Source organism: Phoxinus phoxinus (assembly GCF_949152265.1).
Source record: "Phoxinus phoxinus genome assembly, chromosome: 3".
NCBI classification, from domain to species: Eukaryota; Metazoa; Chordata; class Actinopteri; order Cypriniformes; family Leuciscidae; genus Phoxinus; species Phoxinus phoxinus.
The window spans coordinates 32098771-32387128 of record NC_136878.1 but is presented as its reverse complement, the minus strand read 5'-3'; the positions used below and the strand labels follow the sequence as shown (position 1 = coordinate 32387128).

Here is a 288358-nt window from a genome sequence, read left to right as displayed (position 1 = left end):
GAAACAGTCATGACTAGCCAAGTTGATTTATTCAACAATGCATAGTACTATGGTAGTTAAGCAGCGAGTTACGTCATTGTACGGGAAACGCACACCTGGAGGGCCACTGTCCTGCAGAGTTTAGCTCCAACACACCTGGACAAGATACAGTAATCAATGTCTTCATGATTACTAGAAATCTACAGGCAGGAGAGTTTTTGTCAGGGTTGGAGCTGAACTCTGCGGGACAGTGGCCCTCTAGGACAGAAGTTGCCTATCCCTGTCATAGAGTGTATGTGACAGTCCGATAACACTAACGTCTTTAACCATGTACACTTCTGGTTTCTCTAAGCAGCAGCTTCACTCTCGTTACGTTCTTCAGCTTCTTCTGGAAACGTGGAAGTTACTCAGAGGGTTGCCGAATATCAACCGAGTCTCTACATGCCATAGCAAAGAAATAACTGTTTGTGGTAAGAATGCCCGACGCATCCTTTTAACTTTTTTTATTTTTACACCTCTTCAAAAATTAAGTTACAAACTTTATTACAGGTGATTTACATGGACAATTGGAGGACTTGCTACTAATATTTTACAAGGTAGGTTTCAAATCTGTCCACACCTAACTACGAGATTGTCTTTAAGTACAGTGTATCTATTCCTATGAATTTGTGGTCTATTTATTTTCCCAGAATGGAATGCCTTCGATGGAGAAACCCTACGTTTTCAATGGAGACTATGTGGACCGAGGCAAAGACTCCATAGAGATTCTGCTCATATTGTTTGCTTTCCTGCTTGTGTATCCTGGAGATGTTTATCTTAATCGAGGAAACCACGAAGACCACATCATCAATTTGAGGTAATGGAAATGTGCTGAACACATGCATACAGGAACACAATATATATGTAATAATTATACATACTATATTTTGTTAAAACTTTGCTCACCACAAGGATTTTGCAGTACCTCAACTCCTCCCCTACCAATTCATATATGTGTTTTTTTCAGACTCCCTTGACAGAAAACGTTATCAAAACAATTCTGAATCATTAAATTGGTTCATAGTTATATGAGCATATTAATCAGTGTCTAGATCAGTGGTTGTCAACCACTAGAGGGCCTCAGCAAACTCATTTATTTTTTATTACTACAGAGGCACATATTGGAGTCAAAACGTTTGAGAACCACTGGTCTAGATGAGGTGGTGTACACAATTTTGTGAGAATCAGACACAAGATGGCGCTATAATGTGATCATTTTACACGTTACATTTACAATATAGCACATAACCATAAGCGCAAGAATTCTGTTCTTAATCTTTCAGTGTCCACAGATTGCTGTCTATTTTTCTGCAAGAAAAAATCTTCTGCCACTTTGAATTTTACTTTATTTAATTTTTTGGGTGATAACATTTAATTTTCTGTTCAAAGGTATGGCTTCACCAAAGAAGTGCTGGGAAAATACAAGGTAGGTCATTAATTACATCTCATGTCTGTGCTCTACAATTTCCTCAATTCCTCAAGTTCCTAAGTTCATCAACAGTGTTTTCAAGTGTTTTCCAAAAGTTTCTTGTCCACACTGAAGCGTCGGAAAGTGCTTAATTTACCGTACTGCACATGGGTGATTCTATAACTGCAGGTACATTTGGTGACCAAAGTCATTATTTTTTCTTTTTTAAATGGTTATATTTTTCATTATTTGTCACTCATTGTCATGGATCACAAGATGTTACAGGCCTTAACTATATCATATTTTCTGTAAGAAAAGGGTCTTTATATTGCTGAAAATCATGATTTCTTGTTGTCCAAATTAGTCAGTGTATTTTTTCCATCATGTAGGATTGTATAATCAAAATATTAAATTTTTCTCTTCTTTAATATTTCATTTAGCCCTAGATAGTAATTTTCTTAATTCTGCAACATTAAATTGTTTAAAAATAACTTTTATCTTATAAAAATGTGTGTCCATGAATCTTGCGTCAATTCTGTTAACGTACTATACTTTGCCTTTAAATTATGGTGGAATTATCTCCAACTGTAAGATACAGAAAATTATGTAATTTCCCCTCACTGATAAGATCTGAAGCACTGAAACGTATGTGTGCTCTCTCCGAGAAAATATTTTAATCAAATATTTTAATTATTTTGTAAAACGTCAAAATTGTTATCAGAAGGTCAAAAGGAAAACAGAATTTATCACTGATCTCAAAGTGGGTTGTTTAAAAGTCTTTTAATCATGACTTCATTAGTGCCATGTGCATTTATTTTTGCATTAGCATTTATGCTAGCAAGTGGGGATTTGGGCTAAAAAGTTTACAATTGTCAATTCTGTTACCGTCAAACACTGTTACCAAGTAAGAGCAATGCTGACATAAGTGTAACAGAATTTGACCTACAAGACTATAAAGAAATGCATTTTTTTCATGGAAGTAACTTGTGTTAGGCAAGCACTGAATTATTATAATTGATATGTTTTCAAAAAGATACTGGAAAGAATGTCTGTTAGTGAACAGTTTTTTCCCTTAACTTTAAAAAAAAAATGCAACATATATCTCCAATTATAGAGTCACTCACATTTGTAAAACCTCATAAAAGCTCACTGAGATTATGCAGACAGAACAAGACATCATAAAGTTATCATGCAAATTTTCTAGCAGGATCATTTTATCTAGCAAAACATCTCTCCACTCACTAATGCGTTCAGGTCACACTCACTCACAATTAAATGTTTGGTCTAAAACGCAACTGCTCTCATGTTTTGCCGCAGGACAGCAAACGCGAGTGAATTTTCTGTCATCTTTGCAGGACTGTGATATAAAGCGTGTGCAAAGTCACATATTTTAGCAACTGTGTGAAAGTGAATTGCACATAACAGGCACACTAGCGGTATCTATCTATCTAACAAATCTATCGGTTCAATATGTGTCCCATGACTAAACAAAACTGCTTTTTATCCACTTTGGAGAGCGGTTTCAAAAAGCTTTGTTTTCGTTGATAAAAACGCTGTCTCATGTGGACGGAAGGCCAAAACAGAGAGAAAAAGATGTGTTTTCGAGTGAATTAAAACGTATTAGAGTGGACAAGGCCTAAGAGTTTGTTTACCATACAGCCTCAGCTGTTTATCTCCATTATGAAACGGCAAGGGATATCCCGACACTTCCTTTCCAAGAATGCCACCTCTTAACTTAGCAGCCTGCTTAGACTTACAGTTTAAAAGGGGAATCTGGTCAGTTCTCCAGCAGTTATTTTCTCTGTGAATGTTGGCCAGACCTTGGTAAAAGGATTACAACGTAAAGTCTTAAACATTCTTGCACTCTGTCACTGGTATGGATTAACTAGCCGCTAAATCAACAAAATGTTGACTCTATACATGCCACCTTAGGAAATTGAATATACGGTAATGGGTTATTTTTTTACATTGGAAAGATACTACGTCTACATTTATACAAGTATTTTAAAGTACTGGTGGCAGTTAACTATTTGTTTAATGAACAAACGTTTGACTGCATATATGACAGCTTAGTAGGGAATTAAATATACGGAATGAGTCATTTTTTAATATTGGAAATGTACTTGTTTATACTAGTATTTTAAAGGACTGGTGGGTGTTAACTAGTAGGTAACAAACATTTAACTGCATATGACACCTTAAAGGGTTAGTTCACCCAAAAATAAAAATTCTGTCAATAATTACTCGCTCTCATGCTGTTCCAACCCCGTATGACTTTCGTTCATCTTCAGAACACAAATTAAGATATTTTTGATGAAATCTGAGAGCTGTCTCACTCCTTTATTGTAATTTAAACTTGCCGCCCCAGAAAGTCAGTAAAGACAATGTTTAAAGTAGTTCAAGTGACTACAGTGGCTCAACCTTAAGTTTATCAAGCGACGAGAATACTTTTTGTGCGCAAAAAACGAACAAAAATAACGTCTTTATTCAACTATTAATTTTCTTCTGTGTGGGCCTCTGAGTGAGTTCACGTAGTGTAAAAGCGCAGCGCTTCTGGGTTGTACGTCAGAACGTAGGCTCACTATTGGCCAGCATCACACACATGACCAGCGTCGGCCAAGTTTCAATTACAATAGAAGCCTATGGAGGAGTGAGACAGCTCTCAGATTTAATCAAAAATATCTTAATTTGTGTTCCGAAGATGAACGAAAGTCATACGGGGTTGGAACAACATGAGAGCGAGTAATTACTGACAGAATTTTCATTTTTGGGTGAACTAACCCTTTAATACTAGAACTACCAAGGCAGTCATTTTGACTGTTTTCAAATTTTCGCAATGTAATAACATTGTTGAAATAAAACTCATGTAACTATAGGACCCTGACTTTTCCTAAATTCATCTATATTTGATTCTATCATTGCTATTTTATTAAAATTACAAGACTGTTATTTTAAGAAACTGACTGCAAGAAAAACAAAACAAAGGACACTCGTGACAAATGTCATTAGGTTGTGTGTGGGAGTTGCACATGGAAGGTAGAGATTACCTGTGTTGACTGTAAGTAACTGATCCACAAGCGTCAGTGAAATTAATGCACGCTGTTTACCCCCAAAACAACCCAAGTTAGCCCGCTTAGTGGAGAATACTTTCAATATGATTTAACAGCATGATATTTTCATTGTCATTTTACAGTATGATATTTTTGCTCTCTAAAACAAATATATATTGGTTACTAAAATTTAGTAATCAGTTTGTTTTCTCGCAGTTTATTATATTTTCATATTATTTTTCCGTGACGGTCAGAATGACTGTTTTGGCCAGTTTGGCGCATATGCGTTTCATATGTGGCCATAAAGGTTTTACCTATGCATGCATATTGGCGATGTTTTTGTAAGTTATTGTATTCTAATATCCAAGGATGAATACGGTACATTTGTTTTAATTTTACAAAGAAAATAATAGAAAATTGATCAATATTCGACTTTGTATCTGTAATTACAATAGCTGTTTTGTGGTTGTCGATTAACTACTACATTTTCACATACATAAGAATTAAAATCTAGTGTTCTGATGTTTATTATTACCTATCCTAACATTACAGATCCATTCATTCTTAGATTTGATATAGCTCATTGAAATTATATGCAAATAATGTATGAGCGGTCAGAATGACTGCTATGGCCATTATAGTAGTTATAGAATTAGTTACGGTAGTTCTAGTGTTAAGGTGTATTGAATATACGTAATGAGTAATTTTTTTAACATTGGAAATATATTATATTTATACTAGTATTTTAAAGAACATCACAGGTTAAGCAGATGGGCAATAGAATGATCTTTGTCAAGTGTTGTTGTTTTTTTGGCAGATTTAGGGTCTTCAATGGCAAACATCTTTGGCAAAATATCCATTGATGTTGCTAACTGAAGTTTACTGAGGTTATGTTCAGTATTTTTATGGTTTTAGTTAACGACAATAACTCTGCTGAGAGATAACTCTTTAACATCTTCAGTAATGTGTTATGCTCTGTTCCTGCTCTGAGCTTCACGTTATGGTGAAATTAATCTGAGGAGCTTCTCTTATCTCTTCGATTCCTTTAAGTTGCATGGAAAGCGTATCCTCAAGTTGCTCCAGAAGATCTTCAGCTGGTTGCCCTTAGTGACAGTAATCGACCACCGGGTGCTGATAGTCCATGGAGGAATCTCAGATACCACTGAACTCGCTCTGATAGCTCGAGTGGACAGACACAGAGTGAGTCAAACGAACGGTCACATGTTGTTAAATCCTGAACATCTCCTCTTTTAACTGATGAATATGACTGTTGTCTTTCTATAGTATGTGTCTGCTATGAAGCCCCCGAAGAAGAAGACTCCATCCCGCAGTAGTTTATATGCAGATTCAGAGCGTTACGATGAGATGATCATCTGTAGGAACAGAACGGGCTCGATGACCTTTCCCAAACAGTTTTCTGCTCGGGACAGTTTCCAGAGACGCTCCCTTCAAGACTTCTCAAGGACTGTGGCTCGGACGGTTGAGGAGGAGTTCGAGGTCCGCCGTAGGCAAGCGCAGTTTAGCATGTCCAGCTTCAGCCAGTCTCACCGCATTCTGGGCTCTGTCCCGTCCTGTGAGTCTGAACCAGACTCAACTGAGGTCATCGACACCAGCGATGATGATTGGAAACAGGTGGGCTTCATTGACGGTATCTGCTTTGGTACATGTTTGGGGTTTGTTTAGTACTAAATACTAAAGTACTAGTAATAAATTTAGTCCTAAAACAGTTAGGTAACACTTTATTTTAAGGTGACACGTTATTACATATAGTATGCATATAGTATACTACTATAGTAATAACAGTAAATTATGCATATTTATACGTAACTAACCCTAACTCTATAGCAAGCACATTAATAGTAGTTAATTAATATTACTCAGTACTTATTTGAGGAAGTACAATATAACTACCGGTACGTCACCTTAAAGTGTAACCCAGTTATATTCTCAACCATTTTAAGGCCACCCATTGCCCATACAAATATGCAAAAGCCCCATGACTTTTCTTGTTGTTTGTGATTTACTGGATAAGGATTAATGATTCAAATATATATTTTTACTCAATTTCTAAAATATTTTAGAGCTTGGTATAACTAGAATAAATTTATGTTCATAAAATGTATCCCAAGGAGTCATATTAATATAAATGACTTAAAATCACACTTTCATAGGAGGTGAAATAAAATAAGAAATACCGGTATGTTGTTTTTAGTTGGTCTCAATTTAAAATAAAGACAAAACTAGCATCAAAATAAGACCAATCTAAAATCCAACTATGTACGGTATGTAATTTTGAGGCCCCCTAGTGGGCTCTGGTTCACTGGTTGAGATCCACTGTACTAATTTGATACATGTGTAGTTTTGAACCATTAATTTCAACCTAAGTGTATAAAAAACACAAATTGCATTTGGAGTATTGTACTTATAGTACAATGGAAGTCTTTTGGATAAGACGTGGCACAAAAATAAACATTACAGGGACACTATGTAACTTTTGGCCCTCTAAAGGTTAAAAAGCAAATCTGCATGCATTTTGTGGAAGAACATTGTTTTGGTTGTGCCCCGGCTGTGGTTATACTGCTGCTTCTAAAACATTCACTACTAGGCTTAAGAGATATAACCAGTTTAGATGGAAAGGATCTCAAGCTGACTAACTGAAGACGTTAATGTAGATAAACATTGATAGACATGGAACTTCCAGCACAGCGCAACAACAACCATAATAAAATGATCCTTCACAATAGATAATGCTTTACATTGAACTCTGTTAGAGAGCTACACATGGCAATTTATCTGTTCAATAAAATACCAGAGTGACAAATGTATGCAATTTCCTGCGAAAACCATCCCGACAGGTCTTAGACAACAACGATGTGCTTAAAACTGAGAAGTTTTTCCACGTTCAAAACTATCCCTATTCACACGTATCCGTGAAAACGACTAAAAACACTGTATTCTGCTGCCAGGCCATTAGATGACGATAAAACACTATAGACTGAACATGTAATACGTCATCGTCTTAAGAGATTCACGTTTTTGTTGTTTACACGGAGATCGTTTTCAAAAACGTGCACTTTGAAACTGTTTTCAGGCACCCAAAACAGACTCCCAAAAACACCCATAAAAAGTTGTACGTTTTTTAGTTGAAAACGTTGTTGTGTAAAGTACAAACAGTGTTTGTCTCAAATACAAACAATTATAATAGGCTTACCAAAGTGAATCAGGGTAAGACAAAAACACACAAGGATTGATGATGTATTGACTTATGATTTAAATTTAGTTCATTTTGGAGAAAAAAGGTGACCTTTAAAATTCACAAAAAGTATAATAAAGCATAAAAGATTTCAAAAGTATTTCTATGCTAATACGAGACTAGAGTGATACATTTGTTTATAATCTGGAACATTACTCTTAAAAACAGGTAAGTATTCCAACAGTTAAATAGTTTTACAATCTCTCCTTGCAATTACATTTATACTTTGGTGTCATCAGATTTTGGACCTGCTGTGGAGTGACCCCATGTCCCAGGACGGTTGCGTTCCCAACGAGGTCCGTGGCGGAGGTTGTTACTGGGGTCCTGATGTCACAGAGGACTTTCTGAACCGACACAATCTCCAGCTCATCATCCGCTCACACGAGTGCAAGCAGGATGGTTACGAGTTTTGCCACAATCGTAAGGTCAGCAATGCAGTGATCTGAGGACTTATACAGTCGCTTGAGAAGGAACTAATAACGACTTTGTTATTTCGGCTAAAGCTTTTATTAAAACATCTGTAAGGCAGGGACTGAATTTAGATTAACATGCTCCTTTAAAAGGTGATAAATTGTCCTATTTACATTCATGTACTTATGATGGCTCATGTTAATTTAGAGTGCTTTTTAGGACACTGTGTCCTGTGAGTAATATAGTAATTCTCTAGATGAGCTCGGAGGGAAATTATTCTTCAGACGTTTTGCCCTTTCACAGAAATGCAAGTTCTCAGTTACTGTATATTTCATTAGCATTATCTCAAATGCCTCTCTTGAAAGTCTCAATTTCCCCCCGTTTCATTTCATTGCTGTGAAACAAATGAGATAAAACAAGATCCAATTTGTAATTTTTTGAGAATATAATATTTTAAAATAAAAAACTTGTCCAGATTGACATGCATCAATCTTTAGGTGCAAATTTTTCATCTTAAATGTCTAAATATTTTTGGGGCAAGTGTATGTTTGTAGAAATGTTCTTGACAGTTTTTAAAGTTGATTTGATTTATGTATGATTTGATTTTCAGGTCCTGACCCTTTTTTCAGCCTCTAACTACTATGAGATTGGCAGTAACAGGGGAGCCTTTGTCAGACTGGGTCCAGATCTCGTGCCTTACTTTGTTCAGTATCAGGCCACCAGTATGATCCGAGGACTGAGCTTTCCACAAAGGTAATCGACACGCATACCATCAGCCATTTGACTAAGACAGTGGTTCTTGACCTTCTTAACTCCAAGGCCTCTCATTGTCCACAACAATATACAAAGGCCCAATGACCAGTTTTTCATGATTTATTGGATAAGCATTTAGGATAAAGATTTTTTTAAACATATTTAACTCTCAACTTCTACCCGCTTTAATAATTTAGAGCTTGGCATAACTAGAAATGTTTTAATTTGTTATAAAAATGCCCATGGAGTTATAAGATTTGGTTAATTTACATGACTTTTCCAGGTCTATAAATCACAATTTCAAAATTAGGTTAGCTGTTGGTGCCGATAGCCTTGTGGGCAGCGCGCCAACATATAGCGCCGTTGCACTTCGGGCGTCCCGAGTTTTGAGTTCCGGCTCGTGGACCTTTCCCAATCCCGTCCCCTTCTCTCTCTCCCACCTCGCTTCATGTCCACTCTATACTATCCTATCATAATAAAGTATAGTATAGTATAGTATAATAACCTAAATAAATATTTTTTATACCTTATGTACATATCCTGATCCTTCAAAGAAAAAAAATACATTGAATTAAAATAAGAAATTATTTGTAGTTGTTGAATGCTTTTTTTTTCTTTTCTTATTTTGAGTCATTTTAAGTAATCTTTTATCCTGAGGCCCCTAGTGGCCCTGGTGAACCACTGAACTAGAAGAATGATTTTCATTCACAATTTCAAATATATTATTTGGTATGACAGTTTATAGTCTTAAAGGGTTCATTGTCAAGTTTCCAGCTCATTTCTCGATGTTCTTTCAGTGTAAAACGCACAGAGCACACTGCTCTCAAAGTCCTACGAGAGCAACTGTTTGTGCACAAGTCAGATCTTCTCAGTGCCTTTCAAGAGCTTGATAAGGAGAACACAGGTACAGACAACTATCTGGTATAAAATGCATATTTTAATACAGTACTGCAGTATTTTGCTACCTAGTGGTGTGATGATATCACTTCCACTAATAGTTAAGGAATATAATGGAATTCAGACTGTTTAATATTTGAAAACAATGCGTTTCTGGTTACGTAATGGCTAGTTTTACAGTTGTTCAAATGTCATAGCAATGTCAATGCCATCACAGGACTGATCTGTTTGTCCGACTGGGCCAGTGCAATCGAGCGAGTTCTTCACCTGGATCTGCCCTGGAGAGTTCTTCATCCTCAGCTTGTGTCCAGCACCACCGATGGGATGCTGGACTACCACGGCTGGTTCCGGGATCTCGCCCTAAAAAATCACAGCTCTGAGGTAAAGCAGATCCCCTGATTTGAACATTTCCAGAAATGTATCTCTCTGTCTGCTGTGTTAGTATTGCGAAATTCTGTAGATGCTTTTGCAGAAAGCTCTCTCTTCTGTTCTCACTATACAGTACATTGAGCAGAGTATGCTGGAGACACTGTATAAACATCGCTCCACCCTGGAGACCATTTTCAGAATAGTGGACACAGATAATTCAGGTATGAAAAAATATTTGCAGGTATAATGATAAAATACTCATTAAATGTAAAAAAATGTTTTACCTCGTAATGCTTAATCAAAAATGGATAACTGGATCTTCCTGTGAAAACAACATGGTTTGCTATTTCTGTGATGTCATGTGAGTGACAGGTTGTCCCGCCCTCACGCCAGTAAACACGTCATCAGAGAAGAGAAATTGTTGCATGGGGGATATTTTGATTAAAGATTATGAGCCCACATGAATAATAATAAAAAAATGGGTAACACTTTATTTTGATAGTCCACTTTAGACATTCTACTAAGTAACTTTGCAACTACAGTGCTTAGCATAAGTGAACACACCCATGCTAAAGTTGACTAAAAAGAGGAATACAAAATCAATTTCCAATTTTGAAATTGATCTTAATGCCTTAATTAAAAAAATGATGAAAACTCCAACCTTTAAGGACACCAATTTTCTTTGTGAATGAATAATGTATCGTAAATAAATAAATGTTCTTCCTTAAAATACAGGATGCATAAGTCAGGACACCCCTATGTTAAATTCCCATAGAGGCAGGCAGATTTTTATTTTTATGGATCCAGGATATTATGCATCCTGATAAAGTTCTCTTGCCCTTTGGAATTAAACTAGCCCCACATGATCACACACCCTTCACCATACCTAGAGATTGGCATTGGGTACTTTCCATAAGATCATCTCTCAATGCAAATCAAACCAGCTACTGTATTAGGCTACCTGAAATAAAACCATGCCAATCTCTAGATATGGTGAAGGGTGTGTGATGATGTGGGGCTATTTTAATTGCAACATATACATAAGCAACTACAAGTACATGTCAACTTATTCTATTAACCCAAACCCTAACAACTAACCCTAACCTAACAGTCTACTAACAGTCTACTCTAGTGCAAGTTAGTTGACATGTAGATGGAAAGTTACCTAGTTAGTAGAATGTTTCAAGTGGACCATCCAAATGAAGTGTTACCAAATAAGGATGTGTACGGATAAATCATTTATAATAAACACTGCATTATTCTAAACGAATTGTCCATTTTGATTTCATGGCAGCTTTAACATTTCCCTGTTGATAACGATTCCTACAGAGAATAGACTAAACGTAGTTGGATGGCTTTTCCATAACACCTTCCTATGGCCTATGTGTCTGTTCTTCTCAGGTCTCATCTCCTTTGAGGATTTCCGTCAGACGTTGAAACTGCTCAGTGCCTATCTGAAAATGGAGATCTCTGATGAGGTCATCAATGAGCTGGTTATCAGCACGGACACAAATAACGACGGTAGCATTGACATCGATGAATTCATGGAGGCGTTTCGGCTGGTGGACAAAGGCAGGCTTGAGAGAGGTAAAAGTCTATTCAAGTTCAAGCAGGAATACCAGCACCTTCCTCAGGAGGAAGAAACCTCACAAACTGCAGACTCTAAAGGCCCGCAGATTTCACAAGGTCCACCTTCACAAACTGCAGGTTCACTTGGTACACACGCTGAAGATTGTTCATCTTCACAGACTGGAGACCTCTGTGACATTTCTGTTGTTGTTCCACCACAATAACGGTTGGCTGTTTAAAAAAAATGAACTGTTGTAAACTGTAGTCTTCCTCTTGGTATTTCACCTTCCGGATGAACTTTTATGTGCTTTTTTAGACTTTGAATCTTCCTCTCTAAACCAAATATACGTCTGTGTTAGCTTCAGGTTCAGGTTTACAATGCACCTGGAAGTTCTGTGATCAATCATGAATGTTCTCCATGTTTCCTCAATGTATTAAATTGTATTGCAAGCTGCTGATCTCTCAAGGATTCCTACATTCATCCTTATCTAACTGAAAACTTGATCTGTCAAGATCATGTGGCTTTTCGAGTTTGCCTTCATTGCCTCTGACGAATTTGTTTGCATATTCTGTATGAAAATGAGCCATCAGTATCTTGAATAATACACCATGACATAACTGTTTTGTAACATAGACTACATGTTGTTCATAATGGATTTGATGTCTGCATAAATGTGCTAAGCATGCAAGTGAAAGGCTAGATAGAGTTTTAAAAGTCTTTGCCTGCAGCTTATGTGTTTCAAGAGCTATTTTTTAATAAGAGGCATGTTGACGTTAAGCTCTGTGCTATTGCTGCAAATAAAAGATATTGTCCTAGAAAACATAGCCAAAAAGATGACTGATGTTTTCCTCTCTACCTACACGCTGACTGAGGGAAATGGTTTAGAGGGAGTATACAGTATGTGTGGCTACTTGGAAGTAGTAGTGCTGTAGGGAAGAATATTTTTATTGGCTAAAAAACAGAAACGAGTTAGCATTTTAGAACTTCAGATTCCATCGCCATGAAATCAATGTTTTTTTTTTTAAAGAGTTTATGATTAAATGCCTGAAATAAAGTTGTGGTTAACAGAAGCTTAAGATATTTTCACATTTTATTCTACAACATACATCAGTAATAACCCTTCGTGATTTAAATTTTTTTTTTACTTGTCTTGGGAAAAGGTGGTTGCTAACAAGTGCTAATGCTGCGTTCCATTTACTTTGAGGAGCTGGGAATGACGGCACACCCACATCCAGGTAAACATTTGTTGTGGGAATACACAAATAAAAAAGGCGGTAATGCCAAAATTTCATATCCACAAAATGGGTTGGATAGTACTGTGTGGACCACTGAGTTTACTGAGACACGGACAAACAGAAGTGCTAATAAACAATATTTTACTGTTTAACTATGGTTGATGCGTTGAGAGCAGCCATTTTGGATTCTGAAGTCGGGTTGTTGCGCTGTACAGTGTGAGCGATTCTAAAGCAAATGGAGTCATAGATCTGCTCTAAATCGCTATTATGGTACTTTAATGTCACAGCGCCGCTTCAAGTCAAACACTCCTCTTGTCTTTAGCTTTTAACTTCAGGCGATTGTATTGTATTCAAAATAAAATTCTATTAATTTGTGAAGATTATTATTTTCAACAAAACTTAAGAATCATAAACTTTTGTGGGTCACAGCTTATTTTCTGCAATGACCCAAAAGCCAAGTAAAAAATCCTATTTTATTGAGGGAATGTGAAGTGATATACTGCTTTGGCCTTCAAAAATACGTCATTACTGCAGAACTCCGTACTATTGACATTTGACCTGGATGTCTGAAGTATTTAGCAACTCTTTTCTCTCTGCTGATGATTCTTGATAACCGTGAGTCACCACTAGGGGGCGTCACTGCAATATATCTGTGTAACGCCCTATGGTAACGACTGCAGTCACACTCGACATATCGCTGTCTGCTGGTTCACCCTCGATTCTTTTGTTAACATAGATAGGGACTGTGTGGGTGAAAGGCCTGCATAAGTACAGATATCAAAGAGCACTAGTCTTCACATGTCTGCTGTGAGTCACTGCACATCATGAAAAGATGATTTTTTTAAGGCTTTGTCAGATCGCCCACTCCATTCCTCCCGTTCACATCAGAGGTTACCGCTATACACTAGTGGTTTCAAAACATTCCTATAGTTGTAGCCAAATGCGTTTGTCATGTTAACGGCCAATAATTTTTTACAACTTGTTGTTCAAGTGACTGACGCAAGTTGTTGTTTCATTTAAAGGGAGGGTAGGCAATATCAGACCGGCTAGCAATAGCAAGCTAGCTTTGAAAGCATAACCCACCCTCCCTTCAGAGTGTCTCTAAAGCCACGCCTCCTCCAAAACACATGAACTCACACAGCTGAGTTTGCAAAGCATCACTAGACGAAAGACAGCGTGAAATTACCTCATGTCTCAAAGCACATAACGGTACAATATAGCTGCAAGCAGCAATACGGGGCAGCAACAGCAGAGTAGAGCCAGAAGAGCAAAAAAACTAAGCAATTTTTTAGATCTCATGACCAAGTGCCACTGTTCCCAAATTTGTCATGGACCCTCAGATCATGATTCTGATGAAGCGTACCAGGTTTCACCTCGATTGATAAAAATTTTGCAAAGATAAAGCCTCTGAATCAATTTTGGGTCAGCATCGTTAAGATCATGACATCATAACTTTTGAACAAAGATTCTGTGGCTCGGTCCAAAGGTCATCAAAGATCGTCCAAAGAGCCTTTTTTTTAAAAGAATTTAGCAAATTTTGAAGGAGTACCGAAAAAATGGACCACTGTACTTTTAAAAATGGCAACTACTTTAATAGGTGGAGTCTTAATGCAAGATGTTGAATGTGATCAGCATGATGAGCGGAATCAGGCGTTCTAAGTTTCCTTTTTCTAGATCAAAGGGTTCAAAAGTTCTAATTGTTTCAAATGTGAATATTTAAACTAGTGATGGCGCTTTAGAATTGGTCCTAGAGACCCCAAAGTTGGTCAGATTACTATTCATTACCATCACTACACGTGTACCAATTTTCATCATTTTCCTATGTTCTGTAGGGCTGCCATAGGTTCCCATTGGGGAGGAATAATAATAAAGATGAAGAAAAATACTAACAGATACAATAGGGGCTACACAAAAACGAATCAAATTCACAAATAAATAGATTAAGATCCGTATATAAATATGTTTCATAAAAAAATTATAAAATTCAAATGGGGTTCAGAAAAAGTAAAATTATATCTTTAATCAAATGTTTTAAATGTTCAAATGTTTTAAACTTTTATAACAAATTATATCTTGAACTATGGACAAAGACGGTGTTATGCAACCAGATTGCTCTAGTAGACTTACATTTGTGTTCCAAAAAATAAAAAAGTTGTTGTAACAACTTTAAATGATGACAGAATTTCTTCCCTTTAACACAGGGAAGGTTCTCTAACAGGGATTTGGAGACCCCAAGAGTGGAGTAGATACACTACACTATAATTTATGTATCAATATTTTTTCCTCCAAGACATTTATGATGTTACAAAAGATTTCTATTTTGAATGCTGTTCTTTTCTTATGAATCATGGTTTAGCATAGCTACGCATATAATGCACAACGGTTTTCAACATTGATAATAGTAAAAAAAATGAATATATATATATATTAAAGTGTAGTGTGGATAAAAACATTTTCTTAGAGTCCCCCTGTGGTGAAAATCAAGCTTTAAATGTTGTTTATATGTCTATGTGGTGTTTTTAATATGCTTTAAGGCAAACCATGTGCATATTCATAACTCAGCAGAACCATCGCCGAGTATTTTCTCATTAAAACTGCAGTGACCCACAGACAGTCTGAAAAACCCATAGACGATAAAACGTACTCGGTTACTTACGTAACCTCGGTTCTCTCTAGAAGAGGGAACGAGTACTGCGTACTGAAAGTACGCACCGGGTAAAGTCTCTTTGCTCGAGATATTGAAGCCAAAATTTATCCTTAAATTTCCATATCTTGTAAACGCAGTGCAGCAGCAGTCAGACCTAGAGCGGGCAATCTAGCGCGCTCATTGGCTGCTCCGCGGCAACTGCTGCAGCCTACCACTGAGCCCCTGGCGTGACGTCACGCCCAATGAGGACGCTTCGCGCCCTCACGCGGCCAAGCCCGCCAAAATGGGAGTGGCTTAGCGTATATAAGGGGCAGTTCAGGCTGCTAACACTCGATTTTGATCGCTGAAGCGAAATGAGCTCGAAGCGCGACACGGCAGGGAACGCAGTACTCGTTCCCTCTTCTAGAGAGAACCGAGGTTACGTAAGTAACCGAGTACGTTCTCTTACGAGAGGTTCTCTCGTACTGCGTACTGAAAGTACGCACCGGGAACCCCTTGTAAACGCCGTGTGCGCTTAAGCAGTCACTATATGAATCCCAGGGGGGAACGCCCCGGGGGACATGGATAAGTGAAATTAGGTGGCCAACAGAGTGGGCTCGCACCTGTACATAAGCACTATATGAGGGGATATACATACAGAGCGGCACTGCCGGTCTTATATTTGAACACATCTACCCTTGTAGCGCAGTTCACAAGTGAGTCGCTAGGACTTTTTTTTTTTTTTTTTTTCAGACTGAAAGGAGTCTAGCCTGCAAGGCGGGGACTTCTAGGTTGTAGAACCTAACAAATGTAGACGGGGAGGCCCAGCCTGCCGCCGTACAAATGTCATGAATAGAAATCCCGCTGGACCAAGCCCACGACGAGGCCATGCCTCTGGTGGAATGAGCCCTAACGCCCAAGGGGCATTGCAGGTCTTTTGACGCGTAAGCCGCAGCAATAGCGTCCACTATCCATCTGGATAGGCTGTGTTTCGAGGCGGCGAGACCTTTGGTGCGCCCACCGAACGAAACAAAAAGCTGCTCCGAGCGCCTGAAGGCGGCGGAGCGCGTGACGTAAATTCTCAGTGCTCTGACAGGACAAAGGAGGTTCGTATCGACCTCGTTGTCTGATGCCGGCAAAGCTGAGAGCGAAATGATCTGTGCTCTGAACGGGGTACCGATCGCTTTGGGGACATAACCATGTCTCGGTTTAAGGATGACTTTAGAGTCATTAGGTCCAAACTCGAGGCACGTAGCACTCACAGAGAGCGCGTGCAAGTCACCCACACGTTTAACTGATGCAAGAGCGATCAGAAACACGGTTTTGAGCGCGAGGTACTTCAAATCCACAGAGTGAAGCGGTTCGAAGGGATGTGCTTTCAGGGCCTCTAGGACCAGGGAAAGATCCCAGAAAGGAACCGAGGGGGGCCGTGGGGGATTCATCCTCCTGGCTCCTCTAAGGAAGCGGATGATGAGCTCATTCCTTCCTATCGCCTGGCCGAGCGTCGACTCGGCGAACGCTGCGATGGCCGCGACATATACTTTGAGCGTGGAGGGGGACCTGCCCCTTTCCAACATCTCTTGAAGGAAGCAAAGCACCCACGAGACTCCGCACGTTTGAGGCTGTAAGCCCTTGTCCGTGCACCATTTAGTAAACACCGACCATTTAGACGCATAAAGCCGCCTGGTAGAGGGGGCTCTAGATTGCGTGATCGTGTTCACGACCCCTTCTGGCAAAACAACGGGTACCCATTGATTATCCATGCATGCAGAGACCATAGCTCTGGATGAGGATGCCAAATCGATCCGCCGGCTTGGGAAAGGAGGTCTTTCCTCACCGGGATCGGCCATGGGGCTGAGTCTGACAGCCGCACCAACTCCGAGAACCATGTCTGGTTCTCCCATCGGGGGGCTATGAGGAGCACCGAGTGACGCATTTCCCTGATTCTCTTGATTACTTGTGGTAACAATGAGACCGGAGGGAACGCGTATAACGGGCATCTGGGCCATGTCTGGGCCAGAGCGTCCTCGTTCTTTGAAAAGAACCTTAGGCAATGGGCGTTGTCTGTCGACGCGAATAGGTCGACTTCCGCCTTGCCGAAGCGGTGCCACAATAACTGGACTGACTGAGGGTGCAGGGACCATTCCCCGAGGGGAACGTTGTTCCTGGACAGTCTGTCCGGTCCGTCGTTCAGGCGTCCTGGCACATGCGTGGCTCTGAGCGAGCGCACGTGGTGCTGAGCCCAGACGAGGAGGCGTTCGCCAGATCGCAGAGTGCCCTGGATCTGACACCGCCCTGGCGGTTCACGTACGATACCACAGACATGTTGTCCGTTCGAACCAGTACGTGGTGGCCCCGCAGAAAAGGGAGGAAGTGTTTCACAGTGTACTCGACCGCTATCATCTCCAGACAGTTTATATGGAGGAGCTTCTCCGTGTCTGACCATAGGCCAAAGACCGGTCTGCCCTCGAATATCCCGCCCCAACCGAGGTTGGAAGCGTCCGTCGAGATAACTTTTCGGTACGAGACAGTTCCCATCATAACTCCCCGCTGATACCAGTCGGTCACAAGCCAGGGCTGCAGAGCTGAAACACAGCTCTGAGTCACTCTGATTCGGTAACCGCCGGAAGCCCACGCTCGGTGGTGTACACGAGCGTTGAGCCATCGTTGCAGGGGGCGCATACGCAATAGACCTAGCCGGAGCACTGCTGCGGCTGAGGCCATAAAGCCCAGCAATCTCTGAAACGTTTTCAGGGGAAACACTTTGTCTTTCTGGAAAGATGCGGCCAAACGCTGAACACGGTGCGCGCGCTGTGTTGACAAGCGAGCCGTCATTGCCACTGAGTCGAGCTGTATTCCCAGAAAGGAAGCTGACTGACGGGGCAGCAGTGAGCTCTTGGTCCAATTGACCGTGAGACCCAGGTTTTCCAGATGACTGAGTAGCACAGCTCTGTGAGACACAAGTTCCGCCTCTGATTGTGCTAAAAACAGCCAATCGTCCAGATAGTTCAATATTCGCATCCCCTGACGCCTCAGGGGAGCGAGCGCCGCGTCCATGCACTTCGTAAATGTACGGGGTGCTAAAGACAGGCCGAACGGCAGGACGGTGTACTGATATACCTGACCGTCGAAGGCGAATCTCAAGAATGGCCTGTGACGGGGTATGATCTGAATCTGAAAGTACGCGTCTTTCAGATCGAGAGAAATGAACCAGTCCCTCGGGCGAATTTGCGCGAGGATTTGTCTGGTCGTGATCATTTTGAACGGTCTTTTCATAAGAGCTTTGTTCAAATGTCTCAGATCTAATATAGGTCTGAGCGCTCCGTCCTTCTTGGGCACGAGAAAATAACGGCTGTAAAAGCCTGACTCGCTCATAGAAGGACGTACTGGCTCTATCGCCCCCTTGCATAACAGTTTTGCTATTTCTGCGCGAAGTAGGTGTGCTACTTCTGGGTTCACGCTCGTCACTGTACGGGCTCGGAAGCGCGGGGGACGGCGAGCGAACTGCAGTGTATAGCCCTGTCTTACAACATTCAGCACCCATTCTGACACGCCCGGGATCGCTTCCCATGCTTTCGCACGCATAGCTAGGGGCAGAATGGTCTCCGTGTTCTGAGCGCCGCACTGCGCGGGCTCAAGAAACTGAAACGGAGGTATCAGCGCGGCGCGCGCGCCCTCGTTGGGTGAGTAATGCTGCTCGCTGACGGCAGCATCCTGCTGTTTCACATTCAGTAGCTCGGTCGCTAGGGACGGAGAACAATTTGTGGCGCGAACAGCGGTGCGCGTGAGCGGTGTTGGGGGTACAGTGTTTGTTAGTAAGCGTGAGCGCTCACAGGGCTCACATTCACAACACAGCCGGTTATACAATGGTATCCGCGTTCCGATCGCCGCACTGCGCGGGGTCGAGAGACTGTAGCGGAGGTATCAGCGAGGCGCGCGCGCGCGCTCTCGATGTCTGAATAAGGTGGCTCGCTGACAGCGGCAGCCGGCTGCATTACACCTAATGACTCGATCGCTTTGGACGGAGAACATTATGTGGCGAGAACAGCGGGGCGCGTGAGCGGCGCCGGGGTTACAGTGTTTATCAGTAAGTGTGAGTGCTCGTGAGCGCTCACATGGCTTACGCTGACAACACAGCCGGTTATACAATGGTATCCGCATTCCGATCGCCGCACTGCGCGGGGGTCGAGAAACTGTAGCGGAGGTATCAGCGAGGCGCGCGCGCTCTCGATGTCTGTATAGGGCGGCCGGCTGTTTCACATTCAATGACTCGGCCGCTTTGGACGGAGAACATTTTGTGGCGCGAACAGCAAAGCGCGTGAGCGGCGTTAGCTTACAGTGTGTATCAGTAAGTGTGAGTGCTCGTAAGCAGTCACAGGGCTTACGTTCACAACACGGCCGGTAAACAAAGGTCTCCGCGTTCCGATCGCCGCACTGCGTGGGGTCGAGAAACTGTAGCGGAGGTATCAGCGAGGCGCGCGCGCTCTCGATGTCTGTATAGGGCGGCCGGCTGCATTACACACCCAATGATTCGATCGCTTTGTACGGAAATCATTCTGTGGCGAGAACAGCGGGGCGCGTGAGCGGCGCCGGGGCTGCAGCATTATCAGTGAGTGTGAGTGCTCGTGAACGGTCACAGGGCTTACGTTCACAACACGACTGTTAAAGCTTTCGTCCCCTGGAATAACTGTGTAACAGAGCGGGCAGTGAGTAGGTGTGGGCACTGTAACGTGGGCACATATCCTACGTCTAACACTCGAGCGGCGCGTGCCCGCTTATGTGAGTGGGCTCTGTGACAGTGAGGGACACCGGGGGGGATCGTGCTTATGTGTAGGGTGAACACAGTGGCGTGGGCACATCTTCTACACTTGAAAACACCGTCGGCGTGAGCCGGAAAAACAGACATTACACTCTTTATGAGATTTATCTGGGTCGCCGTGGAAACGGCGTCTGTGTGCAGGCGAGCGGGTTAAGCAACTGGCTCGTTGGCTGCGGTATACACTACTGCAGTAGCCTTAGCTAAGGGGACTGGCAGAGCGGGTAACGTTAGGTTTGATGGCGGTCCGGCCGCGGCGGGACTCGCGCATCTTCTCCTCCGTGCGGCTGGTAGGAGGACTTCGCGGCTCAGGTTTCAACGCGATCTTGGGCCGGGGTCCCCGGGGGGGAGGCGGCTTGTGGCGGCTGTCAGAGCGCGATCTGTCGTCGCTGCGAAGAAGGTCCGTTGCAGGCCTTAGCGGGAGGGCAGACCTTGAGCGCCATCTTGCGGATGGCGGGCAGAAGTGCGCTGCGACCGCTTCTTCACTGGGGGAATTTGTATCCCAAAAGCAGCCATCATCGATGGTTCTCCGTCCACCTCATCCCTTGAGGCGACAGCAGTGAGGGCCGAGGCCGGCAGCTGCGTGTCGGGGGGGGGGGGGGGGGGGGGGTCTCTGGGGGCGGCACTTCTGTTGCGCGGCCCGCCGAAGACAGCCGGAGTGACATCTTCAGCGTCGAACGCGGCAAGTCGAGCCCGCAGGGTCGACATTGGCAGTTCCTCGCAGTGAACGCAGCCTCTCGAAGACAGAGCGGAGGGCTGCGTGGTCCTGTCTCAGGCGGAGAGCGCAGAAGATGGCGGTCTCCGTCGCTGAGCGGGAAAAACGAGGCATTTTGAAACAAACACCTCGTGCTCTTTTAGACACGTGCGTTGCAGCGGCGAACGCACGGAGAGGAAAATACATTATATCATAGACATAAAAAGGATATGACGCCGGATAGCGTAGCTGGCACGGACGGCTGAAGGTGGCGAAGACGGCCGGCTTCCTCAGGCGCTGTCCTAAGCTGGCTGGTCGCTGGATTCGACGGCGGCGGCTTCTCTCGGAGGTCAGCGTAGCGTAGAGCGTCGCTGAAGAGATTAAAATCGAGTGTTAGCAGCCTGAACTGCCCCTTATATACGCTAAGCCACTCCCATTTTGGCGGGCTTGGCCGCGTGAGGGCGCGAAGCGTCCTCATTGGGCGTGACGTCACGCCAGGGGCTCAGTGGTAGGCTGCAGCAGTTGCCGCGGAGCAGCCAATGAGCGCGCTAGATTGCCCGCTCTAGGTCTGACTGCTGCTGCACTGCGTTTACAAGATATGGAAATTTAAGGATAAATTTTGGCTTCAATATCTCGAGCAAAGAGACTTTACCCGGTGCGTACTTTCAGTACGCAGTACGAGAGAACCTCTCGTAAGAGAACCAGGTTTGAAATCTTTGGTGTTTCTGACGTCAACGAGTGGATCTCTGCGCAGGTGTGAATGGGTGGAGGCGGGGCTAATTTGCATATTCACTACGTATACTAAATGAGGCAAGGGTTTAGAGAGTTACATTCAAGCTTGAATATTTGAATAAGCATGAATGTTTTCTTCTCAAGGAAAAAACGGTTAAACACTTAAGGGATAAAATTATTGACTGCATTGGGAGTTTAAAAATGTCATGACATATCTAATTATTTAAATAGACATTGATCTGCTGAACAACAGATTAATAGCAATTAATTTCAAACAATTTAACTAACAAATTATACTAATATGAAACTTTTTGTGAAAAATCCAACATTTGTATTGGGGAAGTTCCTTGGTTTATAATTGCTGAAATCTGTTCTTTCACACAATGTCAGAAAGGAAAGCAGAAATGTGACAAAACAATTTGCAAGAATTTCAACATTTTTTAATTTTTTGCAAATAACACTAAAAATGTTTACAAAAGCATTGTAGAAAGATTTTGTGCAGTGTAAATTATCAAAACTAAAAATTAATATTACTTGAAATGATTTTGCACCTAACATGACATAAGGATTGTCATTCTCAGCAGCAAAAAAAAAAAAAAAAATGCAATGCATCTCAGGAGGACGTGATGATGAAGTGTTCAGTGTTTTTAAGACCACCCTCAACGATTTTGTGGGGAATTTACCAGCCCTGAAATGAAGGCAGAGGGAGGGAAAAACAACAGCTGATACACTGCTTACACGTGTTGCTACTTAGTGAAATAAACAAAGATGGTATGGCACTAAAGCTCATCCCTGAAAGAGGGCGTCATTCATCTAAGAAAAAAAAAAGGTTAGATTGCAAATGGAAACTTCCCTTGTACCCAACATGGCAATCTTCCTTAGTGGAACTCAAAGACACTCAGCCTTCCCTTTAGTTATTCCAGTTGGACAAACAGTTGACAGCTTGATAGAGTTGTATAACAGGAGATCATTACACACAATAGGCTCACACCCCACATATACAACACAAGCCTTCCTCCATCAAAGTTAACAGTTTTTTTTTTTTTTTTACAACCACATACACCATTCAGTCTTGAATTTAGGACAATATTCACTTGGTAGCTACTACTCCAGAAATGTAGAGGAAACAAATTTTTTTAAGAAGAAAACAGAAGTGTGCTTGATGACCCCATTGGTAATATTACAAAATAATTAAAAATATATAGAAATGAACAAGACCAAAGAAAAGACCTTACAAATTCAGATAATATACATACCATTGAACATAGGAATACATAAATATTTATTTGTCTGATTACAAAACCTTTTACTTCATTATAAAATTTGCTTTTTACATGTTGTATTGCTGTGTCAATACATTAATACTGAGAGTTTCTTTGCACGCTGTGGCAACACTTTACATCTTAAGTTCTTTGCTGTATTAAACATAGTATGCTCTGGAAAATATTTTGTTACTTTTTTCTTTTCTTATTTGCCTTTGTAGACAATGAGGTTCGAATGCTCTTGCAAATGGGAAGTTGATCGAGGTACAGCTATCTGTGTGGAAAGCAAACAAACCAGTTATCTAATCTTTGGTCAAGCATATAGGGGCAAAAGTCACCGAGAGGAATCTGGAAACTGTAGAGAAATGGCTCAGGTACATCGATCTTTCATACTCAAGTCACATTTTACGTCCCGACACTGTTCCAGCGGGGTCCTTGTTCAGCCTAGTGTGTTAAGAGAGACTGTCAAAGACCATTTTAAAGTAAATTGATATACTATTTGCACTGACAACAAAACATGTTACTCTCCGAGAGCCACTGTAATGGACTTTTAGTTAATTACACTTAAGCTTGAATGACTTTCCCTCCGTTTTCGGTTCAGTTTCAGCTGCATAAGACACTGCAAATACAGTGTTTCCAGTTCAAACCTTTAAATCTTTAAGATAAACTAAATCCATGGCACAAGCAAATACGCAACAATGTGCACTGCAATCCACGCAAACCGTGGTCGTGTTAGGTAACAGATGGATTACGTCAAGTAAAAGTAACGAACACCAATCATTCCAGCAATTGTCTCCAAAACGGGAATGATTTACAGACACGCAAGTCTTTAAAACAACCGAGTGTTACTACACACAAGGGTTATGGCAACTTCAGACACATAACTTGTAAGAAATAGCGAAGGCTACGATAATCAAGGACAGAAACGAAAATTAAACTCAACAGACACGAGCAGTGATTCAAGTGCTAGTCTCTTTCACCCACAGAGGGTTGTATAAACCGTGCACACACAAAAAAATAAATGTGCAAACCTCACCGATAACCCCTCATAACCTGCTAACCTTTAACCCCATCTGCTCAGATTAGACAGCGAGTTCAGCGTACTGTCGTTGTGCTCAGGCTATAACAGAACAGACACGTTTCGCCATGAAACAGGAGGGGTGTAGTTCCAAGTCCGACACTGATTCACAGAAGCTTGTCTGACGTTTCGCCCAGTTCCACCGTATACCTGCCATTACCACACAGCAGAATCACATTGTGTTCGTAAGTATTTGTAAGGCAGAAAATATTCAAGTCTCACTTGTGTGTGTTCTACTTCTGTTGTTCGTTTTCTTACAAAATGCTAAAAGCTAGTTTGACTTCTGTAACACGATGCCTTAAAGGAGAATGTCTGACCTCTTTTTAACAGCCGTCATCACTGACATTTTTCTGACTCTGATACTGTGAAATAGAGAGGACCGCTCAAATCACTAGTTTCCACTTGTCGTCACACTGCGTCGTGCAAAACGGTGGACGGTGATCCACCGGAGCAGTTTACTACAGTGTGACAAAAACATGCAAGCATTGACATGCCTGCAGACACACATATATAATTACACACACATACTGGTATGTACAATCGCATACACACCCACACATACATAAGTTCTGGATAAGAGCCAGATTTTGTTAGCATATTAGACCTTTTAGCTCTCTAATACTCTTAGAAGAGGTAAATCAAAAGTTTGCATTTATCTGCTCATTATCAAAGGGTTTGACATATGAAGAGCTGTGTTAGTTGCAGGTCTGCCTGTGTCGACCTGAATACAGTAGTGTGGGAAAAGATCTGAAACACTTTAAGAGCACAGGCCGTCCTAGACATGAGTGTTCTGGATGGGTGAAACCCCTCACGCTCTCTCATGCCTTCAGGAACTATGGCCTCTGTCAGCATGCAATGCATATGTGTTTTTAAAAAGGCAAAAAGAGTGTGTTTCAGGCCTCTCAGGACTAGGCAACAGGAGCCTCTGGAAGCCCAGAGACGGTTGTTCAAAATTGAATTGGATCTTTTGAATTTTGTTTGAAGATATGGCAGTTTGAGAAGGCAATGCTCAAAAGAAATAAAGAAAGTCACGAGTCAAAATAAGTGACCCTCTCGGCATAAGGTGGTGAGCGTGCGGGGACTGGCCCACGGAGACGAATCGCACAGTGAAAACATAAAAAAGGGTGAGGATGCACTACTGGTAGACGTCACGTCCTTCATCAACACTTTTGTGCCTCCACTGGTGACATGGCAATATAAGATCCGTTCCTCAAAGGCTGATTGTTGCGGTTCTCTGGCGAATCCTCAGCTTTGTTGCTCACTTGGGTGTAAGCCGTTTCGTCTTTCGTCGTCTGTACAGAACATACAAGAACATTAGAGTGTACATTGTTAAAACCACGTATAGATGACAGATGGTGTCAAACGTGAAATCATGTACCACTAACACATGGAGCTAAACATCTTATCTAATGGTGTGAAAGTACATTACGATCACCATGCAGGAAAAGCAATTAAAATGATTTGCAGAAACAAACAAGGTATTTCTATGAAAATGCTCAAAATGACCAAATACAATAATTATATACCGGTAACAGGCAAATTTGAACAAAATGAAAGCAAATTGTGTGTGTAAAGGGGAAAAAAAATTAAGACTTACAGCAAAAGAATGAAAAGCTTCAGTAAAATCAATACGTTTTACTTCATTCTGAATTGGAACAAAAAACAAAACAAAGGGAGGAAAAAAATGTTACTGGAAATCAAAACATAACAGCATTGTACATTTCAAGTCATGAAATAAATGCTATAAAAGACCTTCTGAGGATTAGTATATAAATGTGCAAAAAAAATCTGAATCTCCCACTGAACCATTCATTCATAAATAAATGTATTTTAGGTCATAACAATAGATGACCAACCCAATTGAGCTGACTGTAAACTGCAAAAAAAAACAATTATATAATAAAAGAACACGTTTCATAAAGTAATACGTGCACTAGAGCACATGCATTCCCTCATGCGGGTGCATGCATGGGTTTTAAAGCTAGGGTTAGTACGTTCAAGGCGAGTGACACATGTAATTGACTTTCAAGCCAAGGGTGTACAAGGTTGATGGGATTTTAAAGGCTTTTAGTCTTTTCCATACTGCCATTTCTGGAGAATATTAACTGTTACTCTATTAATCTTGTTCTACGAAAAGGTATTGTCGACATACAAATGACATTTTTAGTATTACGTAACTAGCCAATATATAAGACGGAAGGTCAAAAATCTTATCGCTGATTTTTACCTTTCTCTGGCGGCTCCTGCATATGAGGAAGACCAGGACCATAAATAAAATGACCCCCATCCCCACAATGATGACTGGGAAGTTGGACACCACCGTTACAATCAACAGAAGCGTCCTCATCTGGGCTGCGGAATCATCGTCGATAGTTGCAGTCTGAAAATTCCAGAGCACAAAATTTAATTCATCGGGAAAAACAAACTAACTTTGTGAACAGGCAAATCGATAATCTAAAGTAGGGCTGCGCCCGAAGACTAAATCCGAATTCAGAAAGGCACGGAAATTGAATAATACATTCTATGGAGCCCCTAAAGGGACATGGTTTGGCTTGCTGTGGTAGTCTGTTACATTACAACACATCATGATTTCACTTATCACATGAAGATAGTTAGGATAGATGACTGACTCAGATCCTGAGAGTCTTTGACAAATATCTTCGTAAAATGTGTGGTCAGTACAGTGAAAGTGAAAGGCGAGCGTGCATTCAAAATGCTTCCTGATGCCTGCAAATTAAATACAATATAATTACCCAACTTTAGAATTGCGAGAGAATGCAGAAGCATTGAAATATATTTTCTCCCTCCAATCTCATATTTTTTTTCCATCACCATGTCCCTTTTAGGGGCTCCGTAGAATGCGTCATTTCCTTTCCGAACATAGTATTCCCTAATCTGAAGAAAGTGAACTCACCTCATTGACATACATAATGGGGAAAATTGTCTCATTCAGGAATTTTGTTTTGCTGAAAAAAAAAAAAAAGGAAGCCTCATTAACCATTTTGTCACTCCAAATCACATTTTAATGGTTTTTGTGAAATGTTTTACTCACACGAAGCCACTGACTCTCTTCAGTATGACATTGAGCTGAGCTCTCTTACAGGCACGAATGGGGACCCCTGTGGTCTGCAGAAAAAAACCAAAGGGACAATTTATTATCAAGAAATCACCCAACATTCACCACATCAGTTCCACCGGAACAGTGTGTGGAGTGAGATGAGTCGATCACACATCAACTTAATGAGTACATTTTCCATCACGACACGTCACAGTAACTCTCACTGGGATTCTAGGGAAAGTTAAGCAGGTGCGGTTTCACATTCACTGTGGTTACGTGAATCACATAGTTTTTTCCTGTCATGCAAGGACGGGTCTATACTACTTTCAGATTACAAACCACAAGAGCGCTAACTGATCAGTGCTGTATGCTGTAAAAGTGAAAAATCGCAAAGCGTCAACACTGCGTACCGGGTTGATGTCGAGGTACGTTTCGTGTTCCTCTTCATTTGGGTTCATTCCTTCAATGGCATTGATGTACCTCTCATCGGCTTGGTAGAAATGAGGGAATGATACAACAATGGGTGCACCTGTACAGTGAAGGGGAAATAGGAACGTGAGGCATTAGTTGCTGTTCCCTTATTCAGATTAGTTGACAATCAGGTATATATAGCACCCATCTAGAAAAGCTCTATATGCATAATGATAATAATCACTTCTTTATCAGCCATTGCATTTTATAATGACAGGTCATAAAGATAATAGATGATTAAAGTCATATCAAGCCTCCTGTTTTTTTTTATGCTGGTCCAAGTAGGCCAGTAGTTTAGATTTTTACCAAAACAAAACATTGAAATGTGTCAAAATGTATTTTTATTTTTCATTTACAACAAATATGTTATTATTGTAGTTAAACTTTACAGCTATAACAGAACAATATGAAAGAAATTCATATACTTCAAAGTTGTAACATACAATGCAAAATATTACTGATTTCTTTATAATTTAAAATCCCATTCTAGATGTAAAATTTCTACCAACAAATAGTTGTATGGAAGTCAAAATAAAATCAATGAATGCAAAGAATCAGGTGACAGTTCAGACTGCAAACGCACAGTTTTTAGATGTTACTTCTCTTGTTATGACATTTTCCATTATCTTAAGTAATAACCCCGAGGCATTTTCTGGGACTTAAAAAAAAAAAAAAAAAAAGTATGCACACTAAACAGAAAATGAAACTTCCTCTTTTGGAGGAACATACTCAATGACAGGACGGCAAGTACCTGAACACCCACCAAGAACACAAAATCATACATTCTGATAGGTGCCTAGTTTATCGTTAGCTAAGAATAATATGTACCTAATTCCATCTCTCAATCCTTAATAACACCCTCCCTAAATATAACCATTATAGAACTGTCACGAACCCTTCTAGGAATGATGACTAATCAAAGCATGTGCAAATTTCCACAGCTGTTTCATATCAGGAGCACTCAAAAACGAGAGTTTACCATCGTTCAATAATAATATTAGCCTACTAGTTTATGGCGGAAGCAATAGAGGCCAAGATAGAGTAATCTGTCGGAGGACAACTACAGCGAATCAAGTGCTTGAGTCATAAAACTGTACTAAAAGTTATTCATTAAGCGCTGAACCTTGATTTCCCTTTCATAGTCCAAGAGTGGGCAAACAAAAGCAGACCGATTTAACTTGAACTTCAGTTACGAAGCCACAGATCAGTAATGGGAAACCCAGAAATTCAATACTATTTACACACGCTTGGTTTGCTTTAGTTAAATGCCAGTCTGGACCAGTTATTTAGGGCACCAAAATCTTTAGTGCGCTTAGATTGCTGTACTTTGTTAATCAAATTACCGTATTTAAAACGTTACTCCATTTTCCCCATGTAATGATTCTTCTGAAAACATCCCACGTCTTTCTCACTGTAATTTCCTCCTCTGTAAAAATGCACTGTTGGCCCTGAAGCCAAGTTGTGGTGTGTCCCAGAACAGGCTTACCTTGCCGACAGACGCTGACTTTGAGGACTCCCTTTCCAAGACAGTCTCCATCAGGCACGCAGAAGCCAGCGTTATTGGGGTTCTCATCTGGGGGAGCCAGTACATCCGAAGGAGGGGCGAAGCGGAAAGCAGGGATACCCTTCACCTCTGTGTCTCTCACGTAACCCAAATGAATGGATCTGTAAGGGACAAAGAGCATAAGTAACCATGTACAAGTAACCAAGCACCTTGTTTGTGTTAAAACGCGTTGCTTACCGGCACAGATCGGCAGCAAAGATGTACAGGAGTTCTTTCCTGGAGAGGAAGGTGTGGAAGACACTGCCATCGGTACCATTGATCATGTTGCTCTGGTTAGACGACCACCAGTTCATCTGACTGCGAGTGGGAAAATGAATAGATGGTGATTGTTTTTGCCACGGCTCCAATGATAAAGTAAGGTTTATTATGCGTTTTTCTACATGCAGAATATTCTTCATCTGCAAAGTCGATTGGAATTTTATTTTCTGGGATATAGGTCCATTTAAATGAGGTTATGGGGTAGAGTTGCACAGGAGGTCTTTTCTTGTACTTTATCCTTTGATATTGACTTATCTAGCATGCTGTGTGTTTAGTCCAATTTCTCAAGGCAGGAGAGCAGATGAGTGTGCAAGAATTCTCTCTATGTCAGTAAGGCAACGCAGATTACGCAAGGGCTGACGTGTACCTGATGCCGTTCCACGTGTCAATCTTGCCGTAGTCCATGTAGTTCTTCTCTCCGGTGTGGAAGACGAATTCACCCTCATGGGTTCCATTTTTCTGTAGTCAGTAAAAAAAGAAATCTATTGAATATAACGCTAGAACAATAAAAATAACTGTCACATAAGGGTAAAGATGACTAGAAAGTCATAGGAAGTAGGTTGTTTAGATGCCATGATGTGAATACAGAGTGAAAGATTGAATGTTTTATTAATGCACACCATTCTAACTCGTTTCAAGGCACTCGCGTGATACCTACGATTGCACAAACCGCAGATATTTAATATCAGTCCTAATACATATATAATCCTTAAAGAAATCCTAAAACCCATTACAGTAAACCAGGCCACTGTGTCAAACACGGTAGACCGGTCAACATCTGCAGGATCATGATAATAACGTCATTTGCTTATCCTGTTCGGATCGTATATATGTGCTTAAGAGGTTGCGTGTGCTACTTTGTATTGGTTGCATAAATATATGACCCATTTTATCTCTCTTTTCAGACTGACTAAAGCATTAAATATGACGAAACTGCAGATTCTTACATTGTACATAAGGCCGAAATGCTCATCCACTTCTGGTCTCATGGCGTGGAGTTTGGACAGCAGTGGGTCTTTGAAACCCCACAGGACCTCATGGACTGTGCGATCCATAAACACGCCGATGCCCATGGATCCCATCCACATAGACACAGCAGTCCTCAGAAAGAAGGAGTAGGAGTTCAACTCGTTCATCACGGCCTGAAACAAGAGGGAAAGAATTCAGAGCAAATTCTTTGCATTTGGATAAGATAATCCGTTAAGCAAATGACAAAAAAAAAAAAAAATGCTACGAGCAGACACATTTTAAATGCAAAATGATTAGCTGCCAGTGCAAAAACAAGAAAACAAAACCCTTCTTACAATGAATGGAATGTTAACGGTTGTCACACGGTCAACCTCAGGATCTCCCACTGACATGTTGCGAAGAAACACAAAGCTCTTGGGATTTGTGGCAAAGACTTTCGTTCCATTCTCAAGGAAAGTGACATTTTCCCTTGGTCGATATTCCCTGATAAAAGAATAGCATAATGTTAATATCAAAATTGCAAGTGTCAGGTCTAGATTTTTAAATCTAATACACACAACACTACCATTCAAAAGTTTTTGAAAGACGTATATTATGTTATTAAGACTGCATTTAAAAAAAATAAAAAATACAATAAAACAGTAATAGTGAAATATTATTCAACCGAAAAATATATTTTGCAATGTCAATATTCAGTGTCACATGATCCTTCAGAAAACATTCTATTATGCGGATTTGGAGCTCAAGAAACATTTCTTATTATCAATGTTGAAAACAGTTAATATTTTTTTCCTTTGTCACTTTTGATTCATTTAATGCCTTATTGCCGTATAAAATTGACAACAAACACAACAAAAATTCTTACAAGTGCATCATACTTATTTGAAATTTATGGCCGTTTAAAAGTGGTTAGGGTAAATGTTTCCTGTTTCCAATCTTCTAAAAGAATGAGTCATTTCTTGACTATGGTGCCAAACTTGTTGTCACTGACAACAGACCGTACAGTTTAGTAAACAAAAACCTCAATGATGGCAATGAACATGAACATCTCAATTTGAGACTTTTGTAAAATCACCTGTAGGTATATGGCCCTATTTGAGTGACTTTGGGCTTTTCCTTTCCAGCCAAGAACTCATCTGGATTGGTAACATTGAAGAAGAAATACTGCATGTAAACAGGCGGCGGTGGATTTATCCAGCCCTCCAATACTCTGCTGTTTTTACCCAGTGTGATCTCCTGTGAATCAAACAAAGTTAAAGGTCAAGAGAGAGCACCAAAAGACCATTTCTGTAGCTCTTCTGTCTGTTTAAAGAGAACTCAATGTTGAAGCTGAGTTTCAATATAATTTAGGGAAGAAGAGAAAACAAAAAAGCTGAGCGCCTTGTGAGTTTCTGGTGAAATGTCAGTGACCTGTTATGACACAAATACAGCAGACGTGAGGTAAAGCGAGTGCTGGGATGACGGAAAAAGAGGAAAGAGCTCAGCAGACAGTTGGGCTGATTCAGAGTTCGAGAAGAGGAAGGAAAATATCAACATCAGCGCTCAAATAATGACACAAACATGTTTCTCAGGTTTTTAAATTTTCCATCAGAAGTAAGGATCAGCAGAAACACTTCTCGAGTGTCTTGAGCCAAACTCGGAAGGAGGAACAAATGTTTATTTTACAATGACAAACTTTCACATCACAGAACAATGTCATTCGTGACTACACGTGACAGTAGTAATGGGAAGGAAGAAAAAAAACGCTAAAGCTCCAAAGGCTGACTCGTGATAAACTCATAACAACCTGGAGGTTTTACTCAAGAATGCTGCCTTGAAATGCAGATAACGCTATCTAGAATAAAAAAACATGACTTCAGCAGAGTAGCAGAGCACCCGCTCCACAACAACAAACATCACGGCCCCCTTCCCTGGACCTTCAGCTTCTGAAAGGGCATTTCAGAAAAATCCAGATTTGCTGGAATCACTGGTCAGAAGGGCCTTAAGTTGAAAACTGTAGTTTGTATGTTTCAAAATCAATCATTCCAACATCTGATCTTTGTCAAATCACCAATTCCATTTACACTATAATATTATGACCCAGAGAATAACATAAAGGTGTCTTTGTTCAAATCTATTAAGAGGACACTTGGCTTTTAAAATGAGGAATTTTTCGCATGTAAGCTCTGAATGGGATCTCTGTCATTAGGAGCTTTACCATGAGTAAAGTAACTGGTATTGAGCACTAAAGAAAATTTGCAGCTATTCAACTTGTTCAACCATGCGTAGTGAAATCAGACTAAAGCTTTTCTTTAAAGTAAGATTATGTTACATCACTCATTGACTCTCTTTTCCAATCTTTCAGGGTTTCTCAGGAGGTTTGTCTTGGCGTTTTCTTTAAACCACACTGCCAGCAGTTCTTAATTACACCTGGTAAAAAAAAGGATGATTTTGTTTTTCAAAGAAGCAGTTATTAGAAGCAAAGCATTTTAGCTTAAAGACGCCAATTACAGTTGTATCGACTAAAAGCACCAGACCACACCTTAACAAGCACGCATATACACTAAATGTTTGGGTACGGTAAGATGCTTTAATGTCTCTTATGCTCACTACTAATATTTGATCAAAAACAGAACAATAACAATCTTGTGAATTATTATTACAATTTAAAATCTTTCTTTTTTTTTTTTTTTTACTGTGATGGCAAAGCTGAATTTTCAGCATCATTACTCCAGTCTTCTCTGATAGTAAAAAAAAAATTTTGTTTTAAATTACAAATGTTATTACTGTCACTTTTGATCAATTTAATGTATCCTTGCTAGATAAAAATGTCTTAAAACAAAAAATTCCTACTGACTTTTATAATTGATATAATTGACTTTTATAATTGATATAATTGACTTTTAAAATGATATTCATCTACATGGTTACATCCTGTATAACTCATTAGCCTGCTTACAACTGTTCAATGGGATATGATATGAATACTAATTATTTAAAAAAGAAATACAGATAAACCTCAGGAATTTGATTTTGTGTTCTGCTGTGCTCATCAACCTTGAGAAGAAGTTTTTGAAGGTCCCAATGGACATTAAACCATGTCAGAAGAACATTTTCAAAGCCTTGCTCGAGCAAATACAGCCAAGGTAAGAAAAACAATAAATGTTTGCATTTTGATAGGAAGGTCATTTTTTGCGCATGTGGTTGACATTACAAAAGGCCAGTGAAGCAGATACCAGAGCGTATGATGGTACCAGCAGCTGGAAATTGGAAATGGATATTTTCATAGATAACATGTTTTACCAAAGTCCTTACACTGCTAGGAGGTTTTAAACGAATGAAATGTTGTAGACTTTAACTTCCTGCAAGGAATGAATACATTCACAAGCATCTCAATTTCAGCTAAAAGGGAAGTTTTAACGTTTTAACCGTCAAACACTTTGAAGAAAAACTGCCTCAGAGCTACATACCTGCGTCACTTATACAAACTCCTAGAACATGCCACCCACTCCACACCCTATACTCAACAAAAACACACATCACCTAAGGGCTTGAAAAAGTTGCATTGTCTAGAGAACTTAAGCCTACCGGCTCAATGTCACATGTTTCAGTGACATAGAAGACATAGCCTACCGAATGTGAAAAGTAACAGTATATTATGAAGGTCAATTGTAAGGCTTTAAATCAACTGTCAATAAATGATAAACCACCGCATATCATCTCCAGCAAAGTTAGCTTCACTCACACAGACCACCACAAACACCCACCCATGAATTTTAAGTCACGGGAATCACATTGAACAGTGAATACTACACTTGGTTAAAAATACTGAGGGTAGAGGCCACAATTCCAAGTATTTTTCCAAGGAGAACATGCTGAGACCCTCCCCCACATCCACACACACACATATAGCACACACCTCCCCCTGCCATTTATATATACATGCTATGTGAATGAACAACCTTTCCCGTAACATTAAAAGGAGAGTGATTCATTCCCGGTGGTGTTGCAATGAAAAGCATTTAATAAACAGACAGACAGAAAGAACCGCTGAGGTGGATTAGAGAGAGATGGGGTGGAAAGAAGTATTTTCCGCAATATGATAAGCTTCGTGGTCACAGACCAGCCCACTTTAATCAGGGTTACTAACAAACCCACATTTACATCACGGTAATTTAATACCATATGTTATGACCACCTAAGACGTAAAAGAAATACGGCTGAAATACATTTAACGTTAGTGTACATAACAACATGAGATTGTGTAGCCTCGGTCTCACCGAGTAAGAATGGGAACTTTGGTAACGTTATAGCAATCCCAAGGACCATCATATGATTGAATAGGTTGATGTGACAATATTTAGGCTTGCCTGTGGTATGATTTCGCACTGCTTAACGTTACGTTACATCCGTGTGATGCTCAACACAGAAGAAGCCTCGTGTAGGACAACAGCAGCACTGGATCACTTTAAAAGCCGGTTTCATAACACAAGAGCTTTTTGTAAAAATTAACTAAACAAGTTTAACTAAACACTTTTCTCCATAAAAGACTTACCTTTTTTAACCGCTCCTGAATCATTGTTTGGAAGACTTGAGCCACCAGAAGGGCGATTCCCAAAATGACCAAATGAGCGCACACGATCCCGGTGGCGTAAATGGCACACGATCTTCTAGTCATTATTGATGGTTTCAAACGGGCTGATCTGTAGGGGGGGGAAATAACACTATTCTTTCTTTCTCCTTTTCTCTTGCTCCGAACTTCTACCCGAGAACCTCCCGGTATGTCTCCGTTCTTCTCAAAGCCAGAATCGTTTCCCTCCTTTTATCATTGAGATATTCAGCAAACACGATCCCCGTGATGTGCGATTAGCGGATGTGTTTCTCGGATGCTGAGATATGAGACGATATATCAGCTCTGGCTCTAAAGCAGCCAGAGGTCTTCTCCACCTCCCTCACCAGATTCAAATGAGCCAGTCATGCATGAGAAACACACTTTTTGGAGAGAGGGGCGTGTTAATCCTCCCTCAGAGCTGAGGTCACGATTTAAAGGGGTTTTCGAGACAGATATATGTGTGTAAATGTCAGAACATCGAATAAATATATAGCCTACTACTTTTACTGCCCTGACGCAATTTATAGGCTAAGAAAGAGATAAATAAGTGTTATGATTGGCCAATTTTGAGTTCGAACAACTCTGGCTACACATTTAATGTATTCATATATTACACGAAGTTTCACATTTGGATATAGCTAACGTTATGTGCCGTTAAACTATACAGACTTGTCTAAAAACAATACAATAGCGCTTACGAACCCACTGGAACAGACGTTACAGCTCAGCGGGGCGTTTTTGTGTTTTTAAAAGACTGGAGCCGTGAGACCGTTAGGTCTTAATTTGTGTTCCGCTATCTACTGTCGTGTCTCCTTAAATAACTAGTGAATGAACATGAATAATGGGCGGCTCACAAGGTAAGCGATGATTGTCGCATCCCTTTTGTCCGAGGAGCTCGCGATTCTATTGGGTGACGTCTGCCCGGACCACCGTCTTAAGACCACCCCCGAACGAACGTGATTGGTCGACGGCTCAGAAGTGTGATGCCGAGTTTGATCGACTGATTTCGGGGCGGGGCTTATTTAAAGGGAGAACTCAGCACTGTAGCACGGTGGAAACTGGAAATCTCATGTTGGTCTCATCCGGAACATACGCTTGATTAAATTGGTAGTGGGTTTTTTCCACTACCACAGAAATGATACCCTGTGAGATTGTGAAGCAGTTTAGCGTCATTGTAATTAATTATAGGCTATATCATTTCTGTTTTATTTTATTTTTTAGACAAATCTGTTCATATTTTATAGGCTACCTACCCCAACTATAACCTCAAAGGCTAGCTTGGCCTTGATTTGACATTTACATTATTCTTTTTTTATGTTACTTTTCAAAAGTAAAATATAACTATTTGGATATTTCTTAAAATAGTTAAGGCTTACTGCACTTGATGAGTAAGCATGAAATATGTGCAGTTTCCAAATGTGATGATTTTAAAAGGCTACATGCAGCATTGGAATAGTTTAGAAAACAAGTTGTAACCCGGGAAACTGCATTACCAAAATTCTTACCTACTTTTTTAACCCATAAAAGTGCAGGAACATACCAGAGTGTTACTTTATTACTGTTCTTTATGAAATCATAAAACTTGAGGTCATTGGCCTTCTCACGCCAAACAGCCATGCTGCTGATAAAGACGGTCAGTTGATGTCAGATTTGTTATTGTCACGTGACAAATTTGTATAGACCCCTTTTTCAATATTTTTCTCAGAAATCGGGCCCACTCACTTACTGTCCTTCCCATAGCCTCAAATGCCTGCATCCCCCACAGGGAAAGCTTTTAAACAAAGCTTTATTTTACAAATGTGACCAAATGCCCCTGTAGGGCACATTTAAGCTTTTGAGTGCTTATTATCATGTTAACAAAATTCTTCAGTTTTCTTCTGTTCTTAGTTAACTGGTCAAGTGAACTTCTCAGAAAGAAGAATTCATGGTAGGGCCTATTATCAGATAAAGCCACATCACACTGCCCATAAGGGACTGTGATGTAGTAAAATCATAAAGCTTTATGACTTCACCTTGTGCATACACTTGAACTGTTGTGAACTTGCTGATAAAGGACAAAGTTAATTGCAGTTAAATTGAATGAAATGACAGTTATGCAAAACCTGATTTGCCTACTTGAAAGCGGGTTACTGTGACTTTTATCAAAGCTCTCTTGGGGGGTTAAATGCTCAGGCCTAAAAGCATCTGTGCAAATAAGAGAAGTGAAAACAAACCATTAAGCACTAGGAGGTAAAGGAGAAACAGTGCTCTACTTGACAAAGCTTTATCAAAAGCATAGTTTTTCAGAAATCTTTTATGAATGGACCATGTCAAAACAACTGTAATCAATGTACATTAATTCAGTTTCTTATTATCCATAATGACAATTCAAATTCATAAAATGTATTTATTTGACTATTCTAGGGGGGGAATCATGCTGTGAAAAAGTTGCTGCCTGACATTTTTAAGTACAATCCACTTGGATACGAGTTGTCATGAGTTAAAGCAATGTATAAAAAAATATATTGTCTAACTTATTGATCATGTAATCGTTTACAGTGTGGAAATAGCCAGACTTGGTCACAAGAATTAAATATTTAAAAACAAAAAATAGTTTAACCCTTTGCTGCTCTATGGTCATTTTTGACCAACAAATATTATGTTTTGGTCTTCGAAGAATTTTCACATCTGTCTGAAATACTCCTGTGTGTGTGTGTCAATGATAACGCAAACTGCATTCAGTTGCATCCTGTTGAGTTCAGGGAAAGGAAGGGTTTGAGAAGGTTATGCAAACATTTCCTAATTAACCATCTTAAACATGTCTTATTTATTTGTTTAATGTTGTTTCACTCTACATGTTCAAAAATGACCGCACATAAAAGTTTGAAAAGAATTAATAACAAATACATCACAAAAGCACAACATGCCTCGCGAGCTGAATGGAAGTTTCCTTTTTCATTCGAAAGAATGAAAAGTCTTTTGTTAGTCAGTATTCCTTGCATGTTGACTAGACAAAACCTTTACCTAAAACCTCTTTTATGAAAGATATCCTGCTGAGCAGTAGCAAGCAAAGCCTTTTCATATATATCTTAACTGTTTAACTGGAATGGATAAGTCAATATGTGCAAATTAGCAGTATGATGTTGTAAAACCTGAACAGTGACACAGCGCAATTGTTTCTTTACTTCATAAATCTGATTTGAAGAGAGGATAGTGAATTATATATCTGTCCACCTTGCCACTTTTTAACCTCTGCCATATATTGCACTATTTCTTTTATATTTGCTGCAATGTAGTAACTACACATGATTTTAAAACTGCTCTTTTGCTAAACCCATTTGCAGGAGAAGCTCAAAGCGTTTTCCCCACCGACCTGAAATGAGCAAATATGTGAATAATATAACTATTCAGAAAATACAAAGGTCTTTTATGCGAAGGTCTGAATATGTTATGGATTATGGCAAAACATAATTTTCCGTATATCCCCTTTGATGAAGACACAGAACTTGTGATTGTTGGTGTGTTGATATGACCTCTGGCACAACAGTGAAGCAGCGTTTCAGACTGTCACGTTCTCTGGCTGCCCCTCCCTTCACAAAGATGCATTTATTCAGTAGTGCTGCAATTCTGCTTATGGAGAAGGGCAGGACAAGTTTGAACAACAGGGAGAGAACAGCAGTTAAATTTAATTTGTCATAAACCGGATTTTAAAGCAGGATGCGGGTATAACCTAAAGCTATTGCTTCACTTTAAAGTCACTTCACTTCACCTTTTCAGTCAAATTTGTTTATTCACTTAATTTCATTTCACTTCACTTCTTTTTTTTTCTTTTTTTTTGGTGGGGGGCAGTTATTGACACAAATCTCATGATTCTAATTTTTCTCAAGGAAACAAAATCTTTCTGAATTATAGTGTTACAAACTATACAGGGAACCCTGCAGCTGGTACATTATTATTAAAGGTTCACTGGAATAAAAAAAAGCTTGCTGCCTTAAATTTTTAAGTAGGCCCTATTGCCAACAATCAACTTGGCTGTGCAAGTCATTTCAACTTAAATTACATTAAACTGACTTAAAAAATTAGTTAAATCTCGTATTACTTACATATTACTTACATTACATATTAACCTATTTTGATGAGTTATAATAATGTAAAAACATATGTTGTCATGACTGTTTACAGTGTTATTAATAACTGATTTTGACTTTCTTGACTTTCATAATTATCTTTTAAATTTACAAACATCGTGTGTGTAATTCAGGGCACAGTTCAGACAGAATAAAAAGATAAGTTATCTCTCGCCATTGACTACCATACATATTTTTTCCGAAATAAGGTCCCAATAAGGTCCCATGAGCCGGAAGCGGAGAGGACGTAAACAATAACAAACGCGTAGGAATTCTACTGCGCATGTCTGGCCCTGAAGCATTTCCGGTGGCGCCATTTTAGAACCACAGATCTGTGAAAACAAGCTCGTACTTTTTAAGTCTAGCGAAAAGGCAACAGTTAAAGTATTTCCAAAAACTGAAAATAAACAATGATTGAAATCATCGGACCCTTTAAATAAGACTTTGATGCGTAAACTTTTTACCTCAATTGGCGTAAATAAAGCACCTCCTGCTGTTGTTTCGAATGTGCGCGCTAACTAACCGGAAGCGTCTGAGGGCCAAACACGTCACTTCCTTACATCTACAAATAGCCATTGAAATGGTCTATAGGCCTATGTAATATAGTGCTTTTTTTCTGCAAAATGCTCTTCTCTAGAATCATTATTTCTCACTAACTATAGCAGTTTGCTTAATGGAACGGAGAGGTAAATGTACGTAATATTATGTGACATATTGTTTACAAACTGTTTTATCTGCGGTTCTTTCAACATACCATCTGATGTCCATTTATGTTTATTTTGTACTGCATGTGAGAAGTAAAGAGGGAGAGATGATTCATGGAGATTATCGCCCACCAGTGGTAAACCATTGAAATTTTGTAATGTTTCGAAACAGTTATGACGTAGCGAAGCCTCGTTTACTGAAATCCCATGACTTTGGCAGTTTGTTGCATGCTCCGAACTACTGATTTGAAATAAAAGATTTGTAAAGGTTTCGAAGCTTCACGAAGCAGTGTTTCGAAATCACCCATCACCAGCTAAATCTTAAACCTCCAGGGAATCACCCGTTTTTTTAAACGGCAAACAGAGAATGCGACAGCGCTCGCAATAAAACAAGAATCAACATCGGCTTGGCTTAGCGAGAACTGAGGGATTTGAAATGTAAAAGCAATAATGGGATGCCGTTTTTATTACTCAACAGATTAAGGTATTTTATTGAACAGATAAATAGCAATGTGTAGATCTCTAACAGAGTTCATTAAAGCATTATCCATTTTGAAGGATCATATTCAATCACGAAGCACAACCAAAACAATGTTCATCTGCAAAATGCTAATCCTAAACATACACATGAAGAAAAACGGACAACACAATTTCATGGCATTTCTTTGGTGGCTATAGTTGAAATGTATTTGTATGATCTTCTTACACCCCAGTGAGGTCAAAAGTTTAGGGGTAGAGTTGGGAGGACCTTCTTGTGCTTATTTTTTATTTCGCTACATTTTTTTATGTTTTCATACGTTTCACAACTTACAAATTCATTCAAAACAGCCACTGTGTAATATAGACATGTTTTCCATGCAGTGAAATCAGGTTGAAACATTTTTTAAAATATCCTCTTCAGACTACAGAAAGCCATTCAGATTTGGAATCACATGAAGGTGAGTAAATAATGACAGAATTTAGATTTTTTTTTTCAACTATCCCTTTAACCTGCACAGTAATCCCTGCGTAATAATGTGACGGATTTATCTTACAGTCTGGCTTGTTTATAAAAAGGATGCACTTTGTATAATCCTATATTAATTATGCATGAAGGGTGGAAAATTGCATGTAAATGAGAAAGTGGGCATATGACAGCTGGACAGAACATATGTGTCGGGAAAACAAATATAAAAGCTGTGGTTCAACTTGACTTAAATCATTTGGTTTGTAAATAATAAGGAAACATCATGCAAATGTGTAATTCAATCTACCATAAAAACACTATTATCCTGTACTGTTCATACAGTATATGTGACCCTGGATCACAAAACCAGTCACATGTCGCACGGGTATATTTGTGGCAATAGTAAACAATACACTGTATGGGTCAAAATTATAGATTTTTCTTTGCAAAAATCATTAGGATATTAAGTAAAGATTATGTTCCATGAAAATATTTAGTAAATTTCCTACCGTAAATGTATAAAATAAATATTTTTGTGAGTGAATGAAGCAAAATCGCAAACATAAATGGAAACCTTTAAAGTTTAAAGGTTGAAATAGTTCAAATAGTTGTATCTCGGCCAAATATTGTCCTATACTAACAAACCATACATCAATGGAAAGCTTATGTCAATGTATCATAATATGTCACATATTATCTTTCTCATTGTGTTCAGTGTTTAAACGTTCAATTGTTTTACTGCAAACAAATACACCACATAAAACACCATTTGAAGTCTCATCAATCACTTAGCAGGCATGAGTCTGCATTGGGAGTCAGTGTGGAAATGCAGCTTAGGATGGTACAATGTGTTTGTTTCAACTCCCAAAAAGCCTCTTGGCACCGTCCAGGATGGGCAGTTGCAGATCACGGTTAAGGAATGACTGTGGGAGTATATAGTGAGAAGAGCCAGACCTTTTCAGGAGATGTGATTGATGTTGCCATTAAGTACAATGGGAAGAAAAGAATGGAGAATTTATATTTGTGAGATTCTACAGCTCACAGAGGACACAAACACCCCTTTCAAGAACACCGTTTAATTGCGGGTCATTTAAGCTTGTCACAAAAAAATGAGAAATATGAGGGAAAGAAAAACAGAGAAACTATTTCACTAAGTGTTGTGATTAATTATTCCATACACACATATATAAAATGGGCTTTAAAATATAGGCATATTAGATTTTTTTCTTCTTCCCCTATATAGTGTTGTATTGTTCTTTATTTGAGGAATATCTCTCATGGCTAAGAGAGAGAAGATACACAACTACAACAAACCATTGTTTAAATATAAGGAGTGACCAGATTTGGAAGAGAGAGTGAATGTACTTTCCAAAGATCAGCACTGAAAAAAGTGCAGGTAGAAAAAAGTGGCGTGAAAGAATTTTTCAGTCAAAATTGCTATTTATGAATTGCACAAACAACTAAGAGAGTAGAACAAACAGCATTTTCTTAAAAATGCAATCCAATAATTGTTTTATTTACTTCCAACTTTTTTTTTTTTTGCATTGAGTGTTTTTACATTGCTAGTTTTGAAAAAGAAGAAAAGACAGAAAAGAATGACACTGTAAAAATGGCATGATCAATAAGTCATATGTTTTTACATTACTTTTTCAACTTTATTGTTTTACGAGTTATACGAGATTCAACTATTTATTTTTAAGTCAGTGTAATGTAATTTAAGTTGAAATGACTTACAGACAAGTTGATTTATAAAAAATGAAGGCAGAATTTTAATGTTTTTAACAGTGTACTGATTTTATGAAGAAAGTTCTGAATCCTCCCAAGAGGTTGCATGTTTTGGGAAGCTGAACGTCATTACAGTAATTCCGCTACCTTGAATGTCTGGAAAATGTACAAGTACATTTCTTGGAGGACCTTTTGTTTTTTTGCTATAAACAAAAAAGTTTTGTTTGTTCCAAACTTTAATGTTTCCTTTCTTTGTCATTGCCGACTGTCCGCCTAAGCTCCCCTGATGATTTGTGTTATCCTGTCCTTCAAGGGTATTTGCTAGTTATTAGATTGAGTGTTTTTAATTTCAGCCAAAGTGTGGTCAAATCTAAACTAATAATAATAATAATATTTCTAGAGCACCAAATCAGCATATTAAAATGATTTCTGAAGGATCATGTGACACTGAAGACTGGAGTAATGATGCTGAAAATACAGCTTTACCCTCACAGGAATAAACTATACAATAGGCTATATTAAAATATAAAAACTGTTATTGTAAATTGTAATAATATTGCAGTTTTTACTGTATTTTTGGTCAAATAAATGCCACCTCGTTGAGCACAAGGCTTTTTGTACGTGAAAATCTCTACATATTCTATTGCCGTTTGGCATTTATTCTCTATTTGCTGTCCATTTCAGACAGACCATCAAAGGGAGCATTCCCTACTTTTGTCTCAAGACTTACATAAGGCATTTGTCCTTTGTGGGAAACTGGACCTCCCCAGATTCTAGCACATCACATGCTCTGATAAATACTTCTCATAGGGTTTGGCTCTGAGGAAATTCCATTGCCCCCGTGTAGGGCGGCCCACTTCCACCTGTCTCTCAGCAGCAGCACTGAACCCTGGGGAAAACTCTGCAAACAATTAGCTTTCTTCTGTGTTTTCTGTTTGGATCATTTCTCCTGAGTCTGTGCTAATGAAGGAAACTTCCCACTCAGGAGAAAATTCTCACATACAGTCAAATTCCTGCTCTTGCTGCTCCAGCATCTCTCTTTTTTAAAGGCATTTTACACAATTTTACTTATTCAACGAAAAACTTTTGGGGTCAAGGCTGCATTTATTTGCTCAGTAATAAAAAATAAAAAACAGTAATATTTTGGAAATATTACTGCAATTTAAAATATCTGTTTTCTATTCGAATATATTTTAAAATGTAACTTATTCCTGTGACTGCAAAGCTAATATTCAGCATCTTTACTCCAGTCTTCAGTGTCACATGATCCTTCAGAAATCATTCTAATATATGAGGATTTGATTTGTTTTGGCAGCAATGCCATAGAGGAACCACTTTAGGTTCCCAAATATATATTTTTGAGGAAAAGTTCTTATTTATAATATTTACTTTTCCCACTATAAAGAAACTTTTATGCAATGGAAAGGATTCATCATGGATTGTGGTGTACATCATTATTTTGCTGTTTATTTCACATGAGATCATTTTAAGGAGTCAACAGTTGAAGGTGAACATGATAAAATGAATCAACCATGAAGTCAAAGGGATTTGACAAGGAGTCAACTCCTTGCTGGCTGTGTAGGAGTCACCGGGCTACACCCTCAAAACACACGGATTCCTGGAAGCTGTCACGCCACCAAGTTAATTCTGAACAGTCTGTGAAGTTTGTTCTACTGTAAATGTGTGCAGAACAAATACGCTGCGTTTAAATTCACTTTGTTTACTCTTACAAATGTTTGAAAGAGCTCTCTGCAGGAAGCAAGACGATGCACGGAATGCACGGAATGAGGCCTTACTCATTCATTTCGGTTAGTCTTAATGAACCTATTACTTCCTTATGTTACTGGAAGCTTGTTTTTCATATTGCTCATATTGTCATTTAAAGGTTACAGGAAAGTTCAGCCAAAAATGAACATTATGTCATTTACTCACTGACGTTCCAAACCTGACTTACTTTGTTCTGGTGAATACAAAAGAAGATCCAAAACAACAAAATCAAAAAGACACAACATATCTTCTTTCGTATTCCACGAAAGTCAACGTAATTTGTGAAATATTTTTACATTTAGCAGGAAATGAGAAGCTCTACACTCTTAAAAATTATTCGAACAGGTCTTTTTTTTACAGCAGTGAATGATTTTGGGTTCCCCAAAGAAACCTCTCTGTGAACAGTTCTTACAAGAACTTTTTTTTTTAATAATCAAAACACTGGCGTAGGTTTGATTTTGAAATGGGTGGGGACATCAATATAATATATTTTAAGTTTTGATCGAAATTATTGCTAGGGATATATCAGTGTCACTGGATATTGGTAGGGACACGTCCCTAGCGTCCCTAATAAATTCTACGCCCCTGAATCTAAAGAACCCTTTTCCACTATAAGGAACCTTTTATGCAATGGAAAGGTTCCATGGTGAGAAGTTTCACATGTGAGAAGATCATGTGACACAGGCACAAAGAACACAGTAGGACTAAAGACAAATGAAAATTCTGCTTAAGGGATCTGGGCTTGAGCCAGCTTTGAATCAGGTTATTAATTCATATAATGATTCTCCACTCCCTGATCACTAACTCATTCCCATGTTTCAAAGTATCAGCTGTCCCACTACCAGAATTTCATGAGAATTTCTAACAGCAGTGCAGTATACTGTACTTTCCCCTCGGATTCAATGTTAAAAAATAATATAAAAAAACTTCCAAAGCTGATTAGTTGAGAAAGTTTTAATTAGGCTACTCTAAAAGGGCGTTCTCCAGTGAATGTTTAAATAACCAAATCAGAGGATATTATTGTATTGTTTGGAATAGCCCAAAAGTATTTTTCCAGCTGTTCCATAAACAACATTGAACTTCCTGAAGAACAGGACATCTTCTGTGCCTCACCAGTCATTAACCGTCTCTTCTGATTAATTTGAACTCAGACCATTATCATGTGGCCAGTTTGAACACAGTTACTGTGAATTATTATTAACTATAATTTTGTCCGGCTCGACTGAACTGATGGATCATTGGTTTAATTATATCTGGGATGTTGGAACAACACAACAGAAAGTTCTGTTCCACATCCTGTTAAGAGTAAATCATTCATGCAGGATGCAAGTCAAGCAAATGCAAAGGCAAAACAATTTCCAATGTCTTCTCTTCCTGTTCTTTGCACGGGGCTTTGTTTTTAGGGACATGTTATAAAAGACTGATAATATTTATGATGACGAATAAATCAGAACATTTATAGGCTATAAACTCCTCAATGCTCTCATAGGATGAGCATTCAAAACTACATCAAAAAACACAGTAAAAACAAGAAATTCAGTGAGAATTAGATTGAAAATATAGCGACGGACGGGAGTGTTTTTTAGGCACAGACTCAGCAATTAAAATGTTTGTTATATTAATAAGCATTTGGTCAAATAGATATACATGTTCTATACATACTAGTATAGCCTACATATTGCAGCTGCAATATTATCACAAAGCTCCCTCTTGTGGTTTAAACACGCCCCTCATCATCAGTAAGAGAAGAACTACAAGTACCAGCGCGCCAGTCTGCTGTGCTGCCATAGCAACCAAACCAACTCACTCGAGTGTATAGGCTAATTTGTAGCCTACATGGTGATAATTTAAAAACGTTGTGTTTGTATAAGACACATCTGGTAAAAAACGAATCGTTTTAAATATAATATAGAAGCACCGAGACGAGCGAAATGTCTTTCAAAACTGGACAAGTGGAAAACATTAAGTTTCCCTGGTAAGTTAAGTTGCACACTTTGCGACAGAATGCAATCATTATATTGTTTCCTTTAATTGCTAAATTTGACCTCTTGGAAAAACTGGCAATGTATTAAGACATATTCCAGCAAGTGTTCTTCTTTTTTCCTTTTTAGACTACTCAGCACTTTTCTACAATATCAATATCGTGGATAGTGACAATCTGTATTGTGTATAACGGTAACTTAGTTCACCCAAAATGAAAATTACTGAGACAATAATTAAAGTTTACAAAGTTTTAGTGTCAGTACTACATTATATTCAACATTATAAATAGTAGTTTAATGTATAATAATGCAATGGGGGAACATTTGTGGCCTACATTATTTATATGTAATCAATGCCTGTTTTTAGCTTCAGAATCATGAATATTTTCATTCTGGCGTCACCATTGTCCTGTGCATTGGGTTACCAGCACCAAGTCCAAGCCTATTCATTTCCACCCCCCATTTTGTACCAAGTTTACCATTTTAATCAACTGTAATTTTTTTGTTAACCTTTTACTATATGGAGTATCGCAATTATATCGTATCGTGACTTCAGTATCAAATTGTGACATGAGAATATTCATTATTCATTCTTTCCAACCTGCTAGGTTCAGTCGTTTCTTGCCATTTTTCCATCAAGTTGTAATTAGTACCCAAACTTGATGAGAAAGTATTCTGTACCCTTTAATAAATACATCCTCAAATTTCAACATTCAACAGAGCTCATTTGGTAGCTACTGCATAACAAGAACCACAACTCTTGTTTTTGTCTTAAGGTTTAAGGAACGGCTAAAGACTAAATATCTCAGGGATCTTAGGCAAAAGCAACAGTTATCTGGGGCATTAGATAGTCGCAAATGGCGTTTTTTGTCCCCGGGCCTGGATGATTTTCGAGATGGTTACCCGACAGTCAATAAAGAGCTCTTCACCCAGTGTAAGAGTGGACCCTCCCCTGCTGTCTTTGGGATGCCGAACCACCACGCTTGTTCAACGAAGTTCCCGCAGAAGAGACTGAGTAAAACTCAAGCGTGTTACTCAAAGGAGAATCCCCAGAATCAAGCTCAGCGTGAGTTCATTGATGCTGTCGAGCACAAACTCAAACAACACCCACTGGCCCTGTATCCACATCTGGAGAGCGGTCTGACATCAGAGGTAATACCACTTTTAAAATGTTGTCGACATGACCGGACAACATGTAAATAGGCTACACTTCAAATCATGTTAAAGTTGCTGTTAGCTATTTTTTAATGCAACATTACCCTTGTATCAGTGGGGATTCTAGTAAGCTGTTTTGTTAGCAAATGGGAACACAAAAAAATTATATCTGTTATGGTCTCCCATTCACCAGACCCAACGATGACGACGAATCATGGAAATGCGAAAGGGGTCCACTGGAAGCTGTGGGAATGTTTGGGAAACCTGTTTGAAAACAGTTTTGTGATTCCATTTGGTGCTGCTTGTGGCGCTGAAATCTCTAACAGCAGCTTTAAATGTGAAAGATGATGAAGCAAAAAAATAATACATTGAGGAATATTAATTGCAATGTATAATATACAATGCCTCCAAACACCAACTTGTTCAACAGTTATTTGATCAGGTGTTGTCAGTCCTGGATCCTGATATGTGCGTGAAGGAAGAATTGTCCATAACATCTCCAACAAAGAAAATGGAACATCTAGAAGAAAACAGAGCACAATGTGAATTCTCAACTCCGGAGACAACAAAACCATCCATCAACATCAAGTGATTTTAATTGCCTCTTTTGTGCACGTTTCTGCTTTTGGTTCTGATCCCATTCCATTAGAATGGAACCGGTCACAATGTTAGGTTAAAAAACAGTATTCCTATTTTAATGGAATTCCTATTTTAATCCCTTCTTAAATTTCCAAAGGCCTCAAAAGGAGAAATGTAAAGATGCCAGACCAAGAAATCCCTATAAATGGCAGAGACTCAAAGGAACTCTGGGTGTCGAAGACGATCAGATGGCGAGTGTTAAACACTCGCACTCCGTATCACAAGATGACAAGCAGATGATTACCAAGCTCTTCTGTGAATGGATTACTTCACTGGTAAGTAATATTTCATCATGTACACATTACGCAATAGATAAAGCCTAAATGTTATTTCTTCTTTGAATGTTTTCTCAGGGTGGCGAGACCAGTGATCTGACAGAGTCAACCATCTTGGACCTGTTTAAGAGTGACTATGAGAAGAAACCCTCCATGACCTTACCTATTAACAAGACGGATCCTAATCGAACTCTAGCAAAACTCCAGAGCTCTGTAGAGGAACATCATAAAGGCCAGAGTGTTAAGGAGTCGACTCAGGTTGGAGACATTGTTTTTGTTCTTAATACATCATTTTTGTGATTGGATTAACAAGTCTCTTCTACGTTTGTACAACAGGCCTATAAACCCAGACCCCAGCCTGCCAATGATCCTCAAGCCCTGGCAGAGATCACAGGGAGTCTGGACTTTGAGGAACAGCTGAGTGAGCAGGTGACTTTTATAGCATCTACTAGGTATAAAAAGAGCAAATAATGTGACAGCTGATGACGAGGCAAACCAGCCTGATCTCTATTTAGTTGCTGGAGTTCCATTCATCCTTTCCTGTCATCCAGGATAAGGAGCTGAAGCAGATTCACGGCATTCAGGCATTCAGAGAGTTCATTATCAAAAAGGGAGTGAGAATGCCAAGGGTAATACAACTGAATAAATATTTTAAGAGTTTAAATTCGAATACTTCATATACTTTGACATATTAATTATTTAATAATCAAGTATTTTGTTCATGTCCTTGTGTAGTTTCTCAGTGCTGTATTCTCTGAGGATGAACAGAAGAACAGGATCAGAGGCTCCACATCATCATCTACAGGGAGAGCTGTGCATTAAACACTTTAAATAATATTCCCTTATGTTGTTTTATTGAACATTACTTCACACATTCATGCATCAGCTGCTAAATGCAGTTTTCCCAACTACAATTTTTTTTTTAAGATTAAAGGACCATTTTACCCCCAAGCCAGATTTCTGTAACTGTAAATTCATGATACATTTTTTTTCTTTCATATTTTCTCTCTCTTCCTCTAGTTTTCTTTATTCATTCATAAAACTTTCACTGAAAAACAAATACTGTGTTCTCAGCTTCCCAGTGGGACTTACAAGGGCTTTTTAAGAAATTTGGGTAAACATAAGTCTGCTCTTATGCAGTCTGCCATGCTAAACAGCTGCTAAGGTAGAATTGGTAAGTAATATTTTGAAGGCTGGTCCAGCAAAGGGTCACTTGTTATTAGGTGTGTTCGACCTCATGCGGCGCTGCACAGACCAAAGCAGTGCATGGCGGTTAGAAACGGCTAAGACCGCGAGAGCAGTCGTCTGGCTCAGTCGGCTTAGTTTCTCAAGAGTAGCTGTATGAGCTCTGATGACAACACAGCTATTTCACAATAGTCTAGATTCACTGATAACAACAATTACATGCGCTTTGTGTTTATTCAGACACCTTTAGTTCCACTAACACAAATCTTGTTTTTATAACAGTAAAAATGTAATATTAATGTAATTTTGTCATTAATTACTCACCCTCATGTCGTTCCAAACGATAAGACTTTCGTTCATCTTCGAACACAAATGAAGTTTTTTTTGATGAAATCTGAGACCTACTTTGACGCTTCAAAAAGTTCATAAAGTGATAGTAAAACTAATCCATATGGTTTGATTCCAAGTTTTCAGAAGAGACACGATCACTTTATATAATGAATATATTCAATTTAGGCTTTTATTCACATTCACACTAATCACATTCATTAACTCACATCAGTTGTGGTAAACGGAAGCTCAAGCATGTTCGTTTGAAGTGCAAGAACCAATCATGTTCATTCTCGCGGTCAAGAAGGTTCGGTTGAGCTTGAGCTTCCGTTTATGTTCGCTAATCAATGTTTATACTGTATGTGAATAAAAAAGTTCGTCATATAAAGCGATCGAGTCTCTTCAGAAAACTTGGACTAAACCACTCAATTCATATGGATTCGTTTTACGATCACTTTATTAACTTTTTAAAGCGTTAAAGTGTCAATTGCATTAGTGTCAATGGAGAGACAGAAAGCTCTCAGATTTCCTCAAAAAGATCTTCATTTGTGTTCCAAAGATGAACTAAAGTCTTACGGGTTTGGAATGACATGAGGGTGAATGACAGAATTTTCATTTTTGGGAGAATTATCCCTTTAAGCAGCCCATAACCTACCAAGTGTTTCCGTTTGCTACATTTAAAATTCAAACATCCGTTTATCTGACAAATATTACATCTAATCCACTTTATTTGCGATAAAGCAAACAGTGTAAGCATCACTTACAAGCTTAAAGTATCTGACTTGATAGTTGAGTTTTCAACTTCAAGCAGCAAATCTCACTGATCAGTAAGGCCAGCCACAGTCAAAGTCAAGCACACCTCTTGAGACTAAAAAACAAAAATATTGTCATTCTGACCATCACCCTTCAGTTGAAGATCCTTCAGTAAGTTCTACGGTCTGTCCAGATCTTTTTCCGCTATCCCTGTCCTTTGAGCTCATCTTGATTGTTGGCAGCTGATAAAAGACCAATAAACGTACAGCTTTATAACCAAATAATCACTCACTGTGATTTACAACACACAGTAAAATAATAATTAAATCATTGGCATTGTTAAATAAATCCTGCGTCGGGTAACGCTTATCTGTTTAATTTTCATAAAACGGCTCTAATTGTGTTTGACGTGTAGCTTACATATCTGATTAGCGTTGGAAGGGGGCCAATAGCGTTTCTGTCAGCGGGAAGATCAGAAGTGAGGAGAAGGTGCACAGGAGACCTGCATCCTGCCGCACGAGCAGAGCGGGAATAGCACATCTGGCCCGCTCTAGAGCGTACTGCATTATCTGTCAAACAACAGACATTTGATTATATTTATGTATTTCTCCTAAATAGCAAAGATCAATAAACAGAGCAATTCCAAGAGGGTCCTCACACCATCGGTGCTCGGGCCCTAATAATCAGTTTTTTTCCATCATTGATCAAAGTAGTGGCACAAAGACTCACTGTCAGCTGATAAAGGGCTGTTGCAATCCTGCTTATAATGTTCAGCAGTTCTGAGGTCACTGCAAAGCACACATGCAACACAAGCAGCACATGCATTAAACGTGTCTCAGAGAGAGTGGAGAACGAGCATAAATCACTGCAGAGAAGCACTTAAATGTTAGGCAACATCTTTACTGAGGAAAAAGCACTTTATTGGGCATCAAGCATCTGTGCATGTGTGGTTAGAAGGAATGAAACTACTTGTAGTCAACATGTGTGTGTGCTTTCCTGATACCTGTAACTGGTTATTCTCCCAAATGGCCCTGTGGAACATCCAGCATCTTTAGTTTCTGTTGGTCTGCAAATGAAAATGATAAATAAGACTTGATTGATTCACAAAACTCTACTTGTATGCAATTTCCTCAACTCCTCCATTCCCTGATGCTGTGGTCTTCCCTTAGGCGTTTTCCTCTAGAATGGCCTTTTTATGAATGACTCACTGTCTAGATGTGTGGTCTTCTTCGGGTATCCTCCTGAAGCTCGGACTAGTGTGTGGTCCTTGCTCTTCAACAATCCCGCCACGCAGCTCTCTTACAGCTCTCTTCAGCTCCACAATGGGGTCACACACTCTCACCTGGAAAGATTCCAAAGGAAAATCCGTTCCAGCACATCCTGTCAGTTCAGATATTTGAGTGTGTGTGTAGTTAGCCAGGCTTTTTCATACCTCCATTAGGCCATTAACGTTCTGCTGAGCGAGGGGAAGATGGGTACGACTGTTGACTGGAGATCTGGGGACGTTACGCCAGTTCTGGCTTTGCAATTCCTGATCAAAACATACACATGGAAATAGCATAACAGCAAAAGAATAGTAACGTTCGACCAGAGGATGAAATCAAATAATTACTACTACTACTACAGTAAATGTCTATGCTTTACCTTTAAATCTAAAGCATGATGCAGTTTCAGCCTCATAAGCTCCTGTTCCTGCTTCTGAATAAAGTCTTGACATTCAGCCAAACTGTCAGACATCTGTAAAATATACATTCTTTCAGTTGTTTACATTGTCAGTCATCTGCTCTATTATCTGACAAAAGTCTGTTTTACAAGAAGACTGTCAGACACCTTGAATAAAGCTGCTTCCAGTCTCTCTGCTTTGCCTTTGAGTTCTCGCTCTTGTGAGCACAGAGTCTCCACTTCTGACTCCAGTCTTCTCCTGCTCTCCCTCTCTGACACTAGCTCTTGAGTCTGTCTCTTAACCAGCAATGCCTGACGATGCTTCTCCTATGACACACAAACACACATTTATATGTACATGTGCACAAAAGGAAAACATACATTAACAGAAAAAAGCTGCTCTTTGGAATATGCAAAAATACTTTGGAAATGAGATTAACAAGGTTAATATTTGTTCTTGCATTCAAGAAAAGTGCTGCAATAGTCATCTACTAAATCCCAAAAGGATTTTTTGCAAGGTTTATGGCTGGAAATCATAGTCTTACACTGTAGTTATACAATTTTAACTTAGTTCACAATACAGTGCAATCTGCGATTCCAAGTAGCGTAACTAGTAGTAACTATCTCCCATTGAGGAGTGAAACAATTTCCTAAATGCAAAAAAGAACATTCTAATATTTCCAACTAAAGTTTTAGCCATATAATCCTGCAATTCAACATACAATTGAAGTCATCATTTTACAAACACCTTGCAGAATCTGCAAATCTAATTTAAAAAAAGGAATAAAAACAAGTTACATCCCGTTCAAAAAGCTTATACAGTGGGGAGAACAAGTATTTGATACACTGCCGATTTTGCAGGTTTTCCCACTTACAAAGCATGCAGATGTCTGTAATTTTTATCATGGGTACTCTTCAGCTGTGAGTGACGGAATCTAAAATCCAAAAAATCCAGAAAATCACATTGTATGATTTTTAAGTAATTAATTAGCATTTTATTGCATGACATAAGTATTGCAATACTTAAACATTTTCTGATACATCAGAAAAGCAGAACTTAATATTTGGTACAGAAACCTTTGTTTGCAATTATAGAGATCATAAGTTTCCTGTAGTTCTTGACCAGGTTTGCACACACTGCAGCAGGTGTTTTGGCCCACTCCTCCATACAGACCTTCTCCAGATCCTTCAGGTTTCGGGGCTGACGCTCAGCAATACGACTTTCAGCTCCCTCCAAAGATTTTCTATTGGGTTCAGGTCTGGAGACTGGCTAGGCCACTCCAGGACCTTGAGATGCTTCTTATGGAGCCACTCCTTAGTTGCCCTGGCTGTGTGTTTCGGGTCGTTGTCATGCTGGAAGACCAAGCCACGACCCATCTTCAATGCTCTTACTGAGGGAAGGAGGTTGTTGGCCAAGATATCACGATACATGGCCCCATCCATCCTCCTCTCAATACGGTGCAGTCGTCCTGTCCCCTTTGCAGAAAAGCATCCCCAAAGAATGATGTTTCCACCTCCATGCTTCACGGTTGGGATGGCGTTCTTGGGGTTACTCATCCTTCTTCTTCCTCCAAACACGCCGAGTGGATTTTAGACTAAAAAGCTCTATTTTTGTCTCATCAGACCACATGACCTTCTCCCATTCCTCCTCTGGATCATCCAGATGGTCATTGGCAAACTTCAGACGGGCCTGGACATGCGCTGGCTTGAGCAGGGGGACCTTGCGTGCGCTGCAGAATTTTAATCCATGACGGCGTAGTGTGTTACTAATGGTTTTCTTTGAGACTGTGGTCCCAGCTCTCTTCAGGTCATTGACCAGGTCCTGCCGTGTAGTTCTGGGCTGAACCCTCACCTTCCTCATGACCATTGATGCCCCACAAGGTGAGATCTTGCATGGTGCCCCAGACCGAGGGAGATTGACCGTCATCTTGAACTTCTTCCATTTTCTAATAATTGCGCCAACAGTTGTTGCCTTCTCACCAAGCTGCTTGCCTATTGTCCTGTATCCCATCCCAGCCTTGTGCAGGTCTACAATTCTATCTCTGATGTCCTTACACATACTCTCTGGTCTTGGCCATTGTGGAGAGGTTGGAGTCCGTTTGATTGAGTGTGTGGACAGGTGTCTTTTATACAGGTAACGAGTTCAAACAGGTGCAGTAAATACAGGTAATGAGTGGAGAACAGGAGAGCTTGTTAAAGAAAAACGGAGGCCCTGTCCCAAATGGCACACTTCATATGCACTTTCGGCCTTGTGGACTTACAATGGCTGCTGCGTGCGCGTGTCCGTTAAGTCCGTAGGGTGTCCCATTTGTCATTTAAGCTCTTAGAAGGGTGCTCACGAGCGACCCCTCTGCGGCCGAACTGCGCCCTCGATGCGCACATTTGCCGAGCCCACACTGATGCAAATTAATTAAATTAAATGAATTAAAATGCAAATTAATTATTTAAAAATCATGCAATGTGATTTTCTGGATTTTTGTTTTAGATTCCGTCTCTCACAGTTGAAGAGTATGTTATGGAAATTTTACATTTAGATGTGTTCTTTTACTTTTATATGGGTACAACTTTTATTAACGTTGAAGATGTATTGTTTACTCATAAGAGTTTAAAGGAATATAATCATATAAGCAAAAAGCACATTATTAAAGATATAAAACCAAGTTTTTAGAAATGTTAAAAGTTAGGACAAACTTTCAGGAACGAAATGTTCTCTGAGTCATGTGAAGGCTGACAATATGTGTGTGCGCAGTTTCGATCAGCTGTTAAGATCTGCAGCTAAAAGCAGGAAACTTTTTGCTGACATGACAAGTTGTTCTGTCTGATAGAAATAATTTTGGACATGAGCTCATGAGCACATGAGACCATGAGCTAAGAAGTCTGGGTTTAAGGTAACAAAAGGGGTTTTTACACAGGATGTGTTAGGGTATATAACATTGGCAAAACGGACTAGCCTTTGCCTTCTCATGTCAGATGCTCTCTGCGTGAGAATGCCATGGGCCTTCTCATATCAGACGCTGTCTGTATGTTGAACGCCTATTTCTTGCAAGAAATAAAATACTTTGTTTAATCATTTGAGAAACGACTTTGTCTCCATCCAGGTTTTTGAATATTGGTAATTTCCACAACAAGTACTACCTATGATAAAAATTACAGACCTCTACATGCATTGTAAGTAGGAAAACCTGCAGAATCGGCAGTATATCAAAAAAAATTCAAAGATGCAGAAGATGTTGGAAAACCAAAGAATGCGCAGGACCTTGAGGATTTGTGCGTTTACAGTTTAACTCAGGATAAATAAGGGACTCAACTATCACAAAACAGTCGTGAATCATCCAGGTATTAAGAATTAAACTTATAAAACTTATTAAATATTTACGCTCCTAATGAGGACAATCCGTTATTTTTTGGTGAAATTAATACATATTTAAACTCACTACAATCTAATCAGATTATAATAACCGGAGATTTTAATACAGTCTTAGATACAAATAAGGATCGCAGTGGTCTACATACATTTAATAATCATCCCCATGCACTTAGGGAAATTCAAGAAATGGCTGCATCATTAGATCTTGTTGATATCTGGCGCTTGCTAAATAAAGACACTATGAGGTATACATGGCGTAGAGGAAAACAGGCCAGTAGAATTGATTATTTTCTAATTTCTTTCTCATTGGTTCCTAAAGTATTAAACTGTGGTATTGGTGACTGTTTGAGATCTGATCATAGTCTGGTCACATTGCTGATTGATAATCGGCAATGTTCCAGAGGACGGGGTTACTGGAAATTCAATGTATCGTTTCTAAATGATGATTCATTCGTTGATATTACCAGGAGATTTATCAAGGAATTCTTTGAAGATAATGAAAATTCCTCTAGTCCACACAATGTTTGGGAAGCCTTTAAATGCTCTTTTAGAGGACATGCGATCAAGATGGGATCAATTAAGAAAAAAAGAAAGCTAAAACAGGAACAAGAACTTATTGATGAAATAAATGAGCTGCAACAATTATTAGATAGAAGTTATGTTACTGAAATAGAAATATTAATCAAAAGAAAACAAGATAAATTGGAGAGTCTTTATCATGAACGGGTAAACGGAGTTATGGTTAGGTCACACGCTGTTTGGATGGAGAAGGGAGAGAAGTGTACAGCACACTTTTTACGGTTAAATCAAAGAAATTCTGTTAAAAAGAATATCATGAGTCTATATAGAAATGATGTTTTAGTCACAAATCCACAAGAAATATTGCAGGAAGAATTTGATTATTTTAAAACTTTATATTCTAACGATGCAATATTGGAGTCCCTAAACGGTGTGACTGAGCAATATTTCCCTTTGAACAATGTCTCTGTGCTTTCTACTTCGCAGCAATTAAGCTGTGAAGGCGAAATAACAGAGCAGGAGTTATTGGAGGCAATTCATTCATTTTCAGCTGGTAAATCTCCTGGTATCGATGGAATTCCGATCGAGATGTATAAGATTTTTTTTGCGGAAATTAAAAAACCCCTATTAGAATCCTTTAACTTTTCATTTCAACAAGGTATTTTATCTAATTCACAAAGAGAGGGAGTTATTTCAATACTCTTAAAACAAAATCCTAATGGGAAATATAAAGATCCCAAATGTCTAAAAAATTGGCGTCCATTGACCCTGCTTTGTTGGGATACTCGTATTCTATCTAAATGTATTGCTTTAAGAATAAAAAATATAATTGGAGATGTTATAAATAACAATCAAGCAGGTTTTATTAAGGGGAGATTTATTGGAGATAACTTGAGACAAATACTGGACACTATACATTTTTATGAGAACCATCAGGAACCAGGATTATTGTTTATTGCTGATTTCGAAAAGGCGTTTGATAAAGTTCAATGGGAATTCATAAAACAATGTCTTAGTTTTTTTAATTTTGGGAAAAACTTAATACAGTGGTTTGAAACTCTTTATAATCATCCGGTTAGTCGAGTTATCAATAACGGTCATATATCAGACACATTTTTATTAACGCAAGGAGTCCGTCAAGGATGTCCTTTGTCACCGTACCTCTTTATTTTATGTATTGAAATTCTAGCTATTAAAATTAGGAACAATCCAGATATATCAGGTCTATTTCCAAATGGTCAAGAGATTAAGCTAACAATGTATGCGGATGATGCAATCTTTTTTATAAAACCAACACAATCCATTTTGGAAGGACTAATAAAGGAATTAAATACTTTTTCAAAAATATCTGGTTTGAAACCTAATTTTGCAAAATGTAACATTTTGAGAATTGGGACATTAAAAGACACAAATTTTATTTTAAAAAGTTCCGTTCCTGTTAAATGGATTAATGGAGAAGTCAATATATTAGGGATTCATCTACCTGACAACTTTAAAGAAATTGTTAAATTTAATTATGAGAGAAGGATGGAAAAGGCAGACAGAATTTTACAACCTTGGAGGGGGAACTCTCTGACAATTCAAGGGAAAGTAACTCTGATTAATACTTTAGTAATTCCACAATTTGCTCACTTACTAATGCTTCTTCCTTCACCTAGTATGAAGTTCTTCAAACATTTTGAACAAAAAATGTTTAAATTTATATGGAACAATAAGCCAGATAAAATCAAAAGGCAGTATCTATATAATTCTTATGATAACGGTGGACTGAATTTGAAAAATCTTCAAATGATGGACTGCTCCTTGAAAGCCTCCTGTGTTGCAAAAATCTATCACAACAAACAATGGAACACAAGCCAGAGATTATCTTCTGCCTTTTCCTTTTTCTCAAATAATATATTTCCTTTTTACCAATTAAAAGCAATACATATTGATAAAATATTTCAAAAAAAGTTTAAAAGAGTTATCACCATTCTTCAAGGATGCATTGAAAGCTTGGTTGAACTTCCAGTACCACCCTCCAGATACAATTCAAGACATTCAGACACAGTTGTTATGGATGAATTCAAACATTACGGTTGGAGACAAGCCATTGTTGTGGGAGGAATGTGTCAAAAATGGGTTAATTTTTGTCAATGACCTTTTAGATTTATCTGGAGAATTTATTTCTTATGAAAACTTGAGAAATGTGTTTAGCATTTCTCTCGACCAGTTACAATTCAACCAGCTGATTTCTGCAATTCCTAAAACTTGGAAAATGAAACTGCAAAATGAAAAGAAAAATAAATTAAAGGTTTGTCTTCCACCAATAAGATGCCTCAAATGGTTGTCTGGTGTAAAGATAAATAAAATAATATATATTTGGAATTTAAATATTACAGGCACTGCACTTTTTCCACACAGAACCTGCCTGTTTTGGGAAGATGAATTTAATGATCCAATTTTGTGGAAAGATTATTTTAGAACAATTTATAAAACTACAATCGATTCATATTCCAGAATATTTCAACTTAAAATCTTTTATAGAATTGTTGCAACAAAAAAAATCTCTGTACAAATGGCAAATAGAAAAGGATCCCTGTTGCAGGTTCTGTGGGGATGAGGAGGAGGACCTGATGCATTTGTTTTATTTTTGCCCACATGTGGCTAAGTTTCGGGTCAGTATACAATTATGGTTAAGGTCTATGGATATTGTTTTTCAAATCACACCTCAGAATGTTTTGTTGTATGTCTTTGAGGGTAAATGCATACACTTTTTGAACATGATTATTTTGATGGGTAAAATTTTTATTTTTAAAGCTAAAACTTTATCAAATTTATGTATAAAACATTTTAGGAATAGATTATTTCATCAGTATACGCTGGAAACAATTATAGCAGGAAATAACAACAGAAAAACTGAGCATGAAAATAAATGGAATGTCTGCTTACTTGAGTTAGAGATATAAATATTATGTGTACTTTCTTAAAGATGCGCCATGTGTCAAGGCATACATGTTTTGCTAATTCTGTGGTATTTTGTTTATTGATTCTTGATTCTTTTTTAAAATTGTTTCTTAGGTTATTCGATTTGCCTTGTGCTTCCTGCTATTTTGATTTTTTTTGTGTGATAACACTATGAATGTGTGGATGATTGTGGTATGAATGCATGGAGAGGTGGGTGGGGGGTTTGAAGCTTGTCTTGTCATTTTACTCTGTAATAAAAAAAAAAAAAATAAAAAAAAAAATAAAAAAAAAGAATTAAACTTATAAACTGGTTTATTATTTGTGTCACTTCAGTGTCTTCGGGACTATATGTACGGGACTACATCTGTTATACAGCTTATGTAGGTCAGTACTACATACAAAAATTTTAAGAAATTGTATGATCCCTCTTAGTATTATGTTTACTTAATTATTAACATTTAACTGATTCCGCAAAGTGTATGTAAACTTCTACAGACCAAACCTGTAGAACAAATACCAAAAAAAGCGATCTGCCTGGAAACTGTCTCTCTGAGATGATTCCATTGCATTTCAAACAAGCATACCAGAGCAAGTTACACCTACATTCAGGCCATATTTCCCACTGTCTTTCGGATAATCCTCTCCTATAAATATTTCATGCATATTAGTGGTGGGAAAGGGGTATCCCTGACAGTGCTTTGTGAAAACAGAAAAGTGCTCGACAGTCAATAAAAATGATTTCCCCTGGTCTCAAGCTTAAGGAGACGGTTTTAGTTTTACTTTGAAACAAGATAAATAATAAAGTACCGTTTTTAGAATGGAGACACCATGAGGTTGAAAGGCCCACTTAATTTACAGTGTTTTGACATACACTTTCCCTCCAAGTGTTGTTAATTATTTGGAAAATACATAAATAGACACTTTTTTTTGGTCTGAAAATGATCATATCATGAATTGTGATAACATTATTACCTATATACTTAGATCATAGGTCTTAAACCCTGCTCCTGGAGGCCCACTGTCCCGCAAAGTTTCTCACCAACCTTAATAAAACACACCTGAAGTAGATAAAGCTCTTGAAAATCACAAGCTGAAGCAGGTTGTTTATACACTTTGCAGAGCAGTGGGACTTCAGGAGCAGGGCTGAAAACCTTAGAAATACTTAGTTAAGAACAGTTTGGGCCTTCTATTTTAACATTACATATAAACACTAATTAGTAACAGTGAGTTACTGTGAGAAACAGAAAGTTATCGTTTGTGATGCATTCACCATCTTGAGCTTCTCGATGGTCTCTCCCAGTAGCTGAATTCGGCTTTGCAGAGAATCAATCTGCTCTCTTTTAGCAGTGATCTGTTTCTGCATCCCAAGAGCAACCCTGAGACCTGAAATACACATAAAACACATTCCAATCAGTTCAACCGCAGTAAATACCAAGAATAAAACTCTGAAAAACAATTCACCGTCCTGTCTGAAAGAGGAATATTATGTATGATGCATTATTGAGGTATCGCCCTATTTGAGAATTGTTTCTCAGGTTGTTATGTCAGCTGCATCACGTTCACAAGAGAATAACTTGGACTATATTGTTAATGTATTGTCTGCATTTCAAAAGACACTTTGTCCAGTGAACCAATGAACAGAAACTTACGTCATATGAGACCATTTTCCCATTCTGTCTCTCTCACAATTGAATGGGAGAAAATGAAACAATGGAGGGTTACAGAGGTCAGACCTAAGAAATCATAGCTACATTATGTAACAGCCCCCACAACCACTGCACACAGCGAGAACAAAAATGTCCTTTAACAATGTCTCAATGCACGGACGCCAAACAGCTGAAAACATTGTATAAATGTTAAAATGCATACTTTGTGCGGATTAAGTGATGGAAAAGTACATAGTGGAATAACAGCAGGAGTGCATGGAGCAGATCTATAATCTCAGTATGCCGTCTTCCTGCCATTATCCAAAATGCAAAACAACAAAACCATGGCCACACACTGGCTCTCTGTAAAGAATGTAAATGAATCCAGTAATGCAGGGTGAGGTCTTCCGCCTTTTATTTTATATACACTTGACCTTGGTCTGGTTTTTCCTGAGGTAACACTGTGAAAACATCCTCACTTTAAATATCAGCAGTGCTATGAATTGGTGCGGATGCCTATATTTGTATTTGAGTGCATTAGGATTTTCTTTGATCTCTGAAAAACTCAGGGGCCAGTCCTGCGAGGTTACTGAGGGCGAGTTGTGGATCATTGTTCCTTTTAAATGTTCTTTTTTTGTTTCCTACCTGTAGCCTTAAAAATTATTTATTAAAACAAACAACAAGAATTTTGTGTGTGTATGTACCATGACCATCAGCTCCCTCCAGGGTTCTCAACCAACTGTTGGCCTGCGTCAGTTCTGCCCGCACGCTCTTCAGCTGAGTCCTGAGGTTAAGGCTCTGTTGTTCCAGCTCACAGGTCTTACTGCCAAATAGCTCTTTAAAAGCTTCCTTCCCCTCTGATTAATAGGGAACAATGTCAAAGATATCAAGGTGATACAAACAACTGTGATATCATAATGAAGACAAAAATATAATTAAAATAAATAAATGCTTCAAATGAAATGTTAAAGGACATGGCCATAATCTTTTATTTATATTTCTAAGAAAATATTCACTACCATTCATAAGTTTCTTTCTTTTTTCTTAGACCAATCTGTAAAAAACACATTTAAAAGATTATCCATCAACAGAGAACAGCCTTAATGTTTTTGAAAAGTTTCTTAAAGGTGGGGTATGTGATTTGCAAAACGGCTGGCAGATTTTGAAAATACACAACTCAAATGGTCCTACCCTCTTTCGTTTGACTCCACCCATTCAAAGAACATGGACATGGATGGGGGGAGGGGGGGGATGGTACGACCGATTGATTGACGCACTTACTGTCCAATGATTCTAGGTGGTCTTGGAAATGATTGGCTGGAGTTTTTCGAGTCCTGCCCGTTCCACAGATGATTAAATTGCTTAATTTTTATTTCAGTGCTTCCAACTCAGTGGCTGTAAGTGGGTTAGGAATAGGATTTTAAGTGATTTTGAAAAAATGGCCAAAAAAGAGAATTACATACCCCACCTTTAAGATCACCCGGCTACATTTATTTCACTATTAAATACAATAAAACAGTAATTCTGTGAAATATTATTAAAATTTTAAATGAATATTTTCTAATTTAATATTTTAAAATGTAATTTATCCCTTTGATACCAAGGCTACATTTTCAGCATCTTTACTCCAGTCTTCAGTGCAACAGAAATCATTCTAATATGCTGATTTGATGCTTAGGAAACATTTCTTAGTGTTATTATAAATGTTTAAGACAGTTTTGTTGCCTAATATTTTGTGGAAAAAGTTACATATTTTTTTTCAGGATATTTTTTCTTTGATGAAAAGAAAGTTCCAAAGAACAGCATTATCCCTGCTGAATAAAAGTTTTATTATTATTATTTTTAAATCATACTTACCCAAACCTTTAAACAGTAGTATATTTTTTAACAAAACATTAATATCTAAAAAAAACTGTTGACTGGTAAATTATGTATTCCAAACAAACAGAAACAGAAACCAAGAAATGACATCCTACAGAGGTCAATGCGTCTTAAAATATCAGATCATTTGAGCTTTTTTTTAAATAAGGCAAGGTTCTGGTTTTAAAATGTACTCCCCAAAAACCTTTATGAACATTGTAATATTTTATGATACTTGTTAAAGAAATTATAAAAATAAATAAATAAATAAAAACTCTGAAAATATATTTAGAAACTTGGAAATAGTAATTGAGATGTGTACACATGTATCCAATGTGTAATTATGTTCTTAATTTATATTTGATTGTTACACAACATGACAATTATAGAGTTATTAACTTTAGACTTTTCGTAAAATCATTTTACTTTTCTTTTTCGTGAATAATATGAATCCTACTATATGTCATTGACCCAGATGTCACTTGGTTTGAATTTTTGCCATCTTCTGCCAAACCAATGTATGCAATAACAATACAATACAAGCAAGAATTAAGCATTCAAATAGTTTTTAGGGACACTGTACATTGAACAGTGTTTATAATCATGGTGCCTTCACGTGCTATGGTAATTATGGTAAATACCAAAAGCCGACGTGGAAAATGCACATGAACACCCCCTCATGTGGTATTTTCCACTGGGCAACTCGTAGAATATTTTGATGCACGAGTTGCCGAGATGAGATAACCTTTGACCTTTTCAACATGGCGGAGAGCGACGCAAGCGTTGTGAATGGTAATTACGACAACAAAAGCACTTGAACACAACACACTGGTAAATACCAGTTCACAAGTGGAAAATATCATAAAAGCACTTGAACACAACACACTGGTAAATACCAGTTCACAAGTGGAAAATATCATCTTTTCCACAGCACGTGAAGGCAACATCAGTCTGCAGTTTGTGACAGCATTCAGATGAATCAGTGTGTGTACCTTTCAGCTGGGTAAGCTGCATACGCTGCACTTCCAGCTCAGCGGTCATCTGCTGTTTCTCGAAAGTAAGCTGATCAACACTGCAGGTCTTTTCTGAGAGCGCAGCCTGCTGACAGGCCTTCTCTCCCGCCATTGTGCTGAGTCTGAGCTCTGCCTGTCTCAATGCAGCCTGTTAAAACCAACCGCTATATGAATGACAAGCAAGGGCGAATTATGAGAACAAGTGCAATATAAAATAATTGTCTAAGCTAAGGCATCCTAAATTGTGTATGAGTTGAATTCTACTACTCAAAAGATTCTACCCCAAGATTCTTTCCCCACCTTCAGTTGTTGGTTCTCTCCTCTGAGCTGCTCGATCTGGTCAGTTAAATATGGTTGCATGTCCACAGTGCAGCTGTGCTCTGAGATAAACTGCATGGCATTTTCCAGTTCTGCACTCATCATCCGGTCATCTGCCTCTGTCCTCGTGACCTTCGGCAGACCCTGAACCTCTTCCAGCGGGACACGGACCTGCTGCGGATACCACTGCTTCAACAACACCGGCAGATGCCTTCTCTCCGACTGAATCACATATAACAACACTGAGACATAAGCACTGGAAAAGCCTCAACTGCCTGCATTCTCGGAAGAACATATGGTTCTCAACCGGTGGGTCGCAGCAGGCCTGAGTTGAAAGGCTTTTAGACATCAGGAAAAATACTATTTAAGTTTTAAAAGGGAGGAGAAACACTTCCCACATCTTTTTTCAAAGGCTGTGTGTCTTATCAGACTCTATGGTATTTCTGTGCAAATTCATGCTTATGTAATTTCGTGGTAAAATTAACAAGTTTGTTTTATTTTAAGGAGCTTTTTGTCAACTTTGGTACTGTGTTTGGTTGGCACAGAGTTCTGTAAACAATATGCGTACTGTATATGATGTCTACTTGTGTCAGCAGTCATTTGTCAAGGTTGTTGCGTAAATTTAGACAAAGAAGATGTAGAGTAAACGGAGCCGTGAGCCCTCTTTGCATCATTTTGAACTCAATGCGTGTGGTACATCCTGTAATATAAGATGCAATTGCAGTTATTCCTTTTGGAAACTGAGGCTGGTACAGGCTGTGCTGACCTGCAGTGGATCTGCCCCTCTCTTGGCTTGCTAGAGCTGCTTTATAATCAATTCTGTCTCACTGCGCAGACCTGGCAGCTCCACCAGACTCATGCTGTTCTGTCTCTGCCAACAGCTCAAAAGTGTCATAAACACAGTTTGAAAATGCAATTCTTTCAAATGAGTTAGTTTAAATTATCTTAAATCTCAAGCAAGTACTTTTTCTGTTGAAAGAGAGAGAGAGAATGCAATTGTTTTCTAAAAAAAAATGTGTTCAATGTTTTTTAAAGAAGTCTCTCATGCTTTTTCAGAGAGAGAGAGAGAGAGAGAGAGAGAGAGCGAGAGAAAGAGAGAGAGAGAGAGAGAGAGAGAGAGCGAGAGAGAGAGAGAGAGAGAGAGAGAGAGAGAGAGAGATATTGCATTCTAAAAATATATTTTTCAAATGTTTTTTAAAGAAGTCTCTCATGCTCACTAAGGCTGCATTTATTTTATCATAACTACAATAATGTTCTGAAATTTGTAACAGCTGCTTTGGATTTTTTTAAAGATTTTTTTTAAAGATTTTAAATTGTAATTTATTCCTGTGAGCATTTATTCATTACTCCAGTCTTCAGTGTCACATGATCCTTCAGAAATCTTTCTAATATAATGATTTGCAGCTCAAGTAACATTTCTTATTATTATCAATGTTGTAAACGGTTAATTTTTGTGTGGAAACCATGGTACTTTTTTTTCATAAATAGAATGTTCAAAGAACTGAATTTATTTGAAATGGAAACTTTTTGTAATATAATAATTGTCTTTACTGTCACTTTTGATCAATTAAATGCATACTTGCTGATAGTTTAATTCAAAGAAGAAGAAAAAACTCACTTACCCCAAACATTTAAACAGTAATGTACACTTTTCAACAGGCATTTTTCAATGAAAACTTTTGCTTTGGTGTGACTACATACCTCTGATCAAGACCAGTGAATTGCACCTTTAGCTGTTGTTGAGACATTTCTTAAAGCTCAAAGTGTGTCATTTTTGGCCCTATAGCGTTGCAAAAATAAACACTGGCTGCTTCAGAAATCACATACTTCCCTATATAATGGGTGAAACACAGTATGTGATAAAAGTAGCATGTCCGAATTCACAGGATGACCTACTTCTGCCCGAGATTCTAAAGTGTGCTTACTTTACTATCCCATGAGGCCACGGGAGAGGATTTGTGAACAGCAGTGACATGATGCAACTGGTAGGTCACATGATAAGGGCAACATAGGGAATGTAGTACAGCCAGATAATATTCATATTGCACACATTCATACTATATAGAACATACCTTTTTAGCGGTCGGAAGTAATCACTTATTCAAAATAAGTACCTACTCAAGAGAGTATGCGGTTTCAGAAGCAGCTAATGCTTCCAAACAAGTTTCCTGAACACTCCCCAGCTGCCATTGGTCGGGCAAACAGATAGCCCCGCCCAAATCTCACGCCATTGGTTAAACCAATGTTGTGGCATTTGGGCTAGTCAGGATGCACAAACAAACAGTTAACTTATTTGATAGTGCCACAAATACCGTACACAGCATTTACAAACTTCAGGTCAGTGTGTATCTGACAGTTGTTATTAAAAACCTTAAAAAACTGCAAACAAAAAACAAACATCTTGAGCTGCCTACACTACTGTTTATTGCTAAAAGTTGGCCGAGTTGTGCATGTAATTGGGCTGAGAGGTCTCTTCCTCTCACGGCCTACACGGCCTGGGACTGAGCCAACTGCTCCTCCACTGAACTGACCAGCAGCCAACTAAATTACGTTGCAACAAACCCTTCTCTCATTGTAGACTACAGCCAAATCCAGCATATGAAGGCTATCAAGCATACCAGATGCACCAGTCAGACAGTGCTAATGTGAAAACATCCCACATCCCGGTGTTCTGCAGTTTTGGTGTAAACACAAAAAGGGCTTGGAACACTCGTCTCATTACCTTAGTTTCATACATCTGTTGTTTCTCTGACTCCAGCTCACTTTTCTTGCTCTGGTGTAAACAGGCTTGACTTGCAGCTTATTCTAACTTTTATAGCACAGGACAAAACTATTTTAATCAAAAAGTGACAGAAGGAAAAGCAGCTGGAAGGATGTGTGTATGATCATGAGATTGAAAACTTGCTGTAATAACTCCACCAGAAGCTGCACTCTGTAAGCACTAAAGTTTCTCAGTCAATATCGCCACCCTCTGGTCAGGACTGGTAATGCGTTGCTCTTGTCTGAAACAGAATAACACTGTATTAATGGATCACCAGCATTACCTTAAATGAGCCTTAAACTCTATTGAACCTAGAGAGTCAAACGCACAGGGCCTTAACAAAGAATTAAAAATAATGTATTTTTAACCATAACAATACATTAATGAATACGGAGTAAAACATAAATACACTTAAGAAAATTCATACTTTTTGTTACGATTCTAGTTAACACTCTAACTCAGTTACACACCTGAAGTAATGATGCCTGCACAGCCTTCACGTGCTATCGGAATGATCGTAAATATACCAGTTTCCTATTTTAAAAAATTGGACATGAACGCCCTCTCAAGTGACAATTCGAATGCGATAAGCTCGTAATCACGACTTCAGAAGTGGGACTGTAACGTCATTACAATTTATGTAGTTTTGTTGTGTTTTATCACAACCATGTTAAACAAGTTTTATGACCACATGTTTGTTATAAAGTAGAATAAACGCCTGTTAGCTAAATATAAAAACAAAACAAAAAACGTGGGGTTAATTTTAAACTCTGCGCTTTAATTTTAGCTGACCGTCAGTCAGTCAGTAATAAGAAAACAGTAACGTTACATACTAACGTTAACTTACTCACATAACGACCATATTAACCTGGCAAACTCACTCAGTATGGAAGAAGTTTGTTCTGGAGAAATGACACGCCGAAACGCTTCCGGTGGTGGACAGGTGCTTATGTTTATCAGCTTTATTTTTGATAGCTAGATAACATCCTGTATAACTGCGATATTCTCTTTCTCTACAAATAAATTGGGAGTAAAACAAGTTTCAAATTTAAGGTAAATGTATTTTCTTTTTACTTTGTTTGCACGTGCAACGAGATTTAACGAAAGCTACCTAACTTGCTAGCTAGTTTTCAAACAGGCGCAATGAAGCCATCGTCGTCACCATAGCAACTGCAGAGCTCGTAACAAGTTAACCAATTAGCTCGTAAAACGTCACTCCGTATTCAACACATGACTGCAACCCTCTGTCTATGACTGCAACATGTCGCTGGTCATACAAGAAACACTTCAGTGCGCCTTTACAATGTGCATCAGAAAACGTCATGCATTTCACGATAATCAACGCGATATAAAAATGTCAGAAAGAAACCTAAGCTGCCTTGCCATGGACGGTATAACAAGTAGTATAATAATAGCCTAATAAACATCACATGTAGGATATTTTAAAAATCAAATGCAATATGTTGTTAACATTAACAACAACAAAAAAGTAATCCACTTAGGTATAATTTACGATAAAAATAGCCTATTATATTTAAGGCAAATATGTATAATGTTATGTTAAAAATATATAGGCTAACAAATAGTACATAGTTTAATATCTCAAATGAATTGGTTTTAATAGTTGATTTTAAATGTGCAATAGAAATGTGATCTGACTGACTTGTGTATGGATACTGATAGAAATATAAATATTTTTATTTCTCTATAAAACAACAACAACAACTTACAAATAAGAAGGGATTCTAAATATTTGCCCATGTGTTTGACACAATTTTTATCTACAACTAAAGATTTCTAATTTTGCAGTTTGGTTTATAGGTTATATATTGTATTTGCATTGCTAATTATGTGTGTGTGTTTTTTTTTTTATAAAATGGTGTTCAATTGTTTATTTTGTAATAAAGATGATTTCACTTTCATGAAATTATAGAGAGCAAAAAAATAAAAAATAAAAATGGTACTTTTTCTATTACAGACAATATGATGCTTCATGTTCACCACAAAAGATGACATTATAATTTCACCCTCTTGATACGGTCTTTCTTCTCGCTCGCCGAACAGTGTTTGTGAGTGTGTGTACATGTTTTTCTATCCTGGTGGTGGGGACTGAATGCACACAGAATCATGGGGACTTTTTTTTAGAAAATGTAAAAATGCAGAAAGTTTTCTGTGATGGGTAGTAAATATACAGTTTGTACAGTATAAAAACCATTACGTCTATTGAGAGTCCCCACAAAGATAGCGAACTATGTGTGTGTGTCTCTCTCTCGGTGTGTGTGTGTGATCGTCTCTTCCCACGCACCCTCCCCCGCCTCTCCGCTCAAAAAAATGTGAAACCAAATCCGAGCAGCAGGTCACAGAGCCTAGTTATTTTAAAACCAATACTCAGCTACCTCGACAGGACCATGGAAGTAACGCGGAACGGGCAGTTTAGAGAAACAATCGTCGCCTTGAGAGATACAGAGTAAAATGAGGGAGCGCCACTACGCTGGTTTAATGTGTATTGTTGTTTGGCTGCTCGTGCGTCTCCAATGTCTCTGCCCGTAGTTCTGCCTGGATCTTGTTGTCGTTTATCAGGGGCTGCTCTGGCCCATCAGTTCGCTAACGCCTCTTACAGAAGTCGCAGCCGCTGTGTGTCCGCTCTCCCGGCCCGTATGTCTGGATCGCAGACGCGGATCACCCCGGCGCTGCTGCCCGCTCGCCCTCTGCTCTCCCTCGGCTTGCTGCAGCTGGTTCTCGGCTGCTCCATGGTGGCGCTCTCTTTCGGGGCTCTGTCCCTTAGCAACTCGCCCCCTATTAGAAACTCCTGTCCGTTTTGGGCCGGCTCTTCTGTGAGTATTAGATTACTGGCCATAATCAGAGGGTCTTGTTTTTATTTTACACCACATAGTCTAAGCATGCTACAGTACAGAAATTAAAATGTTTGCCTGATTATGTCACTGTGTTTTTCTACAGCTTTTAATTGATTCATTACAAACGAACAGGTATAACTAAGGAAGTTTTATTGCGGTCTAATGTGTTTCCAATGTAGTCTGATACAGAAACTTGGTGCTACACTTTTAGTTCAGCCTATGCTATATGAACACATCAGACACTGTCAATAATTCACTATGATGAAAGATCTGATCTATTAATGTTGTAAATTAGTTATTAGTTAGACTTAACGAATTGGCCACTAATGTGCAGTTGTTGCCTCAAGGAATCTGTCCATTACTTTTATTGGTGTAACCTTATGGCTTATTCAGTTACATGAAATAATAATTTACATCCAATCAAATTAAACGTTACACTTTATTTTAAGGTGTCATTGTTACGGTGTAGGGTTTGGTTCAGGGTTAGTTGCATGTAGTTATGCATAATTTACTCTTATTAGCTACTATGTAAGTACATGTAACATATGTAAAAAGAACACTGTAAAATAAAGTGTTACCAAATTAAATTATTTTTAAATATATTATAAATAATAAATACTAATAATTTAACTGGAATTTCTTCTTAAGTTTTCAGATCTTTAGAAGCCAGTGCCAAGGTTTCCCCTCAAAAGTGCAAATTACAATATTATTTCCCACAAATGGTTTACATTTGTGGTCATTGGCAGGAGCAGAGTGAACTCGTCAGTGAAGTCATGGTTGAGTGTGAATCTCTTTTACTGCTTAACACTCTATAGTGAGATACTGTTTTTAAGTAAAGCTTCCATATTATGCATACCACACACTTAAAAAAAAACAACTTATTTTTGGCATGTAAACACCAGTTAAATAACAAGATCTAATGTTTGCTTATTTTTACGTTTGAATTTGAAATTCATTATTGATGAAGAAAATCAAGAAAATGTGACTCTTAAAAACTCAAGTAAAAAAATCTGAAATAATTGTGTAATTTACTAACGATGTAAATAAAGATATTATAACAATGCTGAAATCACTGTCAAGTTGATTGTCTTATTAAATAATATATTCATTATTAAATAATGTTTTTATAAGTTACCTGACAAAACATTATACACTTAACAATGGAGTAAACTACTTTTTGATTATGAATGAAAAGAAATGAGCTAGACACAGGAACCGCTCAGCTGAAATGGCAGTCCCACATCATTCAGTGTAATCGACAGGAAGTGGCAGGGTTAGAGGAAACGCAAGGGACAATAGTATTTGAGTGAGGCTGCCGGCTAACCCCACACTGAGTGAGATGAGTCATTGAAATGGGTTTTAAAAGTGCTGAAGGCCCTTTTGAGAGTGTACAGCATGTGATAATGGGTTCATTATCAGTTAACCTGTCTGTGAGTGTTTGCCTCTTCACTGATAGTACTGTTTGTTTTCTGCAGGTCATCCTCTCTGGGATTATAGGACTAACCACATGGAAACGGCCAATGCTACTATTGGTATGTGTGTTTTGCCAATCTAAGACTGACGGTATTTAAGGCGGCAGTTTTTGTGTTCCCTTTTGAATAGGCAGATACATTTATTTTAACTTGTGGTTATAGTGATGTTTACTACACAGAATTAATTCTGTATTGATCTGAATATGTTTTCAGGGTTAATCCTCTGTATGCCCATGTCCTTATGTTAAAGGGAGTTGTTAGGCCCTTAAATGACTCCTTAAAGTGGATCTTTGCACTCCCGACATTCAGTTAATTAAGTCTCAAGCCGACCATCAGCATCTTCCTGTTGCCATTCATACACACTACTGTTAAAAAGTTTAGGGTCAGTAAGATTTTTGGATGCATTAAATGCTGTTCTTTTGAACGTTCTATATGATATAATAAGACATGTTTGGTGGAGCAGCAATTCAGCATATTAGAATGATATCTGAAGGATCATGTGACACTAAAGACTGGAGTAATGATGCTGAAAAGCATCTTTGCCATCACAGGAATAAATTATATTTTAAAATACAATATATTAATATAGTAAACAGTTATTTTAAATTATAATAATATTTCACAAATTGTTTTCTTGTATTTATCGATCAATTAAATGCAGCGATGGTGAGCATGAGACTTCTTTCAAAAACATTTAAAAAAATCTCACTGATCCCAAACTTGTGAAAGCTGGTGCAAGTATCATTTTCTAAATCCAGATTTGGGCAGTAATATTATATTTGTCAAATAAAATGACTGACTGGTGTTAATCTTTTTCTGTCTCTCACACAGGTAAATCTGTTTGTATTGCTGTCAGTGGTCTGTATCCTGCTAAACCTGGCTGGGTTCATCCTCTGCTGTCAGGGGGCCCAGCTGGTCTCCAGTACCATTAACTGCCAGCTGGTGAGGAATCTGTGCACTTGGAAATGTGCTGTGCTTGAGATAATAACATTACAATGTCAAATGACTCATGTATTGATGATTGTATTCAAGGACCTAGATGCAAAATATAAACATAATCACAAATTGAAGTGGGGTAACACTTAAGATACATTATTAGGGCAACACAAACTACATAAACTAATAAATAACAATCGTTGTAGTGTTACAGCAAAGAGGAATTAGTGTACTAAGCCTGCAACATTTGTGTTACAGACATGAAAGATAACTCAAATTGTGCAGAAAATCAGTATTCTGACTGATATAAGAGAGACTTGTGGCTAGGCTTCTTTTTTTTTACTTAGACCAATTACATATTTGTAAACAACTACATAGCAACCACATAGAACACCCTGGCAACCTCATTGCAAACACCCAGAACACATTATGGGAAAAAAGCACATCTGTACAGTCCTGATTCAGACCATACATCTGTCATCTGTACCATGCGTATAGGACTGAAGTTTGTCCAAGTCAAAGAGAGCCCTGAAATTGAGAGTCAAAGCAGGTTCCAGCTTTCCTTGGATTTGAATTAGGTTTTGGGCTGCTGTCATTTCCACGATAGGAAAGCTGTTCTTTTATCATTTCCACTTGTCATGAAAATGTCCCTGCCATATTAGTGAGCTCATATCTTTGAGCTGTTATCGCATGCATTGCCAGACCGCTCAAAAGACTGTCAAATGCAGACAAGCGCCTGAAAACTTCACCCTCAGTCTCCTACTTTGAATCCAAGCAGTTCTTTGAGTATGACTATATTATGTCATCAGACATCAATGAGAAACTAACATAATAAATGTGTTTCTGTGTTTCAGAGTGAGCAGGGCGATCTCTGTTACTGTTGTGCAGAAACACCGAGCACTCAGTGCAAAGAGGACAAGTTGATTAAGATCTACGCAGGTCATGCATGTGGCACAATGAGAATCCTGCTCAAGGTGTGTGTTCATCTTTGTAAATGATTTTTAAGTATTAAAATATGATTACACTACTACTTGGTTAATAGACAGACAGACAGACAGATGAATAGATAGAGAGACAGACAGACAGACAGACAGACAGATGAATAGACAGACAGACAGACAGATGAATAGACAAACAGACAGATGAATAGACAGACAGATGAATAGACAGACAGACAGACAGACAGACAGACAGATGAATAGACAGACAGACAGACAGACAGACCGACAGACAGATGAATAGACAGACAGACAGACAGACAGATGAATAGACAGACAGACAGACAGACAGACAGATGAATAGACAGACAGACAGACAGATGAATAGACAGACAGACAGACAGACAGATGAATAGACAGACAGACAGATGAATAGACAGACAGACAGACAGACAGACAGACAGACAGACAGACAGACAGATGAATAGACAGACAGACAGATGAATAGACAGATGAATAGACAGACAGACAGACAGACAGACAGACAGACAGACAGACAGACAGACAGATGAATAGACAGACAGATGAATAGACAGACAGACAGACAGACAGACAGACAGATGAATAGACAGACAGACAGACAGATGAATAGACAGACAGACAGACAGATGAATAGACAGACAGACAGACAGACAAACAGATGAATAGACAGACAGACAGATGAATAGACAGACAGACAGACAGACAGACAGACAGATGAATAGACAGACAGACAGATGAATAGACAGACAGACAGACAGACAGACAGACAGACAGACAGACAGACAGACAGATAGATGAATAGACAGACAGACAGACAGACAGATGAATAGACAGACAGACAGACAGATGAATAGACAGACAGACAGACAGACAGACAGATGAATAGACAGACAGACAGACAGATGAATAGACAGACAGATGAATAGACAGACAGACAGACAGACAGACAGACAGACAGACAGATGAATAGACAGACAGACAGACAGACAGATGAATAGACAGACAGACAGACAGACAGACAGATGAATAGACAGACAGACAGACAGATGAATAGACAGACAGACAGACAGACAGATGAATAGACAGACAGACAGATGAATAGACAGACAGACAGACAGACAGACAGACAGACAGACAGATGAATAGACAGACAGACAGATGAATAGACAGATGAATAGACAGACAGACAGACAGACAGACAGACAGACAGACAGACAGACAGATGAATAGACAGACAGATGAATAGACAGACAGACAGACAGACAGACAGATGAATAGACAGACAGACAGACAGATGAATAGACAGACAGACAGACAGACAAACAGATGAATAGACAGACAGACAGATGAATAGACAGACAGACAGACAGACAGACAGATGAATAGACAGACAGACAGATGAATAGACAGACAGACAGACAGACAGACAGACAGACAGACAGACAGACAGATGAATAGACAGACAGACAGACAGACAGATGAATAGACAGACAGACAGACAGATGAATAGACAGACAGACAGACAGACAGACAGATGAATAGACAGACAGACAGACAGATGAATAGACAGACAGACAGACAGACAGACAGACAGACAGATGAATAGACAGACAGACAGACAGACAGATGAATAGACAGACAGACAGACAGATGAATAGACAGACAGATGAATAGACAGACAGTCAGACAGACAGATGAATAGACAGACAGACAGATGAATAGACAGACAGATGAATAGACAGACAGTCAGACAGACAGATGAATAGACAGACAGACAGACAGATGAATAGACAGACAGACAGACAGACAGACAGATGAATAGACAGACAGACAGACAGATGAATAGACAGACAGATGAATAGACAGACAGTCAGACAGACAGACAGACAGACAGACAGACAGACAGATGAATAGACAGACAGACAGACAGATGAATAGACAGACAGACAGACAGACAGACAGACAGACAGATGAATAGACAGACAGACAGACAGACATATATATGAATAGACAGACAGACAGATGAATAGATAGATGATCTTGACCATGCCTACATGCCTAAATGCATTGAGTTGCTGCCATGTAATTGGCTGATTAGATTAGATATGTGTTAACAAGAAGTAGAACGGGTGTACCTAAAAAGTGTCCGGTGTGTGTAGATAGAAGACAGATATAAGAGACGTCAAACAGGCATATAGGAAATCATTTATTTGGGAAATGGGAAATATGTAGTTTGGTATAATTAGGTCAGGTTAGGAAAAAAATTTGCCACGACAGACCGATGAAAATGAAGTTTTCCAGAGAGCCGTGCACAGTAGATTCGGATGTCACAGAGTTTTCTCTCTTCCAGAAAGTGCTCTTTGCATTGTGTGCGCTGAATGCTTTGGCCACAGCTGTGTGTCTGGTTGCTGCTGCGCTCAGATATCTCCAGATCTTCTCAACCAGACAGCCCTGCATGGTGAGATAAATCATATTACAGAAAATATATTTAAAAAAAGAAGAAGAAGTATATTACAATAATTTAATTCTTGGTCAGTGTGTGTGGCATAGATTATTAAGACTGTTTAGACATGTTGTGTCAGATATTTCTAAGCCCTGGTCATGTGATTATGATGGTCTTTGGCAGGAAGAGGCCAGGCCTGTCCCAGAGGAAGGGGATGAGCAGACTCATCTTCCTGACCCAGACGAATTTGTAGCCCCCGCACCTCCTCCTTCATACTTCTCCACCTTCTACTCTTACACTCCTCGTCTGGCTCGGAGGTAAAATATGATTTCATTGAATTATTATTACTGAATCAACCTGACTGTATTTGGTTTATTTTTTAATGACACAGAAATGAATCTGTACTTTTTGTTTGATGAATTATACTACTTTTATTTAAAATGAAACGAAATAAAACGTAAACGTTTGGAATAATCATAATTAAATATAAAACACATAATATATCATTCAAGTGTTTGGTAAGATTTATAATCTCCTTGAAAGAAGTCTCTTATCCTCAATGAATCAATCTTAGGTGACAAATGCACTACTATTCAAAAGTTAGTTAAAAAAAAATTTGAATAAAGTTTTTTACGTTCTGCATTTTGAAAAAAAGTACTTGATAGTTGATAGTTTTTACTTGATTGTAAAAACTGTAATTTTGTGAAATATTATTACAATTTCAAATAACTGTTTTCTGTTTTAATTTATATCATTTTAAAAAGTAATTTATTCCTGTGATGTCAAAGCTGAATTTTCATCATCATTGCTAGTTTTCAGTGTCGCACGATCCTTCAGAAATCATTCTATGCTCAAGAAACATTTTTATTATTATCAATGTTGAAAACAGTTGTGCTGCTTGCTTATAATATTTTGTGGAAAGCCCTTTTTCAGGATTCTTTCATGAATAGAAAGTTCAAAAGAACAGCATTTATTTAAAATATTATAAAAATATAAAGTTTTGTAACATTATTATAAATATTTTTACTGTCTCTTGAGCAATTTAATGTGTCCTTGCTGAATATTAATTGCATTCAATAAACTTTTAAACGGTAATGTGTGTATATGTAAACTAATCGGGTGAAATATATATTAAGGTAACATCTGCATAATTTTCACATCTTTCAAGCATCCCATTATCCAGCTGAACAGCTAGTGTCACACACACACACACACACACACACACACACACACACACACTCGCACTTTGATCTTGAATTCTTAACCAAAAATACAGCAGGATTTATCAGATTTGTGAGTGGGTGGCTCAGTGTTTGGCAGGCAACCAAAATATTTTGGCAACCTAAAACAGGATTAAAGTTTGTGTGTGGGAAAGCATGATATACTCCTGTTTCATTGGATGTCCTGATCAAACACTAATGAGTGCATATCTTCAATGTTTACTGTCGTTTAATTTTCTCATGGCTTGTTTACAGTGTAAATGTGTGTGTTTTGACAGGATGTTTGGTGACGGTATGATTCCTCTTCCTCATATATACGGTGCCAGAATAAAAGGAGTGGAGGTGTTCTGTCCTCTAGACCCTCCTCCACCTTATGAAGCTGTTGCACCGCAGCCAGCAGCTCAGGTACTGATTCATATAGTGATCATATGCCATCTGCTATCGCATAATCATCTCTGTGATGAAAGTCAAAAGGCAGTTTGCATTTACAGCATTTATTCATGATCGCATTTCAACTCAGTTTGTGAAGTAGACCTTACGACCTCATTGCAGAAAACATGGCACCGTGTCCTGGTCCGGCAGGCTTACATTGGCAACAGCTCAATCAAATACAGTCCTTGTCCCCGCTCACTGACCTTCTGTATTTATATCAGGCCCAGAATACTGAGGTGCAAATGACCGATCTGACCGAGGTCCTCACAGAGAGTGCAGAGACGGAGACGCCCAGTGATGGTATGAACTTGTTGTATTTTTGCATATAGACCTGTTGAGAGGAGCAGTATAGATAAACATTGACACTACAGACTTAAAGGGATAGTTCACCCAAAAATGAAAATTACCCTATGATTTACTCGCCCTCAAGTCATCCTAGGTGTATTTGACTATCTTCTTTCAGACAAACACAATCAAAGTTATATAAAAAAATGTCCTGGCTCTTCCAAGTTTTATAGTGGCAGTGAATGGCTGTTTCTGGTTTGAAATCCATAAAGTGCATCCATCCATCATAAAATTTATTTTACTTTATAAAGTTTTAAATATGAATATTTTTCTTACACAAACACATCGCTTCACTTCAGAAGGCCTTTATTAACTCCCTCATAGCCGCGTGGATTACTTTTATGATGGATGGATGCACTTTTATGGACATCAAAACAGAAACAGCCATTCACTGCCATTATAAAGCTTGAAAAAGCCACTACATTTTTTAAATATATCTCTCTGATTGTATTCGTCTGAAATAAAAATGTCATTCACACCTAGGATGACTTGAGGGTGAGTAAATCATGGGCTAATTAAAATTTTTGGGTGAACTACCACACCAAGGACGATAACTATAACAATAATGTTAAAACATAGTTCTAAAAAAAATTCTAAATGTAAAATAATAGCAGAGTCCACACCACAACTATAACGATAATGGGACAGAGAAACTATCATTTTTCCAGCTGATGAATGATAAAAACATTGACAGCCAATCAGAATCCATCCTGAGCATTTAAAGCGACAGACAAAAAACAAGGCACTAATATAGTTAATTATAGTTATCGTTCATGGTGTGAACGGGCTTTTACAGTTGTTTATGAACATTAAACCATGGCAGGTGAAAGTATTTTAACATAGAATAAAAGACAGTTCACCTTTTAAAACATTGCAAGTTAGGTAATGGTGTTATAATCAACGAATAGAAAATTCCCTTTTGGAAATCTGGAGCTGCTAGGTGAAGGTGTTATTGATACCGCTTCTATGAATCCAGTGCCTCTGGTACTCTATATTTAATCAAGATGCTCACAGCGTATCACAGTACCAGGCCATAATTATGTCATCTGTGTATTAAAGGAAATGTATTTTAGTGGCGTCAGTTGTATGTCCAGTGTTCCTCGGTGAGGGATTTATTTGTCTTTTTATATCTGTCTGTATCCTTCAACACATTCAAAGATAGCACGACATGTTTTTAATGATCCTCCACAGGTTACTATTCAGACAGGGGCCACTTTTCAAAATGTTCTAATTTCACACAATTTTTTTATCAGCATAACAATTTGAAACGGAATTGAATTGAAAAATGAAGATGAATTTTGTTTAATGACAGCAGAACTTGAACTGTATGACCCTCACATGTTTGTCATTTCCAGATTTAAAAGGGAATTTCTAAAAAGAAATTAATTTTTTATTCAGCAAGGATGACCAAAAGTGATTTTTATTTCAAATAAATGCTGAATGCTTTCAATTCATCAATTCTGATTCATCATGTGACTTAAGACTGGAGTAAAATCAGCTTTACATCACAGGAATAAATTACATTTCATAATACATTTAAATAGAAAATAGAATTTTTAAATTGTAATATTTTTTCCACTATATTACAGTTTTTTTTTCTTTTTACTGTATTTTTAATCAAATAAATGCAGCCTTGGTGAGCATAAGAGACTTCTTTCAAAAAGATTAAGATGGATTGGTAGATTTGAGATTTTGTTATTTGTTATGAAGTCACATGATGTTACATCTCTTGACTTAGACAGCACAACTCTTAAAATGGTCTCTGGTAGACTTTATAGACTAGGTTTGTTTTGGCCAGATTCCTCTTTTGATGGATTTGACCAAGCAGTTGCTGACACAGGACAGACATAAATAGACTAGAAAAAACAAGAAAGACTTCAGAACAAATGATGTTTACTTTTTTTATGTAGTTTGTTTGCATGTTTTATTCAGACCGGAGCTGTCAGACGGCCACATTGAGCCCCACCCCCCCGACAGAGTCCTCACAGCCTCACAGCACAGTCTCCAACAGCAGAAAACCCCACAGACCTCGCCTCCGCAGGTCCAACAGCGACCCCGTCCTGCTAGACCTCACCGCCAAAGGTAAGGGAAGCAATCCTCAAAATGGTCTGGTTGGTCAATTGCGACAGTCTAGTCAAGTCAAGTCAAGTCACCTTTATTTATATAGCGCTTTTTACAATACAGATTGTATCAAAGCAGCTTCACAGTGATAACATGAAAATAACACAACAAAGTTTGTTTCTAAAAGAAAATTGCATCATCGTCCACCTTAAGTAAGGCAGATCAATAATATTGTTGAATAATAAATATTCCCAACAAAGCCAAAATCCAAGGCAAACAGTGGCAATGAACCAAAACTCCATCAGGTGACAGAAAGGAGAAACAAACCTTGGGAGAACCCAGGCTCTGTCGGGGGCAAGTTCTCCTCTGGCCAACGAGCGAACAGTGTATGATTATGATTCAGGCAACATTACAGTCTGATATATATATACTGTAGTCAACATTTGAAGTGGATCAAAACCTTTCATCAAAGTTATACATGAATTTTGAACAATACCCGTTCTTGTCATAGGACAACTTTAATTAACTTTTTTGATCCACTTCAAATGTTGACTACTGTATATATGTGACCCTGGACAAAACCAGTGACATGGGTAATTTTTTTTTCAAATTGAGATTTATACATCATATATAGGACAATATTTGTCCGAGATTCAACTATTTGAAAATCTGGAATCTGAGGGTGTAAAAAATCGAAACATTGTGAAAATCTCCTTTAAAGTTGTCCATTTATGTTCACGATTAAAGGCGATTTTCTCAATGTTTAGATTTTTTTTTTCACACACTCAGATTCCAGATTTTCAAATAGTTGTATTTCGGCCAAATATTGTCCTATCCTAACATACATCAATAGAAAGCTTATTTATTAAGATTATGTATAGATCTCAATTTTAAAAAAATTACCCATGTGACTGGATTTGTGGTCCAGGGTCACATATAATATATTTTCCCTAAGCAAAATTCGATATCAAAAACAAGATATTAAAACTTCAGATATTTTATTTTATTTTATTTTATTTTATTTTATTTTATTTTATTTTATTTTATTTTATTTTATTTTATTTTATTTTATTTTATTTTATTTTATTTTATTTTATTTTATTTTATTTTATACGTTCTTGTCCGGGTGCTATGTTCTTGTAGCGTACAAGCAGATTTGTCTTGTTTTAAGCCTAAATCTACATAAAAATATTTTTCCATAAAAGGTCGAAGAGCAGACACTGACACAATTCTTTATAATTAGTTTGTGAACACTGGCTTCTCTCCAATTACAGATGGAGGTTTCTTTTTACTTGGTGTGTGTATCCAAGGCAGAGCACTGGTCTGATAGTAAATCTAGAGGAACTATACCTGTCAGTGGTTTACTTTAAGCCCTTTTTTAAATATAGGACTCTCAGTGTTACTGATGAGGGGGAGCAGAGGGAGATTACATACACGGCCATAACTTGACTTCTCCATTTCTTCAAGTTTCTTCTTCAAGAAATCTATCACACACACAAGTGGAAACTACTCGTATGTCTATCTGATGAAGGATTAACGGTTTATGAAGTGTTTATGCTTTGTCCCTGTACAACTGAAAACTGAAACTGGTCTTGGCCATTATACCAACACCAACTGGCTTAGATGGATACATTTCTGTTTAACTTGGCCAAATAGAGCGGTTCAGTTTCTTTTCCTATGATTTTTACTTAGATTTTTGAGCCATGGGCTCACTTAGTGATTTTGAATGTGTTTTTGAAATAGCAGTTTATTCTTTATTTAGTTTATGAGTACAGAATAGCCTGTGGCTACTTCAAATGACTTGAAGAGACGTTGATGCTTTGTCCTACTACTGAAATCACACATACAGGTATTCTCAGCTTAAATGTGAATGTTCAGGATTCCCTGTGCTTTCAGGCAAAATAAAAGCTTGATGGTTTAATGTTTGAAAATTACGATGAATATTAGTATTTTAATGATTATATTTCTTAAGGCGAGACACTACAGACAAAAACTGTTTTTTCATGCATCTGTCAATTTTGAAATTTTGGGCTTTTTGGCTTTTAATAAAGTGTTTTGTCAGACTAGTGGAAAGAAAACATCCAAAATATACTTTTAACTGTATCTTTTAGAGCACTTTATCTATTTGCGTCTGTAGATTTCAATTACATTATATATATTTAAAGGCCGTTTTCTCAAAATGATGTTTTCCTCCTATACTGAGCCTGAAATCTCTACTTCAGTAGCACTTACATACACCAAACCTGACAGTTTATTCTTATCTTTATTCTAAAGGTTTTTACAGAGGGGTTTGTTCATATATACTTTTCCTTATTCCTAAACAAAAATATTTATTTTTGGCTGTTGACAGTATTTTCTGAGTGATAAATAGAGATATCCAAAATCCCCTCTGTAAAAACCTTTGGCTCTAATATATCCAAAAAATTAAACAAGTATTTTGAACCTGACTTCATCCAATGTTCAGATTTTTGTTATAGACATTTATGCAAATTAGTGTATATTTATTAATGCATGATTAACATAACATTTCGGAAAACATGTAATCATTTTTTGTGTGCAATTATTAATGTAATCAATCAACTTGTGAAGTATGGTGATATCTATTATATATATTTTTACCCTATTCACCATGGGTGTTTTTCTGTAAATACTCAAATGTATTATTTTACAGGGAAATATTACAATAGCAATATTTTTTTTATTTTTATTGAATAATAATAAACAATATTAAATAATTAGTTACATGAATGTAAATATGAATCTAATTGTAACATACATCATAATAATATATATATATTGATGATAACAATAATTTCCACCCTCAAATTGTACAGCTCTGCTTGAAAGCATTGTGTGCTTTAAAAAAGTCAAATGAGTTTTCATCTCAATTTTACAAATATTTGTCAAAAACATGCAGGGGTAAATATGTCATTGTGATATTGGTTTCTCTCCCCCTCTCTCATAGTAATGAGTTGTGAAGCCGCTACACAGACAGAATTAGGCCCGGCGTCAGCGACAGGAACAGAGCATGGGGCGGTGACGCTACGACGGGGCCGTGGCAAACGGAAGCCTCGTCCCAACTCCATGGTGGACTACCAGAACTACAGAGACACAAAACTGCTGGTGGCACGTTTTCTGGAGCAGTCCTCATGCAGCTTGACCCCTGAGGTACAGGAGCTGGTCAACAGCATCAAAACCGTGCTGCGCTCTGATGAGGAACACATGGAGGAGGCCGTCCGCTGTGCCAGCTTCATCGACCAGGCAAGACACAAAAAAACGCATAGAATTGCGTATTGCTTAGAGCAGGGGATACCAAAATTTTCCACGACAAGGCCCTCCAAATACCACTAGGTTCTGGCCAAGGCTCCCCTTTTGCAGGATGTGTTATTGAACCCATCGACAATACTACGGCAAATGTAGAAATAAATAAATAAAACATCTGTGAACATCAGATGGTGTTTGATACCAGCCAAATCAGGAATATTATAGAGATGCACCGATTACAATTTTCTAGGCCGATTCCAATTTTTCATTGAGTTTGAGCTGCCTAATTTTTCTAACCACTTTACAGCACACACAAATATTTGTTTTCTATATATATATTTTTTTAAATAAAACATCATATACTTTTACCCAAACTGAATAATAAAAACAAGTTTAAATGCGTACATTTTCAATAAATAGTCTTCATTTTCTTTTCTGACATGGCCTACTCCAGTTCTTGTTAAAACACACTAGACATGCAAATAATGTGCATTTTAGGCACTTTTTGTGTGAAATCATATTTATTTTGTCCATCAAAAGTGTGCTTTCACTTTAATTGAGCGTGAGCAGCGCACCGAAACCCGCGCTACTCCTGCTCACGGTGTGAATGCACTCTATGACTAACGGAAAAAATATATGCCGCTCGCGCTTGCGGTCTGAAACGGCCGCAATTCAAGAGGTTTCCTACATGTGCGTTCTGTGTACACGTGTCATGCTGATGTTGCGCGATGTTAATCATGCGGCACCCGAGTGCATTTGACCGGCATAAAATCGGCATATGTCAGGTCGCCAAATCGGATAGTTGCTGGTCCCCATTGACTTCCATAGTAGGTAAGAAAAATACTATGGAAGTCACTGGGGACCAGCAACTGTTTGGTTACCCACATTCTTCAAAATATCTTCTTTTGTGTTCAGCACAAGAAAGACATTAATACAGGTTTGAAACAACATTAGAGGGAGTAAATAATGACAGAATTTAAATTTTTGGGTGAACTATCCCTTTAAAAGACCTTTTACTTGCTAAGAAAGTTCAATCTGACGACAGAAGGCACAAAGTAGATTTTGTACAACAGGTTTTTCAGCAATGTTTTGATCATTAGAAATGAGCATATCTTATATAATACAGTTGGTTTTATGAGATGAATATCCCATTCAGACATTTTTGTTCCTATAATTTCCTGTTCTCTCAGAAATAATTTTCATGAATGTTTCCAGGCCATCACAGTTTCAGAGGTTGCACCAGCTCAACCGGCGCAGACGCAGACGCTGCCGCTGCGCAGACGTCCGGGCGTCCTTCACCTGCGCAGCTGTGGCGATCTCAGCTCCTTCACCTGCGCAGAGTTGCACACAGGCACCCGTTCTCGGACTAATTCCAGGATGAGTTCTCGGGCAGGATCCCGCCGCCTGGAACAGGAACGCCCACACAGCCTTATAGGAGTCTTCCGAGAAACTGTCCTCTGAGCGACGTCTCAAACGGACCGGATATGCGTGAAAAGCGGGGAAACCGACTCTGTCCCGGTCGGGTGAAGGTATAGTGAACACCACAACGTGACGGAAGCTAAGCTTTGTATAGAGTACTGATGATTTCACTTCATTTTCTGTTTTTTGTTAACAGTGTGTAATACTGAATATTATTCATTTTTAATTTTACAGTTGGAATTCCAGCTGTTGCTTGTTTTTATTTTTTTCCACATGATTATAATAAAACACTGGCGAAAAAAACAATGTTTATTTACCAAATGTCCATGTTCCTTATTTAAAAATGATTTAAAAATGGACTATGTGAAAAATACAATAATCATTATAATAAGAGAAACATTCAAATAGTATGGCTATATTTAGCTTATGTGATGTGGAGATTTACTCAATGCTGATTAAATCAGCATATCGTGAGGTAGAGAATGAATTTGAAACTTTTTTTAAATGTTATTTTTATTTGACCATTCTGAACAATATTATTTCGGTCATACTTTAGTTTAGGGTTCAGTTCTCACTATTAACTATGACTTTTGCCTCAGTAAACTCCTAATTACTGCTTATTAATAGTTATTAAGGTAGTTAAGTTCAGGTATTGGGTATGATTAAGGGATGTAAAATATGATCATGCAGAATAAGGCATTAATATGTGCTTTATAAGTACTAATAAACAGCCAATATCCTAGCAATATGCATGCTAATAAGAAACACGTATTAACACTCTCACTAGTTTATAGTGAGAATTGGACCATAAACTAAAGTGTAATGAGATGTTCTCAAAGATATATTGTGCATTATTACTGAATATGAGGAGGCTCATCTGAATTGTATGGGTGAAACATGCTATCCAAATGCCTCCTGAATTAAACGTGGTTTTAAAATCATCTGCCTTTTGTCTGGGTTTTTTATTCAATTGACATTACGTTACGGTTAGGATTTGGTTTAGGGTTAGTTACTTGTAATTATGCATAATTTACTGTTATTACTATATTGTTAGAACATGTAGTAGCGTGTAACTACGTCACCTTAAAGTAAAGTGTTACCTAAACTTCTCTAATTATGTGCTGCCGTTCATAAGTTTCGGGTCAGTAAGATTTTTCCTTACGGTGTCATTATTAGTTTAATTATACATTTAAGTACTAAATAATAATTTACTACATGTACTTACTATAGGGTTAGGATGAGGGTTTGGTTTAGGGTCAGTTGCATGTAATTATGCATAATTCAGTTATTACTATAGTGACTACATGTAACAATGACACTAAAATAAATACGTGTTTTTTATATAGTTTTACTCTGTAAGGATGCATTAAATAATCAAAAGTGACAGAAAAGAAATGTATAATGTTATACGAGTTTTATATTTCAAATAAATGACGTACTATACATTAAAGAATCCTAAAACTACTTTCATAAAAATGTTAAGCAGCACAACTGTTTTCAATATTGATAATAATAAGAGATGTTTCTTGAGCATCAAATCAGCATATTAGAATGATTTCTGAAGAATTGAGTGAGTAATGATGCTGAAAATTCACCTTTGCCTTCACAGGAATAAATTACATTTTCAAATATATTAAAAGAGAAAACAGTTCTGTTAAATTGTAAGAATATTTCACAATATTACTGTATTTTTTTTTATCAAATAAATGCAGCCTCGGTGAGCATAAGAACAGGAAAAAAAACCTTACCGACCCCAAACTTTTGACCAGTAGTGTGTATTTGAGCACATTACACAGCACATTGTCTCTTATTCGGGGAAAATACACAACAGCTACCGTTTTTGGGTGATGATGACCAGTAACTGAAAACCATGCTGACCGTGTGTGAGATGAAAGAGACATTCTAGTAATATACGCTCTCAGTAGTTGGTTTAATAGTGTAAATACTGTTACAAACATTCCTGCTATGGTAAAGGAATGCGTCTAAATAGTTCAATCACAGAGAAGCTAGCAAATAAATAAACTTTGCTATTGCTTTACAGAAAGTGTGTTTTTTACTTTTAGACAGTGACAAACATATAATTGTAATTACATTCAGAGCAAGTGCATTATAAATACTAATCAAACCCACAGTTTCTTTTCTACTTCAGTACGAGTCTTGAGGTGGGAATCCGTCCAATACTCTGCAAATCCAGGGTTACATATCACGTACACTGATATTTCATACCTGGTGTCATTAATAACACATTAAGCCACTTGTTTTTGCTTCTCCGTTACTAAATAAATTCAATCCATCCCTTATTAAAGCTTGTACATTATTCTGAGGCGGACACAGAATGTCTTGTACTGTATAGTGCAGAAGTCTGGGACACTAGGTTGATGCGTTAATATTACAGCTTTAAAAAAAACCGTAACCGTCTAAACTGTCACCGTTTCATTTCAGCGTAAAACTGGACAACATGTTTTTACAATAAATATGGGAAGATGCTATGGTGGTAGGTAGCAGACCAATTACATTATTATGGCAAAAGGTAGTGTTATTCAGCCTGCGGATTTCAATCATGACGTGACGATGCCCCTTCAAAATAAAATATTAAATAGTAGCACACTGGTGTCAAAGACTTTTGCAGTTTACTTTTCTTAATGTACACATGGTATATATTCATTGGATATACTGTATATATTATGTAAATAAATATAATATTATATATATATATATATGAAAGTGTCTAGCTGGTTTTATTTGATGATGATGAAGTCATTTGTAATCACACATCACACTCACTACAAGAATAAATAGCAATGCATACAAAGAGATCATGCTTCACACACACACACAAAAAAAATCAATAAAACATGAGGCCCTTCCTCTGTGTTAATGACTTTTGATTCAATTAGTAAAATAATACAGTGCTGATGAGGTCATATTGTGGGGTGAAATTCACATTTTAAGCAACAAGAAGTATCATTTCTTATCAGCGCCACGATTACATCTGAAAGAGCCAGAATGCCATCAAATACAGCCGTCGCAGAGCAATACGATTCCTCGCAATATTTCTAGTATCAATACAGATTCAACTGCAGAAATGTCATCAGATAGTGATGTAATCTACATTGCTGTAACAATCATTTGATGGTAAAAGATACCTTTGCGAATGCGTGAGTGTGTTCTCAAAAGAATTCCAGGCAACACGCAAGTACACTTAATGGTAAAATATGGGGAGAGTGGTTACAAAGCTTCTTCTAAGACATTTTCTGCTTGTTTTTTTCTTCAGATGCAAAATCACATATAGCGATATTTGCCAGCCTTCAGACAGTCTGTAGTAAGTAATAATGGAGATGTGCCAAAGCATGCCGAGGTTCTCGCACAGATGGTACTATAATGTTTGTCTGAGAGGACAAATCTCTGGAAACACGGTCAGTTTTCAATCGGTCCATGTTTGAGATGCTCTATACTAAAACAATATACTGGATACTGAGTCATACACACTTGCAAATCCAGCTCAAATGTACCAGATTGAAGCTCATTTCAGAATACAGTTCTGTTAAGACACATTCTGTTTTTGAGTGGAAACAAAAAACGCTAAGTGAAAAAGTAGCACACATGAATTAAACATTAAGACCGTAACGAAAAAAATCCATCTTGAAAATGTCAAAAAACTTTTTTTTTTCCAAGTATAAATGTTTAAAAGAAAATGCTACTAATATGGGCATATTTAATTTGCAATATTATTTCATGTACAGATGCTTAAGACAAAAAGGAAGGTTTTCTGTGCATAAAAATATGGAATGGATTCATTTACAAAAACAACAAAAAATATTGCACATCAATTAAATAAAAGAAAAAACAGTAAAACACAATGGTTAATTTTTAGGACACTTTCCCCTGACTGTAATATACCGCTATGTGTATGTTTATTTAAAGAGCTTGTCCAAAACGTGTCCCGTTCAAACAACATCAACTATTCTCAAATCTCCAAAATGCACCTCCATATATTTCCAAAACACTTTCTTTTCTTTCTTTTTTTCTTCAAAATATGGCATCATCATTCTGTAAGGCATTTCATCCACAATTTCTATGTGCTCTACTATATACTCCTACGTATACTAGACATTCCCATGAAGTAAAAAGCTCATCGTCATTTTGATAGGAACTGTGTTAAAAAAAAAAAAACACTTTTCACAGGACTCAATGGTTTGGTCCATTTCTAAGCAAACAGGATGCAGATTTGAATTTAAGTTAAAGAAATGTAAGTGTATTTCGTGTTTCGGTATCAATTACCTATAAATATAATCAAAGATGCAACATGTGAGCTATTTTTAGAAGCATTAAATAATATTAACAATGTTCGAAATGTATATATAACACATTACATCAAATAAATTAACTTTCATTTTATGGACCATAATTGAAAAACACTACATTTCCCAGAATGCTCTAGTTTACTTACAATATTATCCAGTCAAAAGATGTCACTTTTTTAAAAACGTTGCCAAAGTACATTTTGAGGTTAATTTAAATTAAGCTAAATAAGAATTTTGGTGGCTGTATTAATTTAAAATTTCCTCAGTTAAGAAAAATACAATATACATATGAGGAAATATATAGACATAAGTAGGCAAGCTAGTCAATAACTGCTTAATGTCTTTGAAATTGCAATTCAGTAAACGTATTTTCCCGCCGTTCCAATTCAAATTCAACAATCCTGTAAGTTGTGACCAATTCAAACTCCATTTCATGAATTAAAGTTAGTTACAGTTTGCTATTTTCAGACTAACAGCTGCCCTTAAAAATTAAAGTTGAATCTAAAACGCTTGATGACAGCCAAGCTCGAATAAATAACAGCAAAAAAAGAATGGTAAGGCAAACTCCTTTTTGTTTCTGGTTTCAATAGGACACCATTTCCTGTGATGGGGCTCTTTAAATATTTCTCACACGCTCTCTCTGCTTCGTTCCAGTGCACACAGAGAGGAACAACACAGCACAGCAACCTCACTCACAGCGACAGAAAAGAACAGATGAAGAGCTCAGGGGAGGCAGTGAAGTCATGGAGAGCCATGTTGAGCAGAGCTTCAGTGGATTCGATCACAGTCACCAGTCCACAGGCCTGACACTTTCACATCAAGATTAAGGTTATATCTGGTGACAACGGGACAGGAGGCTTGAGAAAGCGTTGTAGCTTTAGATGTAAACTGGTTGCTCCTGGGCTGTTAGCAAGCGGTACATGGCAGCCGGCATAGTCTTCATGTGAATCTGTTCAGAGTGGGGCGAAACGTGAGAGTCAGGTTCAAGTGACCGCAAAAAAAACATTTAGACACTCAAGCCAAACGTGAAAATATATAAGTGTGAACTAGTGGTGGGCGATATGACCAAACACTTGAAAATGGGAGTTTTTGTGAAAATGGTGATGTCATGCGCACGACACGAGTATTACGTGTTCAGTCTACAGGCGCGTAGTGTTTCTTTACAAAGTGACATCGCCAACTACTGGCCTGGCATGAATAATACATCAATTTTGGTCATTCCGCGGATCCATATGAACGGAGATCGTTTTCACCACGTTGTCGTCTGTATGTGAAAAGCGCAAAAGAAAAACTTTTCAGTTTTTAGTACGTTGTTGTTGTTGTAGAAGCGTACCCAAATTATTTTGACCCTTTCTGGTTGTCAAACATTAGTTATCATGATGAGCAACACCTGTGGTTCCTCTGATAGGACACCTGTGTGAACTTGAGGGAATTGACTTCATACCAAAATCACACTGGCACTGGTTGATTAAAAGTCATTGCAAAAATAACTTCTGAGAAAAGTGTCCAAAACCCTTTTTGGGCCACTGTTGATAGGCTGTGAGCTACATGAAACGGAGCTAAACCGGGTGCCAACTAGTTTCGTGATCATAATTTAAATAAATAGGGTCATTACCTCATTGGAGAATTAGTGATGTGAAAAATATTATGTTGTTAGGCAGGTGTGGAGCTCGATCGTGCTCCCCAAACTTACCTCACCGACTGCATTAGACAGAATGTGTACAATCTTCTCATGAGGGGTGGCCACAACACTCTGGCTATTGATTTCAATGATCCGGTGGCCGACACGGACCCCACCGCGCTCAGCTATCCCTCCTCTCATGAGACTGCAAATCTGGAGGATGCAAAATACATTCAAGTTGTACTTCAGACCAGATTATAGTAGCATTGAGATACTATTATAGTTTTTTTTAAATCTTTTGAATACATTTATATTTTTGTATTTTCCATTTTAATTTTAGTTAAAGTTTTAGTAAGCGTGTTTTGTCATTTTTATTAGTTACTGTGTTTATGATTTATTTTATTATTATTATTATGTTGATTTATTTTATTATTATTATTATGTTGATTTATTTATTTTTTATCGTTTTAGCTAATCAAATTCAACTAAATGAAAATGAGAAATGGCAACTAGCTGGAATAAAGTTGTTTATATTTTATTTTAGTTAACGTTTATTTTAATTAAAGTAACAAAATGTTTTTGTTTTTGTTTTAGTTAACTATAATAACCTTGATTCAGACTCTTTAAAAGTCAAGTCACTATTGAAAAAACATTTGGTAATACTTTAGTTTAGGGTCCAAATCTCACTATCAACTAGTTTCTTATTAGCATGAATATTACTAGGATATTGGCTGTTTATTAGTGCTTATATAAATCACTTATTAATGCCTTATTCGGCATAACCATATTCTACATCCCTAAATCCTACCCAATACCTAAACTTAACAACTACTTACTAACTATCGATAAGCAGTTATTATGAGTTTGAGGCAAAAGTCATAGTTAATACTTAGTTAATAGTGAGAGCTGGACCCAAAACTAAAACGTGACCAAAAATTACTGTAGCACTGATTACAAACTACTACAACATTAAAGTATAAATAACAATAAAGGTCAATAACAATATTTTCATCTTAAGGCTGATAAATGGCTGTTAAAATTATTTACTCTTTTTTTCTACATAAATTAAAAATAAAACACTAAATACTATAATATACAGTATGAAAAATGAATATTAATTTCAGATTTGCTATCAATAGACACATTTTTTTCTATTTTTTTTGGTATAAATCCAAGATACCTACAATGCCATTCTGCACACTAAATCCCAGCTGATATCTCAGGTCTGGTCTTCTGATGAGGACAGTGGTCACAGGTGGGCATCTCACAATGTTAAGCTTTATTCTGGATTGGTTCTTCAATCCCTAGAAGAACAATATGTTTGACACAATACATTGAATGTAGAAGAATTGGCTAAAAAATAAAATCAGTGAATGAGAATTAGAATGAAATCTTTGAAATTCACAATATTTTTGCACATAAAGTGTACTTAAAGTCCACTTGTACCTTGATAATAGTCTGGCAGGTGGAGAGGGGTAATCCCACCAGGCTGGTGCCATTGATGGACATAATCTGGTCCCCAATGTTCAGCCTGCCGGACTTCTCTGCCGGGCCGCCGTGCATCATGTTTGCTATAATAACTGTGGGAAGGATGGAGCCCCAGCCCGACTCTACAATCACCAGCCCAAGAATCTCTCCCTTCTGCTTCTCTATGTAAACCTGTAGTGCACAGACACATACGCACCACTTTTATCACTGCTAAAACACGATTTAGTCAACATTACTGATAATTCTGACATTATCAAGGCAAATTCTCAAAATTTCACAGTAATCTTCTGTTTCCACAAGGCATGTGCTGTCCACTTACATCTTTGCAGTTCTCGGACTTGGAAAAGTGAATGAGGTCATCGTTGTACATGTCCTGCGTGTTGAGGAGGTCGCTATACTCTTTCTGGCTCAGATCCTCTGGGTTGATGCCATTGGCACGCAGAAACTCTTGGTATGCCACGCTGAAAGCCTGGCCGATGGATTGAGCTATGAGCTGAGCCTGAGCACAAATAGAAATCAGGTAAAATGAACAACTAATATTATATGGAATAACAAATATTACATTGCATAAATACAATTTGATTTATCCAACCATTTTTAAAGGACAGCAGCAGTTTAAAAAAAGATGCCAGTTAAACACATGGGTCAAGAGACGACAAGGGCGGCATCCCACAGGATAGTCGCATACACATCTTTTGCCCTCATGTCACTGTTGTACACTGTGCTGAGACATACGCTGTGACATATACGGGCTCTTTAAATTCAAATAGCCTCTGCAGCCGAACAGAGAAAAGGTCACTTCCCGTCTACTGATTCAACCCACGCAGCAAGATGCCCAGGAACACCATCTGGATTAATGCTATTAGAGGTCACTACCACAATGACCAGTGACTGCAATACTGAACATGCTGGGGGGAAAAATGTGAGGAGACTGAGAAAAATTGGGCCAAATATGGATGATTAAATGTGGAAAAAGTGCAAAGGGTGAATATGCAAGGGAGTTGCTGTTGTGTGTTGTGGTTGAACTCCCCTTAACTGTCGTAAAACCACTGTAATAAACAGCCAAGAGTGGCTTATTGCTTTCATCAACCGCAACAATGTGTGTAAATCCATTTTATAATATATCGTTTTATAATGCTAAAGCAATTAGGGGTGTAACGATACCTTCATTTCACGATTCGATATATATCACGATACTGAACTCACGATACGATATTATTGCGATACTCCCAAGACATATGATAAAAGGTTAACAAAAAATGTACTGTTGATTAAAATGCTAACTTTGATATTACATTGTGGGTTTAAATGAACAGGTTTGGATTTGGTGCTTGTAATTTAAGGACAATGGTGACACCAGAATAAAAATATTCATGATTCTGAAGCTGACCATTGCATTATTATACATTATAATCAACATTATATAGTAGTTTAATGTAGTACTGACACTAAAACTCTGAAAACATGATTTTTTTCTTATACAGTAATTTCTATTTTGGGTGAACTATCCACGATACATATTGTCACTATCCACGATACGTATTGTTGCATTTTTGTATTGCGATATATTGTGGCACGATATATTGTTACACCCCTAAAAGCAATTAATTGAAACTGTCGCCCTGACAGCCTCCTTTAGCCGCCGGTTGATAAGGTCACACTGACACATAGCTGGGACGAAGAACTCACATCTTCAGACTCAAACACGTGACAGATCATCTTGTATTGCCGCTTCTCGTCCTGGGCAGGGTCAGAGGCTTCCACGTTCTCCTGAGAGTCAGAGCGAGCCATTCTCCTTCTGGCCATCAACACCACGATGTTCCCAATATCAGCGATGTAAGAGATGGTCCTTAAAGGGTGGTCCATCATGGTCTCCTGTGAATCAGGAGAAGATTGTAATGGTAAGAAAAACTCTCAAAGCTTAATCTGTCTACACACACAAAACATATATATCTTCTTTTTTCCCCCCTCAATCAATATTTTTATTCTATAAAACATTGAAGATAAAAATACTGGAAAAGAAAAATTGCCAAAAGTTAATTTGGGTCTTTTTCAGAATTTTTCAAACCCCATTTGCAAATCTTTCTTCTTGTTTAAGCTTAAATCAAATCAAACCAAAATGTAGCCAGGTTTCAGCTAGTATCATTTTTTTAGTACACTACAATTCAAAAGTTTGGTGTTTGGTTACAAATATTTTATGTTTTTGAAAGAAGACTCTTATGCTCACGAACCTGCTTTTATGTGACTAAAATACAGTAAAACAGTAATTGACATGCTCAGACACAAGGAAGAATTGAGGATCTCGAAGCAGCATTAATTTTATTTAACAAAATAACACGGAATACAAAATTGCAAACTGAATGTACGATCAGGAATATGAAACCGCTTTATAAGCACTGAACGCTGAACGTTACATTAATCCGGATTAAGGAGCCAGGAGGATGACAGGCCGAGGTGGCGACGATGGGACGAGGGAACCCAGTGAAGCCGCAGGACAAGCCACGCAGGAGCCGAGGGAGCTACAGTGGAGCAGATTAATTGATGGTCTTCTGGGCTTAAGAATCTGCCTCGGCCCAAGGTGAAGCTGGGAATCTGAGGACCAAGTAATGGCTGGGAGCCAGGAAGACCAGGGTGAAGCCAGGGAACTGGGTGGAACCAGCAGAGAAAGAGAGAAATCAGTAATAAAGAATGAGCCAGGAAGCTGGACGGAGCCAGCGATGAAGAAGGAGCCAGAGTAGATGAAGGAGCTGGGAAGCTGGGCACGACCAGCAGAGGAACTGGAAGTGGATCGAGGAAACTGTCCGGAACAGGCAGGGAGCTGGATGAAACCAATGGAGTAGCGAGGTATACTAGGGTGGGCAGTAAGGTGAGAAATGGTTATGGTGACCACAAGTCCACCAAAACTCCCACAGGGATGGACATGTCATCTGGCTTTAGCTCCTGACCCACCTGGGCGACTAGTTTGGGCTCCGGGAAGACAGTGGAGAATCTTCTTCATCAATGGAGGGTTCATGGTTGGCGTGGGCTCTCGGTTTGTGGAGGGTGCAAGCTCTGGCTTTGGGTCTGAAGCAGGATTTAACTCAGGCTCTGGGTGTCAATGTTCTCCTCGACCTCCCCCACAGTTAGGGGGGAACCAACTGGCAACAAAGCAAACTCTATGTATTGCTGCAGCGGGCAGCTGGAGTTCCCCATTGGGAGACTGTAGGAGATGGTCGTCTAGCCCACTCCAAAAAACACATCTTGAGTGTGTTCTTGTCCCAGGGTCAGTCATTCTGTCATGCTCAGACATAAGGAAGAGTTGAGGCCGGATCTCAAAGCAGCATTAACTTTACTTAATAATATAACAAAGAAAACAAATCGCAAAGTGAATGTAGGAGCAGGAAATCTCAACAGCTTTTCAAGCACGTAAAGACAATAACCAACAGGAAACAGAATAAAATAAGGGATATAAACACAGGAATAACAAGCTAAATTAACACGATGCAGATGATGATCATGGGTAACCATAGAAACAAACCAGCATTTGGAATAAAGGAAACAGGAACTAAGACATAGTATTAATTAAAATGAATTCTTACTCACGGCAAACTTTTAAATGGTAGTGTGTATTTTTTTTACTTTTTTTTTTAAGATCAAGAAAAATTCAGTTTCTCATGATGAAGCAAATAAGTATTCTGTACTTATACTGACTCACTGTGATGTCTGCTCTAGTATTTTGTTCACTTTTGGTAAAAAGGTGTGGAAACCAAAGTCGTGTAGGTGATGAAGTACCTGTGAGTCTGCATTGAGCACTTTGATTCTCTGAGTGGAGATGAAGAGATCTACCTCCGTCATGGGCTGAGCTTCACCTTCTGGAGCCTGAAGATGGAGAAAAATCACACAATATCAGTCACTGAGAGAGACATTGACAGAGAGAAAGAGAGAGAGATAGAGAGAGAGAGAGAAAGAAAGAGAGAAAGCTGACAAGGCCCAGAGATGCCATGAAGGAGCGTACAAACATCTTCCAACATTTGCCATCTTTAAGGCCAGATATTCAAATTATTTTAAACTCTCTCCTTCATTGTGTAACTCTGATAACCTGTGCGTTTTTTTTAAAGCCAGCTAGTATTGCAAGTTGGCATGGGGTTAGTTTGGTTAGTTTTGTTCTTCATTTGAAGAAATTCAGTAAGTTAAGAGAAAGAGAGAGAAACAGAGTTTCAACCAAGTGCTGGACAGCGGGGGAAAAAAGACCAAGAGAAGTGCAAAACATGCTGTGCCAGATTTACACCTTCAAAAACAGTCACAAACACAGCACAGTACCTCAGAAAGAAAAAGATCAGGTACGAAGAGGAAGAAAGTAAAGATCACTTGCATTTTCTGTATCCAGCAAACTAGACATTCCTGGCCTTAACTTATTCCACGGCTTCCCCATGTAAGATCTGGTGATAAAACTGAGGCAATGTTTGGTGTGGAATGAACAATGGCTAACAGACTGTGTGGACGGACACAGGTACATGACTCATTGCTGGATTCAGAAAAAAAGAAAAATGGCAGAGCGACAGAAATTATGAAAACACTGAAGTGCTGAAACCAGGCAAAAGAAGAAGACGAAGAACAAAAATAAAAACAAAACACCAAACCGATGACCAATTACTGCACCTTCTTCCTGTTTTTGGCTAATTTCTGGGCCGTCTGCTTAGCATGGAACAAACAGAGATAGGAACAGTGTTAGATAAAGCAGAGCTCAGCAAGACCAATCACATTCGAGGTATCTCTCTGCTCAATAAGCTGCATCTGAAAAGTGACTGGAATTTTGATCAGCTGTAGAACGGATTCAGATGACACCGAGCCAAGATTATTAGACAGACACCACCCTGCTATAATATGTTGCCTTTGGTTTGTTTTCATGGCAATTTGCACCATCATCCACCAGGTGGCCCATTTGTTCTTTTAATATCACATGTCAACTATTGGTGTTATATTACGGGACATCCTGTTCATAAAACATCAACTATACAAAGCAGGGATGAACTCGGCTGGAAATCAGATTAAGAGCAAGTTCAAACTTGCCAGCAGGCTGTGATAATGGATCGAACTGGCCATCTAAGGAAGATCTACGTCATGGCAGCTGAGGCAGGGTGTATTGATTTAGATGTCTCCCCAAATGCATGCAATTTACACTTGTTTTATGTACCGCATTGAAACTGTCAATCTACTAAAACCCCTATATTAACGATCCTCAAGGATGACACTCATTTTGAGCTCATGGCTGTGCATGGGAGAAGGTACGGTGTCTCACACATGCAGGTGAGGTGTGACCCAATAAAACAAAGAACTCATAATAACCTATGATAATTTTTCAATTGTCTTTAACAACGATCTCATACAAGAATAAAATATGGTGGTAAAGGCCCGTTCACACCAAGAATGATAACTATATTATTGTATACAACCGATATTGTTCTGTTTATAAGCGCGTGCTTGTCTGTCACTTTAAATGCTCCAGCTCATTACAACAGGATGGATTCTGATTGGCTGTCAATGTTTTTATCGTTCATCAGCTGGACTAAATTGTTCTGAAAGTGATTCCAGCGATATTGTTTCTCTGTGCCGTTATAGCTGTGGTGTGAACTGCTATTCTTTAATATTGATTACGATTTTGAGAACTATATCTTTATCGTTATCTTTATAGTTATCGTACTTGGTATCCTTAACTGTATAACCCATAAGCATATTATCTTTTGAGGGTCAAGAGCATAAACCCGAAGATTTGACATCTATTTGGCCCACATTAAACTTTTTCAATTCTAAAAAGGAGCTCCATTACAAGAGAAGTGGAAACTTTTTTTAAGGTGATGTGAAATGTGACTCTTGGTCTTTTAAGCAAAACTGTTAAATCAGATAATCTACAAAAGGACAGCATATTGACTTACCGTATTCTGTAAATATTAAATGAGTGTCAAGGTTCCCTGTCAATATTTGACCAAAACTCATTTGAGGAACCCTTCAACCTTAACTGCTAAGAAGACCAGATCAGGTAATAGGGATGCATGATATCCATTAGTTATGGGATTTTATTTATTTATTCATTTTAATCAATTTAGATATAAAGATGATATTTGATATTTAATTGTGCTGCTCATTTTGAAAACATTTTTTAATTACCATCATCAACACACAATTTAATAACACTGTTAAATGTATTTATTTTCCAGAAATCTCAAAATCAATATCCATTTTCATACTCTACATTATAGTATTGGGGTGCCTAATATTACTTGTAGCATTTAATATGACTGATTTAGTTGTAAGTGTCTCCAGCATTGGATGTTGGTGAGCTGGTGTCATCATTATGCTGCTTAATATATTCCCTAGTAATATCTAGAACTACTTTCCCAGCTAACAGGGAATGTTCTCAGAACTTTCTGGCAAGGTTCTCAAATAAAGTTATGAACAAACATTAATCCACTAATGTTAATAAAATGTTTGTTCAAAGTTATCTGGCCTTTACTAATATTCTCAAAACGTTAGCACAAAACATTATTTTATACATCGTTCATGGAATGTTTTTTCTCTGAAACATTTCAATTGGATATTAATTTAACATTTTTTAAAAGTTACTACTTGTTTCAGAATGTTTGTCGAACATTTGAAAGGAACGTTCCCAAAATGTTTGCAACATAATGAAAAAAATTTGCTAATTTTGCAAAAGTTCATTTATTTCAGTAATTCAACTTACAAGGTGAAACTAATATATTATATAGACTCATTACATGCAAAGTGAGATATTTCAAGCCTTTATTTGTCATAATTTTGATGATAATGGCTTACAGCTTATAAAAACCTTTTCACAATATTCTAATTTTGAATTTGGGTTTTTTATAAGCTGTAAGCCATAATCATCAAAATTATGACAAATAAAGTCTTGAAATATCTCACTTTGCACGTAGTGAGTCTATATAATATATTAATTTCACCTTGTAAGTTGAATTACTGAAATAAATGAACTTTTGCACGATATTCTAATTTTACGAGTTTCACCCGTACATCTATATAGATAAAATGGAATGTTCTCTTAATGTTTGTATAACCAAGAAAAAAAAACATGGGCGTTTTGATAGTTCAGAGAACATAAAAAAACAAAAACATCTTCATAACATAACACGAATGTTAGAAAACTGTTTTTTTTTTAGAAACTATTTTTGTTGGGGTTGGTCAATTTGTGGAAAAGGTAAATGCTGGTCCATCAGCTTGACCAGCACCAATGCAAGGCTAACCAGACATGAATTTCATGCTGATTTAAACTGCTCTATTCAGCTGATAAAACAGAATAATCTGATGTCCACACAGTTACCTTTCAATGACTTTTTACCGTAATTATATTCATTAGCAATCATCCATTCCGATATTGTTGCCTGCAATACCACACAGCAATCTGTAATTGAACATTGAACAAAATGTACATACAAAGGGACATGCTTGGCACAGGTGTTGGGCTCACTGCATTTTTTAAGGTGGAGGTAAAAAATGCTGAGTAATGCGGCTGACAGGGCGAATGACTGATTTATGCTGCAGGAGGATGAACAGGAGGGAGGTGGTAAATGTCTCTGATCCTTAGGAACAAGAATCATGGGATAGGTCCCTGCATTTGACTATGGAATAATTTCATTGCCGCAAGAGGACCACACACGCACACACACTCTTAGTTTTACGATCATCTCTCTTCTTCTGCTGTGAACTGACATTTCAATTCGAACAACAAAATATGACTTTCTGTCAGCAAAACGCAACTTCATCATGTTGTATCCGAGGAATAAAATGCCTGCGCAATAAATACACTATCCGTATACGACAAGTCAGAGCACAGCTCTGCATTCTTTATGAATTCCCATTCTTATGTCCTAAAACTGTCACTTTTGGTTTCTGGGAACATTTATGCTGATCCTGAAGCAAGTATTGCTTAGGAAATTTCTTGAGGTAGATTCATAGAAGCTCAGGTTTACATCTTTACAGCGGGGAAAAGACAGAACACTTTCACCTCACCTTAATGCGACTCACAGCCTCCTGAGCCTGCATCATGCGCACATTTTTGGAGGGTGTCTTGTCTGAGAGCAGCTGGGTGGATCCCAGGTAGTTAGCAGCAAAGATAATACCATCAATGAGGTCCTCTGGGTCACATGGACCTGGTACTAACAGAGAGGAGAGGAGCATTTCAGATCATCTTCAAAACATGCTTATGTGGCACCTGCAGAGGACTTGGAAATTGTAACAATTAGGAAATTACAGACAATCTTACCTTCCACGTATGTCGGGAACGAAGCAAGACTTCTCCTTGACTGCACATACAACAACAAAGACACAAATGGATCAATACAACATTCTTTAAGCTGTTATTTTTAGCTATGGCATGTCCCTTTCTATATTGCACAATATAATATAATATAATAAAATATATGATATGATATTGTATAATAGAACATAATACAGCATACTATGATAATATAATATATAAATAATAATATAATATTCAATAATAAATAAAAATATAGTATTTTGTATTATATAATAGTATAAAAATATAGTATGTTGTATTATATAAAAGTAAGCAATACAGATGGATGGATAATGCACAGTAATATATTATGTTATATTATACATATCTATATATTATACAGTGAATTTCTCTGAGATCATAGATGCCACTTCTTGGGCTTTTTGGGATAATATTTGAGGGTTTGGTGATTTGGAGAAAGTTGTATTTGGTATTTGGTTTGGAGAAAGTTGTATTTATTAACATTAGTTAATGCACTGAGAACCAACAAGAACAAACAACTGTCTCAGTTAACAAATGAGAACTTATTGTAAAGTGTTACCGTTTTTGTTTAAAAATGACATTTCAAGACAATGTATTCTTGCCTATATATATTTAAATAAATTATTAAAACAGAATAGCAAAGCAAGAATACATTATAGGCAAAGCAGAAATACAGTTTTAAAATGGAATCTGCTCCAATTAATCTATTATAGCGGTATCTTGAATAATTTATAACAACTTCTAAATCACACACAGTCAGGGCCCTATGCTGTGGCCAGTAATATGTGTCTAATTAAGTTCCTAGAGCACCTTCTCAACATTATTACCAAGAATAATAAAAAAAAAATCTTCAATTTTCAGCACAGTTTGAGAGGTCTATTCATAGCCTCCTACCTCTTTACTGGCTGGAGATGGAGACTCGAAGCTGTCGCTCCCCTCGTGTGGTGGCAGGGGACGGCTGGAAGACTCCGCCCCCTGTGGGGACGTGGAGCCTGAGCCTGGAGACTGGACAAAACAGACATTCATTAATGTTGCATGCTTTACAGTCTATCATTCTGGACAACTGACTAATACAAAAACTACATTTACTCAAGTTTTGAGACTTTCAGTGACGTTTAGAGTACATTATGTTAATACAAGTCTTCACAGTTTTTTTATTATATTAAATAAATGAATAAAATAAATTGGTATAATTTAAATAGCAAAGCAATGAGGTAGATTCGAACCGAAGAGAGTGATAAAATAAAAAGACTAATGTGACAATTGAAAACTGCCGATGTACTGTTAAATGACTATTGTTGGCAGTAGGTTCAGTTCAGACAGAAGGTAAAGAATTCCCAAAGAGAAGAAACTTAAACCAGTATTGCTGTCTCAAAACTACACCTCAGTCCTCTGAAGAGGTCATATCTGAGTCCAAAATGTGAAATACTAGAGAACAAATGACTCATACCCTGAATAACCAGAGCACATTAAAATTAAATATTTCCTGTTCATCCTTTGTCATAACATATACTGCAGTCAAGTCCCACAATGTATCTTCATTACAATAATATAATCAGATGTGTAGAATGGAAATGAACACTGTAAAAAAAAGTTGTGCCAGCTTAAATTTAAGCACAATCAACTTGGATGTTTAAGTCATTTCAACTTAAATTACATTAAACGGACTTAAAAAATGTTTGAATCTTGTATAACAAGAAAAGTAGATGTTGATAAGTTAAAGCAACGTAAAAACATTACGTTGATACTAAAACATTTGAAGATAAATCCAAACCACATTTAGCTTCTCACCTCATCACCATGGTGACGATCTACCTGATACGTCCAGAAATTTTCCATATCAATAAGCGCTTACAAGAGCTGCAGTGAAAAATGTTCTTCCTGAAGATACACTCAAATCAAGTGCTATACAGCAGATTTGTTGCTCTTTGGACCAGAGTACAAGAGAGAAGAACACAAGAGCCTCTTCCTCTCTCATCAAACTCACGTTGATAACTCCTCTGACCACAGAGGAGAACACGGCTCCTGTTACACCCCGACCTGGGAAAATTGTTCCTGGAACAGCTTCGCTCAAGAGTGACATGGATCAGAGACCACCACACTATACTACATCAGTGCTATTTTGCAGGAAAAACTCATTTCTGCTAAATCCCATGACATGTTTACTGGTGGAATAAGCAGCACTAATGAAGTCAGCAGAGCAGATACTAGAAGTCCCTATTAGTTATTGACTCATTTTTGACTTTTGACACCCTGAAATATAAATGACCTATACACCGAGTTTGAATAAAAATAAAAATAATGAAAATAAATAATACATTTTAAAGCATGTTAAGCATTAATGGAGGGCAGGGGAAGACGGCAGTTTTTCTTCTCTGGTGTTATATGAGCCTAGCTGAATTATTTACAGGCCGTCTCTTTCTGTGTCTCTTTGACTGCACTAAATAAATCATATTGTGAAGGGGGAAAATAACAGGCTTCTGAATCTGATGAAATGTCAAATTCTGAGAACAGCACAGAATAGGAGTGGGCAGGAGACCACCAAGTGTTCAGCGCAACTTTAATGGGATTTAATTGTGGGATATGTGGGAGATGCTTGACTGAACGATATTCACTGAACGACCGTTGTTTACAGTTGAGAATCACTAACAAGTTTTAATTTTTAAACAAAGGAACGTTATAATACAAAATTAATATGAAATGTTTGGGATGGTGCACTATTTCTAGGGAATGGATTAAATGTAAGAATTTTCAAAATAGATATGAACTTTTGAAGAGGATTTTTTTGGATCATGTCAAATCACAGTGGAGAACATGATCATCAGTTTTGACACAAACGTGGAGTTCATGCAGCCCAAGTGCTGCAGTCAATAAAGCAAAAAAAGACAAACCAAACACTAAGAAAATGTGACTGACTTAAAATTGTACTCAGATTGTTAGCTAATAATATATTTCGTAACAAAAAGATTGAATTGCAAAATAAAAGCTTTCACTGGTCTCAGACTGTATATGGAAACGCCAATGGCCCTGTCCCAAATGAAACCCTTAAGCCTGTTTTATGCTTCTGCGTCAACTCCACGCCGTAGCTACGCCGTTACTCCTACGGCGTCGTGGCCGTTTTATGGTTCTGCGTCGGGTTGTGTTGCATCGCGGTGCATTTCACCGCGAGAACGCTAGGGGGGCGGTATCACAGCCCTTGTGGTCTGCGTCGCCTCGGCGCGTAGTTACAATTTTTTGGAGGTGCACGTCGAGCTACGGCGGAGGGGGCGGAGAGGGGTTCGCGTCGACGCAGAAGGGTCTGCGGGGGTACGCCGTCGATTCGACGCAGAAGCATAAAAAGGCCTTTAGCCCTCGTGATCGTCCTCCGAGTCTTTCATGATGTAATGGCGTTTTGACTGCCAGGTAGAAGTCTGCTGTGGAGACCCTTCTGAAACCTAAAATGTCAAGTGGGACAACTGACGGTCTTGTGGACTTGACAGAAACGAGCATGCGGAGGCCATTGTAAGACCACAAGACCCTACGTGCACATGAAGTGTGGCATTTGGAGCAGGGCCAATGTTGTTATTGTTGATATAACAACAACTACATGTTAAACTATTAAAGGGGTTAAAATCAAATTTGCCTTGATATTTTGACATAAGCGTTCTTTGTACCATTAAAACATCCTGCAAGTTTCACAGCTTAAAACATCCTCATTATAAACAAAGCATTTATTTAAAGGTACAATATGTAAGAATTTTGTAATAAAATATCCAAAAATTACTTGCACAGTGTGATATATTTCCTGTAGTTGTGTACTTACAATATCCCCAAAGTCTCCAAAGATTTTTTATTTCAGAGAAATCTAAGACATCAAGACAGTGATATCTGTCTATTATTAGCAATCGCGACCTGCTTCATACCACTGTAATGTTAAAAAACATTAACTTCCATTAAAGCAACACCAAGTAGTTTTTCAACCTTCATAATATATTTCCAAGACCCTTGTGATGGTACATCGACTTACAATAGGTTGAATGACACGTCTGCCATAGCCTGACGGGGTCTGTATCAGTGATGCGCGGGTTGATCCAAAATGAACGGGTGCCTGCGGTCACCCGCGGTTACGAGTCATCCAAAAATATTTTTAATGATATTCGGGTCGCGGTCGGTCGGGTCATTTGAAATAAAGATGCCAATTAAACCTTTGTAATTTATATAGTAGGCTACTAGACACAATTTTCTATGAAATACATAGACCTACACTTTATTGGCTGAATAACTGGCGCGAGGATGACGCACGAGCTCAGTCAGAGATGAAAGTGGGAAATCCTTATTTACCTGAATGTTGAATGTTATTAACTTTTGAATAAAAGCTGACGCGGAACAAAATGCCCGATTTATCAACGCGTTGAACTGAGCAATGCCATTGTGCCATTTTAATTGGCTACTTTTAAACGCATATAGCTCAGTAATGTCAGTTTTATGTATTTGCTGAGAGGGGGCGGGAAAATTTTGTTGGGAAAGTCCGGGGAGAGACGCACACTTCGATTAGACTGGATAAACACATGAGGCATCTTAATTGTTAAGAAAATGAAACTAAATAAATGAATAAATCAAGCCTTTATTACAAAACACTAGGCTATACCATACAGCATTCAGAAAAATCCTGCGCAACCCTAGTTCCTACGTATGGCTCAATGACGCTACGATGAGCATTTACTAGCTAAACAAATGCGGGTCGGGTACAATATTTTCGTTCTTTTTTTTTGCGGTCCGAGTTGCGGGCGGGTTAGTTGAAAACGTCGGTCGGGTGCGGCTTGTTTATACATTGACCGGCGCATTCACTGGTCTGTATCGCTTTTACTGGCACTACGGAACTTCGGGGTTCGGGTAGTAACCCGAGCACAAAAAGAACTACAATATTCGACTGCTTTACGGCATACCTCACTTCCCACACCACCCCCCACCACTTCCTCAAATTCGGACGTGAGAGCCCAACTAGCGTGTGTTTGCCGGCTGGTATAGCGTCTGTATGTTGTTGTCACAGCCGAAGCAGCAACTAAACCGAAGGAGGCAAAGGTTTTGTCGGATGAGATTAGGAAGAGAAAAAGGGAGAGTTATAAAATCAAAGTCCGGACGAGTATCAATAATGGTCCAGCGTTCGCTCGCTGGCGTCAGCTAAAGGAGGAGGAGGAGGGACCGATGATGACTTGGCCGTCATGCTGTCGGACTAGTAATAGCTACATGATTAGACGGACAAAATCATCTTTTAGGATAACTATTCTAATGACTGCAGGCTGATAGTCATGTTTGTTTATGTATTTATTTATCTGGCGAAAGTGTCTTGCCTCAGGCTATAATGCAAATCGATTTTTCAAATGTGCAGATTCATCTATGGTTGCTTGATATTATAATATTGACGATATATGGCTATTACCTACCACACAAACATTGAATTTAATTAGCATATCCATTATGTAAAACAGTAGCCAAATAGGCTACTATAATGATGCTGGCTTGTAAACGTGAGCTACGCGATCTTTTGGCGTTTGAAAAAAAATAAAACCCATGAAATTATATTCATATGGCATGCTGACATATATGCCACTTTACCTGGGATGAAGACATTTCACACGCAACGCATGCAGTCTGCCCAAGACGTGAGAACTCCTTCTGCAGAGTTCGGGGGTATCGGCTCGTTAACAAATGCACATATATCCCCTGGTGTAACCATGACAAATTTTGCGACATTAGTAGAAGACAATACTGTTTCCTAACTGTAGGGGGACCCCGAGAGCAAAAGCTACTTAGTGTTGCTTTAACATTATTATGGCGCTTTTCCACTGCATGGTACGGTACGGTTCGGTACGGCACGGCACGCTTTGGCGCGTTTCCACTGCATGGTACGGTATGGCTCGGTTCGGTACGGCTCACGTATGGCGCATTTCCACTGCATGGTACGGTACAGCACGGCTCGCTTCGGCTCGCTTTAAATGGTACCACCTCTGTTGAGGTTCCAAGCGTACCGTACCGATACTAAATGTGACGTGAAAACCCTGCAGATCACTGATTGGTCAGACAGAATCGTCACTTCAGCGTCATTGCGATACGAGACACGACTAAATCCGCTAGATTTAAATAGCCAGACAACAGCCAACGCGGTAGCACCTGTTTTTAGAGTATTTACTTGACAAAAGAAGTTAAAAAAAATCAAACAAGAAATGGCTGAATCGTGGTCAGTGGACGAGGTGCAGACGTTCCTCTCGTTGGTTGCCGAGGAGCGGATCCGGCGAGAGCTGGATGGGGCAATACGGAATGAAAAAGTGTTCCAAGAAGTAGCACAGCTCTTAGCCGCACACGGCTACCACCGGACCCAGGGATGTAGAGGCTAAACGCACGTAAACACCGTTTGGACACCTCCCAAAATTCAGAAGTAGCGTTTATCCACCTCCAAAGTGCGTTTATCCACCTCCAAATTGCGTTTATCCACCTCTATAGCATATAGTTCCTAAGCCATTTTAAATTAAGCTTATCTATTAGTTTCATATTGTTCATTATTAGTTTCAGAGGTTGTTAAACCTAAGACGAAGTCTTTTATATTGCGCTGCATTACTGTCAGTAGCCTCACGGGTTAGATCATAATAATACAGGGCTAGCCTAAGATTATCACAAATAAACAAGATTTTGACGCATATCCAAGCGTTTGTGGAGCGGAGTGTGAGCGCGCACTGCATGGCACGGACGCGCGGGTGCGAACACTTGCATTTCCCTATCAACAGTGAAACAATTAAAAATACTCTATCATTTCTGGTCATACAGAAACTAATAATACATTATTCGCAACTACTTTTATTTGTGTAAACTCACAATAACAACAAAACGTTGTCCTTTTGTCAAATCAAATAAAACAATCATCCGCGCTTTCATGATCTCCGTGAACTGGAGGGCGAGAACTGAAACTAAATAGTCTATATAGGCTAAAGCTCGAAATGTCCACTTTAAAACGTACAAATTCGAATCGAAAGCTAATACCTTCTGATTATGTAATCCGTATGAAAGGTGCATTTCTCTCTAAAGGCGCATCCGCTTAACAGCGGAGATGGAGATATGTTTTTAGCCGACACTGATTTAGAAAACAATAGTTTATTAATAAACAATTAAAATGCCTCGTTATTTTTTCAGATTTTTTACTTATTATCATTAGCCTATAAATCACCTTTCTGTAGGCTGTGGTTCCAGAGATATATGGCTCTTCTCATTCAGCACTGCGGGAATAATAGCCTATAATTTCCAGGTTCTAATTTTGTCTTAGAAAAATAAATCAACAACAACAAAATCCATATTAATTTGTGAATATTTTAAATGTTTAATTAAGGTGCAAAAAGTAATAAACAAAAATTCGTCAATATAAATTTTTTTGTGCAGCATTTGCCTAGGCTACAGTTCAAATTAAAATTTTGGTGTTCAACTTTGCCTTTTAAAAATACAACAACCGTTTTCATTTTATAATTACGGATTAAAAATATTTTTGTTCTCTCTGTTTTGTCATTTTGTAAATTTGACATTTCAACCATATTATTCCTTCTTGAGTCTTTTTAACAAGAACTTAGATTAATGTATGAATTGAATAGTGATTGTGTGACCTATGATGAGGGAACAACCAGTGATAACCTTGGTAGTACCATCAAATGATAGCCTATAGCGATGTCATCAGGATATAAATACACCGTATAACAACTATAGAATTTATAGTTTACTCTTTTTTTTACCACTACACCTCTGACCGGACCTACAGTGTAGGGAAAATAAAAAAAACAAAAAAGTGACTACCGAGCCAGTAGAGGCGGCAACTATTAACGATCAGTCCCACCCACTTTGAAGCGGTACTAACTACAGTGGAAAAGCAACCGAGCTAAAGCGAACCGAACCGTACCGTACCGAGTCGAGTCGTACCACGCAGTGGAAAAGCGAAGCGAGCCGAACCGTTCCGCGCCGAGTCGAACCGTACCGAGCCATACCACGCAATGAAAAAGCGCCATTAGATCCATCAGCCTGACAGCAAGTCCCAGCATTCAGCTCGTCACTGCGTCATAAACCTACGCCTCAGTTATTGTAAGAGGTTAGCGACCCCTAGGGGCGAAAAAAACAAACATAATGTAGCTTTAATCAAGCTTCCAAAACGGTCCGTTATTGCGAGATCTGTGACGCAATTTGCATATGCCTGCCTCCAGAGCAAGACATAGACGAATAGTTTTACATCATCGCCCCCGCCCACTGGAGTTAAATCACGAAAGACTAACATTTGCCTATACACTGGATTACTAATAAGTGAATAATTCATGTAAATTAATTGTTTTCTTCATACAGTATGTGTTTGTTTTAGGTGCACCTCAAGGAAGATATTAAAATAATAATAAATGACATGACCCCTTTAAAAAACATTTTTGGTAATGAAAAAAAGCTAAATAAATAAAATAAAATAAATCTAAGATGAAAAAGTAAACATTTTTTTTAATTAGACTTGGCAACTAACTGAAATATTGTTTAAGTCAAAGTACTACAACTACAAAAAAATAACTAAATCAATAACAACAAATAAAAATGACAAAAGCACACAACAAAATGAGTAAAACTTACACTAAAATTAAAATGAAAACTGAGAATGTAAAAATGAAAGCCAATTCAAAATATTAATAAATACTAAAATAGTATATAAATAATATTAAAATAACATGGGAAGCCACAGAAGAAACCTCCTCAGTCAGTGATCAGAATAAAAGATGTTGTGGGATATGAGTGCACAAATAATATGCTGCTACAGATAAAACCTGAAAATGTATAATCTCAATCATTTACAAAATCAACCATAATTCCAGTGGGTGGTGGCTGGTGTCTTTAAACTCCCATTGGGAGATTTCAATTAAGTGCAATTCTTTATATGTTCCCTCTCATCAGAGAGCCAAAAGCCCTCGATCCCATAGAACTGCTTCCAAATGAGGCCTTGTGCTCATGAATACTGCTCAGACAAACAATGCTGATTAATTAACACTGTCGAAATAGCTAACAGATGAGCTGGGGTTTGTGCTGTTTGTTTAGTGAGACTGTGTGTACTTATGTGTACTGTATTTCTGTAATGTGTTGGTAATAGACAATGTGACTGATTCAGCTGTGATTGAGTAAAATTACGCAGCACAGAATCTATTAATTATGTAAATGTAAAACAAAAGAAAAGATATCAAAAATCTCAAGCACACATCATGAGATGATATTATTAAGTCAATACTAACCGCGGGCGCACTTGAATGACATCTACTCATTATGTTAATAAAAAGGGTAATACTTATCTCAGATAATGAGAAAAAAAAGGGGAGCGAGAGAAAAAAAAAAAGTAAAGACATGGTAATTTTGCTGCCTTTCTTATACCGAGAACTCATCTTTCTCTCTATGCTTTGTTCAGACAACGTCTGTTGTGGCGGAGGAGCAGGACAACTTCATTTGCACACGCTGGTCATGTGTAGCACTCGCAGAATACAGATGAGCTCTCCAGGCCACGGATAAGGAGAACCGTTCTATGAGTGCGAGCAGTCTTCATTTTCTAGCGACATGCAATTTGTCCGGCGCCGTGGCAGGCACCACTCATGAGACAGAGACTAGTGTGTGCCACCGTCCTCTCCAGAAATGAACAGTGATAGAGCGATGAAGTCACGACCAGAGGAATGATGTGATTCACCCTGTGAGGCTGTTGCAGCCAAAGAGAACAACAACGCAATTGTACACGTACTCCTTGAAAGAGTGTTTTTTTTGTCATTTGCTGTACCTGCTACAAACATTTAACATAAATAAGATTAGTGTTAAGGCAAATAGACCTATACATCTTATCACTCTAATCATTTTCTCTGAGTTGGGCCTATAACTGGCCTCTGTGTTGAGCGCTTGCACTGAAAGAAAAGTGCAGGTGACGTGTATATTTAATCCTTCAAATATCTGACGAATTGTGTCATGTATACTTGGACTGGCAGATGAAGAATGTAGCATGGTGTAAATGTGCTTTAGGGTTAGTAGTAGTACACCCCAAAATTTAAATTCTGTCATCATTCACTCAACCTCATTGTTTAAAAACTGTGATTTTGGTTAATCCATTTTTGTCCTTTTGGCCCTCCATTGAGAGACCAGGTAACCAAAACTTAGAAGATCTAAAAAAGGTCATAAAGGCATCACAAACTGAATGCATATGAATCGAGCGGATTAATCGAAGTCAAAGACAGATAATTAGGCTGTTATTTACATCTAAACATTGAACAGCATCACATGTGGCACACCAGAGCACTCCACGGAAGCTCAAAGGTGTGAGAACCAATGAGGTTCGCTCTAGCATGTGACTCATGCACAAGCTTTTGTATTACCATTATTGTGATGGGCTCTATGTACTCTATGTATATGTGAATAAAAGCCTAAAGTAATTCTGTTCATAATATAAAGCAATTGTATTTTTTTTGCACAAGACTTGGATTAAACCGCTCAGTTCATATTGATTCGTTTTACAATGCCTTTACAACATTTCTAGATCTTCTAAATTTTGGCTACCTGGACTTTCAATGGAGGAACAGAAAGTCTTGAGTTTGAAATGACATGAGGATGAGTAAATGACGGAATTTAATTTTTTTGTGAGAACTAACACTTTAAGAGTGACTTTGTAAGCAAGAATATACCATAGAAATAAAACGGTGAAAACAACAGCAGTTGATGATGCTACAAGCATAAACCGCAGTGCAACAACAGAATAGCAAAGATAGCAGGACATCTTGCATAGTGCGGATCATACTCACATCAGCCCCCAGAGACGGCTGCAGGTCAGATTCTGCCGTAGGACTCAGGTCCTGCCTCATTACCCAGATGGGTTCTTTGGGCTCGTCTGGCGTGTAGGGCGAGCGGACCGTCCTTGTCTTCACCTCCTCTATTGCCTCTTTGATGTCCTTAATAGCCAGTGAGATTGCATCTCTCTTTTCACGACTGCTCCTCACGACGGGAGCTGTCTCTTCTGAGGGACTTCTGGGGGGCTGCTCTCCCCCCTCTCCTTCAATTATTGGCTCCGGGGGTTTGATTTCATCCATTTGACCATGGGACTCTGACTTGGTCCACTCTTCTTCATCACTGTCCTTGTCCAGGCCCATGGCGACACGCTCCAGGCTCTGCGAGCTCAGACTCTCTTTCACCTCTGCCACAATCTGGTCAATGTCCTCATCCTGCTCGCAGCTGTCGACTCTGGGATACGGGGCAAACTCTGCTTCCTTTTCAGGGCTGTCCGACTCTCCGTCAGATCGCTCGTCGTAGTGGTGGAGCCTGGACCCAACCGCCTCCTGTTGCTCGTACAATTCACGCTCGAAGAGTCTGAACTCTGCTCTACGCTCTTGTGGAGTCTGACCCTCAGCTTTGGCCGAGGGGCCGTCCGTGATCTCCTCGTAAACGTGCTCCTGAAGGGTGTATTCAGTGTAGGGCTCAGAGTATGGCTCTTGATCTTCTGGTGCTCCACCTTCACGGGCCTCTCCTTCTCCGGTGGGACTGCGGTACATGGGTTGAGTGTAAACATAATTGGAGTAGTTTGGGTTTAGCGTCTCTGTATCATGGGGCCTCTCGGCATTAGGCAGGGGCTCTCGAGGTAGGGGCGGTGGCTGAGGTGGGTATTGGGGTTGGAGGTAAGCTGGACCACCGTGCTGTTGCTCTGACTCTGCACTCTCGGTGTACTCCTCAGCTTCAGGGCGCAGTGGGATGCTATATGTGCTTTCGTCTTCGGGCTCCGCCTCAAGAACCATGACTGCGTCCCCCTCTGCCCGGTCCGTGTGGTTGTGGAAGCCACTCTCGGTGCTGGCGGATCGGGCCAAAGCGCTGCCACCATCCCCCTCGTCTTCCTCAGCTTCCTCTGGCTCTCTGGCGGGCGTCATGGCTTGCGTAGGGGAGATGAGATGCTGTTGATGTTCCAGCCTGTGCTGTTCTGTTCTCTCTGCATCTCTCTGCTGCCTCTCCCGCTGTCGCTGTCTCTGTTGCTGTGCCCGAAGGCGGGCCTCGTTGTCTCCCTGTCTGCGGTAGCGTGTCACTGCAGGTCGTGGTATGGGCTGCTGAACAGGTTGCTGCTCGGTATCACCATCTTCCGCTGGCCTCCTTGTGGCACGTGTGCGGTTCGTCCCTCCGTTTGATCCCTCATACCTGCGGTAGCGCGGGGCCCCCTGCTGTTGGGACTGGTAGTGGTTATTCTCCGTACCATGGTTGCTGTGGTGGTTGCGGGAGCGACCGGAGCGGGAGCTGCCGTCTCCGTTGTCGTGGCGTCTACGGTGGGATGAGGGGGGCTGTTGGCCCTCGGGGCCTCTACGCTCCAGGTCTGCCTCAGCCGCCTCTCTCAACTCCTGGCCGTGTGGCGCCTCCTGATGGCTCATGATTAGAAGAGGGGAAGGTCTACACACAGAGCATTACTTCTCCCAGCAGGGCTCCACTCAAGCACGGCCTGCAGAAAAATGAACAAAAAACAGATATAAACCTTAAAACAGCAACAACTCCGTAAGAAAGATCATTGAAGTGCACACAGTGGTTTTCCCTTAGGTACATATAAAGAAATTAATAGTACTGTTTTTTTTTTTCATTTAAAAAGAAAAAAGCATAAAAAAGACGAGAAGATAAAAAATATGAAATGATGACTAAATAAAATTGTTAAACAAATTAAGGCACTTGTTAAGGTACTTGTTAAACGAATTAAAAGTGCAATTTTGGCTGCATAATCTGTCTGTTTGAAGGCGTACAGAAGGCTCCAGTTATATCAGATGCCAAATACAAAATGCCCCTAAAGTATCAGTATGCTTGGGGTACATGCCTGGGCTTTATTACATTCTATAATGTTTTCCAATAATAATTAAGACTAATTCACCTCCAATAAAATTTCTGGACGATTACTAGGGGAAAAATCCATCATTAGCCTTGTTGTAGCTGATGTTTTATTCATAGTGACATTTACTATACTGCCACATATCGAGATCAGCTGCCTCTGTATTTGATGTACAAAGATTATGATGGTTATATAATATTCATACATGCTTCAATCAGTAAAGGCCTAAATTTAGTCAAAATCTATGAAACTAAAGCAATTATGTATAGCAGTAGAAGCATCTCTGTCTGCCTTTACAGAGAGCTTTATCACCACGCAATAGCTAGAAATGCAAAGAGCAGTAGAAACCCCCAAGCCTCCACTTTTATACCTCTTATAACTCTCATCAACATCAGCGGAGTCGGGATGTACAATAAAACAAGCTGAATAACATAACACAATCATTTTAATGAGAGAACTTGCATTCAAACCCGTCAAGCTATCTGACCAGTCATGTTTACACATTAACCTCTTTACTTTTTTTCAAAGTCGGAATGAGCTCCTGAGGGCATTCTTGTGCATTTGGTACAAGTGAAAGACAGCACTATTAGACTCGACTACATGTGACCTAGTTCTGCAGTTAATGCCAGGAAAGTGGGTGATACACTGCCATGAACAAAAGAAGAGGTTCTCAAAATAGAGATGGGCCAGGATGGTCGACTGGTCGTCCAACAACTGAAAAATATGTATTCTAGTGTGCATCAGAGATGTATATCTCGCCTGTATGTGCGGTGCAAGAAAAGATTAAGAAATCTCACCATTTTGAATTTAAAACATGGTCTCATTTATCGTGATTCATGCAATTCATAACTGAATGTGACAAGAAATGTTTGCGTTTTTGACATATTACATATGCGAATAAGGGGGATTGTGTGCATATTTTTAAATATTATTTGCAAATAGTCTGCAAACAACATTTTAACATTCTTATTTCTTTATTCCCTTAACCCCCTTTTAATCCTTTCATTATTAAATTATTTTCAAAATAACAACAACCATCGTTAGGTGTGCCTTTCCCACAAACACAAGAGTGAAACTCCATGTTTTTGTCCAAATGTCTTCATTAAATACCAAACTTTTGACATTTTTGGAGCATCATGATGCAGCAGACTTCCATCTGGAAAGAGACAAGGCTGGAGCTGTGATCTTATATTAATCAACAAAAACAATTAGCCACACTTTCATTTGTTTCCTGACAGCTTACTTGAATGAACAACAGTGTCTCTAAACCTTAGACCAATGCGGAGAAGAGAGAGAGATAGAAATATGCAGCAGCGTACGGCCTACTAAAACATGAGTCACCGCTGCAAACATGACATCTGTTTCCATCCATGACGGTGTACGGCATGTTGTTAGAGATATCATGTCAGAAAGAAGTCACGGTGCTCGTGTTCCTGTAAGGTGTGATCAAAAGTGATGGTGCGCATACCGAACCCATCAGAAAGCAGCAGTAATTGGTGTAGACTTGAGAAGGTGATGGAATGCCAGAGGAAATAAAATGACAACGAGCCTCCTCCTGACTTCAGTTTAAAACAAAATCCTGAGGGCAAACCACATTGGTGATCCGAGTCAGAGGACCAAAAAACAAACAAACATCTGTACATGCAAATACAGGTAAACACAATAGGGTAAGATTTAAATTTGATATATTAAAGGTTGTGTAGGTAAGAATTGTCTAAAGAACTTTTTTTCAAATTGGCTTAAACTGTCTTTATATACCAAAACATAATTAAAATGTAAGTACTTTGAAAAGGAGAGAAAAAATTGAGTGACTCTAGTGTATTTAATCTTCAAAAAACACAGATCATTAATTCCATTCGGGACGAAACAAGTGATTGGCTTGCGCGGCTGTCACTCTCCGTCGCCATGACTACCGCTGCTATTACTGGCTCTGCCGACGTGCGCGCACTCGTGCACCCGTTTTTAGGTGGGACTGAATGGAATTAATGAGCTGTGTTTATTGAAGATTAAATACACTAGAGTCACTCAGTTTTTTATACTCTCTATTTCAGAGTACTTGCATTTTAATTATGTATTGGTATATAAAGACAGTTTAAACAAATTTGAATAAAAGTTTTTTTAGACAATTCTGACCTACATGATTACAATTTATCTGAAAACAAGTCCTATTATCGTATACAATTTTGCTTCTCCTGTAAATACGTTTTAAATATGTTTTGTTTTTTTAACTGGAAAATAATGTGTGAGAAAAATATATATTTAAATTAATTAAAACATTTATAATATTATGAAAGTATTTTTTACAGCAATTTGCTTCTTTACAATGTTTTAAAGATATATGGATTGACTTAAATAAACGTACTCGGTTACTAACGTAACCTCGGTTCTCTCTAGAAGAGGGAACGAGTACTGCGTCGAAGAACGCTACGGGAAAGATATTTCTTTGTCGAGATTGAAGCCTAAAATTAATCCTTAATTTTGTAATATTGTAAAACGCTTTTCTGAAGCATACAACCTAGGCGGAGCAATACAGCTCACCCATTGGCTGCTCTGCCAGAAAAGCACAGCCTATGCGAGGCCAAAGACGCTGACCAATGAGGACGCTTCGCGCCCTTCTGCGTCACCTCCCGCCCAAACAGGCGTGGCCTAGGCCTATAAATACGAGCATAGCTGTCTAACACGCCGATTTTCGTCAATGAAGCGGCGCAGCGTGGACACGCACGGCCATGAGACGCAGTACTCGTTCCCTCTTCTAGAGAGAACCGAGGTTACGTTAGTAACCGAGTACGTTCTCTTACGTAGAGTTCTCTCGTACTGCGTCGAAGAACGCTACGGGAACCCTATGTAAACCGCCGTGCGTGCTCTTGGACCGACACAGACACCTAAGGGCGCGCGCGCCCTGGTATACAAGTGCCTACCCCAAGAAGTATAGGGAGAGCGGCTAAAATAGCATCATCCCTTTATAGCAGTACCTCTTAAGGCATAATAGCATATATATGTAAATATAGATATATATGAGGGGTAATAGCATGCTCATGGGACACATTGTCAGTGAGTGATGCTTAAACATTGAAGTGACCTGGGCCGCAGCGCGGGGCAGGAACACTTATACATATTAAACATTGAAGTGACCTGGGCCGCAGCGCGGGGCAGGAACACTTATACATATTAACATTGAAGTGACCTGGGCCGCAGCGCGGGGCAGGAGCACTTATACATAGTCTTCTAGACCGAGAGCAGTTTAGCCTGCAACGCAGGAACCTCTAGGTTATAGAACCTAATAAATGTAGACGGGGAGGACCAGCCTGCCGCCATACAGATATCTTGTAACGAGATTCCGCTATACCAAGCCCATGAAGAGGCCATGCCTCTCGTGGAATGTGCTCTGATGCCCAAAGGGCATTCCAAACCTCTAGATGCGTAGGCTAGCGCAATGGCGTCCACTACCCATCGAGACAGACTCTGTTTCGTCGCGGCTCGCCCCTTGGAGCGTCCGCTGAACGAAACAAAGAGCTGCTCCGTCTGTCGAAAAACAGCGGAGCGGGACACGTAAGCTCTTAATGCCCTGACCGGGCAAAGGGAGCTATTTCCGTCCTCTGAGGCCGGCAGGGCCGACAGGGAGATGACCTGAGCCCTGAACGGTGTGTTGAGGGACTTAGGCACGTACCCATGCTTCGGTTTCAATACGACTACAGAGTCGTTTGGCCCGAACTCCATACAAGAAGCTCTCACTGAGAGCGCTTGCAAGTCTCCCACACGCTTCACTGAAGCGAGAGCCAAAAGAAACACGGTCTTGAAAGACAGGTGTTTCATGTCAACTGAGTGAATAGGCTCGAAAGGGGCCCCTTTCATAGCGTTCAACACTGTAGAAAGGTCCCAAACGGGGACTGAAGGAGGCCTTGGAGGGTTTAACCTCCTGGCGCCTCTAAGGAAGCGGACCACCAGGTCGTTCCTGCCTAGTGAACGGCCAAGCGTTGGATTAACGAACGCTGATATGGCAGCCACATAGACTTTGAGCGTGGATGGGGTTCTTCCCTTATCCAATAGCTCTTGCAAGAAGGAGAGAATCTCCGGTTCTCCACACTGAAGTGGTGACAGACCTTGATCTGAACACCATCCAGAGAACACCGACCATTTGGAAGCGTAGAGTCGTCTAGTAGACGGAGCCCTAGCTTGTTCGATCGTGTCTAACACTCCTCTTGGGAGGTTAGCGGGTACCCGTTTATGGCCCATACGTGTAGGGACCAAAGCTCGGGGTGAGGATGCAGAATCGAGCCCTTGGCCTGTGAGAGGAGGTCTCTCCTCACTGGAATCGGCCACGGGGCAGTACTTTTCAGTCGCATCAAAGCTGGGAACCAGGTCTGATTCGTCCAGTATGGAGCAACCAGTAGTACTGAGCATCCGCTCTCCTTGATACGCTCCAGCACTTGAGGCAGGAGTGAGACAGGAGGAAAAGCATAGAGCGGACGGCGGGGCCAGACTCTGGCCAGCGCGTTCGTGCTCTTCGAAAAGAATTCTGGGCAGTGAGCGTTTTCCTGGTTTGCAAACAGGTCTATTTCCGCTCTGCCGAACGTTTTCCACAGCAGACGCACTGTCTGTGTGTGTAGGGACCACTCTCCCGTAGGAACGTTGTTCCGTGAGAGTCTGTCCGGGCCTACGTTCAAGTGGCCTGGCACGTGCATTGCTCTCAACGAGCGCAGGTTGTGCTGGGCCCACACCAGTATGCGTTCCGCTAACCTGAATAGGTTTCGGGATCTCACGCCACCCTGGCGGTTTATGTAGGCTACTACCGACATGTTGTCCGAGCGGACCAGGACGTGGTGTCCTTTTATCCGGGGACAGAAGCGCCTCAGCGCAAAGTCCACCGCCATCATTTCCAGGCAGTTTATGTGCGGTAGTTTGGCCCGCTCTGCCCACTGGCCAAAGAGCGGTCTGCCGTCGAGCAGTGCTCCCCAGCCTGAGGTGGACGCGTCCGTGGACACCACCTTCAGGCTCGAGGAAGTCCCCAGGCTTACACCTGACCGGTACCAGTCTGACGCTCTCCATGGTGTCAGGGCTGAAATGCATTCCTGAGTGACCTTGAGGCGATAACGACCGTGTAACCATGCTCGGCGCGGTACGCGCGTTCTCAACCAGAACTGTAGTGGGCGCATGCGCAGCAGGCCCAACTGCAGCACTGTTGAGGCTGAGGCCATGAGGCCCAGCATTTTCTGAAATCTCCTGAGTGGCACTATGTGGCCGCTGCGGAAGGATTTCGCCATTTGCAGGGTATTTCGCCTGCGCTGTGATGACAGCCGTGCTGTCATAGACAGTGAGTTCAGATCCAGTCCTAAAAAGGAGATCCTTTGACTGGGAAACAGTGAACTTTTCTCCCAATTGACTCTCAGACCTAAGCACTCGAGGTGATCGAGTATTAGTGTCTTGTGGTGAGCGAGTTCTGACGGCGATTGAGCCAGAATTAGCCAATCGTCCAAATAGTTCAGAATTCGAACGCCTCGGAGTCTCAGGGGTGCCAGCGCCGCGTCCATGCACACTGTAAATGTATGAGGTGCTAGAGACAGGCCGAATGGCAGGACTGTGTACTGATATGCCCGGCCCTCGAAGGCGAATCTCAAAAATCGCCTGTGACGTGACGCAATTTGTATGTGAAATACGCGTCTTTCAGATCTATCGTCATAAACCAGTCTCCTCTGCGAATTTGCGCGAGGATTCTTCTGGTCGTGAGCATTCTGAACTTTCGCTTTGTCAGCGCTTTGTTCAGATGCCTGAGATCTAAAATGGGTCTGAGACCCCCGTCTTTTTTCGGTACCAGAAAATATCTGCTGTACAGACCCCCTTCGCTCTGAGATAAAGGCTCTATGGCCCCTTTGCTCAATAGCTTCGCTATTTCGGCTCGAAGTAGATGTGCTACTTCTGTTTTCACCGTGGTTTCGACTTTCTCCGTGAAACGGGGAGGGCGTCGATGAAACTGTAGCGAATAGCCTCTTTTTATAGTCTCTAGCACCCATTCTGAGACCCCGGGAAGTCTTTCCCATGCATCTGCACGTGTGACTAGGGGTTGAATGTAATCTGGGCCCTGGTCGCGAAATGGCGGCGACACGAGAGCAACCGTGTGCTGTGACATGGACGCCGTGGCGTGTGAGGCGGGGGGCATGTTTAACACAGTATGCATCCCGCGCACGCTCGGCTCTCTGTGTCGAGAGAGAGCGCACGGAACGAGTCCCGTAGGGCTCGTTATGCTTGTGAATAAACGTGGGCACTTGGTGGCGGGCACATTTATAACACCGGGGACACTGTGTTTGTGTACTGACTGACCGTTCGTTAGTTTCGTTTATACAGAAACCGCGGAACGTGCAGTGTGTAGTGGTTGTGGGCACTTGGCAGTGGGCACGCTTACTACATGTAAAGCACAATCGATCTGAGTCGATTTTAAGTGTGCAAACCCTGTGTTGAACGGGGCTGCCCGTAGGGCTCGTATATTTGTGAATAAATGTGGGCGCGTGGTAGCGGGCACATTTATAACACCGGGAATACTGTTGTACGGGGCTGTGCTTGCACGGGTTGAAAAACCGGGCTCTGGTCGCGAAATGGCGGCGACACGAGAGCAGTCGTGTGCTGTAACATGGCGTGATGCGGGGGCGCGCTTATCGAGCGGGCAGCCCGCGCGCGCGCTCAGCTCTCTCAGCTGAGAGAGAGAGAGAGCACGCGGTCTCCGTAGAAACCATGTTGACATGTAGCTTGTAGTGATTGTGGGCACTTGAAAGCGGGCACGCTCACTACATATAATGCACAATCGACATTGAGTCGATTTTATGTGTGCAAGCCCTGTATTGTGTGGGGCTGTGCTTGTGTGTATGAATGGGCACTGGGTCGTGGGCATACAGTTACACACATTACATCATCGGCTGTGGCCGGGACACCGTGTAGCACAGAGAGTACTGTCTATCAGAACCGACTGACCGTGCATTCGTTTCGTTTTTACAGAAACCACGGGACATGCAGTGTGTAGTGATTGTGGGCACTGAAAAGCGGGCACGTTCACTAACTTACATGTATTGCACAATCGACACGAGACGATTTTATGTGTGCAAGCCCTGTATTGTGTAGGGCTGTGCTTGTGTGTACGAATGGGCACTAGGTCGTGGGCATTACGGATACACACATTACACCATCGGCCGTGGCCGGGACACCAGAAAATACATTTTCAGATTTACCTGGGGCGTCGTGTGCAGGCAAACGAGCATTGATGCCGATTTGGTGACTGCAAAATACACTGGCACGGTCGCGTATGTTGGGACTGTGCGAGCGAGACATTTTAGTGAAATCCGGCCGCGGCGGGATTTTAACACTGTAGCTTTCCTCGAAGCAGAAGTGCGCATCCTGGCTGAAAACGGGGCTTTCCGGGACTCCGCGATTTCTTCGTGAATTCAGGAAGAAAAAGGCGCGGGTCGTGAGGACGGTAACGTACGTTCCTCTGCAGAAAAGCAGCCATCCAGCCGGCAAGCGCATCGATGCTGGTCTTTCTCCGTCGACGCTCATGAGCGGCGGGGGAGGGGAGATCCTCGGAGCTCGCCCATCCGAAGCGGGAGAGAAAAGCAGTCGTCCTCCACAGACGCGGCTTCACCTTCCTCGTTCATGACGGACGCGGCGGCACACAGCGGCCCTTGTCCGTCGATCATAGAGTCCAGCGAAGCGGGCGGAGAAGCTGGCGGCAGCAGCGGCGAGCACCTCGTGGTGGAGGGAGGTTCCGGGCTCTGCTAAGCACGGCGCTTTTCACGGCGCGGCACTACAGCGGGCGGAAAAGATGCAGCTTCAGTAAATGAACGCCAGGCGAGTCCGCAGAGTCACCGTAGGCATCAAATTACAGTGATGGCAGCCGCCATCGACGAGAGCTGAAGCTGCGTGATACTCACAGGCAGGAAACACAAGCACGTGGTCCCCGTCGATGAGCGGGGCTCTACACGAGCCACAGGAGGTGCGAGACATCTTAAAAAAAAGACGCTCGGCTCTTTTAGTGTGGAAAACTGTGTGACGCGACGGCGAACACACACACAAAACACACACACATAATGTAAAGGATATTCCACGCCGGAGAAGCGCAGCAGGGAACGGCGGCTGAAGGCGGCGATGACCAGCGGCTTCAGGTAAGGGCTCGTCCTGCTGAGGTGCTTGTTCCAAACGGCTGTGGCGGCTCGAATCCAATCCAGCGATGCGTGCAGCTTCGTGAATTTAAGAAAATCGGCGTGTTAGACAGCTATGCTCGTATTTATAGGCCTAGGCCACGCCTGTTTGGGCGGGAGGTGACGCAGAAGGCCGCGAAGCGTCCTCATTGGTCAGCGTCTTTGGCCTCGCATAGGCTGTGCTTTTCTGGCAGAGCAGCCAATGGGTGAGCTGTATTGCTCCGCCTAGGTTGTATGCTTCAGAAAAGCGTTTTACAATATTACAAAATTAAGGATTAATTTTAGGCTTCAATCTCGACAAAGAAATATCTTTCCCGTAGCGTTCTTCGACGCAGTACGAGAGAACTCTACGTAAGAGAACTGAATTCATTTTAAGTATATTTTCTGAAGTGATTTGCAGTGATTTGCTTCTAAAGTAAATGTACCAAGTTTCAAAGATGTTAAGATTTTCTTTAAACTGGAAAACCGGACTTAGAACACAACAGAAAATAAAAATCTGCCAATGGTTTGAGAAAAATTTAAGTAAATTTACTGTATACTGTTTTAAACTGTTTTGTTTTTTTTAACTGGAAAACCAGACATTAATACTGTTTCAGGAAATAACAATTTGCCAATGAGGTTAGAAAAATAAATGTATAATTTTTGATTAATTTAGTTTAAAATATATTTTCTGAAATACACAGTTTTACTTGTCAAAAAACTGCATGTTGTTTTAAGGAAGTTGAATTTTTTTGTTAAATGAAAATAAGACTGTTTCATAAGATTATTTTTGGCAGTACGCAGAGGAAGCAGCAGCTCCAGTTGCTGAGGTGAATCCCCCTCCCCGGCCCGATTAGAATGGTATGTTCAAAGACTTCCAACTCCTACCCTCTCTAAGCAAATGACTCACCCAGAATCCTTCATGGAGACATCCCAATATGAGAGATTCTTGGCATGGGTGAGTCAGGCAAATCAATCAACATTGGACTGACAGACCTAACAATGTGATCCCAGAGGGATGATTGTTTACCATTATTGATTTTGCACACACAACATCTCAGAGACACAGGTTAACTCCTTTCTTTCCAGTACCCCACAGCAGATGGGCTCCATTGAATTGCTAGTTGACAAAATATGTTTAGAGCATCTATAGAACTTCAGTCTGAGACTAAATGCTCACATTTTGCAACCTTTTTTTCCTTCCGGTGCGATTGAATTTTATTAGAGGTTGCACTGGTGCTACAACCAATTTGACTAACTGATAAGCTCTGCCATATGTGTTGCATATGCGAAACATTAAATTGGCTATAAGCGGAATGAAACAGCGCTATTTGTTTGACCGCGCCGCATGGACCATTTATCAGCTTGACCCAAAACACAGCGCAGCGCGAAATAGAGCGAATGTGTTTACTCGTTGACTGATCTCAATCACACAACCACTAAACAGCGCTGTAAGATCCAGTCAAAAGTATTCGAGTTTAGCACAGAGTTCTCTGATACAAACCACAAATGTCTCTGTGATTTAAACTAAAGCCAGATAAAGCTGCGATGACATTCTCAAAAGCACTGATGGGGATAACAGGAGAAAGACTGCGCCAAAATAATCCAGTTAGAAGGCTTTTCAATCCACAAATCACCAACATTTACCGTAGATTTACTGTAATAATAACACTATCTGTAACCATGATATTGTGGCAGAAATGTGAGATATAAATTCTATCATTAATAATGTAGACATGTATTGGGTAATGGAAACCTGCCACCCCGGTTCTACCAAATCAGGTTCCACTACTCTCAAATGTTATTCAGGAGCCAGTGATCTATATTAATGACTGGATTGCTCATTGCGTTCTAAACCACCAGGAGTGCCAGCGGAAATGTTTGAGGGGCCATCTTATGATTCCCTTCAGACAGAGGGCAATATTGACTTACATCAAAAACTTTGACCTAAAATCACCTGTCAGTCACACATAAATCAATTTTAAGTTACAGTACACTGCATGCATGTACATTAATTGATACTTTGAACGTTATCTGTAATGTTTATGGTCTTTTTCGGGCAGGATATTCTGATATTCGCTAATGGAATGAAGATAAACGTAACTTTTAAATAAGTAGGGGAAATTTCTGACTTCAAACAAATAACCATTTAGGATATTTGCATTGTAACAACGTACAGGGAGTCTATTGATATAAAAAAACGCTGTTATTGTTTTCTCATTTAAATCAGAAGATTTCCTATTAATTCAATACAATGTAAGGGAATACCAGTGAATACCAATATGGCTTCACTTTTTAAGTCATGACTCATTAACAATCCAGTCATTTATATTCAGTAGTCAACATTTGGATCCAAACCTTTCATCAAAGTTATACATGGATTTTGAACAATAGCCTACCTGTTTTTTTTTTTTTTTGTCTTAGGACAACTTTGATTAGTCAACATTTGAAGTTGATCAAAAAAGTTACTGTAGAACAATGTCTGGAGCCCTGGTCTGTCAGCAGGGACTAACTGGATCATGATAACTAGCTTTACATTTGTGAAGTCCTACAACAATTTCTTGTTTTAATTTCAAGTGTGATGTAGCAACAATCAGTTACCAAATGCTGCGATTACGTCTTAATATGCTAATGCTAATGAATCAGTAAATAAAAAATAACAGCTATTTGGTCTGGTCAACAATAGCTCCAATGAATGAAAATGCTGTGAAAAACAGCTGCAGGCTCTACAACTACTGTTTCTACTCATTCATTCCTGTTGAGGAAAGAGCAAAATGCCCACATATCTCCATCAAAGAACAAACATGCAGAGCTAACACGTGTGCTTGCCAAAACTTCTAGATATTATGCAAATGAGTATTTGAAAATAACCCTGAGAGAAGGTAATATCAGCCGTACGAGCAGCGTGGGCTGAAACCAGCACGACTGTGAAAGCTCACCTGAGCTACAAAGAGACAAGGAGAAGACTGCCTAAAAATGAGCTGAAGGTCACTGATGAAAGTAGAGGAGCTGGCTAAAACTGGGCCAGCTGACAAAAAGGACTGCTGATACGGAGGAACACCACGCCATTTTCAACCATCGCTCTCTCTCTCTCTCTCTTTCTGACACACACACATAGGGTTCTCACACATCGAGTCTTCAGTATGTGTAAGGAGCAGGTTTAATCAGGGGTTGTTCACAGCTCTCTCTCCCACACAGTTCCCAGTGGAGGTCTCACTCAGTGGCTTACCCACAAGGACAAATCAGCATGGAGTCTAATGCTGCTCTCAGAAAACACGATGAGATGAGATATGATGAACCATGTGTTAAGATTTCAGAAAATCGCATTCTTAATTAGTGTCGTTGTTTTGTGTACCAGTCTAAACATCCTTATAAGAGGAGACCTTTAGTAGAAGATATTCACCATGAAATCAAAATTTAAGCTATTTAAGCTTTTTATGGAATTTTGCAGTGTTAATTATAAGTTATTATCTATGCACAATCTGCACATTATTATTATTATTTTAATTAATGTGCCCTTGTAATCTTTAATCAAAATAATTCCCCTCTCGCAAAAGCAACTCTTCTCTTCTCTGATGACATGTTCACTGATGCAAGGCTGAGACAACAAACCCTCCAGCAGCCTGTCACTCACACGAGATTGCAGCAATTAGCAAACAACAACGATCCAATCAATTTCCGACAAAAACAAGTTCCACCCTAAATTTTTCTTGTTAAAGAAAAAAATTCACTCAAAAGAAAAGACTCATCGCAATTTCTTTTATATGAAGAATATTTTCAGAGAATGCATTGTGCTGTGTTTTTATCTTGTTGCATTGGCAATTTGTTTTCACATGCAAAAGTTTGATGGCATCAGTTTGAAGACCATCTATCCGGTCAGCACGCAGAGCTGCCAGTGGGTGGGCTTGCCAGAGATGGGGAATCTCAGGGAGTACGTCCTCACCTATTTTGAGTCTGCCTATCCGGTAGTGATGGGTTCCACAGACCCAAAGCCAATGCCAGCCAAAGACCCATAGCCCAAGGACCCATAGCCAATGCTCGCTCAAGAGTCAATGCCCAAGCCTATAGCCATATCCATCCCAGTGGGGTTATTAGAGAAGCTGGATGATGAAAAGTGGCTTATAGACTGGGATTCAGCAGAGACTGTTCCCACCTTTGTCCCCACCCACATCTGAAGTCCTCCCTCCTCCACTGGTCCCATCCAACCTTCAGTTTCCTTCGTTGCCGCTGGTTCCGCTTAGCACCAATGCTGTGTTCGAAATAGCCCCCTATACCCTCATTCACTATTCCCTACATTACTCCACTAATATAGTACACTTGAGGAATTAAAAAAAAACCCAGAGTGAGTGAATTCGGACACTGAGTGCGCTGGAAGGGCTGCCGCTTTTGCATAGTTTGTGCTTGCTGTTTAATAATAATTTGAAACGTTGCAAACTGGAAGCTTCAGTAGTAATGAAAATATTTATCTTAAACTCTCCCATGGAAACTAGCAGGTATTAACAGTAATTTAACAATTTAATAATCAATTAAAAGGGAATTTATACCAGTATGAATGATTCAGCTGTGGGCGCCATCTTCTGGTCAGATGCAGAAATTCATTCAACGCGTGACTCTCACAGTGCATTACGAGTATTCTCTAGCCGTTGAGCGTACATTAGATGTACACTCGTTATTGCGGTGCATTGTGGGATTGAATGAGTGCACTCGATGACGTCAAATATGGTTTAGTACACCACTACAAATGGCTATCCCCTCAAATAGTGCCCTATTTAAGGGTATAGGGGGCGATTTCGAACACAGTCCAAGCCTCCTTCACTGATGCTCCCACCCAACCTCCCACTCCCTCCACCTCTGCCAGTCTCCTCCAGTTCCTAGCCTCCGCTGGCTCCCATCAATCAGCTCCTCCTTCAGTGGCTCTGTTCGACTGCTCGGATCAGCATTGGGCTTCTCGGCCTCAAGCTCCGTCTTGGTGTGGTGATCCCCTGGCTCCACCTCGAGCCTCCGAGCGTGTTGCTCCACCTCAGCCTGTCAACCAGTCGGCTTCGCCTTGGCTCCTCCCTCCTGGTCCTGGGGGAACATTAAGTTCTCGGAAGAAGGCCCTGGTGGCTAGTTCCTATAACTGAGTTCATAACTGCCTGGTGTGAAAGCCCCTTATCCATCCATCCATACATTCATATATACATTTAAAAAAAAGTTATTATGATGCACAATTGAACTTTTTTTAACTTTACTTTTTTTTGTTTTAAGGATATTTAGCTATTAATAAAACTAGACAAAGATACTGATGAAGTACAGAAGAAAACATGTTTTGTGTGAAAACAAGTGGCTCGTGTTTTTCCTCCAAACGATATCTCTGTGTAACAAATGAGGAGGTGGAAACTGATGAGTTTAGACCTTCACCACCCTCAGGACTGAAAAGATTTATGGCTGCAGACCTATCTAAGGGGGGTTAGACAAACTCAGCAGACACGCTCACTCATACACTCCCACAGTGGAGTGGATCCTCTCCTGTCTGTAAAGCTGGTAGGGAGGGTGGGTCAGGCAGCCTGTGAATAAAGACACGCTGCTGTTTGGCTGCAAACAAACACTACAATTCATTAGTGCCTGCAGCGGGAAGGGCAGGGAATGAACCATTGCCTCAAGATCACTGACATGACTCACCAGCTTATAGACAAATCCTACTATCAAACCTGGTCAAAACTGGATAAAGAGGTAGAGTACATTAATATGGCACTATATGGAAGATATTACAAGCAAGTAATTAAAAATTAAAAATAATTGAATTCAGAACTATATATAGTTTAAAAAGTACAGTAAATAATTATAAAGTTACTTTAATATACATTTTATTTTATATAAATACAAACCACTCTGACTGACGCCATTTGTATTCTTTCAACCAACTGCCAAAATATGTGTACAGAATTGTGGTATAGGCAGTATAGGCATCATAAATTGGATTTGGAGGTTCTAGACAGCATTTTATGCATTTCAGACACAGTCATGAAGCATGTGAATCTAAGACTGTACAATGAGTCACAGCTGCAGCGGTCTCCTCTATAGACACAAAGACTGTGACTCAAACAGCAGCTCAATGACAACCGTCAAAACAGTCTCTGTGTGGCTCCTCAAAGCTGGAAGTGAATTAGCAGTGTAATTCAAACGAACACAAAACGAGTGTGACTCTGAATCAGCTTGATGTATTATCATACACACAATGAGCTCATGTCAACACCAACACAAAATGAACCAGTGCAAAATCTTTCCGTCACTTGTTTCTGATCGAGGAGTCTCTTCCAAATGCCTGATTGCACACACACGAAAACAGTAAAAAACTAAAATACACACACAGAGCGCATAATCAGTTTGAGCGAATCATTCTTCTAACAAGATTATGCACTGCCAGATTTAACTGCCAGGCCAGTGACAGACGTAGTAAAGGGGCGGTGGTTCGATCGAGTGAGCGAGAGAGAGAGAGAGAGAGAGACAATAGCCTTCTAAGTGCTCATGTCAATGACGGACTGTGTTTGGGTGGGACATTCCATTAAGGGTCAAACAAGACCATTAAAACCAGTCAAACTCCACCCACTGATTTACTGATTCAGGCTTATTAAAGCACACTCCACTGGACACATTGACAGATGGTGTCACACTATGACAGAAAGCAGACTCAGCTGAATCGACAATGCTGTGAACAGAATCCACTGTAATATCGCTGCGACAGCTAAGAGGCCATACAAAACAACGTCACGTGATTATCCTTGATATATTATATAAATCACAACTTCAGTACACTGTAAAAAACTCAAAGTGGTGAATAAAATAAAGATTTACAAAAAAAATAAAACAGTACAGTACCTCAAAATGTGTTTCTTGGTAAATATTTATGAAATTTACAAGCAATTTCCGAGTGAAAATTGTTTCAGAGTAAATCCTAAACCTTTTGTTCAGTGTAGTCAACTGTACTTCATTCCACCCGGATTTACCAGGAAATCTAGCAAGGAAACGATGGTTTCAGACTGACTTCTAAAGGCAGCATAACGTTACATCGGATGATCTAGGACAAATTCAAGCTTTAGAGACATCCATGTCAATATTTAATGACTAGAATGTTTATTTCTTGGTATAAAGTTGAAAAAAGCAAGACAACAGCATTTATAAATGAATCTGCTCTGACAGATGCCATTTTTTATTCTCCTAACTACAGCTGAACTGCATGTACTGCTGTGTATTATTCCACTCTGGATTCCCTCAAGGAAGGTTTATTAAAATGACACGGTTCTCCTTCATTTCAAACGGTGTCTTGGGAAGCTTTGAGAAAAGACGTAAATGAAGACACATTAGCATACCTCTCTAATATGACCAATCAATGGTATGGATCTACCCTCCCCCCACCCACTCACATCTGCCTTCGGCAAATCAAGTCTGACCTGTGACTCACTGTAACTGGATCAGCCAATAAAAACCCTCGTAGCAACTGAAATAATTATATTTGTCAGAATAATGAGGAACGATGTTACAGTCACTCAGTAGGTCAAGGACGTTCAGTCCAGCCGTGACGATTCCTACAGAACTGCTGCAGAATTTAAACTCGATACTAATAACAGTATTTAAATAATAAAATGAAATGAAATAAACCTCATTCTTATAGTTAAATGCACAGGCTTATTCAGTGACCAGAAGAAGTGAATTATAAGAGGTGTGAAGAAAATTGTCTAAACATGTCTCTGTATGCCAAGAACATGCCTTGCTAATTAGTTTAACTTTTGGTGAGCTACTATGGTAAAGCCTTGTTAATCCAGCCTTCACTATTAAATTAAATATAGCCTCCAGGACATATGGGCGTGAAATCAGTACTGTTATTCTCTTTCAACAGGAACTATTGCAAGACTGGAAGAGATTTTGCATTCATCCTCCAGCCTGACTGCTGTACTCATGTGGTTGTGCCATTCTGTTCATTATCTACACATCACTTCCACTACACCCTTCTTCAGGACACATAGTATTTCAAACAGAACATGACTCCTAATATATCAAGGGCAGATCCATCTGATGTAAAAGGTGAACAAACTCTTAGATGATGTAATGGTATCATATCGACTGACATGCAAGAGGAAGATTACAGTATCTGTGAGAAAGAACGCCACTAATGAAAACGTCAAACTTACCAGTGTAGTTGTGCATGTGCAGCTGAATTTCACAACACTAATCCAGCACAGTGGTGACCGAAAATAGTTCACTCTTCAATGCTTTTTCATAGTCTCTCCTTGTCCACTTAATGCAATGGAATCTCAGATGACTCCAGTAATCTAATTTAATGTCAAACCTCAGACTCCACCAAACAGGCCTTGTAGAAGTGAATGTTATTCACATATTTACCATCTCAAGATTAGATACTTGGATAAAAAAAAAAGACAATTCTGACATTATTTATCACCACTGAAGCATTCAAGTTAAAAAAACGATGCAAAAGTATCATAAAAATAGTCCAAATTACTCTTTGCACTATATTCAAAAAGGTGTCTGAAACCACCATATCTCATAAGTTAATATATTATAATATATGTTAAGAATTTAAATTTTTTGTTTCACTGAAGCAGCAAAAGTCATATAGGTTTGGAACATGAGGGTGAGTATGTTCCATTATGACATAAGTATGTATGAGTGAGTATGTGTAATTATGACATAATTTTAATTTTTGGGTGAATTAAACATTTCCACCTTTTATTTAATAAATAAGCTATACAATATTTTAAGTATTTGAAAATCCAGCCTGTGAAGAACTCTATCAAAGTTAAATCAAGAACATGCCCTCCTTCAAATCTTCATTTCCCACTTGAGAATTCAGGAGACATTTCACATTGAGGAAAAAACAAACAAATAAACAAACAAACAAACAAACCATGAATCAATGACACAAAAGCCTGAAGTAAAGAGCTATTGGATTGCCCCATGAGAGCTGATGTAAGGGTTTTATATAGTGACAACAACAACCCCATTATGACAATGGTGTGGTCCATGCCTACTGCTTCTTCCTCTTTTCATTATTTATAACACACAAAGCACAGCTGTTGCAATGACAACAAATATTACCCAACCTTTTGCGCCTGAAGCAGAATGAATAGCACAAGGATTGCCGGAAGATAAGAGACAAATCCAGCTGCAATCTGATAGAGCAGATTAATTTAAGGCTGCAAGAAATATTTCAATGAAAAAGTTTAAAAGCATGTCTGTGCTGAAACCATTCACAGCCTGGCTCTTTAACAGCTGCATGTATTACGGTTTAAACCATGTTTACAGCATGAATATGCCTGTGTTGGAATTTAAGAAAGTATTCCCATAAACGGTGTATAAAGACATTCAACAATACATTTTAGTCAATCACTTTTGAGTATATTTTGAGTGACAGAAAGAGCATCTTGAGGGAGAGAAAGAGAGATTGAGATATTGGAGCTTTGTCAAATATATGACAAAATGAGACATTCACCTCCCAGGGTCATCGATCTTCTATGGGTGAAGCAGTGCCAGTACCAGGGTAAAGAGGGACGTCAAGGTTGACGAGGTTTGGGCCGTGCAGTCGATCCTAATAATCAGGGCCGGAGCTCAGGATCAGGATCGGGATGCCGGGGAATGGGGAAAAACGGCTCAGCTCCAGATGGGTGCAGAGTCAGACAGTGCCAAACATTTCACTGCAAAAACAGAAACAGAGGAAAAATGTTAAATACAGATATTTGTTTTTTTTCTCCTTCTTCGCTTTAGTCATAAATGTAACACATTTTTAGCATAAACCTCACAAAATGTCATTGCAGTTAAAATATGAACTTTATTAAATATATATTCCCTGAAAAAAAGCCTCTCCTTACACAATTTAGCTTCTCAAATATATTTATATTAAATATTTGTTTACATATATTTTTACTAGACAAAATCAAATAGAGATGGCAGTTTAATTTTCATAAGAACTTTTATGCCCGGTTTAACAGACAAGGCTTAAGCCTAGTCCCAGACTAAAATTTACTGCAGGTTTGAGCCGTTTTAACTGAAAGCAACTTGCACAGACATATCTAAAAATATGTCAGTGCTACTGTTTTGTCTCAGGATGCACGCCATTAATGTTTTTTTCTAAGGCACATTTAAAAAACAACTATTTTACCTAATATCTACTCCTAGTTTAATCCTGTTTTAGCCCTGTCTGTGAAACGAAGCCTCAAACAATTTTGCATCAATCAGGATGAGATAAAAAAGATGGTGTGTGATGCTTGCTGCCAGGATACTAGGGCGTTCTGGGTGGTTGCCAGGGAGTTGCTAAGTGGTTGGTGTCAATTTTTCATGTGTTGCTAGCATGTTTTGAGTGATTGCTAGGCAGTTATTTATTAACCCTTGTCAAAAGAGTCCACCCACAAGACCCTATTATTTGGCTTGGGTCAGCCTATTGGATTTTAATCACCAGCCTGGTGAAAGTCTGTTCTTTCAGATTAGCAATACAATTCGAGCAATTATTCATGCCTGTTGCACAAACGGTGCAGGATTGTTGGGTTAGGAGTTTTAAAAAACCTAAGCATTAGCAAACGATGCTTGCTTTAGCTCAACACTCAATGCCCTCAATATAGCAAAGCAAATTTGCACTGCATCTCTTCCTTTATTAATGATGCATAAGGTTGTCACAAAGTAAAACTGAAAAACATTTTAAATTTAGTATCAGCTGCGAATCTCGGTCATGAAAACTGCAAAGCTGAACGGACGGGTGGGATCTACATTTAAACCCACAGCCACACACCAAACTGTCAAGGCAATTAAGAATACTGGAGATATAGGAGGAATCCTTCAGACAGCGGTTCGACACAATGTAAGATTCACTAAAACATTATAAAACATAAAAAAAGTCTGTTCTATATTGATCATCCCACTGTTTATAAAAACACTACTGCTAATCCTTTTATTATTTTCACTGTGGGGTCATGAATGACATGAATGGCATGGCTCGGGATTGTTTGAGCCCCGCAAGGAAGTAGCCATGAGCAAGTAGCACTGAGGCCTTGAGGAAGCCACTTCACCGCCGGCTGATTTAAGGGGATTTGTCCCTGTAACAAGAGCACTGAAAGTCCCTTTGGATTAAAGCATCTCATAAATGACAACATGCTGGTTAAGTGAACACAATAAAACATGGGATATATTCAGACTAGAGTCAACTGACTATAAAGACAATGACTTTCAAAATTAAACCCACCCTAGGAAATGCTCACTGGCGTAAAAATATGCATCCGGGCATATGCATCCTCATGTTTTATATTACACTAGTCTTTCTGCTGCCGAATGTTACACACATTCATCCAGCATACAGTCCTCCTTCTAGGCTACTGCTAGTATCTAGGCCACAGGCTCCATCATATCTGTCCTAAGCTGACAGTGGCAGTTAAATTTGTGTTATGTGAAAGCCTCTCCCAGGCCTTTTTCATTCACCAGTTAACAGCACTTCTTCTACCCCGGGGTGTGCGATGCGTGCGTGCACGTATGTGTGCGTATGAATGATGGACGCGTTTATGCTCCCTTTCACTATCTGTTCATGTCCAGCGCTGTGATTTTGGAAATTGTGCCCCATCACTTCACTCAGCCACCAGGCAGTCTCATTTCCAGCGAGAGAGAAAAAAAAATCCTAGAGATAATGACACATTCAGGATGGAAATTGTTTTCTTCTCATTTTATCTACTGAACAAGACAGCAGTAATTTAATGTATGACTAAAGGAGGCTCCATCCCACATATATGCTCACGATTAAAAGCTACTGTCTTCATGTATAAATGCAGCTATTTGTAACGAGCTGTGATTTAGAAGAGCTGATATTTTCGCTAGGAGCACTATCACCTCTCCGACTTGTGAACAGACTGTATTTCCACATTATAATTGACTAGAGAGCATTTCATCTACAGGAGAATCATCTAGAAGGTTTTAGGTCAGCCACTTTGTAAAGAGAGACACTCTAGTCCACATTCATCTCTACAATCAATTCATATTCAACAGAATATATATATTCTTAGTTGAATAGTGATGTGCATGTTTCTTTGCAGCCATAGTATGCTCTGTGAATTTGTCTTGCATAACAATGTATTTAACTATATAGCAAAAGGTCTAAAATGTTTACCTTATTCTGGACAAAACCACCCACTTAGACATGTAAAGTGACCAATCAGAGTCAATTTTGTTTTATGTGCCATTTAGCAGCAAGTGATACCACAATAATAGACAAGCTTAAAAAATATTTAAACAGAATAGAACAGAAAACACAAAGTAGTGAAATAGAATCTTGGTCAGAATTTCTGCCCATCTATAAGTAATAAGCACTGACTATTCAACAGATATAATTCAGAACATGTATTTCTGCTCGCGGATGTTTAGTTTATTTGTTTCTTTGTTTCAAGGCGGACTGATAAAAAAAATAAAAAAAAGAAGCTCTGCATGCCCTTATTTCCGGAAGTGGGAAAAGTCAGCCAATCAGATTAGAGCCGATCAAGAAAGCACTTTCCAGTTTTTAGTGAAAATGCATCAGATGGTCAGTGAATGCACTGTGGGCGATCCGTGGGCATGTCGTCTCGGACTGGAGACGTTCAACATCTATGAATAGGTCTTGCAGTAGGCAGAGTGAGAAAGTCAGACCGTCAGACTCTCTTGCTCGTTCAACCGTGTCAGATTGAGAGGAGGAGCAAACACAATCTAACCCATATTCAACAATATCTAGAAAGGCCTTTGCAATTTCTCTCTTTTTTTATATATATATCCCTACTCTTCTCAGCAACACAAGCTGACAGAAATTGACACATATAATCGCTTTAAGACAAGGCTACATACAGTCGGCATTATCTTGTTGCCTTTCTGAGCTTTAAAGCGACAGAGTAGCTTTACTGAACTCCAGATCAACCTGATTATGCCACTTTTGTGAGATTACATGCGATTAGTCACTAACAGTACCATCAGATGATGTTAAAGAAATGAAAACATCTTTTATGTTCCACAGATGACAGATGAAAGAAAGTCATACAGGTTTGAGGGCGAGTGAATGATGACAGAGAATTTTTCACTTTTGGCTGAACTATCTTTTAAGCATACACAAAACACTACAGATACCACAGAGTTTCAGATAAATGCTCCTGCAAAACAGAGTGAGGGAAGTTTTCGGTATGATTTAAAAATTGTTGGAATAAAAATGGATAAAACAAGGGCAGGGACCCATGTGTCTCAGCTGAGCATGTGGAGAGAGAGAGAGAGAGGCGATAGACGAGACAGACGTGGGTGGTCACATCGGTCTGTAATTACTCCCTCTGGAGCTCCAGGTGAAGAGAGATGACCTTTCCACAAGCTAAAAGCACAGCGCGCACAAATCACCTGACAACACGTGCAGGAGTCTGGGCTATCACGTGAGCTTTCTAACAATGAACAACAGATGACGTCAAAATACTCAGCCTGTAGCACAATACACGTATGTTTCAGAAGAATTTAGTGACAATTCAATGCTAAAATCAAATCAACATCTCATATATTGTTTACACTGCTGCTTTTGTTGTCCTATGAATGTATTAAAAAATGCATTAAACATTCAATTCATATATACAGTTACTTGAATATACATCATCATCTGTGATGAGCATACTGTTAATTTATGAAATAAAATTAATGTTATTTTAATTGATGTATATACAACGGGGCTGTTGAACGCTTGAATCTGATTGGTTGACAAACTTTCTAAGGTGTGCAATTATTTTCAGGGAAACGCACGGCTTAAGTAGTTCCAGGCAGATCTTGACCGCATTACAGTTCCATATCACTTCGCCTAATGATTTGATTTCAGTATTTTAAAAGTCCTTACAGACTACAACAGCAAAATAACCAAACCTGCAATGACACTGACCAAGCAAATAAATAGAGTAAACAATTGAATAAAAACGACAAATTACATCCAACAGCCAGCAGCCACATCACCCTGTAGCCCAAGACTGGTTGCCCACTGAAGCTAAGCAGGGCTGAGCCTGGTTAGTATACTCTCAATGGGAGACCTTCTGGGAAAACCAGGTTGCTGCTGGAAGAGGTGTTAGTGTGGCCAGCAGGGGGCGCTCACCCTGTGCTCTGAGTGGGTCGTAACGCACCAGTGTAGTGACGGGGACACTATACTGTCAAAGAGCACCGTCCTTCGGATGAGACGTTAAACCGAGGTCCTGACTCTCTGAGCTCACAAAAAATCCCGGATGTCTTTCGAAAGAGTAGGGGTGTTACGGCATCCTGGCCAAATTTGCCCAGTGGCCTCTGTCAATCACGGCCTCCTAATCATCCCCATATATATACTAATTGGCTTCATCACTCTGTCTCCTCTCCACCAGTAAGCGTGTGTGGTGGCTGTTCTGACGCAATATGGCTGCCGTCGCATCATCCAGGTGGATGCTGCACATTGGTGGTGGTTGAGGAGATTCCCCCTTCTATGTAAAGTGCTTTGAGTGTCGAGAAAAGCGCCATGTACATGTAATGAATGAATCAAATTAATTAATTATGTTTTTTGCTACAAAAATAAGTTTTATTAAGTATGGAAAGCACCTCAGATAACAACTAGGCTGTGCCTGTAAGATCTGTTAATTTGGAAAGCATCTGCTGTGTAAAAACATCAGATAAACATAGTAGAAAAGGCAGTTTTACATACATTCTAAGTCTAAAACATCTTAAAGACATCTTCTAAATGTCTATATGACATCCAACAGGAAATGTCCTAGAGACGTATTGCAGATGAGCTTTAAAAAATACATTTTGAAGATGTAAATGCAGATGTCAAATAGACATCTCTGAGATGTACTTGTGCTATCAGGGACATACTCTCTTTCTCCCGCTCTCTCTCGCACTCAAACGCACACCAGTGTACAGTACGGACACACGCTCGCATAGAAACTTGTTGTCAGCGCTGCTCTGGCGATTTTATAAGTAAAATAGTTTAACAACTTAAAAGCTACATAATTTTTTCACTAACGAGGTAGATAATTATATCGCAATTAGCAGAGATACTACTACCGAACCGTTTCGCGTCATTACCAACTTGGGTGTGCATTATTTTTGAAATAATTCAACGGCCTGTCGTCAATTATTCCTTAAAATAACATGAATACAAAGAGTACATTTGCCACATGTGTTTTAAACTAGACTTTTAAAAGATTTTTCCTTTTCATGGCCCACCTATCACTCAAACATTAAATAGTCTTTGCAGGATTTTCCTGGAATGAAGCTATACAGAACATGTTTGTTTTGTTTGAAGCGGTAGGGGTTATCGTCTCAAGGCTCCCGGCATTAATCTAGCTTACATTACGCTGGGCTAATCTCTGCCAGAGGCTGGTTTAACCACCGCACATCCCCAAAAAATCTACTGAGCATGGTCTCTGAATCCCAAGCAGAGCAGCTCTCATGTGGAGCGACCTTCAAGTGCTCATGAATTAACACAGCAGGCTTTATACACAAACTGATACACACACCATAGCCGTAGCTCCACGCTCGACGCTGAGACAATGAATCGTGGATCGTGAGAACTCGTAGAGGCCGTGCAGCATCACAACAAAGAAAAGCCCCATCTTTTGTGTAATTCGTACAATCCAACACTGTTAATCTCAAGGCTTTGTAGGTCTTGGACAAAACGTATACAACAATGTGCCTGTCAGCCGGCCTAAACTGAGATCAGTTTGCCAAACATCAGAGTAATTCTCTCATGAGATGCGAATGACAACCAGAAAATGTGCCAAATGTACAATCAAAGTGAACAGCAACTAGATCATTCACACGGCGCTTGTCACTGACTGCTCTCTCCCCATCAGCCATGAGCTGACAAAGAAACAGAGAAAGAGATTTTTTTCCCCCTTCTGGAATAATCCAGGACACCTGCCCTCCCACAGGGCTTATAGGTTTATAATCTGCAGTGTGAATGCCGCACTGCTAATAATGCAGTAGCATGACTGTCAGACAGCTTGATCATCGCTGCGATCTATCATTCGCATCCGTATGACACACTGATTAAAGCAGAAGACATCAAATAAATTCAGAAGCTAATTAAACAGTTGAGTCAAAACACTGCAATTAAGAAAAACAAATTAGCATTGCACATGAGAACAATATTGGTGTTATTAGAAGTACTACAAGAGTAGGACTGAATAGGTTTTCACATGTGGAAAGTCTGTTTCAGTAAATTACTTAAAAGCTTGTTTTCTCACAGTGCACTTGTTTTCCATGTTGGCTTCAAAGATCTAAATGAAAATGCGAATTTTTCTCCAAACAAAAATGAACATATATCATTCATATTTTCAGAATAGCTTTAAGGTGAACAAAAATGAATACAATGAAACCCCAATAAGATGCACTCCAATAATATATCAAATTAGGGGTGTAATGAAACCCCTATGTCATGATTCGATACATATCACGATACACGATATTATTGCGATACTCCATGTGACCCTGGACCACAAAACCAGTCACATGGGTCAATTTATTTAAATGTAGATGTTAACATCATCTGAAAACCGAATACATAAGCTTTCCATTGATGTGTGGTTTGTTATGATAGGACAATATTTGGCCGAGATACAACTATTTGAAAATCTGGAATCTGAGGGTGCCAAAAAATCGTAACATTGAGAAAATCGCCTTTAAAGTTGTCCATTTATGTTCACGATCGTGCTGCATTCACTCATAAAAACAAATGTTTTATATATTTACGGTACTAAATATCTTCATGGATCATGATCTTTACTTACTGTAATATCCTAATGATTTTTGGCATAAAAGAAAAATCGATCATTTTGACCCATACAATGTATTGTTGGCTATTGCCACAAATATACCTGTGCGACATGTGACTGGCTTTGTGATCCAGGGTCACATATGGTGAAAGGTTAACAAAAAATGTACAGTTGATTAAAATGGTAAATTTGGTATTATATTGGGGTGGAAATGAATAGGCTTGGACTTGGTGCTGGTAACCCAATGCACAGGACAATGGTGACAAGAGATCTTTTTTTTTTCATGATTCTGAAGCTGAAAATACTGAATTATTTTAGATGAATATGCTTGCACTCTTTCACTGACTATATATTTAAAATAATATAGGCCACTTTTTACTGGTAACAACATAATATATTTGGCATTATCAGGACCCACAAATATTCCCCCATTTCATTAATATACATCATATTCAAACTCTGTAATAAAACTCTGTAAACTTGAATTTTTTCCTCACACAGGAGTTTTCATTTTGGGTGAACTATACACAATACAGATTGTCACTATCCACGATACACATTGTTGCATTGCAATATATTGCGACATGAAATATTGTAACACCCTTAATATAAACGATATAATGAAAAGGTAGATATGAACTAGATAAATAAACAACTATTATACATCTCATATGTGTTGTGTAAAATGTTTTCTTTTTTAAATCAGTATCAATAAGCAGCAAGTTCCCCTTGTGACAACCTACCCCATAGAGTTTGACAATATGTCCTATTCGGGATCCCCCCCAAAAAAAGTGTTAAATGAAAATCAATTTCAAAAATCTCCCCACCCTCGACCTGAGAAATCTTGTACTAGCCCCAGTAGAACAAAATAATCCAACAAAATCAACACCACAACACCAGCTTTGCTGAGTTTATGGAGTAGATATGATATTAATGATTATTAATGAAGTCATTTAGAAAAGCCTATTATGCATGGTCAGTTAAAGTCTCTGTTGTCAGTCCTTGTATTAATATTCTGGCAGCTTTGCGTTCTCCAGCAACGCAGCTCAAAGGATTATGTCTATTAAAATGTATTCATACTAGAAACATGACCTAGTCCTTCCTTCCTGCAGATTCCTAAAAATTAATTACAACGTCTTAAAATTTTGCCAAGCCTAAAAAAAACCCAAGTCTAGATTGTTAAACCAACCCGTAATTAAGCACTTCTCTTTTAGTCTGATTCTTTCTATTAATTTTTGCTGCAGTGGCATACAGAACATTCATCATAATTCTATGCAAGTGAATTTGAATCTAATTATGGCCAAACCTCTTTTACAGCAGCCTCCAAGTTAATGACTCCCTGATAAACAACAAAGGGAACAAACAAACCACTGCCAGATGCTGCAAAACAAGCGTAAAGAATGTTTTGGCTAGATAGAAGAAACCTTTTATCTTTTGCAATTAAAGGAATCACAAGACGGGAAAAGTGAAAACTTCCATCCAGACCATTACCATTCGACAGTCTGACTGAATCTTCCTTACTCTAAAAGGGATAGTTCACCCAAAAATGAAAATTCTGCCATAATTTACTCAACCTCATGTTGCTCCAACCATGTATGACTTTCGTATCTTCTGTGGAACATATAAAAATTATATTTTGAACAATGTTTAAAACGTTTTTTTCTTCTGTACTATGGGGTGGGGTCTAAATCTTTCAAGCTTTTAAAAGGGAACAAATAGCATGAAATTAATCAACTTGACAGCTATAGTTTTCTGATGCGACAATCACCGTGTTTGATGAACAGATTGAAATTTACGTTTTTTAAATTACTTGCAAATGGAGTAATTGTTCAACACACACATTCACAGACTAAAGAATAAGAACCGATACCGCACTCTAAAAAATGCTGGGCTGTTTCAACCCAATTTTGGCTCAAATATGGACAAACCCAGCCGTTGGGTTACATTTTTAAATGACATTTTTAACCCAACGTTTGGGTTTGTCCAAATTTGACCCAAAATTGGGTTGAAACAACACAGCATTTTTTAGAGTGCAATACAGAGCATTGTATCCAAATGCAGAATCGATTTGTATTGAATGTTTTACCTCTGTTTTTCATTAAATGCATCTATCACAACAATACAAATGTTTTCTATTTTTATAACAACAGCAGAAGCAACAATATTAACAATAAATTGAGTGTTTTCGAATGACAAGGGAGTCTATCAAATTAGCATAAATGCAATCATTGCTTTTAAACTAGTTTTAAAAGGTTTAGGTGTTATTTATATTAGCTAAAGACTAATCTTTTTGATTAAGGAAAAATTCTCAAAAGTCGGTAAAACCAATTATCGTTCGATGTCTATAGTATAGACTACATCAAATATGGCACAAACCTTAAACGTCAACTCACGTCAAACCTCATTGGTTCTCGCAAACACATTTTTAGTTTAACATTTCTTTAAAAAATTTTAAAGAAGGGGTTCGTGCACATCAGTTGCAAAGGTTGCATCTTGCTTCATGACAGCCTGCCCACTGCTCTGCCCTTCCCATGCATTTTACAGTCTCCGCTAACCTACTTTTACACTGACATTTAAATCACGTCAAAGCATTTAATTAGTTGTAACGTTGCTGCTGTGCTTCTATAAATCACTAAATCCCTTTCAAAGCTGTCATGTAAATAAATAGCCGTCATTAAGTTCCACTCTGAATATGACTATAGATAATATTACTAAAAGGTGTGTGAAAACACTCGCCGTGTTGACACAAGGACATGACCTAAGTGTGAATCCTAACAGGGTTTGAATGAACAAAACTCTGATAAACAGCTTTGATTAAAAATCTTTGGAAATGACAATGGATAAAATATTCATGATCTTCATCATCATAACCATAATCATCATTTGTTTAAAACTATTTGAACGCTACCTTGGAACTGAGTTCCTCTGTGCTGGCCCTGAGAACACAGATGGAAAATCTTTTAAATAAAAACTGACTGTGAAAGCTGTTTAATCATTTTCTCTGACTGTAGTGACAGAATTTTGCTGACTTGAAAGACCACACAAGACAAATAATACATGAGGAAAACTGGCCCTCGGCCACATCGGACTCAGAGTATTTGCAGAGTGCAGCTGCTTCACTTTCAAGATTTCATATGAGGCCACCAAACAAAACTCAACACGCGGCTTAAAAATGAATACAATCCCAAACCCTGCGCCGGCTACTCCCAGGAGAGTCTCAGGCAGCTCATTAAATATATAAGAGAATGTCCTTTATTTTAATTGTTAATATGGATAAATAAATATGTGAATGATGTATTAATAATATGCATTAAATAAAACTGCTACAATATAGGCCTATCTAGTGTAGAAAAACACATGCACATACCGTTTTTTCCAATGTTTTATTCTCACCAAGGCTGCTTTTATTTGATACAAACAGTAATATTGTGAGATATTATAATTATATTTGAATAATTTAATGTATTTTAAAGTGTAATTTAAAGCTGAATTTTCAACATCATTAATCCAGTCTTCAGTGTCACATGATCCTTCAGAAATCATACTGATTTGATGCTCAAGAAACATTTCTTACTATTATTATAATATTGAAAATGATTTTTTGCTGAATTATTTGATAAATAGATTTGATTTGATCAAATTGATCAAATTTGATAAAAAAACAAACATTTATTTGAAACAAATATGTTTTAACATTACAAATGTCTTTATTATCTCCTTTGACCAATTTAAGACATATTTGCGGAACAAAATTTCTTTAAAAAACATCTTACTTTGTATACTTACATTTTTAATGGTAGTGTATGAACAGTTTCAAAATGTTCTTTAATCCAATTTCAATAATCTTTTTCACACAAGAATAGCTGGAATTTTAACTTTGACATTATAAGAATAGTAGAATGTCAATGAGAGAGAAAAAGTATATATATATATATATATATATATATATATATACAATTTTTTTTTTGTGGTAAAAAAACACTTTTAGCAAATGCAAACATTTACAATTTACAGTCCCTCTTCTATATAGTGGCGCAGTGATGTCATAACCCGGAAGTCTAATTAGCCACTGGTTCCTTCGAGATTTTCCTATGGCGTTTTTCAATTTATGAGTGAAATAAAGTCTGTGGTAAACATAACTTGACTATACTTTAACGTTTTTTTCTACAACGTAAATTACACACACCCATAGCGAAAACGCAAATTATGTTACGTTTTTAATAAGTATTAAGACAGATTGGGGTGAGTGTGCACATTCATTGTAGAGCAAACCATCAAAGTACAGTCAAGTTATGTTTACCACAGACTTTATTTCACTCATAAATTGAAAAACCCCATAGGAAAATCTCAGAATCAGTGGCGAATTAGACTTCCGGGTTCTGACGTCATCCCTGCACCGCTCTATTTGACCAAATATTCATCTCCTAATCATGGCCAAAAGCCACCCAACAAAGACCTCTCTATAATGTGAATATCCTATTCAAAATACCACCTTGCAACAGCAATTAGCAAATATGCGTAATATCCTAAATAAACCATAAATATATTTTTCTATATATCCTGCCCCCCCATCTTCCTTTTTCAATTTGAAAAAATAAATAAATTGTTAAGTACATATAACATACAGGAAAAACCCCTAAGGGAGCCGACTAGAAAGAGCGTGATGTCCATACAGAGAGAGCATTAATCGGAGTAAAGCCATAATACTGCAGGTCAAAAAGCCCTTCTGGGAGGGACATTTCCCATTTAGGCTTCTCCGCTCATTTGCCTAGAAATATCTACAACCGGGACCGGAGGCTTCACTCCGCTCACAAACAAGAGCTTATTTAAAACATGGGCAGCAACCGCCAGAAAAATACTAGAAAAAAAAGAAAAAAAAAACATTGGGTGCCTCTAGGGAAATTCAGTTTAGGATCACCTTTGATCTCTTCTCTCAGTGTGCGGTGACAAATATCCATGTGTGCAATAGCAAATAACCTCTAAAATGTCTGTCTTATAAAAACAGTCACCGTGATCTTGCTACTAGACATCTTACTGCACGATAGCATTGCAGATAAGCACTGATGAGGCACACGGACTGACAGGAAAACATGACATCTCAAACATCTTGTCAAAACTGTCTCTGATAGTTTGAAGTTGAGACATTAACCACACCCTTCCTTCGATTATGGCTACATAAAAACATGCGTGCTGCGCTTCTCCCATTTTGACGGTGCTGCTGAATCAATGTGTGCGAACAACACTGACACAAAACCGCTGTCTGTTATTCCTCTAGATCCAAAGTAGTACATAAAAAAAGCATCTTTAATAAATTAATAATAATACATATACATTTTGTACATCCTGTTATTTTAATTATTCTTCAAGAGGTACAACACAGCCTGTGCTTGCACTGTCTTTAGCCGAGATAAATGATCATTGCACTTTAGATCCATTTAACCATTTTCAAGATCAATTAATTGATTCAAGTTTGGCCGTGTTGTTAAGTGAAACTCTAATTCTGCATACAGAGCAGTTTGCAGTGAACATGTTTAAAATCTAAATCTATACACGTAATCAGTACCTAATAATCTATAACCATGAAATTGTAATGTGCAAATCTGTCAATAATCTATATTGCAAATAACCTCTACACGAACTATTTGATTTGAATCAGATTAACAAGTGTAACTGATCAGTCCTGTATGCTCGTTCTTCTAGTTCTGAGAAGAACTGAGCCTGGTTTCTCCCAAGGACTTTTTCCCCCATACTGTCGCACCTAATGGAGTTTTTTTTTTTTTTTTTTTCACTGTCGTCTTTGGCTTGCTCAGTTGGGGCTTAAAAGACAATTAATATTCAGAGAATGTTATTGATCTGACACTATCAGATGAGAAAGCATAAACTAAACTGAGCTGGAAAATGACAAATGTTGTATTCTGTACGGCTGCTTTTGAAGTCTTTTCATAACTGATGAACTTTGCAACATTGCCACTGTTATTGAACTGAAGGGACTCAACACTGAATCTGACTAGTGACAGTACTGCCCTCTGTAGAGCTGCTTTGTTGTTTCAATTCTAAATGAAATTTGCTTGATAATTGATGAATTTTTGCAAACATTGACACTGTTACTGAAATGAAATTGAAACACTGCACTAAATTGACCCTTCGCAGGGAGCTTGATTGACAGGCAATCTGCCCAATCATACTTCGCCATCCGCCATTTTGTCCGACAAAGCAGTCAGGAGAGTTCGTAGATTGTGAGAGTGTTATACTGACGCCTTTCTGCGGTTAAAACAACATTCCTTCTGATGATCATTCATGTTTATTTGATGCTATAAATGAACTAGAAGGAAGAGATGATCGGTTCACGAGCAGCTTTAACTGAGGCTACAGCGATCTGTCAGACACATTAAAGAGCCACAAAACGGTATTTATTGTTTAAATTTCTTTTTAAAAAATGACCAAATTTGAAAAGGTGAGACTGTTTAATATCAAAAGTAACCTGGTCTGTCCTGTCTGTCAGCGCGGTGTCCTCTCTGCTCCGCAATGTATTTTTCACTGCGTGAGAACATGGTGTGGCATGAGAGCGGCGTAGCTTGTCGGACATAGCAACAGTAACTAAAGGGGGCGGGTCTTTGCGAACGGTCAATTGAGCTGAATATTGACACTATTGTCTTCAGTTGCTCTACATCTAAAATGTATGTTGTATTAGAACTGATTCATTTTGCAACAAACACTGTAATTTTATTATCTGTTTATGACCGTGACTGCTTTTAAAATCTGTATTGTATAAAGCACTAAATTATCAGTAGGCCTACATGAGCTATTTTTAGAGCAGTAACAATTCTGTAGACACCCGGTAGATGTGACAGGTATTAAAAATTTCATAACGGGGCTAAAGGCGCAGTGGGGTAAAAGGCGCCTTTGAGTTTATTTTCCTCCAAACCACTAGATGGCACAAAAATTTGCTGTAGCACTTTCCAAAACATGCACTTTTCAAGATGCACGTGGAAATGTGTCTGACCCTTGACACGATCAGAAGTGCAAAGTGTATTCTGTGCTAATTTGATCTAGTAATATTTGATTTTTTTTTTTTTTTTTTACCATTTTGTAGATTTAAGTAGCAAATGAGATTTGCTAAAATGATTATTATTTTTGAATATATTTTGAACGATTTTCCGGTTTGCTCAAGGAAATTGCAACTGTTTTTCAATAACGGAAGCATATGTAAAAATATGGTATTTGGGGTAAAAGGCGCCTGTCAGGGTGAAAGGCACAATAATTAACATGATAATACAGCCGGCTGACTTTTCCATTTGTGAGAAAATTCTATTCCGGCATGGTTAGATTCAGATGGTAAATCACATATTAAGTTGGGTGTCCACCTTAGAGATAATCAACATATTTATAAGGGAACCATCATATTGAAAAATATATTTATCAAATAAAAATAGTATTTATTGTTACTACTGTAAATCTATATTACATTATTATGGGATCTCATTCAATGCTTTCAGAATCTGTACTTAATTTTTTTTTTCTGTATTTTTAAAAATGAAATTTTTTATGACAGGATATTTACTGAACAAAAATGAATTTATTTTATTTATCAAAATAAACAGAAAATAGTCCAAACTTTGCTAAAGAGATTATTACAATTATTAAACTTATTTTACCTAAGGTTTTTCGTATTTGTATAAATAATGTGTTTGGGGGGTACACGTGTGTGTGTGTAGCGGGTAAAAGGCCCACCTTGTCACCTCATACATTTATAAGACTTTTAAACAAAACAAACTACTTTTAAGATTTATTTCACACAAAATCTGTTGATCCATCTTTTTTTTTTTCCAGCAATCATACAACATGGGAGAAGTGAAAAGCATTTTTCTTCAGGTGTGCCTTTAGCAGTACCCTGTGGCAGTAACATGGTACTTTGATAAACTATATCATGGTACTGAAGTGTTTGGTACTGAAATATTTACAAGGTTTTTGGATGAAATTTGGAGTATTGTGGTACTTGTCCAAAAATATGGCAGTACGACAGTACTTTGATATTAAGTGATATTTATGATAAGGAACTTATTTATAAAAAAACAAAAAAATATATAAAAAACATAGCCACATACCATGTACAAAGAAACGCTCATATTAATACTTTTTGTGCAAGTGTAAATACTCCAGGAGAGCAGTGCTCAGCAAATGTTTATGTCCAGAACGTAATCACACAGATAATCCATGTTATATCACACAACAATAGCCATTTTTACCTAACCCAGATGGTTTACAGCTGAGAAAAACAGATGTCAGATCCTCTGGTGTTATTGCTGTTATTTGCTCAGTCATGGCTTGATACGTGAGAGGGCTTTAAGAGTCTTCTGAGAACACTCCCATCTCTACAGCTGCTCAAAACGAAGCATTTACACACATTCCCCTTTGTCACTGAGCAACACTTATTGACTTTATGCACAATTCGCTATTATATGTTTGCAAAGGGCGGGTCATTACTGTTACCTACTCCATGCTCACCGACGTCCTTAAAAGCAGCGTACTGCGACATAAACCACGACAGTTTTTTTTTTTTTCCATTAAAGGCATTAAAAGTAAACTAATCTGTCACAACTCATAAGACCCAAGCATTTTAAAAGTTTAATTAAAAAACACTCCCTACCAATCAAAACATCAATGCAATGCGTAAACTACGCGTTTTCGCATCCCTACCTGCATAGACAGCAGCAGCATCAGCATCACTCGGTGAGAGTAAAGGTGTGATTTTGCGGATGGATGGATGATGGTTAGTAGCCTAGTATTGGATCGATGTGGCACATAACTTGAATATGTGCAGCGACGACTAAGGAGGGTTTTCTTGATCAAGCCTGTGCGAGCCCTGTCCTTGTCATTTCGCCTTCTTCTCAGTCAGTTTTCACGCGAGTGTTTGGCTCTCCCACCTGCACAGCATCCGACGCCGCGCAGTGAGTCTGCATCTAGGGCATGTATTTGGCAGGAAAGCAGGTTGGTAATGCCTACAGCGCAAGCGTATTCCGAGGACGCCATTCAACAGCAGAGCACTATTTTGCAAAAACGCTGAACCTCTGTGGACCACAGAGATGGAAGAGAGAGCGTTTACAATCACAGCGATACAGAGAGAGACTATAGTGAGTCATCAGTTGTGGCACTTTAACGTCTGTAACGGAGATTAGGCTACGTAATGTGTGTCCGGCAGTGAGGCTTCATTTTCACACTCCTCCTACACAAACACTCTCAATTAGTGGTGTGCCGTAAACTGGTGTTTTTAATCTATTAAAGACACCATGAAATCAAAACGCACAATTCCTATTTTTTATGGAATTTCCAGTATTTTAATGTCTCTATCACTAAATCGTCTCTTCTCCGATGACGTGTTTACTGGCGCGAGGGCGGGATAATACGTTTTTCAACTGTGCCGCACAAGTCCTGAAAAGTGAAGCAAGCATTTCTATCGCCCCTTGGCTGGCTTCAGTAAACCCCGCCCTAATGGGACGCGAACCAAACTAAAAAATCTTCACCCAATTATTTTATTTTAGTATAGTTTTCATCACACAGACGTAACTTACCAAGTGTTTGTTTTCCCAGATATTATTTGAAGCTATAAAAATGGGGTGTAACCGTAACGTCATATTTGTATGGGCGGGAACTTGATGCCGAGCACCAGGATCACTACTGCGCAGACTCGGGCTCCGAATGACATAATCGGCAACGACTGTTAACTTTCTTTTTCTTCTTCTTCTTTTTTTTTTTTAAGTCTATGGTTTTCCCCTTCAGCAACCTACCACTCACATGAGATCGCAGCAATATGACAACGATCCAATCAAGCTTTTTTTTCCTGGCACTAAATAATAATAAATAAAACAAATCTGACTTTAAAACACGCTATTGTGAATTTATATCTCAGAATAAAAGTCAGAATTTTAAGACAAAGGGTCGAAATTATCAATTATAGTTTTTTATTCTGTGGCGGAAAAGCTTCCATAAATTTCTAATGGTTTTGTTCACCTACATTTTTTTCTTGTTTGAGAAGTCATTTCAATATACAAGTCACATATGCTTCCCTGATAGCACACAAACATCTTAGAGACGTCTATTTGATGTCTGCATTTACATCGGCAGGATGTATTTTTTTAAGTGTTTGCTCATCTGCAATACGTCTCTGAGACGTCTCCTGTCAGATGTCATAGACATTTAGAAGATGTCTTTAAGGTGTTTATGGTTTAGAATGTATGTAAACTGCTTGATGTTTATCAGATGTATTTATTAACATTTACACTACAGATGTTTTCCAGATCTTACAGCGCATACCTCCATCTCAGAATCGAGGTCACAATATTGTGGGAGTCAGCGAGTAGGCTACTGGTTGTGGGAGTACAGGGCTATTGATCAGAATGTATCTCAATAGCAGGATGTGTCACAATTATTGGATTTAGACATAATTGTTGCCTAAGTTCCTATGCTGCCTGCAGAGACAGCTTTTTTCAGTAGGCTATTTGGAGGCAGCCGCTGTTTTGCAATGAATCGACTGAATCGAACAAATAAGTGAATGATCAGTGATTCACTAATAGCACGGTCACTTGTTGCCATCTAGTGGTGTAATTGTAATAATAATCTCTAGCCTATATCTTTTGGAGTGACTGGTTTCTTCACTACAGCTGATTCGACTCACCGGGATGAATCAAAACGAACAAGCGCATCGATGCTGACCCACACCCACAAGTTAGAAACTGAATTGAAGGCATATTCTTTCCGGTAATGGGGATGAGATTGTTTTGCATGGCACTACTATTTCGTATTGAAAAAAACTATACAGAACTTCACAATTTAGGCCCTCGCATTTCTTTTATGTTGTAGATTTGGTAACTGAGTGTAATGCAGTGCTTTCCCTCAATGAAACATCCTCCCTATGTAAACACACACTGTTCAACCTGTCATCCGCAGGGAAAGCGACATCGCAACAGGCACTGAAAATCATTGAAGTACAATGATTTTTTTTTCATTACATGGTTCCTGTTTTACTTAATAAAACCCCCCAACACACAGCTTCCGCGACAAACAATGATTAATTCATAGCGCGTAAAATGATTTTCGAGTCTCTCACCTGTGCGTAGACTGTGGTTTCCAGCGATCTAACGGTCCTCCCGTTATGTGTCTGGATCCACCATCTTCATCGCCTGCCTGCCTCTGCCTGCCTTTCACTCAGTCTGTGGGCAAGCCCGACTCCTCCCATCAGAGACCTGCTAATCAAACACTGCCTAATTTATCAATGAACGAGTTGCAGATCTCGGCAAAACATCAGGGCAAGAGGTACGTGCATGTAATGCTGCAGTCTTTAGAGTTCATAGTTAGAAAACTTAAAAGAACCAAATCGGTATGAAAGCCCCTTCAATGGTAGGCTATGAAATGAAACAAGTAGCCTACTGGTTACAAAATGCCTGTCCAGCCCTCCCACTCAAGAAAGCTACAATAGAGAGTAAAAACAGGAAGCAACATTATTTCATATTTAGCCTACTACGTTTTTTTTTTTTTTACTTCTCACTGGTCAATTAAAATACACAATACCGTTCAAAAGTTTGAGGTCAAAGTGAAAAATATATATACTAGGCATTAACATTGAAAGGTTTTTTTCTTTTCATCAAAAAAATCCTGGAAAAAAAATATTACGTTTGCGCAAATATATTAAACAGCACAACTGTTATTCACATTGATATGAATAAGAAATGTGACACTGAAGACTGGAGTAATGATGCTGAAAATTCAGTTTACCGTCACAGGAATAAATTACATTATAAAAAATACATTAAAATATAAAACCGGTCTTTTAAATGGTAATCCTATTTCACAATATCATCCTACTGATTTTACTTTATTTTGATTAATAAAATGCCTTGGCAAGCATAAGTCTTCTTTCAAAAACATTTTTTAAAAACCCTACCGACCCCAAACTTTTTGTATGTCCTAGAATATATTTGTTTAGACCCCACGACAGGTTTCCCCTTTATTTCCAAAATCCCCCTGTGTTGCCGACTAAACCCATGAAATGCTTAAAAAAATTAAAATTCATGAATTCAAAATAATAGGAAATAAAAAATGTTTGATGGACCTTTTCAGAGTAGCTTTATTTAATGTGGTAGGCAACTGACAAAACAACTCAATACGTTCAATACATTTTTTAATACAAATAAATATAAAATACATAATGGATGAGATGCTAGAAATGTTGGTTATCGTGGCTGTAAAAACCTACAGTACCGTATCAGCTTATCAGACAACACACAAAGAAAATACAAAACCTTAGGCTGCATTTTTTTCTTTCTAAAGCTAATTGAACTCTGTGATGTGTCTGCATATATGTACCAGTAATTTAAGATCTTGGTTTTATGCAAATTATATTGTACAACAATGGAAATTGATATTACTCAACTAGAAATGCTATGTGCGTCCTCAATGTAATCCACATTAATGTACACATCTTCAAAACCTCTAAGTTTACTTAACCTCTAAGGTTACTTAAGGTTACCATTTCTGAAACTGCCTAGGAAGAGAAACATGTCAGGTGGGAAGACCTGAACAGATATAAAGACATAAATATTTATTATCAACAATATAATTGGTAAGACTGTCCATTAAGGGTTTAAGATAGTAGGCAATACATTCGAAAATCACTAGCCTTATTACAAATTGCGAAATCTCAATTGCTACGGGAGCCAAAAATCAATGTGATGTTTTCCCTCTCTGCAAGTATGGGCAATGAAAGTAAAAGGTATAATAAATAAAATACAACAATGTGATCCCAGTATAAACAGTACACACATAATGTGCATGCAAAAAGATAACCACAGATCAGCATGACTAAATGACTATGGTTCAGGTAATGGCATTACCAAATAATTTGATCTATAAAGTATGCAAACCTATAGCAAAATATGATGGCATTTGTCGATTTAAAATGCAGATCCTTTCGTTTTAGACTGTACTTCCATACATGACTCTATTAGGAGTTTGGCTTCCACTTTATTTTAAGGTGTCTTTCTCTTTGTTACACTGAGTGTCATTACACATTTAAGTACGGAGTAATATTAATTAACTACATGTCCTTACTATAGGGTTATTTGCATGTAATTATGCATCATTTATAGTTATTAGTACAGTAACTACATGTAACACTGTAAAATAAAGTGTTACCAGAGTTTGTTGAACAGCAGATGTAGGGAAGGGGGGAAGTGATGCTAAAGCCATAATATCTAAAACAAGCACCTGTGTCACACCTGTACTTGTATAGAGTGATACACGATCAAAAGCTGTCAGTGTAGTTATACAGAGGAACGGTGTGGAGGAAAAGCTGCTTTTATTCTTGAGGTGACAGACATCCGGCAATGTTGCTGCTGTAGCTCAAAAATCTCAAAAAAAAAAAAAGAAAAGAAAAGAAATGTCAGGGTCCAAGACATGCAGGAACAGAGAAAACCACTCTGAAATGGTCCTGGAGAGTCAGTCTAGAAATTATATAACCCAAATACTTTCAGATTTCTAGCTCTTGTGCAACTGTGTAGAAAAAAAGAAGAACAGTGATAGATTTTTATGAAGTGAAACTTAAGATCGAACTCTACAAGTATTTTATAGATATGCTGAAAAACATGTTTTTTTTTTGTAAAAGCTTTGCTAGAATGCTAAAAATGAATCGCCTAACAAGAATAGTTTTGTACATGATAGGAAAAGGCATCGTCCTGATTTAAAAGCGACATATTATAAATAGTCTATTCAGATTTTCACAACCTACTATAAGCTGTGAACGAATTAAGTTGTCAATGCAAGACTGAGCCTGTGAAACTTCAAAGTTTATTACAAGTTTAATAATTACGGCGTAACAGTGAGTCAACCATAAGTGTCTAATAGCTTATTAGCTTTTCATCATAAATCATTGCGCAAGTGAAGCTCACAACATTTCACTTTTCATATTTGCATAAATATCCTTTATGTTCAAAATAGTGTTAAACAAAAAGCAGCATTTGTAAACCCAGGCCCTTCTCCCCAGTGCAGAGAATAAGCACCAATCTGCACCAAATGGGCTTGAACATGGCAGCTTGTTGTTTTCCGCAGCCACGTTTGGGCCAAGCTGAGAAAGACTATTCCTACAATTCCCTTTCATCATGAAAACCCATGCATCTGCGAGACCAGCTGGATGAACTATAACCCAAAACTTGTGCTTATATGCCTTTGTTATTCTACTGAGTGAAGATGATGTGCTTCAGGAGCATTACTTAACATCCAAGAATCATCACACTGATGATATATACGCAATAGATATGTCATAATACAAACTCCCTGAATGAGGACAGCAGCTATAAATTCTGTCAATTTCATGTGCATTAATCGGATTTATTGACTTATGAAAATGTCGGTCTAATATTTTATATCAAATGGCTCTAAGTATCTTTAAATTCAATGATTGTGCTCACATTATTGTAGCAAAACGTCAAGATATTGACTGAAAAATGTACATGCTACAGTACAAAAGCTCAGGGAAGAGCAGTAGACAGGATTTAGAGCCAGTCTGCCCCCAATTAAACAAAAGAGGGAAACTGGGTCAGAATCACTTTGGACTCTGAGTGTTCTTTTCAAGTCTGCACCACAGTGTGCGTTAAGACTCCGACAGGAATCATAAAACTGCAGACAGCATGATGAGAGAATACTGTAATTGATTTGTGGTGGAAGACTTTAAACAACGCAAGACCAACAAACTACATGAAGAAAAAATAAATAAAAACACAATTGTAGCTTCTGATAGAGAGAGAGAGAGAGAGAGAGAGAGAGAGAGAGAGAGAGAGAGAGAGAGAGAGAGAGAGAGAGAGAGAGAGAGAGAGAGAGAGAGAGAGAGAGAGAGAGAGAGAGAGAGAGAGAGAGAGAGAGAGAGAGAGAGAGAGAGAGAGAGAGAGAGAGAGAGAGAGAGAGAGAGAGAGAGAGAGAGAGAGAGAGAGAGAGAGAGAGAGAGAGAGAGAGAGAGAGAGAGAGAGAGAGAGAGAGAGAGAGAGAGAGAGAGAAAAAAAGATTGTACACTGAAAACAGACCTGAGATATCCAGTACCTGACCTAAAGCAGCTGAAACAGACCATGCTTACACTGTTGAGACCGGTCATGGGTTTTCATCATGAGTGGGAATTTGCTCCGGCAGAGCATCTCTGACAAACCGGCCAAGGAGTCCAGTCGTTTTTTAGAGAACCGGTGTGGGCGGCTCGAGCCAGAAATACATTGACCTATCACAGCTCTCCCACACTGTGGTGGGCGGAGTGTTTCTCACGCTACTGACCTATAACAGAGTCCAGCCACTTTCTGTAGGAAACGGCGAAGCGGCTTTGCTCTGGGCTCCTGCAGCCTGTGATGATTCTAGAAACAAACGAGTGCTCGGAGGGAAGTCCGGGGTGGGGGAGCAGGGGTCCCCGCTTTAGCCGCTTGGTGTCCTGCGTGTAGCTTCCATGTTTGCTCCCATCCAGAAAACAGTCGACGTCCATGGCCTGGGAGGCGCTGCCGTCGTCACAGGGTTCCTCGCTGAGGAGGACATCGGTGTGGGTGAGAGGTGGAGACTGCGATCCTGCCCCCTGGACGTGCTCCCTCCGCCACTGGAGCCATAGGTAAAAGACATGCCGCCTGTTGGAGAAGCCTGGTTTTGAGTTTGTTCAAAAACCACATACCCATTTACTATACAACAAAAATCATCAAAAAGCTCTTATCGTTATAAGGTATGGTGGGTCACAGGTTTGTCACAGAGAAAATACAATGCTCAATGTTAAAATAGCTAAATAAATAGGCTTATAAACTTTTAAAAAGGAGGGGAAAAAAAACATTTATTTTGTTCCTGATGTCAAATTATGAAATGCCCTCATCTAAAAAAAAAAAAAAAAAAAAAGAAAAGCAAAGTAAAAGAACATACATCCCAGACTACATACAGTTTGTGCAACAGAGATATGAATATTGCGGCAACTAATATATCATTGATGCGTTAATGCACTTAATGGCTGTTCTGATAACCACTACTTTACCTTGAGGAACAAGAAAACTTTGGTGTGATTTTTGTACAATCTGAATTCCTGAACATTGAATTTTTCCTTATCTGAGAACTGTTATTTTATAATATTTACAACTATTTTCACTTTAAAAAAAAATCAAAATAAATGTTTACAAATCCAAAACTATAAAATAGAACAAAAAAAAAAGTGTCACATGCCATCATATGCTATCCAGAAAATTGTTATTAGTCGGTTAGTCGCAGAAAAAAAACTTGTGGCAAAGTCATGAGGGACAAATCGTTATTGGCGGTTCCTTATGGTTATTACAGTATGTCGGTCAGGAAATCCAAAAGTTCACCTTTCCATCCATCGACCTCAAATATGGCTTAGGCCTTGGCTGGCTACTTGGCTGCTCGTGCTCACTCTAACATTAACCTAAATAAATGTGCGCTATTATTAGGCGCATATCCAAGTGTTTGTGCGAGAATACGAAAGCTTAAGTATAGCGCGCTTACACCGGCGCGATCACTAGCAACAGCAGAAACAACTTAAAATACTACGTTATTTTTGATCATACAGATAAGAGTGAAACATCATTCAAAACTGTTTTATTTGTGTAAACTCACAATAACAAGAAAACATAGTGCCTTTGTAAAATAAAATTAACAAACAGGATGCGCTTTCTGCCGTCTCGGTCTCTGTGAACTGGAGCACGTCAACAAATAAACCAAAACTCAGTGTAGACTTGCCTCACAGACGTGAGAAATATATCTATAGAAAGCTTGAAATGTCAAGCGATTGCCAACCAATTCAAGTGGAAAATAAATATTTTCAGATTATCTAATTTGTATGAAACATGCATACAGGTGCATCCACTACTGTGGATATGAGTCAGCATTGTCCAAAAATACAGAAAACTATCAATAAATTATTAAAATGTTTAGACAGTCTATTGTTTTTTTCACGACACATGCATAATCATTACTTGTGCCGGTGAGCTGTGGCAAGCTTATGCGTGCGCTTGAGCGTATATGTATATATATGTATGTATGTATATATATATATATATATATATATATATATATTAGGGATGGGCAACAATTAATCGTGATTAATCGCATCAAAAATAAAAGTTTGTGTTTAAATAATATATGTATGTGTACTGTGTATACTTATTTTGTATATATAAATACACACACATGCATGTATATATTTAAGAAAAATTTGTTATTTAACAAATATATTATATGTGTGTGTGTGTTAGTAGCTGCGATTACCTCATATATAATATTATATTTTATATAAAATTTATATATATAATATAAATTATGTAAAAATGTATACATGCAAATAGTTCTTAAATATATATATGCATATGTGTGTATTTATATATACAAAATAATTATACACCGTACACATACATATATTATTTAAACACAAACTTTTATTTTGGATTCGATTAATTGCGATTAATCGTTGCCCATCCCTAATATATATATATATATATATATGTATAATATATAGGCAATTAAAGGTTCATTATTATGATTTATATGGCTTATTATTATACACATGCAATTAGTCAAATAATAATCGCTTAAATGAACGACTACTAGTCGACTAGAAAAATTCCTCATGTTTCATAATGTTTAAGCATTAAGTGGTGTGAAATGTTGCGCAAAGAATAATCTCACCTCTTCAAACTAACAGCAGACCTGTAAATGAAATATATCTGTTGCTATGATGCACTTCATGAGGAGAAACACAAGCTAACGATGTATAAACACCATTCACTGAGCAGCTGCTCCTTGCATCAGACACGAGGGACGAGGCTGGGAAGGGGAAAAACTAAAAGAGCTAGAAACAGAGATCTAGCAAACTGCTTGCCTCTCCCTCTGTGAGCTACAACTCTGCAGCAAAAGACCATCCATCATTTTATAACAGTAAGCCATAAACACATCAGGCCAGACCAGCTGAGGGCCAAGGACAGACTTCTGGCAAACAAAGTCACTATATTCACAGTGAGACTTGTGGAAGCACAGTCTGATGTTGCCTGACTCCGCGACTACTATCACTCTCACCTAGTGTTGTCACGATACTAGAATTTCTAACTTCGATACGATACCTTGAAAAATATCGATATTCGATACCATTTTCGATACCACAGAGAAAAAAACTGCCACAATATTAAGGGGGTATTTTTTTTATTTAAAGGTAAATATAACAAGTCTAGAACATGACAATGAGGTAGCCTATATTTTACATGAACAAAAATGTCCTGAGTTCTATCTGTTAATATTTTTTAATTGGACCAGGGCTAACATGACCCGTTGTATTTGTATAACCTACTGTTATCAAAGATTAAAATATAGCCTACTGTAGTAGGCCAAAACTGTTTTTTTGCTTTTTACTGTAAAAAAGCACTCAACAGTATCAAATTGGAGGATAGAGTGTCAGTAATGTATAATAATAAGATTAAACATTCAATTTTCAGTTAAAGGCATTTCATTATTGAATTCAGAGATGCCATTGTCTAGCTGTTTAGTTTAATTCATATCTGTGTAATCAAATTGATGATAATCGCTAATGAAGGCAAATTGCAGAATTAAATAATAATTTTCTGAATAAAGTTAAATAGGCACAAGTTAATTTACATTTGACCACAGATAAAATATTTACTTGTCGGATTCCTCAGTCAGATTATGTTAACATTAAGAATTACGGTGAAAAAACGAGACAACACAGACTCATATCAACAACAATACTAGGCCATCTTGGTTAATGTTTCAGAAAAGTTAAAATGAGAAGAGTTACAGTGTTTCGTTTAGGATTTTTTTTAGCAGTGGGGAAAGGTCTGTCTAAACAACAAACACCCCTGATGCTGAGCGTAGCCTATGCTTGCTAAATGGTACCCCTGGAGCCTGTTCCTTAAGTCTGTTTACACCTATAAAATAATTTTAAAAAAATGAGTGATGTGAGGGATTATTGATTGTCAAACAATCTTTTGGGTGCCCGCAGCCCGCTCGCAGTGTGAAGCGCGTATCTGCGCTATTCTCTGACATACCCGCTCGCAGTGTGTAGCGCGTGTCCGCGCTATTCTCCGACATGCCCGCTCGCGGTGTGTTTTTACGCGTGTCCGCGCTATTCTCCGACATGCCCGCTCGCGGTGTGTTTTTACGCGTGTCCGCGCTATTCTCCGACATGCCCGCTTGCGGTGTGTAGCGCGTGTCCACGCTATTCTCCGACATGCCCGCTCGCGGTGTGTTTTTACGCGTGTCCGCGCTATTCTCCGACATGCCCGCTCGCGATGTTCTTTATCAATCAACCAAAGCCGGTCGCGGGGGCGCCGCCCTCGCCATCTTTCCATTCACTTCACTTTTGCTATTTAACCAGAGCGAATGAGACGAGTGCGTCACGTGTGGTGTTTGTCAACGCGCCTTTGGGGAGAAGTGAAAGTGAAAGCTCGGCTAGTATCGATACTTCGGGAAATTAGTATTGGTACCGTTCAGATATTTCAGTATCGATATTTATCGAAATATCGATATTTTTGACAACACTACTCTCACCTGTGGCACCACAGCGTCTCGTGGCCCGGATATGACTCGATGAGATCAGTGCAGAGCTCCATCTCCTGATGGAAGTGCTGAGGGATGACGTCATTCCGGTGGTTGTCATCAGACGCTCCCGCCGTGCTCTCTCCGTTCGGCTGCTGGGTGGGGTGGAGGTCCCTCTCTACAGCCTGGCTCAGCTCTCTGGACAGAGCTTTGAGCAGGTGCTGACGGTAGTGGAAGCCGCTGTGATCTGACACATGCATGGACACCCAGAGTCGGGTGGAGGACAGCTCATCATGCAGAACCTGGAGTACAAAGCCACAGAGTTTTATCTTTATTTAACATAATCATGCTTCAGGTTGTCACAGCTGAATTTTACGTTAAAGCTACAATATGTACGATATTTGTAATAAAATATCCAAAAATCACTTGCACAGTGTGATATTTCCTGCAGTTGTGTACTTGCAATATCCCAAAAGTTCCCAATGATTTTTAATTTCAGAGAAATTCCAATTTAAAATAAAGGCTCGCCCATGTTCACTTGTCGCCTGTCAATAACGTAATATCCGCGTTATCCCTGGTTTCCGCTCGTACGGCCATAGTGACCACTCATCCATAAACATTATTAGATCCATCAGCATGACGACAAGTTCCATAATCCCGCTTATGCGTCATCAACCTACGCCTTTATCGTAAGAGGTTAGCGACCCCTAGCGGCATTTTTTTTTTACATATTGTAGCTTTAATATTCAAATGCCAAGTTGTAAGCTCTATGAATGTCAACATAATTAATTTATTCAAAAACCTCAAATTGTATGCAAAAATACAGTATTCATATTAGTTCCTACACCTTGTTAAAATGTGCAAAAAATATAAAAGGCAAAAGTGTGTAATTTCTGTAGCACTGCAAAAATTGGGGATGTACCGATATTACATTTCTGTCCTTTTATGTTACCACAAATAACTGGCTAAAGGTTACATTTAAGTGTTGTTAAACTATTTATGCTGATAAAGATTAGCTTTAAGTGAGTTTTAGATGACAGAAAGGTTACTCTAAAAATAAAAATAAAGGACCTGAACATGCACAATTAAATATCCAATATCAGCCGATAACAAAGTATTTTAACATCACAACAGTTATTTCACCATGATTTAATTTAGATTGTAAACTCCGTACAGAACATACTACAGAGATCTTGGAAATTCAGACTGAGGAAAATAGTACCAAACAAGACATGCAGAAATGTAAGATGACAGCCGCATAACCCAATTATCCTGAAATAGCCTATGAATGGCTCAGACTGGTTCAAGTCTGTTTAGTCCTGGATCATTAAATCTACAGGCTCATCCTTTTTATATACGAGTGCCTTTTGCTGGGATTGAGCCCCATAACATTTCCCTAATTTCGTATCCAATTAAGAATAAGCACACATCAAAAGGTCTGGCACTTAGTGACCCCCTAAGAGCCAATAAGCTGTCCTGACTAACATCACTCAGCTCTTTCTGGAAAAAAAAATAAACAAAGCTAAAAAGACAGAAATCTGGTTCTGTAATCAGGTCTCTTCCCAAGTTAATTCAAGTGGAGAAGAAAGGTATCAAGATCATCAAAGGCTCAGGTAGATTTATCAACCTCATAAATAACCATGTCATGTTGCCTTCCTTGTAACAAAACTGATGATGTGCCAGTGTGATCCATCATTCCTTAAAGTAATCCAAAACAAACCTAATCTTTGAGACGTACGCAAACAAAGCAACATCTAACAGACACGCGTTTTCAGTCATTATGATGTATTACACGGACGTGGACGCAGTGGACTGAGACGGCCTACCTTCAGATTGCCTTTTGCCATGTTTTGCAATACCCAGATGCGATGTGACCAGGCATTGTAGTTGCTGGGGTAACGGCCGGCTGCATCTGCACAGACCTTCATCTCCTCCTGCAAGGCTCTCTGCAGTCGCTCGCACCGTCTCCTGCTCACAGCGTCTCCTCTGGGTTCAGCCTGATCCTTCAGTTCTTGTCCAGAGCACTCGTTCTGTAGCCGCTGCAACACCCAGCGCCTGTGTCCACAACACAAACTAATTCAGCAAACTGACCATAAACATGTCTGGGTGCACAAGAAATTGAACACGCTTATGAGAGAGCAAAAACTGCAAATTATAAAAAATAAATGATTTCATAACGGTTTTAAATTGGCCCAGATTGTCGGCGCCGATAGCCTCGTGGGCAGCGCGCTAACATATAGCGCTGTTGCGCTTTGGGCAACCAGAGTTCAAATCTCGGCTTGTGGACCTTTCCCGATCCCGTCCCCCCTCTCTATCCCACTCTATACTATCCTATCACAATAAAAGCAAAAATCACCAAAAAAAATATTATCTCAGCACCCTGAATATCTGACGACACAATATAATCTGCATATTATAGCCTGATTAAATCTGGGTTCAAGTACTTATTTGCAAAATATCTGACAGCTCCAATGTGTCCTTGCAGGTACACAAATAAGTTATTAGTCTTGCACACAATTGCTACAGCTGTTTAATAGTGTTCCAGGGACCCAAGTAAAGTGGTTTGCCCTTGCAGTAGTGACGAAATTCTGCTTCAGACAGTGCCATTGTTGACATGTTGCAAGAGGTCTGCAACTGCAGCCGGTTTCATTTCATGGTCGCCTGGACACTGGTTTCGTTTCAGCCAGTTTGAGAGCATGGTCTCTTCTATACAAATTCAGCTACATGAAAGCAGGGCACATTTTCCGGTACAGTGCATCAAACTATTCCATTATTAATTTCTTAATGCCTAATTTATTATTAGGTTTTTTTATTTATAAATCACTATTTGAAAATTCAGACTCATCTAATGGTGAACAAAAGTACTCTGGAAAAATGGGACACTTGAAGGGTGCAGAACGCAGCACTTCTATAATGTGAATGGTAAATGGACTGCATTTATATAGCGCTTTCACAAACCCAATGGCCACCAAAGCGCTTTACATTTAGCCTCACATTCACCCATTCACACACCGACGGCGGTGTCAGCCATGCAAGGCGCCATCCAGCTCGTCGGGAACAGCTGGGGTTAGGTGTCTTGCTCATGGACACCTCGACACTTGGTCAAGTGGAACCGGGGATTGAACCACCAACCTTCCGGTTTGTAGACAATCTACATGAACCACTGAGCCACTGCCGCCCTGCACTTCTATAATGTGTCATTTAATATTTTACAAGACCTCATTTAACTGTATACACTTAAAGCAGAACATCTTGGGAGAGTCACAATAAACCCTCAGTGCACTAAAGCAGGTGCCTTCAACTGAATTTCAGTATGCTATATTTATTCATAGTAGTTACAAAAAAACGACATTGATTTGTTTAAGACATAAATGCTCAAACATTTTATTATGAAAAAACAAACTTGATTGAGACATGAAACATGTAAATGTTCCACTATATCCAATTATATAATTTTTTGCTCAAAATACACTTATATTCTCTAAAAAATTATTCCTACCATTTTTTAGTGGTAGGAAAAACATGTCGTTTCCGTGCCTGTACAGCTCGTGCCTCAGATACTCAGCTAAAAACTAAAACAGCTATTTGGTTTTGATTATTATCTCTATCGCGGCCACACTCACGTGACATTGCAGTTCTTCATCATGAAAGTTTATTATCTGTATGCATTTTAAAGCCATTTCAGTCTAAACTTCTGATATATGGTTTTCTAAGCGCACACGCACAGAAAGCTGGATGTCAGATAGTGCGTCCCTTGAGTATTAAACCAAGTTCTCTTTCACGTCTTATTGTGCTTGAACCGTCAAATATAAACAAGGTTATGTCAAACAAAGTTCACATAAACAGTCGATTATGTGTGTGAATGTAAACAGCAAGTAAATAAATCACATGTGTATATTAGATCTGAGTATTAAAGTGAAAGCAGCGTAATATACAGTACCTACGTCTATGTTCAAATAAATCAAACAACAAAAGAAAAACTAAAAAAAAATCACACACTGCTCTTGATTGAATTAACTTTAGTAGCTTTAATAGGAATTATAGGGTGGTTGTCCACACACACTGCCGACACACATTTATGTTCAAACACCATGTGAAAGTGAATTTTGCATAATAGGTCCCCTTTAAGATAAATTAAATTCATGCCGGCATTTTTTTAAATCCTCTAACCTGTGTATCCATGTCTCTGGGCTTTTAGGATGCTTAGATAGTGCTAGTTTGCCCAGGTAAAGGTCCTTTTCTGGGTTTAACACGCCACACTGCAGGAGCTCTTTCCTACAAAACATACAAGTTCATCAATGCCCAGATGAATTCACAAAGATATGCAAAATCAAAACAACCAAATAAAACAGTACAGCACCACCTCCTGGACGATATGTTTCTTCCATGCAACATTAGCTTAAAGACATTCAGCCAAGATTTTTATGTAAAAATCCAAGTAAAGAATACTAAAGCTGCTTTCTTAAACCAGGCATGGATTAAATATCCATAGTGTCTCCTGTACAAAACTAAAATTTGAGGAAATAATTGCTCCCCATCTCTGAAATTATGAAAGTGTCACATATAGAGTTCATTGTAGCAGCAGCCTTCTGATGTCTTTTAATGTCCCAAATTAGACAACTTTCTAAAGATAGGAACAATGACACATTTAGCGCAATAAAATGACACTGAATCCTGACATCAAAGGGAAGAAAGAGAGATACCATAGATAAATACCATAGATGTACATGATCATTAAGAAAATATATGAAGGTTTTCAGGTAAAAATCATGAAATACAAAGGAAAAGTACCTGACATTCCACGCAGTGGTAAAATCTGGGTTTAATAGAAGCAATGTGCAGGTTATATCTACCAGTGCTTGAAGAGAAGGAGAGAGAAATTATTATTTTTTCAGTCTGAACTGTTGTAGGAACAGTCATCTTTTAATAAAGACTTATGCTGCCTTCACGTGCTATCGGATTCGGAATTATAGTAAATACTAGTTTGCTAGTTAAAAAATTGGACATGAGCGACCTCTCAAGTCAAAATTTAAATGCGATGAGCTCGAAACCACAACTCTAGAAGTGGGAAGTAGGAAATTTCCGATAGGACAAGAAGGCAGCATAAGGTCACGGCAATGTGAGCCGGCTGAACAATCTAACCCAATAAACCTTCGTCCTACCTTCTCGGTCGAGCCACTGCTTTCTCTGCCTGTAGAGCAGGAGTTTATTATGCACATAGGGCAGCAGAAACTTGACACACCAGCTCTCCACTCCCAGCTTATTCTCCACCAGGACGATGGGGCTTCTGTTGTATCGGGCTTCGGGGCACGGAATGAGGCCGATTTCGTCACTGTGAACACATTTTTAAAAGATAAAAAGCAGAACAAGTCACAAGGCTATTTTAAGAAACTCTGCTGAATACTAAGGAGCTGAAGGCAATTGGCAATGCATAAAACATCTCAGCTGACACCGAGTCATTACAGATGTATCTCTCTGGCAGAGATACAAGAGTGTCATAAGAGAAGAGTGAGATGAAACCACTGGGACAGGGCACTGACCTTCAAATATGGAACACAAAGACCAAACACACACAGGAAAATAACCATTTAAAAAAACAGGCAATCAAGATATGTTTAATATGTGGACAAAAGTGATGTTTATACGAGAGAGCCACAATGTTGAAACCATTGAATCTATCGCTCCAAACACCAGATAAAAAAAAACAGACATGGACAATTATTGAGAAAGATGACAATAAATGTAACATTAAATGTTTTGAAGCTCGTCACGCCCTCTAGTAACTGACAAGCGAGTAAGTTAACTGATAGAACCACCCACAGCTAGTATAACATGACAAGCATGCACACTTTTACTTCGCGTTTCACTCAAAAAAACTTTCAGCGTTTGCACAGAGCAGTTAAACCTATAACCCAGACAACATATCACACGAGCTGGTCTAAAAGCGAGGGTCGGTGAGCTCTACCTGCTGCTGGCCTGCGCCGGGCACCAGCGGGTTAGAGCTGGTTAGTAGCCCGTTAGCCAGCCAGCCAGCCACTGCCTGCGCAAGTTACACGGGCTGCTGCACTATGTGTTCTCCCTGCGGCTGAGCGCGAGGGTCTGAACCACTGAAAGGATTAAACTAGACGACCGCGTGATAAACAACGATGAGAGATCACATACGTACATGTTCGGGTTTCTTTTAAAGGCGTTATTGATATCTTTCACAACTCTCTGGACCAAGACATCCACCTCCTCTTCCGACTCAGCCATTTTCAGACAGAGCCCGAGTGACGTCACCGCGGGTGACTCAACCTCATCCGGGACATTTCCCAGTCATCCAGTAAAACATGTGCTGGATATTGATTAGCTACTCTTGTAATTTATGTAAAGGTGAAAAGGAAACTATTTTTTATTTATTTTTCCATTTCATAATGCGTATACAAACATATCGAATTGATGTGTGGAGCATTTAATTAAGATTTTTTTAACATTGATTTGCAGCTGAGTGGATTTGTCATAATAATAGGTTACACTTCAATGATCAATGTACATTTACTAAAGGACTCACATATAAAAACAGTTTTAATTGCTTTGTTACTATGTGAATGAAATATATATGTATAGGCCTATATATATATATATATATATATATTTTTTTTTTTTTTTTTTTTTTTTTTTCAAGAACCAAAAACAAAAGTTGGGTTTTACTGTAGGCCTAGGCTACTTAGGCTATAAGAAATAAAGCAACAATTTAAATTATACCACCAGTCTATTCCTGTAAACAATACAGTTTGGCAAGGTGACAATTTATTTGATAATAAAGAAGGAATAGTTTTATTAAAAATAAAAAATGTAAACCCAATAGCAGTATCAAATAAATCAAAAGCAGAAAGTGGTGCCAAACTGTTTTGGGTATTAGCTCTGAATAATGCCAAGACCCCTGTGGGAATCGCATCTATAACAATAGAAAACTCCCTTGGTGTCATGGAAGCATTGGCAAATTGACAAGACAGGCTGTGACTCACAGAAATAACCATTCAAAGCCGCCATTTAAGTTGGTGGCAGGGTATTTCTCTTTTCCATCAAAATCAAATTTCAAATTAAATATGAATTTTCAGGTCACAGTCATGATAGCATATATCAGGTCATCACAGCTTACTCTTTTTTTACTGCTATACAGAACAAGCCAAATGATACACTGATTTGGTAAAACAAACAAACTAATTAAACCTATTTTATTAATAGGCCTATATAAAAAACATGTTATATTTTCTTCAATAACATGAACTAATCAATACAATATACGCTTAAACGTTTATGTATTAGTTAAACTGCTTTAAGACTGCTGTATACCTCATCCCCAACAAACTTCAATGTAACACTGATGCTGTTGGATTTCGAATCAGTAGCCTACATTACACTAATTTACCCATCACCATCAGCGTGCATTTTACATATCCTGCAACGTTTATTAATATTATTATCATTCTCAAAACTCTTATGATCACAGAGGTGTGCAATGTTGTTATTGTAGGGACCAGACTGATGCTACAGTGCATACCAGTAGAGGGAGACATGTGGTCTTTGGTCTGGGTCTGGTGTGTTGAGATGGTAATCTGGAACAGAACTGAATTACTCTTAACTGCGAATTTCATCATGACAGTTTGTGTTGTGTAGATGAGTTCCAGTACTTGATATGAGATGATAAAAAACTTAAACTGACTATTGTTACCCCATAAGTAGATATATTTTGCAGTTTCTAAACAGACAAACAACTTAAATTGTAAAGCTAAACTAGTTTATTTATTGAAGTTTGAATTTGGTGTTGGCATATTATCATTCTCACTACAAGAAACTGTGGGAACGTGAAATTTTCCTGATGTTGGAGAAACAGGATGAAGTGTTTATCATCATAGCAGTCACAACTATTTAAATACTCACAGAAGTTTTTTTTATATATATAAACATGTTCCACTCGTTACACAATAGGTAAGAAGAGTTCACTGTGATCCAGGAGATGCAGCTTCGCTGACACAGTTCTTTTGGCCTTGCTTTTGATTAATAGTATTTGCAGGAGTTGTTGCATGATAAATTATGAAATGTAATCTTGCACTTTAAGAATTGAGTATGATTATGGTATTAATAAGACTAATAATTCATTCTGGATTTAAGATCCATCTCAACACAGCAGTTATGAATCATCACAACAGAATGACAACTTCATCTGTAAAGATTTGCTTTTATTTAACCTGTAATAAATTTAGCTGATTTGGATTATCTGTACGTGATAAATGAGTGTTGCATTTGGAGACTCATTTTAGGGAATGGATGAGAATTGGATTATTGTCCCCCAAATAATTGTACTAATAAGTACATTATTAATCTCACCTATGGAAAATTAATTGCAAATACTTTCCAAAATGAGTAGTGATATGAACTTCTATCTTATCATTTGCTCTCTGTGACCAGATCTTTTCCCTGGTTTGTTATCTTTACAGATGATGCAACTGAGTGTCACTGATTACAGGACCATAAAACTGATGTTATGTCTTTATTGATCTCGAGGCTGTGTTTCCTTTCCTCGCATCTACTTAACTCGCTCTTTCATTCCCTTAACCCTCTACCGCACACATTATGCTAGACCTATAAAAAAAAATATTTGACTCTTTTTCTTTTCTTAGAATGGCTTAACTTGAAGTGCTGTAGATTTTTTTTTTGGAAAAAATATTATTCTAAGGTACTTTATGATATGTTGCCATATGGCAACAACATACAATAGTGGAAATGACTTAGAATAAGTGTAAATTTACTTATAGTTAATATTTTTGTTGTTTGTGTTGATTCAATTTGTGCTATAATAAGTTTTAACACAGTACTTATAAACAACACCTTATACATACTTTCCAACAAATGATCATTCCAACTGATTCTATTTATTCCATTCTTTTTAACTGAATAATGCTTTATATTCTTTGAATTTCATAATTTTTTTTATTAATATTATTCAATTGCAAATGTATACAGTTAGTAACAAATATAATAATGTTCATCATGTATCATACAACATTGACATAAAAACATTTACATAAAAACATTGCAGTTCATGGAAATTCAACATTCCATCCTGGAACGGCTTCTTTTGGAATGGTGGGCACTGGGCAGCTCTAACCTCTTCTTGATCTAATGAAACATAAGCAAACATGCATTAATGTTATGTGAAAAACATGTAGAAATCTACGGATGATTTGATTTCTGGACTTATTCTTTGACCTGACCCATAACTCTGTCTCTTTGTCACTTTCTGCACAAGTACAAACCTACACACGCACACACACACACATGTCTGGTTCACTATCTTTGTGGGGACTCGTAATTGTTTTTATACTGTACAAACTGTATATTCTCTCCTCTTACACTAACCCTAGCCCTAAACCTACCCATCTCACACACACATATATCTGTATATCTGATATATCTGTATTCATACTGTATCTAATCAAAAGTAAAAATGCCATGTAAATTAGATGATTTTTTTCCATAATACAAATGCCTAGGCAGTCCTTAACATATGACTAATAAACATTATATCACTGGCATTAATATTGTTATTGTTACAGCTTAACAGATTGCAGCTGACCTTTCTGGCTAGCTAAACTAATGCAATAATGTCATTCCACTATCGCACAGTGTTGCCGCTTGGCAACACAGACATTTGATCGATTTACCAAAAACTAATTTCATAAAAACTTTTTTGAGTGGTGAATATGTCATCATAACTTACCTGAGGTGAAGTTTCCGTTTTTTGTGTGTTTGTGATATGGGCTGGTCCTTGTTTCTGAATGACGTTTAAATTTGCTTTCAGAAACTACCGACAAGAGACGCAGTCTGTCATAAATCGCGCCAGAAAAAAAACCTGCATGTCATGTGACTTAACCAAAGCACATCATTGGCTAAACTAAGGTCTTCTCATTCCAACAAAAAACACGAGAATGTTTTCTTAAAGAGACAGTGGCAAGGAATGAACAGAAAGAGTACGTTGCCATATGGCAACACCATGCGGTAGAGGGTTAATAGGACAGTGCCCTATAAATGTGGAGCTTACCTTTGAGCCCCAAGGGACAGTGTACACTTCAAAACAGTTTCTCCCAAAGCTTCTTCTCATTTTGAACGGGAAATAGAGATATAGAGAACTGGAGAGGGAATTTCCTGTGTTCATTTGTAGGCTATTCACAGAAAAACATGCAACAGTGAATTTGCGCAGCTGTCCGTATAATGTGTTTAACTAAATGCAAATGTTTTGGGGTTTACTGTTAGTGATCAATGACTGAAGATTGGGTCATGTGTTCTGCTATATATTACAGTAAATCGATACCAATCAGGCCCACGATTGACAGGAAGCCTGATTTCAGAAGGCACTGACCTGACAAATCAGTTGCAATGGGGTAGAAACACTTGGTGATATTTAGAGGGATTGAAGTTCATAGTGACCTAAAAACCTCTTTTGCACGTTTAATTAAACCCATTTAATAAACGAATGCTTCTGCATGATCTCAAAAACCAATGCTGCGTGGTCTTTACATTACACTATTGTTCTCACTATTGTACACACTTGTTCTCTTTCTAGGCATATGCAAGGTTTTTACTGCACATTTCCTGTGGCTTAAGGCTTCGATAACTAAAAAATGGCACAGACCTTTTGTTGCTATGGCAAATTTGTTGTGATACAACTCAATGAGAAGCATGACATCATTTTCCACTACCAGAGAAAGGCACAATATTACAGTGTGGAGACAACCACAGTATCCTGAGTGACCCACATAAACTTAGCATGTCTGCCTTTTGGAGGAATGTGATAACTGTTTCAAGGTGCATAACTTTACACATTTTCCTGTATAAATCAATGTCTACATTTACAAGTCATATCGCCTTTATTAGTCACTGGAGGAGTTTATTTCACTGTTCTAATATACACTCAAATTATTACTAAGTTATTATTTTTAAGTGACTTATGTTACAAATGCACATTATGATGTCAATATACACTTTAAGACTTACCTGATGTTCTGTGATTTGATTGTAAAAGTGCAGTCAAATTTTTCTATTGTTTGATGAATTATTGAAAAATCCAGTCATTTCAATATTTCGAGTGCGGGTGAAAGTTTTCCCTTACGGATTTCTTAATGGGTTGACCTATATAGAAACTGTAAAAAAATTATATGATCAATAAGTTATGACAACATATGTTTTTAAATTGCTTTAACTCATCGAATGAAGTTACTTTTTTATATAAGTTACACAAGATTCAACTAATTTTTTTAGTCAGTTTAATGTAATTTAAGTTGAAATGACTTTGAATTGGTTAAAAAAGTGACTTCAGTTTGAGCTGTGCTTCATACATTGCTATACTGTCAATAGAAAATTAACCATTTAAATGCAATTAGATTGACCGCATAAGTTAAATGTTAACATATTGTGTATGATGAAATCAATGGTTTGAGTTCATGCATTACATTTTAGACAGTTTTTAGTTCAGTTTTGCTTAAAGGTGAAATGAGGTAAGTACAGAAACTGAAGGGAAAATTGTGTTCATTTCCAGTGCTGGTCACTGTCTGTCTCCATCTCCCACTGAACTGGCATGTCATAGGCCTACTTTTACAGTGCAAGTGAATGTCTGCATGTATGAATTTGTTAAAGAAAAAAGAGGACATGTGTGATGTTCCAAGTGTTTGAAAGCACCTAGGATGTTATCAATACAATATTAATGTAACGTTTAATGATTAGATAAGGAAGACCTACAACTGAATTCACCAGTGAGAGCTACCAGTGCAGATCTTCTTATTTTCTTGATATGACTAAACAAACCAGCCAAAGCACTGTTGCTAAACCACCTTTTGTGGTTTGCACAAATGAAAGACACAGGCATGTAATCAGACTCTGACTCTCTGTGGAATCTGTCAGTTTAGATTAGTTGTTCTTTTGAGAAAATGTACAGTTTACATTGACTTCAACAAACTACAATGACAGCTTGAAGACCAATTAACCAAATAGCATCAGCTTTCTGTCTTCAGGAAGCACACTGTGTGACTATAAGTCTTGGTGTTATCTGTACCTTGTATCATTATACAGTATATATAAAATGACGAACCAGCAGATTGGATTGTGTGTGTGCATCCCTGCCCTCGTTACATCACGGGTGGGGACACACACGATCTTTGTTTGTGCTGCTTGGATGTGGAGCATGCACGGTCAGATCTTTAGGGAGCTGGCTGTGTACACTGTGAGGCGCTCCCTTTCAGAAATCTGTTGGGATTGTCGAGTTCTGAGGAGTTAGACGTCCTAAGCATTGAAGTGGGGGATATTGTTGATTCACCAGCCATATACCTGCATTATGAGGAGCTGATGGAGGTTGAGAAGCGGGAAGTGCAGAGGAAAACCAAGCTTGATAAGCGCTTCCTTTCGTCATAACGACAACCTCCATGTCGGGGCCTACCATTCTTCACAGATCTCCACAATGAGGTGTCGAGATAGTGGAAAAAGCCATTCTCCTCTCGCCTAACCAGTCCCACGGTCCGCCATTATTCAACGATCATGGGACTCAAGCAGAATGGCAATGGGATGATGCTCAGGGTTGAAGAGACATTGGATGCTTATCTCTCCCCTGATGCTGTGTTGTCCCTTAAAGCCCAGATGCTGGCCATTAAGCCTTGTCGTACGACTTCTTCACTGGTGGGCAAGGCGTACATGGCAGTTTAGGCCGGCGCTTGTTTACACATTACATTAAAGAGCTGCATCTGGCAGCTATGGTGGCTACGGAAAGATGCCTATGGCTAAACCTGTCGGGTATCAAGAAGAAGGACAAGTCTTTCCTCTTTGATGCCCACTGGCCCCTTTCGGTATGCTGTGAGCAGTGTCGTCGAGAGGTTTCAGGAAGCTAAGAAACAGGTGGCAGCATTCCAGAGGTTTATACTTCGTCACCAGCGGTCCTATGGGGAAAGGGCTGCCAAAAGGGCAAAAAGAGAGTGAAGGTTAAACAGTAGAAGACGGATCTGAGGAACGTTCTTCTCGCTGATTACAGATTACACCCACTTTTCAGTGGAGCCATCAGAAAATCGATTCGTTAACCCTGCCACCCACGCCCATTTTCCCTGCTGTAAATTTGCTTCACCGAGACCAAACTATTAAATTTAAACACACCAGAGGTCAGCCTCAAGAGGCTGATTCCCTTAGTAGACTTTCTTGTAGCATGAAAAGCAATACTAAATGTGTATCAGTGGGTCCTGCGTACGGTACTGAAATGATATAGAACCCAGTTCGGACGTCATCTGTCCAGGTTCAATGGGGCACTAGTCACAGAAGTGGGGTCAGAGCAGGCTGGGTAGTGGGACAAGAAGTGAATTATCTTCCGGTAAAGGGGGCCATAGAGTGTACAGTATTCCTCTAACAGAGAAAAATTCCATGTTCTACAGCCGGTACTTCATAATTCCGCAGAAGGATGGCGGTTGCATCCTATTTTAGATCTTCATCACTTAAACTGGTCTCTGAGAAGATACTGGTTCAAGATGATGACTATCCCTTTAATCTTGTCTCAAATCAGGTCCGAGGATTGGTTTGTCACGATCGATCTGGAAGATGCATACTTCCACATTTCCATCCTTCAACAATACAGGAAGTTCCTGAGGTACGCTTTTGGGGGCAAACAGGGGCGCTGGAAGTAGGGATGCTGGGTGTTTCACAGGATTGTAAATGCAATGTAAACATATTATAAAGTTAAACTGAACTTTTATTTTGACGGGTTGTGGTGAACACCTTTGAGTTTCCATGTGCTAATGATATAACGATAGTATTTCTTAAATTAAACTAAAAAAATGCTGATGGACTTCAGTGACTCTCAGAGCGGCTCTGGAAATGAAGTTCATACATTCATGTTCTCATATAGGGAGACTGCAGAGGCTGAAAAACACAGCGAGCGTCACACATGCTTCAGTGTGTGTGTGTGTTGTAAATGAAACTGCGCGTCTGCGCCACTCTTTCACAGTTACATGCAGAACATGCAGGATTCGTATATATAAATAGTCTTACTCTCGTGCCCAGATGCGTTCGCAGGTACCGAAATTTGGCACAGATTGATTTAATGTGAATCGGTACTCGGTATACTGACGTAATTCGGTCGGTGCCGTTAAAAGTACACAGTTCGGGACCCAACCCTAAGGGGCATCCTGTCATTGGAAGATTTTGTCAACAGATGCACCCCTCATGGGCTGAGGAGCAATCATGGAGGGGCGCTCAGCCCAGGGCCTCTGGAAGGAACATCATCTGTCATGGCACATGAGTTGTCAAGAGATGTTAACAGTAATGCTAGCCCCACAGCACTTCCTTCCAGAGACCATCATGTTCTAGTGAAAATGGACAACACGTACAGCAACACGTCTCTGACATCAACCATCAGGGGGGTCTGAGGTTGCGCACCCCATGCAAACTGGCGCACCAGAACCTCTTGTGGTCACAGGGAAAATTGCCATCGCTCAGGGCACTGTACATCCCTGAATTTGGGAGCAGACGTACTGTCGAGGCAGGGGCTGAGGCCTGGGGAATGTAGAGTCCACCCTGAGACGGTGGAGTTAATTTGACGAAAGTTCGGACAAGCGGACGTGGATCTGTTTGTGTCTCGAGAGACGACTCACTCTCTGTTATGTTTCTCTCTCACACATCCAGCTCCTCTGGGACTGGATGCCATGGTACAGACGTGGCCGAGGCTGCGTCTGTATGCTTCCCCCCCGATAGCTCTACTCCCGGGAGTTCTAGAAAGTGTACGCCAGGACAGGTTTCATTTTCTTCAGGTAGCTCCATTCTGTTCAGCCCGAGTATGGTTTTCAGACCTGTCACCTCTTTTAGATGGTCTCCCTTGGGAGTTTCCATTCAGGAGGGACCTTCTTTCGCAGGTCAGATTCAGAGAGGATTCACTTTATTGTGCAGAGGGCACAGTTTAGATCCAATTAACAGCCCAGTGGCTTCAGTGTTGGATTTTCTGCAAGACCGCTTTTCTGCCGGTCTTTCCCCTTCTACACTATGTGGCGGACATTGCAGCCTTCCATGCACCTGTGGGTGGTGGATCTTTGGGGAAGCACATTTTGGTGTCTCGTTTCCTTCATGGTACATTGAGGATGAGGCCTACGGCTGAGTCCCATCCACATGGGAAGGGTTGTCCTTGGCACCCTTCGAGCCCTTGGACTTGGCAACGATTAAGTTCATTGGTCTATAGATGGCGTTTCTGTTAGCAATTACATCTTAAGAAAGTAGGAGATCAGCAGGCCCTTTCGGTTGCCTCCTCCTGCACTGAGTTTGGCCTGGGTAGGGTGAAAGTCATTCACCCGGGATATGTACCTAAAGTACCCACCAATGTGGCCCTGTCATGCCTTCTATCCTCCTCCTCATGTGTTGGCGGAACAGGCAAAGCTACTTTTACTTTGCCCTGTCAGAGCTCTTGAGGTCCAAATTAGGGATGTTAACCGATGACCATTTGACCGATGGTTGACCGTATCAACGTTAACGTTTTCGGCAGTTGGTAAGAAAAAAAAGAAAAGTGATCTCTAAATTAGTCTATTATAGACAGTGGACAAAACGCTACTACAGTTAGCATCTCATTCCAATATCTTTTTGTGTGAAGTGAACAAATCCCTCTCACTCAATCTTTCATAACTCCCGTTTGTACTTAATAAACCAATAAAAACATTCGGCGCGAGGTCACAGCGTTTGGGTTCGCGCGCTCACAAGGTTTGCAGAAAGTAAAGGCTACAGGCTAACACTCGAGGTTAGAGCAGGGCAGACGACAGGAGGAAGCGTGCAGAAAATAGTAGTGTGTGGGACCATTTCACCAAACAGAATGACACAGATGTAACGTAAGTTGCAACTTGTGTGATACAGTGCTTAAATATGAAAATACATTACAAATACATTTCAGTGGTAACAGATAAGGTGATGATGATCATCATCTTTCTTTATTATTGTTAGCACTACCTCAAACTAAAGCGGCGTGAATTAGATTTATGAAGATTTATAAGTCCAATGAATTAGACTTAATTTAGACCAATGAACTCTTCGGTTCGGAGCTGTCATTTTCTGAAATGAGCCGCGGCAATGTTTCAAATGAGCTTCTAATGCTAGACAAACGCCTTTATTTTCAACGCGATCACCTTGTACCCAAACCATTTCGAAACTAAGGAGCCATTTGTCCGCCGATTACATACAAGCTCCTCAGCGCCGCGTTTGCGGGACTCATGTTTCACGCTGTTGGGGATTTTAAAAAAGTGACGTGAGTGGAAGGGCGGCGCCGTGTGTGTGTGTGTGTGTGTGTGTGTGTGTGTGTGTGTGTAAGCGGGAGGCAGAGCGGCGGAGAGATGCGACAGAGTTGTGAAATTGCAGGCGCGGCTCGAAATGGCTGTTATTTCAAATAGCGTAGCATATTTTAAACTAATCGGTTAACCGGTTTCAACCGGCTAATGAGGCTCGGTGGTCAGTCAAGAATTTTTTTAGTTTTCGCCATCCCTAGTCCAAATAAGCAAGACTTCTCAGTGGAGGAAAACTGACCAGTTGCTGGTTTGCATTATTGTCAGGGGCATCCCTGCAGGAAGTTTGTGATGCGGCGGGGTGGTCAGGACAGCTTCACACCAGGACATGCATGTGTCAGCAATGCATGGCGAAATGGGTCTTTAGTTCCCAAAGCGTCAGCTGGGACGCAGCGCGAGTTTTGAGGTTACGTTAAAGTCCGCGTGAACCGGAAGTTGCAAACGACTTTTCTCAAGTGTTGTGACGTATTTCCGAGTGAAACGGAATATTGAACAGATGGCTCCTCCTCTCCATCTCTCCCCCATAGCAGAGTAACGGTTTGAGGGGAGTGGTTAAGCGTTTAAGCAACCCAAGCCGTCAAACCTACGTCATCAGAAAAATAACCATTCCAGACCGGAAGTAACTTTTCTGACTTTGATTAAAGATAACCACGCCAAACTATTTTTTTTCTGTGTATTAACTTGCACGGATTAATTGTTCACCACAAGACTAGTAATATCCGCTAACACAGTAAATAGGGTCAATTTTGATTTCATGCTGACTTTAAGTTAGTTATAAGTTATCAGCATAATGTCTCAGGTTACGCATGTATGGTTCCCTGAGAGGGGAACGAGACTCTGCGTCCTCTTGCCATAATTCCTGCATTCCTGTGAGCGGCTTGATTCAAAAGCTGATGCTGATGTCTTCCCTTTATAGCTTCCGCCTTACACCGGCACACGTCACGAGGTGACACAGCATCAATCAAGACTGGACTAGTTGCACACATGCTTCAGACGCAGTCACGCTGAAGGTGCTCCCCAAAGCATCAGACGTTTTGTTGAAATTAAATTAATTATTTAAGATTGCTGATTATAAAAAAACAAGGTTTTACTGAAGCATAACTGTCGCTAGATATAACCTGATTTCTCCAGCAAGGTGAAAAAAAACTTTTTTTGTTTTAAAAGATAAAATGAATTCCTTGTGTATTTGTTTTATGATGTCAAGTGTGATTTTCACTTTGATGCAACATAATGTGTATCATAACCTCAAAGATGTCATTGCTGACAAGACTCATGACTATACTGCCTCTAAGTGGAGTTTGTGAAGGAACTGCAGGGGGTTCGTAAATTGATAAAGCAAACAATGAATTAAAAAATTTTATTTAAACATAACATAATTTTTTTTAACAAACATAAAAATTTACAATTTAAAACATTTGAGCGTATATAACTTTTTGAACATATTAAAGTGGTAAGCTTTTTTAGAATGAAAAAATTTAAAATATAAAATATTATTTAGGGAAAATCAATAAATTATGAAAAAATACTGCCATTGTGTAATCGGATTATGAGCATTTTAAAACATAATGTAATATAATTACAAGTAATTTTTGTAATTGGATTTCAATCCAGATTACATATTATCAGTTACCCATTACAGAGATAAGATCATTTAAACTTAAATCAGTATTTGAGATTTTATGAATTTGGTGACTAACTTTGTGTCAGAGTCCTGATCACCTTGCCTGGGTTTATTGACCAGCTGTTACTGACCAGTGGACAATAACCAGCTGACTGTATCCTTTAATAAATGTGCCACAATCAATGTACTGAAAACAGGCAAACATTCATCTGTCAACATTTGTCTCACACCTCTCTGTGTCGTTTGACAGAATTGGAAGAATATGTGTCTAAGGATGTAATGGATGACCATCAGGCATTTATGTAAGTTAACATGCAGACATGGGTGTCTGTCCCAGCCCCCGAAATCTAAAATCAGGAACACTGAAAAAGAACCCTGGCATGATACGTTTGTTTGCACTATGTGTGATATGGAAGATATTTGCAGTGTCCAGTTATAGTGCACTATCCTGACCACATGACTTTCTGTACTGCTGCAGATCTGCCAGTGGAAACACAATAAACATGATGGCAAGCATCTGTTTTATCACCAGGCTTACTTATCTAATGCTATTAATGTGTCAGAATCTCATGTTGATCTAACAGTGATGCTCTTAATGTAATGCAATTTATGACTTAATATGTGATTTTTTTAACACAATGTGTGGCAAATCTTTACTTGCTTATATTCTGCTTATTTATTTGATACATTTAAATAATTTTAGACACATTTCATATCCTGTTTAGTGCCATTGGCTGGAACCAGGATCTGCTGGTTTTTATGGTTAGTGGAGAATTCATCCTCCAGCAATCCCATCATTCCTGTTCTTCAGGCTGTGTGTGGAAAAGTGCAGTCCTCCAAGCTAAACACATGGTTAGTGAAAAACCCAGGATCTTCACACAGGACTGCCTGAGAGAGGGCTTCCTGAATGAGGGGAAATTTACAGAACACAGTCCAAACTCACTCTCTGCGTGGCAACGGACATGAGTGAGAGAGGAAAGAGAAATAAATTACACATTATCCTTAAAATGATTTCTCCACTGCCTCTGTGTGTTGTGCGTATACAATACACTCAGTGATCTGACAGAACTGAACTTTTTTAGAATCTATCTATCGCTTTATTTCTAAAGAAACTATTCTAATAGTTGTATTTTTAGTTAATAATAACAATGTAGAGAGCTAATGGATGATATATATATATATATATTTGAGTGAATACTCAGCAGATAAAAAAGCTCATATGACACAATCAATAAACATTTCTAAAATGCAGTGCATGTGTGTTTATAAGTGCGTTCACAGTAAACATGCAGTGAATCGTCCTGCATCAGACCCAGTCCTGTCAGTGAACCTAAAAAACTACACCTCTTATAGGAACATATCTTCCACATTTAACCTAATTGTTTCTTTCCTTCTTTTTTTCTCTTTGTTTTGGAGACGTTGGATGTTATATTAACAGTAGAAACCTCTACACGGAGGACAAAGCTCCACTCTTGGTGTGATCCCAGATGGGAATTGCCACAATCCTTGTGCATATTCAGTGGATTTGTTGCTCTGTGGATCTTGTGCCTGCAAGGATATTACTGTAAAAAGCAACAGCCTCATGAACAACAGGATTGTTGAAAGCCTGCAGCTGGGTCTCTGTTGTATTCCAATTTTATTAGGCAGATTAGAGAGAAGACATTGTTCCTAACATAAACTCCCATTCCCACCATGAGTACACTTTTTTGCTTTTAACTCCACCAGACCACTACATGAACCACGCACACATACTCTGTCTTGTGCTGGTACTTCCTGACCTTGCCAGTGGTTTGGTACAGCTTACTTCAATAAAGACGAATGTTTATTTTCGTTTCATTATCTCATGCTAATTTACTTCAAGGAAAATTAGGAGGAAAATGACATCCCTACTACTCCAGAAATGAGATTAGAAATTGTCATGAAATTGTTCATATACAGTCGTGCTTAAAAGTTTACATACCCCTAAAATGTTTTATTATTTTAACAAACTATAAGAGGGATAATACAAAATGCAAGTAATTTTTTTATTTAGTACTATCCTGAATAATATATTTTAGAATTTAATAATAAAAAAGACCCCATTCAAAAGTTTACATAGTCTTGATTCTTAAGCTACTGCAGCCGCATGATAAGCAGAGGTGGACATAACAAAGTACATTTACTTGAGTACTAAGTACACTTTTGGAGTATCTGTAGCCTTATTTAAGACCCCATTCAAAAGTTTACATCTTGATTCTTAATACTGCAGCCGTTACCTGCATGGGAACTAAGAATTAGGCCTGTCATTTCTGCAGACGTTTACAGTGGCAAACTATTTACTTAAGGGAGATACATAGCCTGTTCTGAAATAGAAACCTCAACAACCACTCCCTCCTCCCACTGTCTGTTCAGCACTGAGTCAAGAGTCAAAGCATGGAGAGTGAATGCAGCGTTTGCAGTGCGCAATCTGCGTTAGTGGACATTCACTCTTCCACTCCAGCATCCCTGCAACTTTCGCCATGAGTTTGCTTCACTTCTCAACCCTTCTGGGTAGGTCACTTTTTCCTAATGGAAAAACTGTAATTGTCTGTTTGTTGCTGAATTTACTTTTTGTACATATCCCAGATAGGCTATAACTATTATATATCTGTGATATTATAACATATTATAACAGAGCGAGTCAGTTAACTCTGGATAAGACGTTAGTTTAGTGTTTATCTGATGTTATGTCATCCTCAGCAGTCGCTCTTCTAACGCGGGCTCAGACGCAGCTTTTGGCCGGCTCGTGCAGTTTTGACGCGGACAGCTGCGGCTACACGTCTGATCCCGCTTATGCTGCCTGGACCATCAACGAGGAAGGTATGAGAAGGGTTCAATAACTTTTATATGTAGGCTACTGGTTTGCTAATTATTATTTTCTGCCCTAAAAGTGTCTGGTCATCAGAGACCGCAACTTGTAGAAATCTCAAACTTAAAGGAGTTTATCCAAAAATGAAAATTCTGTCAACTCACCCTCATGTCGTTCCAAACCCGTTAGACTTTCGTTCATCTTCAGAACACAAATGAAGATCTTTTTGATGAAATCTGAAAGCTTTCTGTCCCTCTATTGATAGCTATAGGCTACCACTTTGACACTTCAAAAATTTCACAAAGAGATCGTAAAGCTATAAAATCCAACATTTTCTGATGAATCACAATTGCTTTATACGATGGACAGATTGAATTTAACCTTTTATGCACATAAACATGCATCAATTTATGCAGCACGTTTCAGCTTTTGCAAGAACCAATGAGGTTCATTCTTGTGTGTAACGCAGCAGGTTTGAGCTTCTGCAAGAACCAATGAAGTTCATTCTCATGTTATTCAGCACATTTGAGCTTCAAGAGGTTTGTTTTCACATTTGATTCCTGCTTCCTGCTTAGCTACTGTTCAGATGCTCTTGCTTACTGCTCCGCACTTTGCTCTTAAGCTTCTGTTTATGTTTATGTGAATAAAGCCTAAATTAAACCTGTTCTGTTCATCATATAAGCGATTGAGTCTCTTCTGAAAATTTGGACTAAACCACTCAATTAATATGGATTAATTTTACAATCTCTTCATGAACTTTTTGAAGCGTCAAAGTGGTAGTTGCGTAGCTGTCAATGGAGGGACAGAAAGCTCTCAGATTTTGTCAAAAAGATCTTTGTGTTCCGAAGGTGAGCGAAAGTCTTATGGTTTGGAACGACATGAGGGTGAGTAAATAATGACATAATGTTCATTTTTGGGTGAACTATCCCTTTAATATTTTTCCAAAATCATTAGGATGAAAAAAAGCCCAGCCTTAAAGTCACTGTGAATTTAAAATTGACTTTTTTTTTTTTGACAATAATTGTTGGTAAATGATTTGAATTGTATGTGCACATAATTATTTTTTTTAAATGCATGTCCCCATAATCTTTAATCAAGATAACTTCCCCTTCCTCTTGCTAGGACAATCTCTTCTCTTTGATGATGTGTTTACAGGCGTGAGGTCAGGACTTGTGCTTAATTTGTAAACTATGAGGTCCCGGAACAATGATGTGATGGATCCGGCAAGTTAGTGGGGTAGGGAAAGGTAACGGAACATACTGTATGCGCAATCAGTTGGGTTTCCATACAACTATTTTAATGCCAATTTTGAATATGTGCATATCCAGAAAAAGGGATAGTTCACTCAAAAATGAAAATTCTGTCATCATTTATTCACCCACAACTTGAGGTTGAGTAAATGATGACGGAATTTTCATTTTTAGGTGAAGTATCCCTTTAACATATACATTTAATGTACTAGACGCAGATTATCTTGAGTTTTGTTTTAGTTCAAATGCGCAAGGTGATAGAAACAGTTTATTCGGATACTGATGAAGTCTTGTGACCAATTGTGCATGTAGAACACCATGGCATGTATTAGGCCCAGCAAAAACTTGGCACACAATTCTTCCAACATAGCCCTTGAGGTTCGTATGGAATTCGAAACTCTAGTTTAAACTCTAGTCATTTGCGTGCGGGCCCTTGCCATATATGGAGGTTGCCACACCATGGCATATGGGCAGCCGTTTAAGCCCCCATGTGAGATATTTCAACAATTCTATTATGTCTCCACGCAGTATTTAGTAAAACGATGTCCAACATAACTATTCGAAGCTATGGCCTCCATCACGAAAAGAGGTATACTCAAAATATACTGCGCATAATGTAGAGGAAATGCGCAGATTCACATTTTCTTTAGTCGAATATTCAGAAAAGAGCATACCACATGCAAGCATATAAAACTTGGCACACATCATTCCAAGACCCTCAAGACAAAAATTATTTTAACATAACAAAGCGTTTTAAAGATGTAAATCAATTAAACAGTCTGGCATCGCCCATTTTGACCAACTGATCTTTATCTGAACTCCACAGACAACAAGAAAATCTGAGGATGCATGCCAATTTGTTTTAAAATCTTTAGCTACAACTAAAACCTTAAAAACAGTTTGATCAAGGAAAATTCTAATTGACATGTCTTCTTCAGGGCAAGTGCTTAACCAAGCCATGAAAAATCAATTGTGCAAATAAACAAAAATGACCATCAGCAGCCAATTTCAGATATCAAGTAAAAAAAAATCTAATTTGGGCTATAAATACAGAGCATCTCTTCATGACCACTGGTAACATGGGTACCTGGTTTCATGTGCACCCTGTATACTTTAATTTATGTTATAACTGGTTAAGGAATGTGAATTAATTGAAATGCATCATTATACTGTATATACAGGACTTATACAAAATTGCGTTAAAAAATAAAGTTTAAGGGATAGTTCAACCAAAAATTCTGTGATTAATTACTCACCCTCATGTCATTCCAATCCCATAAGACCTTTGTTCATCTTCGGAACTGAAATGAAGATATTGTTTATGAAATCCGAGACCTTTCTGACCTCTCCATAGACAGCAACGCAATGGCCACTGTCATGGCCCAGAAAGGTAGTAAAGACATCTTTAAAATAGTTAAAGTAACTCAAATTCTTAATTTAAAGTCCTAAAACGTATTCTCGTCGCATCTAACATTATAAGGTTAAACCACTGGAGTCACATGGACTATTTAACGATGTCTTTACTACTTTTCTGGGTCTTGAAAGTGGTCGTTGCGTTGCTGTCTATGGAGAGGTCAGAAAGATTTTCATCAAAAATATCTTCATTTGTGTTCCGAAGATGAACGAAGGTCTTATGGGTTTGAAACGACATGAGGGTGAGTAATTAATGACTTTTAATTTTGGGGTGATCTAACCCTTTACTGCTTGATGGTTGTAATCTGCACTTCATTGGATTTTATGATTCACACTGGCCAGAGATGTTTCACAGATCGTGCGTGCTATAACTCTTCTCAGTCCATGTTGCAGTCCAACACATGTTGCAGGACAGCTGTCATGCTATACATTTTTTCTTGCATGTTACTTGTCTTTGTATTTACCCTAATATTATTGTACTTTAAGCACAATGAGCACTTTCTATAACTGTTTGTGCTCTGTTCTAAAAATAAGCTTTGTTATCATTGCTTAAATTTTGTTTCTGTCCTCTGCCAATAACTATGATGGCTGGTGAATAACTGGATGGGCTCTCAGCTGTTGTGGGGAAAACAGAGGAGATGCTTTAGAATGACCGTTGACTGAAAGTATGATGAAAGAAGTGTAATCCAGTGAACATACCGTGTGCAGTTGTCTGGTGTCTCCTGCTTTTGGAGTGAGTTTTTCCCCACAGGTCAATAAAACAAGACTGGGCAACAAATGTGTCTCTGTTTGGTTTCCTAGACAGCACTGACTTTGTACTGGAAACACAGCAGAGACAGGCGTCTTAGTTTTAGGAAAATTAAGGAACTTTAGTACATTTTTAATGAATGAATTCAGATGATGATCTATTTGCCATATAACTTTTCTGTTAATTTATAAAAAAGATGTAGGCCTGTGTTACTGTGTATCAGTGTGTGCCCAGTCTTTGCTATGATAGAAAACAATACCATTAATTAATACCATTTAGAGCATTAATCAGATTCATTTATTAAATGTACAGGCAGCCAAAAACTATAAATGTAAGAAAACATTTCTAGAAGGAGTTGAGATGGAATTTATGAGAGAAAAAAAACTGAATCTGGGGATTTACTAACCTTGTTTCTCCAGCCATTTTCAGCAGCTGTAGAAATCATTTAGGCATTTGAAGATGTACAGCAGACATTCACAGAGTTCATCTAAACATTTAACCCTTTTTCTTTTTAAGAATCAGAAGGAGGTGGGCTACTTCCAGCCATTGAATAACAGCTGCTGCAGTGAATTTTGATTGTGTAGCTAGAATTGCTCTTTATCCTTTTATTTGTTTCTTCACTAAATGCCCCTCTACTTATTATTACCACTAGAAATGCTATCGCTGCATGGTTTGATGGATAATATTTTCTCACCATGGAATGGATAAATAATATGCCTTAAAATACTTTGGTTTTTAAGTGAACACTAGGTTAATCCCAAAGTATATTTCTTTTTTATGTGAACACTAGGGTATGCATAGTGTGTGTGATTTCATCATCAGGATGCTTGAATTAAGATGGTGACTTGTTTTACAGTAGAAAAAGAAACAGGAGATGGAACAACACCAATGTATTTCCACAAAAATGGGGACTAATTTCAATTGACCTTACAAAAGACATGACTTCACTATTTTAAACACCTACCTCAGAAGCTGATGTCATGGCTAGAGAAGTGGGACATTACCGATTGGTATTTTTGCAAGAGGTCATAAAGAGAGAAGAAAAAAAAGCCATTGTTTTCATCTGGCACCTGGAATGAATCACCGTGAGAACATCTGGAGCTATCAGAGATCACTGAAGCTAACGGCAGCAAACACTGACTTTTACATCATGTCGAGGTTTGATGCAGATTAAACAAGAGGGAATTGGATACTTTCACAACGTAGCCTATATGATTACTTTACTTCTGACAGCTGATATTTCTTCTTTAATAAACTGTTTAAATGTGAACGTAACCTATTTCTGTGCTTTAAACAGTCGCATTGTTCAATTCAGAAGACTAAATGGACTGTTAAATTACCACTTGAGTCTCCCATAAGTCTTCGTTTGCTGTGATTGCATGCACTTTATTTTGGGGAACCTGATACAGATCACACCTGGTTTTTGACACACAGTTAAAAATGGTGAAACAGTCGCCCATTCATTTTCATTACGTTTTTAAGAGGTTTCTGTTCATTACTGATGACCCCGTGAGACCCTGGATCATTAGACTGATTTGACTTCCAGGATCTGAAAATCCAGATCCATTGTTTTATCCTGCAATGAAAATAAACTGAATGTTACATTTTGGAAGTGTTTCTGTTCTGTTCTTAGACTTATGCATACATTTCTGTTCTCACCAATATTAAAAATTATGACTCTTCTGTTTTTTTTTTCAGGTCGCTTCATCACAGCAGATTCGTCATCTTTTGGTGAGAAAGAAAAGTATGTCCTGGTCAGCCCAGAGCTGGAGCTCAGAGACTGGAGCTGTATGCGGTTGGTCTATCAGATCTCAGGCTCAGGCTCTCTTCAACTGCACTTGAGACCCGAGGGCGAGAACTTTGACTACGTGTTATGGACGGCGGAGAGACCCTCAGACAGTTGGCTCATTGCCAGCGTGGACCTCCGTAATATGTCTGGGGCTTACCAGGTATCTGCCTGACATGGCACAGTCCCTTCTGTGTTCGAATGCAAAGGAAGGAAGCGAGGGGGTTGTGTATGTGACATTATGTAGTCGAGACTATTCATAGTTTGCTAGAGGACCGTTTGCTTGAAAGACGAGTGAACAAAAGAGCCCTTTGTAAATACTACAGTGGATACGTCTCTCCCTTGATCAGACAAACACTTGTACTATTTTACTACTCTAATAGTAATTCTGTGTTTTTGGGAATTACATTTGGAAAGATAGACTGAGCGTAATACTTGCCCTTTATAAACAGAATAGAAATTGACTTTGTTTAATAACAAGTGTAATGAATTATGACTGGAAAGAAAGTGGATCTATTATGCTAGTTTTGACTTGAGATGTGTGATGTAAACCTTCTGACGTTATATTTACTCTAAAATTAGACTGTGTGTAAAACTGAAGCTGTGTTTGATTTATGATTTATAGAATCACTGAAAGGGAGTGAAGAGGTTGTGCCCTGTCATAATGAGTTAGATAAAGATTGTTTTTATAGGTTTTGGATAATAAAATAAAAAATGTTGGCAATTGTGGCATATTTAACTGTTGCAGCCCAAACTGTTTCATTTCTCTTTGTTTATTACTTTTTGACTTTTACTTTTAGCTATTATTTGAGGCTAAACCCAGCAGAGGAATGGGAAATAGCGTTGCTGTTTTTGAAATACACATCATCCCCGGATACTGTATAGGTAAGTCTTCAGATTTTATACTCTTAACCAGTACAATGGACCACAGCATCCATGATGCTTTAAAAATCTAAACTTTGTGCAGGAACACCATTTTATGCTAATTAAGTGGTTTCATTTTTTTGTCACGTCCTAATTTGTAAGTAAAAAAAAAATCTGCACACCCTTAGTGTAATTTGATCTGATTTAATAATACATTATGCTTACAACTGAAACAAAAGCATGAAGCATACAATTATCACAATTATGTTAAATATTTTTAATTGAAAAACTTCTGTAACATTAATTTTCTGCATTTAGTTCCAGCTTTATATTTTGAGTAATATTAATGAATAGCAGAAAAATAAACTGAGCTTTTTGTAGGTTCTGTCATTTGTGTGTGTGTGTGTGTATCCAAACCCATTTGATTTCATTCCTGAAAGGTATAAGGGACATTTATGTGCTACATTCCAAGTCTTCTGATTTCATTGATGATTGCATTTTGTTAAAAAAAAAAAGAATGAAATAGTTATTTGTTAAAACCCCTTGCAAGAACATCTGAAAATAAGACACTGCACACACAAACCTCATTGGTTAGCAGGGTAGATTTGAATGTAGAGTCACTCTAGACTCTTTGTGCTAATGCAGTTATACATTCCTCCCCATTCCCCTAAAACATGTTAATATTAATCTTTAATTTCTGTTTAGAGTGCAACTTTGAGGAGCATCACTTGTGTGGCTACAGTAATCAGTGGAATCCCAATGTGAACTGGTATGTGGGTGGGAGTTTGGCCCGGGACCCTCAGTCAAACCTTCCAGATGACCACACCATGAACAATGAAAGAGGTAATAATACAGACTGACAGAATAGCTCCACTGCACACTTGGTCAAGAGCTGGAATGAATCAAACCAGGCTCTCCAACAAGACAATAGCTTTTTTCAACCCACAATTCTCTTGGTTTGGAGCTTGCTTACTCTTCTACCCTGAGGAATGTGCTTTGTGAATCCATTCTTTGTTTCATTTTCCCACTCTGAACTAGGTCACTACATGTATGTGGACTCAATATATGCTAAAAGGTTCCAAGAGGTGGCCAAGTTGGTGTCACCAATGACTACCACTTCAATGGCAGGATGCTTGTCCTTTTACTATCAACGGGACCAAGCCATTGGGAATTTCTTCTCAGTCTTCACTAAGGACCAGCTGGGCCACTATGAAGAGATATGGAGACCTGATATGTATGCAACCTCAAATTGGAAGTTAGTGCAAGTGGATATTAAGGCACCACATCCTCTAGAGGTCAGTGAAGTTTTTATGTATCACTGCATTGCGAGACAGATTTTGAGAGACCGCATGGTGACATTAGATAAAAACACCACTTTAAATATAAACTATACGGCAACATAATAAAAAAAATAAAAAAATGCATGCGTTTTAAGGTGCATTTAGTTTCCATTAAAAAATGTAAATACATTTAAACAATTAAATTGCTGTTAATTTAAAATAATCTCTTAAAAATTAAACACAACAGGTATTTTAGCCTGGGATACATCCAGGAGACCATTTCTTCACATCTTTTTGCTCAGCTCACAGCAAATGCATGATTGCAGTACAGAACACTCACATGTTGACACTATCCATATAAGCTTTCTACTTAATATATATTACAAGTTTTAACTACCCAAAACACACTAAAGCCATTTGCAAATACACTATCATGGCTTAAGAGCTGTAGTTCCCACATGTATACGCAAGAACACTATCCTAACAAGACTAGCACCTATTTATAAAAGGGGCCTATTGCACGGTTAACATATATAAGACGTGCATACTTATGTCATGTTATAGATGGCAAGTTTAAGTCAAACAGTTATAAATTAATGTTCTATCAAGGGTTCTTTACACCCTCTATATAAATATATTTTGAACTCCAGTAGATGAATGGCTAACACTTTTGCAATAATTTTCAATAATAGATGAGCACATTTTTGTTAATGTACATTCGGTTAGTAACGAATGTCACTAACTTAGACTAATATTCATATTATGACATTCATAACTAATTGGAATATATACTGTCGTTCAAAAGTTTGGGGTTGGTAGGATTTTTAAATATTTAGCTGAATTTTCAGCAGCCAGTACTTTCAGTATTATTGTTTTGAATGTTATTGTTTTTCTATTATTGTTGAAAGCAGTTGCTTTTTTCAATATTCTTTGAATATATATATATATATATATATATATATATATATATAATGTATAGTCTTTACCAACCAATTTAATGCGTTAATGGAGTATAGATTTTCGCTGAAAATCCCTGAAAACCCCCCCAAAAAACCTCACTGACTCTTTACCGTTCAAAAGTTAGGGGTCAGTAAGTGTTTTAAAGGTACCGGTATATATTTTCTGTAACCAAATCAAATATAAATAGTTTTACTGAAACCTGACCATATAAATGTAGTCAAAACTGCTTTTGATTTTTGATTGTTAACTGTACCGGTAATAATGGTAATAGATACCTTTGGTAATTTTCAAATATAGTTCAAAGGTTGATCTATTTCAAACCATACATAACGTCATCTCTGTACTGGGGAAATGGGAGTGTTTATTTTGCATCTGTAGGAATAGTATAAACATGAGGTGAAGAGCTAGCGCTGTGGCTGCCATGTTTGAGTGTGAGCAGCCAACTCTGGGAGACAATGTAAATAATGAGAGTGGGAGTGTGTGTGGAGTCTGGAGATTCTCTCCAGCAGATGAGTTCACCGTCTGAAGTGTTACTAATACTAATGCACCACTCTTTGAACCTTGTAGTGTTTTTGAAATAGCTTTTACACTGAGTTACAAAGTAATCCATTTAAAACTTTTTCAGTTTTCAAAATCAGTTTGGGGACCATTGTTCCCTTCATGTTGGGTTTGTCTGATTTAGATTGATTGGTGTATTTGGATTACTAGGTGGTGTTTGAGGTGGCGTTCAACAGTGCCCGTGGTGGATATGTTGCTCTGGATGACATTTCTTTCTCATCAGAGTTTTGCCACACAGAGACAGGTCAGTGCGGTTCTGTTGCATAATAAGCACTAAACATGACTTATGCAACTGTGGATAATCCCAAACATCACAATACATCTGTTTACAGAGCTCGAAACCACTAGCAAGTTTTATGGTTTCATTTCAACAGTCACTGTAACCTGGTAAACACATTATCTCTTTTGTAGACGTCTTTTTGTTTGAGATTCTATAGACACTATTACTTAAAGGTGCGGTAAGCGATTTCTGAGGAACACTGCTGATATGTGAAATGGACACCCAAACAAACAGACCCTTACCAAAAAGAAACACATCCCTCCCTTCATTCCTCCCAAAATAACGAACATGCTATGCAACACAGGAATTGCCCAAGTATGGATGAATCAGCTTTGATTCAACAACAACAGCAAACTGTGCATCAGCATATTTCGGTTCTGTGAAACATAGCAAAACCAGTGTTACTCACGTATCGAGCAGAAACAAAGCAACCTCGGCGTCCATTTTCGGGCCATCCTTCTCATATCTCTCCAGATCTAGAAAGCTTTTCCAATATTAACGTGGGTCCTAGCCCTTGCCTGATCGTAAAACTTTTTCTTCCAATTGTATTACTCTGACTTTTTACCTTTTTGGCCATCTCTCTTTCTACAGTATTTCTACAAATGTCCTGCTTGCTCACTCTCTCTCCTTCCCCATAATGAGCATATGCACCCCTATTTCTAATTGGCAACAAGAGTCTTTTGGTGCTCAGTCTGATCGGTCGATCCACTTTCATTCACATATTCAGGTTTTTTCACTAATATTTGATTGCGTTCAGCACTTGCTCTGCAGTAAATCGTTGAACCATTTTAAGTTTTGCTGATGATACTTTCTATTGTTTTGTTTTCTGCCTGGGGCAACTATGAGTAAAATGTCACTTCATCATTGTGTATCAAACATTGTCACCTTGTGGAATAAAGTCTCGGTTACGGATGTAACCCTCGTTCCCTGAGTAGGGAACGGAGACGTTACGTCGAATGACGACGAATGGGGTTCGCTTAGAAGCCCATCCTCTTCGAACAGTAATAAAACGAGCCAATGGCAAGCAAATGCCATGGGTCTGCTGAATTTGCATAGCGTAACTCCGCCCCACAGTGTGGGTATATAAGGAAGTGAGCCGGCAACATGCAGATATGTTTCTTCGCTGAAGGAGCCAAGCTGAACTCAGGCTGTTCCAGCGGTACAGCGGAAGTGGCAGGAAGACGTAACGTCTCCGTTCCCTACTCAGGGAACGAGGGTTACATCCGTAACCGAGACGTTCCCTTTCGTTGTCACTTCGAGTTACGTCGAATGACGACGAATGGGGTTCCCAGTCCAATCACGCCACCTCGGCTGTCTTCCAGTGCCCTGCGTAAGTCTGAGCTCCCTGTTGTGAGACTAGCACGGACGAAGGACTCCTACTTAACACAGGAATACCAAGGTACACTGGGAAGCATATCACAGTGGAAATATGCAATCAGTGCCCGCCCGAAGGGGGAGGACTTAAAAAAAAACACATATGACCCGGAAGGGGGTGCATACGGAGAACACTGGGGTGTCCAGCCCGTAGGGTGGAGTATTTCAACCCCAGGGGTGGCAGACTGGCTTGCCAAGGGAAAGACACATGCTCGAGAGAGGCTTACAGTGGAAATACACACGTGGGGGTCGCCCAGAGGGGGAACCATGCACATGGTGGCACCTAGCCAACGCGAAAGCTGCCGGAGGCATAACTCTGGCGTTGACGTCAACAGCGCTGGAGGAACTCAGGGCTTATCAGGCTCACCTGAGGAAATATCGCACGTATCCAGTCCGCGGAGTGGAATGGCGAGCAAGCGAAGACACCTGAGCGGGTCCTAGCACCGGCTGGTTGAAGCGAGTATTTGGGAGGACACTGGCTCCACTCGGAGATTGTAGAATCTGGCGAATGTGTTGGGTGTTGCCCAGCCTGCAGCTCTTCAGATGTCTGTTAGCGAGGCGCCATGCGCTAGAGCCCAAGAGGAGGCCACACTCCGGGTGGAGTGGGCCGTCACACCAAGGGGGCACGGTCGACCTTGCTGCTGGTAAGCCAAAGCAATGGCGTCCACTATCCAGTGAGACAACCGTTGCTTGGAGAGAGCCTTTCCCTTCAGCTTCCCACCATAACAGACAAAGAGCTGGTCTGAGGTCCTGAAACACTGCGTTCTGTCTACGTAAGCACGGAGGGCGCGTACTGGACAGAGCAATGCCAAGGCTGGGTCTGCCTCCTCCAGGGGCAGCGCTTGCAGGTTCACCACCTGGTCCCGGAAGGGAGTGGTGGGAACCTTGGGCACATATCCAGGCCGGTGTCTCAGGATCACGTGAGAAAAGGCCGGCCCGAATTCCAGGCACGCTTCGTCTACAGAAAATGCGTGCAGGTCCCCTACCCTCTTGATGGAGGCCAAAGCAACCAGGAGCGCTGTCTTAATTGACAGGAACTTAAGCTCCACTGATTGCAGAGGCTCAAAGGGAGCACTCTGCAGGGCAGTTAGTACCACTGAGAGGTCCCAAGAGGGAATGAGAGGAGGGCGAGGAGGCTGTAGTCTCCTCGCTCCTCTCAGGAACCTGATGACCAGGTCGTGCTTTCCCACGGACTTACCATCAACTGCTTCGTGATGTGCGGCGATAGCGGCAACATATACTTTCAGGGTGGAGGGAGACAGCCTTCGCTCCAACCCATCCTGCAGGAAGGAAAGCACGACACTGATCGGGCATGATCTGGGGTCTTCTGAGTGAGAAGAGCACCAAGAGACGAAGAGGTTCCACTTCAACTCGTAGGCATGTCTAGTGGACGATGCTCTAGCGGAAGTGATGGTAGCCACCACCGCTGGTGGTAGGGTACTCAAACCTGCCTTGTCCCGTCCAGGAGCCACACGTGGAGGTTCCAAAGATCGGGACGAGGGTGCCAAAGGGTGCCCCGTCCCTGAGAAAGGAGGTCCTTCCTCAGAGGAATTGGCCAGGGAGGTGCTGTCGCAAGGAGTACAAGTTCGGAGAACCAGGTTCGGGTGGGCCAGTGTGGCGCAACCAATATGACCTGCTTGTCCTCCCTGATCTTGCACAGGGTCTGTGCAAGAAGGCTCACTGGGGGAAACGCATACTTGCGGAGGCCCCGGGGCCAGCTGTGCGCCAGAGCGTCCGTGCCGAGCTTGCCCTCGGTCAGGGAGTAAAACTGGGTGCAGTGGGACGAGTCGTGGGAGGCAAACAGGTCTACCTGTGCGTCCCCGAACTGATCCCAAATCAGCTGGACCGCCTGGGGATGGAGTCTCCATTCTCCCGGAAGAGGCTGAAGCCGTGAGAGCTCGTCGGCTGCACAGTTCAGGTCTCCCGGAATATAAATGGCTCGAAGCGACCTTAGATGCTTCTGACTCCATATGAGGAGGTGGCGGGCGAGTTGCGACATATGGCGGGAGCATAGACCACCTTGTCGGTTGATGTACGCTACTGTCGCGGTATTGTCTGAGCGGACTAGTACGTGCTGGTTCTTGAGCAGCGCCCGGAAGCGGTGCAGAGCGAGACGTACTGCCAGCAACTCGAGGCAATTGACATGCCATAGGCGGTGGGGACCTGTCCAGGAGCCCGCGGCAGCATGTCCATTGCACATGGCACCCCAGCCCGTGGAGGAGGCATCCGTTGACACAACAACATGCCTGGAAACTCGTTCTAAGGGCACTCCGGCCCGTAGAAAGCTGAGGTTCGTCCACGGGGAGAAGGTCTGACGGCAGGTCGCAGTAACTGGTACTCGGAGCTTGCCCTGGTGCCATGCCCACCTCGGGACTCGATCGTGAAGCCAGTGCTGAAGCGGTCTCATATGAAGTAATCCGAGCGGCGTTACTGCGGCTGCAGATGCCATATGCCCCAGGAGCCTCTGAAAAAGTTTCAGTGGAACCGCACTCTTGCCCTCGATTTGTCTTAGCAGTGACTGCGCGCGCTCGCTCGTAAGCTGCGCGCACATGGCGACCGAGTCGATTTCCATACCGAGAAAAGAGATCCTCTGCACGGGGAAAAGTTTGCTCTTCTCCCAGTTTGCTCTTCTCCCCGAAGGCCCAGACGGGCTAGGTGCCGGAGCACTAGGTCCCTGTGTTCGCAAACCTGGTCCCGAGAGTGAGCTAGGATTAGCCACTCGTCGAGATAATTCAGGATGCGAACCCCGTGTTGCTGTAGCGGCAAAAGGGCTGCCTCGACGACCTTCGTGAAGACGCGAGGAGACAGGGCCAGCCCGAATGGGAGAACCGCGTACTGGTATGCCTGCCCCTCGAAAGCAAACCGCAGGAACGGTCTGTGTCGAGGAAGAATGGAGACATGAAAGTAGGCGTCCTTCAGGTCGATCGCTGCAAACCAATCCTGTGGCTGCACACATTCGAAAATGCGTTTGGCCGTGAGCATCTTGAACGGAAGCCTGTGAAGGGAACGGTTCAAGACGCACAGATCCAGGATTGTCCGTAACCCACCGGTTTTCTTGGTGACAATGAAGTAAGGGCTTTAGAAGCCGGACCTCATTGCGGCTGGAGGGACAGTCTCGATCGCACCCTTCGCCAGCAGGGTGGCGACCTCCGCTCTCATGACAGGGGCATTGCCACCGACCATAGTGAAGCGGACTCCCCTGAAGCGGGGAGGAGACCGCGCGAACTGAATCGCATAGCCGAGCCTGATGGTCCGCGCGAGCCTGCGGGACAGGTTGGGAAGCTCTAACCAGGCTCCCAAGGACTGTGCCAGCGGGGTCATGCGAACGACAGACGTCCCCCCGGGGGTGCAGCGAAGAAGAAGGATCGGCCCGGACGTGGGTGGCATAGCGGCCCGGTGTGGGGGCACGGTCATTAGCCGCGTCCTGCCAGAGGAGGCCAGGGAAGGACCAGCGTTCCACGGGGGCGTGCTCTGGCAGGGGTCTGGCGACAGAAGGGGATGAGAGCGGCGGGGCCCGTGGGCGGCGCACACTGTCATTCTCTTCTGGGGGCTCAGAGATGGGGATATCAGTTCTTTCTTTAACCACATTAGGGTGCTGCCCACCCGTGAGTGAGCAGCAGGGAGTGGAGAACAAAAGATTCTCCCCCGGCCCTCCACCGGGGGAAGGAGTGGTCCTGCTACCATCTCCTGTGAAGAACTGATTGCCATCTCTGAGCAGCCCGTCTCAGGAGCGCCGCTTGGCCTGGCGTTTAGCGGGGCGCGGGGCTGGAGAGGGCTGTGGCGCCTGCCTGCGGCGTCCTCCACGACGCGGCCCGGGTGAAGGCTGCTGCTGGGGCCGTGCGGGAGGGGCGGGAGCCGCGGGAGGGCCCCCCTTTTTAAATGGATGGGAAAACAGACATTCTTTTATAAAAAAAAAAATTCTTGTTATATTGTTATGAATTGATTGATGAATTGGTTGATGTCTAACTTAAAATGTATGAGGAAGAGGGTAGTGAATGACGTCCTGGGTCACTATAGGCTCCTCATGGTAAAATACCTTTTTGATTTTATTTTCTCTCGTATCATCGAATGACAACAAAAACCACCATTGCACTTTCTTGACCACATGCTTGCTATGCACTGCAAAATACTGATCTATGAGGTCATTACATGTAATAGGCAAGTTTAGGTAATTTGGCAACAATCTAATGGCAATTCGTAACTATTTTATGTTTTGTATATTGGTGGCTTATTCGTACAATCTCATATTTTACGGTTTGTATGATTTGCGTACGCCCTACTGACGGTTGTTTAGGGTTGAACCTTCATGTTTTTTTTTTTAAAGTGTACGTTTTCGTGCGAAATCGCCACCTCGTAAAAAAAGTTCTGCTTTCCTGTGAGATCAGGTTGCAATTTGATCTAACATAGGCCAACATGGTTTAAAATGTTTCTGATTTATGTAGCTATATATATATATTCCACCATCATATACTTGGGGATAGAAAGTAGTCCCATTTTTTTCAGAGGGGCCTTCAGTTTTGTACCCTTTAATATACAGCCCACAAGTGGCTGTTTAAAAGGAATTTCTCTTGTTGTTGTCCTGTTATAGCAACCACGTCGACTTTCCCTTTAGTCAGCAGTTTACATGCGTTTTACAGAAAATCTGTGCATGTGGGAGATGCTCATGATGTGAGTCTGTTTCATGTGACTCATGTTTCAGAGCCAGCGTTTGACCCTGCTGTTGCAAACTGTGACTTTGAGGAGGGGCTGTGTCAGTATTATCAGGAACGGACCGGAGGTTCAGTGTGGAACATGGTCTCTGTGAAACCAAATGTTTACCGCATCGGTGATCACACCACAGGCACTGGTGCGGAAGTGAGACCGTTTTTTTTCATAAAATCACCAAATTTGTGACATATCATATATTTACATTTACTAGCTATTTAAATGTAATTGTTCTGCTTCATGCATATTTAAGTTTTAATTGATCAGTATTCACAATAAATAACTATTAATATGAACAAAGAATCATAACTATTTATTTAAAATGTACTGTATATGTCTCTTATGTCTGTCCATTATATCCACAGGGTCTTTTCTGCTGACCAACACTCGCTATCCCTCTCGTCCAGGGTATGTGGGTCGTCTTTTTGGACCGTCCCTGCCAGGGAACCATAAATACTGCCTCAGGTTCTACTATGCCTTGCATGGGTTCATGAAATTAGATAATGCTCTGGCTCTCTATATCTATGATGAAAACAACGTAGCTCAGGAGAAAATCTGGACCGTGTCTGAGAGGTCTAGAGATGTTTGGACAGAGGTGGAAGTCACCTACTTAAAGCCCATGTCTACAAAGGTAAGTGTAAAATGAATGGGTTGTTGGTAAATACATGTTTCAAGACTGGGTTCTGTTGATGATCATGGCTGCTTTTAATTTTTTATATGTATACTGTATACACCTTCGTTCCAAATTTTAGGGTCAGTAAGATTTAATTGTTTTTTTTAAATACTTTTATTCCACAAGGATGCATTAAATCAGTCAAAAGTTTTCTATTTTAATAAGCACATCTGTTTTTGACATTGATAATAATTAGAAATGTTTCTTGAACACCAAATCAGCATATAGTACCGTATTAGAATTAGTTTTGAAGGATCATGTGAAAATTCAGGTTTGCCATAACATGATTCAATTACTTTATATATTTATAATATTTTCTATCAAATAAATGCAGCCTTGGTGAGGATATGAGACTTATTTAAAAAAAATAGTTGTGCAAATTGTGTGATGAGGAACAGGATGAAGGTTTAAGTGTTCTTCAGATTAGAGGTGATAGAAGGACGTTGTCCTGAATGACACGTACAAATTCAGTTTTAATACTTTTTTATTTTAGTAAAGTATTTTCTTGTCACTTCTAAATGATAAGCCCTAACAAATCTTGTCCTGCACTTTGGGTCACCCCGTGTGTGAATTCCTGTTGTAATCTCAGGGATCTCAGTTCTGATAACTGAAGAGCAAGACTATTTTGAATGGAGAGTCTGTCTACAGGCAAACCACATCAAAACCCCATTATTAGAGCTTCCAAATGTCAAAGCCATTTAAGAGAAAAATCACAGTTTTAAATTGAGTTCTGTAAATGTAAAAATAAAAATGACTTTGGTTTTGAATGGTCTCTTTTAAAATAATATTAGAAATTAGAAAGTAACTCTTAAAGGTACACTATGTTTGTCCCTCTAGTGGTTAAAAAAAACTGCATGAGTTCATTTTGCAGAAGAACATTGTTTTGGTTGTGCTTTGGCTCGGGTGCGGATTAATATGGTGATCATACTGCTCATAAAACATTCACTACTAGGCTTAAGAGATATAATTAGTTTAAGACGCAAAAGGTTTAAAGTGTGTATGTCAGGTTAAATTTTTAATTATGATTGACACAAAATAGTTAGGGGAAATACACGTTTGACAAGTTGATGTATTGTTTTGTATGTTTTTCGATTCCTAAAGGCAGAATATAAGATGAAAAAGTTCGTTATTTTCAGTCCTCACTTAAAACTGCCCATCCCCCCAAACGAATCGTTTGACGTCATAACAGGGAGACGTCTCCCCCGCTCGCTGAGCTGTGTTGATAATTGTACGAGTGATAGAGCGAGAGAATTAGTGATTAGGACATTTATTTAGTTATTTAGTTAGTTATTTAAGTTAGGTAGTTAGTATACGCAGGCGTATTTTCACGATGGTGAATTACTGCGTTTGTGCTGTGTGCAAAAACACCGTTAAAACCGGTCACAGAGTCCACTGTGTTCCGTGCCTGGGTCAACTTTGTTCGGACCAAACGCGCCGACTTCAGTGCTGCCTCGGTATCCAAGACTTCGGTCATTTGCAGCGCCCATTTCACTGAGAAGGACTACGCGGTTGGAGATCTCATGAGTTATAAAATGGGATTTAAAACCCGAGTGAGACTGGTAGCTGATGCGGCGCCTACGGTGCTACTGAAGCAGTCGATCGCGCCCGCGTCTCTCTCTCTCTCTCACTCACACACTCACACACACACACACACACACACACACACACACACACACCAACATATTCCAGCATTGCAATCTTGACACCGCAGGCTGTTCATTATAGCCACGGAGCTTCAGAGCTAAGGCGGAGCTACAGATTAGGTTTCCCTAAATAACCCGCGTATAACAGTAAGCCAACGTTAGTTCCGCATGAATTAATTTGCACGCGAGTTTTATTTATTTTCATACCGTGTATTCTCCGTGTATATTCAAGCACCGAACCATGACGCCCGTACCGTTTCGGTTCAATACGAATACATGTACCGTTCCACCGCTAAGTTATGCCTATACTACCAGACACCTGACCAACTCTCCACTGGTTCTTCTTCACACCAGATATTTATGTTTCTTCGATATGAATTATTTACATTTCTGTTTGACTCCTCATCTGTCTCCCGCCTGGGAGGCTCAAAATTGTATGGCTGTGGGCCATCGTATAGGTTTGAGGGGGATTTTGGATCTCCTCAGACTCAAAACTCTCCATACTTCAATAGAACTTTGTTGGCGCGACTCCCTTGTATGACGTCACAGCTCAGCCCTTGTTTTAAAAATATGATCTTGACAGAAATGGCTATAAATCTTATTGCAGGGCAGTTACAGTAATAATTGTAATGCTAATTACATTTTCACTCAGACATCTAACCCTTATTTAATATATCTAAAAAAAAAATTTAACCTGACATACACACTTTAATAGCTAAAGACGTTACTGTGCATATTCATTATGAATTCCAGCCCAGCGCTACAACAACCATAATAAAATGATCCTTCAAAACAGATAACGCTTCACAATGAACTCTGTTAGAGAGCTACACATGGTAATTTATCTGTTCAATACCTTACTAATTCCACTTTGCTTTTACATTTTAAAATCCCTGAGCTCTCGGCATCTCCAAAAAGCAAAGTTAATGTTGATTCTCGTTTTATTATGAGCTGTCGCGTTCTGTTTTTGCCAGAAAAAAACAAAAAACGTTTGATTCCCCGGAGGTTTGAGATTTATCGTGCTCCATGTCAACCTTTCTCTCTTGTTGTGACAACTAACCTATGCCACTCCCACACCATATATCTCCGAGTAGCCGGAACAACTTTTTCTATTTACAGATATGATGAGAGACGCACATGCGAATTTCCTGCTAGAAAAACAACATCCCAATAGGTCTAAAATATAAACACTTATAATAGGCTTACCATAGTGAATCAGGGTAATACAAAAACACACGTTGGGAGAAGGATTGATGACGTATTGATTCATTCTTTAAATTTTGTTCGTTTTTAACAAAATAAAAGTTAAATAGTGTTCCTTTAATTAATATTTAATTGACCGGTTTTGCTTTGTTCTTGAGTAATATTATGTGCTATATCACAGGAGTTTAGGACTACTCGACTATGATCTATCTATTTTAGCTTTATTTGTCATTATGTAACTTTTTATTAACTTTCCTTTAAGGTAGCATTTGTCAGCATCTGCAGAAACTTCTGGGACTGTGGACTTGTGTCTCTCGATGACATCTCAGTGACCCTTGGAGACTGTCGGGTTGCTGCAGGTACTTCTACCCTTTTAACAGCAAAAAGCCCTATTCAGATGGCTATTGTGTTACATGGTTAAAGTTAATTCCAGCTTTTTTTCCTTTTTCCTCCCACCATACACAAGGAATTAAAAAAAAAAACATCCAAAAGAAAGTTTTGACTAGAATTTATTTTGACCAATACTTTGTGCTTTTCTTACGAACAAAGTTACCAGCATTAACACTGACAAATGTTCACTGACTTGAGGATACAACTGATAACAAATATAAAACGGATATACACAAGAGAAACAGATACGCATACTGTACATAAAGAATAATAATAATAAACAACTATATACATAATGTTAGAGATAAATAATTTACAGGCAGAAAGTGTCTGTTGAAAAAGATAATTAAAGATAATTAAGGTGTCTATTAAAATAAATGCAGGGGGAAATAATAATAATAAAGGAAACAGATAAAAAAAAAAAGACAACCTGCATTTGCCTTGATCTACATCTTGGTATACTCTCCTATCCTATAACTTTAGATCAATTAATTTTTAAGAAATCAAGCTGTCATAAGTTCGGTTCCAGTGCATAATAGTTGTAATCTTTGCTCTATTTATTAAGGCAGTGGATCGCTACAAAACGAACAATATCTATAAAATAGGACAAATCATTGCTGTTTTGACAAAGAATTAAGAGGAAACTAATGATAGTTTTCTTGGCAGCTGTTAACCCAGAGAAGAAAGTCAGTTTTTGATTTAAAGTTAAGGTTACAGAGGAGACATCATTAAGACTTTAACCAAGTTGAAGATCAACATTCCCAGAATAGATGGAGAAAGCTGCCAATTGCCCCAGGGTTACATTTGTCACACAGCAGGGGAGGGAATAAGTTTCATTCTAAAACGTTTCAGAGGTGTATAATATATTCTGGGGATTACATTGTAGTTGATCAACTGGTGAGCATGAATTTTAGATGAGACCATCTTACCAAATTGTTTCCCAATCAAAACTGTGATCCTGCGCTCTAAGCTCTCTGTCCCAAATTTAGGTAATACCCAGAGTTCCATATTTTTCCATGACAAGACTACCATAAATAATAGAGACCTTGGCTGTTTTCCCCTTCATGGATTCAAACCAATGAGCCATGGGGTGAGATGTCAAAGGTCTGTCCCAAGGAACTCTATAAGCCTTAAGTGAAAATACAAGAACCATGAGAATCCAGGTAGATTATATCAAGACTGCAAATCACGGAATGTCCTTAACCCTGTGACCTCATAAATATTCTCGAACGTGTTAATGCCTCTATCTGATGGAAGATATTGAATGAGCTATAATTGGGCCAAATTCTGTAGAGGCTTTTTAAAGTTTGATTCCTGAAAGTAGCACATCCTGCAATCTATGAGGAGCACAATATAATTGTGGTGAAACATCCTCTAATGTTGTATAATTTCAATTCATGTATTCATCATGTATATACTGTATTTCCACATGCTCACTTTAATGGAGAACAACTAAAGATATAAGGTGTGCCTTTTCATTCATATAAGCATGCTTGGTATTGGTTCTTTCTTTTAATAATAAAACTGAATCATAAGGGTTAGTCTAAAACTGTCCCCATATTGAGAATTGTCCAAACGATAACATGGTGTTTGACCCAGTTGTGTTGCTTTTTTTGGAAGTGAAACCCATGACTTGTAAAAGATTTAAGCAACTGATTGTTCTATTAAAGGGTAAACCTTATTACTTACAGGTTGCTTGGCAAAAGTTACTTGTCAGTTGTGAGCACGTTTTAAACAATGTGGCTTAAGAAATGGGCAAGGCCTTAAATATTCTGTTTATAGGCATATATTCCATGGCAATGGAGAACATCTGTCCTCACAAACATAGACATTAAATGGGCAGTGCCGGCTGTGGTGAATAGAAATAGACAAGCTTTTAACCATTTCACTCACGTATAGTGTGGCTGAACTTTACTATCCTAAAACAGGTCAACCTTTTTGTGCTCTGTTTAGGACCCTTAAATCCTCCTCCTGGACACTGTAACTTTGAAACTGGGGACTGCGGCTACACTCAAAAAAAGAAAGTTAAGAAAGGACATTGGTTGCGGATCAGGGGACAGACACCCACATCTTACACAGGACCCAAGGGGGACCACACCTTAGGGGTAGGTGAGTCAGATTTATATTTCAGCTTGAAATGCTTTATTAACTGCTGATGTCATGAGACAGCGCACACTAAGTCTTTCCTGCTCTGACTTCAAGGTTACTTCATGTACATCGAGGCATCTCACATGTTACCCAAGCAGGCAGCCCGACTGATGTCCACTGAGCTGAGGGGTTCGACCAGCCCTCAGTGTCTGATCTTCTTCTACCACATGCATGGCTCAGGCACGGGTACCCTGAGCGTCCTGCTGCATAAGGGGGACAAGGAGAGATTGCTTTGGACTAGACAAGGAGAACAAAGTGTGTCCTGGATGAAAGCCACAGTGGATTACGAGTGTTACACAAGGCATTGGGTTAGAAACACACTCCTACTCCCTTTCTTGCTGAAAAATGTCTTTGAAAAACTTATTTTATAATGTCCATATCAAAGCAACCATTTGATCACTAAGAAGATGGTGCTTGAAGTGCCAGGAAACTGACTGAAGGCCACTGTGTTACTTTTTTTTTGTATGAGAAGTAAAGTCATGTGTCCCTAATTGTTTGCAGATTATATTTGAAGCCATTAGAAGATCTTCAGTGAGGAGTGACATTGCAATCGATGATATCGTGTTTAAAAAGGGACCATGCAAAGGTGAGTGAACTGTTTACCATAACGACAACACAATGTTTTTTAAATATATTTTTTTAAATGACTACCACGTCATAAAAAGGTCAATTTATCTGATATTTTAGGAGATTTATTGACCTTGACACAGTCATGAGGGTCTGTAGGGGTCCTCTCTATGATGTCATTTTCTGTTTTACATTTTTTCCTGCATATTTCTGCATGTTGGTTGGACCACATAATTATATTAATGATAATATAGTAAAAGATAAAACAATTGTATATGATTTTTTTCCTGTATTAAGCTATCAGAACAGTTTCCCCCCAAAAAGATCAAGATGAAATTCAATGAAAATGAAAAAAAAAACAAAGTTTAATAGTCATTGTATGTGTAAACTGCATTTTTAGGTGTTTTATATTTTATTTTTGTATATTATTAAACTTTTTATATTTTTGAATAAATTAATATATATGATTAAAAAACCTGACACATCATGGCCCCACAAATTCTTGCTCTAAGATTTAGTTAATATGTTGGTTACATAAATGTATTCTGATGTGCTGTAGTATGTGAATTCAAATACATAACCTGAAGGTTGAACAGGAAGTGTCAGTGATTCATGCATCGCTTCATCCTCAGATTTCTTTATCTGATGTATTGCAGTAAGGTTGTGTGAGGTCAGTTGACTGCACTGCAGTAAAAGCAGGTGGTGGGAGCAGGTGGTTTCTTCAGTGAGGTTCTCATTGGAGTTTGTCTATGGAGGGATAACATATTGTTACTGTAGTTATCTAATTCTGTTTACTGAGGAAGCAGTAATATTGGACCCTGTAAGAGACATGTTGTTTATACTGCATAACTCTCTCTTTCTTTCTCTCTTTCTCTCTTTCTCTAGATCCTGGAGACAGCGTCCCATACTCAGGCTTCTCTGAAAATTTTAATGAAATTGAGTACTAAGTGAGGCCCAGGCTGATATATTTTCATTTGTGTGTCACTGGGGACAGGGAGACTGGGAGAGAGAAAATAACATTTGTTACCTAGACTCAATTCTGCAGATTCTGGCCATGCATGACTACATGGAAAGACACACGGTTCATTGTTCCTTATTATAGGTGGTATGTGTCTATCTATAGGTCTTAATATAGTCTGTTTTTTTTTTTGGAGCATTTAGACAGTTTGGAGACTGTCTTATTTTTGTGTATTTTGTGTAGGGAATATCAGAAAATACGTTTTAATTTTTGTAATGTATTGACATTGCTTAGCGGCATGCTGCTAGGTAGCAATTTTCAGTTTCTGTTTGCTGAGGTGAATGTTTTCTTATTTGTTTTTACACTGATCAGTGTCCAGAGTAAAAGCTTGTTTGGACTAATGACAGGTCATGAAGTTCAGGTCATGGGTTGTATGTACATTCTCACTCACAATGTTACATTTATTAAACAACTTTTTAAAAATGAAAATGTCTTTGTCAGGTCTTGTACATTCCCATCAGAATCACAATACTGTTACCTCTTGCAATCTCCCATCAAAGCTTCAAGAAACACAAGAGAAGATGTCCTCTGTATTTTTGATTTACAATGGTCGGTTTTGTGACGTTTTTCCTCTTATTATTCACCGCCATCTAGTGGAGTAAGTGTGTTATGGAAAATATTAAACCTGGTTGAACCATAGACTGTAAAAACATTTTTTTTGAACCGATACTAACCAACTTTTGGGAAAATACAATTATAAACAATGCTACTAAATATTTATTTCTGGGCTATTTACAGAGATTTCGTGTTTGCTTTCCGTACAGTTTCATGTCCTCATCAAATAAAGACTTCCACCACACATCTCACAATACTACATTACCCATGATTCACAAAAACAGGTCGAACTTGCTTTCAAGCAACATTCAAGCAAGAGTATTTTGACCGACGTGTAGTCCTAATGTCGTTATCAGATTAAGGTTATTTCTTAAAACACTTGATGATTTTAAGGAAAAGTTACATTTCGTAGTCGTGTGTAACCTGTTTCAGAAGATGTTCGAGTAGCCTATCTTCGGACGTCAAGGCGAGGAGGCTACATATAAACTATTGTTGAGTGAAAGTAAAATATTCACTTATTCATATCATCGTTTTGTATTGTAGCAAGCCTATTTCCTTCCGAATTATCTCACCTGGACACAAAATGTAAGTAACTAGTGAAAATATATTGCTTATATTTATTTAAGCCAAGGTGTCATAATAACATAAAAATAAATATTTGTGCTCTCGTGAATACCTCAAAACTGTAGAATGAACGAGAAATATTATCATCTGCTAGACACTTAATCACTGGTTATCTAGCAGCAGTGTTACTGTGTAGGCTACTTTAATTTGTCAAGTGATGTGTCAGAGAGCACTTGCTGAAATCTTTTTTTTGTGATCGGTGTTAAGAGTGATGAGGATGAATCTATAGAACTGCTGCAACTAGTAGCCAATTCCCACAATTACACAACAATGAAATTGTAATTACAATTGTTTAAATACAGCAGATACTTTTATTCTGCTGCAAATGTCCATCAAATCCATACAGAGTGAGCCTGTTACAGAACATCACAACCCTGTATTGGAAACTGTATGTTCAATACATGCCTAGAGGACTATTCAGCTGCTGCAGAGAAAAAAGAACAGCTTAAATCTGCTTTTGTGCCTCACAGATGTTGAGAATTGTGGATTTTCTCATGCAGTTTATCATGTCTACAAGGGATATTTCACCCAAAAAGGAAAATTCCTTCATCATTTACTCACCCTCATGTCGTTCCAAGCCTGAATGACTTTTTTTCTTCTTCTGCAGAATAAAATTGAAGCTATTTTGAAGAATATTGGTAACTACATTTTTGTTACCATTGACTTCCATTGGACAAATAGACAATAAGACATTTCTCAGAATATTTTACGTTCATATTTGGAACGACTTGAGGAATGAGTTAATGATGACACGATCTTAATTTTTTGTTAAACCATAGAGGCATGGTAAATTGTATTAAATAATTCCCTATAATACTAGATCACTTTCAAACATTGTATTTTTGCATGAAAAGAAAAACTGAATTTTTCATATAATTCCTTTAAAATTGTCTCAATATGTCTAGGCATGGCAAATTGTCAAGTTGTCCTGGCCAGCTGCTGCTTCAACCATGTGCAGCCCATGTGCAGCACACCTAAAACAGTCTGCTTTCTGCTCATGAGTTCGAAACATTTTACAGAAGGCTGTGTGCAAGTGTTGTAAAGATGTACCAGATTGTATCAGCAACTGTTGGAGATATTGGCATCGGCGCCATGAGCCATTACTCGACACCTAGGCGGAATAGAGTTAGCAGACCAAGCCGCTCGGTGATAACAGCAAGTGCGCTCGGAGTCATACTGGTTATTGCTGCCATGGTAGCATGGTGCTACTACTACGCTTCTCTTCAAAAGGCCAACCATCTGACGACAGAACGATTAGACCTTAACAAAGACGGTTTTGTCATCCGAAACCAAGCTGGTGTTGTCATTTTCAAAATGGCATTCAGGTATTTTTTTTAAATGTTGTTGTTTATGCTTGTATTTATGATTACATATATTTGATTAATTATGATTATGAGTCACTGTGTTTTTCTTTGTCCATTTTAGGTCTGGAACCCTTGATCTGGACTCGTGTTCGAAAGAGGGACAGATTCTCACCTGTGACAAATCAAATGCGGGGAATATACATTTCTTCATAGAAGCAGTAAAGCCTAAAGACACAGTTGAGTGCTATCGTGTGCGCTGGGACGAGCTAGAGGAGCATCGGTTGGTGGAGCACGTCATGTCCTGCAATGGATCACATTGGTACGGTGGCGCGGAGACTTGGTCGCAGCATTGGCCAATAGTTTTAAAAGGACAGCAAACACCCAAACCTTTCATTACAGGTGATATCCGTTACAATCACCAGGCGTTTGGTGGTATCTTAGAGCGCTACTGGCTTTCTTCCAATGCTACAGCCATAAAAATTAACAATTCTGTTCCTTTTCATCTTGGCTGGGATGAAAAAAACAGAACTCTGCGGTTCCAAGCTCGATACGATGACAGCCCTTATAGGCCAGACCCTGGTAAACCCCATCATGTGACACTCAGCTATCGAGTATGTGTCGGCCTTGACGTCACCTCTATACATAAGTACATGGTACGGCGATATTTCAACAAGCCCAATAAGGTTCCCTCAGAAGTTGTCTTCAGGCAACCGATGTGGTCCACAAGAGCTCTAGAAGAAGTCAACCAAGACATTTTTTTAAAATATGCATCTGACATACAAAAAAATGGCTTCAACTGCAGTCACCTGGAGCTGTACGATAGATTTACTAGTGGCTATGGGGAGTTTGAGTTAGATCCAATCAAGTTCCCCAATGCTTCAGCCATGTTTCAAAAACTAAGGGAAGATGGCTTCCAGGTAACACTGTGGACTCATCCATTTGTCAACTATAATTCTGTCAATTTTGGTGTTGGAGTAGAGCGAGGTCTGTTTGTACGAGTGCCTGATAGCCAGCTTCCCGCTTTGGTGCGTTGGTGGAATGGTATAGCTGGAATTGTGGATTTCACAAATCCAGAAGCTCGGGACTGGTATGCCTTGAATCTCCGCAACCTCAAGAACAAATATGGAGTGGCATCTTTCATGTTTGATGCAGGAGAAACAAGTTACTTACCCCAGCAGTTCAGTACCTTTGTTCCTTTGCAGGATCCCAGTACTTTTACCCGCCGCTACACTGAGATGGCAATACCGTTCAATGACCGCGCGGAGCTGCGGTCGGGCTATCAATCTCAAAACATCTCCTGCTTCTTCAGAATTATTGACCGTGACTCTCAATGGGGATACACCTTAGGCCTCAAATCTATAATCCCTACTGTACTTACTATCAGTATTCTAGGCTACCAGTTTGTTCTACCAGACGTAATAGGTGGAAATGCATATTCAAACCTCACTGGACTTCCAGATCGTGAGCTGTACATCCGTTGGCTAGAGCTCTCAGCTTTCATGCCAGCCATGCAGTTCTCAGTTCCACCATGGCACTATGATGATGAGGTGGTGAAAATCGCCAATAAGTTCATTGCTCTCCACAAGTCTCTTGTAGCCCCTCGGGTTCTGGAGCTTGCTGGGGAAGTGCTGTACACTGGGGATCCCATTATTCGCCCTCTTTGGTGGATTGCAACAGATGATGAAGCAGCTTACAAAATTGACTCTCAGTTCCTTATAGGAGATGACCTTTTGGTGGCTCCTGTACTTGAACCAGGCAAGCAAGAAAGAGATATATATCTTCCTGCAGGAAGATGGAGAAGTTACAAGGGAGAGTATTTTGACAAAGGTCCCATGTACCTAACTGATTACCCAGTGGATTTGGATGAGGTTGCTTACTTTGTGTGGTCAGGATAATTGTAAGTAGGTAGGGGATGAAAAAACCCCCCCCAAAAAACCCAAGAGTGCTGAATACTGATATCTGCCCATACTAACAATGATTTGCACAATCACGTGACATTTAAAGGAACCGTATGTAAGAAATGTATTTCAATTAATCATAAAATGGCCCTGATATGTCAGTAGACAGTAAGAAATCATGTTCATTTCAAATACTTATATCACTGACAACAGTAGTCTGGCCAGGATATTGTCATTTAAAAGTGAAGTTGCAGCCCTCCACTGATGTTGATGTTGTCATGTTGTGTTTTGGCCTGATGCGCCACCCTCCACCTATCTACCAATCATGAAGTCAGTAGTGTTTTGGCATCCGGGTTGCCAGGTCTGCTCTAGTCTTGCCATTGGAAGCTCCTTGTAGCAGCCTACGTTCCTGGACCCGGCAGCCTATCTGGCAAAAGTGATTGCAGTACCAGTTTTGGCCACAATCTTACATACGGTTCCTTTAAATAATTGTTTTTTTTTTATGATAATAGGATCAACAAGGCTTATGTGGTACTTTATTTGTACGCTGATATTACATAATGCTCAAGAAAAAATATAATTAATTGCGGGTTAGCAGGTGTTTATTTCATACTCTTTGAACAATGGTAGCTTATTTAATGTATACATCAAGGTATATGTCCATAAAACTGGTAATGTCATACTTGTTTTAGTAGTGGAGTAGTATCATGTACTTGGCGTAATAATCTGTTTGGATTCACGAACCAATTAAAGCAGTTTTGACAACTTGTTTGATCAAGTCTTTGAACAGAATAGACTCAAAAGAGTGATTAATTTGTGAATGGGCCAATGGGGTATCGCTCATGCCCCCCAAAAAGAGATTTTTACACTTAAAAGTGCACAATTTCACATTTTTCAAGTACCGGTAAATGTAACCGAGTAAATGTAGTTTCAGGTGCAAAGCATGACGTTTCCATGAGGTCATCATTATCATGATTTTTGAATGTATTTATGAAGTACATTTTTTTATTTAATACCTGTAAATGGTTAAGCATATATATGTTAATTAATATACACTCAAATGTGTTAACTTGTGAACATAAAAGGTAAATTGATAATTTATTGGAAATATTTATTATTTGAAAAAAAGTTTTAATATATGGTAATTGCTTTTTTATAATATGGTAATTACTTTGTTTGTTTGTTTGTTTGTTTGTTTGTTTGTTTGTTTGTTTGTTTGTTTGTTTGTTTGTTTGTTTGTTGAATTAGCAAAGGGGATAGAAGGGGAATTAGCTCAGATGGTAGAGCGCTCGCTTAGCATGCGAGAGGTAGCGGGATCGATGCCCGCATTCTCCAAATGAGTATTTTCTACTTATACACCAATCCGAATTATAGTCCGGGCATGTTACAGTACAAATATAATCCAGAAAAAAAGATTTTGAAGGTTTTTGTTTCTAAAATGTTCTTTTAGAGATTGGGTCCTCCTCACATGGTGCAAAAGCACCAGAGAAGGTCCCACCGAGATTTGAACTCGGATCGCTGGATTCAGAGTCCAGAGTGCTAACCATTACACCATGGAACCTTATAAGAGCTAAGTGATATCCATCAGGATCACAAATATAAGGCATAAAGTCTTGAACATAAATGTGGACAGCCAGTGGAGGGTTTGTTCTTAAAGCCCTTTTTACTCAATACTGTTTGGAACTGTCAGAGGGATCCCATTTCACCAGCACAAAAAAAGAGGATTCCATCAATTTTCTTGCTAGCAAGAATCACTGGTTTCAAAGTATAGAGTGAGTGCTAGCCTTCACTCAATGTTCCTTGTCATGTTCTTGAGGAGGATAACGTGGCTCTGTGAATTGTACAAGAATAACGAGTTCAAAAGCTGCCGAAACCCGGGATCGAACCAGGGACCTTCAGATCTTCAGTCTGACGCTCTCCCAACTGAGCTATTTCGGCAAGCACATTTTTCATACAGCTCCGATGATTTTTTTCTTACACAAAAAACCTAGCCCGGTGGCCACGGTCCGACTTGCACTCGAGAATAATGCAGAAAAAAAGCTACAACTCACAGAGGATCGAACCTACGACCTCTAATGGTGATTAATGGCATAGTTCACAAATTATGTCATAATTTACTTACCCTCGGGTTGCTTCAAACCAAACCAAACCAGTACTGAAAAAACACAACACAAAAACAATGGGCTCGTCCGGGATTTGAACCCGGGACCTCTCGCACCCAAAGCGAGAATCATACCCCTAGACCAACGAGCCACAATTTCATCATCCTGCCTGCTATTATTATGACCAAGAACACATACCGGTAGTCTACTTACAACAACCGACATTATAACTGCTAGTATTGCTGCAGTGCTATCATGTAGACTACAGGCAGTATTGCTGCTAGTACATGAGTTTGCATTTGTATTCTCCAAAACTGATCTGTGACCATATTTATATTCCACATGTAATCTGTTTAGCTTAGCATAGATAGACCAATCACCTTGCTCAAATGCATGTGTTTATATTATATATCCATAAATATCTTACTACAGGGCAGAAGTGTAAATTCTTCGAATATCCTTATTCTCACCAGATGTTTTCATATGAAAGTTGTGCTATGTTTACTAACTGGACGGCATTCTCGACTACTGTCCCAAAAGGGTGTAATTAAACTTAGCTACCAGCAGGTGGCACTTCTACCACACATATCAACACACCACAATCTAATATATAATCACACAATTGTCCGTTGAGCCTCCATTCTTTTTAATTTGTCCACTTCAGTTTGTAGCAGCATATAATAGCTTTTTTTGTGATCATAGTAAGTTTTGTCATGCGAGAGACAAACCTAGTGGTTTTGTGAGGTAAAGATGTCATGGCTGATGTAAACTCATTTTTAGGGTTGAAGGTTGGAATGAGAGTATAGTCTTTACGTGGGACGTGAGAAGGTGGGATGCAAATGGCAGATAAAGGAAGTTTTTTTTTTTAATGTAAAATCCCACCCCCCCCCCAACTCTCTACATTGTGTGTGATTTAACATGGTTTTATTAACATTTTTCCCATGTGTGTTTCTATTATCCTATTTTATTTGTGGTTTTGTTTTGTGTGTAAAAAACAACAACAACTAGGCTAATTTTTCATAAAATTATTTAGTAAGCCTCCCTGCGCTTGTTTGCTTACATGTGTAAAAATAGACAAAATATGATGTTGTCTTTTAAATGTTGTATAGGCTATCTTTTCTCTTTTCAATCTCTTTTTCTTCTACAACATAATTTTACAACAAATACAAATATTACACTCTGTGAAGACAATCATGGACTTACTTGATTTCCCTTTAAAACAGCTTAGTCATTACATATTACATAGATAATGTATGTAGATACGCTTGTCTTAGCCGATGCTGATAAAACATCCCGAATTGTATGGCCCCTGCTCTGTGCTTTTCAAAAGCTCCCCTCTTACAGGAGAACAAAGAGAAAGCTGACCAATCTAATCTAGCTTCACAAAGCGGAAACAAAAGGACACAAAACAAGAGATTTGACCAACCCCAACACAGCAGCAAATATTTCAGCTTCCCTGTGCCAAGTGTACGGTTCACTGTCCGGTCACATGAATCTGTCAGTTTAGCACGTCTAAAGCAGCAATCAGCACCTCGCTCACTGTGTGGATGCCACAGCTCGAGGGCCCCAAACATTGCCTGGCTCATTATTCCCCTAGGAAGGTCATGGCCCTGCCCGTCAGACCGGAACTTGCCCACTAATTAAGCACGCTGTTTTGGCTCTGGACGTGTCATGTCTGTGGGACGTTTTATTGGGATTAAGGCTTCTCATGTTCACTTTTCATAAGTGGGCAGCCGAGCAGATTTACGCCAGGGCCTCCTTCTCTTAAAAAGAATGAAACCTCGAGGCCTTGCTATACTACAATGGAGAAACCAAATAGAGATTGGATTTGCCATTTGCTTTAAACGCTGCCATGCTGAAAATACACAGTCAGTGTTGTAGGGCTGATCTGTTGACAATGCTCTGCCACACAGGGAGAAACATGAGGGAAGAGATGTTTCTCTTGTTTGAGGCGCACAGTGTCTGGTGTGATGTGGCCCATGAATCCCCTAGCATCTGGAAATGTATCCTGTTATTGATTCCATCTCTCTCTCTCTCTCTCTCTCTCTCTCTCTCTCTCTCTCTCTCTCTCTCTCTCATCTCTCTCTCTCTCTCTCTCTCTCTCATCTCCTCTCTCTCTCTCTCTCTCTCTCTCTCTCTCTCTCTCTCTCTCTCTCTCTCTCTCTCTCTCTCTCTCTCTCTCTCTCTCTCTCTCTCTCTCTCTCTCTCTGCATCTGCATCTGCGCAAAAGAGAGACGATTTTGTAGACCCACAAGCTTGGCCTAGTTAGTACTGAGCAGTCTCTTTTGCAACTAAATGATCCATTTTTAGGACTTTTGTAAAGACAATTGTCAGAATGCTGGCCACAATGTGTCAAATTTATATGTAGACTATTCTGTTATTCAGATTCAGATATTTATATGTAGACTATTTCTATTCTAGACTATAATTTTTTTTTTTTTCAGTTTTAGTTACCTACCCTAAACAGAACTTAATGCAGAACTTATTAGCTTTCTGAGCATTAAAAAGCACTAAAGCCAAAAATCCATAAAGCCCACCCTCAGTGTCATCTGCTGACAGTGGTCTGTTGATCTCTGCATTCCTCCTCGATGATGTGCATGGCCTCCAATGAACACAGACTTTGGGCTTCTGAACCCCATTTCAATGACAGATTTGAAGAGTTGGCTGTTGTGAAGATATTTAATTTACAGATTCCTCATTTTCTGCCAAGGGCTTACTACAAATGTGCAAAATAAAGAAAAACTGATTCTGCTAAAGTCTATAAGAAAAGGAATGTGAGGAGACAAATGGTGACCCAAAAGCCTCTGGAACAGCAGGCCTCATGATTTCCGCTCACTGTAATGTTTTGACTATGTGTAACGGACGTAGGCCAGTAAGAGCTGTGCGTGTAAACCTCACTCCCCTGGCCTCAAGAGGCGCGTTAGCAGCTGTGGTCTTTAGCATCTTTAACGCCTCCCACGCTGGAGACTCTAGTTCGAATCCCGCTCAGAGCGGGTCGAGTAGGACAGGTTACATTTGGTGCTGTGACACGGATGGGAGTGAGGTTTAGGGGGTTGCGTGTAACAGATGCAGGCCAGCTATGTGTGTAAACCTCACTCTCCTGGCCTCAAGAGGAGTGCTAGCAACTGGGGGCTATATGGTGTTTAGCGTCCTTATTAGTGCACTCGCCTCCTACGCCAGAGACCCAGGTTCAAATCCCATTTGGATAGTGTCAAGCAGGACTGGTTGCATATACAGGTCCTTCTAAAAAAATTAGCATATTGTGATAAAGTTCATTATTGTCCATAATGTAATGATACAAATTAAACTTTCATATATTTTAGATTCATTGCACACCAACTGAAATATTTCAGGTCTTTTATTGGTTTAATACTGATGATTTTGGCATACAGCTCATGAAAACCCAAAATTCCTATCTCAAAAAATTAGCATATTTCATCCGATCAACAAAAGAAAAGGGTTTTTCATTTCACAATTGAGCACAGTAATACCATGGTCAGTAAACCATTTACCAGTGGTTTTGGCACTGTGAGCAGGTGCCAGGTCGTGCTGAAAATGAAATCTTCATCTCCAAGCTTTTCAGCAGATGGAAGCATGAAGGGCTCCAAAATCTCCTGATAGCTAGCTGCATTGACCCTGCCCTTGATAAAACACAGTGGACCAACACCAGCAGCTGACATGGCACCCCAGACCATCACTGACTGTGGGTACTTGCCACTGGACTTCAGGCATTTTGGCATTTCCTTCTCCCCAGTCTTCCTCCAGACTCTGGCACCTTGATTTCCGAATGACATGCAAAATTTGCTTGTAAAAAATCGCGGCATCTGTAGCCCATTTCCTGCACACGCCTGTGCACGGTGGCTCTGGATGTTTCTACTCCAGACTCAGTCCACTGCTTCCGCAGGTCCCCCAAGGTCTGGAATCGGTCCTTCTCCACAATCTTCCTCAGGGTCCGGTCACCTCTTCTCGTTGTGCAGCGTTTTTTTGCCACACTTTTTCCTTCCCACAGACTTCCCACTGAGGTGCCTTGATACAGCACTCTGGGAACAGCCTATTCGTTCAGAAATTTCTTTCTGTGTCTTACCTTGGGAGTTTTTAAAAGCCTCAGGAATCTTTTGCAGGTGTTTAGAGTTAATTAGTTGATTCAGATGATTAGGTTAATAGCTCGTGTAGAGAACCTTTTCATGATATGCTCATTTTTTGAGATAGGAATTTTGGGTTTTCATGAGCTGTATGCCAAAATCATCAGTATTAAAACAATAAAAGACCTGAAATATTTCAGTTGGTGTGCAATGAATCTAAAATATATGAAAGTTTAATTTGTATCATTACATTATGGACAATAATGAACTTTATCACAATATGCTATTTTTTTGAGAAGGACCTGTAATTAACTGAAATGCTCTAATTGTTACTAAAAGAAAATTGAGTGTCAATTCTTTTACACAAATAACACAAAACTCGGGCTATAAAGTGTAAACATAATATTTAGACTAGTTCATGCTTTAGTGTGTCTATTTATTGACCTGTTGTTTCCAGGCAATCTTCAGAATTGGGTCAAGTCAAAATGACACACAGGTCAGTATCATTTGTAGAAAACCAGACACAGACTCTTTTCATGAAACCTAGACAGGTGGGCCTAGATCATATCGTCTCAAGTGAATCTCTGGTCTAATCTTGTTTCCAAACACTGAATCTCAGCCAACTTTTGTCAGGAATTCCATAATGTAATTTGTTTTCAATTTTTTGAAAATTGTAGAGTCCGTCCCTAGAGATGTTACCCAATGATATCTATTTCTAGCAAGGTTAAGGCTAGAGGCTGTCTTACTCTTGCCCTTGTGTTCTCATGGTTTTATATTCCCATTCCTCTCATTATGTAAACAGCGATCATGTTGCATCAATTTCCTTATGTATCTACACTGATAAAATACAATAAAAAAAAAAATCCAACTGTGGGGAAAATAGCTGTGGTTCTAGATCTAACTGTAGTTCTAAAGCTTTTTTTATTTATTTAATTTTTTTCTTTTAAAATATGCATTTGGTTCCTCATATCATGTACATCTGGCACTGAGTAGCTGTGTCTGAATGCTCTCTCAGTATTTTATTTCTGCCCCCCTCATACAGAACAGACAGTTAACAGAAGTTGGCAGAGATCTTTATGCCAGTCTTTATGGGTCCTTCACCACTCTAAGCATGGAGTCAGGTGCGGTTCAAGAAAAACCAGGAAACCAGTTGTTGACTAAGGCAGCTGTGTCTGCCGTCCTGGCCTCTACTAGACGCCCACCGTGACTGTGCATGGATTAGCTGGAACGGTCTTTCCCACAGCTCACACGCCATGCACAGCCCAAGCCAGATGTGCCTGTGAAAATCATTCATCACACTTTGTGCTCTCGATTTTTTCAGCCATTTCATCTTTTTGTTTGGAGGCCGTTCAATGCGAAGAACAAAAGGGCTGGTCACTTTCCGCTCCATTCTCATCTCGTCTCTTGGCAGCCATGTTGAAAAAAGTTGAGATGATTAGGTCTGATAGGCTGTCAGTCCGTTGGAAAATGGGAATGTGGTTTGCTATTGGGGTTGGGGATGGATGACTGAAAGGAAGAGTGAGAAAGGCAGGGGCTGAGGTCATCACAGGATGTTCGGCACATAAATTATCATTAATCTCTATCTCTAGCTGACTCCACCCCAATGTCTCTCTTTTTCTCTCTTCTCTTGCATGGTGTTTGTATTTTTCCATGGGAATGCAGCATGGTTTATGAAACAAATTTAATAGAGTGCTGGAGCTCTGGGCTTTTTCTACGTTTATCAGATGCATTTCGCAAACAAAATTAAATAATGAACAGCGACAGGTTGCTAATATTTAAACAAATATATGAGATATTCTGTTATACTGGAGCGGAGGAGGTTTCCCCGTTACTATAAGTTCAATTGAATTTAAATTGATCCAAAAAACTTCCAGTTTTCTACTTGCTCAACAGAAATTTGATATAAAAAAAGAAAAAGAAAAAGAAAAGGAAAGTCATTTGAAGATCAAATTTGAATAGAGAACTCATAAAATCTAAATTAATGTTTGCCAATTATGCATAGGCCTATGTCTGATTCGTTTTAAGGTCATCTAGTGTAATTCTAGACATTGACATTGACAATGTACTGGACAAAATTTATCCAATCAAATGCTCCCTAGAACGAGCACGTCGTCCCTCCTCTTGAATTAAATACCACCAGCTCAGTATGAAATTGGTCATATCACTCTTTAGTTTTTTCCCTTACACCTTACTTTGCAACGTGTAAACTATTTTCTGTAAATGTGTGACATTTGCTTTCCATTCGGGCAAATTAAGTGAAGTTTCATGTCAGTGCCACGTCACGTGATCCACTGGCGTCCTAACAGATACAGCGCCGAATCATTTGCACTAATAGTCAAATATGTTCAATTGACAATGCAAACATTGTAACTGGCTTTATGACAGAAATGAAAAAGTTTCATATTAAATACGATGGGGGAATTTATTACATTTCAACTGTGCCTTTGCAGAGCTACGACCGTGTTAGTAACAACACTAATCCACTAATAATGCCTTGTTCATTAAAATAAAACACTTGAGTTGCCAATTGCTAATAATCTCACAGCATGGAACAGAGCCGATAGATATTAATACATTCATCGAACACTGTATATTGTGAGTTGCCTGTTTTGTTTACTTTCAGTTCAATAGGCCCTCAGTCAGATCACCTGTATTCATTAAAGATGGTTATTGTTTCCTTTCCAGGTTGTTTTGCTGAGAGCTTGTATCTGTAGCTTTACTGCAGTCAAGATGTGGAGAATGCCCTTGATCTCTTAGAGAAACTGAGGTATGCTACACTAGTAGCTACTGTTTGTGCAGTGCGGTATCTTGAATACAAATGCTTTTTTTTTTTTTTTTACTTCTTCTCAGAAAAAATAGGCCACTACCGTTAGAGAAACTAAAACGGGATATTAACGTTATTGTATCAATGGGGTAGCTCATCTAAAATTAAAATTGTGTGGTTTTGAGTGACAGAAGGCATGACATTATAGCCTATCGTTCTGCCTTCCACCTTTGGCTGTTATACGTTTGGTTTTTACTTACTCTATTTTGTATTGTTGGTAATAATAAAAATAAATAATATAATATATATAAAAAAAGACCACCTACCATCATCAGAATTTATAAGGTGCAGGTAATCCCCTTAATCACATCAGTCCTTGTTGCACCTCAGTGTGTTCTTCTTTAAGAACTTTTGGCCCTGACAACACATTTTTTCATACTCTAACTTGTGTATTTAATTTGTCTAGACTAGTAAAAACAGTTCAACAGTTGATACAGTTGATATTTTTCAAACAAATATTGAAATGGTTTATGTTTATTATTTCACAATTTTTTTTTAGGTTATCATGGCTTTAAAAATGTATATAACATAAAGAACAATAAAACATTCAGTGCTCAAAGTTGAAGAAATATGAAATATATGAAAGTGTGCATAATCTTCCGATCTGGAGAAATTACTTAATGTACAGTAGGCCTACACATATTGTTCAAATGTTTAGTGTCAGTAAAGGTTTTTCTCTCGAAAGAATACATTTATTCAGCAAGAATGCATGAAATTGATCAAAAGTGACAGTAAAGGCATTTATAATGTCATACAAGATAATTCTCTATTAAATAAATGCTGTTCATTTCAGCTTTATATTCATCAAAGAATCCAGAATTTTTTAAATCATGGTTTTCACAAAAATATGAATCAGCACAACTATTTTCAACATTCAAAATCAGCATATTCGAATGATTTCTGAAGGATCATGTGACACACTGAAGACTGGTTCACTATACGGTTAGAAGATGGCTCATGTGACCTTGTTATTTGTACATGCTGTGACTATACAAATCACAACATGTAAATAGGAAAATGTTGCCGTTATTTTGTCACTTATTGGGAGCAGTATGCTAGCTGGAACCGTTTACCTCCAGTCTTTGTGCTAAGCTAGGCTGGGTGCGTCAGAGAGTTTCATCACGGAGATGAAAGGGTATGGACTTATCTAACTCTGGGGGATACGGTGAATAACCCAAAGTTGTTGTGTTCCTTTAAATGCATTCTTGATGAGCAAAATAGTTTTTTATTTCTCTTTTTCCTCCACTGCTTTATAGGGCCCTATCTTGCACCCAGCGCAATTGACTTTGAACACCGACGCATGTATCATTCCTATTTTGCACCCGCGCACAGCGGACTCTTCCCTCCACAGACGCACGTCGGTAAATTAGGGAATGAACTTGCGCTCGCGGGGGCGGTTCAGCGCAAAGAGGAGGCGTGTTCCGGCGCAAAACTGCCCTGGTGCTATTTTCCAGTTTTAGAAAGCAATTGCGCCACAGACCAGGAAAAAAACAGTCTAAAGACAGTGGCGCGTTGCGCGTTAGTGATATGGTATTTTAAGGGCGCGTGCTTGGCCATAATGTAGTGTGTTAACGCGCATCCACTTTGATTCTCTAATAATTATAAACAGACGCAGCAGTTTTCATTTTTGCAAATCATACATTATTACAAGGAAAAATATTAACACACGAGGGAGGTTGTGTCCGTGAAGATGTGAAAAAGATATATCTAGATAAAAAAAAAAATCTAGATTAGGCTACACATTTACCCAAATTATACGCCTGTTTAACCGAAGCTAATTTGAGTGAGTTTCTCCCATCATCCCCAGTGTCACTTCTCTGTGTTTTACGGCCCTGACGAGAACGTCGGCCTCCTCGGCTGTGAACCGCTCCTGGCGTGCGCCGGCAACCCCGCCGTTATAATAGCGATCCGCCGTGGAACAAGCGCGTCTGCTCTTAAAGGGAATGTGAGAGCACGCTCTGATTGGTTTATTTCACGTTACGCCCAAACCACACCTATGAATAATGAAGCTACTTCAGACCAACCCCTTTTAGATTTGCGTCGGGCGCAAGAGTCGTTTATCCGCCGGGAAAATAGCAACAGCGCCCGGATCCGCCCACAAAGTTACTTGCGCTTTGCGCTTTGACACTTGCGTTTCAGATCGTTAAAATAGGGCCCATAGTGTCCATTAATCAGATAGCACCATGCAAGCTAGGTGATGTTTTGAAGCAGTAACTACACAGGAATAGGGCCATTATGGTAACTCTTGATGTTTTGAGGTTTCCAGCTGATGGTGCTACAATCATGGCTAATAGCAACTCCTCATTATGTTTCAAACAATTATAACAAATTACAGGTTGAACACAATCAGCTTCTCTGTGCTCATACCCACTTTTGTGATTGTTGGTGCTTTATCACCACACTAATCATCATAATTGTTAGTCAGTGGGTGCTGTGCAGTTTCTGAGTGGACGTATTACTGATCTGCAGTCAGAGAACAAAAAGAGCATTACCTCCTTCAATCCCGTAGATGGATCTCTTACAAGTCCTAACAGTATGTAGCACAGAGTAGATGATTTATCCTCCTTTGACTGATCTAGGATCTGTTTGTCATTCTTTATCTATCATATCGCTCTGTTTTTCAGCATTACCATCATTGCTTTGCTGAAGCAGGAATGATGTAAAGCCCACCTCTGCCCCAGATAATAACACTTCACAATGATAGAACGTCCTGTTAAATAATAGGCAAGGTGTTATTACACGCTCTATCATCTGCCTGCTCAGAGGGGATTTTGTATACCTGTCAGGATGAAATAATGGGATTGTTTTGAGAGACAATGTTTTCCTACACAGGTGTCATCCTGTGCCAGTGTAGAGGACTTGTCTTGTACATGGGCTCATTCCGGCTCCCTGTCTGGTCTTTCATTTTCTTTCTTCCATTTTCCACTCCAGCAAGACTCGGGAGAAGCAGACCACTCTGAAATCAAAGGCATAGAAGAGTGCGAGAGCTTTTTTTGAGCAATCATGCCGCCGCTTTAACGTGACTGCCTCGTTCTCGGGCTATTTTATGTCTGTTAGCTTCATCTAAAGAACATCTGCCTTTGTCCTCCTCCTCCTCAACAGTGGGGAGAATCTTGACTACATCGCTTTGACAAGCACACATGGCTTGTGTTTCTGTGTACAGATAGGTGCCATATTGTGTTTCTGTGCCATCTGGTTTGACAGTCTTGTTTTATTATCATTGAGATATTATTATAGTTTAATTCATATTTAGTTTGTCATATTTAATTTATTTTGTTATTTTTTAGTAATTTTTTTTATATTTTTTTATAGAAGTTTAAAAATATATATATTTGTCCATATCTTTTTTATTCTTTTTAGTTCAGTTTTAGTACATTAACTTAAAGTAAATTAAAAATGAGAAATGTTACCTTGGAAACTAGTCGAAATAAAAATAATTTTTAATGGTTTTATTTACATTTTTAGTTACTTATATAATAATGCTGATCCATGTGTGGATTTGTAGTATTAATATTATATTTATAATTATATAATATAATATTTTTTTCAATAATGAAGGAAGTGAGTTAAAATATTTATTATAATTGAGAATATCAGATGGGTTGTTGCATCAAAATTACAGTGTTCCTTGGTGTTCTGTTTTACTCATTTAAACCCAGTATTAAATGCAAATGATCTCTCATCTCTCATCTCTGTTCCACGGCATCTTTTTCATTTCATTGCGCTTGTCATTTGTCTGTGTTTTTTTTTTTTTTGTCTCTTGCTTTCCATCAGCTTAATGTCCATGACAAGCTCAACAATGCTCCCCACTTCCAGGCTTGATTTCAGAATCATTTGCTCACAGATTGATGCAGGATAGGTTGAATTGCTGTTGAGAGAGGCTTTCACAAGCTCTGTAATTGAAGTAATTATAGGTTCCATCTGCTCCATGTTGAACAATGCTCTGTAAACATTGTCACAAGTGAAATTATGTGAGACAAGCATGAGATCAAGTGCTTGTGGATGCGACTACTTCTTTTTAAATCTGTTTGAAGTGTCCAAAAATGGTCCTTTCAATGTGGTTTGCAATTATGATTTATGGCATTCCCATTTACCTGCAATCTATTGTTGGTGACGATTGGATAGGCAATTTTGATACTTGTGCTCTGATAAAAGCACGACCACTTATCTCTATGTTTGGACTGAGAGTGGGAAATATGCATGAAAAATGCTTCTTTCATCTTTTGAATAGACTCAAACGGTCAGCAATTTGCCTAATTCAATTTTCTTTTCTGTCAAAATGCTGAAGAGTTTTGTTGTTTGCAAGAGAAATACATTGTTCAAATACATAAATACTGCGCATATGATGCAGGTTTTAAAGTTGTTCCAGAAATACCGCTTTGCTAAAAATCTCTTAAGACAAATTTTACATAATTATTTGGCTGGAGTAATATTTTATCCCCTCGGATAAACTATAAAAACAGTGTTCTTATTTACAGGGTCCTTGGTCATATGCAGAATAAACTTTCAGACAGTCAGGTAGATGGATGAATGGATGGATGGATGGATAGATAGATACCATTTTTTCTTTTTTTCTATTACAGCTATACATGTAAATAAGAACACAAATAGTTATTTTCCAAATGCTTTGCCCTAATCTGATGGTAGAAATGCCGTCATAAGAGTCTTTTTTGTTGCTTAATGAGAGCGGTTTGTGGATGCGCCATGAGGATTTAAAGGAAATGTGCTTAGTATTGCTATACAAGGCCATATTTGGTGTGTGGCTTTCTCAGATGGCTGTAGCTGGGTCTCTCATCTCCTTTACATCTGGATTTCATCAGATTAATGTTACGGCTTGTTAAAGTCACACATTTCCTCCACCAGATCGCTGATTCGTATTAGGAGGAGAAACTGGGACAAAGTTTCTTATGTTTCTGAAACACCAATGTTATAATCCTGTATTTATATCAGAGAGGGTGAAATCTGAGGTTCAATCGTTTGTAGCGTGATCCTCATACTGGTGGTTTTATAGACCGTGAACGTTATCTGACGCAGAGACACTTTATTTGTGCCTTTGGGAAAAATTAAACACACAATGGACTCCATTGACGGTCAAGGAAACAAATAGATAAGCATAGACTATCATCTTTGTGATCCTCTGTTTGATCATAGCAAATTTATGACTGTTTTATTTGGAACATTTTTTTTTGTTCAAAGCCCAGCTGCATTTCAAATGAATCTATGAGTGAAAAGAGATCTTTCATGGTATTCCATTCTGACCATCAAATTGCCTTGATACACTAAGAGCCTCATCAGCCCTCGTTCTTCAATGGCCCTTGGTTTAATTTTCTGGGTCAATGACATTTAAGAGTGTCCATGATAAAGAAAAGGAAAAATCTAGTATAAAACACATGTGCCAAGTTCTTTGAAATGTGCTCTTTGTATTCATCTTGGTTCACAATTGTTTTGAAAAATCATTTTCAAGAAAAGATTAAATTAAATGACTCTCTGTGTCATGTGGTATTTCCATCATATAAAAAGTAATACGATATTTTCCATATACCTTAATATCATGCAAATCTTAATTTTATTTGGCAAACTGCTTGATCAGAAAAAAAAAAACATTTTAACAATTTCATTATTTTTCAATGAGGCTTTACTCTTCATTATTATATGAGGACAGTTGTATAACCCTGACATTTCTGACTTTGTGCAAAAAATGAAAAAAGTGATAATTAGTTCAGTAATAAAAACATGCTCCTCATAGATGATGTGTGTTAAAAGGTGCTCTAAGTAACTTATTTTACGTTAACCGAACAGCTTCGGAGTCATTGGAATAGTTATATGACTTTTTTCGGGTTGAATGGTGGTCGTCTCGCACCCCCCGAGCGCCTGTGAGCGGAAAAACCACACTTGCAACTTTGGGCCGGCGGGCCGTCGGCCTCCGCGTCAGGAAGTATCGCGTGATATCAAGTCTCGCGATGTAACGAATTGCTTTACGGCACTGCACACGTAAGTATCATACACACATTCTGAGTATCATACATACCTCAGTTGACATGGCTCCGTGCGTTCGCCGGCGGCTTCTCTGAAAACAAATGCACGTGACCAGAGGGAGAAGATGGGAGGGGGGAAGTTGCCAATGGTTTTACGACAGTTTTCTCAAATATCTATTCCGAAACTGTAGGGGGAGCTCTAAAAAGAAACCTGCAAGAAAACAGCGAAGAAATTTCCAAACCTACTGAGTGCTGCTTTAAGTCATTGTACGTATGAATGGTATTTAAAAATATATAGTATTATGTAATTTTTACAAAAGCATGTCACTTTGTTAATGAATGACAAACTTAGGAACTTGGGAGATGTTTAGAAGATATTTGAAGAGTTTCTAAGCACTATGGTGGGGAATGTAATGTCCTGTGATAAGATGCAGAGTATGTTGGGAGTTGTCCATGTCGATGAATTGCTGGCAGTAAGCATGGCCTGGCAGAGGCCCTTGTGTCAGGAAGTGATCAGAGCGAGTGAGGCTTGCTATTGACTCGAAAAGATTCCTGTTTGCTGCAGTTGCTGGGCCAAAGCTCATCCGTGGCTCATGGATCACTGTAATTACTGGGCCGGGCATGGCCGGTTATTAGTTTAGGGAATGTCATGGGCGTATATCAAACCCAATTTGCTCTCTGGCTTGAGAGGTCACTTGTCTTCTTCTCCTTCATTGCCTCTTTTGGAGCTGCAGAGCTGTTGTTCTTTGTATTTCTCTCTCTCGCCAGCATGTTGCCACTTTGTTTTTACCATAATGGCTTGCGGTATTGTGTAAGCTCACTTGATTGACTGTGTGTTGCTGGATTTTGTGTGTTGCATAACCTTTATAAAAAAAATCTGCATTTTATTTATAAGATTTCACTCGTGTCATTGTTATCGGAAGGGGAAATTATAATCACTACTTTCAGTTGATCAATTTAAGAAACCAATATTTTGTTAAAGACCACATAAAATGGCTCAGTAAGCACTGTTTTGTGTGTGTGTTTCCATATTTCCTTTTGAAACAGGAAGTTTGGGTGCTTCGTAAACCCAGTATAGGTTTTAGTCTTTAAAGCTTGGACAATGATCTTGTAGGATGTATAAGAGGGAGGGATGTTCTCAATCTAGAGAGCCCTGAGTGCAAGATGACTCAGCAATGTTTGTGGTCCATTTCCCCAGAAGAGAAATGTTGAAGTTAATTTGATCAAGTTTTAGGAGTACACTTGCATCTAGATGGCCTTAAATAAGCTAAAAGCTCATTTAGATTTCATGGCTGGCTTCTTAAATTCTGTATAGTCACTTTTCTAGTGATAGTTCTAGTATTTGTCAAAAAAAAAAAAAAAAAAAAAAAAAAAACTCTTTCTTTTGTTATCACACCTTTCTTTGAAGCCTCACTGGTTTTGACTGTTTTTCCACCTTTATGCTAATCCAGTGATGTATGCTGCCAGGTGGTCTCAAAGGCGACTGGTGTGGCTGCCGTCTCTGTGATGACTGATTGAAAGCTTGATGGTTGCCCTGGAGCTTGAAGAGGGGAGACGGGGGACCAGGAAACGGGCTCTCTCCCCAGCCGTGAGTGCTCCTGCATGGATCAGAGGACTGCACCAGATGGTGGACTTGGCACTGCCACAGGGGTGCAGGGGAATGCTGAGCCTTCACTTAAAAACGGTCTGCCGCCCATCAAATGTCTCTCAAGCTCCCTGGCAGGCAGTGTGGCCAGAGTTTTTTAAAAAGCTAGGTATGTGGGAAGATCTTTTAACAATACAAGGCGATCTCATCCGTATTCGCTGATATGTTCATAGAAACGTATACAATGTCAATATATTGACAGCATCTAAATCAATTTGGCAGACACTTTTATCCAGGCATATAAGTGATCCTTTTTACCAAATCTCATTTATAAAGCACAATTAAAAACAACCACAGTTGACCAATGTATGTTCTAAAAAGACTTATAAATACACCAAAACCAATAAAAAAAACCCCAATGAATTAGAATAACAATATATTTTTTTATATGTAACAGACATAGGCCACTGTGAGCTGTGTGTGTAAACCTCACTCCCCTAATCTCAAGAGGCGCTCTAGCGACTAACGCTAGATACCGTGGTCCTTCTTAGAGCACCCGCCTCCCATGCGGAGGGGCCTGGGTTCATCCTGCACTACACAGATTTTGTCCAATCAAATGCTGGCTAGAAGTGAGAATGTCCCTCCCACTAATACCAGCACCTGGCACCTTCATGACTGTGATGTAACTACTGCCTATTGGCTTTTTAAAAGATTGACAAATACATTTCTCTACACAGTCTCTACACTGTTAACTCTTAACTGTTACAGGACCCACTAAATCATTTGATTGAAATGCAATGGTGAATATCAGTTTATTTGCTTTATTGACTAGCCTTGAATTTACCTGCCTTCATAACTTCAACTCTTTTTGAGCCCAAGTGTTTCAGCTGCATATTTACTGGCAAGAACAGCCTGTTTGTGTGGTTTGTGTGTAAATATTGTTGGTATGCAGAACGTTGGCCGTGAGTCCTATACTACCAAAGAGAAGCTGTTTACTATGAATCCTGACCTTTCACAAGTGGTGAGCTTACAGACAGCAACTGGCTTCCACAAGGGAATAAGCACTGTGAGATTTATGTCTGTTTTTACAGGTTGTTTTTCTTACATCCCTACTGGGGATCCCTACTCCTGCTTCGCAAGTAGAAAACTACACTTAAAGAATATCGAATCGGAGCCACAATTATAAAAACACGCCTCTTTGACCACTGTCTGATATTGCTTCTATATGGTATGTATGTACCGGTATGTAATTTGTGTTTTTATGTCTTGTTGTTATTAAACTGAGTTCCTTTCTGACACTAAGACATAGTGGAGTACAATGTCAGTCGAACAGATGGATTCATGGTACAGTGTTCGGCTCACTAGGTGCCATTATATATATATATATATTCATTGCTGTATATAACTGCGCTCATGATGCACTGCCAGTGCAGGATCTCACCACGTCAGTCTGATTTTATACCATGCAAAGAATGTACTAGCCCCAGGCAACATCTGTGCTTATAGCACTGCGGAGATTTTTTTTTTTCTCATTAGAGCTGCCTGCGACAGCTAGATAAAATTTTCGCAAAAACAAGTTAGTGAAGAGGTATAATAAGGACAGGGCTGGAATAGTCTGTTCATAAATTCCGTTTCGTCTTCTCATCCACCACAATATGATGTGAAATCATTAATTACCTCAGGTTGATGAGGATTTACTCTAGAGCGTCAAGTGTAACCTGACTAATTTCGCGGACTGAATGAATTACATCTGCTGAATGTGAACAAAATGCATTTTGTGACATGCTGAAGCAAGAAATAAAGCACACAAAAACATGTTGTGGACAAAATGATGTATGTGATCCAGACAATCCTTTTCAAGGAAAAAATAAATAAATGAGCATTTTGTAGCAGGCTGGATACATTTTGTTCCTGTTTCCCCCCTGTAAGCCATTAAAAGTACATTCACCTCAATGCAGGGATGCAAACTTGTCACCATTCTACAAAAATCAACAATTTGGATCCAAAATAGGTAATTTGTGTAAAGTTTTTGAAACAGGGTGTGGGTAGAGGGGGTTGAGTTGTCAAAAGTTGTTTTTCGCAACAAATGTTGCTTCACGTGAACTTCATCTCTGCAAGTGCTGTGAGTTTGGGTTGCTTTTAACATGCATTGGAAAACTCAACATGCACCAATCATTCTGTTGTCAGCAAATGAGAAGCTTTTAGTTCTCCCTGTGGGAAGGAAATAAACAACTTAATGGTTGGAAAAACGTTTGAAACCTAGAACGATAGAAATTATGACAGCCACAAATATTAGTGATATTAATAACTTTTTTATTGGTACAGTGAAATAGGATTATTACTAGTAATATTCATTTTCTTTATTGGTATATTTTTTTAAATAAATTATTATTATTATTATTATATTGAATGGGCACAATAAAAATGATATATATGAGTTTTTCCCTATTTAAACCAACTGTACATTCATATTTTAAAGCTGATATTTAAAAATAATTCTTCACGTGGGACATGCTTACTGAGCATCTTTGTCACCTTTTCCACCCTCCATAGTATAAATCCCTGCATCTGTTAATAAACCAGAAGAAAAGTATAAACTTCATTGCACAAAATATGTTTGAGGGTTATAATTTTGTGCTATTTTGATGTTTGTCTTATGTGTACAAACTACATTAGCATTTTGTCTTGAAATACTATACTTTACACAATTTATTTTCCGTTTATATGGCTGTAAAGGTTTTTTTCCCCTCCACCATTTTGTCTTCCTTTTCAACTCCAAAATGAAGCCCCAGAAGGTCCTTGTTCTTGACAACAATTAAATGGAAGCAATTTCTGTATGCATTTTTACCCATCAAATTAACTTTGCTAAACATTGGTAGACTACTTGATTATGTGTTGTTCAGGGCCCCTATGGCTTAGTCAACATTGATGCATCCTTTTATAATAAGCTGCAAATGGATCTGGTAATCAAAAGTCCTCCTCATCCTTTGAAATCCACTTGAATTCTGAAGATTAAAAAAAGCTTTCATCTTTAGACATTGTCCTAGTAATTGGGCTGCATGAAAGTGAGGTTTTAAAATCCTACAACATAAAAGTAACAGAGGGAGAGAGAGAAAAAAAATCCATAGGTGTCTACAAAAACAAGAGGCTGAGAAGACCCCAGCTGCTGACTAGGTCAAATGTGGTCAAGCATCTCTGTATCTGTGCTGTGGCAAGACAAATAACTCGAACCTTCTGCAAGTGGCAAGTCCATTAGATCAAAGCCTTTGGAGTAATATTTCTCTTTTGGCAGGGAGTTATCAACAATTTGGCCCTCATCCGTCTTTGTCTGTGATTGTTGACAGACAATTTATTGGAGGCTATAGATAAAGTGTAATGATTGTGTCCCTTTCTGTTTTAATTACAAATAATATTAGACTGTAATTGTTTTCTTTCGTTATGTGGTGTTGACAACACGCTGGTCAGATTCAATCCAGCTTCGAGTTGCATCAAGTTGACATAACCGAGTAGGCCAATGTCTCTGACCTTCTTTGTTCTGCAGAACGCAAAGTTAGATATTTTGGGTTCAAAAAACACTGGGCCCCATAGGGATTTCATTGTATGGACAAAAACAGTTCTTAACATCTTTTATGTTCCACAGAAGAAAGTAAGTCATACAGGATTGGTTTGAGGGTGAGTAATTTCTTTTTGGGGACGAACCATCCATTTTTTTTCACCCTCAGCTTTAAACACAACAAAAACAAAATCGCTTCTATACTCAATTCTGTAAACTGTCATGTGAGCAGCCACAATGCCAAAGTGACACATAGCCTATAAACATTGTTGTCATTACAGTAGGCCTACAAGTAGCACACATGACAGTGAGGATATTGAAGAGTCACAAAACTGGAACCAACCAAATTGCAAACAGTACATGATCTCAAAGCCACAAGAGCGGATCATTTTTGAAAACATAAATTCATCATTTAAGAATGAGGACAATGACAATGAGACAAAGCCTCTTGTCGTGAAACAGTGTAATTCTAGTATAACGGCTGGGCCAATTTTGGCTTACCATTCAAAAGACTTGTGGCATCCTTAATGCTGTTTTGGACCTCTTGAGAAGTTTCTGATTCGCCATTGAGTTTGTGTTTTCATATGAGCGCCTCTGGAACTAACTGGTTTTGAATTGTTTTTTAACATTCTTAGATCTTTTTCAATTTATTTTATTGCCATTGGCCTAACAACAATTAGAGCCTTTTAAATAAGATAAGGTGTTTGAGTGAAAAAACCCTCCCTGCTGTGCTCCTCATAGGATGTAATGTATTCCTCCTGAAATGTAATGGCATATTCAACAAGCATGCTCTCTCTCTCTCTTTGGCTCTCTTGGGGCCTACCTCAAAGCTCTTCGTTGACGGTTTAAAGGCTTCAGGCAATCAGTAACTTGAATCATCTTGAGACAATCTGTAGGCCTGCCAGATTTTCAGGGGAATATGGTGCCTTCTGGGGAAGAGTTAACTTGGTATATTTAATGGGTTTGGGCATCATCAAATATTTCGCTCCACTCTTCAGTACTGTGAATTAAATAGTCATTGTTAATCCGTGTTTCCTATTTACTGTACTATATAAAAATACACATACACATTCCTATCCATCCGCCCGTCCAACTGAGGCCGGATGGTTTTGGAGTGATAAAATATCACTTTTGTTATACCCTCCATTTTGAAGGTAAATATAAATTGGACACATTATGTTTGAGTACTGCATTTGAAAATAAAAGCATTTGATTAATTTGAATTATTCCACCAAATATTACTCCTACCTTACTTAAAGTAAAAACTTACAATAACAAATATCCTAATATCATATCCAATAGATATTGTATATAGCTTTCATGCATGGGTGCCCAAAGTCCTCTATCACCTGACTCCAAATATTTAAAAGATGATCAATATATCAATACATGTTTAATATATATGTAAGATCTTACATATGTAGAAAGTCACTTATTTTTTTCTGTTTGTCTCCAAAGGAGGAGTTATTATTTAGGCGTATTGAAAATCCAGCTTTTAAAACTCTCAGTAGACTCATGGCCGACATTTTCCTGGTCGATGACAGAACTCAACCTGGTCTCAAGACCACTCGCGATTTGCATTTGTTACTGGCAGTATCAAGAAGAAAAAAATCCATAAAAAAATGTAGACCACTCAAAATGTCAAAAGTAGTGGTTTTACTTCGTTGTAAGTGCCAATCCATTACCAATTTAATACATTACACTTCCGATAAGTTACAAAACTTTTGTATGAAAAGAATAAATGAAAAAAAAAGTCTCCATGTGGTGAAAAGCAAGCTTTTAATGTTGTTTTATGCTATTTTAAAATGTGTATGTGGTCCTTTTAATATGCTTTAAGACAAACCTTGTGCAAATTCATATGTCAACACCATTGCTGAGCATTTTCTCTTTAAAACTGCAGTGATCTAAGGCCAAATGCAGCTTGAAATCGCTGGTGTTTCTGACGTCACAAACTACCTTGTAACCAATCACGTCAACGTGTGATCGTCAACGAGTGGATCTGAGCTGGTGTGAGTGAGTGGAGGCCGGGCTAATTTGCATATTAATAGAATCGCGTATACTAAATGAGGCAAGGGTGTTGAGTTACATTCAAGCTATTTTAAGTCATGAAGAAAAAAAAATCAAGGAAAAAACGCTTTAATATGTAATTTTAATGATCAAAGATGAGTTTTAAGGGATCAAATTGCCTACAGGGAAAACATTAATGTTTTTTCACCACTATTATAAGTATTTAATCTCCTATACATTTATTGTTTTATCTAGAGACACTTAAAAATAATAGAAGCCTATGTTTTGGTATTATTGAATACATTAGTGTCTATTGTGTCACACAATGGAGCATCATCTATGTACATCAGGATTCAGTTTGTGAGTCTATATGTCATTCACAACTATGACATGGAATTGATGTGCGGGATTTTCTGTTGATGTGCATGTTGGTTGGAGTACTTCTATTGGTCTCTGGATAATTGTTTGTCAAGTGGTTTGTCACTTTTTTCTTATGCATTACTGGAGCTTGACAAAATATTTCATCATAAGTCTGCAGTTCATTTCCCATTTTAAAGCTATTTCAGCTTCATTCCCCATGCACTGTGGCCACAATAACAACAGGGAATCCCACGAACCAATTTGAATTTAAAGTGGATTTTCCCCCAGTCGCCTTCCCTGGAGAGTTGTGGCTTGTATTGAATAGAGAGAGACGGAGCACCTTACAGTTGAATTCATTGCATTCTTGATGAAATGGAGAAAAGTCTTTAACCTCACCAAGTGGTACTCTCCAAAACATTTATTGCAAAAGAGTTTTGGCCATATTTCCTTCTAAAGCCATATTAAGAGCCTTTTCTGTTCGCATCATGATTTTTTATCACTGAAAAGATAAAAATATAATGCTATAATCAACACTTTTTTTTATCATTAATCTCAGTAGCTGTGATAGTGAAAACATAGTAAAAGTTTTCACATGACTGCCACAATTTCCAATCGAAGTATAGAAGCAGTGTGCATTTACATTGAGGTCTTAAAGGAGACCAGGGTAGAAAAAAGGCCATTTATTTTATATTGATGTAAAATCGAACTAACTACGGTGGCCAAGAGAGCTCAACGCGCTGCAACTGAAGACAACACATGCAAATAGAAAAACATCCTCAAAATAAGGAAAAGATCTTTATCAGTTTCACAACACATGTGTGCTCCAAATACTCACAACACAACCAAGTACAGAAACGCGCTGCAAAAGTTCACACACATGAACCACAATGGAAATGTTTCCAGGGGACCCCAATAAGTGACGAACCCGGCTGGGACGTGCTTACAGCTCAGTCTACTTTATTTTATTTTATTATTATTTGCAAAACATACAGAGATGACATGTTTATGACATATCTGAGCTCTCTCGACCACTGTAACTAACAGTATGGGCCCTATTTCAACGATCTGAAACGCAAGTATCAAATGCGAAACGCAAATAACTTTGTGGGCGGATCTCTGTATCTATTATACCGGTGGGATTGGGAATGACTCTTGCGCCCGACGCAAATCTAAAATGGGTTGGTCTGATGTAGCTACATTACTCATAGGTGTGGTTTGGGCGTAACGTGCAATAAACCAATCAGAGCGTCATCTCACATTCCCTTTAAGAGCAGGCGCACTTGTTCCATGGCAGATTTCTATTATTATGGCGAATTTGCCAGGCGCATGCAACTTACATGATGGTAAAGATGATTTCGCAGTTTTCTGAATTTTGTTTCCTAGTTCTTGACGGACAACCTACTTTGTCAGATGTCCTTATATAACCCATGTGTCTTGCCACTTTTGATCAAACAGGTTTGATCCGTCATTACTACAATTAGCCTGAATAATTTGGGTAAATGTGTAAGCTAGATTTATGCCTATTTTTTCACATCTTCATGTACACAACAATGATTTCCCTCGTGTGGAAATAGTTTTCCTTGTAATTATGCATGGTTTGCAAAAATGGGAACTGCTGCATCTGTGTAGATGAGAGAAGCAAAGTGTATGCGCGTTGTGCACATGCTACATTATGGCCAAGCATGCGCCCTTAAAGTAGCATCTGAATAACGCGCTGGGTGCAAGATAGGGCCCTATAAGTTTATGACCCCTTTAAAAAGATATTTTATTGAACCTATAGTCAATTTTCACATCACATAAGGCCACCATATTCTTAAACTGTTGTGGTTTGATGCACAAATTGTGAGGCATAAATTTTAAACACTATTTACAAGCAAAACTGGTAGCACAGTTTTGGGAAATTTAGTACTGTTTACACAGTCTGTTTTCTAAATTAATATCTGTTCAGCTTCACTGTCTACATAGTCAAGGTGTCTAGTGATTTCCAGGAGAATCCCCATTGCACCTTGAAAAGCAGGGAGTTGAAAGCAGACTGGGATTTTTGTGCGTGACAGGACAGATGGGAAGCACATGTGGGTGGACAGGCCTGATTTCTGTGATGGTCTTTCCATTCTCGCACAGAGTCTGGATGTAAAAACCCTCTCTCCTTCTTTGTTTCTTTCCAGTCTCACCCTTCACCTACATGGCCGGAGTGGGATGACTGTGTATTTGCTATGGGCAGAACAGACCAAGCTTTGAAGGTGAATGTTTTCAAGCTTTAAGCCCCCAACCTGCTCCTCATTTTTCCACTATATTCTGCAGCAGCCCAAATTCAGCTTTTATAGTGATAAAGCATTGCTCTTATTTCAGTGGTTTTTGAAGGTCAAGTCAAATACAAAATATCATTTTAAAGAGATGCTTATGTGCATTTTCTATTGGACATAACAGCAGATGATGGAGAAGAGCACAATAACTGGGCATATATCCAGATGCGTAGAGCACTTTATGTATTTTAAAGAGCATATTTGGGATTGCAGTAGAGCGTATATTCACAACCTAATATTCACAACCAACCCACAAGATCTGGAACTGCGACAGAATGACATTTGTGCCATTACATGGTTTGCATAATTCCTTTAATGAACTGGACATTTAAACAACACATACAGTGTTTATAAAAACAATTTATTGTTACTGTCTCCATTGGTTTGGACAAAACATACTTAATTCTGCACAAAATGCTGAGGTCTACTGCTTTGGGGGACGTGTCTTTAAAATACAAAGTGAGTGTTGTGTATGATTAAGCAGTCAATCAAATCATCAATGTTTTTTGAAAGAAGTCTCTTATGCCCACCAAGGCTGCATTTATTTGATCAAAAATACAATAAAACAGTAATTTTGTGAAATATTATTACAATTTAAAATAAAGTTTTTTTCCCCCATATATTTTAGGGCTGTCAAAAGATGAATCACGATTAATCGCATCCAAAATAAAAGTTTGTGTTTGCATAATATATGTGTGTGTACTGTGCATAATTATTTATATATATAAAAACACACACAATCATGTATATATTTAAGAAAAATTGGTTATATTCACATTATATAAATGTATATGCAGTATATAAATGCAAATATTTCTTAAATATATACATGAATGTGTGTGTATTTATACATAATAATTATACACAGTACACACACATATATTATGCAAACACAAACTTTTATTTTGGATGCGATTAATCGCGATGAATCTTTTGACAGCCCTAAAAATGTAATTTCTTCCTGTGATGGCAAAGCTAAATTTACATTCATCAGTCTGTCATTCAGCATCATTCATCAATCTTCAGTGTCACATGATCCTTTAGAAATCATTCTAATATGCTGATTTGCTGCTCATGAAACATTTCTTATTATTATCAATGTTGAAAGCGCTGCATGTGCTGCTTCATATTTTGGAACGGAATAGCTTTGCAAATGTTATATGTATTATTAACATCTCTGTTTGGCAAATGAAACCAGGCAAGAAATTGAGTTATACTAAGCTCTCATGTTTATCCTACTGAAAAGGTCCAGTTCATGCACCGGATAAGAGCATGATAACATTTGCTTTTCTATATCCTCTTCTAAATTCTCCAGCGGGCCTAGCAGACCATGAACAAGCATACTTGGCCTACCTTTAGCCACTGCTGGCTCACTCTCCCATGCTTAAGGCTGTGAGCACTTATAAGGCAGTTAGATACGGTGGAGGTGAGGTATGTCATCTGGAATAATTTCACACTTAAACGTATCCCAGCCAAAGCAGAGGACCATGTGTGCCCACTAAATCAAGTCTTTGGCTGCCCACGCTACAAATTGGTCATAAGTCCAGTGTAATAGAGACCATGTGAGGCCCAACATCCCTTGGCATTCTTCAAACTGCCCCTTCTGAATGCTTGCCAAAGCGAATAGTAGGAAAAATGGTTGACCGAAGTGGTTCACAACAGGAGTGCTGCCTAAATGGTTTTCCTGTATGAAAAGGCCTATAGAATAAAGAAACATGGCAAAATACATTTCAGGTTGTTGAGCACTACACTAGTTTAGACCTTACAATTTCCATGAAATATAATTTGAAAGCTGTGAAAATAAAAACAAATTATCATGATTTTTTTGTCATTTAACCTATAACAAAACATTCTAGATCTTATTGACACAATATCAATATTCTATTTAGCTGTGAAGACAAATGCTTTTATGAATAAGACTATTATGAATTGAAATCTGCACAAATGTGTGGCCATTGCTAATATTTTAGGTTGGTTAATGACGTGTCCATGAGTACTGAGTTCTACCAGAAAGACTCGGGAGAATAAATACTGCGACAATTAACATTTATTTAGAGCTCAGCAAGCAATCAAGTTCTTTGGCGTAGGCCCCGTCCGTAGCTTGCAATCCTAGGGTTCGGACTCTGCATATTCTGCCTGAAGACGAAGGCAGGGGCGCAGCCGACCCCCTGCGAAGTAAGGGAAGGGGCCATCTGGTGGTGGTGGGGTGGATGGAGGAGAAAGACATCTTGGTTTTATGTGGAGGATGGAGGGAAGGACCCGTCTTGGGGAGGATGAAGGGAAGGTCCCATCTTGGAGGTGGTGGGGAGGGTGGAGGTTAATGGAGACAGCATCTGCGAACTCAGACGTGTGTAAGTACCAACCTTTTATTCCAAAAGTATTAGGATATGATTGGATAGATGAGAAGGTAATAAGTTACGTAACAATTGAGTCTTCCTGGCGGAACTTACGTTAGAGCTTCATTTCTTAGAACTGTACTTTTTGTACTTAAGTTAGTTGGTCAAATGGATTTTAAAAATGTTTACACCATTTCCATTGTACCATGAAAACGTCCTTCTCATTATAAACAAATAGTTTATTTAGTCAAGCTCCAAAAACGGTGCGTTTGCATATTGCGGGATCTGTGACGGCAAATACATTTGCATATGACTGCCTCCAGAGAAAGACATAGACGAATAGTTTCACATCATTGCACCATAGGCCCCGCCCACTGGCGTTCAGTCGCTTAATGGCTGAACGCCACTTAAAGCAAAAGCCATTATAATCACTGATGCTGTCTACACTGGACACAGTATAGGCAAGGCAAGGCAAGGCAAGGCAAGGCAAGGCAAGGCAAGGCAAGGCAAGGCAAGGCAAGGCAAGGCAAGGCAAGGCAAGGCAAGGCAAGGCAAGGCAAGGCACTTTTATTTATAGAGCACATTTAAAACAGCCACTGCTGACCAAAGTGCTGTAAAATCACTTCAGACAATAAAATACATAAATACACAAACAAACAGGAAAACACACACAAATTCATAAAATTACATTGAACCAAAATGCAGACATGTATACAGATGTCCGTTCAGTTTCTGACATAATCCACGCACTTGAGTCTGCCGACAAGAGGACAAATGGAAGAGTAAATGGAAGCATAAAGGAATATTCACTTTGACGCACCCTGTTTAGACTGCTCATTTCTGTTGAGCAGGGGTGCAAAACTGGAGGGCCACTGCCCTGCTGAGTTTAGCTTCAACCACAGCCGTAATTTGCATAAATAGCCTTTTTTCCAGGGTCGATATTGTCCCTACCACTTTTTTGAAACATCTCGCGGCACGGATGCACCTAATACAAATGAAACATCACCAGTTGACTAGCAGAGCATTTCTTTCGGTCGTTTGTGAAATAAGAGGCGATCTGGCGCTGGAATGTGTTTTTTTGGGAAATCATGCTGAGCGTTCACTGCCACTGTTATGACAACAGTGTTCTCTCGCTCGTGCACTTTACCCAGACGTTCTATCCGTTCTGGTGAAATCACAAAACAAAATGCACACAAATGTGTCCCTGCTCTTGACATACAATCACTGATGGACATTTTTTGTTTTAATGGGGAAAAAAAACTATTCAAGGGTGGATTAGAACCCAGAACCTCTCTAACATGCGTAACAAAAGTTACGTTAAAAAGTTATCCTTTAAGGCACACAAGTGCTCTCTGTGAATCTGTTTTTATTCAGTGACATGAAGAATCTTGGGACTAACAATATTTTGTATTATATTAAATGTAAGGATTAAACTAGCACGTTAAACATAACTTCTATGATGATGAATTAAGCTCAGTGTACTATTGAAATTGATTTCTGGACATTGTAATGTTATTTTTTCCGCAATTGTTGTACCACATGCTCTTTTACAACTAGATTTTACCTCTACTTGTCATGAACAGATCAAATGATCTTAAAATTTGAGAGACTTATTGACCTTGCCTCACAACCATGAGAGTCTGCAGGGGTCATCTCTATGATTTCCTGTTCCATGATTTCTAATGTTAGTTTGGCCACATGACTTTATTGGTTGCACCACATGATTTTTGACATACAAAAGTTTTTCAAATATTAATAATCAGTGAAGCAGTTTTTTCTCCTAAGAAATAATACAAATGTTTTCATAAAATACAAATGTATTTTTAATACATTAGACAAGATTTCTGATGAATCTTTAGACGCATCCAAATTTATTTTTGGATATCCAGTGTTATCCAAAGGAACATATCAACCTCACTACATTACACAGGCCATTTTTTTTTGCGTTTTTTAATCCTTGTATTCATAGCACAAAGCGGGATTCAGACCTTGGTTGTTCTGTGGTCTTGGTCTGGCGGATATCCTTCAAAGCCAAGTAGACTTTGTTATTATTTCATTCACCTCGAGCTGCACCATTGCATTCCAAACACAGAGACCCCCCGAAATGTGCTTAGACCAGCAAATCCCTCATGTAACAAGCAGGTGTGTGGATCCTTCCAGCACTTTCGTCCATCACCTGCACCCTGTCTCTCTGCTTGTTGCTGAGTTGGTTTCTTCTTCTCTGGCTTCCTGTCGAGCGCCCTCGGGTCCAGACTCAGCCAGCTGTTCAAACACCTGCACAGGATGAGGCAGACCTTCAGCTGTTGAACCACACCGGCCATTGCTGCTGTTTCGATACACCAAGGTGATGTCATAATCGGAGGTATTCATATGTAAAGTGAGGTTCTTGTGAACGTACATTTTGTCATGTTTATGTAGACACTGCAACATATATTATTAATGTACTGACAGCATCAGTGCTGGTCCTATACTTCTGGGGGCCCTAAGCAAACACCCCACCCCCACCCCATATGTTCTTTCAGAGCAGTTTTACTGTGTCAACAAACAACATACAGTGAGTAGAATTTCAATAAACAGTAGTTGTAATGACAATGGTAATCCGTATGCAAGGTGTGCACATTGCACTCTATGAAAAAAAAAAAATATGTAAAGGAAAACCCTTTAAAAACACATTAAACTGCCAGTAATAACAAGTAAAATTAAATTCGTTGACAGCTAATTAAATGCTTTGTGAAAGTATCGCTAATCGCTTTGACCATAGCTGTAGAAAACTGTCAATGCGGCAGAAGCTTGATTTACTAACAAAACTAAAGCATGATAAATATAGCTTACCCAAGAAAGCTTAAATAAACGTACTCTAAATGTACTTGTCACGATTATGTTCTGTTTGGTTCGTTCCTGTCGTTTCTGTATTAGTTCCTGTTAGTCTCTATGGTTACTAATCAGTTAATACTCGTCCAGCTGTTCCCATTTAGTCCCCGCATGTTCCTTGTGTATAAATACTTCCTGTTTGGTTCAGTTTGTTGTTGGTCATCTTCAATGTTAGATGTGTTTATGTTACCTGCCTTCCTGAGGATTTGATTATCCTATTAAAGGACTATTTTGTGAGATTTCCTGTTTCTCAAAGTCTCTTTGTATTCCAAGACCTGTGACAGTACTAACTTTAGACTAATGGGCATTGGATGAGCTATGAATATAAAGAACCAAACAATGGTACTTTCTTTCATAATTCCATTTACACACAACACCGTAAGTCATCCTTTGTCAATTATAACTGTGGTAACTCCAAGTAATCCTACTTAAACTTTATTTGTCACAACCAAGACTTCACATTGTTGGTAAAACAATGACAGATCTTAGTTCGGAAGCCATATAATCAAATGTCAAGATGCATGTCATTATCTGACGCATTGCATGATCTGCATCAGAGTTATTAAATAAATATAAATCATTAAGTATTAGAAAAAAGAAATTTCCACATGAGTCCGCTAAAGTTTGCTAAAACATATGCTTACAATACATTATAGTGGCATGCTACTTAAATAATCTTTGAGAGCAAGGGGACCCTATATATTGCGTATATATTTTGTGTCTAGTTTGCGTTTACTGGCACTAAATGTAAGGATTGTACACCATAACACCATTTTAGATGCTTTCAATACGTCCATATTGTATGTTTTAGTTTATATCGGTGTTAACATAATGTACAAATACCTAAAACTCTTAATTTTTTAGGATCTACTGACTCTGTGGCCCATCATACCCTTAGATGGTTTTATGCAGTGTAAATAAAAAGAGTAGTCTAATGGTACTTCTAAGGCTTTTGACTAACGGTTCAGAGGAAACTGACACATTAGTTCTTGACAGCCAGCCTGCATGAGGGCTTCTGTTAAAAGGTAAAATAATCCACACTACGGAAGAGAACAGCGAGGAATGCAAAACAGTCGACCATTTCCGGAGTTAGCATCCTTTTAATCTATAGTGTAACTGCAAAATTATTGCTAACTCAGTGTTTACAGACTGTCAACCTCTGCATTAATGATCAGCATTTTTTCAGTGACTTTTCTGCAGCTTACATTGTTACGTCAGTAGTTGGGGACAAATGACTGTCTTTATGAATGAGTCACTGAATTCAGAATTCATTCAGAAATTAAACAAGTGGTGCTTCTCAATACTCAAATTGATGTTTCCTCGCTACTCCGTCCTCCAGCGCGTGACCCAGAAAGTGATCGAATTCAGCCATCTTGATGAACATCTCAATTCTCTAATTGCACAGCGAGGAGGCGAGGAACAAGGAGTGAGGACGCTTCCAGAGGTGTTCAGAGCGAGGATGCACAGGTGTATCCTATACGGAAGTCTTTCTTGTCTTGTCGCTTTGAAGTGACGCTCGTGTGATCAAGAATACAGTGCTATGCATAAGTTTAGACACCCATGCTAAAGTTGACTAAAAAGAGGACTAAAAAATCATCTTTTGGAAATTGAACTTAATGCCTTAATTTAAAAAAAATAGGAAAAATCCAACCTTTAAGGACACCAATTTTCTTTGTGAATGAATAATGTATCGTAAATAAATAAATGTTCTTCCTTAAAATACAGGGTGCATAAGTTTGGACACCCCTATGTTAAATTCCCATAGAGGCAGGCAGATTTTTATTTTTAAAGGCCAGTTACTATATGGATCCAGGATACTCTGCATCCTGATAAAGTTCCCTTGGCCTTTGGAATTAAAATATCCCCACCTCATCACATACCCTTCACCATACCTGGAGATTGGCATGGAGTACTTTCCATAAGATCATCTCTCAATGCAAATCAAACCAGCTGTTAGGCTAACTGAAATAAAACCATGCCAATCTCCAGGTATGGTGAAGGGTGTGTGATGAGGTGGGGATATTTTAATTCCAAAGGCCAAGGGAACTTTATCAGGATGCAGAGTATCCTGGATCCATATAGTAACTGGCCTTTAAAAATAAAAATCTGCCTGCCTCTATGGGAATTTAACATAGGGGTGTCCAAACTTATGCACCCTGTATTTTAAGGAAGAACATTTATTTATTTACGATACATTATTCATTCACAAAGAAAATTGGTGTCCTTAAAGGTTGGATTTTTCCTATTTTTTTAAATTAAGGCATTAAGTTCAATTTCCAAAAGATGATTTTTTATTCCTCTTTTTAGTCAACTTTAGCATGGGTGTCTAAACTTATGCATAGCACTGTATTCCAATACACAAATAGCTTTCCTTCGATTCCTCTGTCATAATTTTCAGCCTTCCCTCGCATCCTACAGGGGGTGAAGCTGAGACGCGAGGAAAGGAAGTGGGGATGCACAAATAAGAAATGAGAAGCATCCATCGTCTTTATGAGTCATTGAATCATTCATTCAACCAAATTAATGGTTGTACTCCATTTGGAACTATTTTATTGGTTGGGGGAAAAAAACGGTGGCAATATTGTGTCTAAAATGTAAGTTACTCAATATTAACTTCTTGCTTACTAAACTGTTGTATTTAAAAGCAATATCACATCTGTGATTGAATTCAGAACAGCACTTGCTTGTGTGATTCAAATGAAATCAAATTGTTTGGAATATTAAGTGTCAAAATTGCATTGTTGAGGAAAAAAAATGCAGATTAGTCAGATCATTGTAATTAAATTTGTATATTATTACATTCAGAAATTATGTCAAATATTGGTAATATAAAATAGAATGTTATAAACACAATAAACATGTATTTTAGTTCTTCTCACTCCACAACAAATGCTTTTCATTTAACGCTATTCAGAAGAGAAATTACAAATATTTTGTGAGATTTTGTTGCTGGTTTGAAATATGGTATTTAAATATGAGTATGGCAGGCAGTTTTTTTTTTTTTTTTTCAGGATTTCCCCATTCAAGTAGGACTTAGTCTTGGATGCTCGAAATAGCTTCTCAGAGCCTATCTAAGACTTTCCTTGAAAGGGACTTAGATAGGCTATAAGTCACAGCTTGTTGATAAAAAACATGATTTATATTCCAGAAAATACAGTATTTTAGTATCACATCCCACCATAAGGTGTTTCTTTTGAAGACACCCTGACAGAGAATTACACTATGGCAAATAAATAATAAATAAATAATCAACCTTTCATTAATGCATCAACAGACAAATGGAGGAAATAATTTCTCACCCCTGACTCACCTCACCCTTCAGTTTCAATCCATATGAGCCATGCTGTGGTATTGAGGCCTTCCTGTGAGTCTGCTCCTGGCCCAATTGACTATTGTTTTGGTGATGTAGTGAAAATTGGAGGACGCTGAGCCCCGAGCTCCCTGTGGACTTCCTCAGCTGTAACCCTAAGGATGGAAAAGCCAGACCTACATTAACCCCTTGCAATTCCCACATCCTCCTCTGTTCCAGGGCCAGGGGCTTCAGAGGGTCCTACATTATTCATGTCCTATTGAAATGATATGCTGTCTACCTGCGACCAAACATAATGAATTCTGAAGCTGTTGAGAATTCTAACTAGCCGAGGCTCTACAAGCTGAGGAACAATAAACGGTTATGCTCCTTACCTTCTATCACAATGTTATAAAGGTTAATTTTTTTTTAGGAAAATTGTCATATGTTTGCTGTAATGTCACAGATATTTTAAAGTACTGTCACACACACACTTTGCAGCATTGTTGATTGCAACTGCATAATATAATAAACACACACACACACACACACACACACACACACACACACACACACACACACACACACACACACACACACACACACACACACACACACACACACACACACGCACACACACACACACACACACACACACACACACACACACACACACACACACACACACAATTTGAAGTAGTAAAATGATAGAAAAAAAAAATTTAATAGAAAAGACATTAAAGCTAAATACAAATATACAGGTGAAACTCGAAAAATGTGAATATCGTGCAAAAGTTCATTTATTTCCGTAATTCAACTTAAAGGGTGAAACTAATATATTATATAGACTTATTACATGCAAATTGAGATATTTCAAGCCTTTAGTTGTTATAATTTTGATGATTATGAAAACCCCAAATTTAAAATTAGAATATTGTGAAAAGGTTTTCATAGCTGCAAGCCATAATCATCAAAATTATAACAAATACGTAAGGCTTGAAATATCTGACTTTGCATAATGAACCTATATAATATATTAGCCTCACCTTTTAAGTTGAATTACTGAAATGAATTAACTTTTGCACGATATTTTCATATTTTTTTGTATATAAAAAAGTGCTTTAAAATTGTAACACAGTCTCACCCCAAAACGTCACATACTGACGGGTCTTGACCATACATCAACATACGACGAAAAGGGTACCCCTATAACGTCCATGTGTGACGATTCGGGTATGGTTGGGTTTAGGTATGCGTTAGGGTACCGCTAGGAGGCGCTGCTGGTGCGCTTATGTCTGCGTCTCATATTGACGTTATAGGGGTACCCTTTTCGTCGTATGTTGACGTATGGTCAAGACCCGTCAGTATATGACGTTTTGGGGTGAGACCGGGACCGGGTTGAAAATTGACAAAAGCACAAATAGAATGACTAAAACGTGAACTAAAAATAAAACTGAAAATATAATAAAAGCTCCTTTAAAATATATTATAATAGAATATAAATAAAACTAAAGTAACACTGATTTGAAGTGAACCCATCTGGATATATTTCATATGCATTACATTTTGTAATATAAGAGCAGAATGAGACCATAAAATAAAGGAAGTTATATATCATTTTTGTCACATATATCTCATGCTCTCTATCTCAGAAGGCCAGGGCTAGTAAAAGTCATGCTTTGGGTATAGAGACATAAGCTTTAGAGATATTGGAAAAAGGACCCATCTGTTAAGAGTATCTCGGTCCCTCTCTCAAAAAAAAAAAAAAAAAAACCCACGCCTTCAGAAAGCAGGGCTTTTAGGAGGGGGGATGGTGGTCGGGTAACCTCACATGGGGTGCCCCTTTCTGCCTGAGAGGAGATGCACATACCAAGAACTTCATCAAGAGTGCAAGACATCCATCATTCGCCCCAGTGCCATTATAAACAACCCAGAGCCAGCCATGGAGAACCCCAAATGGTGTTCCACCTCTACTCTGACAAGATAGATGGTCCAGCTTCTTGGAACGGGCATCCGGTGAAGAGCAGACAAAGCAGCCCATCTGCTGGTGGATTAAGACAAGACCGCATGATTTATTTTAATATTTAGACGTGCATACACAAAGTGTTATTAGCCATTTGGAGGGCGGGCCCCACTGGCACAGTAAGTAATTGCTACTAAATGGCTGTGTATAATGAAAGATCTCGCAGCGCTAAACCAAATCACCTCCCTGTTGCTAAGTAATCACCATCAAACACGTTTGCATGCGGCGCATTCAGCGTTTAGGTTGCAACGTGGGTTGTCGGATTTACATAATTACATTTGCCAGATTTCAATTACAGTTTTAAACCATCAACAGGAACAAATGGAGAAGAAGATATGTGCGGTTAAACTTTAGCATGCAGGTCTTTGAAATGGAAGATGAATAGTTGAACAGGAGCACAGATTCTATGAAGTGCATGATTTCCACAGCCCGCTCTGTTAACATCAAACGGCAGGAAGCGACAGCTCAGATGCCACTTTTAGGAAGGATAAAGCTTTGTTGTGGGCCTCAATGTCCTTTGACGATGGAGCTGAACCTCGAAAATGATTGGAGAACCTGTCATTAAAAAAAGATACACAGCCAGATCGAATGGGTCCCCAGAAGAAATGGGTGTTTTTCCTCACTTACACAAGTAGTATCCCGCTCATATACTGTATATATGTGCAAAATTAGTTGCAATGCAATTAGCTAATTGTGAACAAAAAAAGAGAGTTATTAATTAAACAATCTCCAAACCGATGTATGATTTTTTTGGGAATCAGACAAAATGACTGAGCTACACCTGTTTGAAGTCGATTGAGGCAGCTAAGTAAATTTTGAGAAAAATCTATTTAAAGTTTTCTGAAGGCTCCAAAGCTAAATAACTTAGCAACCATACCTTGAAATCCCTGGCAATAACACAAAATTTGGCACACACCAAATTAAACCCAATATAAATATAAAGACTTGCCATCTGAAAATTTCTTCTGGAATTAGCCTTTTTATCAGTAGGTTCAATTTAGGTTCAGTAATTTCACTTTAATGACAATAAATAGATAATTTTCATTGCATAAACATACATAAACATACAAGCTTGATAAAAATTATAATTCTAGAAGAAATTTCCAGATGGCACTTAAAGGCTTGCATCTGAAGTCTTCATATATATACGCAAACATTATCTGCTATGTCTTAAGTGAATGTTTGGATAACTGTTGGTGTAAAACATCTAATTTGTAACGTTACATTAGATCCGTGCAGTACAGTAGGTTTTAATATATAGGCTGTCTGTTTTATTAATGTTAATCAAACATTTGTGGTATCATGGGGAAAAAAAGTTGAATAAATATTTACACCAAATCAAACCCAATATGTAACGTTACACATCAGATGTTTTCCACCAACAGTTAGCCAAACATTCACTTAAAGGTGAAGGCAAAGCAAAAAAAATTAATGTCACATGATCCTTCATAATTACTTCCAATATGCTGATTTGGTACTCAAAAAAAGGTAACACTTTAGTTTAGGATCCAATTCTGACTATTAAAGGGCACCTATTATGGAATTTTGAAATTTACCTTTCATGTAGTGTGTAACATAGATCTAAGTGAACAAAAACATCCTGCAAAGTTTGAAAAATGAAAGTGCACCGTATATAAAGTTATTGTCTTTCAAAAGTAAGAGTCGACTCGGAGTCATTTTTATGAATCGTTAGAAGACCGAAGCTTTTTCTCTGACTAGATGACGTCAACTTGTCAAGTTATTTGAATACGATACGCCCACTTATTGCGCTCCAAGGCCAGGGAAAATATCATGGCGACGAGACGCTGTATTCTGAAGTGCGACTCAAAAGCCAACTTTTTTCATCTGCCCAAGGAGGAGCATTTGAAGACTAAGTGGCTACAATTCATATATACAACTATACCACAGAAGTATAGTCCGAGCCTTGTACTTTGTTCACGCCATTTTGAAGACGATTGCTTTACCAACTTAAATGCAATCAAACTTGGATTCGCGAGCCGACTGATATTGAAGGAAGGTTCAGTTCCAAGTGTATTTGCATCAGCTTCCTCCTCCGTATCACAACCTGTAAGTGTTATTAATAATTGTTGCTTTTATGTTTTATGTAGCATGCTTAATAATTATTTTGTTTGTTGTGTAAGCACCGTTTAGCTTCTAGGTCTTCAATGACAATTGTATTGAGATATGTGAAGTGTTTGTCGTTGTTTTCGGAGTTGTCTTAAAGAATAGAGTAATACCTCGTAGTAACGTAACTGCATTTTTTTTTTTTTTTTTTTTTACGTTATGTTTATGCATCGGGCTAATGCAAACAAAGACTGATTGTGCTTTTACAATATGAACTCTGGGCTATGCTCGCTAACATAACATTAAATTCTTTATCTTATTTTTAGTTTTTTACTACAAACTACAAAGCAGTGGACTATAATCATTATAACACAATTTAATTGATAAAAGCATCATTGTACTCCGTGTTAAATAATAAGTATAATCTCTGTAAACACTGCTGGGTCATCTGACCAATCAACGCAGATTAGCGTCGCGCAAAGGAGGGGTTTGAAAAATTAGTCGTTGAACGAATCATTTGGGAGTCGGTGAGCAAATCAGGTAAAAATAAATGCATATTATAGGACAACAAAAGTGTTTTTTGTCATTGCATGCATGTAAAACTGTTGTTGGGGACTCCCAAAACAACATTAGGAACATATTAAATGTCATAATAGGTGCCCTTTAAGACATAGCAGATAATGTTTGCGTGAAGCCAAGACAGAAATTTTGAAATATTGTAATTTTTCATGTACAAAGGAAAGGTACTCCATTCAGGAAACGCACAAATAAAGATACCCTTAGATGTTTAAGTGGTATTTGGAGCATTGTGATCGCTATACAAAGGGCTTAATGAGCGTATTTTTTTATGAAAACGTCTCAGGTTACTATTGTAACCCTAGATCCCTGAGAAGGGAACGAGACGATGCGTCGATGACGCTTTGGGAACGCTTGCGTGATTACGTCTGAGCACGTATGTCAACTAGTCCAATGGAAAGAATGAGCGTCACGGGCGGGTGATGTCATGACCAGGAAGAGATATAAGCACATCCGGTGCGTTACTCGCGTTAGCTTGAAAGAGTCGAAGCAAAGTCGATCGCAGGGATGCAGGAAGTATGGCAGGGCGACGCATCGTCTCGTTCCCTTCTCAGGGAACTAGGGTTACAATAGTAACCTGAGACGTTCCCTTTCGAGGGAACTCGCGATGCGTCGATGACGCTTTGGGAACGAGAATACCCAATACGCCGTACTTACAAAATGCCAGCAGACAAAACTGTCGGCAAACTAAGATAGAAGCACCTGGGACCCTGGGGCAGCGTCCAGGTCCAGGCTATAAAACCTCACAAATGTGAGCGGTGAGGACCAGCCTGCCGCATCACAAACCTCCTGAAGGGAAACCCCCGATAATAAGGCTTTAGAGGCCGCCATACTCCTAGTCGAATGAGCTCTGACCACCAGAGGACATGGCTGGCCAGAGGACTCATAAGCAAGAGAAATAGCCTCGACTATCCACTTGCTAATTGTCTGTTTAGAAGCTGGAAGACCCTTCTTAGGTGATCCAAAGCAGACAAATAACTGATCTGATCTTCTCCACGGGGCAGCCCTGTGGACATAAGTGTCCAGTGCTCGCACTGGGCACAAGAGATTCAGTTTTTCCTGGTCCGAAGAGGCAAACGGAGGAGGATAGAACGCCTGCAGTACAATAGGCCTCGGAATATTGGTTGGCACCTTAGGTACATATCCCTGTTTAGGGTAAAGGAATGCCTTGACCATCCCAGGAGCAAACTCGAGACAGGTGGGAGAAACCGAAAGGGCCTGAAGGTCTCCGACTCTTTTTAGGGACGAAATAGCCAGAAGAAAAATGGTCTTGAATGTCAGAAATTTCTCTGAAACCGACTCAAGGGGTTCGAAGGGAGCCCCTGAAAGGCCTTCCAAAACTATTGCCAAATCCCAAGCCGGCACCCTAGTACGTGTTGCAGGCCTCAGCCTCAAGGTGCCACGAAGGAAACGAATAATCAGGGGGTCTCGACCCAAAGATGTATTACCCACCGGGGCGTGGAAAGCCGCAATGGCCTGAGCTAAGAATGGTCTCCACAACCTCAGTTGAAAGACCACTCTCTATAAGTTGGGCCCCCTCAGAGGCCAAACCCATAAATTCCAAATCTCTGGTCGGGGGTGATATATTGTGCCCCCTGCCTGAGACAGAAGGTCCCTCCTGATAGGAATCTCCAAGGGAGGGCCGTCGAGGAGACGAATAAGGTCCGCAAACCAAATCCGACTCGGCCAGCGTGGTGCTACCAGAAGTAGACTTATTCCGTCCTGGCGGACTCTCTCCAGAACTCCTGGGAGCAGAACAACAGGGGGAAAGGCGTACAGACGTAGCCTCGGCCACGCCTGTACCATAGCGTCCAGCCCCAGAGGGGCTGGATGAGTGAGGGAGAACCATAGTGGACAGTGCGTCGTGTACTGAGACGCAAACAGATCCACTTCCGCTTGGCCGAAAAATTCCCATATCTGCTCCACCGCCTCGGGGTGGAGTCTCCAATCCCCTGGCCTCAGCACCTGCCTCGACAGGATGTCTGCTCCGATATTCTGGCACCCAGGGATATACACTGCCCTCAGAGAGAGTATCTTCCCCAGGGACCACAGGAGAATCTGGTGCGCCAGTTTGCAGAGTGGACGCGAACGCAGACCCCCCTGACGATTTACATAAGAGACCACCGATGTATTGTCTGTACGGACGAGCACATGATGGCCCCTCAGGTCTGGAAGGAAATATTTCAACGCATTGAAGACAGCCATCATCTCCAGGCAATTTATGTGCCAAGAGAGATGATGACTCCTCCACAGACCCTGAGCTGAGCGGCCTTCCATTACCGCTCCCCAGCCGGTGAGGGAAGCATCTGTCGAGATCGCAACTCGATGGCAAAGAGCTCCCAGCACCGGACCCTGGGATAGGAACCAGTGTTTCCTCCATATGACCAAGGCACGGAGGCACCGCCGTGTGATCTTGATCATACGAAGTGGGTTTCCCCTCGGGGAGAACCCCCTGGTTCTGAGCCACCACTGCAAGGGTCTCATGTACAGCAGGCCAAAGGGTATCACATTGGACGCCGCTGCCATGAGACCCAACAGTCTCTCGAACTGTTTCACAGTGCGTGACTGGCCTAGCTTCAACCCTTTCGTGGCTACGAGGATAGCAGCTACACGAACGGGCGATAGTGTGGCCCGCATCGTGACTGAATCCCATACCACACCAAGGAAAGTGGTTCTCTGTAATGGAGACAGCACACTTTTCTTGGTATTGAGTCTCAACCCCAATTTTTTCATGTGAGCGAGAACGACATCTCGATGCCGAACCGCTAACTGTTCCGATTCCGCCAGAATCAACCAGTCGTCGATATAATTCAGAATGCGTATGCCCTGCAACCTGAGCGGGGCCAGAGCTGCATCTACGCATTTCGTGAACGTGCGGGGTGATAGAGCTAGACCGAATGGAAGCACCCGATATTGGTATTCTTTGCCCCTGAAAGAAAACCTCAGGAACTTCCTGTGTTGAGGGAGGATGGAGACATGGAAGTAAGCGTCCTTTAAATCTATCGTGACGAACCAGTCCTCGGATCTGATTTGCGTCACGATCTGCTTGAGAGTGAGCATCTTGAATTTGAGTTTCATGACTGCACGATTCAACAAACGAAGATCTAAAATGGGACGCAACCCCCCATCCTTTTTTGGAACGATAAAGTAGCGGCTGTAAAACCCCGATTCTATGTCGGGCGAGTACACCTGCTCTATAGCTCCCTTCGCTAACAGAGACTCTACTTCTTGCTCCATTACCAGAGCCTGCTCGGGATGTACTAACGTGAGTAACACCCGTTGTAACGAGGTGGAGGAGAACAAAACTGGATTCTGTAACCTTTCTCTATTATCTGCAGGACCCAAGGAGATATATTTGGCAGATTCTTCCACTCTGTCAGAAAATCTACTAAGGGTACCAGTCTCTCGAGACTGGCCTCTGGTATTACTGGAACAGCCACTTCGGTGACCTGAAGCATACTGGCAGGAAACAACCGAACTGACTGTTTTTGAACCCCCCTCAGAGGGAGCGAGTCCGACGCAATGTCGAGTTGACACTGAGTCAAGAGCTCGCTGGAGACCGCTGCGCCCCGAGGCACCAAGGGTGGCGGGGTTGGCAGAACGGTCCCCTGTGGACCCCGAGGTGGAACGGGCACCGTATAATGAGGTGAACACCGCTCCACCCCGGGTGGGGCTGTCCTCAACAGTCTGACGCCCGTGGCGTCAGGACCTCTTTTGAGCCGAAGCCTTCTTCGCCATAAGAACGGTCCTCAGATCCGGCTTAGACTTAGACGACTTCGGCTGAGAGTGTTGGCTCGGCCCCCAAGATTTATTAGGAGGAGCACGAGACGCAACACTCACTTTCTGTTGCACACGGTGCGAGGAGCTTGGCTGGGGATGCTCACGCCCAGCATCCCCAGGGGGATGGACTCGGCGAGGGAGGAATTTTTTAAAAGCCTCTGACTGTTTCTTCGTTTCTTGAAATCTATCGACCACAGCGTTGACCGAGTCACCGAAAAGACCAGAGGGAGAAATAGGGGCATCTAGCAGAAAAGCACGATCTTTATCTTTTAAATCGGCTAAATTAAGCCAAAGATGTCTCTCAGTAGCTACGAGGGCTGCCATAGACCGCCCAATAGCACGAGCGGTCTCCTTCGTAGCCCTGAGAGACAGATCTGTAGCCCGACGAAGTTCTCGAATATCGTCAGCACTAACCCCCTCACTCTTATCAATATCCCCCAACAGATCTGCCTGGTAGGCTTGGAGCACTGCCATCGTGTGCAGACAGGCTCCAGCTTGACCTGCTGCCGTATATGCCTTGCCCACTAAGTTCGATGTCGTTTTTAACGGCTTATTGGGCAACACGGGAGCCTTCAGGGACGATGCTGATCCAGGAGACAGATAGCTCGCAAGCGTCTGTTCCGCTGGTGGCATCGACCCATAACCATGTTCCTTCAGTCCCTTAATCTCAGAGTATGTTTTAACATGGGGACTAAAAAGACGAGATGAATATGGTTTATCCCATGATCTACTTAGCTCACTATGAAGATCAGGAAAAAATGGAAGGGCCCGTGATGGAGATGATATATCTGAAGATAAAAATCGCTCGTCTAACTTGCTCTTAGGACGAGTATCTTTTTTCTCTGCTGGCCAGTCAATATTCAATTTATCTACAGCACGAGATATAACATCCACTAACTCCTCATATGCGGGGGAAATAGATGGCGAATCCTCCCCCCTACGTGTGCTTAATGTGTCACTTTGTTCAATGCTCAGTACTTCTACCTCCTCAGAACTAGAGCACTGAAGCATTGGGCTCGCTTCCCGGGCGGAAGAAGCCGCTGGGCGGGCTTCCGACACCGGCAAGCGAGCGATGGATCCCCCGGGTAAAGGCGGAGATAAGGCAGAGCCCGTCTCCAACCCCGCCGAGAGATCCATTTGCCAACCCCAGGTGTGCTTTCTCGGCAGCAGCGGGTCCAGCGCCCTGAGGTTCGCGAGCTTGTCCATCATCCTCAAATGTGGACAAGCGAGAGCGGAGCATGCGGAGCGGGAGACGCTCACAATGCAAACAGTCAGCCCCCTCGAAGGCTGACATAGCATGCTCCACTCCCAAACAAACTACACAAAGCTCATGAGTATCCCCACCCGTAAGAAAACGAGGGCAGGGAGAAGCACAAGACTTGAATAGCTGTTTCGCCATGATATATATATAAAGTGACAGACAACAGTAAATAATACAGACAGTTTTGACATAGAGCGCTTTGCTGAGACACGAAAGCTAACGCGAGTAACGCACCGGATGTGCTTATATCTCTTCCTGGTCATGACGTCACCCGCCCGTGACGCTCATTCTTTCCATTGGACTAGTTGACATACGTGCTCAGACGTAATCACGCAAGCGTTCCCAAAGCGTCATCGACGCATCGCGAGTTCCCTCGAAAGGGAACCGACTATCAGGTTACATTTTTCACCTTTTTTGCCTGTAGCTCGTAATTAGTCCATGCGTATTCAGACTCATTTTGCCAGCACGGGTCACACACAAACACACACAATATATTAACATTAAAATAATGCTTGCATATCAACAGGATGGTGTTCACATGTGTCATAATGCATCTGGAACAGCTCTTGAAACTTGTGCCATGTGTGTCTGATGCAGTTAGATAGCAGGTTCCTGTAACTCATCAGAATACATTAAAAGCCCACAGATAAGGACAGAGTTGTTTCTTTGTTCAGGTTGGAAACAGTGCTGGAATCAGTGTTGTATGATAGGCTTCACATATCACAGGTTAGGTATCAAAGCTGCCATGCTGACTAAAGTCACTATGCTTATACTGTAAAGCGTTTTAGGTTCAGGTTTCAGTGGCATGATTCTTGAAAGGTTTTTTCGAAGTGTTAAATGAGATTCACAGTATTTTGCTGAGACTGCTTATTTGGTGCCTTTGAAACCCTAATTTAAAAGTAGTAGTCATTTTCCTTTGGGGATTGCAATTTAATTGCTAACTGATCTGCCTTTTCAGCCTCTCTTAGCATTATACAGTTGATTAGATATTGCTAAAAATACAATTTAGTACATCAAATATTAAAACAGCTAGATATTATTTTTCATTTTCTTCTTTCTTTTAGTTGCAGTTTAGCTTTAAGGCCCAATCATAAGTATTTTTTAAATTATAATTAATATACTGTATTCACTGTAACTTTCGCAGCTTCAGTTGTTGTGTAAAAAAATACACTGCCTGAATTCTCAAAAACCACGTTTGATGTTCAGTGGAATCAGAACACTGCTCTCTAACCCAGATTTTAATTTGAAGGACCATGTAAGTGTATCTTTGATGTTTTATTCACCTGCCCTGCTCTTTAGACCTCATTAATACTTAAAAAGGAACCACAGAGAAAAAAGGATTGAGAAAAAAGAGCTAATGTGAGCAAATGTGACATCAGGACACCATTGGTTTTTCAAAACAGAGTTGGTTTGTTAGTCTCTCAAATGGATGCTGAGGATTTAGAATGTAGTAGAATAATCTAATTATTGGCTCTATCATACACCCGGCGCAATGCAGCGTTTTTTTGTGTTTCAGGCCGACACAGTTATCATTTTATTGTCGTTTCCACGTTGTTTTTAATAGCAATTTGTGCGCTCATGGGCGTGCTGGTCTGAAAACGAGGTGTGTTCAGGTGCATTGTTGGCGCGTTGCTATTTTGAGGCAACTGAAATTTACAGGTCAAACCGTTAAACGGGCCATAGGCTTGGATTATACACATTTGTTTCATTGTTATGTAACAGGAAGTAAGACTGGAATTGCTGACGACAGTTCAGAATCAATACTTCCTTTTAGTAGACAATAACTTTATTTGTCTTGCACTATGATATTTTTGACATGCAGTCAAACGTGACACTCAACAAACCTAGCCAGTTCAGGTATTTCATGTGTTCTATCTCAAGCAAACCTGGTGCAACTATTGAAGCCCTTTATAAGTGGCATCCGGTGTGCTTGAGACAACACCTGTTTTGGAGATTTTTGCTGTTTTGAGGGATTTTATTCACGGGTAAAATCATTTTGAGACCCCAGAAGTCATTCAAAATTTTGTTTTCAGTTAAATTTAGGGAAACAACTCATTTGCTATTTCAATTAGGCCTACTTTTGTTTGATTTGTTCATTGCAAACAGCTACAAGTCTGTAGATTTTGCCAATAAACCTGATTTGCAATGGGGGTTGAATTGCAGCATTGTTGATTGCAACTGCATAATATAAAAACACACACTCACACACACACACACACACACACACACGCACACACACACACACACACACACACACACACACACACACACACACACACACACACACACACACACACACACACACACACACACACACACACACACACACACACACACACACCACACGTGTGTGTTTTATTTGTCTTTTATTTTACAGACCATCCTTATGATTTTGCCTGCAGGGGGTTTGAGGGCATTAACTGATGTTAAGCTAGCCTGAAGCTGAAACACCTGCTCCCACTGTATGGCATATAAATGAGCTCTCTCTTTCTGCTGAAGCCACAGGACACCTTGGCAAGAGGCAAACTAAACGAATGATGTGTGTCATTGCCATTTTTCGTTCACATCACTGTAAACCACTGTGCCAGTTTGTCTTTATTGTTCAGGGAATTGCCATTGAACCATGACAAGATAGAGAAGCAGAGAAGGAGAAAGTCCTGCTGAACCAAAAAAAAAAAAAAAAGAAAGAAAGATAGAAAGAATGTTTGGTGGTTTGCTTGTCTATCTGGTGGTCTCCCAGCCAGGCAAGTGACTTTAGCTGGTCAGTTATCCAGATTCCCAGCTGACAAGCACCCAAATCCCTCTAAAACCAGTAAACCAAGCCAGCTGAGACCAGCAGGGAGAATAAGCACTTGCTATCGACTCATTGTTTTCTTCCAGATGTGGAGTACATATATTCTAAATTAAATTTTTGAATTTGAGTTTATTTGCCTGTTCACTCTACTGCATTTGGAAGTCCCATTAATGCAGTTTGGCAGTTTAGCAGTATGTAGGACATTGCAGTTTTTTAAAAAAAATGTATGTAAAGTAAACTTCAAAGGTTTCGAGCAGAAGGCTAATCCTGATCGTTAATGGAAAAACATGAAGTGGTTGGTTTTTGAAGAATTTTCTCAAGTGTACAGAATCCACTGGCACGCAGTTGAACAAAGGGTGGATTGAAATGGATTTGTAATCCTGCAGCAGCTGTATCCTCCTCCTGTCATCCCTGCTCACAGGGTGGAAAACCCAAACTTGCATGAGAGGATCGTTACAGATCCTAAACACTTGAGCTTCTTTAGCGATAAATATCCCTCTCCCCCCTTTCCTCATCCCCCAAAAGGCTTTTTATAATGAACTGGATTTTCTGGAGGTTTAGACTCAGTGCAGACACCTTATCTGTCAGAGAAGATCAAAGGATGAACTCAGGTTCAAAACTTACTGAGCTCAACTTGAAGATTTGGCGTTTAATTAGGCCCTAATTGGCGCCGGATAAACAGACCCACTGAGCAGGTGTAAGCAAGATGGAATACGATCCATGTGGCAGCAGGGGAATCTCGAGGGGGAGGGGAGGGGGTACCTGATGGTACTGGACAGACTGAATGTCATATTGTAGTTTTTAATGACTGTTTGTAAAAAAGAAAAAAGAAAAACTCTTTGAAGTTTATTTCTAAAAAGACTGCATGCACATCTGTTAATGAGTATTACTGTCTTTTCAATTTGTTTTCCCCTTCCTAAAACACTTCACAGGCACGGACTACTTCAACTGGATGATACCAGTAATGTATCAGTAGCCTAATGTGGATGATCACAAAGCAAATTATCAAATTAAAAATATATATTTGTTATTGTCCTGTTAATACCTTGTTTATGTAAAGACTTAGAAGGGGGGTTGTCTTATATGACAGTGACCAGTGTTACAACACTCCCCAGTCTCCCCTATTATAATGCTGTAATGCGAGACGTACACATGTCGTGTGTTTGTGCTGAAAAAGGTCGGCTGGCTAATTAGTGAGTATACGATTCGCTATGCCTGGATTAGCACTAATCCATTCCCATCATTACTGTTTTATTAAATTTTCAATATGATGACTCATATTAAAGTCATCCGGTGTTTCACAGTTCTGAGGCCTTCCATCTCTCCATGTTATTGTTCATTAAAACTATTAAAAATTGTGGGGTAACACTTTACAATAAGGTTCATTATTTGACATTAGTTAACTACATTAGTTGGCATTAACTAATAATGAACTGCACTTATACACCATGTATTAATCTTTGTTAATGTTTACATTTACTAATACTTTATTAAAATATTGTAAACAGTTAATGCACTGTGAACTAACATGAACAAACAATGAACAGCTGTATTTTTATTAACTAATGTTATAGTAACAAAGATGAATAAATACAGTAACTAATGTATTGTTCATTGTTAATTCATGTTAGTTACATTAACTAATGTTAACTAATTAACCTTAATGTAAAGTGTTACCAATTGGGGTAACACTTTACAGTAAGGTTTTATTGGTTCTGCAACATTTATTAATCTTATTTAATGTCAATTGCAAGATAAGGATCTAAATTTGTATCTGTTAGTAACAATAGTTAATGCACTGTGAACGAACATTAACATTTTTATTCACTAACATAATAGCAAAGGTTATGTAAAAATATATTGCTCATTGTTAGTTCATGTTATTTAATGCATTAATGTTAAAAAATGAGACCTTGCCGTAAAGTTGTATCACAACTGTGTACTAAAGCTGAAATTAAATGATTAGATTATTAGAAACTTAAACTTAAATGAAAATTAGAAATGTTGCCTTGAAAACTAACTGAAATAAGTTTGCTGATATAAAAATTACTAAAACTGAAATGAAAATAAATGAAAGATAAATATAAATATAAATAAATAAAAATCCCCAAAACTTAAAAGCACATTGCTAAAACTTAAACTAAAATACAAATAAAAAATATAGTCATAAAAGCTAATTTGAAATATGAATAAATGCTGTAATATTATATATAAATAATGCTAAAATAACAGTGGTGTAAATCAAGTCTATGAGCTTGGTACCGTCACTGAGGTGTTTTAGCAGTTTGATCATTATTCTGGAATAATCTAACAGAGGTGAAAGGTTAAAAGCCCTCTCGCTTTCTGTTTACGGCTAACGGTATAATACAAGATGGTGATCTATTTAGAGGGCGTGAATAAACATCATCCATTGTCCTGACAAGGCTTAATGCAGACCAATCTCTTTCCTCAGTCTCTGGCTCGAGCCGAGGAAACGCTTTGAAGGCATACTTTTATTATTTGAAATGGAAATATATTGATGTGCTAGTGCATTACTCAGCAAAAGTGGACAAAAGAAGTTTTTATTTGGATTAGGCCAGGTCATTTATTCTTTTTTGTGTTTAGGTAATACTTTGGCATGGTTTCAACAGCTCTTTGGAGATTGTCCTGAGAAAGTGATCTGAATGCCAGCAGCCGAGCTGTGTTCTTTCTTTCATCAAAAGACGGGGGGAACACCATGAGGGACACGTTTAGAAGGAAATTTTAACTACCATCAATAATGGATTAAAGACCCATATGTTCACATTTCAATAATGTATCCCACCTAAAATTTTAAACAAACAGAATAGCAAGTAATAAATTGCAAGCAACTTTAAATCAGAAACAGGGAGTGTCAGGAGGAATAGTACGGAAATCTTCATTAAAAATATTTGTCTCTTGGGTTGAAAAAATTAATTTCAAATGAGGTAGGAAAATGTAGAATTGTGATTTGAATGCAAGGAAGTAATTAAAGTGAATGGAAATAAAAAAAATCATATACTTTAACTTTGTAAATTTGACAAGTAAGTTTGGATACTATCTAGACAGACAGATAGACAGATATATATATAGATAGATAGATAGATAGATAGACAGACAGACAGACAGACAGACAGACAGACAGACAGACAGACAGATAGACAGACAGACAGACAGACAGACAGACAGACAGACAGACAGACAGACAGACAGACAGACAGACAGACAGACAGACATATCTATGACGGACGGACGTATGGACGAACGAACGGACAGACCAACCCGATCTCACGGCAATTCGTACTAATTTTACGAGGTGGCTAATTCGTACCAATTCATACGACCTCACTCGTACAAATGTGTACGTTTTTTGCTAAATCGTATGAATTCATACGAATGACCTACCCCTGACCCCGCCCCTAAACCTACCCATCACGTGGGTCTAGACAAATCGTACAAATTCGTACGAATTAGCCACCTTTTAATCACTCGTACAAATTCGTACGAATTGGTCGTGAGATAGCGTTGGACAGACAGACAGTAGATAGATATATAGATAGATAGATAGATAGATAGATAGATAGATATATAGATAGATAGATAGATAGATAGATAGATAGATAGATAGATAGATAGATAGATAGATAGATAGATAGATAGATAGATAGATAGATGAGATAGATAGATAACCAATTAAATTAAATTCTTCAGAGGATTGGGATTAGATTTGGCACAGCAATTAATTTTAACAAGCAAATCTGATTAATAACTATAGCCTACTTAAAAGTGTACCATAAATATGGGGATCTACAGTATATGAAAGCTTGAGACACAATGCACAAAAACACACCGGCATTAAAACAACATGTATCACAACACTCCCTGGTCTCCTCTACTTGTACTGTGCTGTTGTAATACTTGTACAGTACAATATTATTCAATTATATATTTCCTTCCCTCCCCAAAAGACATGTGCACTAAAGGAAGTCTGAAGCTCTTGTTCCCAGAGGGATTTCTTTCTCTTCCTGCTCCGTCAACACATTCATTTATTTGAAAGCTTGTGACACAGTAGCCTGAAATATCATGAGCTAATGAGTTTATTCACAACACTCCGCTGCTCGTCATTGAATAATTTATCGTAAATGTGTCAGATAAGCACCTTGACTGGACAAGCATATCATTTTCCAGATAGTAAGCAGATTCACTTCACTTGCTGTTTTGCTGATGCTGGTAATGTAGCATTTTGTTCTGAATCAAGACAGAAATTCATGCTGCCACTTTCCAGCCCAGTATATTTCAAATGTCCATTTTGCAGTTAATCAGCAGTAAAATTATTCACAGAATGATAGATTTTGTCAGAAAGAACATCGTTTGACTTCACTCATAGGTTTGCCTGCTGCAGATAGGGATGTTTTTTTCCACTATAGTTTCCAGTCACATTTGTATTCAGAGGGAGGATAAGTCTGAAGGTTTAAAGGGTTGAGTAGTATTTGGACTTAAACTCTTTGTACTAGTTGTCTCTCTTAACCCAGCACTTGAAAAGAAGGATTAGAGCACTAGGCGTTCATCTGGATTTTAAACCGCTTCACACATCACAGTCACGTTGCCTTTTACACCTAGCTTTGACCTTGCAAGTGCTTTCAAATGTAGTCTGCTTTGAGAGTGAGTGGAGCAGACAGGGTGGTCCCGCTTCACTCCGAGACGAGCATGTGACCGCAGCCACATGACCTGTGAACATGCGATTGCTGGTGCCCTGTCGAATCAATGTCAGTTAAAAGAATAAAGCGATGCAGCTCGTTATTCTTCCTTGAGAAGCAGTGTATTTTCAACCCAGGTATGTTTTGTGGGTAACACTTTATTCGAACGTGGCATAGATACGTTACATGTACTTAGTAATAAAAGTGAACATACATAATCACAAGCAACTAACCCCAAACCTTAACCCTATGGTAAGTACATAGTTAATTAATATTACTCAGTACTTACCACTGTGTTGTAACACTGTAATTGCACTGTAACAAGATCACCTTAAAATAATGCGTGACCATTTTGTGTTTGGGTCATGAGATGATGCTATACTGTACTTTAGTCTTCATACAACATAATGTTTTGAATTTCTGTATTGCAAATTCATTTTGACATTTTAAAGGCATAGTCAAAAAGTGTTGTCTTGATATCATAATGATGAAAAAGCCTCATTAGTCTAATTATTAAAAAATAAAATCTTTAATTTGGCATACTAGTTATAATTAAAGTCATGTGGTGCAACGAACATGCAAATACATAAATAAACAAAGAAAAGAAAACATATCAATGGAAAGACATGACAAGTATATTATCTATATATATAAAGATATCTAAATATCTAATAAATTGACTATTATATGACAAGGCAATGTTGGTTCAGGTTGCAAAATGTCATGTCTTATCTTACTGTGATACATTTACTGTGAAACATTTGAATACTCATTAAAAAAGAAAAAGAAAAAAAAGAGTACATTTGTACTCATATGTGCGGAGCCCCTAAAGGGATGTGGTGCTAGAAACATTTCAGAATTCCAATCTTTTGCGTTCCCCCGAGAAACTTTGCGTTCCCTTTGGACTTGTCTCTCAGCCGCCTGTTCATAGAGAGCAATTTATATTATAAAGCTCGTTTTGAGGACAATTTTGTTGTTGTAGCTCCTTGTCTACGTTACCATGATTTTAAACGGTGTCATTTGTGTTTTAACAACGTTTAGCTCACGAGTTATTGACCCGGGAAGGTCGAATCTCTACATATATTACCAACTTTACTGAACTCCTTGAATTAAGCACTGACCGCATTTCTTTATATTTAAGTCCACGTTCAAACACAATGAAACGGTCCATTGTTAACGTACGGAGCTGTTTGAAACACTGCCAGCGGGACATTAAACAGGAAGTGTCTGAGCTCACAACAGGTTTTGCGAGGGAACGCAAAAGTTTTGCGAGGAAACGCAACCATTTCTTGTGGGAGCGCAAAAGTTTTGCGAGGGAAGCTTTTCTCCCATCCCAATTTTTTTCCATCACCATGTCCCTTTGGCTCCGTAAATATGCATCCAAGGTACAAGGACAATGTGTTATTACTTTTTACTTGATGGTTACATCAAATTACCATTTTTAGAGTCAATAAATAAAACAATTTCTGGAAAATGAAAAATGAAAAACCATATGAAACGAACTTGAATGCAAAGAGTAAATTTCTGAGAACTTGACATGTGTTTTAAACTCAATTTTAAAAGGTTTTCCCTTCTTTTCATTGTGTAAACTCTTATTTGTCCCATTATCAGCTGGTCACAAATGCTTCACTTAGTTGTTCACGAGCGTGTTTTTCCCCCACCAGTAAATATCTTACTCTGTGTATATCATGTTTGAGTTGATTTCGAGGCCAGCCTAGAGCAGCAGGTGATCCAGGAGCTGGAGGTGGAGAATATTCACCCATGTGGTGCTTGAACAGCAGGGTAGAGGAGATACACAGGACCTCAACTGATCTGCCAATTATTCAGTCCTGATGGCCCAGCAGCAGGTGCATTTAGCAGGAATGAGAGAAACGGAAAGAGAGAGAGAGAGAGAGAGAGAGAGAGAGAGAGAGAGAGAGAGAGAGAGAGAGAGAGAGAGAGAGAGAGAGAGAGAGAGAGAGAGAGAGAGAGAGAAAAGCCGAGAGGGATTGAGAGAAGTCCCTGCCACCTTAACATCTCTGCCTTTGCCTAAATCTCATGTTCTTTGTATTGTTATCAGCATGGTGGCTTTGCTTCTGTCAGACCAACCATTTAATTCCCTTCGTATTTCTATCGCTAGTCCTCAGATAGTTTCTCTTCTCTGTGGTAATCCATCCTATTCTACATGGTAATGGTCCATCAGTGGCAATCAATATTTCATACAGAAATAACCCAACTTGAGTGTTCTTGTCTAACCCGCCCTCCCCCCAGCCCCAGGGTCATCAAAACTGTTATTTCAGGAAAAAGAGCCCTGAGCTTGCATTAGTACGTGGAGGAGAAGGGCGAGACATCAATCATTCATGATACACTGCTGCCTGCCAGGAGAAACACAATGATTTATGCAACACTTGTTATGACGCCTCGGTACAGTCGGGGAGCTGCGCTGCGATGCTTCGTGACTTGCAGTGATGGGCCAATGAGGCATTTTTAAACACCTCTGATGTCTGGCTTTGACTCAGATCAGATGTGCTTTCTTTCGGTAAGAAATGTGACATGTTGTGCTCTACAATACAACTATTTAAAATTTAACATAGGTACCTGGATTTGTTTGTGTATATTTTCTAAGTAACATTCAAGACACCAACTATTTGTATTTATAATGTATTGTATGTGTACCATATGTTTCTTAATTTTTGTTTCACACTAAAATCATGCCAACACAAATTTTTCACTTATTAAATGTGTAACCCAGATTTTAGGGGATGTTTACATGACAATGTTGTACTAAAATAGGAAAAAAAAATATTAGCTTTTTTTGTGTCCAGATGACAACGTTGTCAAAATGATCCCTGTTCACAGCGATCTAAAAAACACTGTATTATTCATGCCAGGCCAGTAGTTGGCGATGTCACTTTGCAAGAAACAGTATGCGCCTATATACTGACCACGTAATACGCATGCACATGACGTCACTGTTTTCACAAATTCCTGTTTTTGTTGTTTACACAGGGACGATAACGTTATAGTTTTCAAAAACTTAAATCTTGAAAACCGTTTTTAAAAGCTTGCATATTCAGTCCCGCAAAACGCAGTTGTCATGTAAATGAATGGCCAAAAACCTTTCCGTTTTTAGTTGAATGTGGTGTTGTGTAAACAGCCCCTAAGTTTATGTGTATATGTTATATATATTTTTTATTTTAAAAGACAAGTGGAAATTAATTTTGATATTAATCTACACTGTCACAAATGCTTTCAACTTCCTGTTTCAAATAATTTCATGGGGTCTTTAAAGTCAAAATTCTCTTAGACCAGCATAAACCTTCCCTCACACCATTATCCTTACTAGTTGAGGGCCATTAGGGAGTTGGCTTAGGGTATTTGGCAGGAATACTAGACCTTCCAGGAAAGCATCTCTCACAGACTGTATGATTCATTGCAAGGTAGCTCTAAAATAAATAATATACTGATATAAATTAATAACAGTATACAAATATATATACTGGTAATATTTTGTCTCCTAACATGTGGCCTTTAAAAGCAGGAGAGAAAAAAAAAAGGGAAGATGTTTTCAAATGAGATATTTGTGAGACTAGACAGTTATCAATTTGAAGTCACGCTTGTTGTATTATCTCCAAAAGATATGATGTCACTCTCTTTCTCAGCGCCAGCTTGTAGCACCTGCTCAGATCTGTCTTATACTGGGAGTCCTCTTACAAAGTTGAAAAGTAGGATTAAAGTTAAAAGTAGGATTTATTTGTGTGAGTGTGTGTAAGGGAAAGTTCATTGTAACCTTTTACCTCCATACAATGTCAGACATTTTTTTGTGACCATACTGTATGTTTTGGGTCTTTTTCTAGAGTGGAAAACTTTCTAAATTCCAAGCACCACTATTCATTTTGCACATAATTGTTTTAATACACTTAACTGTAAGTGCTAAAAGTAACTGTAACCCGTCCCACACTTCATGTGCTGCAGACACAAATGACACCTCAAATTATGCGGCTTGTTGCAGGTGTGCTATTACTTTACTGAAGATTCAGACTAACCATTATAGCTTGCAGTGAGATAAAACTGACAAAAACAAATTCAATAGACTCACATTGAGGGAGGGATGAAGCCATATCCACAGATCAGAATATCATAGAGACTTGGGGATGGTCTCTTTTAATGTAAGCAACTACATAGCAACATTTCAAACAAATAAAATAAAAATAAGAAAGAAAGAAAGTTAGAAAGAAAGAAAGAATGAAAGAAAGAAAGAAAGAAAGAAAGAATGAAAGAAAGAAAGTTAGAATATCTTAGAAACCGCATAGCAAACACCTTTGCTACACCCTATAAACCAATCAGTATACCTTAGAACCACATAACAATGTGCTAAAATCCAATAAAGACACCTTAGTAACCATCCAGAACACCTTAGCAATGCTCTAGAAACCAGCCATTTAGAAACTGTAGTGATGATGCAAAAAAAAAACCACACAAAAAACCCCACACACTCAGAACACCTTAGCAACTGCATAGCAACATCCTGCCAACCACCCAGAACACCCTAACAACACCCTAGAAACCACAAAGCAATGTTGCAAAAACACTCAGAACACCTTAGAAAATGGACAGCAACATCCTGGCAACCAGAACACACTAGCAACACCCTACAGTATAAAACACTCAAAACACATTAGAAACCACATAGCAACACTCCAACAACGCCCTAGAAACCACACATTGAAAACTGCATAACGATTCTGCAAAAACACTTAGAACACCTTAGCAACCATAGCGTTCTTAAAACAACTAAGATGCCTTGTCACGGTGGTTTTGCACAAGTTTTGCATAAGCAAATGTTTTTTTTTTTCAGTAAAAAAATCTTTTTTTTTTTCATTGTCACTTTCGCACTCACATTGGCTTGTAAATGAAAGCTCCAGTGGTATTAAATATTGAAAGTATTAAAAATATATGCCTTTCCAAGTCTGTAATCAGAGAGGATTAAAAACAGCTCACGTCAAACACCTCCACAGGGCTTTTTGATGCTGCATCCGCTTCTCTCTTTTTCCACATGTTCTTTCATGTATCTGAAGAGCACATTGTCGACAGTGACTTTCTGTCAAGTTTAGTCAAGAACTCTGGCTATAGAGGCCTATCAAAGTGGAGTTCAGACTCTTCCTCCTCTGCGCGCTCCAGACACTCGCTCTCTGTTGCTCTTAAAAGCTCAGAGCGCCGAAGACGTCGGACCCGGTGCTGTCAAGGTCTTGGCTGTCTGACCGTCGGCAGTGAAATTAATGACTGTGCTGCAGCCGTTTGATGTCTGTCTACTTTCAAGAGCTCACAGGATGCCATCTTCTGCCCCATATACGCAATCCTACCCTTAAATGATACTGGTCAGATCAAAGCTCCGCAGCTGTTAAAGCAGACACGTTACGGCGGACCAGAATGCACCTTCAAGAAGAGCCTGTTTTATCAAGTGACTCGACAGAAACTTAACGAGCGTGTGACATGGTTTGCATATAAACAGCCACTCTGTCGATTGTGTGGCAGTTTGACAGTGTGGTTAGTGATGTGAGTGTGAGGCATGGTGAAAGTGTGTGTAAGTGTGTGTGTGCGTTGCTCTCCGCAGTGGTGTGTGGTGATGTGGGACTGAAAGGCATGGACTGTAGCCCGGACCTCCCTGTGTAGGAGGCTTTGGGCAGCGCAGGCCTGATTAGGCAACATGAGGCAGGCTGAGTGTTGACATCATCCCCTTAATAACTCCTTCACCACTCAGACACACCACCCACATGCACACATGCTTCCTGCCGATCATTACCGCATACGCCCAGGGATAATAAAAGTGACACCCAGAGCCAGAGTGCGGCTGATATGACGACACCTGTCACAGATCCGCTCACTACGGCCACTATGGCACATTCAACATGCGAAACCAGATGATGGACCGTAAATTAAAGGGATAGTTCAGCCAAAAAATGAGCATTCTGTCATCGTTTACTCACCCACATGTCGTTCCAAACCTGCTTTTGTCCATACAATAAAAATCAGTAGGGTCCAAAAACAACATTGGACCCTACTGACTTTGACTCCTCAGACAAGAAAACACAGATATATTTTTCAAAAGCTTTTTGTGTTTTACGAAAGAATGTACAGTACACCACCTCTCAATAGTTTTGATTTGTTTATCGCTTTGAAGTCTCTCAAACGCAAAGCTGCATTTATTTGATCAAAAATACAGTAAAAACCTTAAAAAATTTTTTTCTATGTTTTCTGTTTAAATACAGTATTTTAATGTATTGTGCAAAAGTCTTCCATGTTAGTATTTTCACCCAAATAAATGGTTTTAAGGTGGTTTTAATGGTTTTATTTATAAATTTTGCATTAGTGTGTCAGTAATATTAGTTTACATTTTCTAACATTGCTTTTGCCATTAATCGCACAAGGAGTCTGACAACAGCCGGTATGATCTGATCCCACCATCATCGAGTCATTACATGAAAAAACTGAGACAGACTAAATCCAGAAGAACTTTGGAAACGTCTTCATGATGCCTGAAGAAACCTACCTATAGTAATTAAAATTTTGGGCGAACTATCCCTTTAAAATGTTATTGTTTGCGAAATTCCTGCGTTTTACACAGCCCTCTCAGTTTTCACAGTGGCAATGCAATTACTTCCAGGAATAACAAACACTTGGCCTCTGATTTAACTTGATTCGCGTTATCTGCTCAGACTTGTCAGAAGTCTTTTTCACATGCGCATAAAACTGGTGTATCTTGTCCAATCCAAAACTGTTGAATAATCCCTCTTACATTCCTTTGCTCTCCAATTCAAACATGTCTCCCTCTCTGCAGCTTCGCTGAGGTGGCCTGGCTTCTTTGGGCCCTTTGTGTGTGTGGTCCTTACCAGGGTGGCAACCGCACGGCTTGAGTCCGTCCTCTGTGGCGGCCCACCTGCTGCTTTTGGGATTCGCCGTGGCGCGCTCTCTCCTGCTGCCAGGCCGCCCCTCCCTTCTCAATGAGAGACGTCGAAACCAAATATTTACATAAGGAACTGCTGGAATGCAGGGCTGTTGTAACTGCAGGCTGTTCAAAACCATGTTGAAATAATAGCCAGAGGTGTTTTGGCTCATCAGAGAACCTGAGCAGGGTACCTTTGATGTGGCGTGAATGTCATTTATTTTAAATCAGCTGTAGAACGTTTCTCTCTTTTGATTTCTTTTAAAGTGGTGACCGTTTGCGAGTCTATCTGGTGTTGCTGTTGAACAGTATATCGCGCTTGTCACTTTACAACTTTGAAATTACAAGAATTTGAAACTGTGCAACTGTGCTACTGACTGTATTTTGTCTGTTACTTGGTTTACATTTCTGTGGTGATGCCCTATAGGTTGTCCTCACTTGTTTTTCTACACTGTATAAAAATTTTTTCCTCCATATATATTAACCAGTTAGTAAGGTTTTTATTGTCACATTTTTACAATCTTTTACAGTTAAAATTACAATCATTTTTTTGTACAGTTGTAATGAAAAGTATTCAACCCCCATTGCAAATCAGGTTTATTGGCACAATTTACAGACTGTTTGCAAGAAACAAATCAAACAAAAGTAATTGAAATAGCTAATCACAACAAATGTTTCAAGTGGTTTCCCCAAATTCAGCTGAAAATGCTACTTTTAATGACTTCTGCTGTCTCAAAATTATTCAACCCCTTCATGACAAGCATCTTTAGTACTTAGTAGAACACCCTTTTGCTGTTATGACCTTCTGCAAATGAGATGTATAACCAGACACCAGCTTCTAGCAGCGTTTCTAAGGAATCTTAGCCCATTCCTCATTTGCAATGGCCTCCAATTCAGTAATATTCTTGGGTTTGAGTGCTGCAACTACCTTCTTCAAATCCCACCAGAGATTTTATATTGGGTTAAAGTCAGGTGACTGTGATGGCCTCTGTAGAATCTTCCAAGATTTCTTCTGCAACCAAGCCTTGGTGGAATTTGAGGTATGTTTGGGATCATCGTCCTGTTGGAAGGTCCAATGACACACAAGCTTCAGCTTTCTCACTGACGGCATGAGGTGATACCTCAACAAATCCATCTTGCCTTCCACACACTGTAGAGGATGCAAAGCAGCCCCAGAGCATCACCGAGCACCAGCATGCTTAACTGTAGTGTTTTTTTCAACATGCTTTATTTTTCTTCCTCCAGACATACTGCTGATCCATAGGGCCGAAAAGTTCCAGTTTGGTTTTATCACTCCACAGAACAGAATCCCAAAACTTCTGTGGCTTATTTATATGATTAAGCAAACTGGAGCTGAAATTTCTTGTGTTTCTGGGTAAGTAGTGGTGTACGTCTTGGATTTATGGCATGGAAACTGAATGCGTTTAGTGCCTGTTGCCAGCAAGTTTTGCTGCAGGTCTTTTACAGTCACTCGAGGGTTTTTCTGAACCTGCCTTCTCATGAATCTGGTTGCAGCTGTTGATAGCTTTTGTCCATGTAGTGTGATCACTGTTACTTTAACTTTGAACTGGCTAACTATGTGCTTTAGTGCTTTAGAAAAATGTAGTGCTTTTGCTATACTTTTGTATCTTTTCTAATTCTAATATGCAGTCAAATGAAACACCAAACCTAGGCAGTTCAGATATTTCATGTGTTCTAGCTCAAGCAAACCTGGTGCAACTAATGAAGCCTTTGATTAGTTGCATCAGGTGTGCTTGAGACAACACCTGTGTTGCAGATTTCTGCTGTTGTGAGGGATTCTATTCAGGGGGTTGAAGACTGCATAAGTCATTAAGAGTTGCATTTTCAGTTGAATTTGGGGAAATCACTTGAAACATTTGTTGTTACTTTTGTTGTTCATTGCAAACAGCTGAAAGTCTGTAAATTTTGCCAATAAACCTGATTTGCAATGGGGGTTGAATCATTTTGATTAAAACTGTAAATATAGGTACTGTACACACCATGGTCAAAAGTTTGGGTCTGGTAAGTTTTTTTTTAATGTTTTTGAAGTATCTTATGCTCGCCAAGGCTGCGTTTATTTTACCAAAATACAGTAAAACATAATATTGTGAAATATTATTAGCTACAATTTAAAATAACTTTATTAATGAAATCTGATTTCATTTTCAGATCAGGTGGCCGAGTTGCATATCTGTATTGAGCAAACTTGTCAAGTGTTATCATTCTATTTCCGAATCAAGAATATTTTTTTTAGCTTTATTTGAAATCAATTTTGTAATAAAAAGAATCAAATATTAAGGTATATTGGTAACACTTTATTTTACAGTGTCCTTGTTACATATGTTACATTTACTTGTGTTACATTTACCATAGTAATAACAGTAAATTATGCATAATTACATGCAACTAACCCTCAACCAAATCTTAATCCTACCCTAAACCTGTAGTAAGTATGTAGTTACTTAATATTACTCAGTACTTAAATATATAATTACACTGTAACAATGACACCTTCAAATAAAGTGTAACCGGTATATTTTCTAAATTGTAGAAAAGAAAAAAAAAGAGTTATATTTTGGCCATTGCGTTCAATAAAGGTGCAGATAATGGCTTCATTGCACATCCTTATTACTTTATACGACAAATCCTTTATGTTTCACAAGATAAACAATAAAAAGTATGCCATCTGATTCTGCAGAAGCATCATGAAAATATAAGTTGTATGTTTTCAGTTTAATGCTCTTCAGCTGTGCAGTGTGTTGTGAGAGAGAGCGGAGCGCTCACACTGTTCTGATTGGCTGTGATGATGTTGCTTTCAGTGTGGACAGACAATTGTCTTTCATGAAGCCTGAATGAATAGACAACTACCAAGCCAGACAGAAAGTGGCTACATCTCTTGGTTTACTGAAAAGCATTTTTCACATTGGAATCTGTCAGAGTCTGATATTACCTGAATCCATTTTTTCTTATCTATGTGAACCATTGGCAGGGTACAAAAGGGGTTCAGTGAAACAATTTATGCTATAACAAGATAATGTCTCTCTCACTAGATTTATTAAGCTTCATGTGTTGGCGGTATCTCACCACAGCGCTCCAACACAGTGCTTTGTGTGTCAGTCTATTGTTCTGCTGTAAGTGATGACGGTGACCTTTGTTATCAGCCTATTATTCCTTTGTCTTTTACCTGCCAACTTGTAGCGCTGGATCTGACAGGAGAGTGTGGCCCTAAACCATTTAATATATCAGATCTGTTTTTCTACCAAGATGACACTCAACCAGGACTAACTAGAAAAACTAAAGCCTGAAAAAGTTCTACTGATGTAAGATAGCCTTTTCAGATTGCAAAATCTTTTTTTTTTTTTTTTTACATGTCATCTTCTGGATCCAGAGCTAAAACACAAAACTGCACTGATATGGAAACTTTACCCGATGCTGATAACTGATTATTATTTATATTCCAATCTACACTTTTCTGATGTGAAGAAAAGCTTCAGATTTCTGAATGCTGCAAATGACACCAAACATCATTTACTGTACATTTACTGTACTGTACACATTTTTAGTAGCTTTTCATTTTAACTGGTTAATATTGTAAACATTTTTGAAAGAGATCTCTTATAGCTACTCTCCAAAGATGCATTTATTAAATACAGTAAAAACAGTAATATTGTGGAAATATTATTGCAATTTAAAATAACTATTATCTATTTTAATATATTTTCGTATTTTATCCCACAAAAATATTAAGCAGCAAAAACAGTTTTGAACATTGATAATAATAAGAAATGTTTCTTGAACATCAAATCAGCATATTAGAATGATTTCTGAAGGATCGTGTGACACTGAAGACTGGAGTAATGATGCTGAAAATTCAGCTTTGCCATCACAGGAATGAATTACATTTTAAAAATCTATTGAAATAGAAAACAGGTATTCCAAAATGTAACAATATTTCACAACTTTACTTAATTTTTTATCAAACAAGTAGCCTTGCGGAGCCTGAGACTTCTTTCAAAAACGTTGACATGTTTTTTGGCAGTGTACAACAGCAGAAAACAAACTTAATTTCTTTAATGTAATCTTTGAACAAATGGGCCTACATTTAAATAAATAAATCATGCATGCCTGCGTATAGCAAAAAATATATGTAAAAGAATAAAGAAATTCGACAGTGTTCTATAACACACAAGTTAAATTTTTTTCTTTTTTTGTGTTTAAAGATATAATGGCAACTAGAAAAATGTGAGATGCCATTTTGTTTGTGGGTTTAATTTGTTGCCTTTGATACATCAATATGTTTTACTTCCGGAACCGATAACTTTATATAGTTATATTTATTGGCTGATACCAATATGGCATCTCTAGTCATTGTGTAAAATAGGAAAAAATGTGTTTTTAACAATTCAGACTGCCCCCATTTTCTTACTTCAGGTGATTCAAAAGAGGCCCAAACTTGGGATTTATGACATTCCAAACAACTGGCGTTCTACATCAGAGTGCTCTTCATTTATCACACCCTCATTTGACACTCCTATTTCCAGAGGCCCACTCTTCCCCTCCAGCAGCTCTCCCAGGACAGGAACAGGGCACATTCACCCTGCATCAACTTCACTGTAAGCCTTCTGCTTCAGTTATCTGTCAGAGAAACGTAAACACTAAGGGAGGCTTGCACGCACGTGGAGCACGCTGGGAAAGCAGCTCCGCTGTGAATGTTTATAAGTGCTTATTATGGCGGTTAATGCCCCTCTGTGATTTACAGGCTGTTCTTGAAATCGAATGTTTAACTTTAGCCAATAAAGCTGTGTGAACCAGCTCATGACTCACCTTTTCTGACTGAACATATATGAGAAAATGTGTGTTGAGAGTACTTTTGGTTTACACAGCTAAGACCACCATCACATAAGGAGATATTAAAATACTGAAAGGAGTGTAAATATTCCAGAAGTTTCGTATTCGTCTTCTCTTCTCTGCGTTTCAAAAAAATGCGTTGCTGTGGTTTTGCCCCTGCAGTGATGAGCTGAATAACACCTGTATTTGGGGATAACTTACTAAAAGTAGTGACGCTATTAACAACTACATTTTTCAATAGCCTGACAGTACTTCAACTGTTTTCAGAGTAGGCCTGTATAGTGCATCCGGAAAGTATTCACAGCTATTCACTTTTTCAACATTTTAAGTTACAGCCTTATTCCAAAATCTTTGCGAATTTATTAAAAATAAAACCCGGAAAAAAAAATCAAGTCTTTTTGAGTATGATGCTACAAGCTTGTCACACCTATTTTGGGGCAGTTTCTTCCATTCTTCTTTGCAGAACCTCTCAAGCTCCATCGGGTTGGATGGGGAGCGTCGGTGCACAGCCATTTTCAGATCTCTCCAGAGATGTTCAATGGGGTTCAAGTCTGGGCTTTGTCTGGGGCACTTAAGGACATTCACAGAGTTGTCCCGTACACTAAAATGCACTCATAGCCATTATGATAAAACAGGTGGTAAAATAGAAAGCCACATGATGAATCATAGTTCATTGTAAGTGGCCTGTCCATAAAACATGGCCTGTCCATAAAACACCATATATATGGTAAACAGGGCCATTCAGACAAAGGCAAAACACCATCAGGGTAACACACGTGAGATTAGAATACTTCAATAAATATTAGTGTAACTTCGTTGAATTTCAACCCGCTTTATATTGTTACAATGTCAGTAAAATTAACACAATTTTCTCATTCTGTGTTACATGGACTGAGAAATTTACGCTTGTTAGCAAAATGTGTCATCCGGCGGAATTTTGGCAGCTCCAGGACTTTTGTGAAAACCACAGATTATACTTTCGCATTTTTGTCGGATCGACAGAGGGTAATTAACAGAGCAGTTATTGTAAAGGTAGGTTCATCACGGAAAATTGTCTTTAAACAGCATTGCGGTATTTGGAAAACAGTAGGCCAAAAGTACATGGATGACCTACTTCTGGCAATATTCTTAAATGCACATTCGATGGAGACCACATGATATGATTTAAGAATGGGAGTGAAGACAGTGACAACATGGCGGATGTAGTACAAATTTTATTTATACTACCCATACTCACTCTATAGAGCCTACTTTTTTAACGGCCACAAAGTAAATTCTGATAGTACCAACTCAGACCGTGTGTGATTACGGATTCAATGACCGTGTTCGTAGTCATCCAGTTTGAAATGTTGACTACAAACACAGGTTTTTTGGATTTTCCGTCGCGGCGTTCTCTCCATATTTACAGTGAGATTCCTTGCAGTCTTTAGCCACTTTAGCCATCGCACTGGATCATTCACTGGGAACCGAAAGTAACTCACTCCCGCTAGATATTTACTCTTTGAATTATTGCAACTGGGAACAATACAAGTCGACACCATAATAATTAAAAGTTTGCTAAGAAGTATTTACTACTAAAGCAAGGTGGTATTTGGTCAACAGTATCCATGGCAGACTGGTGGGAGTTGCCTTCAATGGATGGCAACATTATGAGTGTTGAAGGTTTCTTACCTATTCGGCAAAAGGGAAGGCAAAAGGCTTTTTTCTTTGTTTTCTCTGGTTTCATCTATTTCTGTTTTTTCCCCACCTTTGGGAGCCCATTTTACCAGCAGTGAAGTACCCCTTTAAGTAACAGAAAATGTAACACAAAGACTCACTAATGGAGGCTATATAACCGATAACAAAAATGAAAAGACCCAAAATTATTTATATAAAAATAATCATATGTTATGTGTTTTATTTTCTGGGACTGTCATTTTACTATTTTTTACTGTGAATTATAATGGTAATTCATAGGTTTTACTTATGTCAAATTTTACCCCATACATTTGATTATTTTACAGTAAATGTACATATAACACAAATAATTATTTGTAGCTTTTAGCAAAGCAGCTAAGATGGATGAGTAGTTTGGAGCTTTGTAGTTTTTTAAGCTTCTGCACCTGTGTACTGTATGTTCTTCACTTTTTTTTTTTTCATGGCTCTGGTGCAGTATATTGGGATTTCCTGCAGAATGAAGAATGACGCCCCGAAACACTGTCAGAAAAAGGAGACAGCAGCTAGTTTTCAGAAGCAGTACTAACAGGCTTTACACAGCCTCCAGACTGTTAGAGGCCAGCAGAGGACCAAAACACAGAATATGTTTCTGGACTAGACTGCATGTCCTGGGGCGGCTCAGCAGGAGCTCGGTTATAATTTGTCTAAAAGTGCTGGAAGCTGTCTCAGTGGAGCTCCAGTTGAACAGCCCACAGTCATGTCGTCAGAGCAGAGAGCCGGCTTAGTCTGTAAGGACCAGAGTGTGGCTCTGGCTTGTCTAAACATGAGATAGTATAGTTCGACATTGGATAGGAACGACTCAAGGGGGTTAAAACTGCAAATGTGTGGGACTAGACACTAGAAAGCAGGAGAGAGACCAGACTATAATGATTTGCCCTGTCTTTGGACTCCTCTTGGTTCCTTGGAGCTGGCCCTTAAGAACTGGGTCACACAGACAGAGAGAGAGAGAGAGAGAGAGAGAGAGAGAGAGAGAGAGAGAGAGAGAGAGAGAGAGAGAGAGATATATATATATATATACATATATATATATATATATATATATATATATATAGAGAGAGAGAGAGAGAGAGAGAGAGAGAGAGAGAGAGAGAGAGAGAGAGAGAGAGAGAGAGAGAGAGAGAGAGAGAGAGAGATAATAGCTCATAGGAGTCTCTCTGGGTTCAAGCAGGACCTGGAGGAAATGAAAGCACTTAAGAGATAGTTTTGTCAGTGTCAGGCAAAGTCCATGTCTATTTTTATTAGTCACTGCGATTGTGGTTACAATTTAAGAAAAATCTACATTTGGGGATCGATATGCTGATCTGTGATTTTTCCTGGAATAGTCAGATTGTGTGTGTGTATGTTTTTCTTTTAAATGCAATCGGTTTGGATGTTGAGTATTGTAAATTATGTTCTCTATGTCAATAAAAATTTCCTTTTCAGTTTTGATAATATTTGAGTCATGAAGAAAAATGAATAAAGTCTTATTAATTTAGAAGGATGCATGAAACAAGCTAAATTTGCATATTTTTCTGTTTTTCTCATCATTTTGTTGTTTGTTTGCTCTGCATCCTGAAATGGGGCATCAGGCTCATTGAATATTTATGCTACTTAAGTGTTAATAATTGACACCGCTGGCATATTTTCCTTAGGAAGAGCTCACACGCCCAGAACAGAGAATAATTTTTTTCACTGATTCTTGGGTACTGGGACAAAACAAGACTAACAAAGAAATAAAAAAATGGTATATAAAATTATTTAAAACAAGTATTGGTTCAGCACGTTCATGTTTTTTGGGGTGCAATCTCGTTCTGCTTACAATTTCGTATAAAATAAGTGTTTTTCAATGCTATTACTTACTCAATATGGATCACCTTCAGATACTGTTAAAAAATAATGTGTTATATTGATTGAAAATATAGACAATCACTGTTGGCGTCAATGAAGCATGGTTTTAAATGAATTCTCATCTCCATCTATTGGATTGTCAACAAGTTCAGAAAATATGCATGGGTCAAATTGCTGTTGGCAAAATATTTTGCAAATGACATGTTTACTAAATGCAATAGGCATTTTTTTTCTTTACAATTTGTGCGTCAGAGAAAATCAAGCTGGTGAATGGAGAAAAAGCACAATTATTTAAAATGATTATTTAAAATAACAAACATATTTAAAATATGTATATATGAACACATAAATATTCTTTTTGTCAGGTAGTGTTTCTTTAAAAGATCCATATTTATATTTCTGTATTTATATGTTTAATATATTTTAAAGTAGTCAATAATTAACTGATCTAGACATATTTAAAAAAAAAAAATCCTATGAAAAACAAAAATGTCTGCATGCCTCTTGAATGAAACTCAAAACCCTTGCTTCAGTTAATAGCGGAGCCATGAATATACTTATTAGCCCCGCCTCCACTCGCTCACACCAGCTCAAAGATTCACTTGGTCATCTTGAGGTAAATGCTGCACAATGGTCTCGCTCTACAACGTCGAACATATAACGGTAATTAATTTGATTAGCCTTTTGCTATTAACAAACAGCTAATACCGGTAATGTGTTGCTAACGTTACACAAACCATGTTCCCATCCGCCATCTCGGAGTCAGTCAGCCTTCTAAATCATCTGAAACGCTTTAAACAACTCAGAACGTAAGTGGAGAAAGGCATAGGCCTATAGTTGATCATAACATCGTAATATACATCATCTGCTATATTGCCAAATTTACCTGATTTTTCATATCAACAGAAAAATGAAGCAGGATAACCTGGCTTCTCTTGAGACTGCTTCAGAGAATAGTTAATGATATGCTAAAGCCCGCCCGCACATTGACGTGATTGGTTACGAGGTAGTTTGTGACGTCAGAAACACCAGAGAATTCAAACCGCTTTTTTCAGTTTTAAGAGAAAATACTCTAGCCTGGCTCCGCCCTCCTACGTACTTTCTCTCAATTTTCATTTTCCTTCAGTACGTCTGGGATTGTGTATTCTTGGGTTTTCTCCGGTCAATTTTATACCTGTCCAATCAGCGAACAGAGGGAGTGGCTGAGAACGATGACGTTGAGGTCGTGCGCTAGTTTGAGTCGTCATACGTCATGACCAAACGTTAGCGATTGGTTATGGCAGATCCAGAGTGACTCTGGGCAGATCCAATAGTTTTAAACTTCAACAGAGTACCCGCGTCTTCAAGGAAGTTACCCGCGTCTCCAAGGAAGTTAACACTTGTCAATGGAGAGAGGCCAGACTCTCTGTACAAATGAAATAGTCTGGTAGAACCAGGCTAAAAATACTCAGCAATGGTGTTGACTTATGAATTAGCACATGGGCACCACATAGACATTTAAACATCATCAAAAACTGAATTTTAACCACAGGGGGACATTCAATATGCAGTATTGAATTATGTTTTTTTATGAATTAGGAAGGACAGGTGGTTTTATGTAGTGAATGCAAGTGTGATCATTTTGAGAAAGAAAATCAACTAAAGGGGCTCGTTTGTGTTATAGGAATATTGTTAATCTCATGATTAAAATCAAAGTGAACATGTGGATATTATTAAATGGGTGGTTGATTATGATTTCACTTTTCTAACTTTAGTTAGTGTGTAATGTTGCTGTTTGAGCATAAACAACATCTGCAAAGTTACAATTCTCAAAGTCCAAAGCAAAGGGAGATATTTTCTTTTAAAGAAATATTTTTTTAAGGACTACAACAAATGGCTGGTAGAGATTACACGACATTCCTCCCGGGTTAGTGACATCACCAACCCTAGAATTTATATAAACCCTGTGAGCGTGATTTATAGATTATCATGACATGCTAATCAATGACTAAGATAACTACACATAAGCTACATAAACTAATCAACCATTCAGATATGTCCTGTTGCTTCTACATGTTGTCACTTCTTCTTGAGTCTCTCCATCATTGTCTGACTCATTTGAACATAAAAGGCTAAAATCTGTGCATTTAAAGGTGTTTTTGCTCACCCTCAAAAAGTGACAATTTTAACATGCTATATAAAAATATCTGTGGGGTATTTTGAGCTAAAACTTCACACACACACACACACACACACACACACACACACACACACACACACACACACACACACACACACACACACACACACACACACACACACACACACACACACACACACACACACACACACACACACACACACTGGGGACATCAGAGACTTATTTTACATATTGTGAAAAGGGCATTATACAACCCCTTTAAAAATTAATGGCAGGTTATGGCACATGTTTTGTCCATATGCTTCATGAATCAGTGTTTTTATTTATTTATTTAATATATAACTTCCACACCCACTTTTAAGAGTAAAAAATGCATAATCTGTGGCATTGGCACAAATTTAATTTTCATCTCTTCTCTTTCTCCTTTTCCCTCCGCAGACAAAAGTAGTTTCGGGATGCATTAGCCCTCGCTGCATCTGTCTTCCTCCGACAGCTCAGGAGTGAAAACAAAAGAAAGAATGAAAGAGAAGATGAGATAAGACAAGCCAAAAAGCAAGTGAAGTCATTCTTTTCTCTTTGCCTCCAGCTTTTAGTTAGAAAAGCCTTTATTCCCCAAATTCTGTCGTGATGCATTATGCATGAGCTAAACACCCCTCTCCTGCAGATGCTCCTTGCTTCCTTTCACTTTTTTCTTCTTCTTCTGTGTACCATTCTTCTTTTTGGCTCTTGGTATGTATCCTCCTCCTCTTTCTCTCCCTTTCTCCCTCTTCCTTTGTGTCTTAGTACATTTTTTCACCCCCCCCCCCCCCCCCCCTCTCTCTCTCTCTGTCCTTGCTCTCTCATTCTATCCTCTCTGCCCTCTCGTGTTGCCTTGTTGAAACACTAATGGCTTGGTACAAGTCATTTCCTCCCTGAGCTCTAACATGATTACTCTGTTTTTGTACTGTGTTTCTGTATGACAAATTTGTTTATGGGAAGAAAAGGCGTAAGAGAAAAAAAAAAACATAATCTAATGACCCCGTCGAACAGGCCTGCAGCACAAAGAGGCTCAAAGCATCAAACTACTTGCAACAAAAGTCAATCTCTTTAATTACACAGTTCTAGTCAAAGGCTTTGAACATTATGCACGTCATCTGCAACTAATGTGTCTCACACAGACATGGACGCGAGTGGAGCTGAATATTAAACCAGTGATGTGAAAACTGATGATGAGCTTCAGAAACATACTCAGGCAGAAACAGAAAACAGAGTAATGGATTTAAAATGACTATTGCATTCTCAAAAGCTCACTTAATATCCCAAGTCTGATAAAGTGAACTTAAAATGTGCAATCTGCAAGTGTAGATAATGTTACAAAAAAGTGTTACTTTCCTACGTTGCAGCTTTTACTCCTTGACTAGTTGACCAATGGCTGCACAGAAATGAACATATTTCCGTAGATTTGTATACATGCAAGTTGTTCACATTGTATTTCATAATCCTAATCAGTTATTTTGGTTTGCCAGTTAAAATATCTGAGGAGTATCTTTTCTTGACAAGCTAAACTGTGTTATTAAAATATTGTTATGGTAAACTAATTAAATATATTTTTCAGATATGCAAATTATGTTTTGAGCATAAATATAAATGTATTCAAGTGTATAGCCTATGATATAATAATAAATATTTTATTGGGATATCAATAAAAAAAATTATGTAAAATGTTACTATTTAAAAAGGGTTAAAAATGCAGCTACGTATAAAAATATGAACTGGGTCCAACACACTCTCCCCCGTTTTTTAATTTAATAACACACATTGTATTTTGGAACATGTTATGCATGACAATACTTTCTGTCATTGTTATTGAAAGTAAGGTGGTTTATCAATTAGTCCAACAATAGTAGTTCTCTTAAGCACATTTATACACAAGATCCTGACTAGATTGAATAGAGCATTGAGAAAATGTATTTAAATGCTGCAGAGCCGCAGCGGTTTGAATGTTGTCTGAGCTGATACTGCCAATGGTGGATTTGCACTTTAATGAAGTGAATGGTGAAGAGGGTTGTGGAGGAAGAGTAAGAACAGATAATGAAGGTCAGGTGTGTGTGTGTGTGTGTGTGTGTGTGTGTGTGTGTGTGTGTGTGTGTGTGTGTGTGTGTCAGAGAAGGGCTAGTGTTTGCACATCCAAAACAGGCCATGCCCCAGGGACCCTTAAGAATGCGATTTGCAGGCACATGCGTAAAGAAGGTAAGACTCAGTCAGACCTGCCAAAGACTGAAATATTTAATATAGGAAATAATGCATAATTCCTGCAAGAGAGATTTCATTACAAACCAGTCACTACCCCAAGCCTTGTCAGGCCTTCACACCAGGTGTAATAATAAAAACATTAGCCTTTTCAGGAGTGTAAGTGCTTCATAGACTGACATTTTTCAATATGCTGTCTTAATGGAAATTATTTCAAAACTTGGACGTGTGTTATATATTTATAAAAAAATAAATAAAAAAAAGTAAATGGTGTCATCAACCTGCAGACCCTCATGACTGTTAGGTCAGGTTAGGTCTTTTAAAATATCAAATAATTTGGTCTTTTTGTGACAATACATGGTTCATGTTGTAAAATGTGATGTGACTCCTGCAAACCATAATGAAATTTATGAATGAATAATTAATAATAATTGTTAGAATAAATGTATAAATAAGAAAATAAATAAATAAATATTTATTTATTTATTACCAGAAAATATATTTTAATAAAAATATATTATTAAGGTGTGTGCACTCACATACAGATAATTCAAGGTGTAAGGAAAATTGTTATTGAAACATAAAAGTAAAATGTCATTGAGTCAATACATTTAAACCTTTCTTTAAAATGGTATTAAAAAAAGAAAAAAGAAAAGAAAAAGTTTTTGGAGTACATTTCCAAAAACTTGGATTATATTGAAAAATCCTTTTCTTCATTGCAACACTTATATATATATATATCATTGAGCCAGGCCCCGTCTTGAAGAGTAACTGTTGCCAAAATAAAAAAAGCATCAAAAATCGCTATTTTTAAAACACTAGTGTTTAATATGTGTGCACTTAGTGTCAGAGAGATTAGGTAATTTCATATGTTGATTGACAACCTATCCAGGGAATAGGATGGCTGAGAGTAAGAGGGGGCGGGACTTTGGATCCAGAAGGCAGATACATAGGGAGTGAGACTGTGTCTGTTAAATAAATAAGTTCTTAGCCACAAAGTCGTTGTAAGTGAGACTTATTTTACATGGTGTCAGAAGTTGTGGAATTATAGAAATGGCGGAATTCGCTCCACCCACGAACTTCACCTTTGATAGACCTCAAGAATGGGCTGCCTGCGACAGGGCTTCACGAGGTACAGAATAGCCACGAAGCTCACGGAGGAGGATGGCGAGGTACAAGTGAGTACCCTTATATATGCTATGGGACCAGAGGCAGAAAACATATTCAGCTTGTTCACGTTTGAGAGAGAAGAGCATAAAAAAGACTTTGACGCCGTGCTGAACAAGTTCAATGACTATTTCATCCTGAAAAAGAACATCATCCACGAGAGGTTCATGATGATGTTCACGAGAGTGTTCATCCGTGCACTCTACGAATTAGCAGAGAGTTGTGACTTCGGTGCCCAGAAAACAGAGAACATCCGAGATAAGCTTGTGGTTGGCATTAAAGACAAAGAGCTTTCAAGAAAGTTGCATCTGATGACAAACCTTACCTTAGACACGGTGGTGCTGATGGTGAGGCAGGCGGAGGACATCGCCCAGCAGGTGAGCCAACAGGAGGAAGGTGCACCAAGCAGTGTTCAGGAGGTTACACACAGACGACCTGAAAGGAGGGGAAGATGGGATGAAAAGAAGCCAGCAAGAGAAAAAAAAATATAGAATGACCAGTGGTGGCAGGTGAGGAAAGTGTGGAAAATCGAAACATCACTATAAGGAAAAATGTCCCGCAGCAGAAACTGAGTGTCGAAAATGTAAAAAGAAAGGACACTGGGAGCGTATGTGTTACTCAAGGACAGTTAATGAAGTAATAAGAGGAACACACACACAGGCAAGTGATGACGATTTATATTACCTGGGAACGGTAAGCAAAACTGGGGCCGACGACACAGAGACTTGGTTTGTGAAATTGAACGTGCAAGGCTCACGAGTAAAATTTTAAATTGATACCGGAGCTGACAAGACCGTTATGAATAAAGAGACTTTTAACTCGCAATGGAAGTTGAGTCAGACACATGCGAGATATGACAGCCCGGGTGGAAGGATAAATAGTTTGGGACAATTTGAAACGACCACGGAGTACAAAGATAAAAAGTTCAAGTTCACAATTCACTTAATGGAGGGCGACACCGTGAACAATTTCCTAAGCAGAGAATAAGCAGTAGAGATGGGCTTAGGGAAAAGAATCGAGCAAGTCAGCGCAGCATTTGGTGAACAAGGAACAATAAGAACCGAACCTGTTAAAATAAATCTAAAAGAGAATGTAGAGCCATACGCAGTCTACACCGCGAGAAAAGTGCCTTTACCATTACTCCCCTAAGTTAAGGCCGAACTCCAACGAATGGAGGAGAATGGAGTCATTGAAAAGATAATGCAACCAACGACTGGTGCGCGCCAATGGTACCAGTGATGAAACCTAACGGGAAAGTGTGCACCTGCGTTGACTTGGAAAAAAACTAAACGAAAATGTAAAAAGGGAACAGTACATCCTACCCACGACTGATGAAGTTCTTTCCAAACTCGCCGGGTCCTAAATATTCTCTTCGGAGGATGCCACAAGCGTTTTTTGGCAAATTCCCCTACATAGTGAGAGCAGTCTTCTCACTACATTCATAACGCAGTTTGCTAGATATTGTTTTAAGCGCTTACCATTCGGCATTAGCATAGCACCAGAAATATTTCAGTGCAAAATTAACAAACTCCTAGGAGGCTTAGAGGGAGTTGCGGTCTACATGGGCGATCTAATCGTTCACGGCGTAACCCAAGAACAGCACGACGAGCATCTGAGGCGCGTTCTGTAGAGGATAGAGCGCGAAGGACTCAAGCTCAACAAAGAAAAGTGTATCTTCAGACAGAAGGAGCTTTCTTTCCTCGGGCACGTCATAGACGAGAGAGGAGTCAGGCCCGACTCAGGAAAAGTAAGGGCTATTTCAGAGCTGCAAGCCCCAAGAAATGTGAGTGAACTAAAACAGATGATAAACTACATGGGACGCTACATTCCAGATTTGGTGACAGTGGGCGGGCCGCTGTTTGATTTATTAAAAGGGGTTGTAGCATGGACATGGGACCGGTCTCAAGAAAGCGCATTTCAAAAGCTTAAAGAAACTCTAATGACTGCACCTGTTCCCGCGTACTACGATTCAGGGAAACCCACGGCGGTGTCAGCAGACGTGAGTAGCTACGGGCTGGGAGGAGTCCTACTACAGCTGCACGGAGAAAGCTGGAAGCCGGTGGCATATTTTCGAGGAGGTTAATTGAGGCAGAAACCAGGTACGCGCAGATTGAAAAAAGAATGTTTGGCCAGGGTCTGGGCATGCGAGAGATTCGAGAAGTATCTCATAGGCCTGGACAGGTTTCGCCTTATTACAGACCACAAACCCCTCGTACTTTTGATCAATAAAACAGACTTGGACACGGTACCGATACGCTGTCAAAGACTTTTAATGAGAATGATGCGATTCGCAGTGACCGCCGAATCCGCACCTGGGATGACATTAGTAGTAGCTGATACACTGTCGAAAAGTCCAATAGGCGATGATGCACCGAGCAGTAGGCCTACAGCGAATGAGATAGCCTGTTACGAAGACGCAGTCATAGCCGGCTTGCCCGTGTCACAGTCAAAGTTGAGCCTGATCGTAGCAGCGACTGAAAGAGATGAACAGTTACAACTAGTAAGTTCATAAAGCAGGGATGGCCAGAGCACGTAAGAAACATACCGGAAGGTATTAGATACTTTTTTTCAGTGAAAGATGTGCTGTGAAGTGAAGGACTGATAATTCTGGGCAGACGCATTTGTATTCTGAGTATACTGAGACAGGACATCCTTGAGCGCATCCACGAAGGTCATCTAGGGTTGACAAAATGCAGAGAACGGGCAAATTCATCCATATGGTGGCCTGGTATATCACCGGATATAAATGACAAAATTGACTTGTGTCATGAAAACCGGAAAACACAAAGGAAAGAGCCACTGAAGTCAACCCCGCTACCTGACAGACTGTGGCAGCGTGTGGCTATAGACATTTGCGAGAACAAGGGCCAGATGTATCTGATTGTTTCGGATTATTACTCACGCTTCAAAGAGATCCTTCATCTGTCAAAGACAACAACGGCGCAGGTGATAAACAGACTGCAAGCTACGTTTGCGAGATTTTGAATACCGGAGCAGATCATGAGTGATAACGGTCCGCAATTTACTAGTGAGGCATGGACTTCATTTAAGGTATAATATGACTTTACATGAGTCGGTTCCGGCTGAAGTAGAGCCCGTGCAGCAGGGCAGATGGGTGACAGTGAGGGATCGCTCTAGTCGCGGATCAAAAAACCACTTTTCCGTTCCGATAACAAATCGATTTGCCCCGCTCAGTGAAACACCCACTGAGAATTATTCTGATTGTGCCCTAGTTATTGGCGATTCTATTACACGGAACGTGAAAATAGAGACACCAGCCACCATAGTCACATGTTTGCCGGGAGCCAGAGCGCCTGACATCAAAGCAAATTTGAAAGTGCTGGCTAATGCTAAACGTAAATTCTCTAAGATTATTATTCACGTCGGCACTAATGATGTTCGATTCCGCCAGTCGGAGATCACCAAAATTAATATTAAAGAGGTGTGTGAACTTGCAAGTACGATGTCAAGCACTGTAATTTGCTCTGGCCCCCTTCCTGTTCGCCGGAGTGATGAGATAGTTAGTAGATTGTGTTCACTCAATGGCTGGCTGTCTGGGTGGTGTCCACGAAATAATATAGAATTCATAGACAATTGGAAAAGTTTTTGGGGCAAACCTGACCTGTTGAAAAGAGATGGTATTCATCCCTCCTGGGATGGTGCTGCTCTTCTCTCTAGTAATTTGGCTCATAGTCTTAGAGATAAAACATGACAATCTGGGCCTCAGGTCAGGAAGCAGACAGACTGGCTTAACCGACCGTCTGCTAGCGGCCTCACGTCACCAAGGTCAGATAAATCCCATCACATAGAGCCTCTTTCACCTAGATATCATCATATAGAGACTGTGTCTGTTCCCCGAACTTGGAAATCAAAAATACGTTCAAACCCATCTAAGGTTAAAAATTTAATTGATCTTCAACAAATAAAAAACAGATATAATACAAATGAGCAAATGATAAAGCTTGGGTTGCTGAATATTCGATCTCTTACTTCAAAAGCGCTAATAGTTAATGATATGATTACAGATTATAACCTAGATGTGCTGTGTTTAACAGAAACCTGGCTAAAACCAAACGATTACATTGCTTTAAATGAGTCAACCCCACAAGATTACGGTTATAAACATGAACCTCGTCTGAAACGCAAAGGAGGAGGTGTTGCTGTAATTTATAGTAATATTTTCAAAACCACTAAGAAATCTAGTTGTAAATATAATTCTTTTGAAGTGTTGGTGCTTAATGTAAAAATATATAGTGCAAACGATAAATCACGTTTGAAAATTCTGCTGGCTACTGTATACAGGCCACCTGGGTACCATACAGACTTTATCAAAGAATTTGCGGACTTTCTATCAGAATTAGTATTGGCTGCAGATAAAGTAATAATTGTTGGTGACTTTAATATACACATACATAATGAAAAAGATGCATTGGGATTGGCATTTAAAGACATTATAAACTCAATTGGAGTTAGACAACACGTGTCAGGACCGACTCATTGTCGTAATCATACTCTAGATCTAATACTATCACATGGAATAGATGTTGATGCCGTTGAAATACCGCAACAGAGCGATGACATCTCAGATCACTATCTAGTCTCGTGTAAATTACATTTAGCCAAGGCTGCAAAGCCGACTCCGTGTTATAAATATGTTAGACCGATCACTTCTGCTACTAAAGATTGCTTTATCAATAATCTTCCTAATCAGTTTCATCATCTCAGCATCCCGGATAGCTTAGAAGAACTTGATATTGCAACAGAAACTTTTAACTCTCTCTTTTCCAGCACTTTAGACACAGTTGCTCCGCTGCGCTTAAAGAAGATTAAAGAACATAGTCCAACGCCGTGGCACAACGAGCACACTCAGGCCCTTAAGAGAGCAGCCAGAAAAATGGAGCGCAACTGGAAGAAAACAAACTAGAGGTGTTTCGGATTTCATGGAAGGAGAGCTCGATTGCTTACAGAGAGGCTTTAAAAGCTGCTAGATCTGCTTATTTTTCAACCCTATTAGAAGAAAATAAACATAATCCTAGGTATTTATTTGAAACAGTGGCTAAACTAACGAAAAAGAAAGCTTCAAGCCCAGAAGCTTCCAAGAAACACAGCAGTAATGACTTTATGAACTTCTTCACTTATAAGATCGATAATATCAGGGACAAAATTATAACTATGCAACCGTCTAATACAGTATCGCATCAGGAAGTGCATTGTAGTCTCCCTGAGGGAAAATTTGATTCATTCATTGCTATAGGAGAGGAAGAATTTTGCAAACTCGTCAAATCATCTAAATCGACAACGTGCATGTTAGACCCTATACCGACTAAGCTGCTGAAAGAGATGCTTCCAGATGTCATAGATCCTCTTCTTAATATCATTAATTCATCTTTGTCTCTAGGATACGCACCAAAAACCTTTAAGCTAGCTATGATTAAACAGCTTGTTAAAAAACAGCAACTTGATCCTACAAAACTAGTCAATTACAGGCCGATCTCTAATCTGCCATTTCTGTCAAAGATATTAGAAAAAGCAGTATCCTCACAACTGTGTTCCTTTCTTGAAAGAAATGATATCTGCGAGGATTTTCAGTCCGGATTTAGACCGTACCATAGTACCGAGACAGCTCTCGTTAGAGTCACAAATGATTTGCTCTTATCATCCAATCGTGGTTGTATCTCTCTATTAGTATTACTGGATCTTAGTGCTGCATTTGACACCATTGACCACAACATCCTTTTAAATAGACTCGAACATTATGTTGGCATTAGTGGAATTGCACTAGCATGGTTTAAATCATACTTATCTGACCGTTATCAGTTTGTAGCAGTAAATGAAGAGATGTCTTATCAATCACAAGTTCAGGCGTACCACAAGGCTCAGTACTAGGACCGCTGCTGTTCACTCTGTATATGCTACCATTAGGAGATATCATTAGGAAACATGGAATTAGCTTTCACTGTTATGCCGACGATACTCAGCTGTATATTTCTTCAAAACCTAACGAAACCTACCAATTCACAAAATTAACGGAATGCATAGCTGATATAAAAAATTGGATGACTAGTAATTTCCTACTACTAAATTCAGAAAAAACAGAGATTCTAATTATTGGACAAAAAACTTCCACACGTAATAACCTAGAGTACTGTCTAACACTTGATGGCTGCTCTGTTAAGTCTTCGTCGTCGGTTAGGAACCTGGGTGTGCTCTGGGTGTGCTGGGTGATACCAATCTTTCATTTGAAAGTCATGTGTCTAGTATCTGTAAAACCGCTTTCTTCCATCTTAAAAATATATCTAAATTACGTCATATGCTCTCAATGAATAATGCAGAACAATTAGTTCATGCGTTTATGACCTCAAGGCTAGATTATTGTAATGCTCTACTGGGTGGCTGCCCTGCACGCTTAATAAACAAACTACAGCTAGTTCAAAACGCAGCAGCTCGAGTTCTTACTAGAACCAGGAAGTATGACCATATTAGCCCTGTTCTGTCAACACTGCATTGGCTGCCTATTAAACATCGTATAAATTTTAAAATATTGCTGATCACTTACAAAGCACTAAATGGTTTAGCTCCGCAGTACTTGAGCGAGCTCTTAACGCATTATAGTCCTTCACGTCTACTGCGATCTCAAAATTCCGGCCAGTTAATAATACCTAGAATATCAAAATCGACTGCTGGCGGTAGATCCTTTTCCTACTTAGCACCAAAACTTTGGAACAGTCTTCCTACCATTGTCCGGGAAGCAGACACACTCTGTCAGTTCAAATCTAGACTAAAAACACATCTCTTCGGCCTAGCATACACATAACACATTATAGACTTATAATTAGGCTGCATAGTTTAGAACAGCCGGGACCGGGAACACTTCCCGTAAATCCTGATGTACTTGGTACATCATAAGAAGGATGGCGTCTACGCTAATATTAGTCTCTCTGTCTATCCCGAGGTTTACTGCTGTCCACCGGAACCAGGCCGGAACCAGGCCGTATCCAGATCTGATGAAGGACCAGCGCCAGGACACGACGACGACGCCGCTGACCTGAAGTGTCAACCAGTCTCTCCTCCTCTCCACTCCGACTGATTCATTCTGAACTTCATACACTGTTCACTCATTGGCCAGAGGAGAACTGGCCCCCGACTGAGCCTGGGTTCTCCCAAGGTTTTTTTCTCCATTCTGTCACCTGATGGAGTTTTGGTTCCTTGCCGCTGTTGCCTTACCTTCTGGCTTGCTTAGTTGGGGACATTTAATATTCAACAATATTATAGATCTGCCTTAAAGGTGGATGATGATGAAATTGTTTTTTTTTGTATTATTTTCATGTTATCACTGTGAAGCTGCTTTGATACAATCTGTATTGTAAAAAGCGCTATATAAATAAAGATGACTTGACTTTGAACATGTCACATGCGGGTTGCTTGCACAACCTGGAAGAGGTGATAGTGAGGCCAGCAGGGGGCGCTCACCCTGTGGTCTGTGTGGGTCCTAACGCCCCAGTGTAGTGACGGGGACACTATACTGACAAAGAGCGCCGTCCTTCGGATGAGACGTTAAACCGAGGTCCTGACTCTCTGTGGTCATTAAAAATCCCAGGATGTCTTTCGAAAGAGTAGGGGTGTAACCCCGGCATCCTGGCCAAATTTGCCCAGTGGCCTCTGTCCATCATGGCCTCCTAATCATCCTCCTATATATACTAATTGGCTTCATCACTGTCTCCTCTCCACCAGTAAGCTGGTGTGTGGTGGGCGTTCTGGCGCAATATGGCTGCCGTCGCATCATCCAAGTGGATGCTGCACATTGGTGGTGGTTGAGGAGATTCCCCCCTTCGATGTAAAGCGCTTTGAGTGTCCAGAAAAGCGCTATATAAATGTAATGAATTATTATTATTATTAACCCGCAAGCAAACGGGCATGCCGAGCGCGCGGTCCAAGTAGCCAAATGCATCCTCAGACAGGACGACCCGCTCCTCGCTTTGATGTGTTACCGCGCAACACCACATTCATCTACAGGGGTGAGCCCTGCCGAATTTTTGATGGGCAGGAAAATTCATACCACATGAAGTTTTATGTAACAAAGTTCGGGAGGAGCATGTTCAGGTAATCAACCAATCAGCACAAGAGGAAGCCGGTATAAATAAAGCCTTTCCTCACCTCTGCCCCATGACAGTTTCACAGAATCCCTCCACCACCCCATCACCTCACTCTTGGCGGGTTTCTATCCCAGTTAAAGGGGGAGGGGGGGGGGGGGGTACTCTGGATTCGGGCCAAATTCCGAGCTCGGAGTCCTCTCCCGGACAGCACGCCAAATACGCATAAAATACATCTGATTTCATGTACGTGTGAACTCATGAAACTGCCTATGTTGAAGAAAAACCTGCAGCAAAAGTGGCCAAATAGCCTGATGGTGAGAGAAAGAGATGCTTTGGCTAAAACATAACAAGCCTTCTACTTCAATCGGAGACACGGAGTGCGTGAATTACCTGAGTTTAAGCCAGGGGATCCGGTGCTGATGAAACTGGATGGGGAAAAGTCGTGGAAAGGTCCAGGTCAAAATGCAAGAGAGTGCACCGTGCTCATTCGTGGCGCAGGCTCCGAAGGGGGAAGGATAGATGAGGCTGAACCGCAGGCATCTACAGAAAGTGCCTGCAGAATATCTAAGTGCTGATAACAACTGCGAAACAACAGCGAAGAGCCTGCAGAAGCTTGAAAAACTGAACATCAGCAACGCAGATCAGCCAGTAATGCGTACACCGAGTGAAACACAAGGAGTGACTGTGACCAGGTCCGGCAGAGTAATAAAACCAACTGTAAAACTAAATTTATAGTTAAAAGTAAATAAAAAATCTATGCACGTTGAATGTGTAGTGTATGTGAGTTATTCATCTTAAATGAATGCAATGTTAAATGTTTATTTGACAAAAGAGAAACTGTCAAATGTTGAAAATGTTCATTATAGTTAAAATGAATATGGTTAAGTGCTAGTTAGAAAACAAAGAATTACAGTTACAACAATGTGTTTCTTTAGGAAAGGTTAAAGGGGGAGGTGTCATAGAGATTAGGTTATTTCAAATGTTGATTGACAACCTATCCAGGGAATAGGATGGCTGAGAGTAGAAGGGGGCGGGACTTTGGATCCAGAAGGCAGATAGGGAGTGAGACCGTGTCTGTTCCGCTCTGTTAAATCAATACCTTCTTAGCAACAAAGTCGTTGTAAGTCAGACTTATTTGACAGTGTTTTGAAAATAGCGATTTTTGTTGCTATCAATACGTGCCCCTAGGTCTCCCATTCAAAAGGCAATTTGACCGAAAACGAAAATACGGTCAAACTTAAAAGTGGCGTTTCCAATCTAATTATGCTTTTAAACGAAAGTTTGCCTCGGGTAGATTAACAAAAAGACCCTAAAAGAACAAAAAGACAGTTACCCTTTAATATACAGTTAATTAGCTATTAAGATTGGTCTACTTACCATAATCATTTGGTCTGCTAAATTATATATATGATAAATTATATATTATATTTATATATATATATATAAACTTGCGTGTTTGTGTGGTGCGTGCGTGTGTGTGTGTGTGTCTGTGTGTGTGTGTCTGTGTGTGTGTGTGTGTGTGTGTACATGTGCTCCCAGCTGCTCCATGTACAGTCCAAATCCAGCTGTTTCATCACTTGTAATTTGAGTTGCACTAAGTGAACCATTTCCTGTTCACTGGGACCGCTGAGGTTTGAATCTGTTAATATGGGCATTGGAAGCTTTGGGTTCATTCCAGTTCAGTTCATGGTGCCAAAACAACACAAGTCCAACATGAAGCAGCTGAGAGACAAATGGACAAGAATGAAAGACACAGGACTGTAAATGTGACAAGCAAAATGTTGTCATGAAGATTATGTTTGACATGATCATGTTTGCTCTGTCTAATGGAAGTAGATTACACTGAGTAGATTCATCATTCATTAGTAGATTCAAGGATGGATCTACCAGACAATCTGAATTGAAAGAATATGAATAAAGCTTTATCTTCCTATCCTTTTAAGTGCCCTTTAAGTTTTGTTGGTTGATTGGTTAGTTGTTTGGTTGGTTGGTTGGATGGGTTGGGTTGGGTTGGGTTGGTTTGTTTGTTTGGTTGGTTGGTGGGTGAATTGGTTGGTTGGACGGATGGTTGGACAGTTGGACGGTCGGACGGTCGGTCGGTCGGTCGGTCGGTCGGTTGGTTGATTGGTTGGTTGATTGGTTGGTTGGTCGATTGGTCGGTTGGTTTGTTGGTTGATTGGTTGTTTGGTTGTTTGGTTGGTTGTTTGGTGGGTGGTTGGTTGGTTTGATGGGTTGGATGGGTTGGGTAACTTGGGTTGGGTTGGTTGGTTGGTTGGTTGGGTTGGGTTGGGTTGGGTTGGGTTGGGTTGGTGGGTTGGGTTGGTTGGTTGGTTGGGTGGGTGGGTGGGTGGGTGGGTTGGTTGGTTGGTTGGGTGGGTGGGTGGGTGGGTTGGTTGGTTGGTTGGTTGGTTGGTTGGTCGATTGGTCGGTTGGTCGGTGGGTGGCTGGTTGGTTGGATGAGTTGGGTTGGGTTGGGTTGGGTTGGGTTGGGCTGGTTTGTTGGTTGGTTGGTTGGTTGGTTGGTTGGGTGGGTGGGTGGGTTGGTTTGTTGGTTGGGTGGGTGGATTGGTTGGTTAAATAAAGGGTTTCTGTGCACTGTTTCTGTTTGCACTGTATCTGTCTGCATTTGTATAAGAGAGAGAGAGCAGAAAATAGGGGGTTGCTTCCTCTACATAATAAAACCTAACTTAGTTAGGAGAACATGGAAAAATGTAGTCATTTTTATCCTATCATTTATTTATTTGCTTGGTCATTGTCTTTGTGGGTTTTGGTTATTTTGCTTAGGTTAAGGACCTTTGTGATATATCTGAAATTATTTGGCGAAGTGATATGGAAATGTAATGCAGTCAAGATCTGCCTGTTACTTTAGCTGTGCGTTCACTGGAAAATAATTGCACACCTTAGAATGTTCGTCAACCAATCAAAGTGTTCAACAGCCCAGTAGAATAATAAAAAGAACATTTTGGGAATGGCTGGGTATTTTTAGTGGAATAGTGTTATATCTTACATTATGGGGCACACAAATAAAATATTGAACTTTCAACACCTTGCAGGTGTTTAAACCCAATGCGTCCCTTGAGTGAGATAGAAATGTTTAATGGTTTGTTTGGTTTGGAGTCTGTCTGGACTATTCTTAGCCACGTCTGGGGAACCTCTCAAGAACTTTTTGGTGTTACACATGTGTGGTGCTTTCTTAATCCCCCATGTTTTATTAGTCTTTGGCAGGTCTGATGAAGTTCTTCAGAGTTAAAAAAACCCCAGCACAAACAGCCGTGGGATTGTTTGGGATGTTGCTAGATGAACAGCTACAACACTGTCATTCCTGCTAATGTTTCTGTAGAAAGTGTTTGGTACAGAAGTTCTGCTGTCAGATCATGTTAGTCTGAATGATAAATTGAAAAATGAGCAAAGAGACTCAACATGTTGTAAGTGTTATTCCAGATGTTACTTAGAGAAAACAATGACCTGCCACAAACATCTTCAGCATGTGTGTCTCTTTCTTTCTGCATTTTGGTTGTTTTATGCATTTTTTTATGGTGCTATTATGGTGCTTATCTTTTGGCCGTTTGGACTTTCAGAAAATACACTGTTTTAAAACACTTTTTGCACTTTTCTCAACAGTTCATTTAAGCTGGGCTGATAGTGGCAAAAAGTGATGTCTGGAGGGGATATTTGTTTTTAATGACCCTACAAGTTCAATTAAACTATCAAAAAATTATGAGGAAA

At 39.2% G+C, this 288358-nt stretch overlaps 8 protein-coding genes and 1 long non-coding RNA gene across 39 annotated transcripts in view; 4 read left to right on the top strand and 5 right to left on the bottom strand.

Moving 5' to 3' along the window:
* ppef2a (protein phosphatase with EF-hand domain 2a) overlaps window positions 1-13344 on the top strand; it is a 27204-nt gene extending 13860 nt beyond the window's left edge. For all 4 annotated transcript variants that reach the window (XM_079605723.1, XM_079605722.1, XM_079605725.1 and 1 more), the window contains 12 exons: window positions 335-449; window positions 529-575; window positions 669-835; window positions 1408-1444; window positions 5527-5676; window positions 5761-6108; window positions 7969-8154; window positions 8751-8893; window positions 9691-9797; window positions 10008-10171; window positions 10293-10380; window positions 11561-13344. In XM_079605723.1, the coding sequence (XP_079461849.1) occupies window positions 335-449; window positions 529-575; window positions 669-835; window positions 1408-1444; window positions 5527-5676; window positions 5761-6108; window positions 7969-8154; window positions 8751-8893; window positions 9691-9797; window positions 10008-10171; window positions 10293-10380; window positions 11561-11952 (1944 nt within the window). In that variant the 3' untranslated portion in view covers window positions 11953-13344. The remainder of the gene's footprint in view (window positions 1-334; window positions 450-528; window positions 576-668; window positions 836-1407; window positions 1445-5526; window positions 5677-5760; window positions 6109-7968; window positions 8155-8750; window positions 8894-9690; window positions 9798-10007; window positions 10172-10292; window positions 10381-11560) is intronic.
* Window positions 13345-22256: 8912 nt separating this feature from the next.
* Window positions 22257-35923, bottom strand: scarb2a (scavenger receptor class B, member 2a). The gene is made up of 13 exons (XM_079607297.1): window positions 35027-35923; window positions 31568-31728; window positions 30828-30975; window positions 30471-30665; window positions 29891-29982; window positions 29443-29562; window positions 29188-29366; window positions 27641-27759; window positions 27225-27298; window positions 27087-27138; window positions 26400-26552; window positions 25770-25817; window positions 22257-25464 (listed from the first exon to the last, which is right to left on the bottom strand). Exons 1-13 carry the CDS (start codon window positions 35147-35149, stop codon window positions 25333-25335), a joined length of 1596 nt encoding a protein of 531 aa, XP_079463423.1. The 5' UTR covers window positions 35150-35923; the 3' UTR covers window positions 22257-25332.
* Window positions 35924-46974: 11051 nt separating this feature from the next.
* On the bottom strand, window positions 46975-67905 carry LOC306996072 (coiled-coil domain-containing protein 158-like). 20 transcript variants are annotated; one of them, XM_079608174.1, is made up of 16 exons: window positions 67624-67895; window positions 66887-66983; window positions 63964-64203; window positions 63643-63811; window positions 61495-61647; window positions 60415-60527; window positions 52481-52639; window positions 52295-52387; window positions 52083-52181; window positions 51859-51992; window positions 51654-51716; window positions 51380-51438; window positions 51071-51219; window positions 50801-50892; window positions 48546-48593; window positions 46975-47988 (listed from the first exon to the last, which is right to left on the bottom strand). In XM_079608174.1, exons 3-15 carry the CDS (start codon window positions 64084-64086, stop codon window positions 48575-48577), a joined length of 1425 nt encoding a protein of 474 aa, XP_079464300.1. In that variant the 5' UTR covers window positions 64087-64203; window positions 66887-66983; window positions 67624-67895; the 3' UTR covers window positions 46975-47988; window positions 48546-48574. The 20 variants fall into 20 exon arrangements, 13 of the variants coding, with proteins under 13 accessions (XP_079464300.1, XP_079464304.1, XP_079464299.1 ...); XM_079608178.1 differs by having other exon boundaries at window positions 46989-47988; window positions 66704-66983; XM_079608173.1 differs by lacking the exon at window positions 48546-48593 and adding an exon at window positions 67213-67276 and having other exon boundaries at window positions 47116-47988; window positions 67624-67905.
* Window positions 67906-68974: 1069 nt separating this feature from the next.
* fam189a2 (family with sequence similarity 189 member A2) lies at window positions 68975-85112 on the top strand. Its single transcript, XM_079608168.1, has 11 exons — window positions 68975-69576; window positions 71073-71129; window positions 71901-72011; window positions 72860-72979; window positions 75336-75443; window positions 75612-75745; window positions 76927-77053; window positions 77302-77380; window positions 79358-79507; window positions 82452-82747; window positions 83966-85112. Exons 1-11 carry the CDS (start codon window positions 69277-69279, stop codon window positions 84209-84211), a joined length of 1728 nt encoding a protein of 575 aa, XP_079464294.1. The 5' UTR covers window positions 68975-69276; the 3' UTR covers window positions 84212-85112.
* Window positions 85113-85992: 880 nt separating this feature from the next.
* Window positions 85993-148881, bottom strand: apba1a (amyloid beta (A4) precursor protein-binding, family A, member 1a). 4 transcript variants are annotated; one of them, XM_079606200.1, is made up of 15 exons: window positions 147211-147234; window positions 146339-146709; window positions 130375-130576; window positions 110684-112353; window positions 100770-100880; window positions 99858-99897; window positions 99605-99750; window positions 96221-96253; window positions 95354-95440; window positions 93272-93457; window positions 91902-92081; window positions 91541-91753; window positions 91279-91398; window positions 90167-90307; window positions 85993-89422 (listed from the first exon to the last, which is right to left on the bottom strand). In XM_079606200.1, the coding sequence occupies exons 4-15, from the start codon at window positions 112283-112285 to the stop codon at window positions 89351-89353; spliced, it is 2931 nt and encodes a 976-aa protein (XP_079462326.1). In that variant the 5' UTR covers window positions 112286-112353; window positions 130375-130576; window positions 146339-146709; window positions 147211-147234; the 3' UTR covers window positions 85993-89350. The 4 variants fall into 4 exon arrangements, with proteins under 4 accessions (XP_079462326.1, XP_079462325.1, XP_079462328.1 ...); XM_079606199.1 differs by lacking the exons at window positions 146339-146709; window positions 147211-147234 and adding an exon at window positions 148746-148881; XM_079606202.1 differs by lacking the exons at window positions 96221-96253; window positions 146339-146709; window positions 147211-147234 and adding an exon at window positions 148746-148849 and having other exon boundaries at window positions 85994-89422.
* On the bottom strand, window positions 148843-163487 carry ptar1 (protein prenyltransferase alpha subunit repeat containing 1). 2 transcript variants are annotated; one of them, XM_079606204.1, is made up of 8 exons: window positions 163365-163487; window positions 162361-162530; window positions 161990-162056; window positions 161369-161473; window positions 159025-159253; window positions 157211-157500; window positions 152948-153285; window positions 148843-148881 (listed from the first exon to the last, which is right to left on the bottom strand). In XM_079606204.1, exons 1-8 carry the CDS (start codon window positions 163448-163450, stop codon window positions 148874-148876), a joined length of 1293 nt encoding a protein of 430 aa, XP_079462330.1. In that variant the 5' UTR covers window positions 163451-163487; the 3' UTR covers window positions 148843-148873. The 2 variants fall into 2 exon arrangements, with proteins under 2 accessions (XP_079462330.1, XP_079462329.1); XM_079606203.1 differs by lacking the exon at window positions 148843-148881 and adding an exon at window positions 149741-151186.
* Window positions 163488-177530: 14043 nt separating this feature from the next.
* On the top strand, window positions 177531-201248 carry mamdc2a (MAM domain containing 2a). Of its 5 annotated transcripts, none has more exons than XR_013796778.1 (14): window positions 177531-177673; window positions 177863-177982; window positions 183081-183331; window positions 183969-184053; window positions 184738-184875; window positions 185071-185327; window positions 186981-187074; window positions 193184-193330; window positions 193554-193819; window positions 196970-197066; window positions 199051-199202; window positions 199300-199553; window positions 199747-199831; window positions 200698-201248. XR_013796778.1 is itself a non-coding variant. In XM_079606006.1 (14 exons), exons 1-14 carry the CDS (start codon window positions 177568-177570, stop codon window positions 200757-200759), a joined length of 2115 nt encoding a protein of 704 aa, XP_079462132.1. In that variant the 5' UTR covers window positions 177531-177567; the 3' UTR covers window positions 200760-201248. The 5 variants fall into 5 exon arrangements, 4 of the variants coding, with proteins under 4 accessions (XP_079462132.1, XP_079462133.1, XP_079462131.1 ...); XM_079606006.1 differs by having other exon boundaries at window positions 177866-177982; window positions 199051-199206; XM_079606007.1 differs by having other exon boundaries at window positions 177866-177982; window positions 193554-193823; window positions 196974-197066; window positions 199051-199206.
* Window positions 201249-201667: 419 nt separating this feature from the next.
* Window positions 201668-205236, top strand: LOC306996038 (myogenesis-regulating glycosidase). Its single transcript, XM_079608125.1, has 3 exons — window positions 201668-201970; window positions 202915-203334; window positions 203435-205236. The coding sequence occupies exons 2-3, from the start codon at window positions 203054-203056 to the stop codon at window positions 205206-205208; spliced, it is 2055 nt and encodes a 684-aa protein (XP_079464251.1). The 5' UTR covers window positions 201668-201970; window positions 202915-203053; the 3' UTR covers window positions 205209-205236.
* Window positions 205237-233689: 28453 nt separating this feature from the next.
* LOC306995497 lies at window positions 233690-262680 on the bottom strand. The gene is made up of 3 exons (XR_013796873.1): window positions 262560-262680; window positions 238520-238674; window positions 233690-234612 (listed from the first exon to the last, which is right to left on the bottom strand). It is a non-coding gene; the product is annotated as an uncharacterized lncRNA (long non-coding RNA).
* Window positions 262681-288358: the final 25678 nt, after the last annotated feature.

Bases quoted from the DNA above. Each gene is read 5' to 3' on its own strand.
- scarb2a (XM_079607297.1), bottom strand. From the start codon at position 35,149: ATGACTAGAAGATCGTGTGCCATTTACGCCACCGGGATCGTGTGCGCT. The intron at 29,983-30,470 runs GTAAGAATCTGC...TACTGACTACAG, and splicing joins ATTTCGGCCTTATGTACAAT to AAAAATGGAACCCATGAGGG. The intron at 25,818-26,399 runs GTAAAAATCAGC...GTTCCAATTCAG, and splicing joins GCAGGAGCCGCCAGAGAAAG to AATGAAGTAAAACGTATTGA.
- LOC306996072 (XM_079608177.1), bottom strand. The intron at 51,439-51,653 runs GTATCAGGAAAG...TGTGCTTTGCAG, and splicing joins GGGAGAATAACCAGTTACAG to TGACCTCAGAACTGCTGAAC. The intron at 51,220-51,379 runs GTGAGTCTTTGT...GTTGTTTGACAG, and splicing joins CAGCCCTTTATCAGCTGACA to ATAATGCAGTACGCTCTAGA.
- fam189a2 (XM_079608168.1), top strand. From the start codon at position 69,277: ATGTCTCTGCCCGTAGTTCTGCCTGGATCTTGTTGTCGTTTATCAGGG. The intron at 71,130-71,900 runs GTATGTGTGTTT...TCTCTCACACAG, and splicing joins AACGGCCAATGCTACTATTG to GTAAATCTGTTTGTATTGCT. The intron at 77,054-77,301 runs GTACTGATTCAT...TATTTATATCAG, and splicing joins CACCGCAGCCAGCAGCTCAG to GCCCAGAATACTGAGGTGCA.
- apba1a (XM_079606199.1), bottom strand. From the start codon at position 112,285: ATGAGCCATCAGGAGGCGCCACACGGCCAGGAGTTGAGAGAGGCGGCT. The intron at 100,881-110,683 runs GTGAGTATGATC...TGTTTTGTCCAG, and splicing joins AGCCGTCTCTGGGGGCTGAT to TCTCCAGGCTCAGGCTCCAC. The intron at 91,399-91,540 runs GTACAAGTGGAC...TTGTTCTTCTAG, and splicing joins CCTGCCAGACTATTATCAAG to GGATTGAAGAACCAATCCAG.
- ptar1 (XM_079606203.1), bottom strand. From the start codon at position 163,450: ATGGCTGAGTCGGAAGAGGAGGTGGATGTCTTGGTCCAGAGAGTTGTG. The intron at 159,254-161,368 runs GTTAGAGGATTT...TTGTGGACACAG, and splicing joins CCAGAGACATGGATACACAG to GCGCTGGGTGTTGCAGCGGC. The intron at 151,187-152,947 runs GTCAGTAGCGTG...TTTTCTACACAG, and splicing joins GTGGCTGGACTCTGTTATAG to TTGCACAAGAGCTAGAAATC.
- mamdc2a (XM_079606005.1), top strand. From the start codon at position 177,568: ATGCAGCGTTTGCAGTGCGCAATCTGCGTTAGTGGACATTCACTCTTC. The intron at 177,674-177,862 runs GTAGGTCACTTT...TGTCATCCTCAG, and splicing joins TCACTTCTCAACCCTTCTGG to CAGTCGCTCTTCTAACGCGG. The intron at 183,332-183,968 runs GTATCTGCCTGA...TTTTACTTTTAG, and splicing joins ATATGTCTGGGGCTTACCAG to CTATTATTTGAGGCTAAACC.
- LOC306996038 (XM_079608125.1), top strand. From the start codon at position 203,054: ATGTACCAGATTGTATCAGCAACTGTTGGAGATATTGGCATCGGCGCC. The intron at 203,335-203,434 runs GTATTTTTTTTA...TGTCCATTTTAG, and splicing joins ATTTTCAAAATGGCATTCAG to GTCTGGAACCCTTGATCTGG.